The sequence below is a fragment of the Manis javanica genome, chromosome 11 (assembly GCF_040802235.1).
Source record: "Manis javanica isolate MJ-LG chromosome 11, MJ_LKY, whole genome shotgun sequence".
Lineage (NCBI taxonomy): Eukaryota > Metazoa > Chordata > Mammalia > Pholidota > Manidae > Manis > Manis javanica.
Window position 1 is genome coordinate 27,144,876 of NC_133166.1, and position 282,037 is coordinate 27,426,912.

At 47.1% G+C, this 282,037-nt stretch overlaps 12 protein-coding genes, 1 long non-coding RNA gene and 1 pseudogene across 27 annotated transcripts; 5 read left to right on the forward strand and 9 right to left on the reverse strand.

The window, feature by feature from the left end:
* Window positions 1–19,535: 19,535 nt before the first annotated feature.
* On the forward strand, window positions 19,536–24,310 carry SMPD1 (sphingomyelin phosphodiesterase 1). 2 transcript variants are annotated; one of them, XM_036996471.2, is made up of 6 exons: window positions 19,536–20,339; window positions 21,237–22,009; window positions 22,547–22,718; window positions 22,985–23,061; window positions 23,249–23,394; window positions 23,502–23,761. In XM_036996471.2, the coding sequence occupies exons 1-6, from the start codon at window positions 20,037–20,039 to the stop codon at window positions 23,540–23,542; spliced, it is 1,512 nt and encodes a 503-aa protein (XP_036852366.1). In that variant the 5' UTR covers window positions 19,536–20,036; the 3' UTR covers window positions 23,543–23,761. The 2 variants fall into 2 exon arrangements, with proteins under 2 accessions (XP_036852366.1, XP_017533341.2); XM_017677852.3 differs by having other exon boundaries at window positions 19,541–20,339; window positions 23,522–24,310.
* Window positions 24,311–24,442: 132 nt separating this feature from the next.
* On the reverse strand, window positions 24,443–45,257 carry APBB1 (amyloid beta precursor protein binding family B member 1). Of its 3 annotated transcripts, XM_036996469.2 has the most exons (14): window positions 44,869–45,257; window positions 37,338–38,069; window positions 32,070–32,245; window positions 31,913–31,969; window positions 31,741–31,826; window positions 31,574–31,637; window positions 30,973–31,122; window positions 30,473–30,600; window positions 29,968–30,082; window positions 29,740–29,824; window positions 29,372–29,455; window positions 25,374–25,489; window positions 25,084–25,260; window positions 24,443–25,001 (listed from the first exon to the last, which is right to left on the reverse strand). In XM_036996469.2, exons 2-14 carry the CDS (start codon window positions 38,053–38,055, stop codon window positions 24,834–24,836), a joined length of 2,124 nt encoding a protein of 707 aa, XP_036852364.1. In that variant the 5' UTR covers window positions 38,056–38,069; window positions 44,869–45,257; the 3' UTR covers window positions 24,443–24,833. The 3 variants fall into 3 exon arrangements, with proteins under 3 accessions (XP_036852364.1, XP_073072186.1, XP_017533340.2); XM_073216085.1 differs by lacking the exons at window positions 37,338–38,069; window positions 44,869–45,257 and adding an exon at window positions 33,733–33,828; XM_017677851.3 differs by lacking the exons at window positions 37,338–38,069; window positions 44,869–45,257 and adding an exon at window positions 33,113–33,143.
* Window positions 25,227–28,849, forward strand: LOC118968006 (uncharacterized). The gene is made up of 2 exons (XR_005055383.2): window positions 25,227–25,525; window positions 27,035–28,849. It is a non-coding gene; the product is annotated as an uncharacterized lncRNA (long non-coding RNA).
* Window positions 45,258–52,879: 7,622 nt separating the features above from the next.
* Window positions 52,880–61,439, reverse strand: HPX (hemopexin). Its single transcript, XM_017677857.3, has 10 exons — window positions 61,283–61,439; window positions 61,068–61,132; window positions 60,895–60,966; window positions 60,595–60,716; window positions 58,835–58,988; window positions 57,945–58,157; window positions 57,557–57,688; window positions 53,604–53,734; window positions 53,361–53,523; window positions 52,880–53,223 (listed from the first exon to the last, which is right to left on the reverse strand). The coding sequence occupies exons 1-10, from the start codon at window positions 61,399–61,401 to the stop codon at window positions 52,964–52,966; spliced, it is 1,431 nt and encodes a 476-aa protein (XP_017533346.2). The 5' UTR covers window positions 61,402–61,439; the 3' UTR covers window positions 52,880–52,963.
* Window positions 61,440–68,256: 6,817 nt separating this feature from the next.
* TRIM3 (tripartite motif containing 3) lies at window positions 68,257–91,964 on the reverse strand. 3 transcript variants are annotated; one of them, XM_036996466.2, is made up of 12 exons: window positions 91,780–91,964; window positions 84,057–84,220; window positions 78,196–78,427; window positions 77,820–77,971; window positions 77,419–77,599; window positions 76,430–77,162; window positions 76,226–76,329; window positions 70,823–70,990; window positions 70,473–70,533; window positions 70,129–70,199; window positions 68,957–69,097; window positions 68,257–68,826 (listed from the first exon to the last, which is right to left on the reverse strand). In XM_036996466.2, exons 2-12 carry the CDS (start codon window positions 84,185–84,187, stop codon window positions 68,674–68,676), a joined length of 2,127 nt encoding a protein of 708 aa, XP_036852361.1. In that variant the 5' UTR covers window positions 84,188–84,220; window positions 91,780–91,964; the 3' UTR covers window positions 68,257–68,673. The 3 variants fall into 3 exon arrangements, with proteins under 3 accessions (XP_036852361.1, XP_017533342.1, XP_017533345.1); XM_017677853.3 differs by having other exon boundaries at window positions 70,473–70,641; XM_017677856.3 differs by lacking the exon at window positions 84,057–84,220 and having other exon boundaries at window positions 70,473–70,641.
* Window positions 91,965–94,239: 2,275 nt separating this feature from the next.
* Window positions 94,240–99,092, reverse strand: ARFIP2 (ARF interacting protein 2). 8 transcript variants are annotated; one of them, XM_017677839.3, is made up of 8 exons: window positions 98,952–99,092; window positions 98,033–98,173; window positions 97,682–97,778; window positions 96,859–96,977; window positions 96,460–96,681; window positions 95,771–95,928; window positions 95,448–95,622; window positions 94,240–95,001 (listed from the first exon to the last, which is right to left on the reverse strand). In XM_017677839.3, the coding sequence occupies exons 2-8, from the start codon at window positions 98,129–98,131 to the stop codon at window positions 94,846–94,848; spliced, it is 1,026 nt and encodes a 341-aa protein (XP_017533328.1). In that variant the 5' UTR covers window positions 98,132–98,173; window positions 98,952–99,092; the 3' UTR covers window positions 94,240–94,845. The 8 variants fall into 8 exon arrangements, with proteins under 8 accessions (XP_017533328.1, XP_017533329.1, XP_017533330.1 ...); XM_017677840.3 differs by having other exon boundaries at window positions 98,033–98,133; window positions 98,952–99,091; XM_017677841.3 differs by having other exon boundaries at window positions 98,033–98,112; window positions 98,952–99,081.
* A 35-nt stretch (window positions 99,093–99,127) lies between these two features.
* On the forward strand, window positions 99,128–113,899 carry TIMM10B (translocase of inner mitochondrial membrane 10B). 2 transcript variants are annotated; one of them, XR_005055384.2, is made up of 4 exons: window positions 99,128–99,281; window positions 99,479–99,574; window positions 99,764–100,028; window positions 113,766–113,899. XR_005055384.2 is itself a non-coding variant. In XM_017677847.3 (3 exons), the coding sequence occupies exons 1-3, from the start codon at window positions 99,246–99,248 to the stop codon at window positions 99,938–99,940; spliced, it is 309 nt and encodes a 102-aa protein (XP_017533336.2). In that variant the 5' UTR covers window positions 99,128–99,245; the 3' UTR covers window positions 99,941–102,945. The 2 variants fall into 2 exon arrangements, 1 of the variants encoding a protein (XP_017533336.2); XM_017677847.3 differs by lacking the exon at window positions 113,766–113,899 and having other exon boundaries at window positions 99,764–102,945.
* DNHD1 (dynein heavy chain domain 1) lies at window positions 107,762–190,661 on the forward strand. The gene is given in 45 exon segments (XM_073217715.1): window positions 107,762–107,767; window positions 108,737–108,820; window positions 109,102–109,174; window positions 109,607–110,483; window positions 113,766–113,939; window positions 118,473–118,676; window positions 118,754–118,864; window positions 120,396–120,552; window positions 127,522–127,776; window positions 127,886–128,023; window positions 128,156–128,207; window positions 142,551–142,813; window positions 142,902–143,145; window positions 147,000–147,157; window positions 147,652–147,811; window positions 147,814–148,143; window positions 152,478–152,605; window positions 152,706–152,904; window positions 153,301–153,395; window positions 153,909–154,116; window positions 155,503–155,628; window positions 155,957–156,054; window positions 156,165–159,051; window positions 159,243–159,420; window positions 159,584–159,776; window positions 160,022–160,310; window positions 171,059–172,655; window positions 172,846–173,054; window positions 173,250–173,454; window positions 173,534–173,636; window positions 175,904–176,053; window positions 176,246–176,428; window positions 176,557–176,988; window positions 177,198–177,669; window positions 184,379–184,684; window positions 184,925–185,077; window positions 185,225–185,403; window positions 185,535–186,494; window positions 186,693–186,879; window positions 187,085–187,207; window positions 187,303–187,504; window positions 188,296–188,387; window positions 188,553–188,702; window positions 188,925–189,730; window positions 189,911–190,661. Coding segments are annotated over 45 exon segments (14,553 nt in total). The 3' UTR covers window positions 190,268–190,661.
* A 26,629-nt stretch (window positions 190,662–217,290) lies between these two features.
* Window positions 217,291–220,994, reverse strand: LOC108384233 (FGFR1 oncogene partner 2 homolog pseudogene; annotated as a pseudogene).
* Window positions 220,995–221,228: 234 nt separating this feature from the next.
* On the reverse strand, window positions 221,229–225,421 carry RRP8 (ribosomal RNA processing 8). The gene is made up of 7 exons (XM_017641105.3): window positions 225,192–225,421; window positions 223,672–224,041; window positions 222,981–223,434; window positions 222,761–222,890; window positions 222,491–222,597; window positions 222,310–222,406; window positions 221,229–222,112 (listed from the first exon to the last, which is right to left on the reverse strand). The coding sequence occupies exons 1-7, from the start codon at window positions 225,288–225,290 to the stop codon at window positions 221,993–221,995; spliced, it is 1,377 nt and encodes a 458-aa protein (XP_017496594.3). The 5' UTR covers window positions 225,291–225,421; the 3' UTR covers window positions 221,229–221,992.
* A 46-nt stretch (window positions 225,422–225,467) lies between these two features.
* ILK (integrin linked kinase) lies at window positions 225,468–231,926 on the forward strand. Its single transcript, XM_017641106.3, has 13 exons — window positions 225,468–225,599; window positions 225,983–226,166; window positions 229,175–229,340; window positions 229,485–229,580; window positions 229,780–229,876; window positions 229,975–230,058; window positions 230,159–230,244; window positions 230,377–230,486; window positions 230,594–230,721; window positions 230,805–230,926; window positions 231,026–231,125; window positions 231,228–231,358; window positions 231,512–231,926. The coding sequence occupies exons 2-13, from the start codon at window positions 226,078–226,080 to the stop codon at window positions 231,659–231,661; spliced, it is 1,359 nt and encodes a 452-aa protein (XP_017496595.1). The 5' UTR covers window positions 225,468–225,599; window positions 225,983–226,077; the 3' UTR covers window positions 231,662–231,926.
* On the reverse strand, window positions 231,894–233,315 carry TAF10 (TATA-box binding protein associated factor 10). Its single transcript, XM_036996504.2, has 5 exons — window positions 233,030–233,315; window positions 232,743–232,897; window positions 232,442–232,506; window positions 232,247–232,361; window positions 231,894–232,060 (listed from the first exon to the last, which is right to left on the reverse strand). Exons 1-5 carry the CDS (start codon window positions 233,256–233,258, stop codon window positions 231,971–231,973), a joined length of 654 nt encoding a protein of 217 aa, XP_036852399.2. The 5' UTR covers window positions 233,259–233,315; the 3' UTR covers window positions 231,894–231,970.
* A 466-nt stretch (window positions 233,316–233,781) lies between these two features.
* TPP1 (tripeptidyl peptidase 1) lies at window positions 233,782–240,632 on the reverse strand. Its single transcript, XM_017641107.3, has 13 exons — window positions 240,547–240,632; window positions 240,359–240,430; window positions 239,943–240,082; window positions 238,617–238,767; window positions 238,281–238,408; window positions 237,955–238,133; window positions 237,569–237,767; window positions 237,233–237,421; window positions 236,932–237,001; window positions 236,385–236,505; window positions 236,138–236,296; window positions 235,836–235,961; window positions 233,782–235,658 (listed from the first exon to the last, which is right to left on the reverse strand). The coding sequence occupies exons 1-13, from the start codon at window positions 240,588–240,590 to the stop codon at window positions 235,518–235,520; spliced, it is 1,719 nt and encodes a 572-aa protein (XP_017496596.2). The 5' UTR covers window positions 240,591–240,632; the 3' UTR covers window positions 233,782–235,517.
* A 742-nt stretch (window positions 240,633–241,374) lies between these two features.
* DCHS1 (dachsous cadherin-related 1) lies at window positions 241,375–276,270 on the reverse strand. 2 transcript variants are annotated; one of them, XM_036996473.2, is made up of 22 exons: window positions 274,471–274,608; window positions 264,377–264,518; window positions 259,849–261,750; window positions 254,159–254,347; window positions 253,831–254,062; window positions 253,455–253,691; window positions 252,088–253,113; window positions 251,673–251,866; window positions 251,368–251,464; window positions 251,113–251,270; window positions 250,038–250,902; window positions 249,692–249,931; window positions 249,472–249,597; window positions 248,621–248,830; window positions 246,742–247,620; window positions 246,507–246,620; window positions 246,196–246,407; window positions 245,954–246,108; window positions 245,662–245,792; window positions 245,262–245,545; window positions 244,768–244,906; window positions 241,375–244,442 (listed from the first exon to the last, which is right to left on the reverse strand). In XM_036996473.2, exons 2-22 carry the CDS (start codon window positions 264,434–264,436, stop codon window positions 241,831–241,833), a joined length of 10,062 nt encoding a protein of 3,353 aa, XP_036852368.2. In that variant the 5' UTR covers window positions 264,437–264,518; window positions 274,471–274,608; the 3' UTR covers window positions 241,375–241,830. The 2 variants fall into 2 exon arrangements, with proteins under 2 accessions (XP_036852368.2, XP_036852369.2); XM_036996474.2 differs by lacking the exon at window positions 264,377–264,518 and having other exon boundaries at window positions 274,471–276,270.
* Window positions 276,271–282,037: the final 5,767 nt, after the last annotated feature.

The following is a 282,037-nucleotide window of genomic DNA, read 5'->3' on the forward strand; positions in this document are numbered from 1 at the left end:
TGCTGGCTTCCTGAATAAGAAAACTTTCCTTTTCATCAACCCACATCTCTGGAGTCTTGGCCTTTTGAGTGATGAGCAGCTGAACTTCGGTTCAGAAGCAGGCTACAGCCTAGTAACATACTTGGATCCCTGAGTAGAGTGAGTGGGATGAGTTAAAAATCAATATAAAATTGTTGGCCCTTGGTAGAAGGAGGGACACTCCTCTATTCAGAACTGGGCTCTACTGCCTGTTACCTGTGTGGTCTTAGGTAACTTCCTTAACCTCTCTGAACCTGAGTTTCATCGGCAGTGAAATAGTGTTAAGAGTAGATTCACATAGTATGGTGCTATGTGTTTGCTGTGGCTGTTAGGATGGAACAGAAGGGAGAAGGGAGGAGGACTCTAGTTGCGGAGAGGCTTTTAATTTGGTATAACCAAGACAAGGGTGTTTCTGTCTTATGGCTCCTAAATTATATATGAAATAGAAAACAAAATACTTCAGTGAGACTGGGTGGTGTGGGCACAGAGGAATCAGAGATGAGAAGATTTGCAAAGCTATGAGACAGTTACTGCAGGAAAAGTAGAGCAGGCTGACTGGGGAAAAGCAGAAGAGCTGTCGGGCAGCCCTGAGGACCCATTGTGGCTGTGGATTATGAATTTATCATATCAGTTTTTTCACCTGTAGAATTTTCTAACAATTTCAGCTACTAGGATTCATTGGTACAAAAGGGGAGTTGTAACTCTGCAGGGGGTCATCCTGGGGCAAAATACCTTTGAAACCGAAATCAGTCAAAGTGAAAAATAAAGTCGGAGAAACCCATTTATTTCTTACAAGCAGCCATCACGGTCTCTCTCGCAACAGGGCTGCAGAAGAAGAGACCCCACCCAACCTCTCCGGTCCAGATAGGCCCTTGCTTGCCCTTGTAATTACCTATTGGTATGGAGACAGACTACCTCTCTCCACCCCTTGGAAACACCTATTGATATGGAGATACACTAAAGCCAGGCAGGAGATTCTGGAAATACTGCAATTTTACCCACAGGAGTGGTTTGGCTTATTTGAGTGAGACAAAGGTGACAGAGAGGAGAGGAGCAAGTTTGCTGAGGGTATCAGTGAAGAAACAATATGTTAGGTTATAGAATATGATTTAGAAAGGATGTGAAGCCAGGATGGGGCAGACAAAGAGGCAGAAAAAGGAGGGATGATGGATTGAAGGTATTGATGAGGTCAGAGAGCTATTGCAGTGGGGGCTGGGGGCCCAGATGCAGGGTACTCAAGCACACACGTGCATAGAAATGTGCCACACAGCTATCTCTATTGATTTTTCTAGTTTTAACTGGTTAACTGAGTCCTTTCTAGTGGGCTTTCCTGACCTTATTCTCTGTCCGGCGCGCTCATATCCATCGTCCTGCCAAACACTCGCAGTGCAGGCCAGCTTGTGGCTTGGGAACTTGTAATAGGGAAAGGGGGTGGGGACAGCTCTTTCATTTGCCACTCACTTTCTTCACCTCTTGCACTTGCTCCTCCAGAGTTCCCACAGTGTTTGGGTGTGAGTTTCTATGTGTGACACTAGCATGTTGTCACTGAGCTCTTGATACCCTCTATATAGATGAGGCTGAATTTGCCTTTCTCCTGGGGAAATTTGAGGACTTCAGAGGCCCCACAGGGATAGGGACAATGTTCCCTTACCTGGGGTATAGGAGAGGAAGTGGGCAGGAAGGGGTATGCACCCTCCAGCTGTCTCCTGAGACCCTCCCTCCTATGTTCCTCTTCACTGAAGTATATTCCAGTGTCGTTGCCAGTTCCAGCCTCCCTGTTGAACAAGGTACTGAGGCTGGGATAAGGAGCGGAGAGACCCAGGGTTCGAATCAGAAGGTATGGGATAACAGGATGCTTAGAGTACAAAGTAAGGATGCTCAGGACTCAAAATAAAAGTCACAAAACAACAGGGTGCTTGCGGACAGGAATATACCAAGCCTAAAGACTTGTGGTCTGCTGACCAAGTCAATTTCCTCTTTCCCTCACCAGACTTTTGCAACCCTATTTTGCCTTTAGAAAATTAACATTGGTTGGCAAACAATAAACATTGGTGGTTTTGTTGCAGGAACTGCAGGAACTATGAAAAAGGAGTCAGGACACCGAGACGTTTGGTGAGAGGCAGTTTATTAGTGTCAGCACTGGCTCAGCAGATTCATATCCAAAGGCTGAGTCCCAAGCACAGGGGGGCCATGTGTTTGAGACGCTCACTACAAGGGTGAAGGAGAATCAGTCCCCAGGAATGTTGCAGTGTCTATAGGTACGGCCATAAAGTTAGTTATGTTTTAACCTATCTCAGTAAAAGGTACCCGGATACTTTACTGTAAACTAATGGGCCTACAAGACTATGATCAAAAAGCTGTTCCATATTCCCGGTGGGGGGTACATTGTTACACTGCTTCAAACTCAAGCACCCTGGTATTCCTCTGCATTCTTAATTTCTTAAAGAAACATTGTTCCTTTTCTTGACTTGGCTTCCTACCAGTTTCTGCTTAAATTCTTTCCCATTCCCCTCACCCCTTTATTGTCAACATTCTCCTCGACACCACTACCTACCTAAGACCTACTCCTTTTTCTCTGACCAAGTAAATAGTGAGCCTTTACTATGCCAGGCACCATGCCAGAGAGTGGAAATAAAACGGTGATACTGAAGGTCTCAGCCCCTGTCACTTTGTCCCCTTCACTTGTGGCTTGGTGAGTAAGACATTGAGTAATTGTCTGTGTTGGGTGCCTGATGGGTGTGGTGTGGGTAGGGAAAGGGGAGGCACCCTAGGTGTGCTGCAGTGGCTAAACTGAAACTTGCAGGACAAGAAGGTAGGCAGGTGGGAGGAGCGGTAGGTCTCCAAGGCCTGCATGACCTCCATTCCTCCCTGAGAGAGATCACCTGGACTTTGAAATCCTTGTTTTCTGTCCTCCTCCTCTGCCTACATGAATCTGAAGTACTCTACCTTCAACCTGAGAAGAAGTTATGTGCCTTTTCTTGTCCCAGTCCATCACTTACTGTAACTCTGGGGAGACAAAATCCCAGGGCAAAATATCTCTAAAACCAAAATCAGTCAAAGGGAGAAATAAAGTGTAAAACCCATTTATTGCTTACAAACTGCAGTCCAGGCCATTTCTCCTGCTCCAGCAGAAGCCATCCAGCTCTCCCCTTAACCTCTCAGCTTCAGATAAGACCTCTGTTGCCCAGGTAATTACCCATTGATATGGAAATGAACTTGTATCCACCTGCCTATTAATATACAAATGCACTAAAGCCATACTTCTCTCCACCCTAGAGGATACACTAAAGCCAGGTGAGATATTCTGGAAATACTACAGTTTTACCCACATGTACTTAAACAGGTGCTACGTTATTGCCTCTTCTAAGCCAGAAGCCCTAGTGACTTAATTCGGATCTTCCCTTTTCCATCTGTTTACTTACAGATCTGAGGTGGCTAGTTAGATGGCATCAATAGCCCTCTCCCCATAGCATCCAGTGGGTTCCGTTGAGGCTGCTTTCCTCATATCTCTTCTTTCTATTCCCCCTGCTGAACACCCCTCTTCAACCCCACTTTTCAGGATTCATCATCTTTAACCTCACTCAGTACCATCTTTACCAGTTGATTTCCCTGGCCGTTCCTCACTGACATTCCATAGCTTCTCAGGACAAATGCTGGAAAAAATCCTTTAAGGACTCAGTTGTCCAGATGGTAGCTAAACTCTTCACAATCTGGTCCCTGTCTACCTCCCCTGCATCTCCTCTCGTAACTGACTACACTCCATCTAAACGTTTGAAAATTTCACCTTGTGCAGTGTGTCATGCATTTGGCCCTTTGCTTATACTCTCATTTCTGACTTATTCAGGCAACCATTGTGTACTAGGGATACAATGGCGAACAAAACCAGACATGATCCCTACCCTCATGAAGCTTAGAGTCTACTGGAAAAGAAGACATTATTTAAATAAGCACATAAATAAATGTGAAATTAGAACTATGATGGAGGATTAAAAAGGAGGAGGAGGAGTAAGAGTGGGGTGAGTGGAGAAGAAATAGGGAAAAAATAGAGAAACACAAGTATCCCCAAAGAAATCACAATTGAGCTAAAGAATGAATAGAATTAAGTAAAAGGAAAAGGAAGATCTTTTGGGGTAGAAGGAACAGCATGTGCAAATGCCCTGAGCAAGCTTGCAGCATGTCCTGTAGGCTCTGAAAGCAGGTTAGCGCATTGCAAGCATTGAGAAAGAAGGAGAAACCTCTGCTCAATCTTGTCCTCCAGGCAAATACTAATTCATTTCCAGACTGGCCTTCTCAAAAATGTTTTCTCCTCTCCATCAATCTTTACTCCCCACTCAGCAGGAATCAACCACTTGCTCCTTTGACCCTTACAGTTCAAAGTAAGCACCTCATGAAAAGCCCTTGATCATAGATCTGTGCTTTCCTATCTGTTTCTTCCCACAGGTTTATGAGCTGTCTGAGGGAGAGGCTGGTATCTTAGTCATCTCTGTGTTTCATGATCCCTTGGACAATACTTGGCTACAGAGTAGACTTCTATAAGTGTTTGTCACCTGAATGGCTGGCTGGCTGGATGAATGGCTGGATAGCTGGCTGGCTGGATGAATAAAATGAATAATAAATTCATCCATTCCTTGGGGGATGAAATTCTGCGACATAATCCTCCTAATGTGACCCATGTTGGTCTCTCCAGCCTCAGCCTCAGCATCTCCAACTCCCACCTCCCTCTCAGAGCTCCCTGATGTCTTCTCTCGGCTCCGGAACGTGCCCAGGACTTCCTGCCAAGGGACTGTGCGTGCAGTTCCCTCTGACTGGGCTTTAGCCGTACTCCATCTGAGCACTTCTCAGGCCTCAGTGTAGATACAAATCACTTCCTGGGGAACCTGGACTAGGACCCTCAGTTCCAGGAACTTCACCTCCTGCCTGCTCCCACACCTGCCCACACGTCCCCTCTGGAAGCTCATACAGGTATAACAATGTGTTGCTCTAGTGGAAAGGTGTTCCCGGCCTGAGGCGAATCTGCTATGAAATCAGTGAAACTTAAGTAAGTCATGGGAACGGGTAGGTGGGGAGAAACTGTTTTTTATTGCTCACAGTTTGCTTGAGTTCCCTGGCTAGGCCCATCCCAACCATCTCCTCCCTTTGCTGCCCCAGCACGCTCTCTACTTCCCACCTGCCCTTCCAGGAGGAATGCCATTGGAGGGTCCTTGGTGACTGTCAGAAGTCACACCAATTATGTACCAGGAACGGAGGGGCAGAGAGAGTGGCCAGTTATCTCCTGGCAATAAAAGGAGCTAAGTTACTGCCTCTTAAATAAAAGCTCCCTACATCTTCTACCAGGGTTGGCACGAGTTTTCAAAGTTGCCCACATTCTCTCCTTTGGCCTTCACCTCACTGTATCCAGGGTTCCTTTCCTTTGAGTGGAACACTGTGAATAGGGCATGAGAGCTGGGAGCTGAACCTCATTAAATCGATGATAGTCAATGCAGATCGAAGATGCAGCTTGAAGTGAGGAATTAGATATTAAAGATCTCTGCAGTCTATATTTCTACAAGCACCTTTACCTTACTGAATCCTCACAACAACCTCATACTACTATTATCTGCATGTCATTTAGGAAGACACTGAAGTTCAGAAATTGATACACTTTGTCACAGAACTAGTGAGATACCCAGCCAGGATCATAACCCAGGAGCCTGAATCTAAAGCTCACCTTAGCGATGGCCCTGACCATCGAGGGTTCTGCATATACTGTGTTAGACTTGCCTGTCAGGAGATACCATTTCTTCAGGGTCTGTACGCTTAAATTCATGCATTCCTAGCTCGCATGTACTCCCTAAAAAATCCACAAGAGGGAGACCTTTCCCCATCAATTGTAGGCTGCTGACTGGAATTTCGGATTTAATTTACAGTTTCATAGGCAGCTGGAGACTTAACAGGTTACCTGTGCAGAATGTGAACAGATTTCCTGATGCAATGGGGTGTAGGTACCCTAAGTGGGTATCTGATGAAATTAGCCCAGATGAACTAGTAAGGTCTCTGTCTCAACCAGGCAGTCCATAACATCCCTCTGCCAATCTCTATCCAAGCCTGGCACCCACTTTGCTTTGGTGGCAGGGGCTGTGTGTACCTTAGATCTTTAAACACTGGGCTCCTCTCCCCTTCCCCAAGTTCTACCCATTGTCCAGCAGTCTGGCAGCCTCTAAAATAAGTTTCCAAGTTTCTAAAACCCAGAGAAAATGAAGAATAAGGCTGTCCTCATCACTCACTAACAGCCCTGCCGTGCTCTGCTCATAATGACTCTTAGGCATTAGGGTGCCCAGGTTTACCTGCCCCTTCCTAACATGGACACTGGAAATGGAGTGTGGTTGACACTGGTGCATCACCCAGGTGCCCCTTTGGGGATGCAGGACTGAGTTCCCCACCTGCTGGGGTGCTGCAGGAGCGTGGCCCTCTGATGAGCCCCTACAGGAGGTCGAGGCCATACCCCCTTTCTGGGGTTGCCTGCATGCTATGACTGATCAATTTAGTAAGGAAAAAAGGCCTCACCTGGAACAGTTCTGAAGGGTCACGTCATGGTAGGGCCAGCTGAGGCTCTGTAGAGACTATATCAAAGTTAACCCTCTCTCAGCCCAGTTCTACTTGCTTCCTTTCCTGCCCAGGTGGTAATCCTGAGAGCACCCCCTAACAAACCTCCTGCAAGTTCATCTCCATCTCAGGGTCTGATCTTGGGTAACCCAGTCTGCAGCAGTTGGTGCCAGGAGGCTCTGAGAAAGCGGGTACTGAGATGGGGTTTTGGAGCTGGGTCACTTATCACCCAGCTGATAAGGAGGACCCTAGCATTGGCTGGGTACTGCTGGGGGACACCCTGCTGACCTGGGGTGGTAGACTGGTGGGAAGAAATGTACTGGCTGCTTCAGTACCTCAGGCTTTTGAGAAACATGAGGGAAACAGTAACTGAAAGGATAAGTGAACTGAATGTGAACAGATTATCTGATACAATGGGGATTATATCTAAGCTCATCTGACACTCTCATAAAAAAATTATAGAAAGTCGAGGCAGAGCCAGGATGGCGGCATGAGTAGTTCAGTGGAAATCTCCTCCCAAAAACATATATATTTATGAAAATACAATAAATACAACTATTCCTAAAAGAGACACCAGTGGATACAGTACAACAGCCAGGATACATCTACATCTGCGAGAACTCAGCATCACACGAAGGGGGTAAGATACAAGCCGCGGCCAGGTGGGACCCGAACGCCCCCCCCACCCCAGAACCCGGCAGGAAGAAAGGAGTCAGAACAGGGAGGGAGTGAAAGCCCAGGACTGCTAAACAACCAGCTCTAGAAATTCGTACCCGGAGCGCAGACACACCGTGCACGGGGTGCTGGATATTAGAGAAACGGAAAAGCAAAACCTGCAGGCAGGTCCCGGCAACCAGTGCCCCTAAGACAAAAGAAAAGTGAGGGCTCTTTGCAAGTCTTAAAGAGACAGGGACCCCACAGCTGGACGAAATCGCCCCGGCACACTTAGCTAGCTGCTAGGAATCCCAGGAAACTTTAAGTGCCCTAACCCCCTGGGCGGCAGCACAGGTCTGAAGCCCTGTCACGGCAATAAGCAGCGTTCCAGTCATTCCCCCAACTGGCACAGACCCCGACACACAGGCCCACTGGTGGGAGAGCGCAAGCGTGCATTTGGGGTGGCGGCGCCAGAGGGGACTGGGAGAGGCCCACGCGAGCCCACAGTGGTGGCAACTGAGCGGCCTGCACGTGCTGGTGGCATCAGCGCCAGAGGGGCCCGAGTACGGCCCACGCACACCGGCGGTGGCGGTGCCAGAGGAGCCCAGGAGCGGCCCACAAGAGCCGGCAGTGGAGTAGCCACCCAGCAGCAGCCGCGTCCCCAGCAGCCACCCGGAATCCCAGCACAATGCCTCACAGCCCGGGCCAGACCCAAAGGCCACTGTCAGCAGACAGCTGCCTGGCAGGGGCGCCGCTTTTGCAGGGGAGCGCACTCAGCATGCCTGCCACTCCCTGCAGGGCTCTGCGCTGCTCTGACAGAGACCCCGCCCACAGCAGCTTAGGAGATTAACCCAGTGGCTGCTCCAGGAGTGCAACTAACTGACACAGGCAGCAGAGAAGGGCAAGGCATCCAGCAAGCAGGAAAGAACTTTCTTCTCCCAGATAACATACCTGCTACCTGCATACAGCCACCGCTATCACCATGAAAAGGCACAAGAATTTAGTCCAGTCCAAAATAATCCAGACAACCCCTGAGAGAGGACCTGCGGAGATAAATCTAACAAGTCTCCCTGAAAAAGAATTCAAAATGAAAATCATAAACATGCTGATGTATCTGCACAGAAATATGCAAGAGCTAAAGGAGCAAGTACAGAGGGAAATTATAGAAATAAAACAATCTCTGGAAGGGCTTAAAAGCAGAATGGATGGATGCAAGAGGCCATTGATGGAATAGAAACCAGAGAACAGGAACACATAGAAGCTGACGCAGAGAGAGACAGAAGTATCTCCAGGAATGAAACAATATTAAGAGAACTGTGTGACAAATCCAAAAGGAACAATATCCGCATTATAGGGGTACCAGAAGAAGAAGAGAGAGAAAAAGGGATAGAAGGTGTCTTTGAAGAAATAATTACTGAGAACTTCCCCAAACTGGAGGAGGAAATAGTTGCTCAGGCTATGGAAGCACACAGAACTCCCGAGAGACGGGACTCAAAGAGGACAACACCAAGACACATAATAACTAAAATGGCAAAGATCAAGGACAAGGACAGAGTATTAAAGGCAGCCAGAGAGAGAAAAAAGGTCACCTACAAAGGAAAACACATCAGACTATCATCAGACTTCTCAACAGAAACCTTTCAGGCCAGAAGAGAATGGCATGATATATTTAATGCAATGAAACAGAAGGGCCTTGAACCAAGGATACTGTATCCAGCACGATTATCATTTAAATATGAAGGAGGGATTAAGCAATTCCCAGACAAGCAAAAGTTGAGGGAATTTGCCTCCCACAAACCACCTCTACAGGGTATTTTAGAGGGACTGCTCTAGATGGGAGCACTCCTAAAAAGAGCACAGAACAAAACACCCAACATATGAAGAATGGAGGAGGAGGAATAAGAAGGGAGAGAAATAAAGAATCATCAGACCGTGTTTATAATAGATCAATAAGAGAGTTAAGTAAGACAGTAAGGTAGTAAATAAGCAAACCTTGAACCTTTGGTAACCACGAATCTAAAGCCTGCAATGGCAATCAGTACATATCTTTCAATAATCACCCTAAATGTAAATGGCTGAATGTACCAATCAAAAGACACAGAGGAATAGAATGGATAAAAAAGCAAGACCCATCTGTATGCTGCTTACAAGAGACTCACCTCAAACCCAAAGACATGCACAGACTAAAAGTCAAGGGATGGAAAAAGATACTTCATGCAAACAACAGGGAGAAAAAAGCAGGTGTTGGAATACTAGTATCAGACAAAATAGACTTCAAAACAAAGAAAGTAACAAGAGATAAAGAAGGACATTACATAATGATAAAGGGCTCAGTCCAACAAGAGGATATAACCATTATAAATATATATGCACCCAACACAGGCGCACCAACATATATGAAACAAATACTAACAGAAGTAAAGGAGGAAATAAAATGCAATGCATTCATTTTAGGAGACTTGAACATACCACTCACTCCAAAGGACAGATCCACCAGACAGAAAATAAGTAAGGACACACAGGCATTGAACAACACACTAGAACAGATGGGCCTAATAGAACTCTCCATCCAAAAGCAACAGGATACACATTCTTCTCAAGTGCACATGGAACATTCTCCAGAATAGACCACATACTAAGTCACAAAAAGAGCCTCAGTAAATTCCAAAAGATTGAAATCCTACCACCCAACTTTTCAGACCACAAAGGTATAAAATTAGAAATAAATTGAACAAAGAAAGCAAAAAGGCTCACAAACACATGGAGGCTTAAAAACATGCTCCTAAATAATCAATGGATCAACAACCAAATTAAAATGGAGATCCAGCAATATATGGAAACAAATAACAACAACACAAAGCCCCACTTCTGTCGGACGCAGCGAAAGCAGTCTTAAGAGGATCAGAAACGAGAAAGGAAAAATCACGACGGACCCCACAGAAATACAAACAATTATTAGAGAATACTATGGAAACCTATATGCTAACAAGCTGGAAAACCTAGGAGAAATGGACAACTTCCCAGAGAAATACAACCTTCCAAGACTGACCCAGAAAGAAACAGAAAATGTAAACAGACCAATTACCAGCAATGAAATTGAAGAAGTAATCAAAACACTACCCAAGAACAAAACCCCTGGGCCAGATGGATTTACCTTGGAATTTTATCAGACATACAGAGAAGACATAATACCCATTCTTCTTACAGTTTTCCAAAAAACAGAAGAGGAGGGAATACTCCCAAACTTATTCTATGAAGCCAACATCACCCTAATACCAAAACCAGGCAAAGACCCCACCAAAAAAGAAAACTACAGACCAATATCCCTGATGAACATGGATGCAAAAATACTCAACAAAATATTAGCAAACCGAATTCAAAAATACATCAAAAGGATCATACACCATGACCAAGTGAGATTCATCCCAGGGATGCAAGGATGGCACAACATTCGAAAATCCATCAACATCAACCACCACATCAACAAAAAGAAAGACAAAAACCACATGATCACCTCCATAGATGCTGAAAAAGCATTTGACAAAATTCAACATCCATTCACAATAAAAACTCTCAACAAAATGGGTATAGAGGGCAAGTACCTCAACATAATAAAGGCCATATATGATAAACCCACAGCTAACATCATACTGAACAGAGAGAGGCTGAAAGCTTTTCCTCTGAGATTGGGAACAAGACAGGGATGCCCACTCTCCCCACTGTTATCCAACATAGTACTGGAGGTCCTAGCCATGGCAATTACACAAAACAAAGAAACACAAGGAATCCAAATTGGTAAAGAAGAAGTCAAACTGTCACTATTTGCAGATGACATGATATTGTACACAAATAATCCTATAGACTCCACTCCAAAACTACTAGAACTAATATTGGAATTCAGCAAAGTTGCAGGATACAAAATTAACACACAGAAATCTGTGCCTCTCCTATACACTAACAATGAACTAATAGAAAGAGAAATCAGGAAAACAATTCCATTCACAATAGCATCAAAAAGAATAAAATACCTAGGAATAAACCAAACCAAAGAAGTGAAAGATCTATACCCTGAAAACTATAAGACACTCTTAAGAGAAATTAAAGGGGTCACTAACAAATGGATACTCATCCCATGCTCCTGGCTAGGAAGAATTAATGTTCTAAAAATGGCCATCCTGCCCAAAGCAATATACAGATTCGATGCAATCCCTATCAAATTACCAACAGCATTCTTCAATGAGCTGGAACAAATAGTTCAAAAATTCATATGGAACCACCAAAGACCCCGAATAGCCAAAGCAATCCTGAGAAGGAAGAATAAAGTAGAGGGATCTTGCTCCCCAACTTCAAGCTCTACTACAAAGTCACAGTAATCAAGACAATTTGGTACTGGCACAAGAACAGAGCCATAGACCAGTGGAACAGAATAGAGACTCCAGACATTAACCCAAACATATATGGTCAATTATTATTCGATAAAGGAGCCATGGACACACAATGGGGAAATGACAGTCTCTTCAACAGATGGTGCTGGCAAAACTGCACAGTTACATGTAAGAGAATGAAACTGGATCACTGTCTAACCCCATACACAAAAGTAAATTCGAAATGGATCAAAGACCTTAAGGTAAGTCATGAAACCATAAAACTCTTAGAAAAAAACATAGGCAAAAATCTCTTAGGCATAAACATGAGTGACCTCTTCTTGAACATATCTCCCCGGGCAAGGGAAACAAAAGCAAAAATGAACAATTGGGACTATATCAAGCTGAAAAGCTTCTGTACAGGAAGACACCATTAATAGAACAAAAAGGAATCCTACATTATGGGAGAATATATTCATAAATGACAGATCCGATAAAGGGCTTACATCCAAAATATATAAAGAGCTCATGCACCTCAACAAACAAAAAGCAAATAATCCAATTAAAAAATGGGCAGAGGAGCTGAATAGACAGTTCTCCAAAGAAGAAATTCAGATGGCCAACAGACACATGAAAAAATGCTCCACATCACTAATCATCAGAGAAATGCAAATTAAAACCACAATGTGATATCACCTCACACCAGTAAGGATCGCCACCATCCAAAAGACAAACAACAGCAAATGTTGGTGAGGCTGTGGAGAAAGGGGAACCCTCCTACACTGCTGGTGGGAATGTAAATTAGTTCAACCATTGTGGAAAGCAGTATGGAGGTTCATCAAAATGCTCAAAACAGACTTACCATTTGACCCAGGAATTCCACTCCTAGGAATTTACCCTAAGAATGCAGCAATCAAGTTTGAGAAAGACAGATGCACCCCTATGTTTATCGCAGCACTATTTACAATAGCCAAGAGATGGAAGCAACCTAAATGTCCATCAGTAATTGAGTGGATAAAGAAGATGTGGTACATATACACAATGGAATATTATTCAGCCATAAGAAGAAAACAAATCCTACCATTTGCAACAACATGGATGGAGCTGGAGGGTATTATGATCAGTGAAATAAGTCAGGTGGAGAAAGACAAGTACCAAATGATTTCACTCATATGTGGAGTATAAGAACAAAGAAAAACTGAAGGAACAAAACAGCAGCAGAATCACAGAACCCAAAATGGACTAACAGTTACCAAAGGGAATGGGACTGGGGAGGATGGGTGGGAAGGGAGGGATAAGGCGGGGTAAAAAGAAAGGGGGCATTACAATTAGCATGTATAATGTGGTGGTGGGGGGGTACATGGCAGGCTCTACAACACAGAGAAGACAAGTAGTGATTTTACAGCATCTTACTATGCAGATGGACAGTGACTGTGAGGGGGTATGTGGGGGTGACTTGGTAAAAGGGGGAGCCTAGTAAACATAATGTTCTTCATGTAATTGTAAATTAATGATACCAAAATAAAAATAATAAATAAAATAATAAAATAAAAGTAAAGTAAATAAAATAAAATAAAATAAATAATAAAATAAAATAATAAAATAAAAGTAAAGTAAAATAAAATAAAATAAATAATAAAATGAAATAAAATAAAATTTAATTAAAGTAAAGTAAAATAAAATAAAATAAATAATAAAATGAAATAAAATAAAATTTAATTAAAGTAAAGTAAAATAAAATAAAATAAATAATAAAATAAAATTAAAAAGTTATAAAAAGTTGAAAATAATTAATCCACAATTAAAAGCATGGGGAAAGTGATGACCTGACCCAAGTGAGAGAGAAATTCCATAATTGACAGGAAGGAATAAAAGGCTCAGAAAGTGGACACTGAGAACTAATGCAAGATTGGAAAACCTACCAAACAACTATATTCCATGTAGGATACACAGTTTACCAAAACAGTAAGGGATGTGCGGTAAGAGGAGCACCAGCATCACTAGGACATTCCACATGGTTCCCCTACCCAGGCCAGGGCAAATGGTGTAGGTGCTGGGCTCACTGACAGCAGTGGAAACAATAGGACTTTCCCCGAGAACGGAGGCCAGGTGACACAGCACATGATCATCAGAAGCCCATGAGTAAAGGCCCAGCAGTGTGAGTTCCCACTTACCAAATCTGACACATTCTAGCCACTGTCAAATGTCAAACCTGCCGGAGCAAAAACAAAAGTCAAATCCCCATTTTTGGCAACACTCCTCAGAAAGACCACCTGGCCTCATGGTGGCCAGCTGACTGCACTGGACTGCTTCAGCTCCTCATAAAGGAGAGAGATTTAATTAGGCTTATTTATTCACTATGTTAAGTTACCTGAGAAGCACTGTCAAATAAGTGATGCTAAACCTTCTTAGATTGTATCTGTGTAAAAATGTTATTAAAATAAGTGTTCTAGAAGTCATATGAAACTGATAGACATCTGATATGTCCTGGCATATTATCACTTGTAATTACAGTTATTAAAAGGTTAGTGTTACAGAAATAATCAGATTTCCTTATTGCATTATGATGAACTCTCATGAGATGTTTAACTATGGCCATTTTTAAGTCTTTTGTTATTTACAGATAGCTATTGTCAGATGCCCCTATAAAAGGGTCCCAAAAGAGCCTCACCTCCAGGAACATTTATGGAAAGGATGTCCGATAAATACGGATTTCTGACAACCTTAAGATTGTAAGACTGAACTGGGTAAGAATTTCCAGAACTAGAGGAAAAACTAGATTCTGGCAGAATGAGAATTAACATGGGACTGAGTAAACTGAGGAGGAGGATTTTAATTTTTATGAATTTTATTTCAAACAATATTGGTGTCCTAATGTTTGCTTGTTCAGATTTAAGGAAACTTTTCTCTTAAGCCACCTATATCTTACAGCAATTTGGTAAATTATATCTTTCTAAGCAGAAATGAAACATTTATCTTTTTCTCCCTATCTGATCCTGTAAGAATTTGGAAACTCTTGGTGAGTATTTTTATATTTTATGGCAGTATATTTATTTGCATAAGTTCAATAAGAATCTGCACTCCTGTAACAAGACACAATTGGAAATACTGGTTATATTACCAAGGCTTTGACTGGAATGTCATATTTGAAGGAGATATAGACTCAGAAAAGACCAGGCAGCTTTAAGGAAATAGTGGACCCACAGAACAATGGAACAGAATAGAGAGCCGAGAAATAAACCTACACATATATGGTCAGTTCATATATGACAAAGGGGCCACGATTGTGCAATGGGGAAGACAGTCTCTTCAATAAATGGTGTTGGGAAAACTGGAAAGCTAAATGCAAAAGAATGAAACTGGATTACTGATAACTCCATACACAAAAGTAAACTTGAAATGGATTAAAAGCCTAAATATAGATATGAAACCATAAAACTCTAAGAAGAAAACATAGGCAAAAATCTCTGAATGTAAGCATGAATAATTTTCTTCTGGACTTGTCTCCCTTAGCAAGGGAAACCAAAGCAAAAATAAACATGTGGGGGACTACATCAAACTAAAAATCTTCTGTACAACAAAGGACACCATCAACAACACAAAGAGGCACCCTACAGTATGGAAAAATATATTCATAAATGATATAGCCAGTAAGGGGTTAACATGAAAAATATATAAAGGACTCATACAACTCAACACTAAAATAAAATAACCCATTTAAAAAATTGGCAGAGGACCTGAATGACATTTTTCCAAAGAAATAGAAATGGCCAACTGGCACATGAAAAGATGCTCCACATGCTAATCATCAGGGAAATTCAAATCAAAACCACAATGAGATACTACCTCATACCAGTCAGAATGGCCACTATCCAAAAGCCAAGAAATAACAAATGCTGGCAAGGATGTGGAGAAATGGGAACCCTCCTACATTGTTGGTGGGAATGTGAATTGGCACAACTGCTGTGAAAAGCAGTATGGAGGTTACTTAAAAAACTAAAAATAGAAATACCATTTGATTCAGTAAGTCTACTTCTAGGAATTTACCTGAAGAAAACAAAATCTCTGATTTGAAAAGATATGTGAATCCCTTTATTTATTGCCACATTATTTACAATAGCCAAGATATGGAAGCAACCAAAGAGTCTGTGAATAGATGAATGGGTAAAGAAGAAGTGGTACATATACAAATTGGAATATTATTCAGCCATAAAAAGAAAGAAATCCCATCATTTATGACAACATGGATGGATTTAGAAGGTATTATGCTAAAGTGAAACAAGCCAAGAGGAGAAAGACAAATACCATATGATCTCACTTATGTGTGAAATCTAAAAACAAAACAAAACAAAATAAAACAGCAGTAGGCTCACAGACACTGAGAAGGACTGTTGGTTAGGAGGGTGGGGAGTAGGGATGGGTGGGTAAAACAGGTGAAGGGGATAGAGGTGCAAAATCTCAATCATAAAATAAGCTGGTCATGGGGATGAAAGTACAGCATAGAGAACTCAGTCAATAGTTTTATGACATCTATGTGGACAGACAGCAACTACACTAGCTGGGGTGAGCATTTAACAATATAGATAATTGTCATTACTGTGTTGTATATTTGAAATCAATATAATATTGTATATCAACTATACTTCCATTAAAAAATAAATCAAAAAACAAAACAATTCAAACTGCTAAACAAGAAAATCTGTGAGATTGTACTCACTCTGTCTGAAGATCCTTGGAGCCTGAAATCATCCCACTGTCAGCATTAGGAATGCAGATACTGGGTTTCTGATTTGCTCCGTTAACTCTCATTTTTCTTTTTTCTCTGTAAAAATGCCTTTTATTATTTACCTGATTGTTTACACAATACAGGCCTAATTTAGGGAGCCCACCTACAAGACTGCCTCCTGAACTGAGACACAGTCAGTTTCCTAAATTGACCTATTCTCAAGAGTGAGACTGGTTCAAAAGTAAGAGGACTGTTCTAATTTCAAGGGTCAAAAATGCAATGTGCGTGAACTTGATTGGATCCTGGATTTTTGAAAAAGATTATTAAAGAAACTTTAACAACAACAAAAAAGAGTGAGACTGGTTCAGAGGTGGGACTGAAGAGGTTTAGAACAAACCCTGGGACTGCTTCTATGCCAACCGGAAAGGGATCTCAAGGTCGCCAGTCTTCATGAGAATAAGCTCGGGAGAGCGAGTTTATTTTCTTTGTTTCCTTTCTTTGTGTGTGTGTGCGCGCGCGCATATATGTATCTGTTGAGCTCCAGTGGCATTGTTTTATATTTGTTGGTTACCTGAGCTTATTTTCAATAGCAGGTCTCCAGTTTTCATTCTTTAACCTCCTCTCTTCACCAGTTGTCAGCATGAAGTAGCCAAGAAAGGTCATCACCCTATTTCCCATGACTGAAGAGCTATAAAACAGGGGTGGAGACTTGAACTTAGAAATATATTTCTTTCTATTGTCTATGGTCACAATGGTCCTTTATGTGTCTGGCTTGAGGGGCCTCAGGGAAGAATGGTGCAGTAAGACACATAGGGCCACATGGACACATGGGGACAAGCATGGCCTGCTTGTTGCCTTCTGTCGCAGAATAACCATGTGTCCACATGGGCCCTTCCTTCAGGTGCTGTACTAAGTACAGGGTATACTGATGGCCTGGGGCTGGCCAAATCTAAGCCAGCCTTATCTATGGAAACATGTTTTGGGAGGCAGACCCCTCTGAGCAAGGTTTTGCTCCTTGGGACACTGATCTGCATGAGAATAATCTCTTCTAGCAAAGCACTAGTCTTTGTCTCTTCGTCTCATATAATCTGTTGCTTCTCTGTCCACGATAGCAGTGTGCAACCCTGTCTAGTCAGCTGCTCCTGGACTAGTATTACACTTACTTCTTAGGGTTGTTAGAATTGAAGATTAGGAACTATAAAGTGTCTAGGTGAGTCCCAATCGACCCTCATGTCTCAGATGGCCCTCTGGGTCTTTCCTTGTCTTTCAAGCACTTTCCTATCACAACTCACCCACTTGGGCATGTGATCGGACTTGTGTCTGCATACCAGCCAATTCTCCAAAACCATCTGCTTGTTCACCAGTTTAATTAAGTTCTGGCATTACCTACCTGGACCTAACATTAGATTCCACAAATTAAAGGGCTCAGGCCCACAAGAAAGCCCTCACTTCAGGTGCCAGTTGCAAGTACCAGGTTGTTACTACCAATGCTTCTGACCAACCAGCCAGCTATAAGTTCTGGGGTTCCATGACCCTCTCTACAGGTTTGATGATTTGCTGAAACAGCTCCCAGAACTTGGAAAACACCTTCCTTACGTTGACCGGTTTATTATAAAGGGTACAGCACAGGTATAGCCACCTGGGAAGAAGCTTAGGGCAAGGCATGGAAGGGGGATGTCACAGGGCTTCCACGCCACCCTCGCAGCACCCTGCTCACCAAGCAGAAGCTCTCAGAGCTTAAGGAGCGTTAGCCTCCAGCCCTCCCCCATTCCCTGGAGGTAGGGGACTGGGACTGAACTTTCTCACTTTAACCCCTTTTTCATTCTAGTGATCAGCCCCTTCCTGAGGCTATCTAGGGAACCCACTCGAAGTCACCACTAGCATAAATTCAGATGTGATTGAAAACGGCTTGTACAAATTGTAAAAGACAATCCTAGCACTCAGGAAATTCAAAGGGTTTTAGGAGCTCTGTGCCCGAACTGAAGACACATATCAAATATTTCTTACTCTACCACCATTACTTTATCTGGGACAATGCCTTGAAGTGAGGAAAATGTCCTCAGAAACTGACAAAAACTGAGTCACTTGAAAGAAATTCTCCAAGAAAACTGACAGGACTTGGTAGCTCTATGGATCTCGGAGACACACTCTAGGAGTTGAACAGCTTAGATTTTTAACTACTGTTCTGCCACTTAGCTTCCCCACGCTTCAGTTTCCCCATCTGTAAAATGGAAGTAAGAATGGTATTACACTTACTTCTTAGGGTTGTTAGAATTGAAGATTAGGAACTTATAAAAGTGTCTCGGTTAGTGCCAGGCACACGATTGGGCCTCAATAAATGTTTGCTTTTACCATCATGGATACACAGAGGTACGTATAGGTTGAGCTCATTCCCCGCTGCAACAAAGAATTGAAAGAGAGAAACGGCAGGCTGGCAGAGCCACAGTTTTATCTAAATACACTCCACAGGCGGGAGAGGCCAAACTCTAGGTAGAAAAAAGACCAAAAGTTGTAGGGAAGGGTCTATTTATCCTGTCTTAGCTGGGAGGTGCTTCTCTGATTGACAGAGGGAGGTCGTTTGATTGACAGTCCTAGTTACACACCCATTCCTCTTGGAGAGTTTGTCTTTTCCCAAAATGCACACGGAAAAGCCCGTGAGGGGCAGGCAGCAAAACGGCAATTTTATTTTAGTTAGATTACGCTGAGGTACGGTTTGGCCTGTTCTTAGTTTTGTTCTATCGTGCCTGCACTGGGAGCTGGTTGGGGCGGGTTTAGCCTGGTCCAGATAGGCAAAAAATTATCTCCCTGCAAAGCCTTTGTTGTCTTTGCGACCCCCTATCTGGGCAGTTGGTTCAGTTTTTTCCTTGAACCTTATCTTCTCCTTCTCCGGCTGCTCATGTCTATCTTTCTACCTGATAGCAGGACACCAAGTTCTGGTCCATGTCCGTGACCCTCCCTGCTGTTTGGCCTGCATGCCTTCTCAGTCCCTTCAGCATCTTTGAGCCTGTTTCTTCACCCATGAAATGAAAGAATCCCTACATGATCTCAAGGTCCCTGCCAGTCAAGAAGTCGGAGTAGTATGACTCAAATTCTCAGGGTGACTCAAGGGTGCTGGCCAGTAGGAAAGCGTGGTAACTCGAGCGGAGGCGCCCCTGGGCAGAGGTAAACACACTCAGTGTGAGAATCCCTGCCGCCGCGCTCGCCCCGGCCTCCCTTCCCGAGTTGAGTAGCAGGTGGGCCTGGCAGCCAGCCACTCCAGGAATCTGAGGGCAGGTTTGGAGAGAGCAGGCGCCTACTAGGAGCCTCCGACCGGCCTTCCACCTTTTGATCGGCTCCGCAGCAGGAGCGTGGATGACTGCAGCCACCCCAACGCCGCCGCCCCTCCGCGCCCGCGCCTTGTGACGGCCCCGCGCTTCCAGTAGCCCGCGCGGTCCGCGGCGCGGGTCAGGCCTCCGGGGGACCGGGAGCGGGGTCCCGGCGCGCCCCGCCCACCCCGCCTCAGCGGTCGGGCCCGCTGGGCGGGTAACAGCGGGAAACAGAGGAAGAGGAAGGGGCGGAGCTGTATCGCAGCTAATCGCGGAGAGTCACCCGACTCATCAGCTGTGCCTGGCACCACCCGGGCCCTTAGGGCCTGCCGGGCCTAGACCGCGGAGGCTGGCCGGGCAAACCAGCCCTGTCTAGGAAGCCGGGCAATGTCCCACCACGGAGTGTCTCCCGGCCAGGGCCACCCCGGGTCCAGCAGGCAGCCAGGCCCTGACAGGTCCTGGGGAGCCCCCAGACTGGGGCTCTTGTGGATGGGCCTAGCGCTGGCGCTGGCCCTGCCCGAATCCCTGGTTCTCTGGGCCCCAGCCGGGGCCCACCCTCTTCCCTCCCGGGACCATCCCGCCAGCAGGTTCAAGCGCTTAGTGCCCCAGCTGCGCGGCACCTTTGGGTGGGGGAACCTAACCTGCCCAGTCTGCAAAGCTCTGTTCTCCGCCATCGACTTTGGGCTGAAGGTGAGTGCTAAAGGGGTCGCGGTGGAGCAGGCTGAAGGGGAGCACTTGTCAGGGGCCGAGCTAATGATGGTGCCCCTGGGTCCTGAAGAGCATCCTTACGGAGAGGCTGACATCTACAAGCCTTAATCGAATTTGATATACAGAGACACCCTGGCTACACCTCAGTACCTCCATTGTGACCTTGTGAATTGCAAAAAGCTGCCTGTTGTATACTGGGCATTGTGCTAGCCATTTTATACACAGGTTAAATCAAGCCTGCAAGGTGGTTTCATTACAGCTGTTTTTTCCATTTTACAACTGAGTAGAATCCAGGAGAGGTGAAGTCGCTTGCCCAAGGGCACAGAGCTGGTGAGAGGCAGTGCTGGGACTCCCATCCTGGTTGGCCTGACTTTGAAGCCCCTGTGCCTTACCCTTGACATCTCCAGCCCTGAGCACAGTGCCTGGTACTAGGTACTCAGAACTAATTTTGAGGACTTGAATTATATTCAGGGGTGTGGAACTGGATGGGGCTGCCTTGATCCTAATGGGGTTATGAGGAGTGCTGTTTGATAGGTGTGCTTGGTGGGGCTCCCCAGGAAACAGTCCTATCCCTGTGTGTGTCCCCAAACCCTGGACAGTCTGTCATTCTGCCCAGCCCATATTTCAGACAGTGCCTGAGAAAGCTGGCTGGGCAAAGACCTGAAATGCCCCTGGCACTGGGCTGAAGGGGAAGTACTGACCTGGTATGGCCTTTTGAGTCATGGGGAAATATCTGTGGGAGGCAGGGGATGCACTGAGGCTTCTTTGCCATGTGGCACTGTGTCCAGCCCAGCCCCGGTTTGGAGACAGAGGTCCAAAAGGTGATGGTCAGGGTTTGGCCTGGTCTATGACCTCTACCACTGGTTCTTCCCACCACAGAGGGAGACAAGTGTGGCGTGGGTGGGCTCTGTAGCTACCAACCTGTGCAAGCAACTGAAGATAGCTCCGCCTGCCGTGTGCCAGTCAGCTGTCCAGCTCTTTGAGGACGACATGGTGGAGGTGTGGACACGCTCAGTGCTGAGCCCATCTGAGGCCTGTGGTCTGCTCCTGGGCTCCACCTGTGGGCACTGGGACATCTTTGAATCTTGGAACATCTCTTTGCCGGACGTTCCAAAGCCGCCACCCCAGCCGCCCAACCCCCCAGCCCCAGGAGCCCCTGTCAGCCGCGTCCTCTTCCTCACTGACCTGCACTGGGATCATGACTACCTGGAGGGCACAGACCCAGACTGTGAGAACCCTCTGTGCTGCCGCCGGGATTCTGGCCTGCCACCCGCCTCGCGCCCAGGTGCTGGTTACTGGGGCGAGTACAGCAAGTGTGACCTGCCCCTGCGGACCCTGGAGAGCCTGCTGAGTGGGCTGGGCCCTGCCGGCCCCTTTGACATGGTGTACTGGACGGGAGACATCCCTGCTCACAATGTCTGGCACCAGTCCCGTCAGGACCAGCTGCGGGCCCTGACCACCATCACAGCCCTGGTGAAGAAGTTCCTGGGGCCGGTGCCCGTGTACCCTGCCGTGGGCAACCACGAGAGCACGCCTGTCAACGGCTTCCCCCCGCCCTTCATCGAGGGCAACCACTCCTCCCGCTGGCTCTATGAGGCGATGGCCAAGGCGTGGGAGCCCTGGCTGCCTGCCAAAGCCCTTCACACCCTCAGGTACTTGGAAACCCAAGAAGGGAAAAGAAAGGGGGATGAAAATGAAAAGGGAGCAGGGACTCTGGCATTAACTGTGGCTTCTCTAGCATGAGTCCCCAGCTCTCCTCACTGGCCCTCCCTGATCGGACCCCACCTTCCTCTTCCATCCCATGTCCAGCTACCCTCCTTCACAGGGCTGGCACCTCCCCATGCTGGTCTGGGCCTGCTCTAAAATGCCTTCCCTCCTCTTTACCATCTCTACTTTTCTCACCTTACCCAGGCCCTGGTTACCTCCCTCTGAATGGCCTTTGCTTCCCACTCTAGGTAATTTGCATCTCTCCCCCAAACTCCTAGAGCCCTTAACACTCTAAGCCATTCCCAGTCATTTGGGTCCTATATAATCCAAGCTGCTTGGTGTCCAGCTAGAACGTGAACATCCTAAGGTTAGGGATGATGTCTTGTACGCCCCTGCCCTCTACCCAGTGCCTAACGCGGAACTAGGCATAAAGGACCAGGATTATGAATGAGTGTTGACCCCTCATGTTCACTTTGTTTCAGAATTGGGGGGTTCTATGCCCTTTCCCCACGCCCTGGCCTCCGCCTCATCTCTCTTAATATGAACTTTTGTTCCCGTGAGAACTTCTGGCTCATGATCAACTCCACAGATCCTGCTGGACAGCTCCAGTGGCTGGTGGGGGAGCTTCAGACCGCTGAGGATCGAGGAGACAAGGTGGGGCAGAGTGGCAGGAGCATGGTGGAGTACGTGCTGCTGGGCAGGGAGAGAAGCAGGCCACACACACAGAACCCCCATCTGGAGCGAGAGCACCTGTGAACAGAGAAGCTGACTTTCTGGTGCTCCCAACAGCAGTGTTCCCTGTGGGGTTCTTCTCGTCCTTCTTAGAAGTCCTTACATTCACTACTCCCACCCAGATGAGGACCTGGCCAGGATTCAGGATCCCTCCTAGCCCTGATAACCTTCCTTAACTCTCCCTGCAGGTGCATATAATTGGCCACATTCCCCCAGGGCACTGCCTGAAGAGCTGGAGCTGGAATTACTACCGAATTGTAGCCAGGTAGCATGGGGGTTGGGGGATGAAGAGTGTAAAGGTGGGAAATTCCCTTGAGCATCTCACCATCCCATCCCTCCTGCCCCACTGGTGGCAAGGCTACTTACTTCAACAGGATGGAGGGTGAAAACCTACCTCACCAAATCTCCCATTCCCTAGAGCCTTCCTAATATAATTAGTGTCTTCTGGCCAGGTATGAGAACACCGTGGCTGGTCAGTTCTTTGGCCACACCCACATGGATGAGTTTGAGGTCTTCTACGATGAGGAGACCCTGAGCCGGCCACTCTCTGTAGCCTTCCTGGCACCCAGTGCCACCACATACATCAGCCTTAACCCTGGTGAGTGAGGAGGGAGGGAGGTGGGATAGGGGGAGCCGAGGCAGGCCATGGGTAGGCAGGACTGATGGGACTTCCCTGGTGCTGCCTTTGCCTCCTTCCCTGTTTAGTCGACCCTCTGTCCTGGCAGGTTACCGGGTCTACCAAATAGACGGTGACTACGCAGGGAGCTCTCATGTGGTCCTGGACCACGAGACCTACATTCTGAACCTGACACAGGCGAATCAGCCCAGAGCTACCCCACACTGGCAGCTCCTCTACAGGGCTCGGGAAACCTACGGACTGCCCAACGCGCTGCCTGCTGCCTGGCACCACCTGGTCTACCGCATGCGGAGCGATGCACAGCTATTCCAGACCTTCTGGTTTCTCTACCATAAGGGCCACCCGCCCTCAGGGCCCTGCGGCATGCCCTGCCGCCTCACCACTCTGTGCGCCCTGCTCTCCGCCCGCTCCGACAGCCCTGCCCTGTGTCGCCACCTGGTGCCGGATGCAAGTCTCCCTGCTGTCTGGTTTCTGCAGCCGCAGCAGGCATGGTGCTAACATTCCCAGGGCCTGGAGTTGGGAAAGCACCCATCTTAGGAAAGGAGCAAAAACCCCAGGGGACCCCTGTGGTAAGAACATCTGGTGGAAGACCCTAGTCCCTGGCCCCAAGCCCACTGGGGAAACAGGACCTTCTCCTTTCCTGAAGCTAGTTTGGCAAGATACAGGGGTAGGGGGGTTGCTCTGCCTGTGGCCAGTATCTAGGCTGCCCTGGGGCTGCTGTTCTTTTATGGCCATGGAGCAGAGGTCTAAACTGGCACGCCCCAGGCAGACCAGACAGGAGCTGTCACCCCAGGCCTGTGCTAGCCAGCCAGGAATCCTGTGCTGCTGCCAAAATAAATTTTGGCTGTTAAAATAAAGATAAGAGTCTTGGACTCCAGACCCTTCTGTGATTGTCCCACTTTATTCTTTTGAGGCAGGTGGGGTAAGAGGGCCTTGGAAACAAGACCCCAACTGAGGGATCAGGGAATGGGGGTGACGGTATGGTGCAGGCACAGAAGGTACACAGCTCAGCAGGGTAGACAGACTTTATTAGTGATATCAGTATAGAGAGGTGTCCACGGAGCAGGGGATGGGGGACCCATGCCTGGACTGGTCTCCTGCCCCTGCCAGAACTTATAAAGATGGGGCCTGGCCTAGACCAGTTCCTCCTGCTCCACCTGAAATGTGAGGATAGAAGGCCTGGGGCTGGCCTTGCTTCCTGATCCTTTCGTTATCAATTCTACTGTCTTGTCCTTGCATGGATTAGATCTCTCCCTCCCCAGCCCCTTAGCAGGGAACCCAAGCTGCCTGGGAGGGGCAGCTTAGGGATGGGGGAGCAAGGCCTCTAGGGCTCCTCCCTGCCCCATACCTTTGAGTTCCCGGGGGCCCAATGCAAGCAAGTGGAGGGAGGACTGAGGGCTTCAGGGGGTATGGGCCCCCAGCCGTTTGGGCTTGAGAGAGCCCCACAGCGACTGAACACCCCTGCGGACAGTCCACCCTACACGCCGGGCAACGGACTCGGCAGGGGGTGCCGGGAGGCAGGAGGTGGAGGCCTGGGAGCGGGCATCCAGACATTTCTGGTAGCGGAGCTGCAGAGAGGCAAGTGTGGCAGTCACTCTCCAGCCTGCACCCACGGAGCTGGTGTCACCACTCTGCCACCCTACCACTTACCATGCACGCAGCCTGCACAGCCTCAGAGAGGCTCGCAGCATTGGGCTCACACCAGAACATGTGGCAGCAGAAGGAGGCTGGGCCGGCAGCCATGATGAATGCAAACGTGTGGATGTCTCTGCCCACAGCCAGGAAGGAGAGGAAGCGCACGCGACACTCCCCGAGCACTGCTTCCGTCTGGAGAGAGAGAACCGCATGACCCTCTGTTCCACTGGCATCTAACCACCCCCTGGCCCCCACCCCAATCTCCCTTCCATGGAAAGGCACAGCCATGCCTGCCACATCTTTACCTGCTGGTGCAAGATGGTGAGGGTAGCGGGGGCCACGCTGACATGGCTTGGAGTCCACTGCTCACGGCTACTGGAGGACAGAACTGACTCCAAGGCCCCATTTATCACATCTACCCCTGGAAGATACGAACGTGAACACGGCACCAACTGGGGTGAGAGAGGCTATCCCAGCTCCACCCTAGACTTCCCAGCCCTGCCCAGCCAAGCCCAGGGCCTCTGCTCCATCTCCACACCAGCCTGCAGCCCTAGACAGTGCTGCACAGGTGTCCTGTGGTGCTCTCCCCCTGGGCTTCAATGACTTGCCACATTTCTGGTTTCTTCCATCCTGAACCCTAGGCTTGGTTTGACTCTACCTCTTCCTCCAGCCTCCTAGGACTGACCTCCCCACCCAGCTCCCAAAGCTCTGACCTCCCCTCTATCTTGCCCTCCATGTTCATCCACATTCAGTCATTGCACTGCTTCACACCACAACAATCACTCCCAAATCAGCCCTGCAGAACAGTCCTCTCCCAAGACCCAGCCTTTGTTTTCTGTAAGATACCCATTTGCGGGATGTTCACTCTTTTGTCACCCTGGTCTCAGTCACTATTGTGCACTATCTCACTTATACCTTATAGTAATCTCACAATATTCTTTTATCACCATTTTACAGATACGGAAACGGAAGCTTACAGAAATCAGGTAGCAAACCTTAGGTCATACTAAGGAATGGGGATATGAAAACAGGCATTCTGACTGCAGAGCCTGGCTTCTCACCCAGGCCTTTCCCTAGCCCCTTCTTTAAATTTCCAGTTTTCAGAACTAGAAGGACTATCAAAATCCTAGTTGCACTCAGTAATTTCTGTGATGTTCTCAAAGGCCAAGGAACCCAAGGCTCCTGGCTTATAGATCAATCGGTTTTCTCTTAGAACACAATGGTTTCCTCCACCTCAAACTGCTGTTGGCCATGTCCACTCTTTTCATCCCACTTCTGCTTACCCTCAGTAGAGACCCAAACAGTAGCAGGTGGCATGTAAAGGCATGGGTTCTGGTCCCTGAACTACTCATGAGCTGGCTGTACCACCCACTGTATTTCTACCCTTGCAGCAGAGAGGTTAGAGTGAACGATGCCAATGCAAAGCATGCACCCCTGTGGCCCACCTGGGACCTCTTGCCCCTTTTGAAGAAGCCCTTTGGGCTCCACTAGAAGCAGACCCTTTGTGGGCAGAGGATTAATGTCTTCCTCAAAAGTCCTCCCTCATCCTGGCCTTGTTCATCTTGCCTCTGGCTGGATCAAGGTGCAAACTCCTCTCCCAAGCTCCAAAGTCCTCCAAAAACTGGCCTCGTCTGGACCGTCAAGCCTCGTATTTTACTGCTCCCTGAGCTTCCAATGATTTATGTAGCATTTATTAACATCTAATCTTGGCAAATGCCCTACTAGGCAGATGGGGAATAAAAAGTAAGAGAAGAGGATGCCCTCAAGGGACACAGACTGTAACTGAGGTAAAAGCCTCCGTCTGGAGTGCCCCTACCCCACTGACTGACTGAGGAACTCCCAGTTCTCATCCTCCAGGGTATGAGAAGCAGGGCTCAGGGAGCCATCCCTGTTATCCCGCAGAGATGTTACAGGAATAAACTTGTAGCACTTCCTATAACTGCTGGAAAACCTTTTTCCACACCAGGCTGTGGCCATCTCAAGGACAGAAACCAAGCATAGTCCATCTGTGTCCCCAGTCCTGACACTGGGCTCATCTGCTAAAGGAATTCCAGATGCTTGAGCAAGTCACCCGGGAGGCAACATGGGCAAATGCACCCAAACTGGTACAACCGAGTAGCCCAGGAGCCCACAGAAGGGTGGCGGTGCAGCAGGAGCGGTGGCCCAGGTCAGACTGCACCCAGCTGTGATGTTCCGACACTGACACCAGCCAGTGAAAGATTACGTGTGGATGAGATACCAATCCGGTAATAAGCAGCCGGTGCTGTGGGGTGGAGCCTGGCCTCCGTGTGGGGAGGATTACCATGGAGGTGGAGAAAGCAGCAGAACAAAGTGACCTGGAAAGTCTGCCATATCTGTTAATGACTAAGGACTAAAACCTACACTGATTCCCAGCCCTTATCTTGCTGTCCTTTTTTTTTTTCCATGTCAATTGTTGCCTTCTAACACACTATATAATTTATTCATTTTATTGTCTATCCTGGCTAGAATGTCAGCTACTTGAAGACAGCGATCTTTGTTGGCTTTGTTCATTAATATACACCAAAAACCTAAAATAGTGCCAGGCACAAATGAGGCACTCCCTAGTCCTGTTGAGTCAGTGGGTGATTAATGAGTGACTGCTGCAGCCTCAGGAGAGGCCAATGGTAAACTCCTGGATGTTAAAAAGGGAGCACAGGATCAAGCAGCAAGTGAGTTTAGGGACTAGTGGTGTGAAAGCTGCAGCTTCAACAAAGCAGACCCACAGAGCTGATGGGCAGCGAGGGGGAGAGGCAGTCAAGGGCTGCATACGGTTGCCTTAGCATAGTGAGACGCTATGTAAGGTGCCAGGTGGATTTGGGAGTAGGTGTGATAACTGGGAGGTGACAGGGTTTAGCAGCTGAGGGTGAGAGGGAGGAGGGCAAAGGGAGGGGGGCCTTGCTTCTCTCCCCTTCTCCCTGTAGCTGCCCATTTGGTGGGTCATGCTTCTCCACACCCATGGTTTTGATGACCTCTATGACCCTGTGCTTCCCACATTTGTATCTCCAGTCCAAACCTCTCCTCTGTGAATCCAACTGCCAAAGTAGTTTGCCTCAGACATGGCATGTCCAAAACTGAGCTCCAGTCTCCATACTGGCCTCTTCAAGACTCTGCTACCTTTAGAGAACAGCCCCACTATCTGGTTCGTTCCAAAAGCCAGGAACCAGGAGGCAGCTTTAATGCCTCTCTGTCCCTCATCCCACAGTCAATCAATCACCAAGGCCTGTGGATTTTAATTGTCTCAATAACTCTTGAATCTACATGCTCCTCTTCAGCTGCACCACGGTCCAAGATACTCATTAATGGCTACAACTGCTACAAGATCCTTCTAACTGAGCTCCTCACACCTACCTCCACCCACTGACCACCTTTCTCCAGGATACAGCAAAGTGAGCTGTACAAAATTCCTGTCTGATTACACAAGTGCTCTCTGCAAACTCTTCAGTAACTCCGTGAGGCTCTTAGGATGAAAAACAGATTTGTTAACATAGCCTATGAGGTCCCTGGGGTCTAAGTGCTGCCCGGCTCCCAGCACATCTGGCCTGCCTGGCCTTCTCTTAACGCCTTTGAAGTTCCAAAGTGCCTTCCACCCTCCTCACACACACCATTCACTCTGCCTGGAAAGATCCTTCCCTACTGTACTCCTATCTCCCTCCCACTTTACCACTTTAGTTCCTACTCATTTTTCATCTCAATTCAATGTCACTTCCTCAAGAATGTCTTAGTTCTGACTCCTTAAACTAAATGATGTTCCTCTGTTAAATAGTTTCAAAGCACCTTATTACTTTCTTTCAATGACTCAATTTGTAATTATACATTTATTTGTGTGCCCATTTGATTAATTCCCACTCTTTCTACTATAACCTCCATGTAAGCAGGACTGTGGCCATTGTTCTCCCAGGACCTAGCACACAGTAGACCTCATAGGTATTTGCTAAGTGAACACGGTGCTGCAATACCAAACCCAGTTCCCAGCTGCTGCCTGGTGTTCCCAGCCATCTAAGACCTGCCTCCCAACCCAATCAAAGCTTCTCTCATGAGATTCAAGAGTGGGTCTCCCTGTGTGCCTGGTCTACTGGTTCACACTCAGTGAAAGCATGCCAACTGCTGGTACAGGTAGAAGAGAGAGCAGCTGGGACCGAGGTACAGGAGGCGGGATGCATTTTGAAGGGCAGGGTAATGTCAAGCAGGAGAAAGGTCTGGTAAAAAATGCATTGGAGGCAGATAGTGGGGCAGAGGTCTGGGATAAAGGTCATGGTCCCTGGGTGAAGAGGGACACACATACCAACAGGTTTAGCAACAGGCACATTCCCCAGGTAATAGACTTGGAACTTTTGTACCAACTCATTCTTAGGCGCTGGGAATTCCACTGTGGGAAAGAATGGGAAGATCAGTCATGGTAGCAGATCTTGCTCACTCCCAGTACCCACCACCACGGCATAAGTGGGACATGTACCCAGCCCTGCCCCACCTCCACTCCTTCCCCCTGCCTCCCTTTCACTGAAGACCCTCTGCTTATTTGATACAAAGAATTTAGTCCCCATGTGTCCATCCTCCTATCATGTTTCTACAGTAGCTAGTGCCTCTTCCTGGGCCATCATGCTACCTTTGCCAACAAAGCTGAGCTGGACCTGCTGGGGTTGTGACACTGACCTTGGAAAGGGACATCTACAAGTTTTGAGTGGTCCAGGGAGAGTCCATTCACCAAGCAGCGGGCACTGCGTCGTTCGGCCATGATCTGAGGAAGGGAGGTGTGGAGCAGAGAAACGAGGGAGGTCCGTTAGGGCTTCGCTGCCCCAGAGCCCCTGGCCCCATTCTGCCCCACCCACATCCTTGTCGAGCAAACTGGGCAGCTAGTCCAGGGAGCAGAGGGGGCCGTGCCTTAGAGCAGATCTCATGCAGGCTGGTGGCGATGTTCTTGGCAGGCGCCTCACAGCGGAACACGTGGCACTTGAGCATCTGGGTCAGCTTATCACGGGCTACGTAGGCAAAGTCCCTGTTGGGGGAGGGGCTCCTCAGTGTCTCCCACTGCCACTGAGTGCTAAGCCTCGCCCCCACCCCACCCACACCCTCCCTAGCCATCACAGCTCCTCCAGGGCTTCTGCTCTCAGGACAGTGTCCCCAGGTGCTGCCTTCTGGCTGGAGGGGAGACAGGCAGGCATGCCAAGGTGGAGATAATGGGGTGAGCACGGTGGGCAGGAATAGAGGATGTGGGTGCTTGGAGGCATCGGGACCCGGTATGGGAAGAACGGTCACCGTAACTCAGGCATAGTACCTCTCTCTGGGTCCGGCAGCACAAGAGAGGCAAAGAACAGAGTTAGGGAGGAGGGCCCCGATCTGACTGCTGGATGAGCCCCCACCCTAGGATCCCAGGCCCTGCTCCCACCTTCCACTGTCCCTCCCGACGCCCCACACGCGAATGCTGACGATGGGCTGGGCATGCAGCAGGGCCTGACTCTGTGGCTCCACCAGCTTTAGTGTCTCGTCCTCCAGCTGTAGCAGCAGATCCTTTCCCTGCAGGCCCAGGAAGCAGGCACTCAGTGGTGTCCCAGCTGGGAAGGTGGCTGATCCCCCTGCCTCCAGCTCCAGGGAGGTCAGCCACAGTTGTGGCCCTTGGGTGTTGACTCACCTACCGACCCAGCAGGCAGCACTCTCATAGGGGCCATACCTGTTGTTCCTTATGTGTGACTCCTTTTATTATCCCTGTGACAGTTAGAAACCATCTCCCAGGCCTCAACTTGGGGTCACCGCCCATCTCACAGGGATGTACTTAGGGAGGGTCAACACTTCCCTTCCCCAGCCCCCAGATGGGTAGCTCAGCTGAGCCATCTCTCACAGCTCCCTTCCCTTCTCCTCTGTACCACACCAGCCAGCTCAGGCTCTCACCTCCCCCCAACCCCCGGCCATGGGGTCGTGCAGGTTGTTTTTGTGGTAGGAGAGCTGACGGATGCAGTTGTTGACTGCCACGCTGCTGCGTCCAGGGGCCAGCTCCTCCTCAGTCATCTCCACCCAGCCTAGGGAGCACACGGCGAAACACTGCCAGACACAGGGGGTGGAGGACGGGAGGGAGAAGTTCTCAGCTAAAACATGAGAGTTGCCTGCACAGCACACAGGGGGTTTTGCAGAGACCAGAGGAGCTCCTGGTTCAGAATATGGCAGGTGGGAGAGGGTTCTGAGCTTAAACTGAGAAGCTCCCCAAACAGGATATAATTGGTGGGAAGAGAGATCGTCTCAGAGGAGACCCCTGCTAGTAAAAGGGAGCACGTGAGCCAGCCTGGAAGGGCGGCCTGCCAGGCCACAGGGCTAGCTGAGTTAGAAGCTGAGGGGCATCTGGCTCAGACCCAAGGGTCTATGCTGAGCCTAGAAGACCTCCTAACTCAGGACCTGGGGAGCTGTACTGAGGCCAAGATGCTTCCTGGAACATGACAGGGAGGCTCTCCTGCACACCAGTGGGCCCCTGGGGAATGGGCATTGGTCTTGAGCAAACCTTGATCCCTGGGCTGGCACTCCGTGGGGGCAGCTTCTCCTCCTCCTGGGGCAAAGGCTCTGGGCTAGAGGCAGAGGTTAACACTTGGCACAGGCCCCTAAACAGAGAGTTGTCCCAAGACCCCTTCCAGCTAGATCCATCCCACTGTGTCTCACCTTCCCACTCACCTGAGGCTCTGAGCCGGGAAGGGCAATGTCCCCACCTCAGGGTCCTTCAACCCCAGATCCATTGGGGCCTCCTCACTGGGTTCATCCTTGGGAAGTGAGGAGAGGAATCAGGACCAAAATGATACCCTCTTCCAGCTTCCCCACTGTGAGGGGTAGCCTCCCCCTCACTCACCTTCCAAAATTCTCCATCCTCAAAGCCTTCTCCATGGGCAAAGCCTGTCCAGGTGAGCTAGGAGGAGGGATGGGAGCAATGGACAGGTGGCTCATCTGGCTCCAGCAGCACCACTCCTCCCCGACTGGTCTAAAAACAGCAGGCTTATATGCCTCACCTGGGACTCCTCTCGGGGGCTGCTCCCCTGTGAGGGGGAGGCCCGGCCTGGGGGCTCCCACTGGGTGGTGCCCGTTGGGATGTGCCAGTAGTAGGTTCCTGAGGTGTCCTGGACCCTCATCCATCCAGCTGGCAGGTCGGAATCCGTCTCGAAGGCGTTAGGGTTCCAGAAGGAATCTGCCAGGTGGGGGACTCTGTGAGGGTCTCCCTACCCAACAAGCAGAGAATGGGTGCTTATGCCCAGTGTCCACCCTCAGATTCTATGGTTAAGAAGGGGTGTGGGAAGGGCTCCAGCACAAGGTCCCTGCTTCCTTCTATAGCCTGCAGTCTGGAGTCACAGCATGGGGCCACAGCATGCGACATGGCTCAGGTTGCCTCCTGAGCCTGGCTCCTGGCTAATGTGGCCGCACAGAGGGAAGGAGGAAGCCAGAGAGAAGGAAGGAGGTTGGATGGCCCCAACTGACCTCCTGTCATACATATCCATATTCCAGGCAGACACACACATGCCCTCAGACACACAACATGTACAGCCCTAGTACACACCTGTGCAGCCACTGCAAACATAGGGTGTGTACACTCAGAAAATACCTGCACAGATGGCAAGTGTCACATACAGGTGCACATGTATGAGCCGGGGAAACACACCAACTCCAGCCATACACTAATGCAGACACGATACCCAGAAGTGAGCACATACACAGCTATACAAAGCAGCCCCTCCACATACGTGTACAGAGACCACACCCACAATGACACCCAACACGTGTGGGTAACACAGATAGCGAAGGTACATTCAGACACACAACATATGTCAACCTCTGCCACATGTGTGCCAACATGACAGACACACCCCTGACCTTGGCCACACACAGATGCAGGCAACAAACATTTGGTGTACATGCACATGCACTGCACACCTGTGACACGCACCCCTCCTCCCCATGCAGAGCCACTCTGGCCCTGTAGCTGGGCTCACACCTCCTCTGCCTTTGCTCTCCCTGCCAGCCCCGCCCCACATTGTGCCCACCCCATGTGGCCCCTCACCTGGGCTGCTGTCCTGCAGGATGATGGCCAGGAAAAAGTCCTGGGAGAACATGGCGCTCGTTCCCAGCCCCTCCTGCCGCCACCCGCCCTCCTCACAGCCCCTCCAGCCCAGCCAGCTGGGCTCACAGCCTGGTGCTGGGCTGCAGAGAAAAGCTCATCCCGCCCCCTTCTCACCAGGGCAGAGCGCCTGCCAGGCAAGAGCCTCCCCCGCCTGGAGCTCACTGGGAGGGGCCAGGACCACCACAGAAGGGGACCTCCTTAGGTTGGGGATGGGGGCCTCATGAGACCCCAGCCCTTCCTGCTCACATCTCTTCTTTCTAATCCCAGTGCCCCTCCCCCAATCCTGAATCTCCATCCCACCCCTCAGCAGTCACCTCAGTGTCAGTCAAGCCCAGCTTTAAGGACATCAGGAGGCTCAGCCCCTCAGGAATACTCCAGCCACCTGGGGCCCTGTGAAACCTAGAGCTCTCAGCACAAACAGGGTGTGGCCTCAAGGCTCCAGGGATCCCTCCGCTGCCCAGAACCTGTGGAGCAGTCTGAGCCCAGGAGTGGACCTTGAGGGCTGGGCCCCAGCAAGCTTGAGGCTGGGCTTTGGGCTCCCCAGCACCAACCCCCCTCACCTGCCGGGGCCCAGCTAGGCTGCAGCGTCTCCTCGGCAACCGCAGCACCAGGACCGGCTGGGAGTGCCCGGCCTGCTGACGTGCTTCCCGTTACCAGGGAAACCAGGAATCCTGACTGGTCCAAGAGGCAGCACTGAGGGACAGGCAGTCCCCAGATCCAGGCTGCTGGGCAACCAGGCACCAGAGGGGCTGGGAGTGGGGAGGCTCCACCACGGCGGCTGCACACCTGATGTGAAAGCTATCTGGGCAAGGTGCCTCACCACCGTTGCCTTCCAGATAAGCTGGGCCACAGAGGAGGCACCCTTCTTGCCCAACTAGCTGGCTAGGTAGCCATTCCGCCTCTTCCCCCACCTTTGCCTCACCTCACCTCAGGCCCTGGGGAATTAGAATGCCAGCTCCTCCCTAGAGGCCCTCCATCGCCTCAGCGCTCTCCCACCAGACCTTCCAGGAACACCAGCACCTGGGGCAGCCCTGCCCTCACAGCTGCACCCATCTTCATGAAGGGTCATACACCTCTCAGATCTGGGGATCAATTTACCATCTTCCAACAGCAATTCATCTGCCACCTGTCAGCCTGCACCTCCTGCTTCAGAGAGCTCCATCCTCTGCTCTGTCCTGGAGGGGCTGTCCTCCCCACCTGACCATCTGGGATGCCCTTCTGGAGCCTGGCACATCTCCCTCCAAGCACAGCCTCCTGGGGCCTTTGCTTCCACAGGAATGTACACCTTCACTCTTGCACCAATTCATTCAGGCACTCACACACAAATTCAACGGTTCTTGTATCACTCATCCATCCATGCATCCATCCCTGTCTGCCTTTGTGGCTAAGCCAGATGCAGTCATTCGCTCAAGAGTCAGGGAATCATGTAATGCTCTCCCCTTTTCTCCAGCCCCATGTCACTACTGTAATCCAGGCAACTGGTATTTTTACCTGGATCATTGCAACAGCCTCACCAGAGCTCTTCCTCCTCCAGCCCCATCTCCTGGAGTGATTGTTCCAAAATGCTAAACTACTCTCTACATTAACACTCTTCACTGTTTTCTCCTGGCCCTGAGGATAGAACCTAAATGTCTCTACCCAGTGTGTATGCTGTTGTGAGCCCCTAACCAGCTCTCAGCCTTATCTCGGCCTACCCCCAGCTATCATGTCTCTCCCCCTGCTTGGGACATGCCCCTCATCCTCTCCAGGCTCCCTCCCCTCCATCTTCACCTTGCTGTCACTCACTCCTCCTTCAGACACCAGTGTATGGGTCACTTCTCAAAACTGACCCACCTCTTTTCCCACCACACACACAGGCAGGGTTAGGGCTCCCTCCAGTACCCCCATTTCAGGGCTCAGGACACTGATCATAACTGCCTGTTTATTTCTGTCTCCCCAGAGACTGTGAGTGCCACGAGGGCAGGAACATCTGTCCCCTGTGGTATGCATTCTCTGCATTTAGGACAAGGCCTGGTACCAAGTATGAACCCAAAGCAGGTAGTAAAGTTCATTCATTCATCATTCAATCATGAACTTATACATTCAATCAACAACTTTGTGAAGACCCTAGAGTGGGAAGGAGAAAACAGTATTTGCTCAGTTCTACCTCATTACTACAGCAGCATACACTTCCTGTGGCCTTCAAGTTATAGCGAAACAATCACAAAGGAGTAAGCAGTGACTCGACCCCTCCCTAGGCTGGCCCTACGCCACTACCCTCAATTTCCATGGCCTCCTCCAGAGAACGATCCCAGGCCATCCTCCCACCATGCTGATGCCCTGGCTCAGGCTGCTGCCAGGACACAGCATAGCCTTCCCAGTTCTTCACCAGTTCTATCCTGCTACTCCCAGAAGGCTCATAGGTGTGGTCCCCACAGTGACCTTCCCAAAAACCCCTGAGCAACCAGGTCCTCCATTATTTGGCCTCTGACTCACACCCCCCAGGGCAGAGGTTATAAACTAGCAACCTACAGACCAACGTAAGCCTCAAATTGATTTTGTGTGGCCTGCACACTGCTTTTTAAAGAGCAGACACAGTGTTAGCATCTATAAATTAGGATATTTCATTCAATGTCTATAGTTTTCTGTTTCCCTTGAAAAGTGACACGATTGGCTCCATTTCATCTACATTCTCCCCATGCAACCCTGTAAATAACCAGCTGGACTGGAGTAGTAGCTGTTCCCTTTAAAGCGGGTCTAGGCAATGACCATGGAAGGCACTGACACAAAAAAGAGAGACAAGATCAGACTTTGCCTTTGAAAGAAGTACTCAATACCACTTATGGAGTGTTCTTGCAAAAATAAAATGCAAAAAAACTGTCAAATCTGAATTTGATCAAGGTGCTAGAACTACCCATGTACAGGAAATCCAGAGGGAAAATATGCTCAGCACCACCACTGAGAGATAGTCTGCAAATCCAGACTATGGGAAACACAGACAAATAAGTGTTTTCAATTAAACAAAACCCAAAAAATCTGCAAGCAAAAATAGACAGGCATGGAGGAAAAACATAGATCAAAAGAAACTTTAAGAGACATATTAGCCATTGAAAGGTCTGGCCTATTTGGGTATGGACTCAAACAATGAAAACTTCTTTAAAAGGCTGGTGTCAGGGGGAGGTACATTTCTTAGACAACTGGGAAAATGTAAACATTGACTGGATATTTGATGATATTAAGGAATTATAGCTAACTTTTTGTAGGCATGATAATGGTATTGTAGAGTTTTAAAAAAGGATTTTATCTTTTTAGAAAAACATGGGCAAACAATTATGGATATAGTTGTTTCAATGACCTAGGCTGGGGCCCGGGAGTAGCTAAGGTATAGATGCAGCATGGTTCGCCATGGGCTGATAATCATTGAAACTGGGTCGTGGGTAAACCAAACTCATTATTCTATTTTTCTCCACTTTACTGTATGTTTAAAAATGTCCAGAATAGCTTTTTGAAAAGGGATGGTGTATTGCCCTGGCTCTCAAAGTCCCAATATCTTTTCTCTGCCCTGACAAAGCAGCTTATGTTTATTCTTTCTGTCCTAACTTTCTGCCAATATCCCATTCCTGATAAATAGGATACAGAATGGAATCCTTGCCTGCCCCGCGTGGTGCTCTGCATAGACCTCAGGAGGAGCTGTTGCTCTCTGCAGACCTGGCCCGTTCATGCCTGGTTCCGCGTCTGGCAGCAGGGTGATGCAGGGCCAACATCTTGGGGTTAGACTCAGCCCTGGTTTGGATCTCAGTTTTACTGTGATCTTAGACTGTCTGTGACTTGGGGAAGCTACCAAACCTCTCCAAGCCTCTTTTTCTGTCATCTGTCATATGAGCATAATTAAAGTATCTACTTCACCACATTATTATAAATATGACAGTTCTGAGCACTGCAGTACCTGATAATGGCCCCTTGAATGGGACCATCAAGGTATGCATGATGGATGGGTCTGTCAACTTGTTCAAGATTCTCTGAAAGTAGGGATGGTTTCCTTCAGGAAAACCTGGACATGGCCTGCTGAGGACTGAGGACATGTACTGAGTGACTCACACCCAGACTGGCCCTGACCGCTATTTGGAGAGGAACGATCTCTGCCCTCTTGCCCTCCCAATTCTCCATGTCAAGCTCCACAAGGTACCTGTGTCCTCCGGGGAGCCATAGGAGGGGCTGCCCTGGGATAAGGTAGCCCAGCTTGAGTCCTCGTCACTGGCTGCACTGTTCCGCATGCCAAACAGGAGGCTGGCGCTCTTGCTGTGCTCTCGGGGGCCGTCTGCAAGGGCCTGAGGCCTAGGGGGAGCCTCCGTAATCTCCAGGGGCTCAGGCAGCCCTGGGGGAGAAGACAAGTCCTCCTCCTCCTCCTCCTCATCCTCTTCCTCCTCCTCCTCAGCCTCCCCTGCTGCCTTCTCTTCACCCTCATCCGGGCCCTGCTCTTGGGTGCTGATGATCAGGCCGGGTCCTCGGAGCCCTCGGTTGGCTGCATTGTGGGCAGAGAGCTCCAACTCAGAGTACAGATGCATCAGGCCTTTGGGGCCCAAGGGTGCCGTCTCAGGCTCCTGGCCAGCGTCCTCTACCAGGGTTAGGGTCACGTTGCGGTTCTGGTCACGGTGGGCTGTGGCTGCCCGCCGGAGCTGGTTCTGGCCCTCCTTTAGCCACTTGGCATTGGCAGGGCCTGGCTCGGGCCCACCGCCCTCCCCCATGGCGCTGCGCAAGTCCTTGGGGCCCACAGCCGTGGTCTGTAGCTTGGCGTTGAGCAGCTGGTTGTGGGCAGCGTGCAGGGGCAAAGGCAGGCTCAGGGCAGGGCCGCCGTGGCTGTTGGCATTAATGGCCAACTGGCTCAGTGATGACGGAACAGACATGGCCTTGACAGAGCCTGTGGGTGAGAAGGGTACACCAAGCTAAGCCTCAAGGTCAGGATAGGAGCACCCCTCTTCTGCCCCAGGGTGGCTCCCTGCACCTCCTCACCTCCCTTACACTCAGCACACACTGCTCTGTGTCCAGTGAGCTATCTTCCCATGGGAATGACTGGGCTTAACTCCTGTCCACCCCACCATCAGCCCCTCAACTGCCCTCCCCATCACAGGCCCAGCCCAGCCTGAAGTCCACCGCAGCTCCCAGTCCCCAGCCCTGACCACCCTGGGATGGCACAGTCAGTCCCTACTCGGCCCTCACTCCGACAGCAGAGCTCGCACACAATGGCTCTCTATGCGTCCCACCCCCAGTTCATCCGGCCGGGGCTTACTGTGCCAGGAACACAGCTGGTGTGGGACTGGCTCGTGTGTGCTGGACACTGGACACTGACTACCCCCTTCCTCCTGCCACACTGCTAGCCACAGCCCATCACACTCCCAGGCTGTGTTCCGATCATCTTAAATCACTGTGTAAGCAGCTCCCAAGCCCACCCCTTACTAGGTGCTGTGAGGACAGGAGAGAACAAGCTGCAGACTCAGCCCTCAAGGACAAGGCCCTGCAGAGGCAGGTCACAAAAGAAGGGCCTTTAGCTCCAATTCATGGCTCCTTTGGCCAGTGGAAGCTCCATTTTGGTGACTTTCTGTGAAGTATCTCACCTCGGGCACCAGGCCCTCTGCCAGCCCCCATGCCTGGGTCACTGCAGGAGCCTTTGACCTGGACCTTCTAAACCCTTCAGGTTTTTACCCCAATGTCACCTTTTCAGTGAGGCTTTCCCTGAATACCATTTTTAAAACTCCATACCCTCTCCCAGTAATACCTAAGTCTTACCTACCACTTAGCACCATCTGACAAGCTATTTTTATCATCATCACTATTATTATTGCTTTGTTTAATGATTATCTCCTTATGACTATAATTTCAGTTCCATGGTGGTGAGGATTTTGTCTTTTTTTCAGCACAGTATTCCCAGAGCTTAACACAGTCCTAGCACAGAACAGGAACTCAACAAATGTTGCCTCATTTAATATACGAATCTGTCCTCCCTTTTCCTCCAGGCCCCATTTAGCATCTCATCTTCCGCTTTCAGAAAACACACTTTGGCCCTGTAACTGTCTCAACCACGGCTCATGCTGCCCCAGCCAAATCCCACCTGCCCTCCAGGTGTGGGGTCTCTAGCCCACAGAACAGCCCACCCCCACTGTCCCCTTGGCCGCCTCCTTCCTCCCCACAAGCCCTTCTTGGATCACCAGCTCCACCGACCTCTCCTTCTAACCCCACTGCCTCAGTGACCCTCCCTCAAGGCCCCTTCACTCTTCCTGACCCTCCACTGCTCTGCTACTCTCCTCCCCGCCCCCAACCCCCACTGTGAAGTGCTCACTCCCTGGACCCTTGCTGGCCGCTCACTGCACAGTGTGTGCTCCCCAGCCAGCCATGACCCCGTTCTCTCCCATCCTGACCCTCCTTGACAGCCCCTGGCATACTGCCCTCCCTTGGTACCCTCCCTCAGACAGCTCTCCTCCCATTTGACCTTTCCCCACAACACACACCTGTCCTCACTGACTACCCAGGGCACACCTTTCCCTCTGACTCTCACTGCACAGTTCTTTCTCCTTGATTTCATCTGAGAGTTCTCTCCCCCGCTCCCCACCAAGGGGTGCTTTCTCTCCTGAGCCCCCTGCCCCAGTTCTCCCTGCCACCTCAGGGTAGCTCTCAGCACTGAGCACAGGTGGCCGGCGAGGTGTTTTAGGCTGACGCAGCAAGGCTCTGCCCTCTCTTGGTGCAGTGTCCGGTGCTCACCTTTCTGTCATTCTAGCTCCTCAGCCCCTAGCACTACGCTCTGTGCATGTCTATGAAATAAATGAACAACGGTTCCTGTCCATGTGTCTGTCTCATGTGTACCTGCTGGGTTATTCAGTGTGCCTCCACCCAGGCAATGAGAAAACTTGTGGACACTGGAATAAATGAGAAAAATAAACAGCTCTGTCTCTACCCAGAACTACAATAATCTTCCAAAAATGGAAACCAGATTGTGTCACTCCTGTTAAAAAGTTAGATGGCTCACCACTGCCATCAGAGTAACATCTGTGCTCATTAGCAGGACATCAAGAGCCTCCTTGAGCCAATCCCTATGGCCTCTCAGGCCTCCCCAAGCACGCTCCCTGCCTCCTTCATACCTTACACTTCAGCTTCATGAGTGTGGCAGGTTCTAGAACGTGCCACACTCGCACAGCGCTGGCTCTTTGTTTACACTGCTTGCTTGGTTTGGAATCCTGTCTCCCTTTGTGAGTACCTCTGCTCATGTTTCAAAACCTGGCTCAGTGGTCACAGCTCCTAAGCAGTCTTTCCTGTTCAGTCCTCTCTCCCCATCCTCAAGTGACCATTCCCTCCTTGTGTCTCACCATACCCAGTACTGCATTCCATCAGAACATCTGAGACTGTCTTATTCAACTTCACACTCCCACTACTAAGGAGCGTGTACTGTGTGTATCTGTCACAGAGTGGACCTTTGGTGTGAGCAGAAGGGACATTCCTCTCACTATGGGGTGACAGGAATTAGGAACTAGTTGGGAATAGACACTAACACAGGCTTGTGTGGCTTCACGGGCTATGGCTGAACAACAGGAGTGTTAGGGAGGGTGCTGGAGAATAATGAAGGGTCCCTGAGAAGGAAGTAAGACCGGCCAGGGGCCCCGGACAGGTGAGGGCTGAGATCTAGGGAAAAAGGGGGAGAGGGAGTTAGCTTAAACCCACATCCTGGCTTGAAGGCTGTTCAATAATGGATTCTCCATGAGTTTCAGGATATGGAAGACCTTGGAAGTCTTCCAAGCTCAAAAGGTCCATGGGATGATGAGCTTCCACTGGCTAAAGGAGCCAGGTTTCTCAGAGGTCAGGCTGGGACCTATCTCCTTAGCACTTGGAAGTGTGATCTAGGAAGGGCATATATACTGTGAAGCTGGAACAGTGAAGAGCCGGGCTGACGTCAGGCAGCCCTGCCCATCTGGTGACCAGGGTGGAAAGTACTGGAGGAGGAACAGGGAAGCTCTGCTGTAAGTGCTGGAGCCTGAGCACCTAGCTCAAGGCAGTGTGGTCACTGTCACCTCACCTTCTGAGCTCGAACGATGACCAGCTGCCCAATATCTTCAAGGAGGGGCACAACCTTACCTCTCCCCTGTCATTGGGGTTACCCATACAAGGAGCCTTTCAGAGGATAGAAAAAGTCAAATGGACTGTGGCCCAAGGCAGGGAGCTGGGCAAGGCCATCAGGACAGGAACTAAAAGAGTGTCCACTAAGCCTGAAAGAGCTGATATCAGACCGTAGAGGAGAGGGAGAGTCTGCTCAAGGTCAAGGGTCTTCTAACCTGACAGTTTACCATATGCCAGGCACTGGGCTAAGCAGCAGGGAGAGTGATGAACAATAAAGAAGTGGTTCCCCCCAGTGGCACCCACAATCCAGTGGAGAAACAGTCACTGAACAGCTCGTTTCAATGCAGTATAGTATCGGCGTCTAGAACAGTACCTGGCACCAACAAGCACTTCCTATTTGCTGAATAGATGATTGCAGATTGTGATGGGGGAGAACTGGGCAGTTCAGGAGACTGAGGTTTACTCTAGCCCAGACATCAGCAAAGACCTTCTGGAGGAAGGGGTTTCTAAGCTGAGACAGTAACACAACTCTCCTCAGACGAGCATCTGCACCACCCCTCTGTCTCAGAGGATAACCTCCTACTCCTAACTCACAGAGGAGGGGGAAGCCATCAGTTGGGGACCATTTTGCAACATGTAAACTTCCTGACCTCAGCACCTGTCCCTTTCTCTCCCTCTTCCTAAAACCAACTGTTTCACCTACCATATGGCTCCTTCCTTTCATTCCTTTCCAGGAATTTTATACTGCTACTTCTCCATTTTCTCGTCTATATAATCAACCTCCCTTTCTTAATGGGATCCATTATCTCCCAACACTTACACAGAATCTTTCTTGACCTGACACTCCTCCTGCACCACTTGCTTCTCTCTTCTTTCCCTCACTCAGGCAAGCATCTTTAAAGAGTTGCTGTCACTCACCGTTGCCATTTCCCCACCGCATAGTCACTTCCCAACCATTTCCAATTATGCTCTCAGCAACAGTTCCTACCAAAGTCATCATGAACATGAACCTGTGTCAGTTAACCCAGCAGACACTTGCAATCCTCACCTTGGCTGTATTCTCAGCAGCACTGGACACCAGTCACCCAACTTTCTTTTCATCCATGGCTTCCACACACCACATCTCCCAGTTTTCTTCCTACACTCCAGTTACTGTCCAGTGGCTTCTTACATTTTGCTGGTTCATCTTTCTCTGCCAGCTGTTACATGCTGGAGTTTCTCCCAGCTGTTTTTATGCCCTTCATTCCTTCTTGCTTGATATTCAATACAGGTATTCATTCATTCCATTAGCTTCAGTTACCACCTACACACTGATGATTTCCAAATTTACATCTCCACGTCAGAGTCCTCATCTGAGCTTGACATGTACATCCAACTCTCTACTCAAGGCCGCCACTTGGATGTCTCAAAGGCCTCTCAAACTAACATGCCCCCTCATGTTTCTCTCTCCACATCCTAACTGGTCCTCTTCAGGATCCCGGCTCTTGAAATGATATGACCACCCATCCTGTTGTGCAAACCAGAGTAGGGGTACCATCCTTGACACCACCCTCTCCCCCATTCTCCAATTCAATCCATCCCCAGGTACTGACAATTTTCTTCTGAGAAAAATTTCTGGACTTTGTCTGCTCTGCATACCCACTAGTATCAACAGTCCATACCAAGGACAAAGACCTTAAGATCAGAATTCTTAACATGGACAAACTGTCCTGCTCAGTCCGGCCCCAACCTTCTTCTCTAGCTTTGGCACTCAGCTCTTCAGCCTCACTAGCTACTTTTGATTCCTCAAAGACATCATTCTCTCTCCCTCCACATGGTGTTTGCATGTGATATCCTTGCTGCCTGGAACCTTCCTCCCCTACCCTCTTAGCCTAACTACTACTTGTCCTTTCCAACTTAGTTCAAATGTCAAGGAGAAGCCTTCCTTGACTCTCTCTCCCTATTCCCAGATCAGTTTAACTTGTGCTCTTGACTGTTTTCAAGGCACCATCCACCTTTACTTCATGATATTTATTACATTTGTAGTTTTATCCTTATCTGATCCCCCTCCCCCACCTTGACTGTCAGCAGGATGGGGACAATGTCCCGGTTAAATTTGCTCATAATTATGTCTTCAGTGCCTATAGTACTGGTATTTATAGGTGCTCAAAGCATATTTGTTGAATGAGTAAGTTATCAGCTAGATGCATTTTTTTAAAGGATCACATCACATTGTACTGAGTGTAGTTAAGGGGACGTAGGCAAGAGGGTATGCTGTAAGAGCAGTCAAGGGGGAAATAAAGGGGTTATGGCCTAGATTTAGTTTAGCAGCAGTAGGGATGGAGTGAAATGAATGGATTTGAAAAATATTTAGGTAGTGGATGGGATAGAACTTGATGACATTAGATGTAGAGGGTGAGGGAGAGAGGTTAATCTACAGTGTTGTCCAGAATTCCAGCTTGGGTAACTGGTTGGAAAGTAGTCATTTCTTTCTGCGTTGAAGGAAGAATAGATTTGGAAGAAGGGTACAGAGGCAACATAAATTCAGCTTGGAATTTGTAGGTCTGGAATTTTTGTTGGACTTCCAAGGGGATGTCAAAAAAGCAGTTGGATATTGAGTCTGGAGTTCAGGAAAGAGGTCTGGGGCAGATACATAAATTTGGGGATCAGCAGCATATGTATGTGAAATTTGAAGCCTTGGGGAGTGAATAAAATAACTCAAGCACAATGCGAGAAGACAGCTCAGGACAGGACCAAGAGCCTTACCAACATCTAAAGGGAGGAGCAGGCTGCAAATGAGATTGAAAAGGAGCAGACAATACCATCAGAGAGAAACCAGGAAAATGGTTCAAGGAGAGTTGACACACACCACTGAACAGTAGTACTAAAAGGTAAAGGGGGGTGAGGGGAAAGCGTCCACTGGAGTTGGCCACATGTAGGTCTCCAGTGACCTTGCCTTGAGCAGTTTCAGTGGGTGTCAGAGAACGGAGTGAAGTGGTTTTAAGAATGAATGGGAAGTGAGGAAATGAAGACAGCAAGCGCAGACTTGGTTTTGGCTTTAAAGAGGGGGACTATGCTGGAGGGGCTGGGAATGCAAGAAATGCACAGGCAGGTTCAAAAGAGGCTCAGGATAACCTCTGAATTGGAGAAGGGAAAACTCCAAATGAGTGCTCCAGCGAGTGCTAGGCCTCCTGGCGGGGCTGGGGACACAGCCAGCCCCAGGGCACACCCCTCGGCTGCCGAAGGCAACAGAATGCGGCTTGACAGATTCCAGGCCTAGGACCCAGCAGGAATCCGCGCGGCCTCTGCTCCCTCACCGCACATCCCCCTCCCAGCCCTTGACCTCCCCTCCCCCAACCCCCTCCCCTACCCCCCCTCGCTTCGCGTCCCCTCTGCTCGCCCCCTATTCGTGCCCGAGGGGCAGTTGCTGCAGGTCGGGAAGGAGGCGGTAAGGGGACTGAGATGGAGCCCACAAGAAGACAGGAGGGCGGTCGGGGTGCGCGCGGCGGGAGGACCGCCCGCGGGGATGGGGCCCGGCCGGGGACCCGGGCCGCCGCGGGGAAAGGGCTGCGGGGTCCGCCGGCCGCTGGGCGTCAGGGTCTGGCCGCCGGGCTGGGCGGGGGCAGGGCGGCGCCTACCTGCGCGGGGAGGCTCCAGGCCCAGGTGGCGGCGGTGGCTCAGGCTGCGGGGCTCGGGCTCCGCGGCGGCTTCTCCATCACAACATCCCCCGCCCAGGAGCGCGCGGGCCGCGGGGCCGCGCCCCGAGCGGCGGGGGCGCGCGCGGGGCGGGGTGGGAGGGCGGCCATCTTGGGCCGGGCGCGAGCCCTGGCGGACGGTCCCCTCACGGTCGCCCTGCGGCGGCTGAGCCGGGAGTCCCACCCCGCAAGACCCTCGGGCCCCGGGAGGCCCAAGCCCCTTCGCCAGGCGCCGTCCCTGCAGCCGATTCCTGGGTTCCCAGAGCTCGGCCGCAGCCCCCGGCCCCGCGCCGCCCTGCGCTGCGAGGCCCCGGACTCCCCCTGCGCGTCCCGCGGGGCCCTAGCCCCCACGTCCGCGAGGCGACGCACCGACCGGCTCGGGACGCGGGCGCGCGCGGAGGGCCTCGGAGGAGCAGCCCGCTCTGCTCCGGCGCCCACACTCCCAGACGTCCTGGTGGAGAGGCAACAGGGACGCAGCGCCGGTGATAATAATAGGCCCGACTTACTGACCGCTTACGCTGTGCCAGACTCTGTGTTAAACCCCTTACATGCATTCATCCTGAAGTCAAGCCCTGGGAAGTCGCCACTACTATTATCCTCATTTTTCAGAGGCAGGTGTTGAGATTCAGAATGGGAAAGCAACTTGCCTGCAGTTAAAAGTGGTGAAATCAGACTAAAGCCCAGATATCTCTTCACACCCTACCCCTTGCTGCTGAACATACTGCAGTGACACCAAGCCCTCGAAGATGTCAAGATGAAATCGCTCCCCAGTAGAAATTCTTAAGAGGAAAGGAAGAATGGGAGAACGAGAATGAAAGGTGTGAGGAAGGAATGGTGGGGCGCAATATTCGGCAGATTCCCAGTGCTCTCATCAGTCACCCAGAGGCTATCAAGGAAAATGAGGGGGAATGTTACCATGCAGAAACCGTCCCATGAAATGGTTCATTCCTCTAAGGAAGAGGTTTCAATTTATTGTGCCTCCTAACCAAAGAGCGACTGACTGACATGCCCTCAAGGTACCTAAAGCTGAAGGTGTTCAAATATAATTCATTACCTCACCCCCTTTATTGGCCTTCTAAGGAGTTTCACTGGGGTGAAAAAGAGTCCTCATCACACACACACACACACACACACACACACACACACACACACACACACACACACACTAGACTGGATGTCGCTCCACTTGATCCAGTCCAGTCACACACACACACACACACACTAGACTGGATGTTGCTCCACTTGATCCAGTCCAGTCACACACACACACACACACACACACACACACACACACTAGACTGGATGTCGCTCCACTTGATCCAGTCCAGTCACACACACACACACACACACACACACACACACACACACACTAGACTGGATGTCGCTCCACTTGATCCAGTCCAGTCACACACACACACACACACACACACACACACACACACACACACTAGACTGGATGTCGCTCCACTTGATCCAGTCCAGTCACACACACACACACACACACTAGACTGGATGTCGCTCCACTTGATCCAGTCCAGTCACACACACACACACACACACTAGACTGGATGTCGCTCCACTTGATCCAGTCCAGTCACACACACACACACACACACTAGACTGGATGTCGCTCCACTTGATCCAGTCCAGTCACACACACACACACACACACTAGACTGGATGTCACTCCACTTGATCCAGTCCAGTCACACACACACACACACACACACACACACACACACACACACACACACACACACTAGACTGGATGTCGCTCCACTTGATCCAGTCCAGTCACACACACACACACACACACACACACACACACACTAGACTGGATGTCCCTCCACTTGATCCAGTCCAGTCAATGGCTGGCTCAAGCCAGAGGCCTCAAGATCATCTTTGACTACACTTTCATTTGACCTCATTTGAATATAAATGTTTTAACTTTTTATTATGGAAAATTTCACATGTACAAAAGAGAACAGTATAATGGACCCTCATATCTATCACTCAGCTCAACAGTTAACTCCTGGTGAAGAGTTTTTTATGATTTGACAAACATTTATGACATATGAACTATATACCAGGTCCCAGGCTAGGCCCTAGTGGTCCAAAGATAAATCAGATTTGCATGTAATCCAACCTGGAGGACATAACATCTGACCTTGGTCCTTGAAAGATGAATAAGAGTTAACCAGAAGAAGAAAGCTATCCTCATTCATTCATTCTTTCCAACAAATAATTATATATTAATGTGTGAGGCACTGTCCATGGTGCTAGAAACACATAAACAAGATTCAGTGCATGCCTTCATGAATCCAGAATAAGAAAGAAACATTAAATATGTGATTAGGAATGTGATGAATGTCTTGAAGGAGAGGCACAGAAGGCCATGTGAGTGGACTGAATTTGGCCTGGTGAGATTTGGGATGGCTATCATAAGGAAGTGACACTTTTATGAGGGGAAGTGATGAAGGAGGTAGAGGTCAGCCAGAAGAAAACTATTCCAGTCCAAAGGTTAAGTACAAGAAGGCTAGTATGGGTGAGTTGGAAGAATAGCATAAGATAACCTGAAAAGGTGAGTAGGTACCACTGTGGAAGGCCTTGTATGTTAGGCTAAAGGTTTTGGACTTGATTGAGAGGGCAATGGAAAATTATCAGAGGGTTTGAGGCAGGGGAATGGCATGTTTGTTCATCCTTGCATTTCAGAAGATCACTTCCAGCTGCAAAGTGGAGAATAGATAGGAGGGCAAAATTGACAGTGTGGGAATCAGGGAGCAGTTGATACAGTCTAGGTGGAAGATGACTATAGTTGTAGGGTTAGGGGTGGAGAAAATTGCATAGGTTTAATAAATATTCAGGAGGTAGAATTCACAGAAATTAGTGATTGTGTGATGGCTATGAATGTAAAAGAAAAGGATGACTTCAGATTTCTGCTTAAACAAGTGAAAAAAACACAGAAATATCTCCCATTTACAAAGAGCCCCCCAGACTATTTGTCTTCCCAATCCCATTGAGCAGGATGCCTGCAGTACCCAGGGAAATCTCTTCAGGTAATCAAAAAAGCACACAGATAGGATGGTGTGGGTGGGGAGAAGAGTCTGATTAGGTGAGATGCAAAAAGGAAAAACTACAGTTCACACACAGTACTGTCTGACTCCCACACAGTCTTCTTGAATTCTGTTCTCCTCCTACATCTGCAAAGCCTTCTGATCAATGGAGAGTCAACCTTCATCCATCCTTTCTCTACTGTTCCCTTTCCCCTTCCAATGCTCTCCATGGCCTAAGAGCAACCAGTAGCCTATGAGCTGCCTCAAATGCTGTGTGTGGTTCTGACCAATGTAGTTCCCTGAGGCAGCGATCTTTGAAAATGATTACCTTAGACCTATCAGGAAAAATGAACTAGAAGCAAATACATCCAGAGCTACCAAGAGTACTGGCTTTATGCTATTTGATTTAATAGATCAGCCAGTTAGCATTACCAGGCAGTTGGCACCCAAGTCATCTATATGGAAAAATAAAGCTTTCATCTCTATTAGCTGAAGAGACACTTAATGCAGCAAAGGCAACTCTCTCTACCACTACATGTTAAGTATTGCTTTAATACTTTAACTTTTCTTATAGTTGACCCTCTTTCTTCTGGGTGGTTGTTAGCATTTGGAAAAATCTCTAAGAAGTAAAATCTTCCTGCATATTATGTGGAGTGGAATTCATAAGTCAGATGTCAGGGCTGGCAAGGACTTTTGCAACCCCCTTCCTATACAGGCCTGTTCTCATTCATTCCCAGGATAGGCATATAGGGTGCAAAGAGAAAAGCATTGAGGACTGAACTCTGGAGATGCCAGCATCTGGGGAGCCAGCAGAGGAATAGAAGGCTCAGAAGAAAGCCGAGAACAGACAGTAAGAAGAATCAGGAGAGAGTGATGTCATGGAAGAAATCCACAGGAAGAGAGACTTTCAAGGAGGAAGAAGTGGCCAACAGCATTAAATGCAGCAAAGATTTCCAATAAAGTCAAGGGGAAAAATGTATCCTTTGAATATGGCAGCATGGAGGTCATGGATCCCCATGATACGATTTGTATCAGCTGGAAAAGGAGGTGGAAGCTACAGTGCAATGAATTGAGCCACTGAAATGAGGAAGATGAAATAAGTAAAAGCAGAACCCCCTTTCAAGAAATTTGGAAGAAAGAATAGACAGCTGAAAATTGATATAAAGTTAAAGATTCTGGCTGCCTTTTTAAAAATATAAGATGGTAGGCTTGAACATGGGTACAAACTACAAAAAGATACCAGTAAAGAAGATGAACTTCAGAAGTAAAAAAAAAATGAGAGATGGAGTGAGATGAGGCCAATGAGAGGAGGTGGCATCAAGGGCTCATGTAGAAAAACTGGATGGCTTAACTTCATAGGTTGAAGGGACAGGGGTGAGGACAAGTGTGTAGGTAGGATAACCAATAAAGTGGGAGCAGGTAGGAGGCTGAGGTAGTTCATGCCTAGTGATATCCATATTTTCAGTCTTTAGCTGAAGAAGAGAAGGAGGGTTAGATAGAGAACAAGAAACCTTTGCAGGTAAGTAGTATCCTGTCCCAAACATGTTGCTGCCTTTGATGTCATCTGTGCAGCATCCATTCCCCCTTTTATTGGTAACAAGCACATCAGTTTTCTTCGAAGACTCCTCCTCTCCCCACTCTAAGTCTACGTGGTTCAGATGGGAATCATCCTAGTTCCACACCTACCTCAGTGCTGGGCTCCTAACCCACGATCAGGTAAAAGGGATTGATTCAGAGACGGGCACATGAGGAAATTGAGCAGTGAGTCAGATCAAGGGATTTTCCTGCAACAATTGGGCAAAACGTGCTAGTAGAATGTAAGCCTGGTGGATATCTTGCCACCAGGAAGAAGAAGCCTACCTGAGAATGGAGTGTGCAAAGAATATAGAGAGGCTTATTAGCCAGAGTGTGAATTTAAGGGGGCACCATGTAAGTTTGGGAAGAAGAGGTGCAGTGATGGACAGAGAAAGGGGCTGTGGAGGAGTTTAGAGGGGAGGTTCCTCACTCTCCCTCACCTTCCTGTCCAATCTGTAAGCAAGTCCTATGGGCTCTCTTCTACATCTTTTTTAATCTGCCTGCTTCTCTTCATCTTCTTTGCCAGCCAGTATTCAGGTCTCCATGATTTGCCATCTGGGCCACAACCAGCCTCTTCAGTGGCCTCCTCATATCCACTGTGGTTTCCTTTCACCCAGCACCCACTCTGCAAGTCAGAGTAGTCTTTCTAAAATGCACACCTCAGTATCTTACTTGTCTAAAGTCCTTCAGGTTTCCATTGCCCCATACATAGGCCAAATCCACATTTCCTAGCCTGATGTGAGCTGAGAAGCCCCTGCCTCCTCCTCCAGCCTCATCTCCCCCCAGCTCCTCATTCATCCCTTGAACTCAGCTAGCCCTGCTGAGCAGCTGTGATTCCCACCCCAGGCTATCTCTTCTGTCCTGACTTTCTTTGCTCAGTTGCCTCCTCTGCCTGTAATGCTCCCTGGTAGTGAATATATATTTGCTAAAAGAATTGCATACATTCTACTCATCTTTTAAAGTTCAGCTCAAGTGTTAGATCACACACGAAGCCTTTCTAGCCTCTTCTCCATCCCAGGTTTGCTGGCTCTACTCTTCTTTGCATATACACTCTCCCATCTTACTTTCTCTCTTTACTGCATTTATCTGATGCTTTGTGTGCCCTTCCCAACTGTGATAGGGTGGCAGATTCTTGAGGTCAGGGACTGCCTGATTCATCATGATACTCCATCATCTGACACACTTCTCTGCACATAGGAGGTGCTAAGGGAGTGGATGAAAGAAGCATGAGTTGGAGTTTTCCGGGTGCTCCCAGAAACAAGTTGGGGCTTCCCTGCAACAGAGCAGGTGGGAGAAGAGAACAAAACGGAGACAGCACTCCTCTTTCAATAGCGAGGAGAACGTTAACCTTGAGTACCAGAGTTGCTGGATACCTGTGTAGACACCTCTCGGCTCCCCAGCATGGTGCTGATTGCCCCAGATGTAGCACATAGACTGAATAAGGCCCAGACCTGATACTCTGGCCTTGTCCTCGCCCTTCAGACTGAAGGAGGGGCAGCCAGTACTATTAGGAGAATCATCCAGACACCATCAGGGATGGAGGGAAATGCTCAAGATACTCTTGGAAGTACACCCCAAGGGCCTCACCCCTAACCACTGTTCCCAGCCCCAGCCAACCCCAAGTTCTGGTAGACCCAGATTCATTTCCTGCCCCCCATCCTAGCCATGGAGGTGGTGAAGAGACCTTAGGCAGTTCTCCTGAACCATAGCAACCTGGTGCCTGTCAGAAGCCACTCTAGGGCCTGGCCCCCCAGTGCACAGCCCCATGTGGCAGTTGGAGCTTGTCAGTTATCTTGCCAATGGATTTCAGCCCCAGGCAAGGTCGCTATGGATTCAATGTGACCAAAGAAAATGACAGCAAAACGTTCTTGGGGTGAAAGGGTTATATGCAACTTTATTCTCAGGGTGGCAGGTCAGTCACTAAAATCCCATTCACTCAGAAAGAGTCTGCATGCAGCAAGCCAGGCTCTTCTCCTGGGCCCCTCTGTCCACACAGTCGTCCTCTAGGCCTCTCTGCACAGTCGTCCCACACAGCCATCCTCTGGGCCTCTGTCCTTGGCACTGCCACCACTCCAGCCTCTGCTCTGCTCTCCTGCAGCCTTGCAGCCCTGCCACCGAGTCGTGCCCAGAGCACTGGGCAGAGCTCTTTTTATAGAGTCACACTGTCCACAGGTGTGCAGTGGGCTAGTCAACCAGGGTCAGGTGAGAATCCTGGCCACAGGAACTCTCATTTTATCCACATCAGTCTACTATTCTACCCACCAAAGCCTCACAAAGCAAGGAGCCACCAGGTCAGGACGCATCAACCCTAAGCCAGATGAGGCTGTGAGTGTGGCTCTACTTCCAGGGCCCCTTCTAAATCCAAGGGCTGGGTTTGAGTCCATATTCATTGTCAGTGGGAGGTGGGTACTGTGGTACCCATTTTATGGATGAGGTCATTGAGGTTGCAATATGGAAGCTCAGAGTGAGGGCCCCCAGATACAGTCTGAGGCTGTTTTTTTGAGCCTGAAACAAACTTCCAACCTCAGCTGGAGAGGAGGTAGAAAGATAGAGGACGAAAGGGGTCTCACCTGAGACCCAGTTGCCTGTAACCCCATGCAAGTGGTTGAAAATTTGGAGCCTAAAGACTTGGTCAGTTTATAACCAAAAAATGACCAACCACCTCAATCTCCACCAAGATATTCACTGGCCAAGATGGTGTGGATACCCAGGGAACTGAAGGGTAGTCAGCAGGCCCCCCCAGGGGCTGTGTTCTACAAATGTGTTTCATGGTGCAAAGTCTCTGATTCATTCTCTCTCCCCTTTCCCCAGCTTGCCTTTGAAACACAGAGGTGATTCTCTCACCACCTTAACTTCATTCCACTTGTTATGCCTAGGTCATGGCAACCAAAACCTCATCTTCTGGTATGGTGCCTGATTACCTGGAAGCACAATCTGAGGGTCCCCGTGGCCTTCCATGGCAGCTCTGAGCCAGTCCACTTTACATGTGCACAGCTGCCCATCCTCCCATTTCCCTAATGCCTTGGGGCCAAGCTATAGTCAGGTATTAGCAGGCTAGGTCAGAATTCCTGCTCTGCCTCTTAGCTGCTGTGTGAACATGGAGGTTCCTTTTCTTATGTTTGGTCCTCTGTTTCCCTCAATGTGCAGATAGTCTGGAAGAAGGCAGTTGGTGATTTAAGAATCAGCTGTGTGGAGTTGAGGCTTGTCCCTCAGCTCTCCCCTCCCTTGCCTCCCAAAGCCTCATTTGAGCTGGTGAGCCTCAAACAAGATGTCACTATCTTCTCAATACAAAGAAAGAAGTGAGATCATTCCACAACCAGGGCCTCTCAGTTCAAGTGAGGAAGCACTCTGGCTTTATTTTAAGGAAAATTAAGAGAAGGGGCTGGGCCAGACTCCCTCCAGGAGCCCCCTCAGTGATGGCAGCCCAGGAGGCTGTCCACTTTTTGGGGCTCGGGAAGGGTCTTGGCTGCATTCAGTTTGTCCACATCACTGTAGCAGTACAGATTGGGGCCATGGATGAGGTACAAGCCGAGACCATTGACAGAGCATGAGTTGGGGCCGAGGGACTTGTCCACACACAGGGCTGCATCCACCTTCTCATGGGGCCAAGGGAGCTCCGTCCACGTGGCTTGAGATCCTAAATTCAGGTCCAGCCACCACAACTGCCGTCCTGGGAAGAAGGCACCAGATATAACATGCCTTCCACATCATGGAGATCCTGACCTAGGCCTTCTCATTCCCTGGTGGGGATCTATGTCATGGAGAAGTAACAAAACAAGCTGCTCCTTAGTCCCCGATGCCCCTCACCTGCCATGATGTAGAGCCGAGAAGACCCGGGACAAGTAAAGGCTGCATCCACAGTCTCAAGGCTGATCCCGTGAGGGTTTCCGAGTTCCTTCTCCAGCTGCTTTGGATAATTATCCACCAAAGTATAGCCTCCCTTTGTTAGGAATATATATACCTGAGTGCCCTGGAGGACAAAGGACATTAATCAGCATAGAGCTGGATATTCTCCCAGTCTCTACCTGAAGCCTCTTTTCTGAAACATACCTGGATCAGATAGAGTTTATCATCCCAGGAAAAGGCAGCATCCACTGTCGAAGGACCCTGAGGCCACTGATGTTCAATGAGCCAGCTATGCCACCCATCCCGGCTGGTGTCCAGACGCCAGTAGTGGGACCCTGTGGTGTATCAGAGGTACCTCTGGCACTGGCAGCAAAAGGCCAGGCAGAGAAGAGGCAAGTGACAGATGCAGGGATGAGTCCTGAGGTAGAAGAGAGAATGTATCCAGAGGCCAAGAGAGAAGAGGTCAGATAAGAGGGAGTAGAACAGGACTTGATCAGCAAATTGGGCACTGGGACCTGACTGGACCTGGAGTCAGAAGGGCAAGCATGGAGAACAGTAGCCAAGTTGTCAGGTAAGGCTAACACCATGGGGTTTGGTGGGGGCCCCTACGCAGCTCAGATGTCCGTGTGCAGAGATGCTGTAGACAATGAGACATCGAGGCCAGAAGTTAAGGGGGAATAACCCCAGTAAGCTCCCGCCAAGGGGTCTCACTCTGGCTGTCCTTGGAGGTGGCAGGGGAGTGAGGAAGCAGCAGGACCAGTGCCTTAATGTCCTTCTCCCATTTTCATAACAGCTTCTGAAAGGAATTGTCTAAGCTCCCATTTATCTTTCTTCCTCACCCACTTCACTCACATTTCTCTATTGCAATTGTTCTTTTCAAGGTCACCACTACCCTCTGCCTTGCCAGATCTCATAGTCAATTCTCTGTCTTCATCTTACTTACCTCTCAGCAGCATTTCACTGCTTACAACTCCCTTTTTAAATATCTTTTTTCGTATCTTGGCTCCTGACACCAAACCCTTCTAGTGTTCTCTTACCTTTCTGCCTACTCATATCCTCAGCCTGATTGTTAATATTGGAATCCTGTAGTTTGGGCCTCTTCTCTATCTACACTTGGTGATTTCACCTAGTCCAGGGCTTTAAACACCATCTACATGATAATGACTTTTGATCTGTTCTTCTCAGCTCTGAAGGAACTCTCCTTTGAGTGTCAGGTGCAAACTGAACAGCCTACCTGATGTGCCCATTTGGGGCCATAAGGCACCTGAAACCTAACATGTCCAAACTGATTTGTGTCCCTAACACACACACACACACACACACACACACACACACACACACACACACACACACACACACACACTGATATCTGCTCCTCCTTCCCTGGTCTTTCCTAGTCACCTGGTTCCACACACACACACACACACACACACACACACACACTGATATCTGCTCCTCCTTCCCTGGTCTTTCCTAGTCACCTGGTTCCACACACACACACACACACACATCTGCTCCTTCCCTAGTCTTTCCTAGTCACCTGGTTCCCAATCCAGAAAACCTAAATCATTCTTAAAACCTCTCTTTTCCCTTCCCCATTCTGACCAGTATCCAATCCATTGGTTAATGCTGTCAGCTTGACCTCTAATATATATCATGACTCCTCACCACCTCTGCTGCCATTATCCTAGTCCAGGCTGTTTTACCTCTAATCCAGACAACTGCAAGAACTACTAGCTGGATTTCCCACTTACATGATTGTATCTCTATGACATGCTCCACAAGAAGCCAGGATGATCTTTAAAAAAAAATGTCAGAAAATATCACGGCCCTGCTCAAGAACCCCTCCTGGCTTCCTTTCATAGTTGGAAGTCCTTAACAGGCCCATAAAATCTGGCCTCTGTCTCCCTCTTTTCAAGCCACTTACCTGCTCTTTCACTGTGCTCTAGCCACACTAGACTTCTTTCCTGATTTCTCAAAGTATTTTCTGTCCACCTTCCCTAAAGTGCTTGCTGTATGTGGCTAAACCTTTTTACCACTGAAATCTCAGCACAAAAATCATCTCTTTAGAGAAGAGGCCTCTCATTCTCACTTCTATCCCATTATCTTGTCTTATTTTCTCCACAGATTTTTTTTTTGGACATTGAACATTTTTAAATTTTATATTTAACAATTTCAACAACTTTTCAATCCATTTATACTATCTTCAAATGGTATTTGAGAATAGGAACTATTCTAATACCCACAACACTTTACAGCTATTAATATTACCTGCAAGTATTCTTTCTTTTCCTCTCTTTGTTCTCTCTCCCTCTAGCAGACTCTTTGAGGTCAAGTGCCTCATCTGCCATGCTGACTACTGTGTCCCAGTGCCTATCAATGCTCAATAGATATTTGTTGAATACACAGCTTGTATTCTCACCACAGTTACAAATTCTCTTTATAGCTGTTTACCGGGTATGTCCGGGTGACAACATATCCCCCTTTCCCTCCTGCTGAAAGTACCCGGCTCACCATCTCTATGTTGAGAATCAAAGCCACGCTGCTCTTTGTGTGGAGGAAATAAGGAATGGGTCCCCAGTCCATTAATAGCCAATGCATAGGCTGAGCAGCAACCACTTTAATGTGGTCTGAAATGAAAATGTGGGCTGGGCTGTCAGATTCCTTCTCCAGCAGTCGGGCTAGAAAGAAGAGAGCAACTGAGGCAGCTGAGGCTGAAAAATCATGAAAAGAGAGAATGTAGAGGACACGTGAAAGCCAAAGTTGTGAAAAAACAGAAAGGATGGATAAGAAGCTGAGGTAGAAAAAAAGAGAAAGATGAATCCGAGAGAGAGGACCAGTCCTGTGCTGAGCAGCTGGTTCACACTGGTATTTCCTCCAGCCACGGATGTGTGACATAGCAGTGTTCTCTCCCTGCCTGGATGCACTCTCATCACTACACAATATATCTGATACTTTCAATTTAGGAGTTCACTCAGCTTCCTTCTATTCATGACCATGTGACGTTGAGGTTTTGTGATCTCTTCATAGCTGGATATTCTCTGTACATCTCTGTGTGGTCCTTGTAGCCCTGTTTTCTCAGTCTCTCTCTCCATCTATCACCTATTGGTCTGTATCATCTGTATCTCACTTGCCCTGTGTGTCCTTTCGATGCGCTCATGTTCTCTCCATAGCTGCATGTTCTCCCAGTAGTTCTGTGTTCTTAGTGTAGTGTAGTGTATACTCTCAGGATATGGGTCTGTACTTTCACTACAGGTGTATGTTTCATACACAGGTGTATGTTTATTCCCCTGTTGTGGGAATGATATGTTCTCTTTGTGACTGTGTATTTCTCATTAGAGCCTGGTAGTCATATCTGATCAGATTTTTCCAGAGGTTGGGAGCAAAAAAGGATTTTCACTGTTCTGTGTTCACACCATGATTTTACATTTGTCTTTGATCACACACACATAGGCTGAGTGTAATGTTGTTGTTCGCCCCTCCCCTTGGAGCTGTTTTCAGGGGTGACCAACACTCATCACTGCCTGCCTGCCTAACCCCAGAGCATCCCTAAGCATCAGGAGAATGGCTTTTTATCAGCAGAAGACTTTTGCCAATTAATGTTTTTACTAATTAGTCAAGGTTCGGGAGAGGTGTCTCCACTGGTCACTCAGACGGGAAACCTCCTTGGACTGGTGGAGCTACCTCAAAAAGGCCTAAGAGACCCAACACTTCTTGTCTGGTTCTCATCCCCAGGTAATGCTGGGCCCAGAGTGCCTGGACATAGAATCAGATACCTGGAAAAAGATTGAGCTCCTGAGGATAAGTTCAGGATGAACCAGAGGATCTGGCAAGACATGCAAGAGCAGAGGGACTCTGAGGAATCACAGGGACCCAGAGAGGTCCAGAGAGGGCATGACCAGGGAGCAGATGGCACTGGGAAGCAGACAGGTGGATGAAGTTAGAGGCCTGGGCAATGAGAGATGAGATTTGACAATATGCATCAAAGAAGAAGATGGATGAAAAAGGGCATTCTAAGGATGCTAAGGATGGGGGCCAAGAGGACAAAATATGGGAAACAGTGATGAAAATGGAGGAAATGTATCAAAGATGAGAGACACAGTGAAGAGATGGGAGGTATGAAGGCCAGAGATGGAAAAGCTGGTGGCATCTCTCACCACTGAAGGCATAAATGGCACCATGATTGTCAGCCAACAGTGCAGACAAAACTAGTTCTGGGTTACAGCGCATATCCTCACGGCCATGGTGGGTCCCATTCCCACGGCTGGTCCCATTCCTGTGTCCATGGTCTGGGGGGAGAAATAAGCAAGGGGGAACACAGAGGTCAAAATAACGTCTAGAGTGGAAAAGATGGCTGGGGTTAATGCAAGTGTAGGCTTCCTCCATACAGGGACAACTGGGAAAAGCCAGGATGGAAATGGGACTAAGGGCAAGGACCACGGTGTTATACCACAGAGCTGAGGTGGGAACTGGGGCATATGGAGTCTGAAAACTCAGGGAAGGTAGACAAATTGCTGTGGGTCCTAAGACCTGGGGCTTTCTCACCTCTGCCAGGGCAGGGTATGAAGTAGTCTCGGACATCCAGAGGGTACTTTGGAAGCACGAGTCCCGTGATGGGGTCGAAGCGCAGGAATTGGTTACCCCGGAAGCAGTAGTAGCGGCTGAGCCATCGCATGGCAGAGGAGCAGTTCCCAACATTCGGCCAGGACCGCTCCTTTTTGGTTTTTGTAGCCAAGTCCCAGAACCACGTGTGGTTACCTTTGTCCAATCAATCAACAAGCATTCAATGAGGCCAGGCTATGCCCTCCCATATGCTTGCACTGGCTCCAGGATGGGCCAGGTGTGGTCTTGGTTACATGGAAGTCACAGTTTATCAGGGAAACAGTTGAGGAAAGTGACCATACAATAAAATTCAGCAGCAGAGTACACATGACCAGCTCAGTAATGGTGGCAGAGTCAGGAAAAACTTCCCAGAAAAGGTGATACTTAAACTAATATCTGAAGTTACAAGGCAGACAAGAGGGAAAGATGGAACTCCAGAGAGCAAATCTGAAGCATGAAGCAAACTGGGTGTATAGAGAACAGCATAGAATTCCTGGAGTTTCATACTCAAGGTAAGAGTGATGGGCATTGAGGCTGGAGGGCCAACATGGGCTTGGTCACAGAGAAACCTTGTATGTAAGACTAAGGAACATAGACTTGTCCTAATGGTCATGGGGACCAATGAGGAACTTCTGGCAGGATTACACCCAGTTACCTTCTCCAGGATAACTTCTTCTCTTTCTCTTACTTGACCTCTAGACCATACTGTCTTTGCTATTTGTTTCCTTTCTGGGGAAGCCATGTAGTGGGTCCACCACTACCATCCTTACCAATACCTCCATCACCACCATCTTACCACTACTCCAGACTCTCTTATTGCAGCCCAGACTGACCTTGGAAGAAGAGGATGCCCTCATCTTGGCATTCTCCACGGTGACATTCCACAGCTGCATCCAGTGGGGATGGGATTCCAGGAAACTCATCTTGGAGCAACTTTGGATATTCTTTCTCCTTCTTCTCAGAAGAGTGGAACCAGATTTTGTCCCCCTGCATATAAAAACACTCCGTTTTTAACAATGCACCCCACATATTGCCAATCTGCATTCACATGCAACATCTTTGACCTATTGCACTTATTCATTATCCTCTTGCAGCCCCACACACTCTTAACCTGCTTGTGGACAACTGCTGTGCCCTTGCACAAATGCATACCCTCAACTGGACTCTGCAAAACCCATCTCTATTACTATAACACACACACATCTGGTTATATACAACCATATACAACCATGCTTCCACAGCACACTTATCTGCAACACCATTAGTCTTGGCAAACACATCCACAAACAGTCATCTTGCAATCATCCAGCCATTCATACATTCCTTTGTTCATTTATCTGTTTATTCATTCATTTATTCAAGATACAGTTTCTGAATGGCTACTATACATTAGATACTGTAAGAGGCACTGGGGATAAAGAGATGACAAGATGCCTCTGCGGCCAAGGAGTTCACTGTACAAAAGCAGAAAAGACCCTACAATCCTAGCCATGCAACCCCCAAGGTGTAAGCATATGCAGGGAACTGGGAATATAGGGGGAGTCCTAAGTCTACCTAGAGAATTCCTGGAAGGCTTCACAGAGGAGGGAACATTTGGACCAAGAGTGAAAAGAGCAGAAATTTTCCAGAAGGACAAGTGTGTAAATAGTGTTATCAGTAGAGGAAGCAGCATGTACAGAATATGCTCAGAGAACTAAATGTTCTGGTGCACAGCGAATGTGGCAGGGAGGAGATAAACCTGAAAAGACCACCAAGGGCCAGATCTTGAGACCCACGTGCACCTGGCTTGCAGGAGCTGGCATGTGGTGGTGCTGTTTACTGAAATATTGAACACAGGAGGAGGGGTGGATTTGTATGAAACAGACTAAGTTCAGTTTGGGGGATGCTGAATTTGAGGTGCCCACAGAACATCTCATCAAAGTTGTCTGCCAGGAAATTGCAAAGAGATGTCTGGAGCTCCTGGGAGAAATACAGGTCTGGTGTCCATAGCGTATCTGAGCCATGGCAGCAGTTGAGATCACCCAGGGAGAGTGTATGGAAGGTCTGGGATGGATCCTGGAGGAATATGTGGGGACTGGCTGAAGATGAGAGGCCTGAGAAGAGCAGAAAAAGAGGTAGGAGGGAAGACAAAGCTGGCAGTGAGGGCCACCCCAACCACATGGCACCTTCGTGTAAGTTCTGAGAGCGTAAGCAGGCACTCTGAGGCCAGGGGAGGGCCTGGGTGGGCACAAGTAGGTTGGGTTTCATCCTCCACTTATCCCCTTGGCCAGATGCCGTGGTGTAGTGAGCAACCTGGCTAGCATATGGAGAGGACCTGACGCAGAGTCATGGAAGCCAAGGGAAGAAATGCCGACAGTGTGAGGAGGAGCAGAGATCTGGATGAAGGATAGGGCTGAAGAACAGCCACTGGATGCCTTGCCTGCCAGGACCCCATGCACCCACATCCCCTCAGCTGAGACTTTTTTAGGAAAGGAAGACACAGGGGTAGGAAACCTGGAATCGGTTGGCAAGGGCTCCACGCCAGGGCCACTTGCAAGGGAGGGTCTCGGTTTTAGCCCTTCCTGACCAAGTCCTGACCTTGGCCCAGGAGTACCTTGATAAGGAAGACACTGTCGCGACTGAGGCGGAACGCAGCATCCACAGGGCTGGGGACATTCGTCCACCTCTCTGAGATCAACTCCCGGCTCCATCGGTGACTCTTCCACACAAACTCCCCTGAAAAATGCAGTTATTAAAAGGCTGAGCATGAACTTTTGGCCTACTGGGGTACTTAAAAAGAAGCTGTAGGTGATACACTCAGACATTCCTTAAGATCTCCCACAGATGGATAAATATCCTCAGTGAATGGAACTAAGTCTGGGGTCCCAAATGCCCCAACTCCAGCCCCTCCTACCTTTAAAAAACAGCATGGCCCCATGTTCATCCAGGGTGGTAGCATCAAAGCTCCAGCCATCCGAGCAGAGTTCTGGGGTGGAAGGGGGAGATGACAAGTAAAAGACCAGTCAGATAATACGGTGCAGAGACACAGACAGACAGACAGACAGACTCAGGGAATCGGGGCCTCACCAGTCAAGTCTGGGACCAGCTTGGTCCTACTCCCGCCTTCAGTTCTGTTTCCAGAGTCACTAGCCCTAGAGAGAAGACAGACGGATGTCTGGATTCCTTGGGCCCAATCCCTGTCCCTTAGCTCCAGATCCAAAGCTGGCGCCAGGGCTAAGAAGTGGCCCTAGACCACTCTAGCCAGGTCCCAGTCCTCCTTTCCCAGCCCTAGCTTGACTCACGGAGCAAGAGGGTAGGCGATAGCCAGGGAGCAGCACAGGCCCAACCATCCCAGGGCAACCAGTGCTTCCAGTGCCCGAGCCATGCTGAGCTGGATGAGCCACAAGACAGCTCTGGGCATAGGCCGAACTCCCTATATAGAGATGACAGAACACCCCCCTTCTCCAAGCCTGCTAAGAATTGGGACTATGCCAATATTGACTGATTACATCAGTGTAAATAAGGTCAGGGTCTGGACGGAAATCTGAGTCCAAGTCTAACTCTTCCGGGCAAGCGGCCCATCCCCCTTCAGTGGCTTCTGAGCAGTCACTAGCTCATGCCATTGATGTCCAGCTGTGACTCTCTTCACCTTGATGATGGGTCTGGGCGCCCATAAGGTCAGGCAAGGGCGTAGATTGAGGATCACCTTTCTGTGGTTAGATTTACTTCTACAATGAGGGAGGAAAGAAGAGGAAACTAACATTTCTGTGAACTAAATGTCAAGCCCTGTTCTAAAGACAGCTAAAGACACTGATACTTACATATACTTAGTAACTATACATACATACAAACATGCTTAGAAATTCTCAGAGAACAGTTTCCAAGCTCCATCAAGGGCCTTTCTGGGACATTCCCAAGCCTCTTCTGATTTGCCCTGATGGGTCAATAATATTTCACTGTTGCAAAATGTCCAATTCCTACCCCCAGCCTAACCCCCTGGCAAAGAGCTTTGCAAAAATCCCCTGGAGTGAAGGGCTGACAAGCATGGGCAGGAAGAGGTGTCTCTATCCCAGAGACCACTACTGAGTAGTTTGTCTTTCTTGGTAGTATCACTTTAAAGGTAATGTGCTTTATTTACCCATTATAGAATAAATAGAACTGTAACTGGGTTTCACAATATTTACAGGTGATTCTTGCTTAAACGCTATCTTTTCAGTGAAGCCTTTTTTGACCACCTCATCTAGCCATTTCAGGTACTTGCTTGTTTCTTGTATATCCCTTATTAAAACTGGAAATTATTTCTCCTATTTATTTATTGTTTTTTCTTTGTTCTCTTCTGCCTTCTTGTTTACCATTATATTCACTCCACCTAAAATAGTTGCTACCATATAATAGGTGCTCAATAAATATTTGTCGAATGAAAGAAAAGGATTTCAGTACTGAGTAGTTGTAACCAAATTTCTGACAATTTCTTCCTTTTGAGGGAAGGGAAATATCAGGAATTGAGGGTGTGTCATGATGGGGGGCATATTGTGATGGGGCAATCCTTGATCCCCTTATCACTGCCTTCATCTTATGGTCTTGTTCCTCTCTCAGTGTCCCATCCCACATCCCTCTCCTCTAGCCCTGGGACCTCACCCGCTATGTCTAGCACTTGCTGTCTTCAGTATTCACTGCAGCCACTCCCAAAGCCTGCCCATTTCTATCTGAGACTTGGCTGTGGAGTCAGAAGACAAGCATGGACAGTCAGCTATAGCACCAGGCTGAGGTTCCAGGCCCCCTGTTCTCTAGCCAGGCTGAGAGGGTCCTAATCCCTCTCAGATGGCTCTATGCCCCTGACATCCCCCATATAACCTTAGCAAAAGTCTCAGATCCCTTTTCTACTTTGCAAAGCTTCCTCCCAACAGGAAAACAAAGAGTTCTGGGGCTTCTGGGACAACACGTCACTGGGCCTCTGCCATCAGGCTCAAGGTCCTCTCCTGACTTGGGCAAAGCTGGGCTCCCCAAGCCCTTGTCAGCACGGGCAATGCCACAACCCTTACGGCAGATGCCTGCCACCCACCTTCTCCCCACCTAGGCTATCCCTGGCTGGACCTGCTCTTCGCAACCCCAGCTGCTGGGCACTGGGAGCTGCTGCTCCCAGACCACCCCCCACGTTTTCTTTTCCCATCAGTTAAATCCTTATATAACCTTCCTGGAACTCTCCCTCCTGAGTGACCTTTCAGAAGCAGCCCCCTTACTCCAGAGGTGTGTCTGTGTACCCCACAGATTGCCCTGAGCCTGTCTGGAAGATGAAAGCTTTCACACTGAGTCATGATCACCTCCCATAATGAGGGTCTTCAAGGGTCATATTATCAAGGTCCTGCATGGGCCTGTAGTCCAGGGGAGCAGCCTGGATGCCTGACAGGACCCTTCAAAGAGAGACAGCACAGGCACTGGCTGATGGCTTTGCAGCTTGGCCTCTTCTTCCCCTCACAACTCTGGACCCTTCTTGGCACCCTGGATGTAGTGCAGAAGAGTGATCTGTGGAGCTTTCTCACTGTTTTCTAATTCACTTGTCGACCCTAAGGAGGTTTAGATACCATTGCGGGAGCCTTCCTCTTCCCTCTCCTCCCTCTTGTCCCTCCTTCCTGGGAATAGGCCAGCGGCGTCTTGCATGGCAGGCAGCTAGAGTTGAAGCTCAAGTTCTGAGCAAGAGCCGAGAGGCAGAGGACTGCATCCATTTGGGACCCCAGGTTGTGGATATGTTTGTTGGCCATCCTGGTGCTGGCCACAGGGCACAAGGCAACTCTTTTCAGGGGACCCAAGATAGGACTGGTCATGCTTCTCTTCTCACTTGAGACAGCCATTTCTGCTGGTCCTGAGTCCTTCCCAGCCCTTTGGTGGGCTGAGGAGAAAGCGCTGGTCCATACTTGGGCCTGCGCGCCCCCTGGAGACCACAGGAATCAGTGCACTGCACTCCCACCTGTCAACAGAGGCCAGAGTCATTTTTCCTCCCTGCACAGCTGGCTCTCCACAGCCTTTCTCTGTCGCTCCTCTCAGCAGTGGGCCTTAGTTTGCATCCCCTTACTCAGCAAACCTCTGCTGCCCAGAGCTGGTTTGGGGAACTCAGCCTCTTGCTTGAATTCCTGGGGAATTCAAGCCCAGAATTCAAGCCCAGAAAAGCCAACTATTTTCTTTTGCTTATGTTCTTCTCCATCCTCCAAACCATCAGATTTCTAGCTTCCCCAAAGAGAGTTGCAACGTGGGCTTGCAAATGCCTTCATGGACAGAGCTTCCCCTGGCACTGCCAGGACCATGACTGGGCTAGATGCTGACCTGGTCTCTTGGAATGGCTATGTCCAGCCTGCCCCGCCACTGATGGGAGTTTTCTGATCTCAGTCATTTCTCCTGGGGTCCACAGTGCTGGGTGTGCTATGCCTCTTGCCTGTGGCTGTGCCCTCCAAGGAGCAGAAACTGAATTCTCTCTCTCTCTGCCTAAAAAGGCTTGCAATAAAGCTCCAGGCATAAAAAAGAGCTTGCTGCTCCCAACTGACTCCTCTAACAGGCACATTTTCTCTTGCTTCGTCTACAAGGGGTCTTACTGCATATCTGTTCTTTCTTCTGTATGAATAAATGGTTACAATAATAATTTGCTCATATCTATGTGCCTGGCAGTGTTCCTATCACTTGATATGGATTATTTCATTAAACCATGTATATGATACCATTTTACAAGTGAGAAAACTGGTATTAGGTGTCTAAGCCAAATTCCATTGTTTGCAAACAGAGGAATGATTGAGCTCTGGCTGCTCAGGGTGTGCCCCTTACCCTATCAAGGGGTGTGCTGGTACATGCTTAACAGCCAGCTCTGCAGAGGGGAAAAGCCCTGATTTGTAGCATTTGTTCATTTCTGCATTATAAATGCTCTGTCATGACCAGTTTCAAGCTACCAACAAGACATCATCAAAGTGGAGTTGGGAAGAAATGCCCAGTAACCTACTACTTGCTATATAGTATTTCTACCATGCAGATATGATAGCTGTAAATAACCTCAAGAACACAGGTAACAGTAAAATGCAATAAAATAATTAGGAAGTGATGAGTTTCTAGTGTCTAGTACCTTTGATTCTAATAAAAGGTATTTAATTTTAAGTTTGCATAATTTAACTTTTAATAATGACTGTGTTTCAACAACCAGCCATCAAAATTCCTGAAAATTTGACAATGAGCTCTTGTGAGCCACTATGAACCCCACTCCAGCTCCAGCACCCCACTGTCCACTACACTGTCTTAATGGACAGGACAAGGATTTTATCTGCCTTATTCCCTGCTATAACTTTAGCACTTAGAGCAGTCCCTGAAACACTATATGTGCTTAATAAATATTGAATCCAGTTGTTCCTACTTCCAAATGAGACCTAAAACCTGTTCACTCCTCTCTGCCTCCCTCACAGTGCAAATACCATCATTTCTTTTCTGACCAACAAAATAGCCCCTCCTTCTCTGCTTCTCTACAATATAGTCTATGTAGCAACCAGAGTAATCTTCAAAAGTGTATCTGAGACCACCTTAGGCTCCTGCTTAAGTTTTTTTTCTTGAAGAGAAAAATCAGTTTTAATTTTAACCAAAGAACAACACTACATTTAACTTCTTCCAGCCTTTTTCTATTCCTACCTCACCCTTTTTAAAATGAAGATATGATTTTATGAAACTTTTTTTCCTTAGCAGTCTCTCTCAGACATCAGCATTTTTGAAGGATGCATATAATTGCATTATATGTTTAAGCAAAACTTTATATAAGCACTCTCTGCTAATGGACATTCCTGGGATTTTTTTTTTCTCTTATAAATAAAGTTGTAATGAACATTGGTGCACACACCCCTTTGTGCCTTTGCCCAATTATTTTCTTAGAAAAGATTCCTAGCACTAGAAAATTATAGGTGGTTTTAAAGTATCCATGGTCTTCAAGAGGAGGTTAGAGATGTTGAATTTTCTTCTACTTTTCATTCTTGTTTCTCCCTACCTAGCAGAATCACTGTCCAGCTCCAGTTCATCCCATAAGGCATCCTTTCATCCCTATCACTTAAACTTTTCCATGGTTTACTATTATATTTCAAATCGATCCAAATTCTGTACTTAAGTTACAAGACCCAACTTGGGCCTGACTCTCTAAACTTGTTCCTTTCTTCTCCCTCCTCCCTCCTTCCTCTCCCATCAGCCTGGCCTTCTTTCAAGCCCTCCAACACATCAAGATCTTGACCCCTCAGGAATTTTGTACCTGCTTTTCCTTTGTCTGGAAATCTCTACCTTCTCTTCTTAGCACAGCTGGTTCCCTACCCCTACCCCTAAACCTGCAGGCTGCTGCTCGAGGAAGCCCTCCTTGCCCACCCCATTTAACTCTTTTATTTACTGCATTCTATTTGTTTCTGTCTCAGCTTTAACACAAACTATAATTACACATTTAGTTCCTTGTGCATACTTATTTTCCTTCTTCCCCCAGCAAACCCAAAATTCCGTAAGAACAAAGAACATTTGACTGTATTCCCAGAGCTCACCACTCTGTCTGACCAATAGTAAGTGAACGTAAGTACTTGTTGAATGAATAGATGACCCTGCAGGCCACATATGACCATAGGGCTGCTCTGATCACCAGAAACACCCCTATGTAAGCTGTGTGAGTCCTTGCAGGAAAATGACTTTCTGTCCTGCCCCAGCAGGGGCTCTGCAATCCCCAAGTTTGTAAAGATCATTTAAGACATGCCAACTAAGTTAACACATAGCCCCTACTGCCAGGCATTATTCCACCCACTTCTGGGCCCAAGGCCTGAACTGGGAGAAAAATGCCCACTAGGAGGGAGGGAGTGACCCAACTTGGGATATCTCATGCATGGCTTAGGCAGACTATTCAATTTGTTATCTATGGAAATAAGCTCTAGTGGTCAATAGAGGCTGGTAGGGTAGTCATCTGGGGCTTCCCACCCAAGGAAGGTCACTTTGATTGCTATATTATTACCCTGCTACCTTTAGGTGTCTCAAATGTAAACATGTGAGAGGTTGAGAGCTGGGAACTTTGAGCTTTCATCTTGTGTGTCATAGCCAGTGCTTTGCTTAAGATTGGAGTGCAGGAGAGGAATAAGCTATCACCTGAGAGCTTGCAGGGAGGACCCCCTGGTGCTGAGTGACTGATTGAGCACACCATCTCTGCCAGCTAGGGCATGGCCTCAGGCCATCCTACTTATCATTATATGAGAGCTAGAAATGCAGGCCCCATAAGAACACTTGCCCTAGAACCTTCAGGGAGTTCATCTGTGCCTCCACTTACCAGGTCTCTCAGTCAGTGAGAAGACAGGACCAGGGAGGTGTACACAATGGCGATGTCCACAGGGTCCACGTGGTGCCCCCATGGTCTTCCACAGGTCCATGGAAAAGGCCTCCCATCCCAGTTCCAGGAACCATGCCACTCCAGGACAATGTCTTGAGCTTTCCCACCACCTCTCATAACCAACCTTCCCAGATCCATCATTCCCCAAATTGCTGAATGCCTTCTCTGCCAGTTACCATGCCAGGTGAAGGGGTGCAAGAATGAGTAAGGAGCTACAACTTCGCAGTTAGGAGTATGAGGGCTACAGATTTGAGTCCGATTTCTGCTCTTCATCAGCAATACGCCCAGTTTTCTGAGCCTTGGCCTTCGGTAGAAAGGGAGAAATCATAGTCCCTACCTCCTGAATCACTGAGTTCTGCTTCCAATTATTTCCAGATTGGCAACCAAACCCTGGCAGACTAGAGGTTGTTGGGAGGGGGTGCTGGGACCCTCACTCCATTACTACTGCTGCTGGGAAAGGGTAGCAATCCTGGAACAGGGAGCAGGAGGATGAGGCAAGGCTCTCGGGCTTCAGCACCAAGCTCTAAAACTGGCCACGCTTCCACCTGGGCTGGCTCCAGGTCCCTAACCCCGTGTCAAGGGCTGCCCTCATAGCTGGAAGTGTTCTCCCTGCAGCTGCTGGCTGCATTCTGGGCAAGGGCCATTCTCCCCAAGCTCCTACTCAGCCCCAGGGCAGAGAGCCAAAGGACTTACTGTTTCTGCAGGAGATGTGGGCCTGGGGATAGGGATTTGGCAGGTGTCTCAGAGTCCCAGGGCTTCATCCTCTCTTGCTCTCCTTTCCTGAAGCTTGAAAACAGGGATTGTTTGGGAATCTGGGTCCCCTGCCTGCCTGCTTGTCCACCTTTTAGTTCAAAGCCAGCCCCACACTCCCACCCCCTCACAGCTCCATCCCATGAGAAAGCAACCAAACCACCTTGGCGAACACATTTATTTAATATGGGGGTGGGGTATTGCTGTCTCTGTCAGTGTGTATGGAGTGGCAGGGAGACAACCGGAGGGACTTTTGCCCTGGAGGAAGAGGCTTTTCGGGCTCCAGGCTGGGGGGTGGGAACAGACTGAGTGGACAGGAGAGGGAAGTGGGGGATAGGGTGAAGCTCTGCACACATCCTTGGGACCACAGGTCCAGGCCCACCCAGTCACCAAAGCAAGAACCGAATAAATAAAGTGCAACCGTGGAGTTGGGAGAGGGGAAGAGGGAGGGCACCGGGCACGCCCACGCCCATAGCCCACATTCAGTGCTGCCAGGTCTGGCCCACCTCCTTGCCAGACCGCCTTGTCCAATCCCTCCTATGTCTGTCCCTCCATGAGCCAGACAGAGCCCCTGTGCAGCTACTGGAGGTAGCGATACGCCTTAAAGCAGTGGTTGCCAGCATCAGCCACCACCACGTGTCCATCTGAGGTCAGTGCCAGGCCCTGCGGGCCATACAGTGGCTCTGCAGACGTGTTGATGTAGGACAGGAAGGAGCCAGAGCTGTCGAATACCTACAGAATGAGTAGACAATGGAAGGAAAGGTAAGCTCAGGCAGCTGAGAGGTATTTGTGGGAGTTAGTGGGGTGTGCACAGGGAGCAGCAGGAAACCTCCCCCTCATGCCATCGCTGGGCCTTACTTACCTGGATGCGGCTGTTGCCCCAGTCAGCCACGATGATATTCCCATTGGAGTCCACAGCCACACCTGTGGGGGCATTGAACTGCCCATTGCCCTCTCCGTGGGAACCAAACTTGAAGAGGAACTCTCCATCGGCACTGTATACCTGACAGGGGAAAGGGCTGGGGACTGGGGGCTCAGCCTCAGGCAGGGGGCAGGGCCACAGAGGAGGACGGGATCACACCCCAGGGCTAAGGCCCCCAGATCTGCGGCTACACCCCAGTTCTTCCCAGGTTCATGTTCATGCATCCACTGCCTGAACATCTCCAGCTGATGTCCCTCAGACATATCAAATCTAACAGCCCACCTTCCCTGGGAAGGCACATCTTCTGTGTTCTCTTTTTCAGGGACTGGCAACACTCATTTGACGAGTCATTCTCGACTCCATCTTCCACTCTGCTTGACAGCCAATCAATCACCACAACCCACCACTTCTATCTCACACCTGTACCCTATGGTATACATTGCCACAGCAATGGTGCTCATCGTTTGTTTCTCATCTGGATTACTGCAGAAGACCGACCTTCCTGACTCTAGTCTTGCCCCAACCAGAGTGATCTTTCTAAGGCGCATAGGACTGTATCACCTCACTTCCTGCCATCTTTCCATGTCTCCCCATAACTCTTAGGGCGGCGGCAAGCCCTTAACAGGATACACAAGCCTCAGCCTCACTTGAACCACTTCCTTCTTCAGCCCAGCCTGAACAACTGAGGTTTCTTCATAAACTGAGGGGTTCCCACCTCCAGTTCTTGGCTCCTCCTCCTCTACCTCTAGCTAATTCCCGCTGGCGCTTTAGGTCATTCTCAGTCCCACCTGAATCAAACGCTCATGTTATGCCCTCACACAGGCCCCCACACTGCCCTACTATGGGACCTATTGCTTCATCCTGCAATACACTGGCTATCTTCTTCTCTTCCCTGCTAGACCATAAACAAGAAGAAAGGGACATATTTGCTTTATTCATCAGTGTACCCTCTGCTTCTAGTACAGTGCCTGGGACAGAGTTGCTGCAACATAAATGTTTATTGTTCAAATGAATGATCTCAAGGGGGTAAAAAAGAGGTGAGGGATTAAGGAGTCTTGCAGAAGAGGAAAGGATGTTGGAAAAGTGGTCAGAGAGGGAAGGAAGACACTGACCTTCACTGAATGGTTATGGAAGTCCGTCACGACAATCTCATTCTTGTTGTTTACAGCCACAAAATGGGGCCCTGAAAATACAAAGTGGTCTCTAGGGCAGTAAGTGGGGGTGCTGAGTGGAATGGGGAAGAACATCTGGGATAATAGTGCTGGTGTGTTAGAAGAGGGGTGGGGTCTCTGGGGCAGAGATAGGTGGTCTCTGAGATGATGGTGCTAGGATACAGTGAGGGGAGGGGGTCTTCTAGGGCCAAGATATAGGAGGAGGGCTCTTTAGAGTTGGGGTATCCAGGGGAATTCTCTAGGACTGGGATATAAGACTAAATTTCTGACTTGTCCCCCAATACCTGCAAAGTGGCGGTCAGTGGCCCCACGGCCCCCAAAACGGCCAACCAGCTTGCCATTGGGCTGGAAAGTAAAGACGCAGCAAGACTTATTGTCGACCACGATGATATGTCCATTCCGGTCTATGGCCACTCCCTTGGGACCCATGAGGCGGCCAGCTCCAATCTTGGTCTGCAGGAAAAGGATACCATTAGGGGCTTTATCCTGCCAGGTGGGGAGAATAACCAGTCTGGGACCAAAGCAGAACCTTGGACTAGGGATGGACCAGTCCAGGCCCTGACCACCAGCAGGCACTAGAATGGTCCCCTCAAGCTGGCCACTGGGGTGCAGGTGCAGTAACAATAGGCCTCACCTTGAACTTGCCCTCAGGAGAAAAGATGCTGACCCAACGGTTGTCATAGTCTGCCACGATGATATCTCCATTGGTGTCCACTGCCACACCTGTGGGGCGCTGCAGCTGCCCAGGTGAGCGCCCTCGGACCCCGAAGCGGAACTTGAACTGGCCTTCATTGGAGAAAACCTGGGGCAGAGGAGCAAGGGAGGGAGCAGGGGGGAGGGGAGAGACCATGGGCAGAGGGAAGGGAGCAGGATCCTGAGGGAGAAGATCCCCATTCATTCAGTCATTCATCAGGGATTTACTGACACTGTGCTGGGGGTACAGAGAAAAATCAGACATGGCTGAAGACCTTGGGGGACATGCAGCAGAGGTGTGAATAGAGTTGTAAGACTATGAAAGGGGTGAGAAAAGTGATAGAGAAAGACTCCAAGTGAAAGGCTCAGTGAACCACCTAGTAAGGATGCCGAGATTAGGATGCTAAGGATGCTAAGTTAGCCAGAAAAGGAGAAAGCAGAATGCAAAAGACAGAGTCCAGTCTGGGCACTGCTTGTGCAGTGCGGCTGGACTCCCGGGAGCTCTCCCCTGAAAAGCAGGAGTAAGGCTCCATCCTGGGTGTAATGTGGATTCACGGAAAATTTCTGGGCAGCGGAGTGACAAGATGAGACTTGCTTTTGTGGTATAATAAGAAATACATTTGGTCTTTCACCCTGGTTCTTGGCACAGAGACCCTCAAACCCTTGGACTCTCCTCATTAATAAGGAGTATCTTATCATTTATAAAGAGCCCCTCTGGAGCTTCCACTAATGAGGTGACTTAGGCTAGGACCCCTAGATAGCTTCAGGATGGGGCTTGTCACCAGAAAAAGACTGAGGGATTCGAAGGTTGGAACTGTCAGCCTTATCCTCCAACCTCTGAGAAGGAAGGAGTGGGGACACAGATTAAGCTCTATCAAAATTCCTGAGTAAGATTCGATGACCCTGTGGGTTGTTGTTGGGAAGACAGCACCCCAGTTCCATAGAGACTGGAGCTCTGTCATGAAGGGCCATTCCAGACTGTGCCCTTTGTACCATTTCATCTGGCTGTTCATATGTATCTTTTATAACATCTTTGTAGTAAGCTGGTAAACGTAATTAAATGTTTCTCTGAGTTCTATGAGATACTCCAGCAAATTAATTGAACCTAAAGAGAGGGTTGTGGGAACCTCCAGTTTATAGCTGGTCAGTCAAAAGCATACGTGACAACCTGGATTTGCAACTGGCCTCCAAAGTGGGGGCGGTTTTGTGAGGTTAAGCCCTTAACCTGTGGGATATGATGCTGTCTCCAGGTAGACAGTGTTACAGAATTGTAACACTGTAGTATCCTACAGATCCTACAGAATTGAGTTAAATCTGTAAGATATCTCAGTGTCCACTGAGAACTGGAGAACTGCTGGGTGGTGTTGGAGAAAAACACGGGGGAGCTTTTGAGAGAAAGCACTCAAGCTGTAGGGAGGAGTCGACTGGAAGTGAGACAACCTGTCCAGGATGCTGCAGTAGTCCAGGTGAGACACAATGATGGCTTGGACCACGGTACTTGCTGGAGAGAAGCAGATGGACTCAAGAGACATATAGAAGCAGGACTAAGTAAGATTGGTAGCAGACAAGAAAGGGGTAAGGTTGGGATGGGCAAGGATAAGTCCATTCAGGCTATGGGACTAACGAGGTAACCTTCCTCCCTGCCAGGGAATATTCAACCTCTCGCCCTCTCCTACCTCCTCCACCTTAGCTGCGCAACATGCTCATCTCCCCATCATGGAAGCACTCCTTTAATGCTCCTTCTCTCTACAGCTAAGTCTTCCTGCTTCTCCTTCACAACAGAAATACCACTCACTGCACAGGTCTCCTACATGCTTGGTTTGTTACAGGCTCTAGGGACACAAGATGGATTAGAGCCATAAGCAGCCTTAGGATACTCAAGTTCTGGGTCTTAGCTTTGCTCTTCCCTCCAAACCTGATCCCTCTTTAGTGGACTGAGCCCCCTGCCCCATCCCCATCTCTTAGTGCTGCAAGGCTGTCTGAACTGGTCCCACCAATAGATATCACTCCCTCCTGATGTTGACTTCCACCCTGCCCTCATCTGACTGACCCGCACAGCCGCTGGGTTATGCTTTGGTCCCCAGCAGTAGGCTAGCACGTGCCAACACAGAAAGGAGAACCCATGGGCTGAAGAGCCAAGGTGAGAGCAACTAAAAGGTATTACCAGATCAGCAATTAGCAGTGCCTCTGCCCCCTCCAGTCTGAGCAGCTCAGTTCCCAGCTCATCACTGCAGCTTTGGGGGACCTCGCTCTTCCCATCCTATCCCATCCCCATCCTTACACCTGGCCAACTTGTACTCATCTGACCCCCAGAATTTCTAGGGCCACTTTTTCAGGGAAGTTTGAACGATCAACTGTACCCTCTGCATCAATATATACATAAAGTTAGGTCCTGATGATGTACACATTACAGCTCTTCATTACAACTGTTACTTCTATAACTACATGCTAAATCCTTCTCCCCTTCTAAGGATGTAAGCCCCACTAGGGCGGCAGGGACAAGGGACCACATCTGCTTTGTTTGCTGCTATATTTGCAGCACTGGTATAGCACCTGGCTTGGAACAGACATTCAGCAAATGAATACATTTCTCAGCTCAGTCTCACACCAGAACTGGATGTCTCCATGTGAGTGTGCAGTTATCTCACACACAAAACCTACAAAAGGGGACTCACCAATATACAACCCAGGCCTGCCCTGAGCAGCAAGAACCCCTCCCCAGGGCATCAAGACCTACCACTCCTGACCTCTCCCTCTCCCTTGACATCTGATGGCTCATCAAAACCTGCCATATTTGTCCCTGATCATCTCTAGAATCTGCTGGTGTCCTAGCTGGGTCCTTAACATCTCTATTCCATATCACGGTAGCCTTAAGTAACTTCAGGGTCTGAGTCTAGTTGGGGAGAGAGAGACTAAAACAACATAAACAAAACAAGCCTGTGATTCTGGTGAAATAGGAAAGCCTATAGCCAAAAGCTGAGGTTGCTGAGGAGAATGTGATGAATCTTCTGCCTGAAGGAAATGAGGAAATCCTACACAGAAGAGCTAGACTAAGACAATTACACAAGGATATAATTTATATAAATTCTTCATTCAAAATCACAAAATTTTTTCTATCAGCTCATGCTGATTCAGCACAATGAAGGGATTTGCCTCAGTTGCCACCATAGGTCCAGAGGAGAAGAATTTCATGAGACCCCAATCCTCATAAACTCAAGGTGGGAGGATGGGGGCACAGCTCACTGGGGCACAGCCCATATCAGGCCTGAGGACCCCAGAGTAAGAAAAGCAGAAACTCAGCTTTGAAATCAGACAGCCAGCTCTTTACAGCTATGAGGTTGGGGTGTAGGGGGAGCCGGAGCAAAGAGAAGGGTTGATGTAGGAGCAACAGGTGTAGTAGATGGGAGAGGGACTGCACAAGGTACTCCTCTCCATCCCCCCCACCCCCACCCCCACCCCCAACGCATGGGCAAACAGAGCCCGTCACTGGAGAGACAAAGTGGCACACATCTTTCTGTGCACATGAACACTGACATATGTGCACAACAGGGAAGGTTTCTCATTTCTTGACTTTGGTGCTAGAAGCATCTCTGGCATAAAGAACAGGAAAGGAATTGGAGGGTGGAGGGTGTGACTAAGCAGGGCCGCAGTACCAGTCACCCACCCCCATGCCCTCCTCACCCTCAATCTGGACCCAAGCACCTTCCTGTGCTGACCTGGGCTTCTCTCTTCCTCTGCTCTTGGGAATAGGGTAGAAATAAAGGCAGGCTAGACAGGATTGGGAAGATGTCATGTAGAGTTCCTGGCACCTTCAGCCTGCTTGATGGAAAGCAGGGGCCAGAGAGAAGCTGACATTGACGTGACAGACCTTTGGCGGAGCTGGATCTGTAACCGGCTACTCAGGCAGGGTCAGGAGGAAGTGTAAATTTATAGGTGTTGTAGAGAGAAGACAAGTAGTGACTCTATAGCATCTTACTACGCTGATGGACAGTGACTGCAATGGGGTGTGTGGGGGGATGTGATAATATGGGTGAATGTAGTAACCACAATATTGCTCATGTGAAACCTTCGTAGGATTGTATATCAGTATATCAATGATACCTTAATAAAGAAATTTTTTTAAATTAAAAAAATGTATAGGTGTTATAGTGATCTTCAAGGAAAACTTCCTGCTACCTCATAAAATGTTTCCAGGAACTGAAGTGTGTGATTGTTACAAACAATTTGGTACAGGATAAAATCAAAATTCTACATCCTCTCCAAAACCATTTATAGTGTGACCTCAGCTACTGGGCTCCAAACAATAATCTACCTCCAGCCCTGCTGGGATCTTTCCAGTTCCCTGAACACCCGCTCCCAGCACTTTCCCACCTCCTGACTTTTGTTTACAGCCTCTACCTGGACAATATTTTTAACAGTAGCTAGCATTAGAGGGGGTTCACTAGGTGTCAGGCACAGAACATCATGTCATTTAATGCTCCCAGCAACCCCATGAGGTATCTTTTCCTAATTTTACACATGAGTTAACTGAAGCTCAGAGAGGGGTCACATGACTTATCAGTAAGTGGCAGAGCTAGGCTTCAAGCCCAGGTGTCTGGTTTCAGAGCTTGAGCTTTTAACTGCTCCACTGTGTCTCCCACAGCACCTACCAGGAGGCTCTGGGCTCACTGCAAGAAATAGAGAAAACCAGGCTTCCTGGCTTTAAGGAGCTGTATGTGCAGCGGAGGCCATGTCCATTGTGTGGTGAATGTTTTAATCAGGTGTGGGAGGGCCTGGGAGGGCCCGAGGCAGGACCACCTGAGCTGACATTGAGGTGACAGACCTTTGGCAGAGCTGGATCTGTGATGGGATCTTCCAGTCTAGCCACTGGAAGACACCCCTTTTCATAAGTTAGACCCACTTGACTGTCTAACCAAACCGATATTTGCAGAGACTGGGGCAAACAAGATACATTTTGGAGCCAGACAGGCTTGTTGGAAGCTAGCAGGGAAGGCCTAAGCCTGCATCCTGACCACGTGGAGAAAGCGGGAGAAAGGTAGCTAGCCAGGTAGAGAGAGGGGAAGGAAGAATGAGCCAGATCTTTTGGGGTCTAGGCGCTGGTCTGGCCTGGACCACAGCCTGGGAGGTAGCGGCTGCAAACTCGTAAAGCGTGGTGCCTCCCTGACTGAAGGTGCAGGTTCCTGTGCCTGCCTGGGGCGGGTGAGCAGTGGTGCATGGTTCATACTTTTTCAGGGACAGTACTTCCTGTGGGGTTTTATCTTCCAGGTGGTAGCCTGTGCACAGTTACCTTGGGGACAGTGGCCCTCGGGAGCCCCCACTCCATGCGGGGCCACAAGGCGCTCACCTGGATGCACTGATTGTTGCTATCTGCAACCACGATGCGGCCGCTGCCCGCCGCGGACACGCCCTGCAAGTTGGTGAATTCACCCTTGTCTCTTCCCCGGCTGCCTGCGGGCGGGCATGGGGGGGGGAACAAAAGGCTTCACTCTGAGGTCACTTGGGGCCGCCCTCTCTGTCCACCCGCCCAGCTCCGCCCTGGCCACTGTACCGACACGGAAGACAAGCTCGTCCTCTATGGGGTTGTCCTTCCGCTTGCCGCCTGTGCTGTACATGGAGCTGGGCCTGCGCACTGCTTTCTGGCGCACGTGACTTCCTGGGCCACCCGGGGACTTGACGCGGCGCTTGACGTCGTCCGGGGACGGTGGCAGGTCCCCAGGGCGCAGGGCGCGCACGCGGAAGGGGCTGCCGCGTACCGGCTGTCCGTAGAGCAGCACCGAGAGGAGCAGCTCACCTTCCGTGCGCGCTGTGTACACCAGCTCGTACGTGCCGTTCTTGTGGTCTACCACGGGCACGGGAAGGCGCGTGCCGTCGGGACCTGTGATATCGGCGTGCAGCTCGGCGCTGCCTGTACGCACCAGCCTCCCATCCTTGTCTTTGGTAGTGACCGTGAGTGAGGCGGGCTGGCCCACAAGGGCCTGACGCAGGCCCTCTCCCGTGGCCACTGTCTCGTGTGCAGTGGCACTTGTAGTGAGCAGCGCGCCCAGATTGAGCACCGATCGCCGCAGCCCATCAACTTCAAGGACCAGTTCCAGCTGCGCGTTCTCGTGTGGCCGTTCTGGGAAGGCCTGCGCTGCCAGCGCAGCCAGCCGCTCCCGCATGTGCTTCCGCACTAGTAACACCTCTGGGGCAGAGCCCAGGCGCAAGGCCTGCTCCGCGAAGCTGCAGCTACTGCCGATGTGTTCCTGACCCTGGCGCAGTGTGTCTAACTGGGTCTGCAACACCTGATGAGGCAAGGGGAGGGGAGGTTGAGCAGATTGGCAGAAGGGGCCTCTGTGATTCCTGCTGAGTTTGTAGTACAGCGGCATGAAAGAAATACAAGAGGGTGAGTGTGGACAAGGGACATAGATGCCACAGGACCTGTGGGGTCATGTCAGGAAGCCAAAAGGACAGGGGTGTGCAGGTGTGGGAAACAGGATGCATGGAGGCAATAAAGCCATCTCATGAGGGGCAGTGGTAGGGAAGGGTGATGGGACGCACCTTCTGCTTGGCCCCACAAATGGCTTCCAGGTCGCTGACCAGAGCCTGCTTCCGCTGCTGCAGCACTTGCTCCAAGTCCTCGAAGGCTGCGCTGATCTGGGCCAGGGCCTCTGCCTTGCGCTCCTGTAGCTGCTGGCTGATGCCCCCGACTAAGGCGATAGCTGCAGACAGCTGTGGCAGGCTGGGGATGGGAGACAGCTCATACTGGGATTGCTTGAGGGTGCCCCCACCAAACCATTCTTCTCCATGGGGACACTATTGCTGCCCTCCAGATCCTGCACCTGCAATTCCCTGCCCTCCCTAGGAATTCTACCTCAACCCCCCAGATGGTTCTTTCCTGCCCCTATTGAGATACCACACCCGGGATGGCGCCCCAGCCCAGCTTCCCAGCAGGCGCCTACCGGCCGCGCACAGCCTCAAGCTGGCGCTGCAAAGCCGCCTTGTGCTGCTCCACTACGTCGCGCAGCAGCACCGTGCCGTGCTCCCGATGCTCCCCTGCTCGGCACTCACCACACATGGCCGTCTCACAGGCCTCACAGTAAAACTCCATAGTCTGGCGGCATAAGGACTCCAGTCAGGTAAGGGCTAGATACCAAACTTCTTTGCCTCTTCCCCTACCCCTCTGCCCTCTTTGCCCCTCGCCTTCTAGGTGCACCCTCTACCTGGACCACTTATCCAGAGAAACACCCTCTCACCCACAGCCACTTGGCCCCCCCACCCAGCCTCTCCTCCCCCTCCACCCCAAGTCCTGGCCTCACTGGGCCTGCTTGGGCCCACCTTGCCTTCATGGTTGGGGCAGGAGAGGGGGCGGCCAGCCACTGCACTGAGGGGGTGGGGGTCCTCGGGGTCGTGGGCCCCATCAGGTGCCTGCTGCATTGCCTCCATGAGGCTGCTGATGAAGAAATTGTTCTGCAGGGCTGAGACGCCCTGCTCAGGGAGGATGGATGTCTGCCGACACACGGGACAGGACAGCGTCAGGCTCTGGGCAGGGATGTAGTTCTGGAGGCATCTGGACAGGGAGGAGGGGGAGGCAAAGGAGAAGGGGTGGGGCAGCATCAGTGACCCCTCCTCACATGTGCCATGGGGGCCAATCCCTTTCCTCACATCTGTGCCACTATACTTTGTCTTGAAACATCCCTTGTGAGCACACCCATCTTGTTCCGCCAACAGGTGTAAAAGGCCTTACCTCTCACAGGTGAGTAGAAACACATCCCTGACCTCTCTTAGAAGAGCAGACATATCCACATTCCTCACAGTGTGCACAAACATGGGTTCATCTTTCACAGATGTTTACAAACACTTGTCATAGAAAATGTGCCTCTACAAACCTACCTACCCCTCTCTTCATCAACTCATTAAACATTTACTGACTGCTTACTCTTGCCAAATTTGTGCCAAGGTTTGGGAATAAAAAGATACAGCCCAGTGCCTACCTCTAAAATACTTCTAGTCTACAGAGGAAAAAGAAAGTCACAGAAATAGAATTCATCAAGTTAACAGTATAACGATTAAAGGCATGGGTCCTGGAGCTAGGCTGCTTATATTCAGTTCCCGAGTCAGTCATCTATTATACTGTGGGACTCCTGACAAGTTACTTAACTTTTATGAGTCAAGGATCCTTCCATTGTAAGATGGAGACAGGACAGACTGCATAGGGCATTGGGGGATTAAATGTAAAGTGCCTACATGCCTGACTCAGAGAAAGCACTATATACTATAGGCTATCAGCATTATTAAAAGGAATCATTAATAGAAGGAATACAGTAGAGGCAGTGATAAGGAAATGCATAAAAGGGGCATCCAGCCTGGGTGGGTGTAGAAGATAGCCAGGAAAGGCTTCAGAGGAGGTGATATAAGTTAAATTTTTGTGGATGAGTAGTTGTTAGCCTGACTAAACAATGCAGGGAAAGGAGGAAAGTTGCTCCAGACACAGAAGACAGCCAGAAACTCACAGTGTAGTAGGGAACTAAAAGTGGTGCAAGGTGGCTGGAGACCAAGTCCAAGGCAAGGAATGGCAAGAGGCAGGCAGGAACCAGCTCCCGGGGCCTTGTGGGCCACATGAAGGAGTTTAGAAGTTATCCCAGCAGTAACGGAGCTACAGGAGCATATATACGGCTTACATTTTATCAAGCATCTCTTCACTGCCTCTGTTGGAGGGTGAATTTGTGACAAGACAGCAGACACAGTACGGTGCCATCCTCATTGTTATCACCTTTTATCAAGCACTGTGAGCCCTGTGCTGTGCTTTGCACTTTGTTTTATTAGTGGACTCAGAAAGGGGAGGTGGTGCAGCATAACAAAGCTGGTAAGAAGAACTGGAGCCTGGATTCAATCCAAGGGAAAACATGTGCTTAACCAAGATCCTTTTGCAATAATCTTGTAAGAGATCTTGCAACAGATGAGAAAGGGCTGGAATTAGGCAGTAGCAATATAGACTATGAGGTGGAACAAATGTGAGAGGTATTTAAGAAGTATAACCAGCAGGAGGTGTCATCTAATTAGATATGGGGAGTGAGAGATGAGTCTTGGTTGACTTTCAGATTCCTAGCTTAGATGATCGAGTGGAACGGTGGTGACATTCACTAAGATGAGAACCACAGATGGAGGAGCGGCCTGTAGGGAAGTTCAAACTTGACCTGGTTGAGTTCACTCTAACAGCAGGATATCAAGGTAGACGGACCAGTAGACAGGTGGGAAGAAGGCAGAGGTATCTACTAGAGATAGAGGTGGGGATGCATCAAAATTTAGGTGGTTTCTCTAGGCATGGGAGAGCATGAGATCAGCCAAGAAGGGGTATACAATGACAAGAGCAGGACAGAGAACCCAGCAAATACTGAATGAGGAGAGCCAGGAGGAATGGGCAGACAGGTAGGGGGAGACACCATCAAGGCAGCAGAGTGGTGCACTGCATTTCCAGAAGGAGGGAATGAGTAATCATCAGTATCAAAAGCAGCTGAGAAGTCCAAGAAGGTGAGAACTAGAAAATGCCCACTGAATTTGGCCAGTATGGGAAGGCTTAACGGTTGCCAGTTGAAGAGTGAACAGGAGGTTGGTATTTTGAGTGAGAAAGGAGGTGAAAGATTAGATGGCAGCTAATGGGGGACAAAGGGACCAAGGAGAGTTCTTATCTGTAATGGGAACATATTTATAAATTGATAAGCCAGTAGAGAAGGAGAGGTCAAAGAGACAAGAGGAGACAAGGTCTTTGGGAAGGGGTGATGGCTCAGGTGGCCTGAGAGGAGACCCCATCCTCTGCAGAGGGAGGGGAAAGAGGTGGCTGTATAGAGCACAGGGGCAAAGGCAGAGTGCAGCCTACCCTGCCTGAGGCAAGCCCAGCAGCTGAGCATGATAGCAGGGGTTCCAGAGGAGGTGAGGGCAGGCGCTGGGCCCTGAAGGGAAGAAGAGAGGAAGCTTACTAGAAACCAACTGACAGCAGGCCAGTGCTGGGAGACCACACATTTGTGGAGGCAAGGTCTGCAGAGTGTAAACTTTCCTACGGCCTCGATCTCTTCTCTTAATGTTCTCTATACTTCTGGATCTCAATTAACTAAATTTTATTTATTTAACAAACACTGTGTGCCACATATGAGTCTAAATGCTCTGCAATTATTAACTTACCTGCCGTCTAGTTTCCCCTGCAGTCCTCAGAGAGTGGTTTTTGTCTCATACTCCACATTCCCTAAGGGCAGGTGAGGCTGTCCTCCCCACCTCCACCTGGAACGTTTTATTCTTCCTTAGCTACTTGGGGCTCATGCCTTTGGTCTACATCACCCCTCCTGTTACTTCTCCGCTGGCCTAAGACTGCTACCCTCATTCACTGCAGTCTCTTGGCTCACTCTCTTCTTCTGCCTCTCCCCACCACACCCCGCCCCACACACTCCCACCATCATTCTCAGAGGCTCTGACACCCACAGGGTGACCCATCCACCACTGGGCCTTCTTAATTCCCTGCCTCTCGGCCAGTGACCCTTCCCTCCACCTCACCTCATCTGTCCACTCCCAGGCTCTGCTGCCTCTCGCTTCTCATGCCTGCATCAACCTGAAATCTCCATTTCAACCTTCCCCTCTATTCCTGGCACACTGAATCTGGGGCTTCCCCTGCAGACTACTTGGGAATTCATCAAGACCTTCCTGTGTGTTGAGTACGCCTGGCTTACAATAGTTTCCTAACTGGTTTTCTGTGTCTCCTCTTGCTCCTCTGTAAGCCATTCTCCATACAGCAGGCAGAATGATCTTTAAAAAATCTAGCCTATGTCACAATATTTCCCTGTTAAAAAGAAAAATCCTCCAATGGTTTCCCATTGCATTTAGAATACAATCCACTTTCCTAAAACTGCCAAACTACCCATGAACTGTCCTCTTTCAGACCTCACTTCATCCTCCTTTCCTCCTCACTCAGCCACACTGGCTTCTTTTAGTCTCTGAACATGTCCCATCTACTCCTTCCTGAAGGCCTTTGCATTTGTTTTTCCCAATGTCTGGAACAACCTGCACATATTTGACTCCTCATCCTCAGGTCAAATGTCATGTCCTCAAGGAAGCCTTCGCTGATGACTCTATGTAGACTAGCTAGACTAGCCCCTGACCCAAACTCCCCCACTCACTCCCTCTTTATTTCCTGCAGAACATTTAGCCCAAGCTGCAACTCTCCTGTTTGATTGTTTGCTTGCTTACTCTCAGTTACCAACTACAAGAGTATAAGCTCTTTGTGGGCAGGGATCAAGGGATAAATGATTGAGTAGTAGTTAAGCATGAAGGCTATGCAGGCAAACCTGGATTCAGACCTCAGCTATTTACTTGCTGTGGAGTTTCAGAAACATTTCTTAATTACTTAAAGGCTCTGTACCCTAGTGTCCTCCTCTCTAAAATGGGGTTAACAAAGTATCTGTTGTAAGTATTAAGTGAATCAATACATGTAAATCACTTAGCCAGTCCCTGGCAAATAGTAAGCAATCAATACATGGTAGCTACTCCTATTTATCATTTTTAAGGCACTGATTTTCTCCAGGAGCACTCAGTGATCTGGGCATAGAGGTACAGACAGCCAATTACAGCTCTGATCCAGGACTGAGCTTCTGATGCATGGGTTTAAAACAGGACTGAGGGAATTGTGGCACCAGTCAGATGTTAAGCCTTCAGATCCAGGATGAGCAGGCAAGAAAGGGAGGCCAGCCAGGATGGAGCTTGTGGCTGGGAGGAGAGGGAGCAGTCAAGCAGGCTGAATGTTTATATCCAAAGCTGGTATGGTGAATGGGGTAACGGGAGCCAGGAATAGGGTAGTGAAGTTTATGACCACAGAAGTGATATCATTCTGGGTGATGGCAAGGCCCAGGCCATGGCTGGGAGATGGTATGACTGAGGTGGCATGGAAGATGGCCCTGGAGAAAAAGCCAAGAACCAAGAGGCATAAGTGGGTAGTGAGGTCACCAAGGTTGACGGGAAACTTGCAATAGGCAGGAAGGCTGAGACTCTTTCCAGCTGATGACAGACGGGGAGACAGCAGTAAAGCTGAAATCTCAGAGAGCAGGACTGGAAGGGAAGCAGTGTCCCTGGGGCAGAGCAGAGGGAAGGCTTCAGTGAAGGCAGGAGGCAGAGGGAAGGCTTGGGTGGAGGCAGTGGTGAGAAGATCAGGGCAGGCACCAAGCCACTTAAGACAGAGCAATGAATATTGAAGGCCAGGGAGAGAGTATCATCAAAATACTGATGTGATCATGTATTAAACCCTGTGAAGGCTCCATGTGGCTCTCAGGGTAAAGGCAAAATTCCCTAACAGGTCTACCAAACCCCAAGGGGTCTGGTCTCCATCTACCTCTCTAGCATCATCCCACACCATAATCAATCACACCTGCTCTGCTCCAGCCCCCGAGGCTTCCTCTCGGTTCTCTTATCTGACACATTCCCCCATGCCACATGGCCTTTTCCCACATTCCTCTTTCTGTCCAGAAGGCTCACATCACTCCCTTCACTTAGTTAACTCCAGTTCATCTTCCAGAGCACACTGTGGGGCAGATGCCCTGATTCTCCAGTCTCTAACAGATCCCTTCCAAGCTCTCATGGCTCAATGTTTTATTGGAGTCTTATTAAGGGGGCACTATTGCATTTATCTGTAGTCTGGCTGTAGGATTGATTGCCATCTTTCTCCATTATACTGGAAGCTCTTTAAGAGCAAGCATATCTTTTTTGCGGGAACAGGTCTGGCACATAGTAGTTGCTTGATAAATAAGTGTTTGGTGAACAAATAACAAATAGATGCCTAGAGGCTGGAGGGGTTGCCTTTCACTCAGTGCCACAGGACAACAATGAGGATGGGCAGTGAAGGGCAGACAGAGCTCCTACTATCCTCCTACTGGTCACCAACTTTTCTGATGCCAGAACTAATAGAGAGTCTCAGCTCTGTCTCATTTCTGTGGTGGTGCTGGAGGCTGCCTTAGGCTTTGGAAAGGGGCAGAGGAGACCCTCTTCAGGGCAGGGACTGTGGTTCAATGTTAGAAGCTTCCAATCCTCTCATACATTTTTGCAACAACTCTCATCTTCTACAAGTAGGGGTTCATCTGCTCTCCTCCTTGTGTGCACATTCCCCTCACCTCTTACAGGTTTACACATGCCACTCTCCCTCAGGGGGCCTGCAAGATCCTCACCTCTCACAAAAGGTATGCAGGCAAGGCAGGACTTTGGGGCACCGGTACCGATCGAGGCAGATGCTGCACACCAGGAACTGCTTGTCCATCGGCTGGACCTCTGGGCCAGGGCTGTCCTCCCTCTTCGCCATGGCGACCACAGATGGCTCTGCCACTCACACAGCCTGTGTATGGAGAGACGGTCAACACCAGGGAAGCCAGCACTTGCTCTCCCCACCTATCCTCACCTCTCAAATCCCTTGAAGAGAACTAGCCCCATTTCTTTCCATGCCAGTGTCAGAACAGGCAGTGATCTGGAAGGAGCAGGGTGAAATTGGTGGGCCAAATGATCCGTGAACATGGTGTGCTGGTTAAGAGCACAAATTTTGGGTTAGATTAAGTTTTAAACCCAGCATGGCTTCTTACCAGCTGTGTGACCTTGGACAATTCCTATAACCTCTGTAAGCCTGGTTTCCAAATCTGAAGTTGGTGGAATAATCCCTATATCAAATGACAGTTTGACGAATTTGCAATAGCATGTGTGGAGTGTATGGTAGGGAGTGCCCACTTTCACTGACACATCCATCCTTCATCTCCTCTGCTCATCCAAATCCTCCTCCAGGAGGCCTTCCTGAAGGAGGGTCTTTCCTCTAACTACCTGCAGCCTTTCTATCCATGCTCCAACCTACCTCTCAGCCCAGCAGCCCCAGATGCCATTCTCTCCACATCCAATCAGTATCTTGGCCTTGTGGATTCTGCCTCCCAATTACCTTATTCCCTTTTCTCCAACTGCACCGCCACTGCCCCATGATGCAGCAAGCTCCTGACTGGTACCTTGTCTCCTCACTTGCCCTTCCCATGCATCACCCTCACAGCTAGAATGAGGCTTCTAAAACACAGCTTCCATCTTGTCACTAACTCCCTGTTAAAATCTACTAGTGTCCTCCAGAGGACAAAGTCCAAACTCCTTTAATTGGCCAACAAGGCTTAGCTTTGTCTGGCCCATACCTCCCTCTACAACCGCATGTCTCATGATGTTGTGATCAGTCACACTGGTTTCTTTTCAACTCCTGGAAAACTTGTTCTTTTTTGCTTCTAGGCAGTCATACATTCTGTTCCCTCTGCCTGAGATCCTCTTATAAGCCCCCCTTTGCCTGGCTGACTCCCACTTAGCTTTCAGGTCTCCATGTAAATGTCACTTCCTCCAGAAGGCCTTCCCTGATTTCCTGAAGTCTGGGTTGAGTACTTTACCTGTTGAGTACTTTACCTTTATGTCCCTCTGTACCCTCCATCCTAGCAGTTATTCACTAATCTATAATTTTCTTATAACTTCTCTTCTTCCTCCACTGTATGCAGAGTTCTTAGGGGCAGACACTATATTTAATTTTTTTATTCCTACCACTTAGCACAGAGCCTGATACATGGATCGATCTGTGTTTATTGAATTAATTCAGCAATTTAACAAATATTATTTATTAAGTGCCTACTTTGCACATGTGCTGGGAATAGAGTGATATACAAAACAGAGATGGTCACTCTCCTTGTGGTGGGGAGGTGGTGACAGATATTTTAAAAGTAAATAAACAAAAAGTAATTACAAAATATGGGGAGGGAAGTCCTATCAAGAAGAAAAGGATGCTATGAGAAAGAATTCTTTTTTTATTGGGTGATCAGGGGAGGTCTCTTTCAAGCAGAGCTCTGAGGAAGGGAAGGAAAACGGTAGGGATGAAGGTGGGGACATCAGAGAGTGAAGGAGGGAAATCGTTCTAGGCTGAAGGAATAGCATGAATGAAAGTTCTTAGGCAGAAGGCCCATTGAAAACACAAAAGGATCATGTGGTTAGTGCAAAGTGAATGTAAGGCAAGAGGTGAGTTTGGGAAGGTAGGCTGAAATGAGATTACAAAAGACCTTGATGTGAAGAATTTGGATTTTATCCTAATTTGGGGTGGGGGAAAGATGATGCAACTTACAAAACCCAATAAATTAAAAGGCTACTCTGGCAGCTATGGGGATTGAAGAGGAACCAGATTAGAAGTAGGGAGACTAGTTAGGAGACTTCCCCAGTTCTTCAGGTAAGATGATATTAGGTATCAGCCGAGCTATAGGCAAAATGAACTGATGTGAGAAATTCTCATGAGGTTAAGTCAAAAGGACATCATGATGGACTGGAAGTGAGAGGGAAACGGGATGTCAATAACGACTCCCGGGTTTCTCACTTCAACACATGGTCAGCCATGCCCAGAGAGCTGAAAGCTGAGGAGCTGATTGGGGCATTCTGTTTTAGGCATGCCAGTGTGAGGTGCCTGCATGATATCCAGCTAGAGACGTCAAGTCAGGAACAGAATACAGGCTGGTTAGAACAGAATCTGGGCTGGTTATTGTTTTGGAAGCATTGCCATATTAATGGCACTTAAAGGAATGGGAGTAGATGAGACTACCTAGGGACAGAGAGAGTGAAGGAGAACCCAGAGGGGTGGGAGGAAAACCGAGAGAGTGTGGGACTGTGGAAATTAAGGGAAGAGACTGATTCAAGAAAGGAGGAATGGTGAAATAAGATGAATGCCAAAGAGTGCCCAGTAGATTTGGCTGTGGTACGGTGGTAGAGGCAGAAGCTGGGTTAGAATGACTGAAGAATGAATGGTGATGAAGAAATTAACATAGCAGATGTAGACAATCCACAAGAGAAATTTGGCCAGGGAGGCAGAAAGCTAGCTGGATGAATTCAAAACAGACAATGACTAGAATCAGGTCACCATTATCTGTTCCCAGCTAGATGCACAGTGGACCTCTCTTAAGACACTGAGTGAATGAATGTACGTGTGCATGCAGTGGGGCCAGTCCCGAGCCCTCTCCAGGTCTGAGGCTTGTGTTTGTGTGAGGGCAGGCATGCTACAGGAAGGGCCTCCCTGAGAGCATCTTTTCCTGCTTGTGGGCACTGGGATTCTGAGGTTCTCCTCCCAGAGTGACTTATACCAGGATAACATCGCAGGAGGAAGACAGATTGAGGGTTGGCGGAAGAAACAGGAGGCTAGAGCCAAGCTGAAGCTTCTGTCTACTGCAGGGGAGGGCGGGGAGGAAGAGTAGGCGTGGTCTACCGGGCCCGGAGGGCGCAGCTGGAAGTAAGGCTCCGCCTCCCTCCAAGCCCAAGGGGCTCTCAGCCTGTCATAAGGGGCGGGAACTGGGCTACATCCAAGGACTCACAGCTCCTCCCTCCCTTCCCCTTCCTGCTTCAGTTCCCCACCCAGATTTGTGGGGCATGCAGCCGCTGAGGCCTTACCCTAGCCTGAATCACTTAAGTTTCCCTTCCTCTCCTGGGCTCCTCTCCCACCGCTCTCATCCCACTGCGCCCTAAAGATCTGTCCCCAAGGTCCTATAGGCCATGTTTTAAGTGGGCTGTTTATCATAGGTGACACTTGGTGGATCTTGAACTCAGACCTCAGATTTCCCCCTCCTTCCTCAGGGCTGCCTACTGCAATCCTGCATTTCTTATAGGATCCATCTTTTATGTCTCCATTCTAAAAGGACCTCATATTCACATTTAGCATTCACTCAACACCTCTGCTAGGCCTGGAGATACAAAGATAAACAGCAGCAGCTCAGCCTTCATGGGTTCCACAGTCGAATAAACCGATTACTGTACTGTAACATGGAGGGCTGTGATGGGGCAGCACAGATGGCACCAGGAGCACCTAAACTGTATCTGGGGTGGGGCTGGAGGGTGACTGGCAGTTGGAGGTCAAGGCAAGAAGATGCCATTCGCGCTGAGCACTCCAGATACAGAGAGCCTGGTGCCTTCCGTGCTAGGAGACTGAACTATATACTGTGACAGGGAAGGGCTAAGAAAGGAGATGGAGTGGTAGGCAGGGGCTAGATCACATGCTTTGTTGGCCTTATGAAGGAGTTTAGACGTTACCCTTCCTTGCTAGAAGATTGAGACTTTATACAAGAGCCAAGGAAGTCTTTGTGGGTGGGGAGTGGAGAGGGTTTAATATAAAGTGGTAGAGTGATAAGAGTAAATTTTTGACTGCTGCATGGAAAATAGAGGGGTCATGGTTGGAGAAACTCCAGATGAGAGATGAAGGAGGCCTTGACTAGGGGTGGGACAAAGAGGAAGTTGGGAGATATGGACTTCATAGGGAGTAATCAAGAGAACTTGTGCCTGGTTGGTTTGATGTCAAGAGTAGAGAGAGAAGAAAGAATTAGAGATGATTCCTAATTTTCTGGCTTGGAAACTTTGGAAGAGGAGCAGTTTGGATGGTAAGTTCAGTGTTTAGTAAGATGAATCTGAGGTACCTATGGGCTTTTCGAGTGGAGAGATTCAGCTGGCAGTTAGAAGCTGAAGCCAAGGAAAGAGGTGTGGCCTGGAGATATGAATTTGGGAGTCTGGTGTAGAGATGGTGCCTGAAGCCATGGAAGTGGATGACATCACCCAGAGAGGGCAGAAGGTGAGCAAGGAGAACCTGTGACTATGCCCCCAAGAAACCTATGCATTTAAGGAAAAGGCCCAGCAAACAAAGCCTGCAAATAAATTGAAAAGGTGGGGCCAGAGGGGCAGGGAGGGACAGCGTGAAGGCCCAGGGAGAAGACAGCTGCAGCATAAGGGAATGATTTTCATTGGGAAACGCTGCAGAGATTGATCTAAAGCCCAAAGAAGCTGTGAGTAACTTCAGGGGGTGTGGTTTCTAGGGGCTGGAGGAGAGGAAGCCAGATCCATGGAGCTGAGGAGGAAGCTGATTGTGAGCACATGAAGACAGATAGCCCGGATTCCACTAGATCCCTGCCATCTGCAAAGGATGTGTTTCAAGGCTTTTCAGTTTCTCCAAATTCCTAAAACAGCATCTTATTTCCTGCATGACTTCCTCCTACCACCTCACAAGAGTCCCCCTATACATGATTTACACAGCTGTGAGTGGAGATAGATGACTGAGGCATTGTTAAAATGTTGATGCAAGAGGTCAGTTAGGCTCACTTGCTTCCTAAAATGACCCACTCCTGTTCACGAGCCTTCAAGTGTATTTGATCATGGAGGCCTCAGTAAGATGACAGGTGACTGTAGGTTAGTCTTTGAGGGTTTCTCCAGAACAGATGAAACCTTGGAGGAAGTAAAGCCAAAGAATCTTTCAGGCAGATTGGCAAGGAAGTGATGAAATTCACAATACCATCTCCCCCACTGCTGCCAGACTGAGTAGGTGAATGAACCATCCAATCAGTTGATCAATTTATCAAACAAACTTCCGTGGGCACACTCTGGTCCAGGACCTGGAACTGGAGACACAAAGCTGAAACAGATGTTCTCCCTGTCCTTCACAAGTTCTCAGACTGACTGGGAAACAGACATGGACAGAGGTAACTACAATGAGTTAAGTGTCATGATATTGACAAATTCAAAGTGTTATGAAGGTGGTGGAGGAGAATAAACAAGGCTTCCAGAGGAAAGGCTGTATGGGCTGGCTCTTGAGGGACAAATAGGAGTTTGATAGGTACACTGGGAAAACAGTAAGTAAAGGAAGAGAAGCATGAAAAATCAGGAAAGATGGACCAGTTACGAAAGAGCGCAAAGCACAAGACTCAAAAGGGCAGAGGCTGTACTCAATACTTTCACAATCCTCTCAATGTGAGCTCTCCACTAACCTCTCTGGCTGCTCCTTCACCGCCCATTCCTTAAATGTTTAGTTCCACACAGGTTTGTTCTAGGGCCTCTTCTCTCCCTTTCATATTTGGCTTGGGAAATCTCATCATCTCCCATGGTTTTAGTTACCTGTCCACTTGCTAATAACTGCCAAAGAGTTACTTCCTGTGCAGAAAACCTCTGGAACCTCAGACCTGTTTATCTAACTGTATCTTGGACACTTTTACATGGATGATGCATAGAGACTAGTCTAAAACTGAATTCATTTTCCCCTAACCTACCCTTCCTGCTGCATTTCTTATCTCAATAAAAGGCACCAGCATCCACCTAGCCACACCAGTCAGAACCCTGGGAGCCCTCTCAAGTCCTCCTCTTCCTCTGCCTTTAGAAGTAGAATCAAGGTTATAAGCTATGACTATAACCTTGATTATGCTTCTAAAATGTGTCTAGGTTAAAAGTCCGGACATATAGGAGCTAGTCCTGAGTTTGTCACTAATTTCACTATTGCAAAGTGGGCAAGTTGCCACTCTATCCCCTTACTTGTAAAGTGGGAGAGGGGGTCTTTTTGTTCCCCAAATCTGAAATTCCCAAGGTTCTCTTTCCATCCAAAGGTCCCTACAGATTGTAATATGTATCCATGATTAAATCCCATGTTGTACTATCTTGAGGATTTGATTTCTGGTTTTTACAATAAGAGTAGGCATATTAGGGGGTGGTTGCAGTTGCCCAACCTCCCAAAATAAATGTGGAGTTTAGGGCACCCATGACACTCCCTTGAGCTCCCGCTACTCTAGCCAAATGGTTTTGCTCTGTTTTTCTGAACACAGGCTGTACTATCACAACTACAGGCCCTTGCTCAAGCTCTTCTCTCAGCAAGAATGCCATTGTCCCCTAAGTGGCTGAGACAGCACCTGGCACACAGAGGGTGCTCAGTACATGTTGGTGACAGGAGAGCCATGTTAAATCACTGCAGTTCCCTCTCATCAGAGAGGCCAAAGCAAAGGCAATAATAAGACAAGTGAATGAAGTTCCAAGGAAAAAGCCCTCCACTTAACATAAAGAAGCTTTCCCACAGCAGGGTAGTAAGTGCTCTGTCACTTGGAGGCATGCAAGCCAAGAGAGGCAGAGCACCTGTGGGGTGCACCTGATGCCAATTCTGCAGAGCACCTGTGAGGCCTGCAGCTCTGATGCCAATTCTGCAGCAAATCAGAGCCCTGCTTAGGGGGGAGGAACGGGCACTGGTGAGCTGGGCTGGACAGACAAGGCGGCAGAGACCTGTGAAAAAGACCTTTACATTTCCTCCAACCTCCCAGATATCATCTACCTACCGGGGCCAGTCCTGGGTTTCTGCTGTTCACATCAGAGACCCTCACACCAGGAACGAACCCACGGCCTGCCTTCAGCAGGACTAGTCTCCCTGAGATGCAGCCTGTCCCTCCAACCTGCAGCCATCTGTCCCTGCAGGTTTGCAGCCCAGGATCTGAAGCCAAGTCCAGAAGGGAGGAGGCCAGAACCAGGGAGGGGCCTGGGGTCCACCAGGCAGGGCCCAGGCTGCAGGAAAATCAGAGGGGTCCTTTCCTACAAGAAACAGCCTTCAGATGAGGCTTCCTGTCCAGAGAGCAGTGCTAGAGGAGAAAGGAGTCCTCCATCCAGGCTGGTGGGCCTCTAAGTGCCTGAGGAGGATGGAGGGGGGCGCAAGGGGTGGAAGTGTCTGCACCAGGGAGAAAGGAACCCTTCAGACAAGCCGGGCCACAAGATTCCACAGTCCCATTCTGCAACCCCACCCGCCCCACCACCACCCTCGACTGCAGCGGTCGACACCCTCCGTCAACATACACAAGCTTCCAAACCCCGCGCTCCTCCAAGAAACCATCACCCATCCACCCGCGCCTCCCCCCTCAAACACGGACCTCACGTGAGCAGCCACAGCCCGAAGAATCCCCCCACCGCTCTCACGGACCTGGACACGCCTCACGTGGACAGAGACAGGCACGGCTTTTGAAAAGCATCTGCGCCCCCACCCACAGACACCCGGACCGACACGCCGACGCTCGGACCCGGAGCCGGACAGACAGGGATACGAACGCACTCCTGGGGGCCGCCCGTCCCACTCACCGCGGCGGAGCAGGATGGGAGGGCCAAGGTCTGGACTGCGGTCGCTCCGAGGGGCCCGTGCCGCTGCCCCCGCTGCCAGCGCCCGTCGGCCCGGCCCTGCCCGCGGCGCCGCCCCACGTCCCGCGCCTCCTCCTGTCCCCGCGCTGGCGCCGCCGCCGGACCCGCCGCACAGGCCGGAGGGAGGGGCCGGGGCGGGGCTGCGGACCGGCCGGGGGAGGGGGCGGCCCGAGCACTGAAGACCCACCCACGGCCCGCCCGCCGCCGCGGAGGCCCCGCCCGCCGCCGCGGAGACCCCGCCCGCCCCGCTCCCCCTGCCCCGCCGGGCTCCTGCTGGAGCTGCCTCCGCGGTCGGGCTCGGGAGCCTGGGAGTCGGATCCCGGGTCCTCACTCCCCGATCCCGGCCAGCTCCCTCTGGCTTCCCTGACTCCTCCGAAGCGCGGCGCAGCCGGGCTCAGCAGCTGGGCTGAGGTTCCTTCAAGAAAAGGCAGCTAGCTGGGCAGCAGGGATTTGGGATTCTGGGAGCTGGCCCAGGCTGCCTCCTGGAGGTGCCCTTCCCGGCTTTCTTGGGTGCTCCTACAGAATATGCTAGTGTGGTCTCTGCTGAACAGGGGGAGAGGGGGATCGTCTGTACCTCCGCAGGATCTCTGGGCGGCGGAAGGGCTCCAAGCGGGAAGCGCAGTACCCAGAGCTCTGGGAGAAGGGGCTGACGGGGTAAAAAGGTGGGGGACTTGATTGGTTCTGGGTGCCTGACTGTCCCTCAGGAGCCCCCTCAGGAGGAAATTATGATTCAGACCACCCAGCGACTCCCTTCCACACTCCAAAGACCAGAGCAATTCTCAGATCATCGCATTGTGGAAAAGCAGCCCCAGTGGAAAAATCATAAAAATTATACTAACAGTTAACAGGGACTGAGTGCTTATTATGTGCCAAACACACAAGGAATACTTTACATATATTATCTCCTTTAATACTCATAGTCTTAATAGGTAGCTTCTTTTATTAGCAGTGTTCTACAACGGAAGATTGGCTCCCAGATGTTAACCCTGATAACTCAGCTACAAAGTGTTGTAACCAGGGTTCGAGCTCTGCTTTTAGGTCCTGCCTCCAGTCATGTGGAGACTGAGTACCTTTCATGTTAAAAATCTCCAGTGGCCCACACAGTGGGCTTGTATGTGGACCTGATGATCCACACACCCATCTGACAATCAAGCTCCAGTCAGATGACTGCAGGCTGTCCAAGCCCAGTAAACCTGCCTGGTCACTGCAGAATCTGTGACAAAGAGCAAAACCGGGCTGTGTGGATCTCGCTGTCATAACAAACTGGGGACTGGGCTGTCCCCTTCCTACAGCCATCCACAATGTTGAAAAATTCTGGCACTCTCTTTGACGAAGGAGCATCTAAGTGATGGTACCTGGGTCATTAACTAAATCAAAGTGCTGTTGGGGAGCTTGCTTGCCTCACACAGATTCAGATTTGGGCTCAACACCCTAGGAGTAGCAGGGGCCCTGGGAACTGCCTTAACTGCTTCCTCTACCTGAGCTCCGGTACCTAGCACAGCAGCTCCAGTGTTTACATATCAACCTCAGAGTTCATGGTTGCTTTGGAGTTTTGGGCCAGGGCTACTAGACTACCCAATATGAGGGGACCCAGGTCTATATGACACTACTTTAAGACCCACAAGGACTATTTTCCTCAAACTAGACTTCTCCCATGCTATTAAACCTCTGCTGAAAAGGCTTCACAACTCCCTTTATCCAAAGGGCAAAAGTCCTTCATCTGCCTGAAAAGGCTGAGCATGACCCTTACGGCCTTACCTCTGTAGTCCTCCTCTAGCCACTACCTTTATTTTTCATTCTGAACTGGATTTCCAAGTCCTACTCAGGGCCTTCACATACACTGGCCTCTCTACCTAGGATTCTTCCACCTACTCTTTTCACAGCACCCTTCTGGTCTCTTTCAAGTTGACATCCACAGCTCCACCTGTCTAGGCGACATGCCCATCCCCTGTGCTCCCATAGCTCCCCATACTTCTGTATTTTAGTGCTTATCACCATATTGTAGTTGACTGGTTACTTGTCTCTATCCCCCACTAGACCATAAGCACTGTGGGCAGGGACCATGTTTATTCACTGATAATTCTCCAGAGTCTAGCGCTGTGCCTGGCAAATAAAAGGCACTCAGTAAATATTTGCTGTATGAATGAATGGATGAGGGAAGTCAGTGACTCCACCCACTCCGGCCCTATGTTCCTAGGATCCCTTAGCTATCATGGTGCTGGCCTGAAAGGCAAATAAAGCTTTGGCTCCAACTGGGGCTAGAGTGGGCCCTCAGGCTATTCCTGAAATCTGACTTCAACTGTGTGGCCCCACCTCTTCTGACAGGATTTTGATGTATGATTTAGAATGAGCATTTCTCCACCCTGCCCACCCTCCTAGAGTCGACAAACTGACCTCACTGGGTCTGCTTTTATGAAAGTTTTATTCCTAGTGCTAGGTCCCAATCTTTCAGGGCTCTAAGCACAATTAAACTGGGTGGGTAGGTAAGGGGAAGCCCATTAGATTCAGGGCCAGAAGTGGGGCTCCCCACTATTCCCACCCGTTTGGTCCCAGTCCCCTTCTCTACAGTGGGTGCACAGAGAGGAGTGACAAAGGGTGTTGGAGGCAACATCATTGGCCCAGGGGAGCCCAAGAAGAGCTGCCATTGGCTGACAGGGCCCTTTGAGGCTGTCATTGTCAGGGCACACCTCAGCTGGGTTTATGCCTGAGGAGTTATGCCATTGGCCAGGGAGTGTTTTTATCATAGCCTTTGGCTGTCAAGTGGAAGAAAAAGACCTGGGCATGAAGCCCAGTGGCCAGGAAGATAAAGGACGGGGCAGCAGCTGCTGAGCCTGCAGGCCCCCTCCCTACCTACAGCAGTTGGGGCAAAACTGGTGTCAGGCCCCAGCCGGGAAAAGGAACCCAAGCCAGAGGGCAGTTGGCAAGGGATGTCCCATGTCCAATCTTCCCCCACCCTGGGACTGCCCCTCCCAATGTCCTTCTTGATAGCCAGGTTGGGCTGGGAGCAGCTCACTGCTCCTCTAGCCAGGAGGGCTTCTCAGCTCCTGGAGGCCGAAGCTTGATGTTGAACTGCTGCAGGGTCTGCTCCAGCTGTTTCTGGTTCCCAGCAAAGTAGGCTGACACCGCATTGTGGAAGAGCAGCAGCTGCTTGTGCATCACCTTGATCTGGGGGCCCAGCAGAGTCAGCTGACACTGGACTCAGACACCTTTCTTGAGGGGCTATGAGCCTGAGCCCAGACCAGGGGTATGTGGACTCTGTTTTCATGGTGTTTTTAGGTGGGGGCTGAACTCTACTGAGGGAGTCAAAGGATAAGGATCAATCGGATGTGAGAAACCTGATTTGATTTGTTAGGCCTAAGGTGCTGGCATGCCAGCTCAAGGGGTGATTTTTCCCAGTTATATCCCTGGGATCAGCAGCCAAATCCTCTGACAAAAGAGGACCAGGGATCAGAGGGAGGGTTGATCAGTAAGGCCCAGGGACTGAGGGGCTGAAGGAAGACCCCACGCCCAGCCAGGCTGCATTTCCCCACCCAATGATGAAGGTGGTCTGAGGGAAAGGTCGGTGTTACAGATGGGAAGGTGGGCTGGGGTCAAAGGGGTAGGGTGGGCACCTTGTTTTCTTCCAGAAACTTGAGCTTGATGGCCACATCTCCCCGCAGCTTCTCATATTTGTCCCGATGGGCCTGGAAAGTGGCCTGGGCACTTTCGAGTCGACCACGCGTGCCTGCATCCCGGGGACCTAGGCTCAGCTCCTCTAAGTCTGTTCGGTAGGCATCATATTCCAGCCTGGGGAGGAGGTGATACAGGCTGGTCTCCACTCCTTTGTCCTCTACACATACTCTCTTTTCTTCCTCAGTTTCTAAGCCCCTTAAAGCTCAAACTTCCACCCATACCAGCCAACTCCCAAAACCCTAGGCCCTGCCAGTGCCCACACCTGGCAGCCTCATACTGTTTGACAGTCATCAATGTATCTTCCATTGTCTTGGTGACCAATGTATTGATGCTAGAGACAAAGAAGTTCACAGCTCCTAGCAGTGTCTCTCCATTCTTGCACAACAGCTTCTGCGTCTCTGCATTATAGCCAAATTCCTCCTAATGGCAGAAGGGAGAGACAGGCCTTGAGTTACAGTCCCTACCTAACTGGAGCTGTAGGGCCCTTCATTCCCCTCCTCCCCAGGGAGGAAATAGTCATCAAACTGGAAAAACCACAGACTGCCTCCAGCAAGGCTCTCTTAGCCAGAAAGTTAGTGGGCCACCCCAGGTAGGAATGTGGGAATAGCGTTCTCAGATAAGGTCATGGGACTAGAATAGGGAAAGCTAGTGCAGCAGGCAAGGGAGGGGCTCCAGTCAGGCTGAGCACCAAAGGCATTCTTGGCAATGCAGAGAAGCGTTACTTGTGAGGCTTCTAGTGTGCCACCTTCCCCATGCCCTCCAACTTCTGGATCTCTGTACAAACCCTTAGGCTGCCTCCATAGGTGAGTGCTGCTGGGGGCAGGGCTGGGCCCACCCTGGAGGGGTTGTCCCTCTGGGCTGCAGGAGGGACGGAGGGAGGGAGGCTGAAGGATGACTGCCTGGGAGGGCCTGGGCCCAGTCCCCCAACTCTCTTTGGCCTGGTGGAGGCACCTGAAGCTCTGGGGACTTCTGGCTGAGGTCAGCAAAGGCGTCACCTAGTGCATGTTGGGTCTGCAGCAGGCTGTAGAGGTGGGCTGTCAGTGCCCGGCCCAGCTGCAGGACACTCTCATACTTGCGCTTCGTCTCACGCAGCAACTCAATCTGCAGCTCTAGTTCCAGGTCCACCGTCCGGGAGCCTCGGCCAAATCGCTCTGATAACAGCTGCTTTGTGCACTGATTGGGAAGTAGGGGAATAAGTCAGACCCCTAGCACCCTGCTCTCCAAACAGGTATCTACCCCCAGCATTCCCAGGCTTATAGTCTCAGCTGCAGATGGGACTCTAGGATCTGGAAGAAGGGGGAATGGTACTCAGGGGGAGTGCTTGGGAAAAGAGAAGTGCTTGAATCCCACCTTATATGTGTTGATGCCCCACTTCTTGACGATGTCAAACTTCTCTCCAGCGATGCCCCGAGCTATCTCATCTCCGGGGCCAGCAGGAGTGGCACTGTGAGATGGATGGCGGCCAGACCCTAAAGGACCAAGTTCTCTGACACCAGCCTCTCTCAGCTACAACCAGACACCTCTGTGGCTCCACCCATACTTCCCTCCCAGCACATGACAATGACTTCCCTGAAGGAGCAGAAGCTAAAGTCAGAGTCTCCTACTCACTAGACAGAACTCATACCTTATGCCCTGAGACCCAAATCCCAATATCCATCTGGCCTCCTTCCGAGGTTGGGTTAAGAGTTGGAGGGGGAGGGTGGGGAGAGTTGCTGGTATACAGGAGCAGAGGAAACTAAAGAAAATTCACTGAGTATGGGGTGGCAGGTGGTTGACATTCCCATGTGAAATCCTAGTCAGTGTGAGATTCAGGGCTGTTTGCTCCTCTAAACTTTACAGTCTCAAGTAAAACTCTAAGAAGCTTCACGGAGTTCCAAAAACCTCAAGCTCCAGAGCAGGGGATCTCTTGTGAAACAGAGTTCTTAACTTGATTCAGGTGGTGGCAGCAGAGAAAGGACAAATGGGCATATCTCAGGGGTTAAATGGCAAGTAGGAGCAGTTGGACAACCTGGGAATGGGCTAGGGCCATGGAGCATCCATAGGGTTCATACTAGCAGAGGTTCTCAAGACCTCCAGACCCAACTGAAGCTTCCTTAGACATATCTATCTTATGCTCCCCAGAACTATTCCTTGCCCCCTCTCCACTCAAGCTTCCTGTCCTGATCATTCATACCTGTGGGGATGAGTCCATCACCAGAGCCCCCATAGCCACCAGACACAATGCTGGTTTCATTGAGGTTGGGTCCTGACACCATCACCTGCTGGAGGTCCTATAGGCCAGAGAAGAGGGGGGCTTCAGGAACACAGAAGCAGCTGAAGCATTTTGGGGGTGAGAGTAAGCTTGGATTGAAGCATCATAGAGCACACAAGGGAAGTCTGCACAGAATCAGAGCGAAGATTTGTAAAAAGATTGAAGGGAGTTAAGTAAGTAGGAGAAGGCTAGTGGATTAGGGGTGAGAGCCCAAGGCTCAAAAGTTGGGATTCCTAAATTGAAACAATACAGAGAAGAATCAAACAGAAGCACCTGCTCCAGTCCATCATCCTCAGGAAGCTGCCCAGCTTCTCCGTTTCCGTGGATGGGTATCTCCATTGTAGCTGCCTTCCCTAGGATACCGTCAGTCATGGCTGGGGAAGGGACTGGTGTCAAAGTCTCCACCCCAGCGCCCTGCAAAGCCCAACGCAGACAGTTCTGGAAACTGGCCAGTACTCCAGAAGAGGAAGGTCTCCCTGCCATTTTAGAGGTTCTTGAGGTTGTGCCAGGGCTTGAGTGTTTTGGGGTTCAGCCACCACTCCTTTCCTTAGGTATATGTATTTGTCCTCTCCAAGGTGCCTGTTTTTACACATGCCCACTGGGGCCTCAGGTGTCTTCTCATGACTTGCCAACCCCACCAGGTCTCCCATGATCATTCATGCATTCAATCATTCAACAGACATTTAATGAACACCTACTATGTGTCATACACTATTTAAGGCAATGGGAATAAAAGTGTACAGGAGAAAGTCTGTGCTCTCTTGAGGCTTGTCTCCATGCAGGTGTTTCCCCCATCAGGAGATGAATCCCTTCCCAGGGCTCAGGTGCCTACCCCTCACTTAGAGATGATCTCCATTGCTCCTCCTTTCACACTCTTTTAGTGTTCCTTCCCTTTACTTTCAAGTGTTCTTCCCCTCTCCATCCCATGCACCTCCTCTTCCTCAGGCCTCCCCACAGGGCCTTAGTTGAATCAGTTAGTGTATGTTCCCAACATCTGGGAAAAGCCTCTTTTTCCCAGGACATAGGTAATCCCTTCCAAAGTCAGTTATGTCTCCCCAGGTGTGTGAGTCCCCGCCCCCCCTCACACCTGGGCATCAGGTGTGTCCTCATCCTTCCCCATGGCTCAGAGGCATCTTGCCTTCAAGGCAGGTCTTGCGTTCAACTTCCCCTCGCTCAAGTATGTCCCTCTCACCTCGGGCCGGGCAGCTCTTCCCCTCAGGGCGCCGGGCCCGGGCCGCGCGGGGACCTCGGGCTCCAGTTCCCGTCGCGATCCTAGCAGCAGGTCAGGGACTCGGCGGAAGTGACGTCCTCTCCAGGGCAGAAGAAGCCGGCCACGTCGCAGATTATAAGGGCGGAGGTGACGATAGCAGCGGGGGAAGGGCAATCCTCGAGCCAACCCCTCAGTCCCGGGAGAGCGAAATTACTTCCGGGGTGGTACCAAGAGGCCGTAGCCGCGGAAGTGACGTAAGCGCGCGCCGGTGGTGTGATGGAGCCCCAGCAGCCGCACCAGCAGCTGAGGAATGTGAGTGGGAGCCGGGTGGGTTCAGGACCCTGCGTTCAAGAGCGCCTCTGTCAGCTCGTCGGGAACCCCAGATAGCCTGGGACCTAGGGCTGGGACTTCCGGCCGGGGTGCGCCGTCCTGGGAAACTGGTGGTGGCGCGGCATCGAGTTGAGAGGTGGGCCCCCTTACCGCTGAATCCTTTATCGCCTTGTCTCCAGTTGCGGGACTTCCTGTTGGTCTACAATCGGATGACGGAACTCTGTTTCGAGCGCTGCGTGCCCAGCCTGCTCCACCGAGCTCTGGATGCTGAGGAGGTCAGCTGGGGGACTGGTAGGGCTCTACCCTTGATCCGCAGTCAGCCGCAGACCGCTTCCCTCCTACCACTGCCCTGCCTCCGGCCCTGGCCTTTCCGCGACCCTCGGCCCCTGGGTGGGGACGGGAAGGAAGGAGACGGACACGACAGGACGCCTTTGGCCCCTGCTTCTACCCTGTCGTCCTTCCAGGAGGCCTGTCTGCATAGCTGTGCTGGGAAGCTGATCCATTCCAACCACCGCCTCATGGCCGCTTACGTGCAGCTCATGCCTGCCCTGGTACACCGCCGCATCGCAGATTACGAGGCTGCCTCCGCCGGGCCAGGTGTTACTGCTGAACAGACTGGAACTTCGGCACCAGGCAGCTAGCCATACCCAGCCCCAGGAAGGGAGGCCCCGGGTGGACCCTCAGATTGAAGGAGCCCGGGGACCTTGAGCTGCGTGCAGCCTGTAGAAAGTAAGGGTTGCTTGAGAGCAGGGTACTGTTGCTCCTTTTTCTGGAGCCATTAAAACCCGCTTTTATTCAGTTTGGTGTATATTCTGGGCAGGGAAGCTTTGCCCATCTTACTGGCTCTATCCTTTATTCTATCATTTAGTGCATTTCCTGGCTTTAATCCTGACAGTGGAGAAATTGCCTTATATGTGTAAAAGGAACACCTCAACACTCCTAGGCAACTGATTAAAGCAAGGTCGGTGGGTACAGTTTTAAGTTTGGTAATAGCAACAGGAAGTTGTTTCCTGCCTAGATGACAGAGAAAATGGGGGCTCTGTCTAGCTGTCCTTTACTTAAATCTGACTTATGTAGCTCACTTGTGAGCCAGGTATGCTTTCATTCATAAGTATTTTTTCATGGACTGTGTTTTACAAGAAGGAGGTTCTGTCGTTTAAGGAAAGTAGGAGATACCTACAGCAGATCAAGAAATCACAGGGCTTTTTGACGCCATTTCCTGGAAAATCAGTAGTTCCAAACAGAGATGAAACCTGTAGGAATTCTGGGATACTCTGGAACTTCAACCATTTCCCCAAGTTGTTACTCTCTTACTATTTTCTGTCTTCCCAGGATAAGCAGTAAATTCTTTAAAAAAATAAAGTATGTGTGCTTGTTTCAGGGACAGTTGGGAAAAATTTGGGGTCCATATTCTGCAGTAGTCAGACTTGAGGGAGAGAAACCAAAGGGAGCAGTAGATGGTGATGATTATGGAAAACAGGTATCAGGCAAAATCTTTGGACTTCTATAATGTTACTCTTGATGTCTCACTGCTTGTCTATAACCTTCTAATTCCAGCTTTTTCATTCTCTACCCCACATTATTCCCACTGAGCCTGTTTTGTTATTTCTAATTCCAGTCCATTCTTTCTCCATTTTTGCATCTTATTTACTGATCATATTCCTTCTGCTTTGTTTATTGAACCATTCCTTTACTACCGTTCTTCGGTTTTATTGGAGCTTTCAGGCCATTGCTTCTATCTTCTCTCTATTAGCACCTTCCTGTCAAGATTCCTTTCCAGCTTAAATTCTAATCATTATCTTGGAATAGGCTAAATTTCCTTGTCTCATCTCTTTGTTAGACTCTTAGATAAAATGAAACATTTGTGCCTACATCTGGACAGTTAAAAGCCACCCAAAGAAATTATTATGGAGTAGGTTTATATTTTATGAATCCATGGTTACCAACTTCAAATAGAGTCTCAGCCCTTGTAGTCACACTAGATTTTTCTGGTAGTCCTTCCTGTTCCCTGCAATGAGTATTTCAAACCAATATTCTCAAGCTTTTTATTACCCCACCATTCTCTTCACTTTTTGCAGGTGACCTTATTTCTTCATAGGCAAAAGTAGAAGCTACCAGTTGGGAGCTTCCATAATACTTCACAGCCAGACTTGGTAACCCATCTACATATGCATCATTTTCTCCTCTTTCCCTCCTGCCTAAACACGGCAAGCATCCCTCTGGGGTCAGTGTCTTCCTGTGCTCTCAGTTCTTCTAGTCCTTCCTTATTTGTAAATTTCTGACATTTGCCCAACTTTAAATTTTTACCAGTGTTTTAAAAATGCTAAAGGCTCCCCTGTTAGGATAAACCACTCTACCTCATTTCCCCTCCAGCTGCCATCCTATTTTTTTTTCCACAGCTGAACTTCTCAAAATAGCTGGATACTTTGGCCCTCTCCATTCCCATTCCTCCACCCAGTCTGTTTTGACTTCTACAACCTTTACATTTGTAAAAGTTTGACTTCTAAAAACATCACGTCTCCTATTGAAATAGTTTGTACAGCAGTCGCCCTAGTTCACCAGGTGATTTTCATATCCCTGAATACAGTGGTTAATTCCTAGTCAGCTTACTTCACTTCTCAGTAGCATCTGATGCCTTTGACTATTTCCTCATCATAGACAGTCTTTCACTGTTGCCTGTGATTCCACATAGATTTTACTACTAATACTTTGATTGAACCTTCTTAGCCTCCTTCGCATACTCACATGCCTCCATCCTTTAAATCTCAAAGTTTCTCTGGGTCCTGTGTTTCTTGGTCTAATTTTCCTAGGATTGTTTTGTCCCCACTTTGAGCTTTACTTACTGATGACTCCCAGGTCTTTCCACTGAGCTACATGACTGATATTCCACTTATGTGTCTCAAAAACATCTCCAACTCAACATATTTCTTCATAAACTTTCCTCCTGTGCCTATTGGCATGCAGTTGGAGAAGCTAGAAACCTCACTTATCCCTTCATTCAGTTGTCAAATCCTATCAGTTTACATTTCTAAATACCCTGTGGTTCTGTCTGCTTCTCTCCATCTTCATAGTCTTCCACCAGGATTATTGCAGTTGTTGCTTTACCCTATATCTACGTTTGTACCCCTCCAATCTGTTCTCCATTCACCTGCCAGAAAACAAACTGGTGCCTAAAACCACTAGATTCCCATTCTTACTAGGATAAAAACTGACATCCTACACATAACCTATAAGGTCCCTGCCTACCTCAGCTTTATCTTACCAGTGACTGTCAAATACTGAACTGTAAGTACTGTTTGTTGGATTGAATTGGATTGAACCACACCTTACTCACTCCCTCTGTGCTCTAACCAAACTTGTCTTTCGGCTCCTCTAACTTGCCATACACTATGCCATGTCGGGGCCTTTGCACCTGTTTCTTGGCTTGCATGCTTTTACCTCATTCTTGAGTACTTATTTCAAATACTATTTCCTCAACTCTTCCCAGACTCCAGCTCCCATAATTTCCCATATTTTTGGCACTTATAACAGTTGGTCATTATATACCTAATGAGGTCAGAGTCCATGTCTGTATTGTTCACTGTATCCTTATCACAGAGTTGTCTGGCATATAATATGTGCTTGATAAATATCTGTTGAATGAACATTTTTCAGTCTCCTCCCGGCTCAATCTACTATTTACATAATAAGGGAAAGACTTTATATCGAAAAGACAAGTGAATCTGTGTTCAACCTTTTGCCAATGATTTAGAAGTCTTTTCATTTAAAATATCACTATTTGATGTCTTCTGCCATTAATATTCACAGATCAGACAATACCTGGAAGCTTCCATTTGGAGCAAATCATTCTCTCTTATTCTAGTTTCCACCCAATTTCTAACTACTGTAGTTCTGCTTAAATAATTATTGAGCCCTTTCTTTTCTCTCCACCGTTGTCACCAACTTAATCAAATTTTCATCAGCTCTTATAAATATTACAGCAGTAGTCACCTAGCAGCTTCTTTCTTGAATCTGGATGACTCTTTAGTTAGAATTTAGCTAAGGTCCATGTAACAGAGACTCAAAATAACAGTGGCTTGCAAACTTCTTTTTCAAGTAAAAATCTAGTCAAAAATTGGTGTGGTGTCATCACAGTCATCTGAAAACCAAACTGTTGAACAGCTTCTGTGTGCTGTGTCTAGGTTATGATCTTCATCCTTGTCACCAAAGATGGAGCTTTATTCATCACGTAGACATTCCACCAAGGGGCAAACTTCGGCAGGGAGTGGCAATGAAGGGGATAGGGCATACATACCTTCTTCCCGTTAAGGACACATCCTGGAAGTTGCACATCAGAAATTGGTCATGTGGTCAGATCCTATTACAAAGGAGGCTGGGAAATGTCATTTTTATTCTTACCAGTTAAAAATTGAGGGCTGTGTTAACTAAGGAAGAAGAGGGGAATGGCTATTGGGAGACACCTGCAAATCCATTTTCTGTACTAGCCAAGATATTCATGTAAAACAAATTTAACCATGGTATTCATCTACTTAACACCTTCTAATACTTCAGACTCTGTAGCAATGCAACTGAGGCTTTCTCTGATTATGTCGCAGATGACCTCTGGCTTCATTAACTGCCTTTCCTCAGTTTTTGATTCTCTTATTATTCTTGGTTATAAAGGTTCATTTCTTTAGTGGTGTTCAGACACATCATAGTAATTCCGGATTCTGTTTTGCTTTTTCTGGGTATGCCCGATATTCACACATATATTCACATATTTTACAAATACTTGAGTGGCTACTTTTACCAAAACTGTTAGACCCTGCAGATAAAGAGGTAAATGAGAGAGATGGCAATCCTTGTTCTCTTGAAACTTAACATAGGTATGGTGAAAGGCAATATAGAACAAGTAATGACAACTGTGATGAATCTTATAAAGAAGAAATATGTGTTGTGATGGGAGCATGCAGTAGCACTAACCTGCCTGTATGGGCGTGAAGGAGAGCTTCCCCGAGGAAGTGATTTTGAAGCTGATATCTGAAGGATGGATTATAATTAGCCAGGCAAAAGACTCTGTTCCTTCATGTCTTTGCCCAGATGTCACCTTTCCATTAAGGCTTACTGTGATTACCCTGTTTAAAATTGCAGCCTATCTTCTGAGACATTCCTGGTCCCCTTTTTCCTGCTTTTTTTTTTTTTAATTGTGGATCAAGATTCTAATAAAATTTGTTGTATATACTGTCATGAATACACAAAATTGTTTTTATTGGCATTGCTCTCTGTAGTTTTTTAAACTACTAATTGCACTTTTGGTTTTGGGGTCTTTTCCTGTTTTTTTTTTTTTCTTTTTTTTGGTAATCCTGTTTCGGTCTGTTACCTCTCCTAACAGTAGATAGTGTGGACTTTTACAATAGGTTTGTTTTATTATCTCATCTAAAAAGGAACCAAGTTAGGATGGAAACCTATATAGGGCTTTTGCAGGTAATTCTCTTCCTCCAGATTCCAGATATTTTCCCCAAAACTAGTGATAAAAATTCTCTAAATGTGATTATACTGGAGAGGGTGAAGACTAATGTCAGTCTGTGAAACTTTAGAGTTTTAAATTAAATCCTGTTTGTTGGCCTGTCCTGTGATTCATGATTATATTCTACCAAGGCTTTCTTTAATTTATTTTTTACCTTTTGACCCCCTTTCTCCCATTTTGTGAAATGGGTGAAGGTGCTTGTTTTGTGACTCCCTTTCTCCCATTTTGTGAAATGGGTGAAAGTGCTTGTTTTGTTTATTATTTGTGTCCCTAACTAGAATGTTAGCTCCATAAATCCGGAATTTTGTCAATGTTATTGTTTTGTACACTGATGTAGCCAAACACCTGATATAGTGCCTAACACAGGTGATGCTCAATAAATATTTGTTGAGGGAATGAAGGCAAGAGAGAATAGTTCCAGAGCAAAGGTCAAGAGTTTGGCTTTAGAGAAAGGAGGACCAACTTATTCGTAATGGAAAGAAAGGAGGAATGGACAGGAACAGATCTAAGTAGTTTTTTTGGTTTTCTTTTGGGAGATTGAGAGCGTTCCTTTTAAATAACAGGTGTGCTGGTTCATTTTACATGTCAGCTTGGGTAGGTTACATCACCCAGTAATCTAGGTGTTGCTGTGAAGGTATTTGATGGATGTGGTTAACATCTACAGTCAGTTGACTTTAAGTAACAGAAATTATCCTCTATAATGTGGGTAGGCTTCATCCAATCAGTTGAAAGCCTTAAGAGCAAAAACATTTCTGGAGAAGAAATTCTGCCTCAAGATTGCAGCACTAATTCCTGCCTGAATTTCCAACAGACTGACCTACCCTACAGATTTTGAACTTGCCAGCCCCCACAATCCTGTGAGCCAATTCCTTAAAATAAATCTCTTTATATATACATGTATCCTATTAATTGTTTCTCTGAAGAACCCTGATTAATACAGCATTTTTTTTAGATAGGTGAAGTTATTAGAGAGTAAAGCAGAAGAAAATGGAAGAGTGCAGAAGGTTTGAACTAGTTTTGGCTCAGAAAGATAGCGTGAACTGACCAAAGAAGCATAATTAGATTGTAGGCAGTGTTGAGGGCTTAGTAGAGGTTATGAACAGAATTCCCTGTTCTCGTAAGTCTAGAAAACCATTGTTTTTAAGACCTTAAACTTTAAAGCCTGTGACTCTTAACTCCGATGCCCTTCCCGGGAAGGACTGCCCATGCCATTATTCACACCCTCACTGATCCCTAGTGTGTCTTGTTCACCATTATGTCAACAGCACTTAGCAGAGTGCCATGATCAACAAAAACATAACTTATACATCAATTATACCAAGTGTTTATATACGAGGCGCTATTCTAAGCATTTTATATACATTAACTCACTTAATCCTCATAGCAACCCTATAAGGTAGATAAGGTACTACTATTGTCTTCATTTCACAAACATAACGAAACTGAGGTAAAATATCCATGTCAAGTAAGTGGTGGAGTCAGGTTTTCTTTCAATCCAGGCAGTCTGACTCCAGGTCTCTCCTCTTAGTCACTAATGAAGATTACTATACATTTATGCATTTGTTCCACAAATATTTTCTCATCACCACTCCTGGGGTAGCACTAGGGGCTGGGGATAGAGCAGAGAGCAGTTAGCATCTCTGCCACCATGAGCTTTTGTTTATAGGTGGGAAACAGGCAATAAGCAATTATACAGGGTATGAATTAATGCAGGGTAAAAAGGGTAAGGAAGATGGGGAGAGTGTTGCTATTGTATATTGGCTGGTCAGAGAAGAACTCACTAATAAGGTTTCTTTGAGCAGACACTTGAAGGAGTAAACCTTGTGGACATTGGGAAAAGAGTGTCTATTTTGGTATAAGCCTACAGTTCTCTCAATGTCCATTGTCCTTTTCCTTTAGAGAACCCCTGACTTTTAATTGAGCACATGGCCACTGAAAATAAAAACTCGATTTTGCAGGTTTCCTTGTAGTTAGGTGCTTCCATGTGACTGAGTGATGTGTGCATTGTCAGTCTGTACCCTTAAAAGTAAGGGTGGACCTTCTGCTCTTCCCCCTACATCTCACTAGTTAGGATGGGACCTAGACAAGGACCACAGCCTTGGAAACAGTAAAACAAATTAAAGGTGCCATATCAGCCCTGCAGTACTTGGACAGTTATGGGAGAGAACAAAATAAACTATCGTGTTTAAGCCCTTGTAATTTTGGGTCTTTTTGTTACTCTCTTCTATGTGTGGTAGGCAGAATTTTAAGATGGTTCCCAAGATTCCTGCTCTGTCTACATGTGTGTAATTCCTAGGATTATGAACATGATAGGTTTTACTTCCATGATTAAGTTTTATTAATATAGCAAACTTGACTGTAAGAAAGGAAGATTATCTGGGTGGGCCTGAGTGAACCACATGAACTTTTTAAAAGGAGGGAGTTTTCTCTGCCTTGTTACAGAAGAAGGTATCAAAAAGATTCCAAGTATGAGAAGGTTTTGAGCTGCTGTTGCCAGCCTGAAAATGGAGGGCCCATATGGCAAGGGAGACAGGTGGCCCTAGGACCTGAGAGTGGCCCCCAGCTAAAAGCCAGGAAGGAATAGGAACTTCAGTCCTACAACAGCAAGGAACTGAATCCTACCAACGAGAAGTATGAGCTTGGAAGAGGATTTTCCCCCAGAGCCTCCACACAAGAACTCAGCCCAGCCAACACCTTGATGTTAGGCTTATGATACCCTAGGCAGAAACCCAGCCAAGCCATGCTGGACATCAGTCTACAGAGCTGTGAGATACTGCATGGGTGGGTGTTGCTTTTAAGCTGCTTAGTTTGTGGTAGTTTGTCACATATGCCACAGAAAACTTGTCTGTCTCCTGATACAAAGCAGAGATCTATGTGGGCTCTGAGGTGGGAGCATGCTTGATGTGATCCAGGCACAGCAGGAGTGGAGTGATAGGGGGAGAGAGTAGGAAAGATCATGGAGGTAGCAGGTGGCTGATTGGATAGCAACTGGTAGGTCATGCACGACTTCAGCTTTCACCTGAGGGAATGAGATAAGGCATTAGTGACTTTTGAGGAGAGGGGTAACAGAATCTGCCTATATTTGTAAAGGGTCTCTGGCTACTCTGAAAAGAGCAGATTCCAGAGGCAAATATAGAAGCAGGGAGACCAATTGGAAGGTCCTGGCGTGATCCAGGTGAGTGATGATAGTGGTTTATACTGAAGTTACAGCACTTAAGGTGGTGAAAAGTAGTTGGAGTCTGGGTATATTTTGAAACTATAGTCAACAAATTAGACATGGGATGGGAAGCGGGGGAAATGAGGGAGGGAGAGAGAGAAGTCAAAGGTGACCCCAAGGTTTTGACCCCAGCAGCTGAAAAAACGGACTCGCTCCTTACTGAAATGCAGAAGACAGCAGAAGAAACAGGTTTCTTTTGTGGGGGGAGGCAGTTAGGAGTCTAGTTTTAGACATTTTAAGTTTGAGATACTTAGATACCAAGTGGAGACATTAGGTAGGCAGATGGATATACATATCTGGATTTCAGAGCAGAAATGGATTCTATCATATGCTTAATTTCTATTAAAAAGAAACATTCAGCTTCTTCCCCTCCCCCGTTCCCCCTCCCCACTGTGAGCTCCATGGGTTCAAGGATTTTGTCTTCTTTTTTTTTTCCTTTTTTGGTTGGGGACGGAGGTGGTGAGGGTGGGGAGGGTGGATGTGTGCGAGTATGTGTTGACCGGTGGCGGTTCTGAAGACACAGTTGTTGGTGCCTGGCGCTATCTTAGAGGCTCAGTGAATGGGTAAACCGGTACATGGATTACACTTATCCACGACGCCCTCGGGATGGCTTCTTCCCCAAATCAACCATGTCTTTCCTTCTCACACCCAGCCAGACCCCTATTCCCAAGGCTTCAGCCGGCAGGTTGGCCCCCGCCCCGCCCTCGCCCCCAGCCCCTCCCCTCTCTGGCTCCCGGGAGCGTCGGACCTCAGGAATCCTGTAACGGTTCCAACTGCTGGGAGCGCAAAGAGCTGCGGGTGAGTCCACCGCTCGGATCCGCTGCCTTTGCGCTGGGACCACTCTCGCCGCTGCCCCTAGGAAGGTCCCCTGCTCCCACACTCCCGTGGAGTTGGAGTCCCTCCTCCTCCCCCTTCTCCCATCCCCGTTCTTTGCTCTTTTCTCCTCAATCCTCGCCCCCCTCCCTCGTCCCGACCATGTTACCCACTCCTTTCCCTTTTTGTCAACACCCCTTCAGCACATGGGCGGGCAGGCCTGGGGCTTTGCTGCCTCTGAATGATGCCCTTTTCTTCCGCTTCAGGCCGTCGCCAGGCTCCACAACCAGTGCCGCCTCCTTGTTGAGTGGTTCTCTGAACAGACCTTCCTGTGGCTGTGTCAGGTTGGCCTCTACAAGTGATCATACGTGTGTGGCAGGCTGGCTGTGTATGGGCGGCTTTTGCGTAGGATATGCCTGTGCCTAGGACCCAAGTCTGTTCATCCCTTTCTCCATCAGGCACTCCAGCATGGAACCTCATCAGCACACCTGTCTCTCTCCTCTTCCCTCGCCTCCTGTACCCCTTAAGCCAGGTGAAGGGGACAGTATCCTGGGTGGTGGGAAGAACGTCTTATAGGGAGGGTCACCCCTCCATCTGGGCCTGCTTCTTATCAGAGTCTTTGGGGAAAGTGTGTGGCGGGTGGCATTTGAGGGTCTCAGAAAAGACCCTCTGCTGGTCTGGCTCTGCCCTGCATTTCCCTGTCCTAAGTCCATCCCTTCCCCTTTCTCCCATCCCCTTTGACCCTTGGCCATCTCCTGCCCACATTCTAAGGCCCCTTGTCTTGCCCTTCTCCTGCACTGGGCCTTACAGGTGAAGCCCAGGAACCAGGAGCCTGGAACTGGCAGTCAGAGCCTGAGCAGTGGGCAAGCTCAGTTCGACAGCAGTTGAATGCCCAGCTTCTCTTGAAATCAGAAAGGGGGGTAGGCCTGTCTCCTGAAGAGCCATCATCTGAAGCCCTTGAATCTCGGCACTCCATATGTGTCCTACACAAAGAAGAGCAGCCCTGGGCCTCACCAGGGAAACAGAGGCAGTTCCCGGAGGCAGTGACTCAGTCAGAGCGGCCCACGGTGCTGGTGGAGCTCCTGGTAGCTGAGCTCCAGACTCTGTTCTCAGCTGTCCTGCAGGACTGCAGCCCCGCTGCTTGGCACTATCTGCATGCGGTGCTGGGCCTGCTGCCTCCATATCGTGTGCTGTTTGCTGGCCAGCTTGGTTTGTTGCCTTTGCTGGAGCAGCTGTACCGCCTGGCACCCTGGGTCCAATCTCAGCTTCAGCTAGACTTGCTAGATGCAGTAGACCAGGCCTTTCCCCCAGATAGCACTTTGTTAGAGAGTGCCTCCCACATGGACTGCTGTCCCCAGAAGCAGAGACTCCACCATGGGCCCCCGCGCCCAGCCTGCCCTTTTCTGCAGGCCCAAAGGGGTGGGCAGCAAGCAGAGGAGGAGCTGGCCACATGGCTGCGACCCTTGACGCTGCCTGAATTACAGCGTAGCCTAGGTATCGTTGGTGCTGAGGTGGCTCTGGAAGAGACCTGGTGGCTAGATGGCCTTAACCTCCTGCCCTTGGCACTAGCCACAGACATCTCTGTACAGCATGAGAGCAGTGACACTGGCAGTGCTGAGGAGAAGCCTGTTGGAAGCAGAGAGACTAGGTAAGTGAGGGAGGGACCCAGTCTAGGGCTTTGAGCAGAGGAAGAAGCCAGTTTATGGGAGCCTCTAGGGTCACCTGGATGTCTAGCGCCAGGTCCCTGTTGGTTTTAGGGATTAGCCTGACCCCAAAGCACACTAGTGTGAGGCTACTCCTCTCTCCCTTTTTGTCTGCAAATAAACCCAGTGGTCTTAGTAGTAATCCCCATAAGGAAATGCAGAAATTCATGAAAATCAAAAGTCAGCCATGAGGAAGCCAAAGCTTCAGAAAAGAACTTGAGTTTCCAGCTTCCAGACTTCCTTCTCAGATGGTGCTGGAAGCCTCCTTAGTTCTCTTTATCACTCATGCATAGTCCCCGAACTTTACCTCTAGGCCTAGCAAGTGCTGGGTGGGGGATGCTAGGGACAGGTCCTAACCTCAGATGCTCCTAGGTGAGTGCTCGTCTGAGGGGCCTTCCTGCCCATGTCTGTGTGAGCTAAGCCAGCTCCAAGGCAGATGAGCACTGGCAGCAGTGCTGGATGGGACCTTCATTCTGACCTTTCCGGGCTCTTCTTCCTGCCTTGATGGTGTGGGTATCCTGGACCCTTGAGTGGTTAATTCCACCACCCCCCTCCTCCAAATATGGCTCTCGTTGCTCTCTTCAGGACTTCAGAATGCCTACAGCAACCTCCTCTTCTGAGAATTCTCTAGCTCTGTAGTCTTGAAATTTCTCTCTGTCATCTGGCCTGATTTTCTAAGGCTTTGCAGCTTTTCTGTGACACATTAAAGTCTGGGAGGAAGGATAGTTTTACCCCTAATCAAGTTGGGCTTCCTGAGTTTTTGATGTACTTTACTGCTTTATGGCTCGGTCAAATTTTTCCTGAAGGCTTAGAGCCCTAATGGTGGACAGATAGGCAGTCTCCTGACGAAAGGTGGCCAGTGCCCATAGTTCATGCCCTCAATAACTCCAGCAGACTGCTTTTTTAAAGATATGTCCTTAAAATAAGTTTCCTTTCCTGGGGGAACTTAACTGAAGTGAGAATGGAAAGGGATATTGGGAAGGGATCAAGTTCTCTGCCCTCTCCTTGTACCAGATATAAACCTTTGAGGCCTAGCTAATGTGGCTTAATTTGCATGAAGTTTTCCAGGACTGGCCTCTCAGACATTCATTCATTCAGTACGTATTATTGGATACCTGCTCTATACCAGGAACTGCTAAATGATGAGGATACAGAAGCGAACAAGACAGACTCAATCCCTTCCTTTGAGGCTTTACAGTTTATTTAGGGAGATAGATGTTAAATAAATTGATACAAGTAAGATGTACTTAAAAATTGTGATAAGTGCTAAAATTGTGAAAATCAAAGAATACTGCCTTTCCCCTGGCTGCTCCTCTGGTGTATGAGTGTGTGTGTGTCTGTGTGTGTGTGTGTGTAGAGGGGGTGATGGTGTGCTTACGTGTGCATATAGACAGTTGGGGAAAGCATGTCAAAGGAGTCTGGGTTTAGATTATAGTTAACAAGACATCTTGCAAGTTAGAAGGTGAAGTTAAGGAAGAATTTAAAGGGGGAGGAAGCCATCAGAAATGTTAAGTGCTACTGAAACAAGTAAGAAAAATCTGAAAAATGTTCATTGAATTTAGCAAAAAGGAAGAGGTTGGTGAGAGCAGGTTCAGTGGAGTTTTGTGAAGAGGAAGCCAGATTTTAGTGCCTTCAGGAGTGAGTGGGAGATGAAGACGTGGAAATCATGTTTTACTAATTTTGTGTTTCATGAAGCTTGGCTTGAAAGGGAGAGAGAAATAATAGGATTACAGAGTGAAAGAATAGTGATATATTGGTAGGATTCTTTTTTTTCTTTTTTAAGGTAGAGAAATGTTCATGGCCCTTAAGACAGTGCTTGAGAAGTGGGTGTTCAATAAATGTTAGTAGAGTGAAAGGATAAATGTAGGCTAAGAAGAGGAAGAGACTGAAAATAAACCACAAAGTCAGGGATAAGGGATCCCAAGTACAAAAGGAGGAATTAGCCTTGCAGAGAAGAAAGGACACACTTTCCTTTCACACTGGGGACAAAATTAGGATGGGAGTACGTGTAGATAGATGTGTGGAAAGACAACTGAACTTGAGGAAGTTAGTTCATGACTGAGAGCCTTAATTTTCTCTGGGCAATGAAGGAAGGAAGCAGAGAAGGGGATGGGCCTGGGGTCTTGTCAGGGCAGGGCCTGGGGGAGTTAGGTGGAGGCTTGGAATAGCAGCTGAAGAGACTGAAAGAGAGAGCTGCCTAAGGACTTGTGCTAAGATATCAGAGCAGGAGAGCCCACAGTTGAGATTAGACACCAGAAATCTATAGAGGAGCTGATATACCTGGTTCTGAGATTTTCTGAACCAGCTTAGATCATGTAGATTTTAATTGCTGAAAAATGAACCCTTAATAGCTGTTACATCATTAAGATGTCCCTATCAAATATCAAGGTCATAGACACTATTATTTGTATGAACTTTAGAATAGGATTGCACTGATACCCCTGGGATAACTTGTTCTTTTGATCTAGGTTTGGGTCAATTAATGACACTAGTATACTTTGGTTAAGTCTGTTTATTCAGAGGTGTTTTTTGTATGGTCTGAGGTCATTCCAACCAAAATTATTAGTTCAGGTAATTAATTAGCTTTTGGATTCTTGGACAATTTAATCTTCATATCAGCTTTGTTGACCAGTGTGGTAGAAGGGTGAGAAGATTGACAGGACTGGTACAGGTTTGAGTGGGTTGAAGGATGCACCATTGGGTCCTGGCTAGAAAAGAAAGGATGTGAAGCTAGAATCTGGGTGATGATGGGGGAAGAGTAAGAAAGAGCCACAGGCATGGAAATCCTGCAGATTTGGAAAGCAGGTATAATGGAAGCAAGACAAGAGATCCAGAAGGTGAGGCCGGTCGCCAGAGAAGAGAAATCCGGAATGTGGGCTTGCAAGGTGATGAGTTGGAATAACAAAGTTTTCCCATTACTTTTACTCAATATTATGTAATACTGACTTCATAGTAATTACTCTCAATCCAGAATGATTTCCTTTATCAGAAAGGAAAGAGTTGATCATGAGCAGGTCTGTGTGAATAGAGCTGCCTGTGTTGTGACATGGGCTGTATTTACTCAGTATGTGAACGCCTTTGGTATAGGTGGTAAACAGGGTCTGACGAAAACCACATCAGGTCCCCTCAGGCACCTGATCTAGCTCCTGTTTTCACTGGCCACACCAACAGTGCGAACCTGGCCTCTTTGCTCTCCCTCTTCTCTCTCCTGATTTTTTATCATACAGGTCTCAGCTTGACGCTGATGTTCCTGGGGAGAAGACTTTCCAAACGAGAAGCACTGGCTCCTTACCTCAGACTTCCCTCCTGGGTAGCCAGGTGATGACCATCCTGAAGACAGAGAAATACCTGAAGAAGATCCACTTCCTGTATCTCAATGTGGCTCCCAGCCGGTACTTCAGGTCAGAGCCTCTGTCCGGACCGCTTCCCCTGCTCCTCCCTCTCCCTGATTACCCCCCTCACCATCTTCCCCCTCCCCCTCTCCATACCCACTCCCCTCCTGTCCTCTCAACTCTGCCCTCTCATTTCTCCTGTTTCCTATTTCCCACCTTCCCTCCTTCTTCCCTTCTCCTCAGCCTCCTCTCCATTCTCAACCTCTTCTTTGTCCCTGTTGGTCTCACAGCCTTTTGTCTTAGTCATCCTTTTCTACTTTTTTCCTCTGTCTTCTTTATTCTGTCCTGGAATGATAGAAACATTTGGCCGTAGCCTCAGATGGGAGTTTAATGGTTATTCCTTTTAATGATGTTTCCATTCCAACTCCAATGCAAGAATCAGGTGTTTGCTTAAATCTCTAGTGTTAGGGAAGCTCTGTGTTTCCTAAGGCATCCTGTTCCTTAGACTAAACCAAAATCTACTTTCTTCAGTCTTCCACATCCTGATCCTAGGTTTATCTCTGGGGCTATAAAAACAAGCCTCCTGCTTCCACCTGACTCAGAGGCATTCATTCACTTTCTTCCATTACAGCCAAATCTTACATATTTTTCAAAGCCCTATTCAAGTCCCATCTCGTCCCAGAAATAATAGTAATAATTACCATTAATCAAGCTTTTCATATACTAGATATTGTGCTAATAAACACATGACATGTATGTTATTCAATCTTCATCTACCAGGTAGGTGCTATTATTATTTCCATAGAAGAGGTTAATAGACTGATGCACAGAAAGGGTAAGTAATCTTTCCAAAGTCACAAAGTAAATGGTGGAACCAGACTTAAACCTAGGACTGTCTTAACTCAAAAGGTCATGCTCTTAAGCAGTATCTCATACTCTCTCCCAGAGAGTCTCATTTTCTGCATACACTGATCTCTTTTTCCTGAACTGAGGTAGCACTAATGGTCTGTATCATCCATTCATTTACTGATCATGTCATTTAACAAACTTTGACTGAGAGCATTGTGCCAGTTACTAAGGAGTTGTCTCTTGGTTGTAATTCTACTCTTCTCTCTCTCTGCTTTGTGATGCTTGGTTGAGACTCTGCAAACTGCATTTCTCCTTTTTCAGCTGGCCTCCTGTTAGGTTTGATTAATGGGGCGTACTAGAAGGAGACGGCAGCAGGGTAGGAGGAGAAAGGACTTTCTCTTTCCCTGGCTTGATTCTCTCAGCATTGTCCCTGAAATGGCCCTTCACCCCAGCAGCAGCAGGCACTTTCTGACAAGCCTCTTCGTGATCCTGGAGGTACGGGCACCAGCTGGGTGGCACATTCCCATCAGAGTTCCAAGTCTTGACTCTGTAAGGCCTGTCCTTCAAACTCCTTAGATACCAGTAGTAGCCGGGCAACATCTCCTTAGAAATCCAAGTCCCCACTCTGTAAGCCCCTCTCCCAAGCTCACAGCTTCTAAGAACCAAAACCTCTCCACTTTGTCCCTCTAATTCTAGAGCTGGCATCCATTTTCTGCAGTTATAATCTCTGTGCTATTGTAGTGTTCCCTTGACACTTCCTAAAAAACACATTTGCTCTATTAAATTCACTTTGTTGAAATACTTAGTGTAGTGTCTGTTTTCCTGAGTGAAACCTGATTGATATGTACTTGGTATTATAAGCTGTCCCAAGAAATAATCCTCAAGTATGGGATTCTAACAATGGTTTGGTAATGTCCTTGGCCTTGAACAGTGTTGCTCCTTGCTGATGGAAAAGAGGATACTAGTAATTCGTGACATGAAGTAGTACCACAATTAATGAAACTATCTGTTGTGGTTCAATGTGATGAACTGCCTACTGACACCTAGTGGCTGCTATGCTGTCTGGCAGAAATGGCAGTAACAGTAGCAATGTGGGATGGGATGCCTCCTGACCATGGTGGAGAGCTTTCAGAAAGAAAATAACAAGCTTAGGGCTTTAAACTATCAGCTCGGTCATAATCAGAGAAACGGCACAATCAAAGATAATTAGGCACATAGACGAGAAACTGAGCAAGAGAGCTGAAAAGACAGTGAATAATTACATGGCTGGCATCTGTCAAAGACACCCTGTGAAGTGAGGTTGGCATTTGGTGCAGCTTTTCCCCAAACAGAAGAGGTGCCTGTTGATTCCAGTGGTGGTAATTGTGTGTGAGTTTTACTATGTGCTCCTGAGAGACCCAGAAGAGGAGCTGAGCATTCAACAGACACAGAGACCTGAAGAGCGGAGATTGCGATTGGGGTCCCACACCAAGGGAGCAGGTGTTTTCTGGTTCAACCTGTGTTGTAACCAGGGTGCCAGCCCAGAGCCAGGGGTATTTAATCTGTGGTTCTCTGATGTGTTCACTTAGGTGATTTTCATGTTTATCCAGTTATTTTGCCCAGTTTTTCTAGTTGTTCTGAAGTGGGAGTATTCCAAATTTCTGGTGCATCATTAGTGAAAGTAGAACCCTGGCATCTGTTGTTTCATTTTGGGTTTTTTTCCATGTCACAGGGTTTTTTTCAGAGTTTGAATTTATCATATTTTTCTTACATTTGTTCTAGACTTTTTTTCCTACTTAGAATTTATTCCTTCACTTCCCTAGAGTCTTTGCTCAACTCTCACCTCCCCTTTAAAAATGCACTTCCTCCTCTCCTGGCACTGCTGATGATCTTTTTTCTGCACTTTTCTTCCCCCTCTCATTTGTTATGTTTATGGTCTTTCTTCTGCAGTAGAATGAGAGTTCTATCAGGGCAAGGATTTTTGTTTGTTGTATTTGCCCTTGTGTCCTCAGGGATTAGAATGGTTTGGCATGGCATAACTCAGTAACATTTGTTGAATGAATGCATGAATTACCCAGAGCAGGAACAGATTTGGAAGCAGTAGATGATTAGTTCAGTGTAGAACTTGTTGTGCTTCAGGTATGTGCAAGACATGTAGAGTTTGAGATGTTTTAGAAGCAGTTGAATATATGGGTCTGGAGCTCAGTAAGTTCTTGACTTGCCCCATTTACTCTCTAGCATCATTTAATACTCCAATTGATCTGAGCCCTTTGAGGGCAAGGAGTATGTAGTAGTTATCTTTATGTCCTCATCTCCTATCACAGTATTGGGCAGAAGGGGAACTTGATAAATAGTTTAAGTTCCATGAAGTCAGGGACTGGATTCTTCTTGTTTATGTCTATATCCTGAGTGCCTGACACAGTGCTTGGCTTAATAAACATTTGTAGGATGAGTGAATATGCCCCAGAGGAGCAGTGACCATGAGGAGTGAGGCGAGGACTTGCTACCTCCTGACCCTATACAGGAAGAGCAGCCTCCGTTAAGAAGGTCATAGAGTCCTGGAAGAGCCAGGACTCAGGATAGGAAGCTATCCTGTGGGAGCTAAATGGAGTGCTGGTTAATAAAGGGGGCTTGAGCCAGGCAGATTTGTTTTTAAATCTGTAATCTTAATTGCCTCGGGCAAATTACAACTTCTCTGTTTCAGTTTTCTCATCTGTATCTTGGGGAAAATAGTACTTAAGCAGATCTTAGTGAAGAAGATCTTTATCAGAAATGAAATAAAGTTTTTATGAGTCCATTCTGGTATCTATCTAAAATAAATGCTCTTAAGTCATTTGCTTGATACTGTATTCTAGAAAGTTAAGAGAGGTAAGAGAGGAAGGCCATTTTATCTCTTAGGCATTATAGGCACTGGACCTATAACATACACCTTTTTAAAGTACTTTAAAATATGTTAAATGCTTAAAAATATTACTGGTTTTAAATTAATGAAAATGAGACTGCAAAATAAAAATTAAGAAAAAATCCTTTGTTAAATGTGCCCAAACATGGCATTAGGCTAAGTAGTCTACTGCAACTCAATACAGCTATTATATGGCTACATCTCAATTGTATTTAATGTGGGAGGTATGCATTTTGCTGAAATAGGAAACAATTTGCTGAAGTAGGATTTTAAGATGGCTCTGGAGGTACTTGTCTTCTCCACTAGGCTGTAGTTTCCCTCTTTATTTTCCTGTGTCTCATCTTCAGATCGCCCCCTTCTCTTCCCCATTCTCAGTTTCCAAGCAGTATTCCCCAAATATCTCTGCATGTTCTTTCAATAGCTAGAGATATGTGTGTTTTGTCATTTCTAATATGCCAATTTTTTTTATGTTTCAACACTTTTGAAATTGTGATGCATCTTATAAGATGATGGAGTACCATATTGACAGCATTTTTAATTTTAATTTATCATTTTAAAAATGCAGCTTACAACTGATGGCATCTTAGATTTGGCGGGATGTAAGGTATCTGGGTTTGGAGATGTGAACATGTTGGAACTGGTAGCTATTTTTTTCTTTCTTCCTATCATTGGTTTCTGTTTCTTCTTAATATTTGTTCCACCTTTCTAGTTTGAAGATCATTCTACTGTCTTCCTTCTCTTTCCACTTTCTTCTGCCTTCCTTCCTGCCTTCTTCTTCTTTTTTTTTTTCCCAGCCTCTGTTTCCTTCTTTTGTTCCTTCCTGAAGTCTTCACAAGTTCCTGTCTTCTACTGGTCAGACCTCTTTTTTAAAGGCCCTACAGTCTGGTGCTAGTGCCACCAAACAAGGTGAATCCTGAGTACTACATCTTCTCTCCGTTTGGAGTCCTACATGTACATCCTGTGGAGGGCAGTGAGACAATGACACTGGGCACCTGGCACCGCCACTCTGTCCTCTGGGAACAGCTCCAGGTCATTCCATTCTTCAAGTATTGCCTCTTACGCAAGGCTTTCGCCTGGTAGGTGATGGTGGGTATGGGATTTGGGAGGAGGTTTGCTGAGAGCATAGCATGTGCCACTGCCCTCTCATCTGCAGTTGGCAGAAGAGTGTGAAGCTGCAGGTGCTGTTCCGGTGCCGGACTTTCCTAGGGAAACATCTACTCTTTGCTGTGCCGCACTTTGGAGCTGGGCTGCTCCATATTAGCAGGTGAGGTCTTCAAAACACAACTTCAGTAGAGTTTTGGTAATTATTTTTTCAAAAAGTAATATGTTGTTCCTTGTAAAAACTTTGGAAAATGTGAAAAAGCACAAAGGAAAAAAATCTTTTTAACATTTTTTGCATATCCTAGTTTTTTTCTATAATATATACAAATATCATACTTTACATATTGCTCAGTAATCAGTTTTTTCTCTGAATAATATATTCTGAATATATCTCCATGTAATTATGTATTCCTACACTGTCTTGCCCCCAGTCACAGAATTACTAAATATCAAATCTGGGGTTCTAACTCAGGTGTTTGACTCCAAACTCTCTGTACTTTCCATGGTATTACTTGGATTCTTGTTTGGAAAAGCTTAGTTATTCCTGTTTTCAGTACTTTCTTGCTTTCTATGCACTCCTCAGCCACTCCAGTCCTGTTCTGTGGTAGGAATTGCCAACTCAAACACCTATGGAGCCCACGCAGGAGCTATGAAAGAAATGCAGTGGCTTAGGTGCAAGACATTAGGGAGTGTGGGCCTGCATTCTGGAGACTGCATCCAAAGAGGACAGTCACTGCTCAGTTCCAAGTGTGCCACTGAGATTATTGGTCCAGTGTGTCAACCACATTATTTTTCAGATTTACTGGGAACCCACATTTTGGTGTAAAATTTCTTAATTTTACCTGGTTAGTTCAAATTTTTATTAAAACACTGTGCTGGCTACATGTGAAAACCTTTTCAGACTGATTTTGGCCTATGGGCTACCAGTTTGCAACCTCTTCTCTAGGCATCCTCCAGTTTAGCCCAATCATCATGGTGTAATGAAAAGCATAAGGGCTTGGAGGCTGGCCTGGTCTGAATTTAAATCCTGAATACTAGGAAGGACCTTTACTCTTTGAGCCTCAGTTTCCTAATCTGAAAAGTAAGGTTAAAGATAATTCTCACAGCTATAGTGAGAATTAAATGAGACTGGGAATTCAGTATACTTAATAGGTGCTGAACAAATGATACGCATGATGAATATCCTCTGCTTATTGGGGGTCTTTAATCTTTTTCAAGGATGTTAGAGACGTAGAGTTCTCAGGCACCGGTGGTGGGGAAGTGAATAACAGAGTGGGTTTCCTCAGGAATGATTGGCCCACAGGGAAGTTGATCACCTTTGACCCTAACACTCACCTGTCCAGCTAGACTTTTAGGCCCCTCAGCTTCCCTTTTTCCAAGAAAGAAGCCTCTGTACTCTCTCCTTCTAAGTCAGACCTTGAGATCTTTTTGACCCTCTCTCTTAGCAAAATGGGTGTAAACGTTTGCACATATCCCAGGCCTTTCATAAAGAATTCCCCAGCAAGCAACTTCCTGGGCTTGAATTTTTTAGAAGAACTCTCAGGAGGAAGCTGCCACTGTTTGGTCACTGGAAATATTATAATCTTTCTAAACCTTTGCTCATTCTGAGGTGAGCTGGGCTGGGGAGAGGTCAAGGGTGTCTAAGGAAAGAGGGCTAAGAGGCCGGCTCTGACCAGCAGAGCCCTCTATTCCAGGCTTCTGCAGGAGCTGCATTCTGTGTGCTGGCTCCCCCAGGAGCCAGATCGGAGCTACGGGCTGCTGGACCTGCAGCGGGCTCTGGCCAGGGAGAACCACAAGGCTCTGCGGCTGCTGCATCGCTGCCTGCGCCTCTGCACATCCACCCTGCAGCTGGTAGGAGGCCCCAGTTTATCATGAACCTTTTCTCCAGCTGAGCTCGGCAGAGTTTCAGCCTCTTCTTGGCTTAAGCTTCTCCCGGGATCCCCTGTGAGGCCTGGACTCTGCAGTTGGCTCAGAGCCATTGTCCTGCTCAGCAATAGCAGTCTCCTCTCTGGGATGGATGGATCAATAACAGGTGGGCAGAGGCCTGGACGCAGCCTTTCCCTATGGGTTGGTCCTGGCCTTGAGCAGGGAGAGGAAGGAGCATAACAATGTCTGTTTTTTTCAGTTGTTTGTTCCAGGGACAGTGGAGAATTTGAGAGGTGGAATCCTGATGTTTCACCTGCTGGGCTTGTCTCTGTACCTATCTCAAACCTTTGGCAGGCCACTGTGGCTGGTAGAAGCACCCAATAGTGGAGTTTTTCCTAATTATGCCTACTTTGCATCTGTGGTACATGCCCCCTGCCTAGAGCTTTGGGAGTTCCTGCTGTGTACTTGTTTCTTGCCTGTGATCTGTCATCACAGGTTGTTGTCTGTCAGGTGGGAGTGGATATTCACATAGTTCTCTGGCTAATCACCATCTATAGATAGTCCAGTTCTGAGAAAGTACCCACCCAGACTTTATGAAAATGAGAGATTTTGTGAAGGGGAGGCCCTTGGTACATTCATACAGTGAAGTGGCTGTTAGCCTACAGATGATTGCTGGGCTCAACGTTGCTTGAGGCTGAATGGGGCAGAAGGTGGGGATGAGCTGCTCCATAGCCTTTCTCTACTTCCCAGCTACTACATGTCACCTTTGTTTTAATAGCTGTAATTTTTTTTACAGTCGGTAGACTTATCTTTTTCCATTTAGGTATAATTTGCATGCAGCAAAATAAATAAATTTTAAGTGTACTTTTTGTTAAAATATTTGCATATGTACATCCATATAACCACCTTCTAGCTTAAGATACAGAACATTTCCAGCACCTCAGCAAACTCCCTTTTTCCTCTCTTTTCAGTATTGCCACACAGATGACCACAACTCTGACCTCCATTCCCACAGATTAATTTAGTCTGATTTTGAATTTCATATAAATGGAATCAGACAGCATGTGCTCTTTTTGTCTGGCTTTTTTTTTCACTCAACATAATGTTGGTGAGATTTATCCAAAATGCCCTGGGTAACAGTGGTTCACTCTTTGTATGCTATATACTATTTCTCTGTGTGAATTTACCCACAACTTATTTGTTAATTCTTCTATTAATGGGCATTTGGGTTGGTTCCAATTTTTTACTATTATGAATAGTGCTGTTATAAAGGTTCTTGTACATGTCATTTGGTACACATAAGTACTCATTTGTTTGGGCTTTATATTCCAGAGATGGAATTGCTGGGATAGTGTATATGTATGTTTTGCAGTGCCAAACAGTATTCTGGAGTGATTGTACCAGTTTATATTCCCACCAACACTGTATGAGACTTCCAGTTGTCCTATGTTCTCATTGGCACTTGATATTGTCAGAGTTTTTTATTTTAGCCAAACTGGTGGATATACAGTGGTATCTCACTGTGGCTGTAATTTGTGTTTCTATGATTACCAGTAATGTTGAACATCTTTTCATATGTTTTTTGGTCATCTTGGTACCCTATTTGGTGAAGTGTCTAACTCTGTTGCTCATTTTTAATTGGGTTGTCTGGTTTTTTTTCCTTTTAACTTGTAGTTTTTTATTTATCCTGGATATGACTCCTATATCAAATATATGTATTGTAGATATTTCCTCCCAATCTGTGGCTTACCTTTTTACTATTTTAATGGTGCTTTGAATAACAGAAGTTCTTAATTTTCTTAAAGTTCTCTTTACCAGTCTTTTTTGGTTAGTGCCTTATGAGTCCTGGTTTAAGAAATCTTTGCCGATCCCAAAGTCATGTAGATATTCTCCTACATTTTCTTGAAATTTCATTATCCTTTTTCTAAAAATCACATTTAAGTCTATGGTCCATTTCAAATTAATTTTTATGTATGGTGTAAGGTAAGAGTCATTTAACGTTTCCTGTTTATTGAAAAGACTGTCTTTTCCCCGCTTCATTATAAAAGTGTCCTTGTCTTAAGTCAGGTGGTTGCATGTGTGTGAGTCCTTTTCTGAACTCTCTTTTCTTCCATTATTGTATTTGTCACAGTGTTTTAGTTACTGTACCTTTACAAGTCTTCATATTTGATATTGTAAGTCTTACAACTTTTTGTTACTCAAGATTTCCCTTGCTATTCTAGGTTCTTGGAATTTCCACATAAAATTTAGAGTCAGCTTGTTAATTTCTACAAAATAGTCTATTGGGATTTTTTTAATGGCTTGCTTTGAATATATAGTTCAGTTTGGGAGAGAATTGATATCTTAACAATATTTCATTTCCTAATCCATAAATATGGACCTCTTCATTTATTTTGATTTCTTTAACTTCTCTTAATGTTTTATAGGTTTCCTGTCGAGGTTGTTCCCGTATTGGTGTTTTTTTGTTACTATTATAAATGGTGTTTTAAAACATCATGGTTTTCTAATAATTGCTACATCATATATAAAAACTAATTCATGTTAGATAAAAGATATGAAAGTTTTCAGAAGATAACTTAAAGTATTTTTATTATTTTAGGGTTTATTAAAATATAAAACTTGTAAACCATAAAAAATCAACAAATTTGTCTATGTTAAAATTAGCTTTTTAAAAACACCATAAAAAGAATGAAAAGATGGGCCAGTGCAACACGTGGAGCCGTTTTCTGTGCTGCCACATAGAACGGAGTGGAACCCAGCCCTGAGGGCAGTCACCCCAATGGGGAGGATCAGTGCTTATCACAGCTGGTAACAGGATTGTTCGAAATCTGTGCCAAATAAAAGCGTGCTGCTGCCCATTAAACTGTAGCATTACTGAATAATTAAAATAGATTTGAAATGTTAAATAAATAATGATATTCAGTGTGAGTGTTTGGTAGATACCCTTTACCAGTTTTTAAGGAAGTTCCCATCAACTCCTAGTTTGCTAAGAGACTTTATCATGAATGGGTGTCCAATTTTGTCCAGTGAATTTTTTTTTCTGTTTCTGTTTAGATGATTTGGGGATTTTTTTTGCTTTAGTCTTTTGTTATGGTGAATTGTCAGTGTTAGACCACATTTGCATTACTAGGAAAAAGCCATTGTTTTCTTTCCTCTCCTATTTCTTCGTGTAACATTTTTTATATAAAATTTGATAAGAGAGTTGCAAGAATAGTATAATAAACTCTCATCTACCCTTTACTCAGATTGCTACATTGTTCCATTTACTTAATCATCCATGATCTTTTTCTTTCTCTATGTATATATATATTATTTGCCTGAACTGTTTGAAAGTTGCAGACATCAAGTCCCTTTACCCCTAAATATGCCACTGTGTATTTTCCTAAGAACAAAGACATTTTCTTTCATAGCTGAGTATGATTATCAAAAATTAGGAAATTTTACTTTGATACAGTTCTGTTATTTAACCCCCAATCAGTATTATAAATTTCTAGTTATCCTAATAATGTCCTTTATTACCATATTTTTTTCCTGCTTCAGGATCCAGTCCAGACTCATTCACTGTGTTTAGTGGGCATTTCTCTTTAATCTCTTTCATATGGAGCAGTTCCTCTACCTTTATTGGTTGGTTGGTTGGTTGGTTTTTTGGGGTTTTTTTTTTTGCTCTTTGCCCCTCAGAAGAACAGCTCTACAGTATGATGTACATTCCAAAGTTGCCTCCACCTCCAGATCAGACCAAGAACAACCTTAGCTGAGATCTTCATTGGCACTTGCCCCTTCCCTGTTTTGCTTCCCTCTTTCCCTTGAGGTTTCTTACCTGAAGATCATTCCTTCAGTAATTTCCATTTCTTCAAATTCTAAATCTCAGATTCTGCTTCTAGGGAACCCAACCTAAGAAAATATATATAAGACCAAACTCATTTACTGTTTTATTCAAATATTTCATAGCCATAATTATTCTTACCCACTTTATCCTTTAGTTTCTAAAAGATATATATTAAAATCCCCTCTTTTGACTTGTTTCTCCTCAATGTCCTTTATTTGTAACACGTATTTCAAAATCATGTTATTTGCATAAAGGTTCCTAACAATATTTCTTTATGACTTTATTCATGTGCAATAGTCTTCATTCATGCTACTACTTTTTTACTAAAGTTCTTTTTTGCCTGGTGTTAATGGCATCAAGTATTTACTTGACTTATCTTTTCCTATCCCTTTGTTTTCAATCTTTGTTGTTTTATGCATATCTCTTATAAAGAGCTGGAAAACATTTAGTATGAGAGTCTGTATCTTGCAATGGGTTTATCTCATTTATTATTATTATTGATAGGTTTGGACTTATTTTTCCCATCTTGGTTTGGTGATTTCTATTTCATGTGATTTCTATTTAATTCTTCTTTGTGTTTCTTGTCTTTTGTTGGATTGTTGACATTTTTGTTGCTGTTATTGTCCTCTAATGCATTGGATGTTACACATTTTACTCTTTTCATGGTTTCCCAGGAACTACTCAGGGCCTACTACTCATCTTTCTGAGTGTTAGAATCTTGATTTTGTTTCTTTTTACAGACTCCTAGGCATTTCTTTTCAACTTCCTCCAGAGGAAGTTCATGTAACTCAGTTCTGGGCAATGAATTGTAAGTCAAAGTCACTAGGAAAACTTTTTAAAAGAGGCAGATCAAACTGGGATGTCTTTTTGGACCTTACTCCAGTCTTCTTGCCTGACTCTTGGATGAAATTTCCGGTGATGGAGAAGCTATCTCAGCATAAGGGAGAAAGTCATATTAAAGATGGAGGAGGAAGATAGAAGGAGCTTTGTTCTGATTGGTGTTCTTGAGCCAATATGCTCTTCAGGGGCTCTTCAGGGGTTTCATACTACATTAAATAAGTAAATATTTTACTTGCTTAAGATCCACTTTTTTTAGTTTTCTTTTACTTGCAGATTAATACATATGTAAGACATTTATCCACCTGCCCAACAGTTAGCTGTTCAACTTTTATTTTTATAAAAATGTCTCTGATGTCTTTTTCTAAAAGCATCTTCTCGGAGAGGCATGGAGGAGAACATCTTGCCAAGTCTGAGGTCACATTTGTGTATGAGACACCTAGCTTAGTTAGGCCTCATCTGCCTCATGTTTGGGTCTCAGAACCCTGGTAATTGAGCTCAGGGTTAGCAGAATACAGTTCACAGACACCAGTTAGTTCTAATCCATTTAAAATTGCAACCCCCCATTATCACCAGCACTTCTGATCCCTCTTCTTGCTCTGTGGTTTTTTCCATACACTTACTACCTTTTTATATGCAATATAAAATAGTCATTGATTATATTTATTGTATTTATCTCCCCCTCCAGAGGATAGGGATTTTTATCTGTTTCATTCACTAATAGATCTCTAATGCTTATTATACGTATGCCATATAGCAGGGCTCAGTGAATATTTGTTGAGTGAAGGAATGCCCAATGTGAATTTGTATTCATATCTTTCTCCCAGGCAGAATAAGAACCTCTCCTAATTTCCTTTCTCTCCTCTCTACCTCTCTCCACTCTCCACCCTTCACCCTTCCTATTATGCTTGTTATTGATATATTAAATTTTAATTCTGGATCATTATGAAAATTCTTAGTTTACAGCCTACCCATTTAGAATTAAAAATATGTTTCACAAATTTTTTTGCTCACCAGAGGTCCTTGTATACCACTTTATCTTCTTATATTCATTTTCCTCTGTCAGAAATATATTACTGTTTGTTTTTTTCCAGAGAGAATCTGAGGATGGTAAATTTTTTGGAGTTTTGTGTATCTAAAAATATCTTTGTTCATCCTCAACTTCAGTGATAACTGTAACTAGAAACAGAATCTCAAGTGAAAATATTTCTTCAGAACTTTGAAGATATTGCCCCTTAGTGGTGAGAGTTTAAAAGTGTATGCCGTTATGTTGTAGGAATTGTTGTTGTTTGTGTGGTATTATCCTAATTGGCACTCGGTAAGCCCTTTCAGTGTGAGGCAATACATTCCTTTTACAAACATTTTCTGTGAAACTACCTTTCTGGTGTTATGAACCACAGTGGTGATGAACCCTTAGTGGATGAACCACAGAGGTGACTCAGTAATGATGGTGCACAGGACTAAGGGCAATGAAGTGGGGCACTAGTAGGGAGGGTGTTGCTAAAGCATGGAGGAGAACATCTTGCCAAGTCTGAGGTCACATTTGTGTATGAGACACCTAGCTTAGTTAGGCCTCATCTGCCTCATGTTTGGGTCTCAGAACCCTGGTAATTGAGCTCAGGGTTAGCAGAATACAGTTCACAGACACCAGTTAGTTCTAATCACAAGCTCTGTGAGCATCAAAAAGGAGAGCAGCAGGGACAAAAGGTCCATTTGGCCAAGTGTATCTTTCTGGTGCCCAGAGAAGTGGCAACCATCAGTGGCATTTGTAGGCTGCTGAACCTCCCAGATGAGAGAAGAACCCACAAAGAGGCTCCAAGACTTGTATGCCACATTCTCCGTCCCCTCCCAGAAAGTCTGTGTCAGTGCCCAGAGACAACTTCTACTATCATATAAGGCAGTATTATGCTAGGCATCACCTGGGCCTGCTCATGAGAGTCCCATCCTGGAATTACTGCTGAGCCATGCTTATCCAATTTTTCTCTTTCCTTGTCTAATATGTGCATTGTGAACCTCTCTATATGTGCACAAATTTTCTATTTGAGTTCTACCCTGGGACTTTTAGTTGACAGACGTGGCACATGTGGTCCCTTAATATATGTTCTCCATTTCACCTCTTCCTGGTCACTTAAAGATTTATGGGGCTAATCTCTACTAAAAAGCAGCCCTTCACATATATTTAGGCTCTAGATTTTAGGCTCCAAGCCCTAAGAGTTTTGCACAGACCGGTGCGTGGCTGGTTTGCTCACCATCCCTCTTTCTCCAGTGAGTTCTCTACTCTATGGTGACAGATTCACGAGGATACATATCACATGCAACAGGGCCTGCAGGAGCAAGTGAAAAACTGCAAGAGGATCAGGACAGACCAATGCTCTGTATACCTTCAGAAGGTACAGTGCCGGCAGCTGGAGCGGAAGCTGAGGCAGGTGGAGGCCTGGTCGCTGCAGCTGGGGCTGCTGGCCCGCCTGGTAGGATACATGATCTGCCAGAGCCTGGTGTCTATCATAGAGAAGGAAATGACTTCTTTTGTGGCCAAAATTCTGCAAGTAAGTTGGTGGGTGGCATGTATGGAGGCGGGTGGGCAGTCAAGGGCCAGATGGCAGGGAACAGGTGTTGATATCTAGCCCTACGACATTTCCTGATCCTTCTCTACAGGCCCCAAGGCAAAAACCCTTTCTCTCAGCACAGCTGGTCTTTGACAGTTGTGGCCAGCTGACTCCAGAGCCCTGTATTGAAAATATGATTGAGATTCTAAATGGAGGTGTACAGTCTATCAAGGCTTCTGCCCTGAAGGTATTCTGGATTGGGTAGGAGCTGGCTGTAGAAATTCTCAGTTCCTGTTCTCTGTGTAGTCAGAAGCTCTTAGCCTTGTCTGAACAGTCATTATTTTCCATTTCTTCCCTTTCTCCATACTTTGGCTTGAAGGTAATGCAGTCTACAGACCTGAAGACCTCCTGGGATTTCCTGTATTCTGAAGGTATTTAACGAGACTTGGGCAGGGGGTAGAAAGGATGGAAGGAGCAGGAACACACTCAGCATGCTAATGGCATAGCCATAGAGTTAGGCCTATGGTATGGATGGAGCAGCTGTAATCTGGATGTATGCATGTGCTGTGGAAGGGGAATCAGGTAGAAGGGTAGGAGCATGTGTGTGCTCACACATGCATGTGCTTATGTGTATGTGTGTGCATGCACCTGAGTATAATGAGAGGTGTATGAAAGAATGTAAATGAGTACATAGTCTTTCCTCTGGTTCATCCAAACTCCATGAGGTTTTCCTCTAAGGTCATAATGATGTTTTGCTTTCTGTTGAATTTCATTAAGTTAATTTGAACTTGTTTGAAAAACTGCTTGTTCAATATTTGCTTTATTTCATACTGCTCTTTTTCACTTCATATAGAATAATTCATTAGTATTATTGAGCTATTTTTATGATTACCATTGGTTGTCAATCATTGGTTATCAATCCTCAAACTTGTTAATCGTCAGGGAGGAAATTTCCTTTATTTGGAATACTAATGCTCTCACAAATACAATCACTAAATGCACTCTGTCACATCTAACACGTAGATGCTTTTTCATTTTCCCATTCAACTAGTATGTTTTCGTTAAAACATGATTTAAAGACATGAAGTTAATTTTAAGAAATAGGTCACAAGGAAGAAAAAGGTTCTTTGAAAGGAACTCATGTCTTACAAATCATATCAGTGGGGTATATTTTTTCTCAAATAAATTTAGGTTAATTTATAGAGACTATTGATATTTGTTTTACATAGCACAGTGGAAAGAGACATATTAACTTACTAATCTGTAAAACAGTAATAACAAAAATATCTAAATTGAAACATTATTTTGAAGAATAAAAAGTGATATGTCTAGTATAGTGCTCAGCACATAGTAATACATGCTTCAGATAGTATCATCTTAATATTATTAGTATTAAAGAATTAGATAAATCAGACATTTCACAGCATTTTCTCATGTTGTACTAATTTATATTATGAATATACTGTAGTTTTTTCCTTTGAATGTCAAAACAAAAAAACCTTACACTTTTATCCTAAATTCTAATGAAAGTGAAAATATTCACCTGCAATGTCTTGGGTTGTTCCTTCCACTTTTTAGAGATCAGCATGGACTGATATATTTAGGGATGAAATGTTCCAATGCTCATATCTTACTTTTAAATGGTTTAGGGAAAGGTAGAAAGACAAACAAGTAAAGCAATGCAGCAAAATGTTAATAATTGTTGAATCTAAGTGGATGGATACAGGGTTATATAGCACCTTTAAACTTTTCTACATGTTTGAGGAAAAAAGATCAGCATGGAAAATCCAATTAATATTATAGAGGAACCCAAGCCAAAGTTCTGATTTAGGATTTTCCTTAAGTTCTTTGTGAAAATTGGAGTAATATTCAATAAAAGTAAATATGTAGCAGTTAAAACACTACTAGTAGTCTTTAATAAACATACCTCCATCTGAGAAAGCTCTTACTTAAATGAGGCAAAATTTGTATGTCGTGTAAACCAAATTACAAAATGATTTCAATACATCTACTTATACATAGAAATATGAAAAAAATAAAACTCTTATGATAGAAACTTATACATCAACTAGATTATAGTCCCTAAAAGAAAACCCAGTGTATTATATTGACAGAACAGTTGCAAATATCCTCCAGTCTTAAGCTGCATTGTCCAGCAGTTTCCAGAGGACAGTCTTAGTACTGGAACATACTGAAGCCAAAAAGAGATTATTAATATTACTATCTGATGCTTCTACAGTCTTATCGGGAGTTTTCTGAACTTAAAACTAAGAAAATCCAATCAGATCATCATTTTTCGCATCTGGCAGGTGTCGAGCTCAGGAACTATTAACTAAGTTCTTACATTAACTTTACTTTGACAATATCCTACCAAGATCAGAATGTCTTCTTTATATTTGTGATAAGAAACATCTGTTAAACTGTAAAGGGGCAAAGGATTGCTTTATTTTTATTATAAGATCTCTTGATGTACATTTTGGTTGAGATAATGTTGAAGTTAGCTTAGAGACATAATGCAAACAGTGAAACTGTCATTACTGTATTTTTTGCCAGGGGGTTGCATGTGGCAGGGAGGGTCTCTTGAGAGTGTGAGGTATGAACAGTAACCATCAAGAGAAAGACAGGTTTTCTTTCTTGCCATTCTATAAGAAATTTTGAAGAGATGAAAAATGGTTTAAATATGTTTAATAAGAAGCTTTGCCTTGTGTGAAATGTCTGAGTCACTCATTCAAGGAAACCTACAGTAAAGATCTGTATTATTTAGATCTTTCAGAGTTGGATTGGTATTTAAAAAATGAAGCTCCATGTTCACTTATATGTATTATGCCTATACATATATATTTAAAATTGAAGCTTGAATCCCTCAGTAATGACAGGTAACTTTTTAAAAATTTTGTTAATATCAGATTTCTTATCATAAGCAAACTTTATTTCACTCTTGCCTTGGCTATGAAATTATTAATGATTTTGGTTTTGTTTTGTTGGGATATTGCATTCTCCAAATTGCATTAAAAATACTCCCCCTTTTCTTTCTGTTGCTCCAAGTCACACATGAAGTGACTGTAGGACCATATTGCTTGAGCACTCTCCTGAGTCTTGGCACCTTGAATCATAGTTCTTCAACCTTACTTTGTGTCTTGGAGTTCATAAAACAGGAAGTTACCAAATTCAAATGCAGGAGAGGTGTAGCAACACCAAGCTTCACAGAAACTGGAACTAGAAAGTCAGGAAAAGAGCCCCTATCTCTCAATTGCTATTTCTCCTTTCATCTCTACATCTCTCTGTGCTTCCACCCAATTCCCCCTGATTCTTTCCTAAAACTAGCTGTCTCTGCTTCTTTTGAACTTTCTGCTGCTCCTTTGTAACTATTGCTTCCAAATGACTTAGACTTTCCATGGTACCAATTCCATCCTTGACTCTATATGATCTTTCATCTAAGTGTTCCTGTATCTGTAATTGGCTTAGTTCACATTTCAAGACAAATAATATGATTGATTCAGCTATCCAATAGAGAGAATCATAAGCTCTGTCAGGGGGAATGGGTCCTGGTACAAATGAATTTTAGTTTTAGGTTATAGGTTAGGAGCAGATCCTCTTAAAGGGGTGTGTATGGTGAAGTAAGCTCCAGTCTTCAGTTATGCTTGTAGTTGCTATCAACATCTATCATACGGGCCTGAATGTGCAAATTGGCTTGGATTACATAATCTTAACTCAAAAGTAGATAAACAAAAAGGAGAATTTATTAGCTTCCCTAACAGATTCATGGATGCAGCTGGATTCATGCTTAGCTGAAGTCAACTGTAAGTAACAGAAGACCTAAGAATGGCCTAAGCAACAAAAACAATGTTCTTACCTGAAAGAAGTCTTGAGATAGGTGCTTCCAGAATTGGTTCAGTGGCTCAGAAGTGTCATCAAGTAACAGGCTTTATATATCCTTCCCCTACTTCTTTCTGGGTTTACCCATAAAGATGTGCAGATCCTCTTAGAAGGGTGTATGTGGTAAAGGAGGCTGCTGTCAAAAATGTTTTTTCATCTTCAGGTTATTGCCTCATAGTAGCAAGACAAGCTGCAGCTCCAAGCACCCCCTTCTGAAGCACACGCAGTCAGAGGCAAGGTTAGAGCGGGAGCTCTCCTTGCTTGACTCTCACATGCTAACCGGAAAGGAAATCTTTTCCAGAAACTCCCCAGCAGATTCATTTTTACATCTTAGTGTATAAAATCTAGGTCATGTGGCTAACTCCAGCTGTGAGAAAGGCAGGGAAAACAAATTGCTGGCATATCTGGTTTCTTGCTGAAGATGGGCTCCACTACCACAGAAGAAGGGAGAGGGGAATAGCTATATTCCTCTCACGTAGTCAACCAATATGCATGCCAAGGTTCTATTTCAGGCTCTTACCACCTGGTGAGCAAGAGAATCACCAGCATTCTCTACATTGTCCTTTCATACTATATTCTTTCCTTCTAATAATTCCATTATTTAATAAAGCCTCATTTAATTGTGGTTCTGCCAGTAACAATATATTGAAGCTCACCAGCAGTCCTTATGTTGCTGTCTCCCAGTAATTTTGTTTGTGTAAAGCTCTTTCTCTATTTATTTGTCTGGATGGGCTTGTGGGAACAAAATTCTTAAGTTCTTTAATGTCGGTAACAGTTTGTACCTTTTTTTTTTTTTTTTGAGAGGGAATCTCTCATATTTATTGATCAAATGGTTGTTAACAACAATAAAATTCTGTATAGGGGAGTCAATGCTCAATGCACAATCATTAATCCACCCCCAGCCTAATTCTCTTCAGTCTCCAATCTTCTGAAGCATAACGAACAAGTTCTTACATGGTGAACAAATTCTTACATAGTGAATAAGTTCTTACATGGTGAATGGTACAAGGGCAGTCATCACAAAAACTTTCAGTTTTGATCACTCATTATGAACTATAAACAATCAGGTCAAATATGAATATTTGTTTGATTTTTATACTTGATTTATATGTGAATCCCACATTTCTCCCTTTATTATTATTATTATTTTTAAATAAAATGCTGAAGTGGTAGGTAGATGCAAGATAAAGGTAGAAAACATAGTTTAGTGTTGTAAGAGAGCAAATGTAGATGATCAGGTGTGTGCCTGTAGACTATGTGTTAATCCAAGCTAGACAAGGCACGGATGCAGAAGATTTCTCTCAAAACAGGGGGGTGAGGTTCTAAGCCTCACCTCTGTTGATCCCCAATTTCTCACCTAATGGCCCCCCTGCGACTGTGCCTGTCTTAGGTTGTTCCTCCCTTGAGGAATCTTATCCATCTCTGGCTAACCAGTCATCTTCCAGGGCCATACAGGGAAATGTAAAGTTGGTAAGTGAGAGAGAAGCCATATTGTTTGAAAAGGTTAGCTTTTTACTTCTTTGCAGATTTATGCCCTGTGGCTTCTATGCCCAGCATTTGTCTTGAGGTATCTTTACCACTTGGAGGAGTTATGATACTCGGTGAATTCGATATGAGGCATGAATTCTATTTAAGGGTCGTAATTAGGAAGGAAGAAGAAAAGCTATAGAGGTAGCAGACGGAAGAAAACATGGGAAGATTGATTATTTCTTTGACATATCTTCTTGTAGAGTAACTTAAGCATGTATAGGTTTTAAACTACTAATTAAATTGCACACACACATTAACATAATAGGAAAACAGTTACATAACCAAAGCAGATTTGTAATTACCAGCCATCTCCAGTGAAGCCAAGAAAACCATTTAGGCACCCTAGGCATTTGTGAAAAAACAACCCATTCCTGGGAACTGTTCACATCCTATATGTTCTTTTAACAGTAGATAGTCTGTAGTTGTAAGATTTTGGAGCACTACAACTTGCACTTCTCCTAATTCTTGGTTGAGTTCCAACAGTATAGATCCAGTCAAATTTGTTGTTTTACTGTATGCACAGGCCAGCTTAGATATCTCCTCTTCATTCCAATGGCAAGTCCAGGAACCGGTGGGATGAATGCAGCTACAACTGCAGCATCGCCTGGATCTTTGCTGAGGTTTTTGATGATCATCTTCTGGTATGTCTCTTCCAGAGAGTGCTGATGTTGGAAGTTCTTCTTCATATCATATCTTAGTTCATTTTCTGGGTAGCCAAATTAGGCTTTGATCCTCTGTATAAACACAAATAGACCCTTTGCCCACGCTTTGATATGCCCTTTATACCATTGTGTAGAACTCATTGGAGGTCACCACACAGGAACTGCTTTTTTTTTTTTTTAAGAGAAAGGAATATTATCAGAAAAGTGTACATCCATAGCCGATCATCTGACACCCTTTACGTGATCAAAATTAAGGATATTTAAAGCATGCATTAATCATTGATTTACATTTAGTTTTATCCTATCGGGGAGTAATCCCCCTTCTCTTTCTTTCTTTTTTTTTTCTTGTTATCTTTAATCTACACTTACATGAAGAATATTATGTTTACTAGGCTCTCCCCTATACCAGGTCCCCCCTATAAACCCCTTTACAGTCACTGTCCATCAGCATAGCAATATGTTGTAGAATCACTACTTGTCTTCTCTGTCTTGTACAGCCCTCCCCTTTCTCCCACCCCCCGATGCATGCTAATCTTAATACTCCTCTTCTTCTTCTCCCCCCTTATCCCTCCCTACCCACCCATCCTCCCCAGTCCCTTTCCCTTTGGTACCTGTTAGTCCATTCTTGGGTTCTGTGATTCTGCTGCTGTTTTGTTCCTTCAGTTTTTCCTTTGTTCTTATACTCCACAGATGAGTGAAATCATTTGGTATTTCTCTTTCTCTGCTTGGCTTATTTCACTGAGCATAATACCCTCCAGGTCCATCCATGTTGCTGCAAATGATAGGACTGGCCCTCTTCTTATGGCTGTGTAGTATTCCATTGTGTATATGTACCACATCTTCTTTATCCATTCATCTACCGATGAACATTTAGGTTGCTTCCAATTCTTGGCTATTGTAAATAGTGCTGCGATAAACATAGGGGTGCATCTGTCTTTCTCAAACTTGATTGCTGCATTCTTAGGGTAAATTCCTAGGAGTGGAATTCCTGGGTCAAATGGTAAGTCTGTTTTGAGCATTTTGATGAACCTCCATACTGCTTTCCACAATGGTTGAACTAATTTACATTCCCACCAGCAGTGTAGGAGGTTCCCCTTTCTCCACAGCCTCACCAACATTTGTTGTTGTTTGTCTTTTGGATGGCAGCCATCCTTACTGGTGTGAGGTGATACCTCATTGTAGTTTTAATTTGCATTTCTCTGATAATTAGTGATGTGGAGCATCTTTTCATGTGTCTGTTGGCCATCTGTATTTCTTTTTTGCAGAACTGTCTGTTCAGTTCCTCTGCCCATTTTTTTAATTGGATTATTTGATTTTTGTTTGTTGAGGCATGTGAGCTCTTTATATATTTTGGATGTCAAGCCTTTATCGGATCTGTCATTTAAAAATACATTCTCCCATACTGTAGGGTTCCTTTTTGTTCTATTGATGGTGTCTTTCGCTGTACAGAAGCTTTTCAGCTTAATGTAGTCCCACTTGTTCATTTTTGCTGTTGTTTTCCTTGCCCGGGGAGATATGTTCAAGAAGAGATCATTCATGTTTATGTCTAAGAGGTTTTTGCCTATGTTTTTTTCCAAGAGTTTAATGGTTTCATGACTTACATTCAGGTCTTTGATCCATTTTGAGTTTACCTTTGTATATGGGGTTAGACAATGGTCCAGTTTCATTCTCCTACATGTAGCTGTCCAGTTTTGCCAGCACCATCTGTTGAAGAGACTGTCATTTCGCCATTGTATGTCCATGGCTCCTTTATCAAATATTAATTCACCATATATGTTTGGGTTAATGTCTGGAGTCTCTAGTCTGTTCCACTGGTCTGTGGCTCTGTTCTTGTGCCAGTACCAAATTGTCTTGATTACTATGACTTTATAGTAGAGCTTCAAGTTGGGGAGTGAGATTCCCCCTACTTTATTCTTCTTTCTCAGGATTGCTTTGGCTATTCGGGGTCTTTGGTGTTTCCATATGAATTTTTTAATTATTTGTCCCAGTTCATTGAAGAATGTTGCTGGTAATTTGATAGGGATTGCATCAAATCTGTATATTGCTTTGGGCAGGATGGCCATTTTGACGATTTTGATTGTTCCTAGCCACGAGCATGGGATGAGTTTCTATTTGTTAGTGTCCCCTTTAATTTCTCTTAAGAGTGACTTGTAGTTTTCAGAGTATAGGTCTTTTCACTTCTTTGGTTAGAATTAGTCCTAGGTATTTTATTCTTTTTGATGCAATTGTGAATGGAATTGTTTTCCTGATTTCTCTTTCTATTGGTTCATTGTTAGTGTATAGGAAAGCTACAGATTTCTGTGTGTTAATTTTGTATCCTGCAACTTTGCTGTATTCTGATATCAGTTCTAGTAGTTTTGGGGTGGAGTCTTTAGGGTCTTTTATGTACAGATCATGTCATCTGCAAATAGTGACAGTTTAACTTCTTCTTTACCAATCTGGATTCCTTGTATTTCTTTGTTTTGTCTGATTGCCATGGTTAGGACCTTCAGTACTATGTTAAATAGCAGTGGGGGAGAGTGGGCATCCCTGTCTAGTTCCTAATCTCAGAGGAAAAGCTTTCAGCTTCTCGCTGTTCAGTATAATGTTGGCTGTGGGTTTATGATATATGGCCTTTATTATGTTGAGGTACTTGCTCTCTATTCCCATTTTGCTGAGAGTTTTTATCATGAATGGATGTTGAATTTTGTCAAATGCTTTTTCAGCATCTATGGAGATGATCATGTGGTTTTGGTCTTTCTTTTTGTTGATGTGGTGGATGATGTTGATGGATTTTCGAATGTTGTACCATCCTTGCATCCCTGGGATGAATCCCACTTGGTCATGGTGTATGATCCTTTTGATATACTTTTGGATTCTGTTTGCTAATATTTTATTGAGTATTTTTGCATCTACATTCATCAAGGATATTGGTCTGTAATTTTCTTTTTTGGTGGGGTCTTTGCCTGGTTTTGGTATTAGGGTGATGTTGGCTTCATAGAATGAGTTTGGGAGTATTCCCTCCTCTTCTATTTTTTGGAACACTTTAAGGAGAATGGGTATTATGTCTTCTCTGTGTGTCTGATACAATTCCGAGGTAAATCCATCCAGCCCGGGTGCTTTGTTCTTCGGTAGTTTTTTGATTACCGTTTCAATTTCTTTGCTCATAATTGGTTTGTTTAACTTTTGTGTTCCTTTCTTGGTCAGTCTTGGAAGGTTGTATTTTTCTAGGAAGCTGTCCATTTCTTCTAGGTTTTCCAGCTTGTTGGCATATAGGTTTTCATAGTAGTCTTTAATAATTCTTTGTATTTCTGTGGAGTCTGTCATGATTTTTCCATTCTCATTTCTGATTCTGTTGATTTGTGTTGATTCTCTTTTTCTCTTAATAAGTTTGGCTAGAGGCTTATCTATTTTGTTTATTTTCTCAAAGAACCAGCTCTTGGTTTCATTGATTTTTGCTATTGTTTTATTTTTCTCAATTTTGTTTATTTCTTCTCTGATCTTTATTATATCCCTCCTTCTGCTGACTTTAGGCCTCATTTGTTCTTCTTTTTCCAATTTCGATAATTGTGATGTTAGACTATTCATTTGGGATTGTTCTTCCTTCTTCAAGTGTGCCTGGATTGCTATATACTTTCCTCTTAGGACTGCTTTCGCTGCGTCCCACAGAAGTTGGGGCTTAGTGTTGTTGTTGTCATTTGTTTCTATATATTCCTTGATCTCTATTTTGATTTGTTCATTGATCCATTGATTATTTAGTAGCATGTTGTTAAGCCTCCATGTGTTTGTGAGCCTTTTTGTTTTCTTTGTAGAATTTATTTCTACTTTCATACCTTTGTGGTCTGAAAAATTGGTTGGTAGAATTTCAATATTTTGGAGTTTACTGAGGCTCCTTTTGTGAGGTAGTATGTGGTCTATTCTGGAGAATGTTCCATGTGCACTTGAGAAGAATGTATATCCTGTTGCTTTTGGATGTAGAGTTCTATAGATGTCTATTAGGTCCATCTGTTCTAGGGTGTTGTTCAGTGCCTCTGTGTCCTTACTTATTTTCTGCCCGGTGGATCTATCCTTTGGGGTGAGTGGTGTGTTGAAGTCTCCTACAATGAATGCATTGCAGTCTATTTCCCTCTTTAGTTCTGTTAGTATTTGCTTCACATATGCTGGTGCTCCTGTATTGGGTGCATATATATTTAGAATGGTTATATCCTCTTGTTGGACTGAGCCCTTTATCATTATGTAGTGTCCTTCTTTATCTCTTGTTACTTTCTTTGTTTTGAAGTCTATTTTGTCTGATATTAGTACTGCAACCCCTGCTTTCTTCTCACTGTTGTTTGCCCGAAGTATGTTTTTCCATCCCTTGACTTTTAGTCTATGCTTATCTTTGGGTTTAAGGTGAGTTTCTTGTAAGCAGCATATAGATGGGTCTTGCTTTTTTATCCATTCTATTACTCTGTGTCTTTTGATTGGTGCATTCAGTCCATTTACATATAGGGTGACTATTGAAAGATATGTACTTATTGCCATTGCAGGCTTTAAATTCGTGGTTACCAAAGGTTCAAGGTTAGCCTCTTTAGTATCTTACCACCTAACTTAGCTCGCTTATTGAGCTGTTATATACACTGTCTGGAGATTCTTTTCTTCTCTCCCTTCTTATTCCTCCTCCTCCATTCTTCAGATGTTGTGTGTTTTGTTCTGTGCTCTTTCTAGGTGTGTTCCCATCTAGAGCAGTCCCTGTAAGGTGCCCTGTTGAGGTGGTTTGTGGGAAGCAAATTCCCTCAGCTTTTGCTTGTCTGGGAATTGTTTAATCCCACCATCATATTTAAATGATAGTTGTGCTGGATACAGTATCCTTGGTTCAAGGCCCTTCTGTTTCATTGCATTAAATATATCATGCCATTCTCTTCTGGCCTGTAGGGTTTCTGTCGAGAAGTCTGATGTTAGCCTGATGGGTTTTCCTTTACAGGTGACCTTTTTCTCTCTAGCTGCCTTTAAAACTCTTTCCTTGTCCTTGATCTTTGCCATTTTAATTATTATGTGCCTTGGTGTTGTCCTCCTTGCATCCTTTCTGTTGGGGGTTCTGTGTATTTCCGTGGTCTGTTCGATTTTTTCCTCCCCCAGTTTGGGGAAGTTTTCAGCAATTATTTCTTCCAAGATACTTTCCATCCCTTTTCCTCTCTCTTCTTCTTCTGGCACCCCTATAATATGGATATTATTCCTTTTGGATTGGTCACACAGTTCTCTTAATATTGTTTCATTCCTGGAGATCCTTTTATCTCTCTGTATGTCGGCTTCTATGTGTTCCTGTTCTCTGGTTTCAATTCCATCAATGGCCTCCTTCATCTTATCCATTCTGCTTATAAATCCTTCCAGAGTTTGTTTCATTTCTGTGATCTCCTTTCTGGTATCTGTGATTTCCCTGTGGACTTCATCCCATTTCTCTTGCAAATTTCTCTGCATCTCTGTCAGTATGTTTATGATTTTTATTTTGAATTCTTTGTCAGGAAGACTGGTTACGTCTGTCTCCCTCTCTGGTGTCTCTGTGATCTTGGTTTGCCTGTAATTTTGTCTTTTCATGGTGATAGGAATAGTTTGCAGAGCTGGGATCAGTGACAGCTGGAAGAACTTCCCTTCTTCTTGGTTTGTGGCCTGCCTCTCCTGGGAGAATAGCGACCTCTAGTGGCTTGTGCTGGGTAGCTGCGCACAGACAGGGCTTCTGCTTCCTGCCTGGCTGCTATGGAGTTTATCTCCGCTGTTGCTGTGGGCATGGCCTGGCTCGGGCTGCTGCTCCAAAGTAGTGGAGTTGTGTTAGAGGGGGAGCGGCCAGGAGGCTATTTATCTCCATAAGGGGCCTCTGTGCTCCCTGCAGCCCAGGGGATTAGAGTGCTCACAGATCCCCGGATTCCCTACCTCTGGACTAAGTGTCCCGCCCTACCCTTTTAAAACTTCCAAAAAGCACCCGCCAAAACAAAGCAACGACCACAAAAAAAAAAAAAAAGAAAAGAAAAAGAAAAAGAAAAAAAATGGTGGCCACTCGCGTTTCTTTTATTCTCTGGCTCCGGTCTCCGATACCCGCTCACCAGTCTTGCTGCCCTGTTTCCCTTGTATTGGGGTCCCTGTCCCTTTAAGACTTCCAAAAAGCACTCACCACAACAAAACAACAACAACAACAACAACAACAAAAAAGATGGCCGCTTGCTTTTCTTTTGTCCTCCTGTGCCGGCCTCCAGTACCTGCTCACCGTTCTTGCTGCCCTGTTTCCCTAATATTCAGGCCCCGCGCATGCACTGTGTCTGCACTCTGGTCTGGATGGCTGGGGCTGGGTGTTCAGCAGTCCTGGGCTCCTTCTCCCTCCTGCTCTGACTCCTCTCCTCCCACTGGGAGCTGGGGGGAGGGGCGCTCGGGTCCCGCCAGGCCGGGGTTTGTATCTTACCCCCTTTGCAAGGTGCTGGGTTCTCGCAGGTGTTGATGGTGTCTGGATGTTGTCCTGTGTCCTCTGGTCTTTATTCTAGGAAGAGTTGTCTTTGTTATATTTTCATAGATATATGTGATTTTGGGGGGAGATTTCTGCTGCTCTACTCACGCTGCCGTCCTGGCTCTGCCCCTCCAGTTTGTACCTTTTGAAAATATTATTGGATATAAAATACTTGGCTCATATATTTTTCCTTTGTATATCTTAAAGATGTTACTCCATTCTCTTCTGGTACTAAGAATTGCTATCAAAAAGTCTCATAATAATATTATTTTATTTCCCTATAAATCACCTGCTCTTTTTTCCTAGATGCCTAATGCATTTGTTTCTTTTTTTCTTAAAATTCAATAATTTTAGTAGAATATTTTTTAGTATTAAAATTCTGAGACGATATTCTCAGGTATGCTCTTTCAGAATGTAGCTTTAAGTCTTTGTTTCAGGGAAATTTTCTTGAATTAAAGTTTTTAGTATTCTCTTTCCTTGCTTTGGGTTTTTCTTCAGAGACTCCTGTTACATGTATTTTAGGTCTTTATTGCCTATTCCAAATATTTGTCCCTTTCTCTTGAAACTTTTTTTAAAAAGTCCTTATTTCTTTTTTATTTTATAGTTATCCTTTTCTTGGCCTTCTGTTTTTATCTTAAGGCATTATCTGTCTGTTATGTTTATTTGCTCTTATATCCCTTTTTAAAGTTAATTTTCCATTCTGAAGTGATTTTTTTCTTTTATTTCTAATTCTTTATGAAGTTCTATCACATAATGTCTGAGTTTTTCTAATTCTGGTATGTGTTCTTTTGCCTTATTTGAAATGAATTTGTTTTGATCTGTTTTCTTGACATGTTTTCCTTATCTCTAAAGATATTTTTCTTTGGGAGAGATTTCAGAACTGTGCTGCTCTTCCACCATTTTCCCAGAATCCCCTCTAACATTATTTTGAAAGGACCATTCTGATGATATGTGGGACAGAGACTATAAGATGTTGGAGGCCAGGGCCAATGCAGGAAGATGAGTTAGAAGGGTGTTGCAATAGTGCAGTGAGATTTAATGGTGAGTTGGGCTGGGAGAGGTGAACGGGCTGAGGTGGAGGTGATGAGAACTGGTTGGATTCTGGAGGTATTTTGAATGTAGGCCTAATGGGATTTTGCGATGTCTGGTGTGTTGTGTGTGAGAGAAGAGTCAAAGATGGCTTGAAAGTTTTTGGCTAGAACAACTGGAAGAATGGGATTCCCACTTAGTCAAGTGGGAAGCCTATAGGAGGAGCAGTTTGGGGGGTGCAGTCAGAACTCATTTTGGCCCTATTAGAAGTTTGAGGTGCATATTAGACATCCAAGTAGAGCTGTAGAATAAGCAGTTGTTTAAATGGGATTTGGATTCAGGGAGATATATGAGCCAGACATAAATTTGAGAGCAAATAGATGGTATTTGAAAGCATGAAGCTGGATGACTTCCCCCAGAATGTGAGTACAGATGGAGAAGAGACAGGATCTGAGGACTGAGCCTTGGGAGCCCTATAGTGTTGAGGTGTTGTTAGTGTGGATCTAATTTCTGAACATTTGATGCTTTTTTCCTCCTTTTTGTACAAAGTTTTACACAAACACTGAATTGGCAATTAACAAGTTTCCAAAAAGTTAAAGGGGAGGACAGGTTCAAGGATATTCCTTTCAATAGATACTGAGAATTGGCATGTTCCACATCCTTTCCCAGCTCCTCCTCTGTTCTGTAGAGGCTGGGGTGCTACAAACTACACTTCCCAGGCCCCCTTGTAGCTAGGTGTCAAATTTGATTTAGATCCACAGGAGACTTCGATTCAGAAATGAGGTAGGTTGTGGAGAAAGGCAGGGCATCTATCTGCCATTCCTTCTGCTGGAGGGGAGCATGACAGAGTCAATGTGCATTTGTAGCTTTGGGGATGGCAGTGACATCCATTTTGCCAGGCAGCACAGAGCCCGAGACACTCAGCCTAGATCTTTTTTTTTCAGGCTATTCCAATTATTTGCACTTCACTTAATGTTCCATAATAATTCCCTTCCTTCTTATACTAGCTGGAATAAATTCTCTTCTCTGAACCTGAACCCTAACGAATAATTCTCCCAGTGAGTGTGGTGCACTTTGTGATATAGATGTGTGTGTGAACTTACTCAGGTGCAGAGGTGTGTGTGTGTGTGTGTGTGTGTGTGTTGTGTGTACACACACTCAGGATAGGGAAGTTGTGTGGGACCCTGGAAGGCACTCATGGACAATTATGGCATGTTCCCCATTAGAAGATGAAGAGGAGGACTCAAACACGGAATTCATGATACCCAAATTCCAGGGCCAGCCCAGTGATGCTGTGGGCATCTTCTGTGGCCCAAATATTGGATTGGTGTGGCCCCGGAAGTCTTGCACCATTACCGAAGCCCTGGAGGTCCGTGGGCACCGTCTGCGGGGTCAGTTCTTGCCCCCCAATTATAAGCAGCTGCAAGAGGACCTGGACAACAACCCTCAAATCCTGCAGGCACTGACGATACAACAGACCCTGCTGCAGGTGAGAACAGAGGTTTAAGGGCTGGATGGTGCCCACTGACTCCCATCATGCCCTCCACCTCTGCCCTAAGCATCTTGTTTGCACCTAGGGCACACTGAAGGAGGTGCAGGAATTCTGCAGGAAACATCACTGGCTGATGGACATTTACGAGTTCCTGCAAGCCTGGGGGCCTCAGAAGCTGGAGTCTATGAGAGGCTGTCCCATCAAGAGCTATGTGATGTTGGTGAGCCGCCTGAATGTTTGGCAGGCCTGTGTCTCCAATACACCTGTCCAGGTGATCACAAAAGGCAGGTTGCTCCTGCTGAGCTGTCATAAAGTACAGGTAGAGATGGGTGAGTACTGCTTATCCTCCCACCTTCCCTAACTCGTCCACATGGTCTGCCTTGGGTGCAGAACATCCTCCAGGCCCCTCATTGGACCTGTAGAGCCTCTCAAAGCCCCAGGTTCAGCCTTTCCCTTTGCAGTTAAAGGTCTGATCATTACCTAGGACAGTGTCTCTGATTTGGCTGTGCTGATTCCTCACACTCCTTAGGAATTGTCTTCCTGCCATCTGCCACTTTCTATTCTTACAGTCTAGAAGTACTTCAAACCAAATGTGACTGGGAGAAGCCTACTCCTTAGGCTAGTGAGCTCAGGTTCTTAGAGATTCTCAGGAATTAAGGGTGCCCCCTCTCCACATGTAGCAGAGTCAGAGCATGTATAAAAGTCTAAGGGGTCTCGTCTTACTCTGTATTCCTAACATCTGCAGATGGGAAAATAAGAATATAGTTCAGTTGAAAGTGAAAGTACTTTTCCATTTAAAGCAGCACATTTGGTCTAATTCATTCTGTTTGGGTATTTGGTCAATTCAAAATTCAAAACTATATTTCTGGGTTGTTTTATTCTCAAGTGTTCTCTGCTCCTTTTCCTCCCCAGGGCGGCATCTGGCACTGGAGAGGGCTGCTGGGCTGCTGGCTTCTGTCGGACCTCGCTGAGATGCAGTGCAGCCCTGCCTGCTCTTTACCCTCCTTCTGGCTCCTGCTGGCATTGCACAGCCTGGGGTTTTAGAGAATCCTCTGCCCAGTCCTTGTCTTAGACTGGCTACTCTTATAGCCTCCCTTACCCCTTAGTGCAGGAACGCAGTCTGGGCCCAAGGCTATCAATTCTCTGTCTTCCACATCCCCTATTGTTTGGAGCTGTGGGGGACTTGGGAGCATTCTGTTTGGCCCTTCTCTGCCACAACACGTGACACCATGATTTCTACTCTGCTATGACTCTCAAGTGAGCACAAGGGCACCCTGCATGGTGGTGTCTTCCCACAGTTCCACCTGGAAAGAGGAGCAAGCCCACTCTGCTGTCTGCTTCCTCCTCAGCCCATCTCAGTTTACCTCCTCTTGCCTCTGCCTACCCACCACTAGGCCAAGGCCCCACTGTTGACCTTCCTGGGTTTCTGAGAAATCTGGTTTAAGACTCATCTTTTTTCTTTTTCTTCTTCTTCCCTTCCTACAGGAGGGAGGCCTCATCTATTTTTTGCCAGCTAAATGCCTCTCCCTAGAAGCTGGCCTTGGAGGGGCTCACAGTGGGGTAGATTGGGGAGACAGTGATGTGTTCTTTCAGGAAACATGGGGGTTGTTCTGTTTCCTCACCTAACCCCCAAGGATGGCAGTTATCAGTGGTGTCTGCTCCTTGCACAGACTAGCTGCTGTCAGACCCATCACTTCCCTGACCTGCTTTCTTTGTGAATTGAAGGTGGGAGGCATTGGAACTGGGTTCTGGAGGTTTGCTTGAACTCGTGCTTAACCTGCCTAGTGCTCCCTGTCTTTGATTTTCATCAGGTGAAAACACATGCCTCATTAGGGATCTATTTTACCTACCACAAATATTCCCCTCTCTTCTCCCTCTCAAAGTGTACAGGGGGTACAGGCTGGCCAGGCAGGGACAGGGAGAGCCTGTGATTGTCTGCTTTCTTTCTGACCCTATTAAGGGCAGACTTTGCTCCATGGGTTGCTCAGGAAGTCTGTGTCTTTCTAGTTTGTTGGCTTCTTGATCCTGAGTCCAGGATCAACTAGCCTCTTCATCAGGAGCAGATGGAGGGAGAAAAGCATGGCTTCAGAATCCTGGCTCTGTTTTTCACTAGTTTGTGTGACCTCTGATCACTGAGCTTCATTTGTTGCATTTTTAACATGGATGTAATCAGTCAGTCACAGGGTTATGGCAAGGATTAAATGAGGTATTATTTGCAGTATTCCTAGCATTGGGTATGGCATGCAGTAGGGACCTAATTTTATCATTTCACCTTATCCCCTTGTGTCTAGTACTTCATCCTCCTTGCTGATCTGATTTTATCTTCATATCTTCCAACTCTTTCCTCTTCTACATGGGCCCCCTTGAATGGTGAATAACCTAATATCTGCTCTTGTGAGTTGGTTCACCCTTTACTCTTCCCACTCCCTAACTTCACCACATCCAGCCTGTCACCAAATCCTTTCCATTCTTCTGCATCCTAAGTATCTCTCAAATCTGTTTTCACATCCATCCCTTACCTCTAACCCTAGGGGAGCCCTGGGATTTCACGAGCCCACCGCTCCCTTATACCATACGGTGTCGCTGTTGAGCGCCTCCCTCCCTTCATCTGCCTGAAGCTGTGGTCCAAAAGCAGCACTATTGCAACAGCCCAGCCACTGTCAATAGGGACAGTTTGAAAAAGGGTAAATGCACTTCTTTATGTTCTGTTCAACTTTAGGTGCCCCTCAAAATGCTCTCTTTTTCTTGGTTTTCTCCATCTCAGTTCTTGGTGCTAAGTCCTATTGTTTACATCCTGCTAATCTCCAAAAGGGCCCACCGGGTATGTCTCAATCATCTGCCTCTGGGACTTGTTATCCCACTTTCCAGCTGTAGAGATGCCATAGAGGGGCTCACAGTGGGGTAGATTGGGGAGACAGTGATGTGTTCTTTCAGGAAACATGGGGGTTGTTCTGTTTCCTCACCTAACCCCCAAGGATGGCAGTTATCAGTGGTGTCTGCTCTTGCACAGACTAGCTGCACAGATAAGTCAATTTACTTTTCACCTATCAAAACATATAATATAACATATTAGAGCCAGTCCAGTCTGCCTGAGTTTGAATTCTTGCCCTACCACAGTTCAATGTTGGTAAAGTTATTTAACCTCTCTGAACCTCAGTTTGCTTATCTGTAAAGTTGGGACAATAATAGTATCTGCTTCAAAAGATTTTTGTGAGGATTAAATGGGTTAATACAAGTAAAGTAGTTGGCATTGTAGAATGCATGTGGTAAGCATCCTATACTGTATTTCATGGTACCATGCCATATTTCTTTATTGTATTTTGCTGTTCTCTGCATATTTTGACCTCTTTGAATTAAAGAGGTATGTTATGATTGATGGCATGTCAGAGTTTAGATGGTGTTGATTTTCACTTTTTTTTGGTATGTAAAATAACGGTACTTCTTATAATCAGTGGTATCTTAGATTTGATAAGGTATCATATTGGCATTATTCCTGCCCTCAGCAACAATGGAGTTGTTCATATCACCAAAGGAAGCTTCCAAGATTATCTTCCAGCCCCATTCCACCTGAGAGCTTCTTTTCTTTAATCCTTAAAAACAAAAGGCTGGTTATATGTTCCTCTTGGCCCCTCTTCTCCTAGAGCAGAGGCAGTAAGACTCCCCAGTCAGAACACTTTGTTCTCTGATGGGGCATTCTGCTGTTCACGGACATGTCATTCCTCTGCACATGCTATTTCATCTGCTCAGTGCCTTTCTTTGCCTCTTGCTGCATTAACTGCTCAACACATTATACTCCAATGTCCCCCTCACTGAGCAGGCCTTTCCCAACCTCCTCAGGCCTCCTGTCCTTTCCCTCTGCCGTACTGAGGGCTCCTGGGCACGACAACATTCATTGATTCATCGTACTAATATGTGATTGTCCATTTGTATGTCTGTCTCTGCTGCCATACTGGGAGGGTGGGAACACTTTCTGTCTTCACTCACTCACCCTTGTCTATCAGTGCCCAGCACAAGCCCCAGTGTGTAGCAGCTGATGGGACCTTGGGATGGTTCAGTAAGCCAGGGCATGAATTGATGGTATGGCTTCCCCTTCAGCCTCACTCCTACACTGGACCCCTAGCACTCTCACAGTTCCCCTTCTTTCTCATGCATTGCCTAACACCAAACCCTCTCCCGTCTTCAGAGTCCAAGCTGGCAAGCATCAGGAAGGACATTCTTTCTCAAGTGCAGAACGAGTTCTGGAGCCGCAGTCAGCAGCTAATAACAGAGCTCTCAGGTTTCATGGAGGTCTTCCAAACCATCAGCTCAGACTTTCACACCATTGCACAGTGCTCCCAGAAGGTGGGCCTCCCCAGCCTTCTTTCCCAGCTTAGGCAGGGCCCAACATGCTCAAATGCTCAGCATGCTCTCCTTAGGGCTCAGCTAAGCTCCCAATGGGGCTTGATGCTCTTAAATTGTGTTCACATACCTGCTCTGCCCTTGCTAATTTTCACCCTGTTCACATAGCCCTTGGTTTCCTCATGTCTAGGAGGCCCTGGTATGATGAGAGAGTCACAATCCTGCTTTTGCAGACATAGTTCTGCTCTCTGTGACAATCAGATAGGGAACTATTGCCCTGCCATCAGAGTAATGAGTTGGTAGGGGAGGAACCATGCTGTCTTCAGAGAAAGCTGGGTGAGATGGGGATCTGATCCCAGAGTGTTCCTGAGCCCAGTTAGTTGAAAGGCAGCTGTTGGGGTCTGGAGCCTCTAGAAAGTAGGAGTATCCCTCAAGGGTGGGTCCAAACTGATGCACAAGATTGTGGGTGTGCTGGGCTAATGCTATAGCCCTTGCAGTTGAACGAGGCCAATGAGCGGTACACCGAACTGGAAGAGCAAGTGGAATACATACGGTCACTCTACGAACTCATCCACAACCACTTCAGCCTCTTCAATGCAGAGAATGAGGCGCTGGACATATCGGTGAGAAGGCAGTTCCAGGAGTCGCCCATCCCTCCCAGTCCCCTACCCCACACCCACATCTACCTGACTGCCCTCTGCTTGCTTCACAGTTCCTGGATGTGTGGGAGGCATTTCAGTTTGAGAAAAGCCAGGCCTCAGAGCTCCTTCTCAGCAAGCAGCATGCCATTGTGCCCAAGCTGCAGCAGCTGATGGCAGCAGCAGTGACCGAGCTGGAAGGCTTGCTTGAGAAGGCCCTGTCTGGCCCTTTCATGGACCCCACACAGGAGCAGAGGAGCACCGAGCACCAGCTCATTGCTCTGGAGCGTCAGTTCCAGAGCACAGTCAGCCATCTCAGTGAACTGCACCATGCCTATGCCACCTTCACTGGTACTGTGGCTCCCCTCCCCTCCACTGCCACCCCGTGATAGATCTTCCAGCTGAGAAAAGGGTCCTGTGTCCTGGGTGGCCCCAAGCAGGTCTTGGGAATCACAAGCCTTCATTTTAGTCTCTTTTATAAGTGAAAATTGCAGGGCACAGTCTTCATACAATGGCTATGTCAAGCGTTGTGCTTAGGGTGGGGAGATGGCAGGGAAGGCAGATACGTGAATGTTCCATTAGAATGTGATGAGGTTAGAGGGTTAAATGCCTGTGCAGGAGAAATAAAAATGTGTCCTCAGTGTAGTACTTAGCCTTAGTGTAACCCTTTTCAACCCAGTCCTGCACCAGGCCGCAGGCCCAATAGGTCTTGATGCTCCGTAGCCACTGCTTCCAGACAAAGCAGTGTAGAGAGGCAGCTGCTGAGGCCCACAGGAGACCAGGACCGAACTATTGGACAGCACTTCTGTACGTAGTGTGGCCAGGCTGGTTCTTCTCTGCATGTAAAGAACTTTGTGGGCTCAAGTTTTTTTCTTGGATGCAGTCACTTCTATTGGTCAGTTATATCCCTTGGAAGGGCACATTGCCTCTGAGTTGCTTCTTGGCCAACTACCAACTATTAGCGTCTGTGTGTGGGCATCCCCACCCCCAGGGCTGGTTGGCCAAATGTGTGCTGGAGCACACTCGGGGGCCATCCACAAGCAAGGGACTTTTTCTCTGGCCAAGAATCAAGAGACCCTCATCCCATACTGGAACATAGACCACAAACCTTGGCATTTCCTGCTAGGATTGGGGAAGTTTGACAAAACGGAGAATGGGACTCAGGCCTTGGGGCGCTGGGCCCAGGAAACCCTACAGCATTGCTTTCACTTCTTTCTTTCATTCCCATCTCCTCACCAGACTCACAGTTTCTGTTAAAATAATCTAAGATATTAGATCTAAATTAACATTACTCTTTATTTTCCATTATGCATCTTTTGTTTCACTCATTACTTCTGACATTTGCTTTGTTTTATAACCATGTTAACATCTGTTTTGACACTTAAGGTTTACTGGTTTTTGTTTACCCATTACTATTTTTAAAAATACCACATCTTTCATTATTTTCATTCTTTCCTTGAATGGCTACAATATTTCTTTGAGCATTTCTTTTTTCTAAGAAAGGGGTTAGAGGTGTTAAAATTTCTAAGTTTTTTATGTTGAGAATGACTTTATAATGTCCTTATATCACAGTTTGGCTAAATATTGAATTCTGAAGTCATCAAATTTGTCCTCCAATCTTAGATATTGCCTTATTGTCTCTGACATTTAGCATTGTGGACAAATCTTATGTGAACCTGATTTTTTTTTTCCTTCTTGGTAATCTGTTTATTCACTTATTTGATAATGGTTCTTATAATTGCTCTGGTCTTCTTCTAGAATTCTTATTTGTATACTGGATTTTCTGGATCTCTCCCCCACTTTTTCTACCTTCTCCATCATCAGTCATTCCTTTATTCTTTTTTTCTGAATTCTGGGGAAATATCATGAGCTTATCTGGTAAGCTGTGATATCTACTCTGTAATTTCCATTGCATTTTATTTATTCATTTATTTTTTAAATTTTTTTTTATTATAGTTCCATTACATTTTAAACTATTCACACACATATTGCATGTGTATGCATGGTTATGTGCACATGTATATGTATGTAAATGTATGTATATGTATATATATATGTACATGAATATATTCCCTAGCTCTGTCTACTGAAGAGGTCAAGAAACAAAGATACCCCAATAGCGAGGAGCTGCACTGTGCCTAGATCTTAGTTTCTAATACCTTTCCCCACTGAAAGGAATCAGGGCTCCTAAGAGAATGGGTGAGTCCAGGCTGTTATAGGGTAAGGTACAAGATGAACCTGGAATATCTTTTTAAGTCAGAAAATAAGGAGGTGTGAAATTCTTTGAAAAAGTGATGGGAGGCTATTACAAAGACACGGAAGGGAAGCCACTGACCAAATCTGGGACAATTTGAGCACCAACATGAACTATTAGAAAAATAGGACCTTATTATCTACACTAATAATTAGTAGATAAATCAATGAGGGAGAAATGAGGACTTGTGCTACTGCCAAGAGCTGACTGATTAATGTGGAGGGAGAAAATCTGGAGAGGGAAAGCCACCATTTTGCAGCCATCACGGTAAGTATTGGTTCAGGTAAGGATCATCAATGCGTGCCAAATTTGGGGGCAAATTTGGTGAGGAGCACAGTATTTGCACTGATTCTCCCCAAGGACTGACTTATTAATTGCAAAGGAGGGAAAAAACTCCAGAAATTATATAGTAGAGAAAATCGGCAATAGTTTGAACCAATGATCAAAATTAACATCACCAATGATGGACAGATGGACATCATGTGCCTCTAGACATGATACCCAGAGAATACATTACCTTTTCAATAGTCCAGCTGAGAATGAATAACCTCAGTCATGAAAGAAATCATACAAACAACTTTCTGTTAACAGAAAAGGGAGAAAGGAGACTATATACCAAAAATGTTTATGTTACAAAAAACAGAGGTTGTGGGGAATGTTCCAGATTAAAAGAAGTTGAAGAGATAGGACAGGTGTGGTACTTGACCCTAGACTGGATGCCGCACTTGAGGGGAAAAAATACTCTCTATACAGGACGTTATTAGATCAACTGACAAAATTGGAATATGGTAGATGATAAAAATATCATACCCATGTAATATATGGAGTTAATAATTGTTCTGCAGTTATATAAGAATATCCCTATTAGGCAACACACCCTTGAGTTTTTGGGAGTAAAAGTTCATGCTATATGTAACCTTAAATAGTTCAGAAAATAATTATGTGTTTTTTGTGTGTATGCACATACCCATTATGCACACAGAACATGTAAATACAAAAAATAAAGAAAATGGGTAAAATGTTAGCAAAAAGTGAAGTTAGATAAAAGATACACAGGTACTCTTTTTACTGTTTTTCTCCCACTTTAAAAAATTCTGAAATAAAAAGTTATAAAATGTAATGGAATTTAATGGGTAGTTACTATAAGTATCTCAAGTTTATCTCCTCAAGTATCTGGAAATGTGTGCTCCCTCTCAGAGGAAGTTCTTTTACTTGTCCAAAATTTGATGTTGAGACAACTGTTATCAAAGATTATATGGATCTCTAGCTGGATCTTTTGAGTTCAGACAAAGGAAAATTGGAAGACTTTAAATTTATGTCTTTTTTGGTGGGGAGGGTCATAGCAGAGCTCTGATAGATGACTGATTCTCAGCCATTCAATATCTGAGGTTTCCATGATGGATAATGCTTACACACATAAGATGAATGATTCCCAGCATTTGGGTGTAACTTTATCACTTTTTCTCTTACTCAGGAAAATACACTGGAATTCAAATGAATGAGAATGACAATTTTATTGCAATATCCTTGAATCTAGGCTGATGTCTTTTAAGTAAATTGCAAGCTTCTGTACTATCATTAATTGCAAATTATTTTGACCCACATCTCGCAACTGAATATAAATTATTGATTAGGAATTTATGCAGTGGCTTGTGAGATGGAGAGAGGGAATAATGGCCAGAGGCAAACACAACAGGGAGCATCACCATTTGCCCCTTAGGGTCTTCTCTGTGGGCCAGATGTTTTTTCACATGCATCTCACTGAACTCATTCATTTATTCAACACTTATTTGTTGAATGCCTACCATGCACTATGCTTGAGGTATACCAATGAACAAATGACAAAACCCCCTCCCTGCCTTCATGGACCCAACATTCTAGTTGGAAGAGAAAGACAATAAGTAGTAAACATAAAATATAACCAAATTATGGAATATACTAGAAAGTGATAAGTGGTATAGAAAAAAAATAGAGCAAGTAAGAGGAGTTGAGAATGCCTGGGAGGTAGACAGCAGTTTTTATGGGTGAGCTGTAATAGGCTTCATTTAGTAGGTGATGATTGAGCAAGGACCTGAGTTTGGTGAGGGAGTGAGCCATGTGGTTCTCTGAGGGAAGAGTGCTCTAGAAGGAATGAAGTGCCAGTCAAAGGCCCATAGCAGGAGGGAGCATGACTGGTGTATCTGAGCCACAGTGAAGAGTCTGGTGTGGCCAGTGTGGAGTGAGTGGAATAAAGACAAGGGGACCTTCCCTTTCACTGCCATACATTTTCCCAGTCAGTCTTTCCTTGGATTGTGTCCAGCTCCAGAATACTGAAAAACTTTGGTCCCCCCACCATTGCTTCTGTCCTATGGGCTTTCGACTGAGCATTCCCTATCATGCCCCCTGCCCCACCCCATGCACAGCCCAGGCCTCAGCCAGCCCTGTCCCACAGGGGATGAGAGTCCTGTGCCTGTGCCAGTCTGTGGGACCCGCCCTATTGTGCAGCAGCAGCGCATCTGGCACCTGTACCGAGTCATCTCTGAAAACATTAGTGAATGGAAGTGCATGGCTTTTGCCAAGGTGCTGACCCCGTTTCTTGGAGCTCCTGCCTGGGAGTGGAGAATCTGCAGGGGAGGAGAGGGAAGGGTCTCCCACTGACAGGGAACCTGTCTCCCTGCAGTTCAGCCTGGCTATGGCTCAGGAGAACACAGATGGCTGGCTGACCAAGGCAGCCCAGATGAGTGCATCCCTGGGGCTGCACAGCCCAGTTCTGCAGTGCTGCATGCGCATGCTGGAGGAGTTTCGCAGCTACTTGCCATTACTCACCAAGCTGGGCAGCCTGCAACCGCAGAGCCCCTATTTCCATGCCATCCTGCGAGGTATGTTTGGGTAGAGTCAGAGGGGAGGGGAAGGGAAGGACATAGGGGTTAGAGCAGTGCAACAACTCAGTCCCCTGCTGCTCCTTGCCTTGCCCCACATACTGTACTCTACCCTCCTTTTCCCCACAGGGAAAATATTTCTGACTTACCACACTAATATGATTCCTCTCTGCTGACTTGGGCTGGGCATCAGAGCTGGAGTCTTAGCTCTGGGCTCTGCATTGTGCTCTGGACCTGAGATTCTAGGCTCTTGGCTCTGTTGTGCTTTGAGATCTGCTGCCTGGGAGCTGGGCTGAGCTGGACTGGGCTCTGTGTCCTGGATGTGGGCTGTGGGATATGGGCTGGACTCCACCATATACTGGGTGTTGTTCTGACTTGTTGTCCCTCTATCTGCAGCCTTAGGACTGGGCAGTCTATACAACACAGAACTTCTAACGCTGGGCCAGCTGCTCAATTGTCCGTTGCTGGAGTTTGCAGATCAAATGAACCAGGTGCGGCCCACCAGAGGAAGGGAGGTGGTACAAGCCCAGGACCTGTTTACAAAGCTCTGACAGAGCCAGTTAAGGCCCAGCAGCCCCTTGAGACAAAGGGCAACAGATACTTGTGGCTTGGGTGGGGGAGGAGAGATTGCTGGCCTGCCTGGAGGGTATGGGGATCTGGTGGGTGGTTTCAGACTCTGAGTATTCTGCCCTGGTGAAGGAAGTGGGTGGCAGCCCCAAAGTTATGGACACAGAATGGCAGCTGTCTCCCAGCACTTACCCTGTTCCCAGAAAACATGAGCTGATTGAGGTACTGTCTGCTCAGCTGGAGCCTTGCAAAAGAGTGGGTTTCAAGGTGGCAGCTCTAGGTCAAAGTATGCTGCTGGCGGCCTATCTTTGAAGCCTGATGATCCCACTCTCCATCTCTGAGACCTCTACTCCCCCAAGCCCTGGCCTTGAGTCCCAGCTCCAAGGCTATCCCTGGGTCATTACCCAGTCCTGGTTCCTGAGACCCAGCTTCTCCAGATCTGGCAGTGTGAAAATGAACGAATTCATGCCCAAGAGACCCTACGGCAACTGCAGCAGGACTGGGAAGCACGCCAGCTGCGACTGCTCAACTTCATTCTGCATGTGCCCTATGAACCCCCAGCCTTGGAGCGCTCCAAGAGGCAAATTCTCCACAGCCCCCAGTGGGAGGTAGTGGACAAGGATACTGGCACTTTCATCCTTTCAGGTGAGACGTGGTCTCTGGGGCCCTCTGTGGCAGACCATATGCATCGACCACATCCACCAAACCCTGCTGGCTCTGGCTTCTCTAGCCAGGGTCCCATCCTTACTGGACAGCCTGAGACAGCAGTCTGTTCCCAGACACTATCTTCCGTGTAGCTCCCACACAGTCTTAGCGTTGGGATCCCTCTGCCCCCTCCCTCCTGCCTAATGCCTGGCCTCTTTAGCAAAGGTGCTTCCCTTTCTGGGTGTACTAAGAGACTCCTCAGGGTCACACCTCTCCACCTTTTGTTACTCTGTCCTCTACTTGCTCCCTGATGTCTGATCTTTTGCCCCACCTATTCATTTCATTTTGCATTCTCTCATCAAACTCACCTGGCTCCTCTAGGCCAAACACAGGAAACCCTGAGATTTATAGACAGAAGTCCTATCCCTCAGAAGCTCCCAGTCCAGTGAGAGAGGGGCAATAGAATAGAGATAAGTACATGATGGAGCACCTAACTGAGGATAGGAGGATCTCAGAAAGAGGACCAGCTTCACAGAACCAGAAGAGACATTCTGTCTTCCCTTCCCTTAGGCAAAGGCCTGATGCTGACTTCTAAAGGAGTAGGAGTTTGCCAAACTTGCAAGGAGAGGACATGCCAGGCAGAGGGAACAAAATATGTATAGGCACTCAAGATGGTATAGTTAGGGAATTGCCAGTAAAGGAGAAATTCTCTTATCCAACATTATTGAAACCCAACTGGTGAATTAAAAAGTTAGTTAAATGGGGAAATCATAAGATACAATGCACATATGGCTTAAGACTTTTATTTTAGCTTAAAATATATAAATGTATATTTATTTACTTATCTTTTAATCTAAGGACAGGCTTTTCTTTGATTTGCAGTCAACTGATAGAAGTTCCTCACTGCCTTTCCTGCATTCATGCATTGTCTACTGTCTCCACTTACAGTGTCTGTAAAGTTGAGCAGTTACATGAAAACACTTGTTAAGTTACCTGAGTCCAGAAATTTTCTAGATTATAATTTCCCAATCTTTAAAAGCTGACATTTCTATCCCTAATTTAATGTCATGTTGTTATCAACTCATCTTTACTGAAGACTTCCATGATTTCCACAGACAGCAACTCTTTTCCCACCCATAGTTCAGTGGTTAACATAATATTAGATTAAATTCTGTACTATAATTTAATAGTACATAATTGGGTTTGCAAACACACACTGACTCCTGGTGAGCATACAGTTCAACTAGTGGAAAAAAAATAGGGCTTCTAGAGAATAGTTTGAGATCTGCGAGTTTTAATGTACTATGGGTATTAGTCAGCTAATTGCCCCTTGCCCCATCTGACTGCCAGCTCAGTTCAGCTCAACTGGAGCCCACTCTTCCTTAGATTATAGCAGCCTGCAGGATTCTATCCAGGAAAGTCTTCAGGTGTTGTTCAAGATCCTAGCCATTCAAAAGTCGGGAGACTTACACAAAATAGCTTTGGAGTGGGTGACCATCATGCATGGCCTGAGTGAGTACAGGCCTCTAGCTGGGCTGATGGATGGGACCTGAGGTGGGATGGCCTGGAGGGATGGGGTGAGAGGTGGGGGTTAGATGGGGGAAGGTTGGAAAGACAGAGTGAGGACCTCCTTTAGGGATACTTAGGGATACTTCTTGGACTGAGGTGACCAGGTCTTTATTCAGAGTGGAAGTTTTATCTCCTCCAAGCAAGGTCTCTGGGTCCTGCTGAGCAGAGTATTTTGGGATGGGGCATCCCAAGAGGTCAGGAGCAGGCTGGGGACCCTTGCAGAGGCTAGAACCCGAGTCTCCCTTCATGATTCCTCTGGCTGTTCACACAGGTGCCTTGCTGGAGGTGTGGGTGACTTTCCAGCAGAAGTGGATTTTTCTGAATAAAGTTCTGCATGAGATGAAGATCCAGTTTTCTAGTTCTGACCTGGTAGGGAAGTGAGGAGAGGCAGGGTAGACCAGGGCTACTGAATAGCAGGCTCAGGGTGGGAGGGGAAGCTATGCCTTCACATCTGCCCTCACTACTCTCCCGCCCTACAGGACTTTCGTTTTAAGGCCATGGATGATCAGTATCGGACCCTGATGCGAATCTCTGTAGCTGATCCCCTGGTTCTGTCACTTATAGTGCCCAGTGGCGAGCGGAACCCTCACTTCCAAGGCCACCAGTTGCAACAACAGCTGCATGCAGGCTCCATGGAGTTGGAGGGTATCATCATGGGTCTGGAGAGTGTGCTCTATGGGGTGTGCGCTCACTTCCCCCGCCTCTTCTTCCTCAGTGACAGTGAGCTGGTGGCCCTGCTGGCTGCCCCACTGGAGTCATGTGAGGCCCAGCTCTGGGCACGACGCTGCTTTCCTCACGTGCATGCTGTGAGCTTCAAGTCCAGCCTAACTGATAAAAACATGGGTGACTGTGAGTCAAGCCCAAGCTCACAGACTCAGATGGAGGCGCTTGCAGTGCTAGGTGCAGGTGGGGAGGAGATGAAGCTGCAGGGACCCCTTCCTCTGCATCCTGATCTCCCCAAGTGGCTGGCCTCTCTGGAGAAGGGTCTGCGTTTGTCCCTGGTGCACATGCTGCAGGACTGTGTGGCTGCCCGTCTTGCTCTGTGTCCATCCCTAGACAAGGCCTTCAAGCAGCTGCCCCAGCAAAGCCAGTTGCCCCTGCAACTGTATGTCCACCACTGGCTGGATTTAGTCCAGGCCTTCCCGTGGCAGTGTGTGCTGGTGGCAGAGGAGGTGGTATGGCGGGCTGAGATGGAGGAGGCTCTGCTTGAGGGGAGGGCCCCAGCCATGGTTGCCATGCACGTATGCAAGCTTGAGGTACTGGTACATTTTGTACAGGCCCAGAGGGCCTCCCAGGGTGGGCAGCCTCTGCCCTCTGTTCGCCAGACCAGCCTGCTCAGTGCCCTGCTGGTCATGGCGGTCACTCACCGGGATACAGCACAGCTGCTACAGGAGCACCAGGTCAGTGAACTGACAGATTTCCACTGGGCTCGTCAACTCAAGTACCACCTGGGTTCACCCCACACCATGCCCCAGAATCCCCTGCAGAGTCTCAAGGCTGTTGCATCTACTGAGACTTCTCCATCACCAGCTGCATGCTGGATAGAAGTGCTGGGCAAGTCCTTCCTGTACAATTATGAATACGTAGGTCCCAGATTGGGGTCTCTACCCAACCTGCTACCTGAGCGGCCAGCCCTGGTACTATTATTGGCCCTGGAGGAGGTGGCCTGTGGGGTCCTACTGGGTCCCAGTGGTATAGGCAAAACAGCCACGGTGAAGAGCCTGGCACAGGCCCTGGGACGCCAGCTGGTGGTGGTGTCCTGCTTGCCTCAGATGGAGGCCCAAAGCCTGAGCAACTACCTGAATGGGGCCCTACAGGGTGGTGCCTGGCTGCTGCTGGAGGCAGCTCAGCATCTTCCACTCGGCTTGCTCTCTGCCCTGGGACAGCGCCTGGCCAAACTGCAGCACCTCTATGCCCCACTGTACCAGAAGGCTTCCCAAAGCAGCAGTACCATTGACCCCACCCACCCCCAGCTGCTTGGCAGTGGCTTCTTTGAGAAACATCACGTGGACATGCGCCTCGGCTATGGCTGTCTCCTGACCCTGCATGCCCTGAGCCCTGCTGTACCCGCCAACCTGCACCTGCTGCTGCGGCCTGTGGCACTGGCACTGCCTGACCTGGAGCAAGTGGCAGAGCTGACCCTGCTGGGTGCAGGGATACAGGATGCCTCTCGTATGGCTACCTGCCTATCCAAATTCTTCTCCCTAGAGTGTGAGCTGGTGTCTGGGCCACTGCCCTGCCGCTTGCCACTGCTCAAGCAGGTACTGGAAGACTTGATACAGGATCTAAATGTGACCAAAAAGGAAGCCAGGTCCCAGCAGCTCCACAGCCTAGCTGCCATTGAGGAGGCTGCCCTACTGCGTGCCCTGCTTCGCTCACCACTGTTTAGCATCCCAGATGGGGCCCACCTGCACAACCTTCAAGAGCTGCTCTGTGGGCTGTTCCCTAGTGCCAGTCAGGTGCTGGCAGAGCCCAAAACCCCCCGGCTGAGCAAGCCGCTGCTGGTGGAGGAATTGCAGCAGGTAGGCCTGCAGGCCAACTCTGACATTTTGGGGTCCTTGGAGCAGCTGAGCCAGGCCCTGGGCTGGGCCTCGGGTGTTTTGCTCATGGGCCCTGCAGGCAGTGGCAAGACCACTTGCTGGCGCAGCTTATTCAAGATCCAGAATCGGCTGGCAGCCATGGAGGACACCTCGACCCAGGGCTGCCAGCCTGTGGAAATTACTCACCTGTATCCCAGTGTCCTCAGCCCCCAGGAGTTCCTGGGCTGGCTAGAGGGCCCCTGCTGGCACCATGGCATCTTCCCCAAGCTGCTTCGTGCAGCCAGTTGGTATAAGACAGTGGGCCCAGAGGGGCAGGTGCATGAATCAGTGGGGACCCAACACTGGATAATATGTGACGGAGCCCCCGGTGCTGCTTGGCTGGACTCCATCACTTGCCTCCTGGGTGATCCCCCCCAGCTGACCCTTCCCAATGGGCAGCAAATTGCACGCCCCCCCGGTACTTTCCTCATGATGGAGGTCGGAGATGCAGCAGGCATGTCCCCCACGGCGGTGGGCCACTGTGCCCTGGTCTGGTGTGGGGGTCGGCAGACTTGGCAGGCAGTGCTTAGAAGCCTGATGACAGCCCTGCCCCGCGAGTACCACCTGCAGCAGCAGACAGTCACCGAGCTCAACCACCTGGCTGAAGTGCTGGTGCCTGCAGCCTTCGGATTCCTCAGCTGCCAGGGGGCCAGCTCGCTGCTTCAGGCACATGGGCAGCAGGCTGTTTGCCCAGGTGTGGCTGAAGTCACCAGCCTTGCCCGCATCTTGTGTTGTCTGCTTGACACCCGCCTGCGCATAGAGAAGGAGGAGAAGGCACATGTCCCAGGTGAAGGGAAGGGAAAGGACAGGGCTGGTTTGAGGGCTGGGATATAGTTGGAGCCTGGGACGTGGATTATTTTGTGGACTTGGGCCTGGGGACTAAAAGGGAGAAATGATAGAGCCAACCTGTATTCTCCTCCACTGCCACCCATGTTTTTTCTACTGGGGCTTCTATCTTGGCCATGGTGAACTTTGCAGAGGACCTCAACTGTAGTGATTCCATAGCCCAAAGCTTCAAGTCCTCAAAAAGGAGCTCTCTGAGCCGGCCCCAGGTTAACAGCGATGATGTGCCTAATCAGCACAGGGAGCACTTGCAGGCTGTCAGCAGCTTCCTTTTTGCCTTGATCTGGGGCTTTGGAGCCCACCTTCCCTCCAGGTATCTACATCGGTGGGGGGCGGGGGTACAGAGGGCTGAGATGGACTGATCCTGGGAGTCCAAACCCAGGTGACATCACTGTTAGGGAGGGTGGAGTATGTGTATGTTGCAAATGGAACTATTGTAACTGTCGACATTTTTGCTTGTATGTTCATGTGAGCAGGCTCTGGCCCCTCTTTGATACCTTCTTGAGGGATGCTATTAGTTGTCTCTCCAACTACCCTGAGCCATTACCCTCAGCCTTGGTGTTTGATCTACATGTATGCCCTGAGGAAGGGACCCTGGTGCCCTTCACTGGCGAGTACCTGTGCAGCCGCATCAATGGGACTTCAGGCACCTTCAGCCCTTCTCCTCAGGTGTGAAGACAGTAGGGCAGTAGCTGGCATTGGGGTTCAAGGAGATACCCTGGGGGAATCCATGTTCTAGGCCCAGCCGAGGCCCCCCTGCTCCTGTTTTTTGATATGTTTTCACAACCACAACATCACATGAAGTGTTCTGCAAATGCAGCTCTAAGACTAGACCCCTAGACCTTTACTCTCAGCTAAGCAAGCTAGTGTCCTAAACCGGAGTTTCCATAGTAAGCCCTGCTCTGGTCCTGCAGACTGAACGGCTCTTGTATGTGGTGGACCTACTTCTGTCAGAGGGACACCCAGTGCTCCTGGCTGGAGAGGCAGCAACAGGGAAGTCAGCCTTCGTGGAAGTGCTAGTGGAGCCACATCACCCTTACATGTACAGCCCCATCCATCCTGCCTTCAGCACCTCCCACCTTCGCCTTCTGCTGAGCCGAGGGGTCCAGGGCCAAACACAAGCCAGCCCGTGGCCTGGGCGGCACCTGAATTCTAAAGGCTCCCTCCTCTTCCTGCTGGAGGATCTGCACCTGGCTTCTTCTGGTGAGGCACTGGGAGAAGGGAAGGAAGGAGTCGTCATCCTTTGAGACAGTAAAATCCCTAGCAATAAGTATTGGTTTTCATATACACACCTACAGACCAAACCTCAGTGTTGTACTCTTAATATTTTCTCATCCTACATTTGCTGCCTGAACAGTCTTACCCTTCTCATGGCCTAGTCCACCATCTCTGTGCTTTGACTGCTAAATCTTTACCTCCAACCCAGGCGTCTCTTCCAAGCACCAGACCTATTTATCCACTACCCACTGTATGTCTCTACCTTGTTGTCTCATTGGCACCCCAGATCCACCCCCACACTCATCTCCCCCACAAACCTGCTTCTGTGTGTCCTCTTAGTAACTGATATTACCATCCATTCAGTCACTTATATCAGAAAGCTTGTTGACATCCCCCCATCTCATCAGCATCCAGTAACCATGTCTCTCAATTTTGCCTCCTAAATATCTCTCAGATCTTTCCACTTTTCCATCTTCCTTGGTTCAGACTGTCATTACCTGGAACTTTGGCAAAAGTTGCAAAGTTCCTTGTGATAGAGCTTTCTTCTCTAGCCTCTTACACTCTGTGTTCTAACTGGACTCAACTATGTACAGGTGTCCAATAAGTCAGGTTTCTGTCCTCTGGGATTGCTGTCTTCTCAGACAATATGTCCTCCAGACTAGGTTAGATCTTCATCCAGTGCTCTGTACAAAATTCTGTGATAATCATGATCCTGTAATTGTATGATTACTTGTCAGTCCTTTCCACTACACTCTTAGCTTCATGAGAATAGAGATTTCTGTCATTAATTTGGTAACTTCACAGGAAGTAAGTGCTCAGTAAGACGTTGTTAAAGATAAGAGGGGAGAAAGACACTGTGATGAAAGCTGAGGATATTGAACTTTAAAGTTTCCAAAGTGGTATGCCCTTAGATGATGACAGGTTCAGAATAGGGTCATGGGAATGGTAAGAAATGATGTATAGGGGCAGGATGGTGGAGTCAAGGGAGTCAATGTGCTAAATGCATTAGATGAATTGTCCCATTAGACATGGAAATTCCTTATGTGTTGTAGAAAATTTGAACCGAGTAGTGTAAGTACTTAATAGGAGGTACAATTTACTGAGTACTATATGATATATGCTCTATCTATGTCATCTTTAGTGTTCATAAAAGCCTGTTAGGATAGAGATTTGTTATGATTATTTTAAAGATTAAGAAACAGAGAGATTTTAACACTTGCATCTAGCAAGTAAGTGTTGGAACCAAGATTAAAATATAAGTCTGTCAGCACCAAAACCTGCAATTTTTTCCAATTTATTATTTGGCTTTCTCAATGAATTTGCACAAATAATCAGGATGTCAGGAATAATAGAAAGGGTAAATTCAGATCTGTGAATGACAACTGAGAAAAGATTTCAACAGGAAGGTTGAAAACATTGCAAGCAACATTGTAGAATGAAGTATATTACAGCTGGTAGTATAAAAGGTGTCCTTGGGTGACAGCCACCAAAAAATCCAGTATAAAATAAAAACTTAATAGACATACAATGAAACAAAAAACATGATCCACTGTCAAGAGAAACAATAAAAACTGTTCCTGAATTTAGCAGACAAATACTTTACAGCAGCTATTACAGAAGGATTTATATACTTAAAGGAAAATATCATCTTAATGAGTGAATATATAATTGCAGCAAAGAAATACAATTAACTGAAGTGAAAAATTAACTGCATAGCTTAGTAGCAGACTGGAGTTGGCAAAAACAGAGACAGTAAAACCTGAGGAATGGAAAAATATTGGCTATGACTAGAGCTTCAGTCAGACACATATATAATTGGAGTTCCAAAAGAAAAGGAGAGTGAGAATAGGGCAGAAAAAATCTTTGAGGAAATAATGACCAAAACCTTCCCAAATTTCTTGGAAAATACTGACTTTCAGATATAGAAAACTCAGTTATCCCCAAATAAAATGATGAAAAGAAAAACACACCTAGGCATATCTAGTCAAAGTGCTGGAAATCAAAGGACTTGAAAGTAGTCAAAGAAAAGACACATTATGTACAAATGAATAACATTCAGAATGATGGTTAACTTCTCAACAAACAAGAGTCCACAGGCTAGTGGAACAACATCTTTAAAGACTGCAAGGAGAAAAAAAAACCTCTCATTGTAGAATTCTCTATCCAGTAAAGATACCCTTTATAAATGAGGATGAAATAAAGGGATTTCAGATAAATGAAAGCTAACAAAATTCACTGCTGCCAGAACTGCACTGTAAGAAGTACTAAAAGATGTACTTCAGGCAGAAGGGAAATAGTATCATACAGGAAGTCAGGTCTACAGAAAAGAATGAAGAGCATCAGAAATGGTAAACATGTGAGTACATATAAATATCTTTTCATCTCTTAATTTCCTTAAAAGACAGCCTATAGTTTAAAACAAAAAAAATGACATTTTTAGATGGAGTTGGGAATATAGGTAGAAGTAAAAAAGAAATTGGAATGATAGTAAAAGGATAGGGTGTAAGCAATGAGTAAAATGAATTATACTTTTGTAAGATTCTTATATTTGTGAAATGTGAAATAAGGTGAAATAAGCAGTGAGAAAGGTCATGTATGAAGTAGAAAGTGGCACAATATTACTTATAAGCATTAATAAGTTAAGGAGGCATATTGTTAGCCCTGAAAAATCACAAAGTAATAACAAAGATAATAGTTAAAAATTCAATGAAGGAAATACAGTGGGATATTAAAAATATAAGTTATGTAAAAATCAGAAAATGAGCAACAAGAGGAATTAAAAAATACAACAAATAGAAGACAAATAAGAATGTGATGGACTTAAACTAACCATATCAGTAATTACAGTATATGTAAATGGACTAAGCACTCCAGAGAAAAGGCCAACGTTGTCAGACTAGATGAAAAAGTAAGACCTAGGTATATGCTACCTAAATATGTACTTTAAATATAAAAACATACACAAAAATATTTTTTAAAGTAAAATATTTGCTATAAAAAATAGGGTGCATAAGAAAGTTGGTGTGGCAATATTAATACCAAAGCCCATCAAGACAAAGGGCATTACCAGAAATGGAGACCTGAACAGCTTTTAGTGAAAATAGTCAATCAGACATAAAACTCCTAAATGTCTATGCACCTGAAACAGAGCTTCAAAATATGTAAAGAAGAAAAAACAAATAAATGGAAATTAGGGAGAAAAAAATCAAGTCCAAAATCATAGTAGGAGATCATAATAGTTTCTTCCTTGATGCATGAGTTATTTAGAAGTGTGATCAAAGAATTTGAGAATGTTATAAGTATCTTGTTGTTACTGATTTTCATTGCATTAGTAAGAGGAAATATTCTATAAATTGTAATCCTTTGATTACACAGTAGGAGACTTAATATTACTCTTAATAATTGATAATCAAGAAAAGAAAATAAGGATATAGATTTAAATAACACTGTCAACCATACTGACATTTACAGAACATCATACCCACCAACTGCAAAATGTACTTTCTTTTCAAGTATACATGGAACATTCAGCAAGGTAGACTATATGCTGGGGTATAAAATAAGTCTCAAAACATTTCAAAGGATTACAATTTTGGGGATATTTTCTCTTACTAAAGTAATAAAAATCAGTAACAACAAGATACTTATAATATTCCCAAATTCTTTGATCACACCTCTAAATAACGCATGTATCAAAGAAGAAACTACAAGGGAAATTGGAAAATATTTTGAACTGAATAATAATGAAAACAAAATATATAAATATTTGTGGGATGTAGTTAAAACAGTGCGTTATGATCAAATGGGGTATATCCCAGAAATGTAAAGTTGACTAAATGTTCAAAAATCAGTGCAATTCATGACATTAACAGAGTAAACGATGAAATGTGTAAGGTAATCTCAATAGATAAATAAAAATCACTTCATAAAATTCAACACATTCCCAAAAAAGAAAATTACAGACCAATATCCCTGATGAACATAGATGCAAAAATACTCAACAAAATATTAGCAAACAGAATTCAACAGCATATCAAAAGGATCATACACCATGACCAAGTGGGATTCATCCCAGGGATGTAAGGATGGTACAACATTCGAAAATCTGTCAACATCATCCACCACATAAACAAAAAGAAGGACAAAAACCACATGATCATCTCCATAGATGCTGAAAAAGCATTCGACAAAATTCAACATCCATTCATGATAAAAACTCTCAGCAAAATGGGTATAGAGGGCAAGTACCTCCACATAATAAAGGCCATATATGATAAACCCACAGCCAACATCATACTGAACAGCGAGAAGCTGAAAGCTTTTCCTCTGAGATCAGGAACAAGACAGGGATGCCCACTCTCCCCACTGTTATTCAACATAGTACTGGAGGTCCTAGCCATGGCAATTAGACAAAACAAAGAAATACAAGGAATCCAAATTGGTAAAGTAGAAGTCAAACAGTCACTATTTACAGATGACATGATATTGTACATAAAAAACCCTAAAGACTCCACCCCAAAACTACTAGAACTGATATCAGAATACAGCAAAGTTGCAGGATACAAAATTAACACACAGAAATCTGTAGCTTTCCTATACACTAACAATGAACCAATAGAAAGAGAAATCAGGAAAACAATTCCATTCACAATTGCATCAAAAAGAATAAAATACCTAGGACTAATTCTAACCAAAGAAGTGAAAAGACCTATACTCTGAAAACTACAAGTCACTCTTAAGAGAAATTAAAGGGGACACTAACAAATGGAAACTCATCCCATGCTCGTGGCTAGGAACAATCAAAATCGTCAAAATGGCCATCCTGCCCAAAGCAGTATACAGATTTGATGCAATCCCTATCAAATTACCAACAACATTCTTCAATGAACTGGAACAAATAGTTCAAAAATTCATATGGAAACACCAAAGACCCCAAATAGCCAAAGCAATCCTGAGAAGGAAGAATAAAGTAGGGGGGAATCTCGCTCCCCAACTTCAAGCACTACTACAAAGCCACAGTAATCAAGACAATTTGGTACTGGCACAAGAACAGAGCCACAGACCTGTGGAACAGAATAGAGACTCCAGACATTAACCTAAACATATATGGTCAATTAATATACAATAAAGGAGCCATGGACATATGATGGGGAAATGACAGTCTCTTCAACAGATGGTGCTGGCAAAACTGGACAACTACATGTAAGAGAATGAAACAGGATCACTGTCTAACCCCATACACAAAAGTACATTTGAAATGGATTAAAGACCTGAATGTAAGTCATGAAACCGTAAAACTCTTAGAAAAAAACATAGGCAAAAATCTCTTGGACATAAATATGAGCAACTTCTTCATGAACTTATCTCCCTGGGCAAGGGAAACAAAGCAAAAATGAACAAGTGGAACTATATCAAGCTGAAAAGCTTCTGTACAGCAAGAACACCATCAAAAGAACAAAAAAGTACCCTACAGTATGGGACAGTATATTCATAAATGACATATCCAATAAAGGGTTGACATCCAAAATGTAGAAAGAGCTCACACACCTCAACAAACAAAAAGCAAATAATCCAATGAAAAAATGGGCAGAGGAGCTGAACAGACAGTTCTCCAAAGAAGAAATTCAGATGGCCAACAGACACATGAAAAGATGCTCCACATCGCTAGTCATCAGAGAAATGCAAATTAAAACCACAGTGAAATATCACCTCACACCAGTAAGGATCACCACCATCCAAAAGACAAACAACAACAAATGTTGGTGAAGTTGTGGAGAAAGGGAAATCCTCCTACACTGCTGGTGGGAATGTAAATTAGTTCAACCATTGTGGAAAGCAGTATGGAGGTTCCTCAAAAAGCTCAAAATAGAAATACCATTTGACCCAGGAATTCCATTTCTAGGAATTTACCCTAAGAATGTAGCAGCCCAGTTTGAAAAAGATAGATGCACCCCTATGTTTATCGTGGCACTATTTACAATAGCCAAGAACTTCTTAGGAAGCAACCTAAATGTCCATCAGTAGATGAATGGATAAAGAAGATGTGGTACATATACACAATGGAATATTATTCAGCCATAAGAAGAAAACAAATCCTACCATTTGCAACAACATGGATGGAGCTGGAGGGTATTATGATCAGTGAAATAAGTCAGGTGGAGAAAGACAAGTACCAAATGATTTTACTCATATGTGGAGTATAAGAACAAAGAGAAACTGAAGGTACAAAACAGCAGCAGACTCACAGAACCCAAGAATGGACTAACAGTTTCCCAAGGGAAAGGGACTGGGGAGGATGGGTGGGAAGGGAGGGATAAGGGCAGGGAAAAAGAAAGGGGGCATTACGATTAGCATGTATAATGTGGGGGGGGGGCATGGGGAGGGCTGTGCAACACAGAGAAGACAAGTAGTGATTCTACAGCATCTTACTATGCTGATGGACAGTGACTGTAATGGGATGTGTGTGGGGACTTGGTGAAGGGGGGAGCCTAGTAAACATAATGTTCTTCATGTAAAAAAAAAAACAAATGTACTGGATAATCCTGGTAAAAAAAAAAAAATTCAACACGTTCATGGTAACTCTCAGCAAACTGGGAATAGAAGGAAACTTTCTCAATTTGATGAAGAGCATCTATTAAAACCTATAATTAATTACATACTTAATGGTGAAATATTGAATACTTTCTCCCAAAGATCAGTCTTAAAGAATGTCCACTCTTACTGCTTCTATTCAATATTGCACCAAAGACCCACATGAATGCTATAAGAAAAAGAAATAAAAGCCTTGAATATTGGAAAAGACAAAGTAATACTGTTTCTACTGACATATAACATAAATTCCTACAAAGAATATCCTAAGATAATCTAAAAAAAACAAAAATAAAACAAAACAAAACCTACAAAATTACAGAATAAATAAGTGAATTTAGCAGGGTCACAGAATACAAAGTCCATCTATTGAAATCATTAGTATTTCTGTATCCTAGTAATAACTGGAAATAAAAAAATCTTAAAAATCATATACATGTATATAAAAGCTTAAGTATTTAGGATTAAGATTAATGAAAGATATACACTGAAAATTACTAAATATTGCTAAGATAAAGGAAACAAATAAATGGAGAGACATACCATGTCCATGGATCAGAGATGTCAATATCTTTAAGGTGCTTATTCTCCCTGAATTGATCTAAAGAATCATTGCAATGTCAATCTGAATCTGAGCATGTTTTTGTTTTTGTTTCTTTTGGTAGAAATTGTCAGGCTCATTCTGGCACTTATAAGGAAATGGAAAAAACCTAGAAGAGCCAAAACAGCCTTGAAAAAGAATAAACTTGAAGGGCTTACAGTAGTGATTTAAAGACTTACTATGAAGTTACAATAATGAGGAGAGTGTGGTCTTAGTGTAAGAACATGGATACAGTCTGATGGAACTTAAGAGAAAATCTGATATACAGTCATATATGGCCAATTGGTTTTCAAAAAATGTGCAAAGATAATTCAATGGGAGAAGGATAGTCTTTTCAATGAATGGGGTGGGAACAACTGCACATCTTTGTTGGGGGAAAAAATGAAACTTCAATTCTACCTCATGACATACAAAAAAGTCAAGTATAAATGGGTTACAGACCTTAATTTAAAAGCTAAAACTATAAAACCATATTTTTTTAAGTTAAGTTGCAGAAAAATTTTTGTGACCTTAGTTAGAGGAAATGATTTATTAGGACACAAAAATTTAATTTAACCAAAATTAAAACCTATGCCCTTCAAAAGACATTGTTGAGAAAATGAAAAAATAATCCATAAACAGAAAATATTCATGATACATATATCTGACAAAGGACATACATCAGAATATGCAAAAAGCTCTTACAACTCAATAAGAAAAAATTTCATTTTTTAAAAAAAATGGACAAAAGAACAGATACTTGTCAAAAGAAACATGCATGAAAAGATGCTTGATGTTACTGGACATCAGTGAACGGCAAATTAAAATCACCGTGAGATAGTACTTCACACCTATTAGGTTATAATTAGAAAGACCAATAATAACAAGTATTTATGAAATGTAGGGCAACCGAAACTCTCATACTTTGCTGGTGGGAATATAAAATCATATAACCACTGTGAATAAAAAAATGTGTGGCAGTTTCTTCAAGTTAAATATATGCTTACCATATGACCCAGCAATTCTATTTGTAGGTGTTACCCAAGTGAAATGAAAGCACATGTATCTTCTCAAACATACACATGAATGTTCATAACAGCATTATTCTGAATAGTTAAAGCTGGAAACGTTTATGTCCATCAATGTGTGAATGGATCTACATTTTGTGGTATTTTCCTAATGGAATACTTCTCCACGATAAAACTGAACAAACTACTGATATACACAAAGCACAGATGAATCTCAGGACCATGCGCTGTGAAAGAAGCCGGGCAGGGTAAACTACATACTGTATGATTCCCTGTATATGAAGTTCTAGAACAGGCAAAGCCAATCTATAGTGACAGAAATCAGATCAGATAGAAATTCCTGGGACAGTATGTAGGACTGACAGCAAAAGAGCCTGAGGGAACTTTGTGGAGTGATAAAAATGTTCTAAATATCACTGGAATGATGTGTAGACATGTATACATTTGTCAAATCTCATTGAGCTATACATTTAACATACTTTTTTTTTTTTTAGAGGGCATCTCTCATATTTATTGATCAAATGGTTGTTAACAACAATAAAATTCAGTATAGGGGGGGTCAATGCTCAATGTACAATCATTAATCCATCTCAAGCCTAATTCTCGTCAGTCTCCAATCTTCTGAAGCATAACGAACAAGTTCTTACATGGTGAATGAATTCTTACATAGTGAATAAATTCTTACATGGTGAACAGTACAAGGGCATTCATCACAGAAACTTTCGGTTTTGATCACGCATTATGACCCATAAACAATCAGGTCAAATATGAATATTCATTTGATTTTTGTGCTTGATTTATATGTTGATCCCACATTTTTCCCTCTATTATTATTATTATTTTTATTTTTAATAAAATGCTGAAGTGGTAGGTAGATGCAAGATAAAGGTAGAAAACATAGTTCAGTGCTGTAAGAGGGCAAATGTAGATGATCAGATGATCAGGTGTGTGCCTATGGACTAAGTATTAATCCAGGCTAGACAAGGGCAGCAAGACATCCACGGATGCAGAAGATTTCTCTCAAAGCAGGGGGGGTGAGGTTCTGAGCCTCACCTCTGTTGATCCCCAAATTCTCACCTGATGGCCCCCATGCGACTGTGCCTGTCTTAGGTTGTTCCTCCCTTGAGGAATCTTACCCGTCTCTGGCTAACCAGCCATCTTCCGGGGCCATACAGGGAAATGTAAAGTTGGTAAGTGAGAGAGAAGCCATATTGTTTGAAAAGGTTAGCTTTTTACTTCTTTGCAGATTTATGTCCTGTGGCTTCTATGCCCAGCACTTGTCTCGAGGTATCTTTACCACCTGGAGGAATTATGATACTCAGTAAATTCGATATGAGGCACGAATTCTATTTAAGGGTTGTAATTAGGAAGGAAGAAGAAAAGCTATAGAGGTAGCATATGGAAGGAAACATGGGAGGATTGATTATTCCTTTGACATATCTTCTTGTAGAGTACCTTAAGTATGTGTAGGTTTTAAACTACTAACTAATTTGCACACACATATTAACATAATAGGAATACGGTGACATAAACAAAGCAAATCTATAATTACCATCCATCTCCAGTGAAGCCAAGAAAACCATTTAGGCACCCTAGGCATTTGTGAAAATTTATCTATGATATGATGGATATTGTCCAACTGTACTTGAACCATCAGACAAATTAAAGCAGCCCATTTCTGGGATCTGTTCACATCCCATGTTCTTTTAACCGTAGATAGTCTATAGTCATGAGATTTTGGAGTGCTACAACTTGTACCCCTCCCAACTCCTGGTTGAGTTCCAACAGTACAGATCCGGTCAAATTCGTTGTCTCACTGTATGTACATGCCAGCCTAGACATCTCCCTCCTCATTCCTATGGCAAGTCCAGGAGACGGTGGGCTGGATGCAGCCACAACCGCAGCATCGTCCGGATCCCTGTGGAGGCTTTTTGATGATCATCCCCCTGGCACAAGTCCTCCAGAGAGTGCTGATGCTGGAAGCTCTTCCTCATATCGTATCTTAGTTCATTTTCTGGGTATCCAAGCTAGGCCTTGGTCTTCTGCATAGAACCAAAGAGACCCTTTGCCCACACTTTGACATGCCCTCTATACCACTGTGCAGAACCCATTGGAGGTCAGCACACAGGAACAGCTGTTAACATACATTTTATATAAATGGTCTGAGTAAAATTGTATGAATGTGTGCATGTGATATTAACTCTGCTCTCTCTGACTGTGATGATTACACTTTTCCTTCTTTTGTGGTCAGATCAGTTTCCATCTGTCTCAGCTTCTAAACCTTTCTAATGAATAATTGGTCAAAGAGGTAGGATTTGGCAGGAGAAGAGAGAAGAAATTACCAGGCTTAGGGAGAATGTAGGGGAGAAAAAACTACTTACTCAGACATCACTGAGTCCTGATGCATTAGATGCACAAAATTCCTTTAGAACCCTGTGTGTGCTGGAAGTAAACCCAGCAAGGCAGGGATACAAGGAACAGGGTGATGCTCGTGTGGACTCATGCACGTTCTCACTATTATTCGTCATGTCCCACAGACCCAGAGAAGAGCTGTCAGCCAGTGTTGGAGACTCTGCGCCAGGCCATGGATGGCACCATGTATGCCCACAACACGCTGGAACTGCAGACTCTGCAGCCTGTAGTCAATTTCCTTGCCACTGCCACAGTGCCGGGCTTCTGTGAGCGCCCACTGTGCCCACGCCTCTTTCGACTCTTCACAGTGCTGGCCCTGGGCAGCGTGACCCAGGCCATGCTGCTGAGCAGGCACACGCCTAGCATCCAGGCCTGGCTTGAGCGCTTACCTTCTGTGGAGCGGGAGGAGGTTCTAGCGAGAGCCCTGGTCCAGGCCTCAGTGGAGGCCTGGGAGGTTGTGGGCAACTGCTTTCTGCCTTCACCCCTCCACCCACACTACCGCTTTTCCCTGCATTCTGTGAGCCAACTACTGGGCACCCTGCAGCTACTGCCAACCAGAATGGGCCCCCGAGGTTTTCTGGACTATCCCAACCACCAGGAGCACTTGCGCCGGGTGTCAGGCTTGTGTGGCACCCACCTGACAATTATGATGGCCACGCGCAATGTGGTGCGTCTTTGGTTGCATGAGGCACAGCGAACGTTTTGTGACCGGTTAGACAGCCCTAGAGAACGCTTCTATTGTGCCAAGCTGCTCCTAGAAGTAGCTCAGAGTGTCTTCTGCTCCAGGCCGCTGCCCCAGAACTTGGGCAAGGGTTATGAGGAGGAAGGGGAGGAGGAGGAGGAGAGGGTGCCTGAAGTGGAGTCCGAAGGGGAGTTGGCCCAGTGGGAGGACTTCAGTAACAGCGGCAGTGAGACAGAGGAGGAAGAGGACCCCTTTGGCTTTCCAGTCACCACCGGCTCACCCCCTAGGAATTTAGGTCTAGCCCCTTCCACAGCACCAGTAAAGTGGGAGACAGTAGAGAGCATGAGAGAGAAGGTAACCCAGGAGGAAGGTACAAGGGCCTCCAGCTACAAGAGGTCCAAGAGCTGGGGGCAGAAAACATCCCAGACGGACCTCGTCTCACCCCTGTTGTTACCAGGGCTACTACTCTGTCCCCAGGAAAAGCCCTCAGATCTGGTCTTCAGTCAGGAGCTGTTACGAGGGTCCAACTCAGAGAACCCCAGCTTGTACCTGGAAAGGCAGTGGGAGAACCTGACAGAGCAGCTGGCCTCCACAGCCGCTCAGCTGAAGCTGAGTCCCCACCTTGCCCGGTGTCACTTCATGGCCCAACACGTGGCCCACCTGGTCCGGATCCTGGCCAGACCCTGCCAGCACGGCCTACTGCTCTCAAAGGGTCCAGGTACTGGGTGCCGTACTGCCATCACTCTGGCAGCTGGTATTTGTGAGGCCCGCCTCTTCCATCTGCCAACTGGGTCCGAGGAGGCCATCCTCCAGTGTCTGCGGGATGCCAGCTGGCATGCTGGCACGTCAGGCCAGCCAGTGGCCCTGCTGGTGCCCGAAGGTGTGGCTCTTATTACCCTTCATCGTCTGCTGGCCTTGGCGACCTTGGGCAGTTTCCCTGACCAGTACACAGAAGCAGATCTGGAGAACATAGAAGAACATCTCCCCAGGGAGAACCTTAGTGTCAAGCAGAGCATCAAGAAGGAAACACTGTTGCAGAGGTGAGGCCAAGAACCCTACACCAGGGGCTGCTTTTCTAATTGCTCTATCCTGACCAAAGGGCAAAAAGAAATGTAGGAGCTGCTGTGAGGGCTCAGATGATCAGAGCTAAGGGACAAGGGTTGGGACTGGAGCCTGGGGTGGGCAACCAGGGATAAAGGGGAGGACAGTATGTGAACCCCTGGCCCACAGATTTTACCAGCAAGTATGCAGCCACCTGCACATGTTCATCCTGATCGGAGACAGCCAAGCCCACAAACAGAGGCCTTCCACCCTTTTCCTGAGGCTTCTTCAACTGGCTCTTGCTAGCATTGACCATTATGAACCCTGGGACCAAGACTCCCTGGTCAGTGTGGTCCAGCACCGCCTGGAGGGTGTTCAGAGTCTGCCTCTTGATGATGGTGAGCCCTTTTTACTTGACCTCGCTACTCATCTCAGCTGGTCCTAATGAAGATTATTACTGAGGCCACGCATTCTCTCTCTAGAACATAGTGAGCCCCCTTCCCCTTTCCTGCCCTCATTCCTAGCCTATCCCCCTTTCCTTTCCTATTCTCCTACAAGCTCACAAATTCAGGCTAAAGCCATGCCTGTTGCAGACACCTTGAAGTGCCCAGACCTCCAAGCGTCAATTCTCAATGTGGCCAAAGCCATGGCTCTCATCCACCTTTCGGCTGCCAGCTACCATGGGCACCTGTGCCCTGAATTGCCACTCGTCACTCCCAAGACCTTCCTAGACTTCCTGGACACCTTTGTGCTGCTGCAGCAACAGATGACCCTGCAGATAAAGAACAAGGCCCGGCAGTGAGTGGCCCCTGTGCCCTGCACTGCACCCCCACCCCCTGCTTCCTTGGGTCCACTCACTGGCCCTTTGTGTCTCCAGGATCCAGAATGCCCTGGGGAATCTGAGAATGCTGAGTGAGCAGCACAATGCCCACTCCAACCTGGTCCTCAACTTGGAACAGCAGCTGAAAGCCTCCCTCAGGGTAAGGGGGAAATGAATTACAAGGCATGCACAGCGGGGTCACAGCAGGAGCCCAAAAGGGGACTGGAGAGGAGCCAATCACACTGAACCTTAGTTCCTGTCTCCTGAGAGTCCTCTTCCCCCAGGGGATCTCTCTACTCCCTGCTGCCTCCCCTCTAGAGCCCAGGCTCAAAGTTCCCCATGGTGTAACTGAGACCAGGCTGATTCTTTTAAACTTAGGAAGCCTACCTGGTTTCCTATATTTGATTGTCCCTAGTACCTGGATTGTGTGAAGTTCAGGCTCCCCAAGGCCTCTATTGATATCCACTGGGAACAGGGCAGGCATTACATTCTAACAATCACCTCTCTGTCTTATTCTCCCCTTAGTCATCTAAACCAAATCCCAGGAATCATTCTGGATCCCTCCATCTCTTCTCAATTCGTTCATTTATTTATTACTCTACTCAACAAAAATTAATTAACTCCACATATTTCCCCACTCATTAATATTTATGTCTGTGTCTACATCTACATCTATGTTTACACTTAGACAGATGGATAGATAGAATACTTGTCATAACTTTTCAAGGTAGCTGTCCTTTTTCTCATCTTACAGAGAGGTTAGAATGAGGATTAAGTGAGCTCTTATATGTAAAGCTTAAACTTAAAGGTGACTTACTGTGGTTTTACTGGCATATAGTAAGAGCTCAATAAATGTTAGCTCCTATTAATACTAAATTAGATTGTCTCCTAATAAGAGAGATAAGACATGTGAGTTGTCTAAGAAAAAGACCTTGCCTTCATGGTGCCTAGTTTACTGGAAGGTATAGACTCACTGAGGCAATTACAAAATAGTGTATTATGACAGAAAGTTTAGGGTATGTGAAATATCAGGAAAGACTTTCTAAAGAAAGCCTAGTGCCACAGTATGTAGCACAGAACCATGTGTAGAACATGGTGTGCACTAAGAAATTGCCTTAAATATGTAAACAAGTGAAGTCTATCAAAGTTGATACTTGAAGGTTAGGTGAGATTTGGCACAGAAGGGAGTGGTGAGGAAGAATATCATGGGCTAAAGTAACAGCATGTACAAAGGTCCAGAGGCAAGAGTGTGCCACACTGGAGGAACTCTAAGTCGGGAGTAGCTGGAGAGGAGAATGCTGGGAGAGGAAAGAGATGAGGTTGGAAAGATGAGCAGAGGCCACGGGGTCATGGAGGCATTGTAAATCAAATGAAAGAGTGGCCAGTGTTAAGGGACATGATGATGATGATACGTGGGTTTTAGAAAACCAATCTGATTGCAGCATGGAGAAGGGACTGCAGGAGGGGGAAGAAGAGTGGAAGCTAAGACACCAGTTAGGAAGCCTGTGCAGAAGGTCAGGCATGAAAGAGCATAGGCATGAGCAATGGGCATTGGGAATGGGAGTCCACACGAGAGACATTTACATGGTAGAACTGAAAGATCTGAAGTGGGTCGGATTTGGGAGAATAAAGGAGATGGAGTCAAGGCAACAATTGGGTTTCTTCCGTAGGAAACGGGTGTATTTTGCCAATTCTCTGAGAAAAAGAACACATGAGACCAGTAAGATGGCAGGAGATACAAGGGGGCATAGCCAATACATTCATTTTCGGACATGTAGAGTCTGAGGGGCCTATGAGACACTGAAGAAGAGATTTCCACTAAGCATATGGACACGTGGGTGTGGGGCTTGTGGAAGAATCTAGAGGTAGAGATTTGGAAATTGTTAAAATATAAATGGTAGTCAAAGCCGTGAGATTAAGGAGGGGCCATAGAAGTATAGAATGAGAAGAGAAGGGGGCCCCGAAAAAATTGCTGAGGACTGTTTAAGGGATGGCAGAGGAAGAGATTATGAAAGAGCAGCCACGGAAGTGGGAGAAAATCAAAGGAGAACCTGGTATCCTGAAAGTCAAGGGGGAAGATGTTTCAAGAGGGAGAGAACTGTCTTCTCTGACAAATGCCACTGATCAGTCAAGTGAAATAAAGAGTGTAGCATAGGTTTTGGATTTCAGATTACCTGGGCTTGCATGGCAGGTCAGGAAAAGCACCACACACCTGTGGCTGCATTACTAGATGTATGACTCACAGACTGTGGTGAGTGACAGTCCCAGAGCTCAGTCTGTATCTGTGGCCTATTTGGAGTTCAACTGGGTCACCCTATCAAGTCAAGTGAGGAGGATGCTAGAATCCCAGGCCTGCGGGGTCTTCCCTTAGAGTATTGTCACCTGGCCCAGCATCTGGAGCTACAGAGCCCACATCCCCGTTCACAGACCCTCGGCATACTTCAGCAGCAGCTAGAGCAAGGCAAGCTCCTGTACAAGCAGCAGCTGGCAGAGTGTCGGAAGCAGGAGAACCTCATTGAGAAACTGACCAAGCAGCGGGATGCCCTGCGGGCTCAGTATGAGGCTTTCCTGGAGCAGGTGGGCTCTTCGTGCCCAGAGGGGAGGATGGGGTGACCAGTCATGGAGTCTCTTGGGGGAGGGAGCAAACGTAATAGGATGGCTTGGGGAATGGTCCCTCACAGAGGCTCCTAGGAGGAGATCCCTCCTGACTCACCTTGAAGAAAGGACATTTCTGAAGCCCACTTCAGGAGTGCATCTCTCCTCGTGTAGATGGGCAAAGCATTTCTGGGGCCCCTGAGCCAGCTTCAGATGGCTGACTTTGAGGAGCTACGGAGCTACCGAGCACCACCAGATTCTGTGGTCCAAGTGACCAATGCCCTGTGTGACTTATTCCACCGTGAAACAGGCTGGGCCAGTGCGAAGCAGCTGTTATGCACTGAGGACTTTTATCAGGTAGGGAATGTGGGACACAATGGATGGGAAGAGTAGGGGCATCAGGGGGAACTCGGCAGGGCGAGGCTGTTGGGGTGAGGCTCAGAACATCTGTGTCTTCCCCCACCCTTCCTAACACACTCCCCCAGGACCTGGTATTCTTCCCCAAGGAGAGGATGACAGACTCAGAGATGCTGAGGTTAAACCTAGCTCTGCAGGCTCCAGGTATGAGCGATGCTGCCTTGAGGGCAGTGAGCATTCCTGCAGCAAGCCTGGCAGCCTGGCTCTGGGCCATTCTGTACCACGGGGCAGCACAGCGCCGAGCACGGCCCACAGGCCTGCTGCTGCGGCAAGTAGAGGCCACGTTGGCTCGGGAGCAGGCCCGCCTGGGCCACCACCACTTCCACGCCCAAGAGATCCTAGAGCACAATTTGACCCTGACCAATAAGCTGGAAGATGCACAGGCTTCCCATAACCTGGTGGTAGAGGATCTCAGCCAGGCTCAGTGTGGCCAGTACAACAAGTGGCCCATGAAGGCTTCACTGCTCATGCCCATGCATTCCTGGACTGCAGAGCTCCAGGTAACCAGCCCCTGCCAGATTCCCTCCAAGTGCTTTTCTGCACCACTGCCCATGCCTCTTCAGCTGCCACACCTCTGCTTTTGTGGCCTCACTGCTTTGCTCTTCCCACTCTGCCCTTCTATGCATTCCTCCATACCCTGGCTTGCTCCCTCTCTGCCTGTACCATCCTCGCTGGCCTATACACCCTCTGGTCTTCCCTTCCACATCAGAACTTGAAAGCGCACTGCACGACTGTTTTTGGAGATGCCATCCTGTGTTCAGCGGCCATCGCCTACCTGGGTCCCTTCCCAGCACTGCGGCGCCAGGAGCTGCTGGACAAGTGGCTGGCTCTGTGCAAGGGCTTTCAGGAGCCCCTGGGCCCAGATGATGTGGCAAGGGCACTGAAGCAGACGGAGAAATCTGTCACAATGCTACCGAAGAGCCCCCTGCTCTCCATACGCTCTCCCTTCAGCCTTCTGTCCTTGCTGAGCTCTGAATCCGAACAGTTCCAGTGGGACCGAGACCTGAAGCCCCAGGCAAAGACAGCCCGCCTGGCAGGCCTGCTTCTGCGAAGTCGCAGCCACTACTTCAGCTGCCGTTGGCCTCTGCTGCTTGATCCGAACAACCAGGCCCTCATCTGGCTGAACCCACTGCCTCTGGAAGACACTAGATACTTGGCCCCAGGGCCCACCGAGGGCAGAGGTAAAGCCAGGGATGATAAACACAGTGCTTTGTGGGTGTCTGAACTGCCCAACACTTTAAGTCATGTGTGAATTTCCCTTTCATAATGTAGACACTAACTTTTTGTGGCCAGGGTATTCCAGAGTTCATCAGCCTACATGATATTAACAAATTAGGACTGTCTACAGAAATTTACCTACATTTTTGGACCATATTGAAATGATTCTGAATCTCCATGGCTGGCCAGTCCACGGTCTCCCATTTCTCTGGTCTACTTAGCACTACTGGAAACTTGGCCTCAAAGCTTTACTGCCCAAGTTTATTCCATGTTCAGGAATTCTAGGGAAATATTTCTATTGGCTCTGCTTGGATCTGGGACCCATCTGGGTGAGTGTCAGAAGGAGCATTTCCTAAGGGAAGGAAGTGAGAGTGTTTATTTCCTAGAAGAAGGGGTTAAGCGTTGCACTGGTGAGAATAATAGACATCTACAATGGAACTATCATAAAGTGGTTCGTAACATGGGCTCTATAATCAGACTATCTGGGTCAGATATCTGTCCTCTTCTAGCTGTGTAACCTAACGCCAGGTGCTAAATCTCTCTAAGCCTAAGTTTATTTGCCAGTAAAGAGTCTTAATTATACCCATTTCATAAAGTGTTGTGAGTATTAAGATAATCACATAAAAGGGACTCACACAGTGCCTGATATATAATAAGTTCTCAAATATATTAGTCATTGTTACTACTGATATATTATTGCTACCTTTATTACAGTCCACCCCTTGGCTGTCCAGCATGACTTTCCACTGTGCTCATGCACCACTGCATAAATGCCCGTTATACAACTATCACATATGTACCTATAAGTGAATTCACTCCCTCTCTGATAGAGACACCCTGAAGAAACATCTGGCTCCTGCATCCAATTCTGAATCCAGGAACTCTGAATGATGATCATGCTCTTGATCGGATCTGCATGTGGCTCTTCATGATTCTGTAGCCTATGATATATTACATGCTAAATCTCACTATACCAATACACTTGATATGCAAAGTGAAACAAAGTCAAATTAAGACAACTACAAAAAAGTTCCCGTTTAGAAATTTGCTAGGAGTAAGAAACACACACTGTATATTAGTCTGTAGCATGTAACGTATAATGCCAGACAGAAATACTAAGGCATATGATTAACATCGTTTCTCTGACTATGGAGTGAGTTCTTGGACAGCCAGTTCAGCTGTCCTGGGTTCTGACAAACAGTATAATTTTCCATGCCCATTGTCCCCAGGCTAGCTGTGAAAGGAAAGTTGGGCAATAGTACCCTGTTTATAGCTGATTTGCCTTAAATGTCCACTTCTATTGGAATGGGTGTAGGGGTTTAGGATTTGCCTTAAAATTAAGCAAATACAGATCACTTGTTAGAAGATGGGGTATTTTCTGGCTAATTCCCTTATGTCTCTCATCTTTTTCCCGCAGGTTTCACTTGTAAAGACTCTTATTCGCTATTAACCAATGCCAGAAATCTTAGTACATTCTTGTTCTTGAATCTAAACCCTACCTCTGGTTTCTGTCTCCTAACATTGGTTCTGGGGGCTCCATCAGTTCCACTAAGCCTCGGTGCAGTTGCCATCCATCTAAACCCCAGTCTTCACATTAAGTATATAATAAGAAATAGTTTGAGTTGTGAGCTTAGGCCATGGAATATAGTCTCTATTATTTTGGGCTGTATTCAAAAGGCAGAAGGCAGAGAAATCAAAAGGCAGAGGGACACTGTTACCTTTGTCAAGCAGGGAATCCAGAGAGAAAAGGGCTTGGGATGGATCTTGAGAACCAGGCTTCTTTGATTTTTCAGGCTCCCCCAATGTCCCATAATGTCCTAGTCCATGCAGCATGAGGTAGAGAATCATTTTTACAAATCACCAAGGTGCATGAGTATCTGATCATCTGTGGTCTGAAACTGTTTGATATGAGCAGAAAGGAATTCCCTTAAAGATTTTTCTAGAGGTTGTTTCTCTCCTCTAAGTAGAGAAGCAGTCAGCATGTTCTAATAACTTCTATTAAGTTTATTAAAGTTCAGTGAGCTCATGGTCCAAGTCCCATGAGATAAGCCAACTTCTTACCACACTTCCAGAGAGAAAAGAAAGATCCTCATTGCCCTCCCAGCTTCTGTGTCAGTTAGGAATGCTGTCACTACCAGCAGCAAAAACCTATCTTACCATGGCTTAAACAAACAGGGATTTATTTATTTCACATTATAAGAAGAACTGAGATAAGCAGGCTCAGGGCTTCAGTGTGGCCTTCAAGCACCTAGATTCTTCTATCCTTCTGCTCTACAATCCTTAGCATGTTGGTTTTCCACATTGTAGTGGGTAGAATGGTGGCCCTCCAAAAGATAATATCTACATTGTAACCCCTAGAACCTATGAATGTGACCTTATTTAGAAAAAGAGTCTTTGAGGATGTAATGAAGTTACGGACCTTGAAATGAGATCACCTTAGATTATCTAGGTTGGCCCTAAATCCAGTGACAAGTGTCTTTATAAGAGACAGAAGGAAGTCCACGTAAAGATGGAGACAGTGGAGTTATGTAACCACAAGCCAAGGACTCCTAGAACCACCAGAGGCAGGAGGAACAAGGAAGGGGTCTCCCTTAAAGCCTTCAGAGGGAGTTTAGCCTTGCTGACCCCTTGATTGTAGACTTCTGGCCTCCAGAACTGTAAGAGAATAAGTTTCTGTTGTTTCAAGCCACCATACTTGTGGTAATTTGTTACTAAATTGGCTGCCATCCTTCCAAGCTTCATGTCAGAGTTGTACTAGCCATTCTGTCCCTTTTATCGGGAAAACCAAATATCTTCCAGAGTCTGGATAGCTAAATGTGGTAGGCAGAGTCTTGGCCTCCATTATAGTTGTTTTCTTGTGTTACTCCTGTAATTATGTTACATGGCAAGAGAAACTTTGCAGATGTAATTAAGGTTACTAATCATTTACCATAACATAGAGATATTATCCTGGATTATCTGGGTGGGTCCAGTGTAATCATGTGATCATGTGTGCCCTTAAAAAAAAAAGTAAGAAGAGACAAAGATATGGAACACAAAAAAGATTCAATAAACTGTTGCTGGCTTGAAGATGGAGTGGGATACAGGGAAAGTGTGAGACATAAGCAGTGAACTGGAAGAGGACCCAAATCCCAGATGAGAGCTGCAGTCCCACCTGATGTCTTGATTTAGCTGAGCGTAACCCTGAGCAGAGCAGCCAGTCACACTGTACTGGGCTTCTAACCTACCAAACTGAGAGAGAATCAATGGGTGTTGCTTTAAGCTGCTAAATTTGTGGGCATTTGTTAAGCAATAGAAAATGAATACACTAAGCTATGGATATGGCAACCTCCTCTTGCCCACTTTTTTTTTTGGACCATTAATAGACAATCACATGTGCAACACTGTGGTTACTAGATTCCCGCCATTATCAAGTCCCCACCGCACACCCCATTACAGTCACTGTCCATCAGCATAGTAAGATGCTATGGAGTCACTACTTATCTTCTCTGTGCTATACTGCCTTCCCCATGCCCCCTCACTACATTATGTGTGCTAATCGTAATGCCCCTTATTCCCCTTCTCCCTCCCTTCCCACCCGACCCCCAGTCCCTTTCCCTTTGGTAACTGTTAGTCCATTCTTGGGTTCTGTTAGTCTGCTGCTGTTTTCTTCCTTTAGTTTTTGTCTTGTTCTTATGCTCCACAGATGAGTGAAAGCATTTGGTACTTGTCTTTCTCTGCCTGGCTTATTTCACTGAGCTTAATACCCTCTAGCTCCATCCATGTTGTTGCAAATGGTAGGATTTGTTTTCTTCTTATGGCTGAATAATATTTCATTGTGTATATGTACCACATCTTCTTTATCCATTCATCTACTGATGAATACTTAGGTTGCTGCCATTTCTTGGCTATTGTAAATAGTGCTGCGATAAACATAGGGGTGCATATGTCTTTTCCAAACTGGGCTCCTGCATTCTTAGGGTAAATTCCTAGGAGTGGAATTCCTGGGTCAAATAGTATTTCTATTTTTAGGTTTTTGAGGAACCTCCATACTACTTTGCACAATGGTTGAACTAGTTTACATTCCCACCAGCAGTGTACAAGGGTTCCCCTTTCTCTGCATCCTTGCCAGCATTTGTTGTTCCTAGTGTTTTCTATGTTGGTCATCCTAAGTGGTGTGAGGTGATATCTCATTGTCATTTTAATTTGCATTTCTATGTTAATTAGTGATGTGGACCATCTTTTCATGTGCTTGTTGGCCATCTGAATTTTCTTCTTTGGAGAAGTGTCTGTTCATATCCTCTGCCCATTTTTTAATAGGGTTATTGCTTTTTGGGTGTTGAGGCATGAGAGTTCTTTATATATTTTGGATGTTAACCCCTTGTTGGATATGTCATTTACAAATATATTCCCCCATAGTGTAGGATGCCTTTTTGTTTTGCTGATGATGTCCTTTGCTGTATAGAAGCTTTTTAGCATGATGTAATCCCATTTGTTCATTTCTGATTTTGTTTCCTTTGCCCGAGGAGATATGTTCAGGAAAAAGTTGCTCATGTTTATATTCAAGAGATTTTTGCCTGTTTTCTTCTAAGAGTTTTATGGTTTCATGACTTACATTCAGGTCTTTGATCCATTTTGAGTTTGCTTTTGTGTATAGGTACAATAATCCAGTTTCATTCTCTTACATGTAGCTGTCTAGTTTTGCCAACACCAGTTGTTGAAGAGGCTGTCATTTCCCCATTGTATATCCATGGCTCCTTTATCATATATTAATTGACCATAGATGTTGGGTTAATATCTGGACTCTCTATTCTGTTCCACTGGTCTGTGGCTCTATTCTTGTGCCAGTACCAAATTGTCTTTATTATTGTGGCTGTAGTAGAGCTTGAAGTCAGGGAGCATAATTCCCCCTGCTTTATTCTTCCTTCTCAGGATTGTTTTGGCTATTTGGGGTCTTTTGTGGTTCCATATGAATTTTAGAACTGTTTGCTCTAGTGCGTTGAAGAATGCTGTTGGCATTTTGATAGGGATTGCACTGAATCTCTAGATTGCTTTAGGCAGGGTAGCGATTTTGAGAATATTAATTCTTCTTATCCATGAGCACAGGATGTGTTTCCATTTATTGGTATCTTTTTTAATTTCTCTCGTAAGTGTCTTGTAGTTTTCAGAGTCTTTCACTTCCTTGGTTAGGTTTATTCCTAGGTATTTTATTCTTTTTGATGCAACTGTGAATGGAATTGTTTTCCTGATTTCTCTTTCTGCTAATTCATCATTAGTGTATAGGAATGCAACAGATTTCTGTGTATTAATTTTGTATCTTGCAGCTTTGCTGAATTCAGATATTAGATCTAGTATTTTGGAGTGGATCCTTTAGGGTTTTTTATGTACAATATCATGTCATCCACAAACAGGGACAGTTTAACTTCTTTCTTGCCAATCTGGGTGTCTTTTATTTCTTTGTGTTGTCTGATTGCCATGGCTAGGACCTCCAGAACTATGTTGAATAGAATTGGGGAGAGTGGGCATTCTTGTCTTGTTCCTGATCTTAAAGGAAAAGCTTTCAACTTCTTGCTGTTAAATATAATGTTGGCTGTGGGCTTATCATAAATGGCCTTTATTATGTTGAGGTACTTGCCCTGTATACCCACTTTGTTGAGAGTTTTTATCATGAATGGATGTTGAATTTTCTTGAATGCTTTTTCAGCATCTATGGAGATGATCATGTGGTTTTTGTCCTTCTTTTTGTTGATGTGGTGGATGATGTTGATGGATTTTCAAATGTTGTACCATCTTTGCATCCCTGGAATAAATCCTACTTGGTCATGATGGATGATCTTTTTGATGTATTTTTGAATTCGGTTTGCTAATATTTTGTTGAGTATTTTTGCATCTATGTTCATCAGGAATATTTGTCTGTAATTTTCTTTTTTTGTGGTGTCTGCCTGGTTTTGGTATTAGAGTGATGCTGGCCTCGTAGAATGAGTTTGGGAGTATTCCGTCCTCTTCTACTTTTTGGAAAACTTAAAGGAGGATGGGTATTAGGTCTTCACTAAATGTTAGATAAAATTCAGTAGTGAAACCATCTTCCTCTTGCCCACTTTTATAAATTCATAATACTTAAAAAGTATCTTTTCCAGTCCCTGCAATAGAAGAGGCAGAAGAGAAGGCATTGGAGATGGTTGTTTGTTAGCCAGCAGTGTCCACCATCCATGACTTGGCTAATTCTGTAATTTATGGCTTTCACTTACAAGTCGCTACTACCAGGCACTGATTTTTGTATTAGTGATGACTCTTAGTTGTTAGAGATAAAATTGGCTTAGGCAAAAAGAGAAATGCATTCACTCTTGTAACCAACCTACAGGAAGGCAGAAATGGAGCTGATTTCAGCTATGATGAGAGCCTCTTCCTGGAATTTTAGAGTATTACCATGATAGCCAACATTTATCGAGTGCTTGCTAGGTGCCAGCTGAGTTTTTTTGTGTACGATTCCACGCTGTCTTCACTGAAACCCTATGAGGTACTCACCAGGATCAGCTCCATTCTGCAGATAAGGAAAATAAATCACAGAAGCAACTTTCCTAAGGTGTCTTCCTGCCGACCATCCCTCATGAGATGGAGCCCTTGGATAAACGGTGCTGCCCAGGAGCCTGATTCCTCCCCTGAGCAGAACTCCTCTGCATCTTTCTGCCACAGGGAAGGGCTTCAACCCTTCACAGGGAAATCAAGAAAAAGAGTATACAGAGGACACAGAAGAGGAAGATGACGATTGTGACAAGCGTGACAAGGCCAAGGACAAGACACCAGAGCAGAAGACAGAGAAAAGGGCACATGAGGAGGAAGAGAAGGAAGAGGGACAAGAGCAAGAGGAGGAGGAGGAGACAGAGGGTCAGGAGTCATGGCCAGCCTCTGAGACTCAGCACCCACCCTTTCCCTACCTTACTGTGTTCTCAGGCACTGACCCAGAGTTGGGTCCTCAGCTCCAGGAGGCAGCAGCCAGGGGTGAGAACTGGGCCCCGCCCACCACATCATCCTGCTGACCTCCCTCAACTCTGTGGCCCCACAGGCCTCCCACACCCCAGTCTGACCTTAGCTCCCATCCTTAACTCAGCATTAACTCTGTGGAAGAGCCCTGAGGGAACCCCCCTATCAGTCAGCAGGGAGCAGGTCAGAGAGAGATGTGGTGCCTGGGGGCCCTGAGGAGCTGGCATGGTGGTTATGGTGTCCTTGCCTGCCCCACAGGCCTGCCTGTGCTACTGACCAACATGGAGCTGGGCCTGGAGTGCCAAGAACTGCAATGGCTACTGCAGCGGGAGCAGCTGAGCCCACCCCGGGTGCAGCCTGGCTTCTGTCTCTATCTGAGCACAACCCTCCCACTCAGCGCCTTGGAGAAAGGTGAGGCCCAGTGGGTCAGTTACCAGCGCAGCTTTGTGGACACAGTAGGCCCCAGTAGGCTTGGGACCATAGTAGGAAGCCATACTCCTTGTGTACACCACCCCTGCCAAGGGGGAAGGGCTGAGAATGTCCCATGTAACTCCCAAGTACTAGGCTGTGAACTCCTGAAGGGGCTGAATGTGCTGGATCTGGGCCTGAACATGGAAATCCTAGAAGAGCAGATGCTGCATGAAATTTTGCAAATAGAGCGCCCTGATCTGGAGAGCCGCTGGCAGGATCTAAAGATCAGAGCCCTGGACATGCGTGAAGCTGTGGAAGCTGCTGAGGTGCTTGGGGCCACAGTCTATGGGTTGGGATGAACTTAGAGGGGCCTGGGCATAGGGGTGGAGATGAGGGTGGAGGATTGGGGGTGGTATGGGAAAGGGCCAGATGTATATGCAACGAGTGATGTCTGCAGGGGCAGCTGCTGCTGCTGCTCCAGAATCCAAAGCATCAGAAACCAGCCAGGTTCCTGCAGGACATGGTGAGGGCCCAGAAAGAGCTATGTCAGCTGCGTGCCAACTTCAAGGAGCTAGAAGACCTGAGGCTGCAGGAGGTGGCACTGTGGGCACCCTATCAGCATGTGGTCTGGCATGGAATGACCATTATAAAGGCCCTTAGCTCACTACAGAACCTGCTGCCACTCTTCCGTATGAGCCCAGAGAGCTTGCTGGCAGCCACCAAGGAGGCCCTGAACAGCGTGAAGCAATGCGAGAGTCATCACGGGGAGGACCTGTCCAGCCATCTGCTGCAGCTGAGAGCACAGCTGACTCGTCAGCTGCTGAGCAGCACTGTGGCTGCCCTGGGCCCCACCCAAGTGCCCTTGGTGGGTGCCTTGGGTGCTTTGGCTCTGCTACAAGTGGCAGGGAAGGCACCAGACCTGGAGAGACTTGCATTCTCACCGGGACTGGCAGCCTCTCCCAGCACAGGCTGTAGACAGCCAGTCCCAGGTGCGGCTCGACCGGCCTGGCTGGGGCTGAGAGCCTGGCACGAATGTGGGATGTTAGAGCTGCTGCCCCCATTTGCTGGGCTGCGTGTGTCCCTGGCAGGCCACTCTGATGTTTGGCAGGCTTACCTGTCACTGTCATCCACAGTGCTGGGTCCTGCACCTGGCCCTGGACCTGAGCCACTCAGCCTTCTCCAGAAGCTGATCCTGTGGCGGGTTCTGCGACCTGAGGGCTTGGCAGGTGCCCTGGCAGACTTCACCACCAGCCTCCTGGGGCGGCCCCTGGATGAAAACCTGAGTGCCTCCAACATACCCTTTGAACACAGTCAGGCTACTCGGCCCATGCTGATCTTATTGCCACCCCCTGGTCACCCAACAGCCACCCTGCATCCGCTGACTGTCATCCAGAAACTGGCTGCCACGCATGAGCAGGTTTGTGCCAAGCCTCTTGGACACTGAAAGCCAGTTTCCTATGGGCTGGGCTGGGTCATAAGGGCCCCTTCCTAACATTCTCACAGATCTTTATGGATTATGCAGGGACATTTGGGGTCATTGTGGCATTACCCTGGGTCCCTTGGGTCACCCTGGGGTCACTTTTAGTTACTTTGCCATCTCCCCGTTGGCCTTCAGGAGCAGAGGCATCTGGAGGTGATAGCCCTGGGCTCTGAGGCCTGGGACCCAGTCTCAACTGTGGTCAGTATTCTAGGCCAAGCTATGCAGAAAGGGCACTGGCTGGTGCTGGAAAACTGTCATCTGATGCCTCACTGGCCGCGTGAGCTGCTACAGCCCTTGCTGGTGCTGTTGGACAGAGCCAAGGGTGAGTGTGCTGCTTAGAGATGGCTTCTAGGACCTTATCCTACACTTGGGCCTGAGCTTGGACTCTCAGGCCTCATGGCTGATTTCCTAGCACCAAATCTGTCCCCTTGTATCTGACTTCTGACCCCTAGCCTCAAGTTTGACCCCTACAATTGCAACTGACCCTTTACCCAGCGATTAATCTTAGCCCCATGTCTGATCCCTAGTGGCTTCAGACCTGGAGTTAGAACTGCTTTTAGTGCAATCTTCAAGCAGCAATCTGACTACTGTCCACAGAGATTTCCGTCTTTGGCTTATTGTGTCTGCAGAGGCTATTGCTTCCTTACCAGGTGGGGAGCTTCCCCCTATAGGCCCACAGATGGAAAGGAGGACGGCAACTATGCTTTGCTGACTCAGTACTGTCCTTCCTCCTCCCCTCCCCCAGCTGTGCTGACTCAGCACTCCATGCCTGTTTTCTGGGACCAGTCCCTGGATCTGAGCCACATCTTGATCGACAGTATGGAGCTAGCCCAGCAAGGAGTCTATATGCAATCCCCAGCCAGGGCCCTGCCTCTGCTCCTCCTCCATGGCCTCCTGTTGCACCGGCAGCTCTATGGAAGGAAGCTACAGGCACACAGGGGGTGCTGGTGAGGGACCCCACCCATCCTGCTCAGTCAGTCACTCAGCAAACACTGAGTTTTTTCCACATGCTGGCATAAGTATGACTAACTCATCTCTGGAAGCTCCCAAGTATGAGGGCACAGGGAACTCAAGGAAGGCTTCTCTAAGGACTTCAGCATTTTGCTCTGAATTGAGTCTTGAAAGTAGAGGCAGATGAGGTGTAGATGGGACCTTTCTGAGCAGAAGGAACTTAGCTCAGCAGGAGGGAGAAGACTTCAGTGTGGCTGAGTGGACATGCTGGAGATTGAGTGGGGAGGTAAGGCTTGTGATAGAGGCAAGGAGGCTGATTTTATCCTGAGGATGGTGGAAAGCCACTGAAGAGGTTTAAGTAGGAGAAAAAAATGTGATCCTATTTGACTGTTGAAAGATCACTCTGGTGGCAATGAGAATGGACCAGACAGGGCAGGGCTGGAGGCAAGCAGAATAGTCTTAAGGGGCTCAGGCAGTCTTGAGGGACAAGGTCCCAGTGTGGGTAGTAGGAACTAGGGTACTCACAGTAGGGATAGAGTACATGTGGCATGAGGAGGCAAGGTCAAGGATGGCCCCCAGAGTTCTGACTTGGACAATTGGGTGGCTAGTACTGGGGGGGATGATGATTTCAGCTGAATGCAAGCTGTATTTGAGGTGCCAAGTGGCAATGACTGGTGAGCCCTCATGAGTCTGGAGCTCAGGAGAGAGGTCTGGGCTAGAGAGAAAGTTGTGAAAGTCCTCAGCCTGTGACAGCTTTGAAACCCTACTCCCTGCTTCCCTTCTCCAGGAGTCAAGTGACCCTGACCCTGGTCCTTCAGATCCAAGAGCAGCTGTGGTCCAGCCTTAGCAATCCCAGGGCTGCCATGCAGGAGCTGGCCGGTGAGACCCTTCCTGTGGGCCATGCATGCAGTCACCAAACCCCCAGAGAGCCCAGGAAGGGGTGGGGGTGGGAGTACTGTGGCAGGGACATAACTTGCAGCTTTGGTTTGTGAGGTGCTGGAAACTGGAGGGACTGAAACTGAGGGGCTCTGACCTCATCCTCAGCTTCAGTTTTCTATGGGGGTCCTGTGGGAGACGACAAGGACAGAGAGGCCCTAATTAGCCTCACACAAGCCTGCCTGAGCCCCAGCAGCCAGAGCTGGGCCCAACCACACACACCCCAGCATCTGCTAGCCACTCTGATGTCCAGCTCAGGTAAGATCCAGTCAGGTTATCTGCGCTGGGGTGGAGAATGGGGGCAGTTGTAATGCCACCCTCACGGGGTTGTGAACAGCAGCACCAATAAACATGCTGGAGGGGGCAGTATTCACACAGTTATAGGATGATGGCTTCAGGTGTCAGAGGAAGGCCCCACTCCCCTGGGTCTGGGGTGGAGAGAGTCCACCTTGTCCCTCACCCCTCACCTCCACCTCCCAGAGCTAGGGCAGCTGGATGCTATGGCGGAATGCAAGGCCAAGATGCGCCTACTGCCCACACCACCTGAACCCCAGATCTGTGGGCTGAGTGCTGGCCCCCAGTCCTGGCTGTTGCGACGCCAGAGTCGCGCTCTCTCGAGAGCGCTGCGGCAGAGTTCATCCACTTGGGTTCCTGCTGCTCGCGGAGGCTCTTGGCGAACCGAAAGGAGGCTGCGGCAACGCCTAGTGCAAGCCAAGCGGAGACTGGAGTCGTTGCAGGCTCTGCTGACGGAGACCGCGCTCCAAGCTGAGCCTGGCGTCGAAAGGCAGCTGGGGCTGAACGCGCAGCGGCCTCTGGAGGGCTTCCTCCGGAAGGAGGTGCTGGAACTGAGACAGCTGGCGGGCACGCTGCAACAGGATCTTGACTGCCTGTTGCAGCAGCTGAAGGGCGCGCCCCCGTGCGCCTCTCCGCGCTGTACCTTGGTGGCCCACGCTCTCTGGACTGGCCGCCTGCCCCCGCCTTGGCGACCCCATGCGCCTGCCGGGTCTCAGCCGCCCTGGCACTGGTTGCGACAGCTGTCGCGCCGTGGGCAGCTGTTGGTTCGCTACCTGGGTGTGGGCACCGAAGTGCCAGAGCGCATCTTTCACCTATCAGCCTTCTGCCACCCGCGCCGCCTGATACTGTCACTGCATTGGGAGGCTGCTTTTTCAATCGTCACCCGGAGCGAGGATGGGCCTTGCTCGAATCCCCCTGGTTGCCAAGGCTCTAACTCCAATCAGCTCCCTCCTAAACGTCAGGAGCTGAACAGCAACCCTCTGCACCTCCAGGTATTGTCCTGCTGCCCCTTCGTTTCCAATACCATTCCTTCAAATTCCTGGACACCTCTCAACTACCCTACCTTGCCTCTTCGAGATCTTGCCCCCTCTGTAGCCCCATCTGCTTCTCTGGTGCCGCTCCAAGACCCTTTAACATCTTAGCCATGCTTGACCAGCTTCTGGCGCCCCCAGGTGATGAACGGCCCAAACCCCAAGGTTCCAGAGATGGGGCTGCTGCTGATTGGGCTACAGCTCCGGAATGCCGCGTGGGACCCGGTAGCAGGGGCCTTGCAGGACAGTCCCTCCAGCCAGCCCAGCCCTCTGCCTCCAGTCAGCATCAGCGCCGGCGTCCAGGCCCCGTGTGCCAATGACCTACCACCCCCAGCCGGCCTGTCTGTGTACTCCTGTCCTGTGTACATGGAAGGGCCCCTCGGCACCACCAGGCTCCAGAGCAGGAACATCCTAATGCACCTGCTGCTGCCCACAAAGCTCAGTCCTGCTACCTGTGCCCAGCGGAGAGTTCATGTGTGCAGCCCACCCCTGCCCTGAGCCCCCAACAGAATAAAGTTGGAGTGATTGGATCAAAGATTTCCAAGACTTAGGAGTGTATGGTGTGTGCATACCAAAAGTATAATACACTGAGGGGAAGCACAGTGCACACGACCGAGTAGAGGGGAGGTGTGCTCACACTGAAAGTAGAAGAGTCTGTGTGCTCCAGCAAGTGGGGAGGGCACCTGGGTACACCGTGGGGAGATGGGCCTGGTGTTAGTCATAGACCCAAGGGGCTAGGCAGATCCAGGGTTGGCGAACACACAGGATCCCAAATCTTTGCCCGCTGTATACTGTGGTCTCAGTACTTGCGTAAATCCACAAGGGATACTTTTAAGGGGAGAAGTTAGACTTCAAAATGATTTCTTACAGCATTTAGTGGTATTATTGGGAATGCTCCAATCCTGCCCTACCAGTCATCCCTTCCCCTATGATGGGTTCTTTGGGTCATACACATTAAAAAAAAGAATTAAAACAAGATACAGTGTCCCATATTCATTCAACAGATATTTGCTGAGCACTCCTCTGAACCAGGTGCTCTTCCAGGCACTGATAAGGTTGTTCTAAAGCAGGGAGACAGATGAGAAAAGGTCAACATATGAATAAGTTAAGTTTGATGATTTTTAAGAGCTATAAAGAGAATAAAGTAAGCATATGTTAGAGAACGACTAGAGAGAAGCAGCTAATGAAGTTTGGGTGGTCAGGGAAGGGTTGCTGAGTATCTGAAAGGGAGCTGTTTGAAGATCTAAGAGGAGTGCTTTGGGCAGAGCCCTCAGGAGGTGCAAAGATCTTGAGGCAGGAACAACCTTGGGGAGTTCAAGGAACAGGACATGTAGCTAGCATATGGTGAATGAGGGGGCAGAGTGCTCAGAATGATGGAAAGGTATGGAAAGGGGTGGATCACACAGACTAATTTCATAATCAGCTTATGTTTCTTAAAAGCCTAAGAAGGAATCTATTGGAGAGCATTAGGTGTAGTTGTTATAATTTGCAAAGATCTCTCTGGCTGTTCTGTGGTGAATTGGTGGAAGAAAATCCAGGGTTGGGGGTAGGGAATCAGTTCTGCTTTGATATATTGTCATTATTAGTTGTCCCATGCTATCCCAGGGCAAACCTCTCTGAGGAAAGTTGGGTTAAAGCCATCAGCCTACATAGGCTCCTCTCCTTGTTCCCAATCATCAAAGCTTACTAGGCACAACTTACTTCCCTCACTGTGTGGCTAAGTATGAGCTACATGGTGGGAGGAAATGCAACCGGCAGTGTATAGTTAGCGTCGGTGCACCTTTTCACAGTCACCACCCCATCAGTGCTGACTGTTGTAACGGACGGCCTTTAACAAAAGGCTGAGCTGAGAGTCAAAAGCTTCCACTTTCCTCAGAAACCCTTCCTTTTTTAAAAATTGTAGTTGATACACAATATCATATTGGTTTCAAGTATATAACACAGTGATTCAGCAGCTATACCCATTATTAAATCCTCTCCCCAGCTAGTGTAGTTACTGTCAACACAAAGATGTTACAGAACGACTGACTATATTCTCAATGCTGCACTTTCATACCATGACCAACTTATATTATGATTGATATTTTTGTGCCCCTTTACCCGCCTCCTCCACTCCACCCCAGCCCCTCCCCCATGGTAACCACCAGTCACTTCTCAGTTTCTGTAAGTCTTCTGCTGTTTTGTTCATTTTGTTTTGTTTTTAGATTCCACATGTAAGTCAACTGATATGGTGGTATTTGTCTTTCTCCACCTGGCTTATTTCACTGAGCATAATACCTTCTAGGTCCGTCCATGCTGTTGCAAATGGCAGGATTTCTTCTTTCTATGGCTGAATAATATTCCATTGTGTATGTGTACCTCTTCTTTATCCATTCATCTCTTGATGGACACTTTGGTTGCTTCCATATCTTGGCTATTGTAAAAATGCAGCAATAAACATAAGGGTGCATATATTTTTCAATTCAGAGATTTTGTTTTCTTCTGGTAAATTTCTAGAATTGCAATTACTGGGTCATCAGGTATTCCTATTTTTGGATTTTTGAGGAACCTCCATAGGGCTTTCCATAGTGGCTGCACCAATTTATGTTCCCACTCACAGTGTAGGAGGGTTCTCTTTTCTCCAACACTTGTTATTTCTTGTCTTTTTAATAGTGGCCATTCTAACTGCTGTGAGGTATCTCACTGGTTTTGATTTGAATTTCCCTGATGATTAGTGATGTGGAGCACCTTTTTATGTGCCTGTTGGACATCTGTATTTCTCCTTTAGAAAAATGTCTGTTCAGGTCCACTGCCCATTTTTTAATTGGGTTGTTTTTTTGGTGTTGAGTTACATGAGTTCTTTTTATATATTAATCCCTTATCAGATGAATCATTTACAAATATAGCCTCCCATATTGTAGGTTGCTTTTTTGTTTTGTTGATGGTGGCCTTTGCTGTACAGAAGTTTTTTAGTTTGATGCAGTCCCATTTGTTCATTTTTTATTTTGTTTCCCTTGCCTGAGGAGATGTATCCAGGAAAAAACTGCTCATACTTATGTTCAAAAGATTTTTGCCTGTGTTTTCTTCTAAGAGTTATGGTTTCGTGTCTATTAGGTATTTAATCCATTTCAAGTTTACTTTTGTGTATGGAGTCAGACAGTAATCCAATTTTATTCTCTTACATGTAGTTGTCCCATTTTCCCAACACCAGTTATTGAAGAGATTGTCTTTTCCCCATAGTATATTCATGATTGAATGATTATGTATATAATATGAATTTCAATCATATATATAAATGATTCAAATTAATCATTTGTTAGTTGACCATATATATGGGTTTGTTTCTGGGCTCTCTATTCTGTTCCATTGATCTATTGGTCTGTTCTTGTGCCAGTACTGTACTGTGCTGATTACCATAGCTTTGTAGCACTGCTTGAAGTCAGGGAGCATAACATGCCAAGCTTTGTTCTTCTTTCTCAGGATTTCTTTGGCTATTTGGGGTCTTCTGTGGTTCCATATGAATTTTAGGATTACTTGCTCTAGTTCATTGAAAAATGCTATTGATATTTTGACAGGGATTGCATTGAATCTGTAAACTGCTTTGGGCAGGATGGCCATTTGACTATATTAATTCTTCTTGTCATGCACATGGAATAGATATGCATTTCTTTGTGTCTTTTTTAACTTCTCTCATCAGTGTCTTGTAGTTTTCAGAGTATAGGTCTTTTACTTCCTTGGTTAGATTTACTCCTAGATATTTTTTTGTCTTGATACAATTATAAATGGATTGTTTTCCTGATTTCTCTTTCTGCTAGTTTGTTGTTAATATATAGGAATGTAACAGATCCTATGTATTGATTTTGTATCCTGCAATTTTGCTGAATCCAGTTATTAGTCTAATAGCTTTTTGCTGGAATTTTAGGGTTTTCTATATATAGTATCATGTTTGCAAATATTGACAGTTTTACTTCTTCCTTTTGTTCCCCATGGTCAATAGGGGCATGGGTGTTCCTTCAGGAGAAGAGATTAGCAGAGCATTGAAATCCTTTTGGATAAATGAACCCTCTATCCATGTTTACCATCACTAGTATTTATCCTCCAGTGAGAGCATGGAGCAATTGTGAGATACCTACAAAACCATCTGAAATTAGTGCAGACTAATTCAGAATAATTTAGACAGTACAGAATATTTTCTATAACAAACACACCATTCTACAGACCAAAATTCATTACTTTTCTCTGTGATCCAGGGTTTTCTTTTTTTAAATTAATTTTCAGTTTTATTGAGCAACATTTGACTGAAATTCATCCTTGAATTATACTCAGCAATTATAAAATCAGTATCATATGGCAGCATAGCCCAGGTACAGTGACTGCTGTGTAAAGATGTCCAGATTTGACAATTTTACTATTGAAATTGTCTACCATATAAATTAAAATCCCCACTAGTAAAATTAAAGTCCCAAACAATGAAAAGAAGCAAGAGTAAGACACATGACAAAAAGAAGAATCATGTCACATTCTGTCCTCATGCACAGGGAAGGGTGAGAGCAGAGACAAGAGGGAAGAGTGTGACAAAACCAACCTGATCCAGGACTTGGGGATAGAGCAGTAAACTGAGGGACCAAGGACAAAGAGGCTTTTGCCCTTTTCTCTACTGGGAACTTCAGAAGGAAACTGCTCTGCAGCATGAACTTACTGTGGCCCCAGAACAATTCAGAGGGCAGAATGGCATGGTCAGGAAGTGTCCCTTGATCCCTACATGGTGTGGACACTGAACAGAGACCTGTTAGGCTTGACGGAGTATGAGGCAGAGCATCCCTGGGGTCTGCAGCCCTGGAGCTGTTGAGAGGAGGAGGAATTGGCAGGGAGGCACACAAAGCCCTGACAGCTGAAAAAGACAAGACCACAAGTTCATGAGCTTCATAAGCAAATGTTGGCAGAATGCCCAGGTGTGGAACTGGGCCAAACATACCCAGAGGATTCCAGCATGTGCACACCCAAGAACAAGCATTAGACCAGGGGACCTCTTCCTTCTGCATCAAAACTCCACATAAGCCACTCCCACCCAACCCCCGCACTACCCAGATGCCACTTGGAGAGGAGCAAAGTCAGAATGCTGAGAATTTGGAATTCTGAGCATTTATTTCAAAGTAAATAAATGAAAACTAAAGAGCATGAACCAGATTTCTTTCTAGCCTCTTCCATTAACCAGTGTAATGGAGGATGGGAGTTAGACTTGTGAAGGAACCAGAGAAGGAATCAGATCAATAATTGAGAAAGAAAGCTAAATTTTATTCGCATACCCAAATTAGTAAGGAAATTTATGATCCACCCCATACACTATACACATGAAAATAAAAGAAAAATACCAGAAATCTCATTGACTAGTGCTCTGTAGCTCACCTGAAACACATTTACTTTTGCCCATTTTCAGTCTAATTTGAAATCCTCATTCAGAAATAAGATAAATTAGGGGAAATGTCTGAAATAGATTTTTAAAAAGTGGCAGTTTCACTCACTAATGCCCAAGAAGCCCTGGTATTTATAAGATAGATACTATTATTATTCCATTTTACAGAGAAGGAAACAAAGACACAGATTCCATAAATCCTCCAAGTTCACAAAGTTAGAAAATGGTACAGCCAGTTTTTGAATCTGGGCATTTATTTCCAGAATCTGTTCTCTCTACAGCATCCTATTGCCTCTGTTGTACCAAATGTTGGGGAGGTAGGGAAAACAAGAATCCTCAAGCTGCTGGTGTGGGTTTACACTCTTGGTGTGGATGGGTACACTGGTGTAGTTATTCTGGGGAACAATCTGGCAGCTCTTGGAGAAATTAAGTATACTACGTTCTAGCAATTCCACTCCCTGGTTTATGTCTCAGACGGGCACACACTGGGAAGTGTTCTCTCCTGCTCTACTTTCTACAAGAGTTTGTGTTGGATTGATATTATTTCTTTCTTCCTTAAATGGTTAAATTTGCCAGTAAAGCCATCTGGGACTGGAGTTTTTTGTTTTGTTTTTGTGGGAGAAGTTTTTAATTATAAATTCAATTTCTTTCATAGATACAAGGCTATCAGGTCTTCTACTCTTGAGTTGTGAGAGTTCTTTATATAATCTAGGTAGTAATCCTTTGTCAGATATGTGGTTTCCAAATATTTCTCCCAGTCTGTACCTTCTTCTTAACAGGGTCTTTCAAAGAGCAAAAGATTTTAATTTTGATCAACTCCAGTTTATCATTTTTTTCTTTTATGGTTCATGCTTTTGATGTTAAGTTTAAGACTCTGCCTCACCCTAGATACCTACCAAAGATTTTCTTCTGTTTCCTTTCTAAAGGTTTTATATTTTACATTTACATCCATGATCCATTTTGAGTTCATTTTTGTGTAAGGTATGAGACTAGGTCAAGGTTCATTTTTTTCATCCAAGTTCTCTAGCGCCATTTATTGAAAGGGCTATCTTTCCCCCATTGAATTGCTTTTGCATCTCTGTCAAAAATCAGTTGGGGAGGCGGAGCCAAGATGGCGGCGTGAGTAGAGCAGTGGAAATCTCCTCCCAAAAACACATAGAGCTATGAAAATATAACAAAGAAAAATCTTCCTAAAATAGAGACCACAGGACACAGGACAACATCCAGACCACATCCACACCTGCAAGAACCCAGCGCCTTGTGAAGGGGAGTGCTTTTTGGAAATCTTAAAGGGGCAGGACAGGTCACTTAGACCAGAAGCAGGGAATCTGGGGATCTCTGGGCACTCTAACCCCCTGGGCAGCAGGGAGCACAGAGGCCTCTTACGGAGATAAATAGTCTCCTGGCTGCTCCCCCTCCAACGGGGCTCCACCATTTTGGAGGAACAGCCCCAGCCAGGCCAAGCCCACAGCAACAGCGGAGATAAACCCCAAAGCAACTGGGCAGGAAGCAGAAGCCCTGTCTGCGCACAGCTGCCCAGCACAAGCCACTAGAGGTCGCTATTCTCCCAGGAAAAGGCTACAAACCAACAAGAAGGGAAGCTCTTCCAGCGGTCACTTGTACCAGCTCTGCAAACTATCTCTATCACCATGAAAAGGCAAAACTACAGGCAGACAAAGATCACAGAGACAACACCTGAGAAGGAGACAGACCTAACTAGTCTTCCTGAAAAAGAATTCAAAATAAAAATCATGAACATGCTGACAGAGATGCAGAAAAAAATGCAAGAGCAATGGGATGAGATGCAGAGAAAAATGCAAGAGCAGTGGGATGAAGTCCGGAAGGAGATCACAGATGTCAGGAAAGAGATCACAGAAGTGAAACAATCCCTGGAAGGATTTATAAGCAGAATGGATAAGATGCAAGAGGCCATTGAAGGAATAGAAGCCAGAGAACAGGAACGTATAGAAGCTAACATAGAGAGAGATAAAAGGATCTCCAGGAATGAAACAACACTAAGAGAAATATGTGACCAATACAAAAGGAAAAACATTCGTATTATAGGGATACCAGAAGAGGAAGAAAGAGGAAAAGGGATAGAAAGTGTCTTTGAAGAAATAATTGCTGAAAACTTCCCCAAACTGGGGGAGGAAATAATCGAACAGACCATGGAATTATACAGAACCCCCAACAGAAAGGATCCAAGGAGGACAACACCAAGACACATAATAATTAAAATGGCAAGGATCAAGGACAAGGAAAGAGTTTTAAAGGCAGCTAGAGAGAAAAAGGTCACCTATAAAGGAAAACCAATCAGGCTAACATCAGACTTCTCAACAGAAACCCTACAGGCCAGAAGAGAATGGCATGATATACTTAATGCAATGAAACAGAAGGGCCTTGAACCAAGGATACTGTATCCAGCACGACTATCATTTAAATATGATGGTGGGATCAAACAATTCCCAGACAAGCAAAAGCTGAGGGAATTTGCTTCCCACAAACCACCTCTACAGGGCATCCTACAGGGACTGCTCTAGATGGGAGCACCCCTAAAAAGAGCACAGAACAAAACACACAACATATGAAGAATGGAGGAGGAGGAATAAGAAGGGAGAGAAGAAAAGAATCTCCAGACAGTGTATATAACAGCTCAATAAGCGAGCTAAGTTAGGCAGTAAGATACTAAAGAAGCTAACCTTGAACCTTTGGTAACCACGAATCTAAAGCCTGCAATGGCAATAAGTACATATCTTTCAATAGTCACCCTAAATGTAAATGGACTTAATGCACCAATCAAAAGACATAGAGTAATAGAATGGATAAAAAAGCAAGACCCATCTATATGCTGCTTACAAGAAACTCACCTTAAACCCAAAGATAAGCATAGACTAAAAGTCAAGGGATGGAAAAACATATTTCAGGCAAACAACAGTGAGAAGAAAGCAGGGGTTGCAGTACTAATATCAGACAAAATAGACTTCAAAACAAAGAAAGTAACAAGAGATAAAGAAGGACACTACATAATGATAAAGGGCTTAGTCCAACAAGAGGATATAACCATTCTAAATATATATGCACCCAATACAGGAGCACCAGCATATGTGAAGCAAATACTAACAGAACTAAAGAGGGAAATAGACTGCAATGCATTCATTGTAGGAGACTTCAACACACCACTCACCCCAAAGGATAGATCCACCGGGCAGAAAATAAGTAAAGACACACAGGCACTGAACAACACACTAGAACAGATGGACCTAATAGACATCTATAGAACTTTACATCCAAAAGCAACAGGATATACATTCTTCTCAAGTGCACATGGAACATTCTCCAGAATAGACCACATACTAGCTCACAAAAAGAGCCTCAGTAAATTCCAAAATATTGAAATTCTACCAACCAATTTTTCAGACCACAAAGGTATGAAAGTAGAAATAAATTCTACAAAGAAAACAAAAAGGCTCACAAACACATGGAGGCTTAACAACATGCTACTAAATAATCAATGGATCAATGAACAAATCAAAATAGAGATCAAGGAATATATAGAAACAAATGACAACAACAACACTAAGCCCCAACTTCTGTGGGATGCAGCGAAAGCAGTCTTAAGAGGAAAGTATATAGCAATCCAGGCACACTTGAAGAAGGAAGAACAATCCCAAATGAATAGTCTAACATCACAACTATTAAAACTGGAAAAAGAAGAACAAATGAGGCCTAAAGTCAGCAGAAGGAGGGACATAATAAAGATCAGAGAAGAAATAAACAAAATTGAGAAGAATAAAACAATAGCAAAAATCAACGAAACCAAGAGCTGGTTCTTTGAGAAAATAAACAAAATAGATAAGCCTCTAGCCCAACTTATTAAGAGAAAAAGAGAATCAACACAAATCAACATAATCAGAAATGAGAATGGAAAAATCACGACAGACTCCACAGAAATACAAAGAATTATTAAAGACTACTATGAAAACCTATATGCCAACAAGCTGGAAAACCTAGAAGAAATGGACAACTTCCTAGAAAAATACAACCTCCCAAGACTGACCAAGGAAGAAACACAAAAGTTAAACAAACCAATTACAAGCAAAGAAATTGAAACAGTAATCAAAAAACTACCCAAGAACAAAACCCCGGGGCCGGACGGATTTACCTCGGAATTTTATCAGACACACAGAGAAGACATAATACCCATTCTCCTTAAAGTGTTCCACAAAATAGAAGAAGAGGGAATACTCCCAAACTCATTCTATGAAGCCAACATCACCCTAATACCAAAACCAGGAAAAGACCCCACCAAAAAAGAAAATTACAGACCAATATCCCTGATGAATGTAGATGCAAAAATACTCAATAAAATATTAGCAAACAGAATTCAACAGTATATCAAAAGGATCATCCACCATGACCAAGTGGGGTTCATCCCAGGGATGCAAGGATGGTACAACATTCGAAAATCCATCAACATCATCCACCACATCAACAAAAAGAAAGACAAAAACCACATGATCATCTCCATAGATGCTGAAAAAGCATTTGACAAAATTCAACATCCATTCATGATAAAAACTCTCAGCAAAATGGGAATAGAGGGCAAGTACCTCAACATAATAAAGGCCATATATGATAAACCCACAGCCAGCATTATACTGAACAGCGAGAAGCTGAAAGCATTTCCACTGAGATCGGGAACCAGACAGGGATGCCCACTCTCCCCACTGTTATTTAACATAGTACTGGAGGTCCTAGCCACGGCAATCAGACAAAACAAAGAAATACAAGGAATCCAGATTGGTAAAGAAGAAGTTAAACTGTCACTATTTGCAGATGATATGATACTGTACATAAAAAACCCTAAATACTCCACTCCAAAACTACTAGAACTGATATCGGAATACAGCAAAGTTGCAGGATACAAAATCAACACACAGAAATCTGTAGCTTTCCTATACACTAACAACGAATCAATAGAAAGAGAAATCAGGAAAACAATTCCATTCACCATTGCATCAAAAAGAATAAAATACCTAGGAATAAACCTAACCAAGGAAGTGAAAGACTTATACTCTGAAAACTACAAGTCACTCTTAAGAGAAATTAAAGGGGACACTAATAAATGGAAACTCATCCCATGCTCATGGCTAGGAAGAATTAATATCGTCAAAATGGCCATCGTGCCGAAAGCAATATACAAATTTGATGCAATCCCTCTCAAATTACCAGCAACATTCTTCAATGAATTGGAACAAATAATTCAAAAATTCATATGGAAACACCAAAGACCCCGAATAGCCAAAGCAATCCTGAAAAAGAAGAATAAAGTAGGGGGGATCTCACTCCCCAACTTCAAGCTCTACTACAAAGCCATAGTAATCAAGACAATTTGGTACTGGCACAAGAACAGAGCCACAGACCAGTGGAACAGATTAGAGACCCCAGAAATTAACCCAAACATATATGGTCAATTAATATTTGATAAAGGAGCCATGGACATACAATGGCAAAATGACAGTCTCTTCAACAGATGGTGCTGGCAAAACTGGACAGCTACATGTAGGAGAATGAAACTGGACCATTGTCTAACCCCATATACAAAGGTAAACTCAAAATGGATCAAAGACCTGAATGTAAGTCACGAAACCATTAAACTCTTGGAAAAAAACATAGGCAAAAACCTCTTAGATATAAACATGAGTGATCTCTTCTTGAACATATCTCCCCGGGCAAGGAAAACAACAGCAAAAATGAGCAAGTGGGACTACATTAAGCTGAAAAGCTTCTGTACAGCGAAAGACACCATCAATAGAACAAAAAGGAACCCTACAGTATGGGAGAATATATTTGAAAATGACAGATCTGATAAAGGCTTGACGTCCAGAATATATAAAGAGCTCACACGCCTCAACAAACAAAAAACAAATAACCCAATTAAAAAATGGGCAGAGGAACTGAACAGACAGTTCTCCAAAAAAGAAATACAGATGGCCAAGAGACACATGAAAAGATGCTCCACATCGCTAATTATCAGAGAAATGCAAATTAAAACTACAATGAGGTATCACCTCACACCAGTAAGGATGGCTGCCATCCAAAAGACAAACAACAACAAATGTTGGCGAGGCTGTGGAGAAAGGGGAACCCTCCTACACTGCTGGTGGGAATGTAAATTAGTTCAACCATTGTGGAAAGCAGTATGGAGGTGCATCAAAATGCTCAAAACAGACCTACCATTTGACCCAGGAATTCCACTCCTAGGAATTTACCCTAAGAACGCAGCAATCAAGTTTGAGAAAGACAGATGCACTCCTATGTTTATCGCAGCACTATTTACAATAGCCAAGAATTGGAAGCAACCTAAATGTCCATCTGTAGATGAATGGATAAAGAAGATGTGGTACATATACACAATGGAATACTACTCAGCCATAAGAAGTGGAAAAATCCAACCATTTGCAGCAACATGGATGGAGCTGGAGAGTATTATGCTCAGTGAAATAAGCCAAGCGGAGAAAGAGAAATACCAAATGATTTCACTCATCTGAGGAGTATAGGAACAAAGGAAAAACTGAAGGAACAAAACAGCAGTGGAATTACAGAACCCAAAAATGGACTAACAGGTACCAAAGGGAAAGGAACTGGGGAGGATGGGTGGGCAGGGAGGGATAAGGGGGGGGAAGAAGAAGGGGGGTATTAAGATTAGCATGCATGGGGGGGAGGGAGAAAGGGGAGGGTGGGCTGCACAACACAGAGAGGACAAGTAGTGACTCTACCACATTTTGCTAAGCTGATGGACAGTAACCGTAATGTGGTTGTTAGGGGGGACCTGATATAGGGGAGAGCATAGTAAACATAGTATTCTTCAGGTAAGTGTAGATTAAAAATTTAAAAAAAAAAAAAAGAAAGAAAGAAAGAAAAGGGGGATTACTCCTTAACAGGATAAAACTATTGGTAAATCAAAGATCAACGCATGCTTTAAATATCCTTATTGTTGATCACTTAAAGGGTGTCAGATGATCAGCTATGGAGGTACTCTTTTCTGATAATATTCCTTTCTCTTAATTAAAAAAAAAAAAAAAAAAAGCAGTTACTGTGTGCTGACCTCCAATGAGTTCTGCACAGTGGTATAGAGGGCATGTCAAAGTGTGGGCAAAGGGTCTGTTTGTTTCTACGCAGAAGATCAAGGCCTAGCTTGGATACCCAGAAAATGAACTAAGATACGATATGAGGAGGAGCTTCCGGCATCAGCACTCTCTGGAGGACTTGTGCCGGGGGATGATCATCAAAAGCCTCCACAGGGATCCGGACGATGCTGCAGTTGTGGCTGCATCCAGCCCACCATCTCCTGGACTTGCCATAAGAAGGAGGAGGGAGATGTCTAGGCTGGCATGTGCATACAGTGAGACAACGAATTTGACTGGATCTGTACTGTTGGAACTCAACCAGGAGTTGGGAGGGGTGCAAGTTGTAGCACCCCAAAATCTCATGACTATAGACTATCTATGGTTAAAAGAACATATGGGATGTGAACAGATCCCAGAAATGGGCTGCTTTAATTTGTCTGATGGTTCAAGTACAGTTGGACAATATCCATCATATCATAGATAAATTTTCACAAATGCCTAGGGTGCCTAAATGGTTTTCGTGGCTTCACTGGAGATGGCTGGTAATTATAGATTTGCTTTGTTTATGTCACCGTATTCCTATTATGTTAATATGTGTGTGCAAATTAGTTAGTAGTTTAAAACCTATACATACTTAAGGTACTATACAAGAAGATATGTCAAAGAAATAATCAATCCTCCCAAGTTTCCTTCATATGCTACATCTATAGCTTTTCTTCTTCCTTCCTAATTACAAACCTTAAATAGAATTCGTGCCTCATATCGAATTTACCGAGTATCATAATTCCTCCAGGTGGTAAAGATACCTCGAGACAAGTGCTGGGCATAGAAGCCACAGGGCATAAATCTGCAAAGAAGTAAAAAGCTAACCTTTGCAAACAATATGGCTTCTCTCTCACTTACCAACTTTACATTTCCCTGTATGGCCCCGGAAGATGACTGGTTAGCCAGAGACGGGTAAGATTCCTCAAGGGAGGAACAACCTAAGACAGGCACAGTCGCAGGGGGGCCATCAGGTGAGAATTTGGGGATCAACAGAGGTGAGGCTCAGAACCTCACCCCCCCTGCTTTGAGAGAAATCTTCTGCATCCGTGGATGTCTTGCTGCCCTTGTCTAGCCTGGATTAATACTTAGTCCATAGGCACACACCTGATCATCTGATCATCTATATTTGCCTTCTTACAGCACTAAACTATGTTTTCTACCTTTATCTTGCATCTACCTACCACTTCAGCATTTTATTAAAAATAAAAATAATAATAATAATAGGAGAAATGTGGGATCAACATATAAATCAAGTACAAAAATCAAATGAATATTCATATTTGACCTGATGGTTTATAGGTCATATTGCATGATCAAAACCGAAAGTTTCTGTGATGACTGCCCTTGTACTGTTCACCATGTAAGAATTTATTCACTCTGTAAGAATTCGTTCACCATGTAAGAACTTGTTCGTTATGCTTCAGAAGATTGGAGACTGACGAGAATTAGGCTTGAGATGGATTAATGATTGTACATTGAGCATTGACCCCCCTATACTGAATTTTATTGTTGTTAACAACCATTTGATCAATAAATATGAGAGATGCCCTCTCAAAAAAAAAATAAAAAAATAAAAAAAAAAATAAAGATGTCCACCATACTCAGGGCCACATTATGACTTGTATGGGTCTTGGGCACTTTTGTCTTGGTGAGTCCCACCCTCCAAACATAATACTTAAAATTATATTTTGTGACAGTACTGGTATAAAGATAATTATAACTCTGGAAAAAAAAAAATCAGTTGGGCATCTCTGTCAAAAATCAGTTGTGTGGTTCTCTTACTGGTTTCTCTATTCTTATCTTTGGATTTATGTTATCTCTCCCTCCCTCCACCAATAACACAACACACAGTCTTGATGTCTGTAGATATAGAATAAATCTCAAAACTGGGTAAACTGATTCCTCCTACTATATTCTTCTTTTTAGAATAATCTGGTCTATGTCTACAAAAAATCATGCTGGGATTTTCACAGGAACTGTGTTAAACCTCTGTATCCATGTGGGTACACAAATGACATCTTTACTATGTTAAGTTTTGCAATCTGTGAACATGGTATATCTCTCCATTTACTTAGATCTTTGAATTCATTCATCAGCATTGTATAGTTTTTATCAAAGCATAGTGTTAGGTTTACAGCTAAGTATTTAAGCAAGTGTAAACAGTATTTTTAATTTCAGTGTCTATATGTTCATTTCTAGTGTACAGAAATATAATTAATTTTTGTGTGTTTATCTTATATCTTGTAACCTTACTGAAGTTCACTTACTCTAGGAATTCTTTGTAGATTTCTTGGGATGTTCTGTGCAGATAAACACGTCATTTGTAAGTAGGGACAGTTTAATTCTTCCTCTCTAATTTGCATGTCTTTTATTTCTTCTTACCTTATTTCATTAGCTAGAACTTCTAACACTATGTTGAATAGAGTGGTAAGAGTGGAAAATACTTTATTCTTTTCTATCTTAGGTGGGGAGTACTACATTTTTTTCACCATTAAAAATAATGCTAGCTGTAGATTTTCAAAGAAATGGATGTTATTTATGAAGTTGAAGTTTTATCCTCTATTCCTAGTTTTCTGAGTTTTTATCGTGAATAGGTGTTGTTTTGTCACTTTTTCTGTGTGAACTGATGTAATCCTATGAATTTTCTTCCTTAGCCTTTAAATATAGTGTATTATGACAATGCTGTTCATGTGAAATGTGAGACCTTCATAAGATTGTAACTCAATGATAATGTAAATAAATAAATAAACAGAGAAACAAACAAATAAATGTGGTGGATTATGTTGATTGATTTTCTATTATTGAGCCAGCCTTTGCATTCCTGGAATAAACTCCAGTTGGCCATGGTACATAATACTTCCCCCAATTTCTTGTGACACAAGGATTTGCATAATCTAAGTGTCCTTAACTAGGGAAATGGCTATGTTAAATATTCTAAGTAGACATGCTGGAACACTAAACAGAGACATAAGATGCAAGTATGTACTAGACCCTAGGGATACAATAATCAAATAAATAAATACACAATTTTAAAAGTAGTGATAAAGTATTTTTTCCTTGAAGAAAAAGCATGGAAAGGCAGTAGAGAGTAGTGGCCAGGGAAGGGGACTATCTGATAAATTGACATTTGAACAGAGACCTGAATAAAGTATGATAGTGAGTCATGTAGACATCTGTGGAAATAATATTCCAGGTAGATGGCATAAGTACAATGGCTCTGAGGTAGGAGCATGCCTAGTATATTCAATAAATAGCAAGGTAGGGAGTACTTTGGAAAGGTACTGGAAAGATGGGAATGAAGAGGGTGTGTGTTAGAGAGAAAACTGGAATCCAGATAACACGGCCTTATAGGCTACGGTAAGAACTCTGGACTATATTATGAGTGATATGGGAAGCCAGAACATTTGAAAACAAGGGAAAAGTAAGTTATAGGTATGTACAGCAACATGAATATAAATTAAAAGCATCATGTTGAATGATAAAAGAAAGATTTATAGGAAAATATCATTTTTGTTCACTCAGCATAGATGCAAATGTCCTATACAAAACATTATCAAACTGATTTCATCAATGTGTAAAAAGGATAACAATCAACTAAGCTAATTTATTCTAAAACTGAAGGTTAATTTCACATATGAAAATGAATCTATTACTTGCTAAATTGACAGAATAAAAACAAAATATATGATCATCTCAATTCAGAAGCAGCATTTGACAGAATTAAAAATCCAATTCATGATAAAAATAATAGCAAATAGAAAGGCACATCATTAATCTGACAACCATGAATCAGAACATTACTGCAAATATACCCAATAATGAAATACTGAAAGCTTTTCCTTTGAGTTTGAGAATGAGATAAGGACTTCCACCAACACCACTTCTCTTGAACATAACTGATCTCTTGGCTAGTGGGGTAAAGCAAGGAAACAAAATAAATGATATAGAATTGGAAAGAATGAGAATAAAACTGATAAGATATTCAGAGATGATATGAGTACATACATAGAAAATAAAAAAGAATACAGATAAATTATCAGAATTAGGTTATTTAGCAAGAGTGCTGATCTATGGTCAACACACAAAAATTGGTTGAAATTCTATATACAAGCAAGCAGAAAATGAAAATTTAAAAGATCCCAGTTGCAAGTCATTAAAAAACACACACACCAGTAAATGCCCAGGAATAAATCTAATAAAAGATGTGTAGGAAGACCTTGCACATAAATCTATAAACCATTATTGACAGCAGTTAAAGAAATGGAGCATAGAGGCAGGCCACAGAATTGGAAGACTCAGTATTGCAAATATATCAATTTGCCCCAAACTGATCTAGCATAAGGAAATCCTGTCAGGGTGTTTGGGGAACTTGAAAATCATGGAAATGAAGAGCAAACAACAGTCCTTTTAGAGAAGAAAAATGTGTGGAACTTGCTGTACCACATACTAAGCCTTAGTAGAAAGTTATTATAATTAAGACAGTGAGGAATTGGTGCAAAGATAGACCCATAGACTAAGGAATGACTTAGGATGCCCAGAAACAGACTCACAGAAATATAGAAAAATATGGAAGTTTGGCACTGCAGAGTAATGAGAAAAAAATTTTTTCAATGAACAGTTTTAAATTAATTGAGTATCTAGATGGAGATAGCATTAAACTTGGCTCTTATTTTAACCACATGTAAAAATCAGTTGCACATGGGTTGTAGAATTATGAAAAGCAAAATACTAACACTTTCAGGAGATAATTTAGTAGAGTATCTTCATTGGGGTTAGAAATGACTTCTTAACTAGGTACACACAACATTAACCATTCAAGGAATGATTGATCCACTAGACTATATTAAAATTAAGAACTATTCATCAATAAACATCCTTTGAAAAAGTGAAAAGGCAAACCACAGGATGGGAGCTGATACAACACATATAAGCAAAAGGAGTTATATCCAGTATATGTATAAAGAAGTCCAAAAATCAGTATGAAAAAGATAATTCAATAGGAAAAATAGGCAAGAGACTTGAACAGACACGTTATAGAAGAGTATTTTCAAATAGCCAGCAGACTCAGGAAAATGTCAATCCATTAGTAATCAGGGAAATGCAAAGTAGAGACAAATGACAGCATTACACATACACCAGAGAAATGCCACAGACTGAAGATATGGAGTAAAGTAAGGTTCCATGTGAATTCTCATATCCCTAGTGAAGGGAGTAGTAATTGAAAAATTTGGAAAGTCTGGCATTGTCTACTAAAGTTCAGGATATACATACTTTACAACCAAACAATTCTTCTCCTAGTAACATTCCCTACAGGAACATGTGCCCATGCACAAAGGCCATTTGCAGAACTGTTTGCAGCAGCATTATTTGTAGGAATCACAAACTGGTCATTAGGCAGTTCACAACCATTCTGTTCCTCTTCCTTCTGGGTACACTACCATGTATTTTCTTACTATTGATGGAGTTATACAGGGCAATGAAACTGGGTTTGGTCTATTACACAAGGGATAAAAAGACATGTGTCACTTCTGGGCTGACTTTTGGTGCCAGGGGATAATTAGCCTTGCTCCCTTTTCCAGCCTAGTGGTCATGGAAACATGTATTGCAGTGGAGGTTCACTAGCTTGGGTCCTTGAGTGACTATGAGCAGAGTCCTTGCCATCCTATAGCAATAGTAAAAGTTAACCTTTTGTGGGGTTATGCCACTAATATTTTGGATTTTTATTTCCTGTTGCATGACCAAGCCCATTTTCATTGATATATGACTCAAATGTTCATCAACAACTGAATCAATTAAAAAACTGGGTTTATTCGCAGAATGGGATATTTCTACAGTAATAAAAATGAATGAAATTCAGCTGTACTCAACAACATGGATGAATACCATACACCTGAAGTTGTGTGACTAAAGCCAGACACATGGAAATATCTATTATTTAGGTGTGGGTGCTTGAAAAGGGGTCTCTGAGCGCCCAATTCCATAGTGGGGGGAGGAGGGTTCCCCACACCAACAATAAGGTATTCTCTGAAGACAGCATCCGGGAGTCCTACAACTCAATTCCGAAACCATCACCCAGAGATAGCATCAGATTCCACAGGTTAAGGGTTCAATACTACAGGACTGCCCCTCTCCCTCACAGCAGAAGCCTGCCTGCCACAAGTCCAGGTTGTCACCTGGGCTTCTGACCGACTGACTACAGATCACAGGTCCCAAGATCTCCTCCTTGGGTTAAATTAATTTGCCAAGCCCCTATCCTTAGGTGACCTAGCAACATTTCAAAAGTGATCTCATTAACATTGACCTGATGGCTCTCATTACTTAGGGAATTCCAAGGGTTTTTGAAGCTCTGTGCTAGAAATAGGATGACTTACAATTTTTTTAGTGTAACTCATAGTCTCACAATGCTTAGCTAGTAAGACTATAAAGAAAAGCAAGGAAATTAATGTCAGGAAAGTCAGGGTGATGGTAACTTTGTAGAGGACATTGTTAATGTTTAGGAGGTGGCATAACAGAGGCTTTTAGATGCAGATGGCATTTTGTTTCTTAATTGGGGTGGTGATTAGATGGGTATTGACCTTGTGATAAACCACCGGACTGAACATTTTTGTTTTACTCCTTTGCATGGATGTGTATATTACTTTTCTAATTTGCTCAATTAAAAGGGATATAAAAAGATCATTCATTGCTATAACAACAAACGCTCAAATATATAATGTTTGTAATATGGAGATTTATTTCTCACTCACATGAAGTCCAAAACAGGTGTTCCTACTGGTGGGTGGCTCTCCTCTAAGTGATGTTCAGGATCTAGGATCCCTCCATTTTTTGATTCCATCATCTTCAGCGTGTAGCTTTCAAGGTCTCATGCAACAAATGCATCAAGTTGGCCAAAGTAGAAATGACATGTGGAACTATGCATAGGACAAATAAGAACCCATGTCTGGAAGTAATGGCACACATTAGTTCCACTATTATCCAATTGGTTAGATACAATCACATGGCCACACGTAAGTATAATGAAGCTGGCTGGGAATGAGCCCAGCTGATTTCCCAGGAAGAAAATGTGAGGAACAGCTAGCACGTCTCTGCACAACCACCATATATTCTGCGAAAGATACACACATGTCTAGGAATACACAGCAAACACACTGGGGGGTATAAGAGGAACAGAAGAGAAAATCAGGAACAAAGGAAACAAAATAACAGAGCAAGAGAAGGGCCTTTCGTGGACCACTCCTATTATAGTGCCGTGAATTTAGGAGAAGAATCAAGTCAATTCTTAGCATCAATCGCGTACCAACAAAAGAGTGGGAAGTCCAGCAGACATGGTGCCAGAAGCGCCATCCTAACCAGACCGACTCTAAAGTGCAACCTTAGTTTCTGCAGCTGTTCTTCCTCCCTCGGTCCCAGTTTTCTAAGCCTCATCCTCTGGGTTTCCCTGAGTTCTGTGAGTTTCTTGTTTCTATCTTTCCAATAATTTTTCTTCTTAATCACAGTTTATTATAGCCAAACCTGTACTGTCACAAAGTAGATGTATTTTACCTGTTGAATCTTTAGTCCTTATGTTGAACTTTGGCCATTACAGTAGGCATCCTCATTTGTCCTTGGCTTCTGTGGGGATGCTGACGCAAAAAGCCCAACATCTACATAACCTGCTTTCCTGCAACAGCCACAGCCAGGCAGCAGGAAGATGACCTTGACCTCTCAGATCTCAAATGGGCACATCGAACTGGTGGGACTTACTCTGTACTCAGAACCCTAACAGCTAGAATTTTAACTTCTCCAGGTAGTGAAGAATTTGAAGCACCAGGTAAAGTGGTACGTTTTCTATGGTGACTGCAAACTATGGATACTCCCAGCTGAGGGGCAACAAACTGGATGCCATGTTGCTCATTCACCTATTTTCTTTTGGCTCCTAGCCTCTCCGTATCTTCCCTGAGAATACAACCTCCCACTCCAACCGCCTTCCCTGTACCATATGCGCGCGCACACACACGCATTCTGGTCACACTGCAGCAGCTGGGACCCTGCAAAGTACATTTCCCGGAATCCATGGCCAGCTGGTTCCCCACTCAGTTCTGCTCATGAGATGTCCTCAAGGGAAACTGAAAGTGAAGGATGGGAACAGGGTCTTCATTCCTGTTGTCCACTTGCTGTTGTATTACTCTAACTGCAGCTCTGCCACACTTGCCAGAGATTTTTAGCAGCAGCAGGTAGTTGCACCCTTCCTCAGAGGTCCAGACACCAGGATGTGCAGGGAGTTCCCCTCACAAAATTCTGAGTTATCATCAAAAGGAGCCCCTTCTCTGAGCTCCTAGTTTCTGGTAATCACACCACTTGCCCTTTGTTTCCCCAGGCCTTGGGATGTTACTTGATTTCTCTAGTTATTAGATTTTGAATTACATCAGCAGTTTCTACTCTTTCAGCCTTCAAACATTTGTGATCAATTCTCTGCATTAAACACCCTCTACTTGAAATGCTTAGTGTGGTTTCTCTTCTCCTGATGGGGTCCTACCTGATATACGGATGGGTATTAAAAACACAGTTGAGCAAGTGAGGGTAAAAAAGTAAGAAATAATACAAGATTTGTCAACAATACTCTACATAAAGTGCGAGCATGCACAAATGAACAGTTTGCATTATACAAAAATACTTATAAAAGTAAGAGGATGTTAAATGAGCTTTTCAGTTGTCTAAGATCTTTGGATAATACACCAAAACTGAAGACAATAAGTAACGGGTACCAACACATTCTAAATAAAGGTGCTAGATAGATCCACATACGATAGTAAAGCTGATCCAGAGACCACCAACCTTCCTGTTGTATATGCAGTTAGTTCACTGATGGGAATTTTTAGGAATAAAGAGAACTCCTCCCTGAAAGGAAGAGGAGCAGTACTGTTCCCCCCATCCTAAATTCAGCGAGGAAGGCTCCAACAGAACCATTTCTGGTCTTTCTGAGTTCCCATGAGAGGGAGAGACGTTATATTCATTTAGGTTACATTCTCTGGCTAGGGCCTTGCTATGCTCAGGAACCTAGAGATCCAGGGCCACATTGCCACTGGGGTGGAGTATGAGGCAGAGGCTTCTTGGGAGAATCACTTGTGGGGTTTGGAGCCATATATGTATAGACGGGTGCTTACTTCTCAGGAGGAGAAGTCCAGGTTGGGCTGACCAGGGCAGGGCAAGGGGAAAGCGGTCAGCTGCTGGTGGGGCTGCACCTCCACTGTACGGCAGGAGAGACATGAATGAGTCCCCTGGGCTCCTTGAAAGGTAACAGGTCTAGAGGGGTTTGTTAGGACCTCTCACATGAGGGCTGCCTGCGAGGGCGAGATGTCAGCACTAGGAGGCTGCGGATACACTGACAGGGCTGGGGATCGAGAAGCTGTGGAGCAGAGGTGGAGTGTGCTGGGTATCCTAAGAAAGGAACCAGAGCCTGTTAGTGCACAAGTCCCCATGGCGGGCTCCAAAGAGCCCCTAAACCCCACACAACAGCCAACATTTAAACTCCTCTTAGTGGAGCACATTGAAGGAGCTACAGTAAAGTTTAGCCTTTTTTCTCTAATACCCCCTCTCCTTACCCCAACCCTGGAAGTTAGAGAGGAGGTAAAGAATGAGTGGAAGAAACAGACCATGTTCCTCTACCCCAGGAGCTGGAAGAACAGCTTTGAATTGGATGAGTTGCTGACATCCCACTGAGGTGTGGGAAGGGAAGCAAAGAATATACTTAAAGTGTTAATATTTCAGTTTGGTCTCAGGCGTGTTATAGGGAATCACAGGACATATTTTCACCAGAGTATTAACAATGTAGAAGGACCCTTCAAGTGGGGCCAGTAAGACAGGAGCTGCAGCAATCAGCAAGACTCCGAGAAAGTGTAATAGTAAATAGTTGTCCCTGCTTATTCAAGAACACATCATCTTGTGACCATGAAAATTAAGAGACTAAAAGAATCACAGAGACTCAATTGCTAATATCTTGAGTTCCTGAACCAGTACAAACAGCCACCTACTTTCTAGTGATATGAAAAGAAGAATCTAATTTGTTTAAGACATTCTTGAGTGTCTTAAGACATCCAATTATTTTTCTATCAAAATGTAAATGATAAATATAGACTTTTTCAGACATACAAGGGTTGAAAGGAACAATCACCAGTGGACCCTCAGCTCAAGGAGATGAAGGCAGTCCTGGCAAGCAGACTGGGACACCAGGTGAAGATATGATGGTAACGGGGACTTCACGGTACACAAACAATGATTTTTTTTTATTATTTAAATCTCTTTAAAGACCATTGGCTAAACAAAAAGAACATTTTAGTGCAGGGTTTACAACATGCCTGAATAAAGGGACTGACAGCACGGAGGCCAGGAGGGGAGGATTGAGCGCACACCGCGGTTTTTATGCTGCCCAGGGAGGGTTGTGGATCGCTTGGGGTGGACGTGGTCGATCAACTTGTGGAATAAACCCCAAAGCGGCCATGAAAAATAAACAAAGAGTGCTGTCACTTATAGGAGAACAAAGGGGCAGGAGCAGACTCATGAAAATGATTCTCAGCCCAAAAGAAGATAGGAAGGCAGTAAAAAAGTTTCCGGAGTGGATGAGACCCCAGACCACACACAGGAAGGTGGCCAACTAACCAGGCACAACAGCACAGGCAGTGATGTGTGTGCCCAACCGGAGGCAGAAACTGTCGGCAGGGTAAAAGTAACTGTATGTTGCACGTGGCCGTTAGGCCGAGCTGGTTTACAGGACCGGCCAAGCCTTCTGTTCCCTTGACGATCTTCTTCCTCGTTGTTTTAACCATATTGAAAATGGGTTATTGAAATCACCCACTCTTACAGTTCAGTTGTCCATAACTCCCTTTAATTCTGTCTGTTTTTGGTTAATGTATGTTGAGCTCTGTCACTGATGTATGTATATTTATAATTGCTGTATCATCCTAACAGACTAACCTTGTCATCATTATAAAATATCCCTCTTTGTGTCCAGGAAAAAAAAAAAATGTAACTGATAAAATGAGTATCTCAACTTCCTCATGTGAGCATTTTTCCCTCAATTAAGCTTCAAAGTCATGGGACAGGTAGCAAGTGTTGACTGACATCTGCTAAGATAATGAAATGCTTGACGCACCCTCAAGGAAATAAAAGGGGTTTTGTGATCAAGAGTAATGTGGACAGGAGGCCCAGAGAAGATATATTAGTCAGAGTATATAATGCTAACTGCTATTTCCAAAGCTTGCTACCTTAATGCAATAGAGGTTTATTACTTGTTCAAAGTCCAGTGTGGATGTTCTTGGTCAAGCAGCTTTCCTTTAAGCAGTCACTCAGGGGTCTAGACTTCTTCGATGCTTTGACTCCATCATTTTCAAAATATGTGCTTCAAGGTCACCCTGGAGGGCACGAGTGGGTGGGAGAATAGGGAGATGGCACATCTACACATAACTGCTTGGTCTGGTGGTGAGTCATCGCCTCCACCCACTTCCCGCTGGTGAGGACCACTAACGGCCTGCCTTGCTGCAAGGAGGTGGCAGATGTAGTTTAACTGTGTGTCCAGGAAAAGGACATTTTGGTGAGCATCTAGAAAGTTTCTTCCACAGAAAAAAAGGTGTTAGTGTAAAGATCTGGAAGATGAAAATAGGCTCATCAGGGAAGAGTATTCTAGGGAGATGGAGCAGCAGGTAAAAAGACCCAGAAGTAGCAATGGCTTGGGCTACTTGAGGAATGAAAGGAAAGCTGTGTGGCTAGAGCTTCTCGAGGAAGGAGTGGGTTAAGATGCAGTTGGAGGGAGACCTGGCAAGAGCACACAGGGCCTGTGAAGAAGTCTGTTTTTTGTTCTCAGAGCAGTGAGAATTCTCTGAAGGATTTTAAGCGGAGAAGGGACCTATCTGATTTACATTTTAAAAAGATCACTTGGCTGCAGGAAAAATAAATCGCCTTTGGGGACAGGAGGGGAAGCAATTAGCCCAGAAGGTGGTTACTGCAAGTAGTTGAAAATCCCAGAACCAGGTGGCCAGTCTGAGAAGACACCTGGGAAAGAGGACAACCTGGGGATAAAAACCTCTAATTACAGGTGTCTGTGAAAAGCTGTGAAAGGGCTTTGTGCAATTACATAAATGGCTGAGTGTCTGGAGCTGAGCTGTGTCTCTGTCAAGATGGTGTTGTTTCTTTGGGACCTGTGTCCCCTTAGGGCTGCGTCACAGGAACAAAAGCTGAAGCACACCGACGAGTGCAGAGGCAATAACTTCGCGAAGGGATGCTCAGCAATTGCGAGGCCCAGGCTGCTATCCAAACCCAATCTTATTCTTGGTCCTCACCACCTCCCCACACTTTTTTCTTTTGGTGGTACTCTTGCCCTGCCGTGGAGAAAAGCTGTAGCAAGCCTGTGACTTCAGCTCATTCTTAGTTCATAGTCTTATGATCAGTTTAAGGTACAGACATAATCATGAGTAATTAGAATGTCTAGTTCTATTTATCAGTAATCTGTACCACCACAGCTTTCACTATTTCCCCTCCCAGTTCTGCCTCTAGTTAAGTCAAGTGGCCTGCAGCGGGGAGGCAGAATGATTGCCTGCTCTGCTGTCTCCCCCTCACAGCTGAGGGGGGCCAGGGGCCTAACTGCAGAGAAGTAAGGGGATGGGACAGTTCTTGCTTGGCTGGGCAGTTCTGTGCCTCACAGGCCCTGCAGGGGGGCATCCCTACTGTCCCTTTCTGCAGCTTCCTTGACTCTGGGTGTGCTTTATTCAGGGTGGCCTCCGGAAACTCCCTCCTCAGCCCATGTGGTATGCTTCTAGCTTCTTTGGGCTGAGCTCTCCTTGCCTCTTCAAACAGTCCTGTGGGACATGACCCAAGACCACCCCATGCTTCCCTCTTCCAAAAGGTGCACAGGGCACACTCCTGCACAGCTGGGGATGCAGGCCAGGCCAGCACAGAGCAGTAGCACTCCCCTGGGGCCACCACCAGAACCATGAGCCTCTGCTTGCCCGCTTCATTTCCAGGGCAGGAGTCAGCTTCCAGGCTCAGCATTTCTTGGCTGCAGGAATAAATACTTCAAGTCTCCCAAATGGTCCCACTGGATCCCCAGTTAGACTGGAGGGAGACGGCAGAAACCAGCCCCCACAAAGGAGAGGTGGGTTTGACAGCCCAGCTGTAGTCTGTTTCACAGTAATAAGCTCTCCACAAGGCAGCCTTGCCTGGTCTCTTCCCCCCCTGTCCGCTTTCTGACCTTGAACCTTAAATGTGCTATTATACTACCAGCAAGCACACTAATATCCCTTATTCATTCATTCCCTCTTTCACTCTCTTTAAATGATGCTCATTCTCCTTGTCTCAAAATTTCAAACACTTTCACCCTATTCTCACCGTCAACCCTTAAGTCTGCTTCCTGCTTCACTGAGAAAAATCAAAGCAACCAGGGAAGAACTTCTCAAACCCTACTCTAATTTTCTGAATCAGAAACCGGGGAAGGGTTTAGTAATCTGCATTCTAACATGCCTTCAGGTAATTCTAACATGAGGAGGCTTTCACAGTCGAGCAACTCCCACTCTCCCCGACTCCCACTTACCTCTTACTACTCTTGCCGTTTCTCCAATCTGTTCTCAAGTTATTCCTTAAGCAGCTGTCATGCTGTTCTTTTTTTTTAATTTTGATATCATTAATGTACAATTACTTGAACAACATTATGGTTCATGCTGTTATTTCTTAAGGGAATATACATTGTTCCCTCTTCAGTCTACACTCTCAACATTAGACACTAAAGTCCAGGCATCGCTTGAACAAGAGCTTGTCCTGAAGCTGACGGAGCCACTGAGTTTGGGGAAGCTGAGGCCTGAGTCAGACCCAGAGAAATATTTACTTAGGTGGCTGGAGCCAGAACAGGCAAAGGAAGAATCCATACTATAAATAAGGGAGGAAAGCAAAAGAGGGAGGAGGGCAGACCCCAGCTGTCCTGCTGAGTATGATAAGAAAATGAAAAAATTAATTGAGATCTAGGAATCTAAATAACATTTGGGAAAGAACACAGACAAGGAACTATAAAAGGTGATGTGTGTCCTATAGTGAGGTGCTATGCTACTCCAACACTTCCCTTGGAATTTGTGGCTTGCCTTTGTTATCCCAGGAGGCTCCTGCCCCATGAACCTGCCACGGTAGTCATCTCCCCAGTAACCCCCAGTGAATCCTGACAAGCTGAAGAGGACTGTCTGGGTATTTTCTCTTGGTTGCCTGGCAGCCAGCTCTACTTACGAGCCTCACATCACCCCCAGAATGGAAGTTTCCCCAGTCCCTAGGCTGTGTGAACCCTGTGCACTTCTGAAATTCAAGCCATCTAACCTCTTCTTCCCTTGTCTGTAGATCTCCTGGATCCATTCCCTCCCTCTGGGGGGTGGTACCCATTCCTACCAATTTTTACCATCATCCTGAAGAACTTCAAAGTCCATGCAGACAACCTCTCCCCGTAACACCTGAACCCTCAATCCACTGACCAATCTATAGGCAGCCTCCCTTGCATGCACCTCTGGCGCTCACCCCTGGAGCTACACTCTAGGCTTTGCCATCCCCTAGAGCTATTCTGCTTCCTGTATTAAGAATTCAAGCATGCCAATTTCTGACCACAGCCTCTCATTCCCCAGCAATCATTCAATTACTGCTTGTGCAACAACCTGCTCCCGTCTTCTCTCTACTACCTCTATGAAGCTCCATAATTCAGCCTAGCAACCACATACTTAGAAATGGTCTGAAACTCCTTTGCTCACTTTCACTTTAATTGCATGGCAAGGTTCCAGCTCTGGATGATCCCTGAGAACTCATTTTCCACAGCTACACCTAGATTCCTGAGTAGGCAGAGAGAGCCACACCAACCACTGGGATGACTGGTATTAACTACAAATTCATGAATAATACCATATAAAATCAAACAGGCCCTTAACAATCCTCATCCCACCTCAATTTGACTTCACTCATTTTTTTTTAATCACTCATCTTTATTGATAAAATAGGTTCTTATGCAGTAGATATTCTCAGACACAAATCTAAGGTTCTGATACAAAAAAAAAAGTATAGGATGGAAAACTTAAGTATATAACAAAGTAAATGTCTTTAAACACCAGAATCTTAAAATTATACCCATGTAAGACAACCAAGCATAAATTAACTCAACTTAATTTTTATAAAAATAATTATTTATGAAGTGATTTTTTATAATAGAGCTGCCTCAATGGATTACCTCAGACTTAGTTTTAACTGTGTAGTTTCTTTAATTCTGACTTGGGATAAACACTGTATGATTGAATGTGCCATCAATTAAGGGATACTTTCCCAAAACCCAATAGAAAAGTTTAAAAATAAAAAATATCATTTATTTAAAAAATATCAATTAAGGCCTCTGAATGAGAAAAGAAATCTATTTAATGACTGGGCTGTTTGCCCTTTTCCTATTCAATCAACCCCATTTACCCAAACTTAAGATTTGTTTTAAAAAATTTATATACTAAATACATTTTCTGTAAAAAACAAAACAAATACTTCTAAACCCACAGATTTTTATCCCCATTAACTGAAGGATTATAAGAAAAATCTTACAGGTTATATGGACTGGATGGAGCTTAAGAAAAGATCAAAAAAATTTTTTTAATTTAAGAGTATTTACTTTTTAAAAAGGGTTCTACGAGGCAGAAGAATTCCCAATTTACTTTGAGGTTACCATACCTAGCTTGCTCTATCAACGTTTCACCTTCGCTAGCTAAATGAGCTAGATAATATCCTTAAAGATCAACCAGAGAAGAGAAAAATTTCATCTTTATTGTTGATTTAGACCCAAACTTATTCTTTCAAAGGAGTAGTTTAACCTACTAATAAGTCTCTTATAAGATCTTCTTTCTTAGAAAGTAGTATTCCTTCTCCTTCATTCCTGAAATGGCATTTCATATATCCTTAAGCAAGTTGTTGACAATTGTTAGTGAGTATTAATTATAGTAAATTAGCTAAAATTAAATTTCTTCCATTGTTTATGGTTCATGTCAACATTCCTGCAGCCTTTCGAACTGAATTTTCTTGGAAAAAAATTAAAAATTAATGGGGAGGTAGACAGACAATCATTAAAAACTGAAGTCTCATGGTATATAAGCTATTTGCTAACTTAGACACCAAACAGGGAGGACAACAGTATGACAATTCTCCATTCACAAAACCGTGACCAACTGGATCATTTTATGAATTCTCAAACATTTATGGGAATATCCTTGTTGATCCCACCGGCATCCAGAAGGCCGAAGCACTGCTGAAACCTCTTGATATGCTCAGCAGTCACCATGGGAATCTTTACCATTTAACAAAGGCTGAGTTTCTACTTTTCAATTTTATCATGGAATAAAGTTTATTGACCATTAACCATTCATTTTTTTTTGTTGCTCTCTCTTAAAAATGACATTGCCAGTGCACTGTATATATTATAGAAAAAAAATAAAACAGAAGGTAGCTTGAGACTGATTTTCCCATTCACTCAGTCACTGCAGTAGGCCAGTCCCAGTGACCAAAGTCTGGAGCCTTGTAAGAAGCTCTGAGACCGAGAAGCTCTTTAGCTCTTCCTCAGACTCAGGTCACTGTTGGTCACTAAAGCTGACAAAGATGAACTTTTGGACACATCATCTTTCCTAAGGTTCAAAAATGATTCTCAAGTAATCTGAAGGATCTCTCTCAAGCCCTTGTTTTCTTGTTCAAGTTGAAGTATTCGTTCCTGTTCTTCACAACCCTGTTGCTCATCAATTTTAATGGCTTTCCTCATTACTGCTGCCATTTCTGTTATCTGGTCAACATGTGCCTGTAATTCCTTGGAGTGCTGCTCTTTTAACTTCATTATTATCTCCGGATCATCTTTTTTGCTAGCCATTAGCAATCTAAACATTTGCTCTCCATACTTGCTCATTATAAGTTCCAAGGCAGACTGATGTTCTTCCAGGGAGGTACATAACTCTTTGTTCTCTTGTTGCAGTTCTCTGATTTGTCTGTTTTCTTGCTGGATTCCCATGACTAACGTGGACCGTGGCCGATGTCTTGCAACTTCATTAAGTTCTTGAATTTCTTCCTGATACTGCTTCATTGCTTCTACTCGCTTGTTGAGAGCTGTGGTTTGCTCGATGAGAGACTCTGCGGCATCATCGTGATCTCTCAATATCTCAACAAGAGCTTTAGCATCAGCAAGTGCCTTCTCAGTTGTACAACTCATTCCTAAAGGAATACTCTGGTCTCAATCCTCGCAGCCGATGGCTGTGGCGACTAGGACTCAAAGTCTCTGCCAATGGGGACCTATGCACCCAAGAGAAAAGATTCCTCTTGCCTGTTCAGCTTCTTCAGTGAGCAGACGCAGAAGCCAGCAGAGATAGTCAGCAGAGTGACGGCTGCAGGTCAACGGGGATCAGCCCTGTCCCTCGCCCGGGGTAACCTGCCCTGATGGCCTCCAGCCAGGCCTCTGACTTCTCTCATTTTAACAAACCATTCAGCAGCATTTGAGAGCTGACAACTCCCTAATCCTTTCACATTAAAATATCTAATTTCCTGGTTTTACTCTTCCATCTATGGCCATGCCTCATCTTGTCACTTTTACTGGTTCATTTTCCTTAACCCACCTAATAAATGCTCCTCACTTCTATTCTGAGCCAGTGTCTCTTCTCATTATCTTACTATGGATATCTTATTGATATCTATGACTTTCATTACCACCTCTAGGCTGTGATTCCCAAATCCCTAGCACAGATCTCTCCTGAGACTTTTATGTCCCCCTCCAAATGAACATCTAACAGACACCTAAAACTCAACTTTCTGAATGGCATCACCAGCCCAACCAGTTTCTCAAGCCAGAAACTAGAAACTTACTTGAGATTCCTTTCTCTCACCAACACTCAACATTCCCCAAGTCCTACCTACTGAAGTTCTCCCATCTGCAACCTTCACTAGTCCACAGTGCCCTCATCTTGTCCCTGAACCTGCATTCCTGAACACCCCTGCTCTCAGTCCCACTCAACTGGACCCTGTCATTCCTTAGCACCTCCTTAGGTGAATCTCAAGAGACTAAGCTCTAGAAATACCGAGATAAATGTAACAAGAAGATTGCAGCCTAATGAACAAAGCACTCACAATGCAGTATTTGAGCTGACATTGCACTCTTCACATAACACTTTCGGGGTGCAGATGAAGAATTAATTCTGCTTCGCGAGTGGGGAAGTAGGAAACCAGCAGACTGTTTGGAAGGCTTAGTAGGACTTTGTGAGTCAAATGAGTAGTCAGCAGACTACATAGCACATGCAGAGGCATTGTGTGACACCTACTGAAGGGTTCATGGCCTAGCCTTCACACTTGGCCTCTGACTGACAGCCTGCCTCAAAACCTCCATCCTCTCACCTGGAAGCATCCAACTGGCTCACAGCCCTGGAACCTGTACTCCGGTGGTTATTCTCAGTTCTTGTTCTTGGAAATAGACACAAGAGTCTATATGTTTATGTGTGAGCCCATAGCAGATGCCTTCTGGGAGAGGCCAAGGAACTCATTCCAGTACATCTTGTCCCAGCATGAGCTTTCCTTGCCCATAGCTTTCCTAGGATGTGCTGATCTGGGCCCCCTGTGAAGGAGAAATGGACAGACCCTTTTGCCAGTGAACAGCCCAATCCCCCCCAACGTGGCATTGACCAGTTGTTATTTATGCAGAGATCTGGATTCCTCACAACTTTCTCCAAAGACATCTCAGAATATGTTAAGAATCTCTAAATATCCTATGAAATGTGGCTGCCGAAAGGCCTATCTTGAGCTCTCCCAGTCTCCCTTGGGCAACAAATCCACTGTTTGCCTTTCAAATCGCCAACCCAATCTAGGGAAGGTCCTTAGGGAACATAAGATTTATAACACATAATAGTCATAGCTACACTTTATTGAGCACCTCTTATGTACTCAGCCTTGGCTACAAGGTTTCCTCAATGAACCCACACAACAATCATGTGAGACTGGAATCCTACCACGTTCCCAAAGAGGGATGTGACATTTAGAGATTACACTGATTCCCAAATCTGTGTTCTCACTCACACACACACCAGGGCCCCACAAGACAATAGGTGCTGGGAATCATTTGGGCCACATGGCTCCACAAATGGAGATGAGGACAGAAGGGAAACAACAGGGACAATCAAATAGTCTTGACCCAGAAGGCCAGATTCATGTGTTCAGTCAGGATATTGGTTGTCCCTGAGCCAAGAAGGAATACCTGCCTGTCTGAGGCCTTGAAGGCCTGAGTAGACTGAAACTGAAAGAGAAGCTAAGGGTGAGCAGGTGGAGCTGGTCTGCAGACACATCAAGAGAAAAGAGTGGAGATGCTGGGCCAGAGATATGGAAAGAGGAGCCAAACCCAGAGAGGCCTTGAACTCCCATGACTTCTAGGGAAGCAGTAATTGCCAGACACCTGTGTTCTCATAATAAACTGCTTATTCTTAGCTAACCCAAGTGACTATTTGCTTCTTGCAACCAAGAAGGCTTCATCAGAGCAGGGTTAAGTCAGGGGTTTCATCACTCTTTGTTCCTGGGACAGAGGGAGAGGGGTACCAGGTCTTGCATCACAGCCTGGCTGGAGACAGTCCTCAGAGTTCTGAGCCTGGAATTTGAAACTTGCCTCCTCTTTCGAGGTCACCTGCGCTTGTAGAGACATGGCTGAAGCTTTAGGCCTGAGAGCTGAGCCTTGGGCCCTACTTGAGGGGGGCCAGTCTTTTGAAAGTCAAACAAGAAGAAGTGGCTGTTGGTTAGGTCCTAGGGGCAAAAAAGACCGAGTAAGTTCCAAATCCTCATTCTGACTCCTCAAAACCCCTCCATCTGTCTCACCCCTGCTCAGAAAGCTTCCCATAAGTCGTGCCTTTAAGAAGCAAATGTCTGTCAGTGCCTATGGCCTCCTTCTTGAATACCATTACCCTGAAAGGGCCACATGAGACAAAAATGCAGGCCCTCACCTTGCAGATGACCTTGAAACCCAGTTTGATCACAGCCCCCAGAAAAGTCCGTACATCTTCAAAGCGGCTGCTGACTTCAGCTACTTTCAGGAGACCCCTGAGAAGGACGCAAAGCTCTGTGTAAATGCACAGCCACAAACACATGCACATATACACGCATCTATGTCCTAGGGGCTCCTACCCTGGCTTCAGCACACGATTTGCCTCCTGTAGGAAGTCCCTGATGTTGGTTCCCATCAGTGAAAGGCAGAACACAGCCACATCCACAGACTCATCCTCCAGAGGCACCTGTGGGAAATGGGAGTGTTGTATGAAGCCCACAATAGAGAGAGGAGAAAGACAGCACTGAGTGCCAGGGCTGGACACTAGGATGGGGCCGGGGTGTTGAGATTAGCAGTGGAGGTTGGGCCAAGAGCACAGGCTAGATTCAGAGAGGGATAGAGGGCTTTACCTGGGCCATGTCACATACAGTGACCCTGGGGTCCAGGGAGGCCAAGTCAAAACAGTGCACAGGGTTCCGGATACTTGAAGCCAAGCGGCAGTCCCCGCAGCCAAAGTCAGCTACCACCAAGGATGCGGGCCTGGGGGTGGAGGGGAGAGATCACTCACTGGTCTAGTTTGAGCCCATGACTGACCCATGTGGCTTCTCAGAGTGCCCACCAGCCACTCACCGTTGGCGGAGATCCCTGGCGATGCGGTCCACAGGCTGCAGTGGCCACTTCTTGACTTGGCTCTGGAAGCCACGGTGGTAGAGGAGAAAGGCCTCAGGGTCTTCCTGGAAGAGGAGTTGTGCAGCACTGCTGGGCCCTGAATACAGCTGTTCATTGAGGTAGCGAAAGCGGGCGCCATCTAGCCGCTGTGCCATGCGGGCTCGCAGAGCCCCTGCCCGAGCCTCAAGGCTGTCTGGACTGGGGGCAGGAGGCATCTCTGTCTCCTCTATGGGGGCTGCGGCTGGAGCCTGGTCTGGAGGCTGAGGCGGCCGAAACTTGTTCTTGTGTCTCCGTTTATTCTTCTGCCGGTTCCGCCACTGCTTTCGACTCAGGGTATGAGACGGGTTATGGGAAGTGGTCTCAGGGTTTGGCTTGGGTGGGTCATTTATAGGACTACTCTTTGAAGCTTTGGGACCTGCAGGGAGGCAGATGGGAAGGCATATTTGGGGCAAGATCCCCTGAATTCAGAGCCTTGACAATTCACTCTGGCTGTACCCCTGTCCTTGAGATAGACTGGCCTCAGTGGAGGTACTTCTCATTGCCTAGCCCCAAACCTAATGGTGGCAGGTAACTTCTGCCTGATGCAGGATCAGCTGGTGCCCCTCCCAAGCCCCCCACCCCCAGCCCCTGCCACACACACATCCAATGGTACCTTTGTAGTCAACACTGCCTGGGTGCTGGGCAGGTTTTGAAGAGGCCTGTTGCTGCCATTTCCTCTTTCTTTTCTCTTCTGCAACTGACTCACTGCCAACAAGATCCCCTTTCCAGCAATTCTCGCTTTCTTCTTCCCTTTCCTCAGAGTCCCTGCCATGTGGGCCCTGTTTTTGACATTTCTTCTTCCTTATCACCTCTACTTCAGTAGAAACACTAGCAGATGAGGCCTTTTTCGGGCGTTTTTTCTTCCTTTTCACCACCTCCTCCTCCTCCTCAGAGTCACTGCCTGGCAGGCTGGGGGGTTGCTGGGGAAGAGATGCTGCCTCCAGGGCCCGTAAAGTAGCCAAGAGCTGGCGGCGCTTGGAGCCCTGGGAGAAAACAAGATGTGAGCGCTGGGGCGAGGAGAATGTTTGGGGCGTGGAGAATTAGAAGGAAGATTGGGACCTGATTCAGACGCTGGCAGAGGCATATGGAATACTCCCAGTCAGCTTTAACTAGATTGTCATGAAGACTGCCAGACTCTAACGAACCTTCAAGTTGCCATCCCGACCTATGGGAGGCTGGAGGACATAGAAAGCACCCACCCCACTTGATGGGAGTCCCCAGAGGAAGGTAAGGCCACAAACAACATGGCCAAGGCTGAGATCAGGAGCTCCAACTCCCAACCTCCAGTTCTTTACTCCAGCTGACATCTTTCTGCAAGAGGCACAGAGGTTTCTGAGAACAAAGAGTGACAAGATCACACGTCTGTATTTAAACACTCCAGCTGCAGTGTACAGAACAAACCGAAGGGGACTAGCTGCAGACAGAGGCCAGTGCCTGGATTAGAGCAATGGGTTGAGGGGATAAAGCAAACATTCCATGTTGGAAGGTGACTGAAAGAAAGGAAAAGTTTAAGGAAGTACAGCAGATGTACATATCTGCAAAGGCTTAGAGGAGAGGATCTGTTGTCTGGGAGGCCTTCTGTGTTGTCCTCTGGGTAACCCTAGCTCAGGGACTGAACTTGGAGATTCTCAGTACTGCCTCCATTCCACCTCCTTTTGAATGGTAGTAGTGACAGCCCTTCACTGTCATTCACTCTAGCTCTATCCACACAGAAACCAATGACCTTTGAAAATGCAAATCTGAAGAAATCACTCCACTAAAAAGCCTTCTTTCTATCCTTCAAATATGTAAAACTTCAAATCTACCTCGCCCACTTAAATGGCAACCCCTCCCATTCTCGGTGCTCCAACCACACGGATTATTTCATATGAATGTGACCCTGACAGAACATATCTCTGGCCCCAGGGCCTTTGCACGTGCTTTCCCTAAGAAACCCTCTTCACTTTACTAACTTCTACTCACCAACTCTTAAGTTCCAACATCATTTTCCTTTGGAAGCTCCCAGATCTTCCCTCGGCCGCAGGCGCCCCCCTATCCCCGCCAGACACACGGCCTTGCCCGAGCGCTGGGAACCAACAGAGGCTGTCAGCTTCGTGGCCAGAAAGCTCTCGGTACCCCTGCGGGGCCACTCACCTTGATTTGCGAGGTGGCTGCGGGCCGAGGCCGTGAGGCTACAGGCCCGAGGCCCGCGGCTTCTGTGGCCTCCGCGGCCCACTCTGGCTCCTCGAACATGCGGGTGGGGAGGGCGAAGTCGCGGGGTCCACGCGTCTCTCCACGTGCAGAGCGTGTCTCCAGGAACGACAGACAGTGGAGCCGGAAACCAACGACTAACTGCCAGAGTGGCTAGAGCGGCCGGCGCGGCGCTGAACACTATAGAGTTTAGACAGTGCTAGGCTAGAAGGGCAAGGGGGAGAAGGGAGGCGGAGGAAGGGAGGGAGGGAAGGCGGCCCGCGCTGGCCGGAGAGGGCCAGGGGCGGGGCCGGGCGGCGGGCGCGGCCGGACGGGAGTTCCCCCGAGAAGGCTGCGCCAGGCCGAGTCCCGGTGAGTACGGGAGCACCCGTGCCCCCTCCCCAGGGCTTGAGGCCTGCCAACGCTTCGCCCCTCACTCCGCCCGAATTCCGAGTAGGGAACGTGGGCCACCCCCGGAAAGGACCACCCCCCAGGCCTCCCCCAGGGTTTAGGGCGCCTGACTTCCCCCTCCCCCCGGGCTCTGTTCGCGGGTAGGGTCTCCGATCCTGCTCGCTGACATCCCTTCAGGAGGTACTGTCTCCTAATCACCAACTCGCTTGGATCCGCCTTTCCCTCGCTCCCGGGGGATACAGTTGGGGATCATCCCCCTGCCCCGAACTCCTTCTCAGACCTGCACCGGCCCGGGACGCAGCGCCTTGACCCTCATCCCCAACACAAACACTTCTCTCCTGCAGGAAACAAAGCTTGGGCTCTCACCCTTTCCCTGGAGCCCTCCACGGCCCGTCCCCAGGCTTCTTCAATCTAAGGGTCTTTGCGCTGGGGCGCTGCTATGGACGACATTTTCACTCAGTGCCGGGAGGGTAACGCGGTTGCCGTTCGCCTGTGGCTGGACAACACCGAGAACGACCTAAATCAGGGGTGAGCTGAGGTGGCTGGTGGGTGAGAAGGGTAAAGACATGCTCCTCTGCAGGATGTGTGTTCACGTCTGGTGGGGGCAGCTGACTTTCCTATCCCGTGTGATGAGTGCTAAGCACAGCCTGTGGAGGGCAGAGGGTCTCCTCCACAGAGGAAGCTGTGTTTGAGCTGAATCTTGACTGATGAGTGAGTTTCACAGGCAGAGGCTGCAGAGACCTTTCCAGCCTCAGTGAACTGCATGGACAAGAGCTAGGAGGCAAGACAGGGATCAGAGTGTGCCTGGAAATCTGGAGTTCCATATGGCTGGAGGATAACAGACTTCTGGGCTTTTGTGGGCTGAAGCACTGGCTGCAAGTGGAGAATGTCAGGAGATAAAGATTGGGAAGGTCTGCATCAGCCAGAACATGCAAGAATATTTACTATATAATAAGGTTTTTATTCTTAGAACAAGGTGTGTAGTGATATGATGACATTGTCCCTTTGTTAAGTGTTGTCTTGGGTGCTATGTGAAGAGAGGTAATTGCCTAGTTCATCCCCGAAGTGGTGATGGCTTGGACTAGAATAGGAGCAGGTGAAAAAGAAAGAAGTGAGTAGATTCCTGAAATCTTTAGGATAAGAAATTGGTTGAGACTTGGCATGGGAAGTGAGGAGAGTCACTGATGAGCCAGGGCTCTGGATTGGGCACTTGGGTAGATGGCGGTTCTTTCACTGGGCTGGGTAAGACTGAATGATGATGAGTTCCACTCTGGACATGTTAACAGTACACTGAAGTGGAAATGTTGAGTAGGTTGTTGGTTATGCAGATTTGGATTTCAGGAGAGATTTGACTTGGAGACACAGATCTGGTGGATATTACCATATAGATGATAACTGAAGATGGTTGTACGGGAGAGGATGAGAAGCCTCCAAGACCAAAAAGGACCAACTGGAGGCTGAAGGAGAAACAGGAAAATATGTTAGTAAAGCTTAGAGAAGTGAATGTTTCAACCAAGCGGACATAGTGGACAGTAGTATATGCTGCTGAGAGGTCAAAGAACTTAAGCACTTTAAAGTAACCACTTTAATGTGGTCAGTTACACTTAATGATTAAACTAATGGTGGTTGTATTTGATGGCTGCTGTGAGGGCCTGTCTTGAGAGGAAAACAGATGAAGAAACCAGATTACACTGGATTCCCTCATTTAAGGAATTGTACTGAGCACCTCTTGTGCCAGAGGCCCTGAATCAGACATAATATGTGCCTTCTAGGCAATGGCCTTGTGACAGGTTGAATGGAAGATGAGAAGAGAAAATGAATGTAGACAAGTTCTTGTGGCTGAGACAGGAAGGCCAGAAAAGCTATAGTGATGTTGATTCGGAATGGTAGATTTTAATTTTTTTATTTAAAATTTTTATTTTTTAAGGTTGGGAGAGTTTAGTTTTTAGGTTTGAGAGGTAAGGATCACCTGTCATCTCCACCCAGGCTTCACTGGGTTCCCATTAGGCTCTACACTATTTCTCCATAATTTGCAGTCACTTGTTCCATTTTTTGTAAAATTCTTTAAAGCATGCTCTGACAGACAGTGAGCTCTGTTACTATTTTGTTGGTCGGGTTATAAGGGCTTAAGTGAAGTTGTCCAGTGGGCCTGGCCTCCAGGCAGACTTTCCTGCCAAAGGTGAAGGTGAAACTGGAAGGCTTTGGTGCTGGTTTGTGGGCAGCCTGAGAGTGAGCAGAACCCCAGGGCGCATACTTTTGCTCTCAGGCTCTGGCCTGCTCTGGGGCCACAGGCAGTGGGAAGCTGATAAGTGGGCCCCAATTAAAGAACTAGGGAACAAAACTGACTGATAAGCAGGGGGTGGTAATTGCTATGGAGATGGGGAAGGAGAGGAGGTTACCCACCTCCTAGGAAAGCTTTTGGCTGTCTCTGAGTGTACAGATGAAGGCAGCTGTGGAAGGAAATCCTCCTTAAAAGCCACGCCTCTCCTGCTCCTCCCGCAACAGCCCTGGGGGTATCTGGCCTGCAGTGGCCAGACCCTTGTTCAGATCCAGGCTCCGCCTAGAGCCCCTACACGGGAAATGACCGCAGCACTAAGGCATCCAGAGGCTGCCAGCCCAGACTACAGACTGCCCCCTGCCCCGCCCCTTGGATCCGCAGCCTGGGACTAGAGGGAATTTCCTTTTATGGCCCCAGACTATCAGGCAGGCAGAGCTCCCACCCAGTGGTTTTGGGGTTTTTTTGTACACTGCTTTTACTTTATAAAACACACGTCCTTGGGAAAAAATAAAGTCAGGTCCAGTTCTCTTCTAAAGAAGCCATTCTCCTTTTCTTGTTTTCTGTGCCCAGGATTGCTTGAGTAGAGGATTGTTTTACCAGTGGTTTGATGTCTGCCTCATCAATAATGACTGATCAAAAGCATTTCTGCTTTTTATTAAAAACCCTTCCAAAACATTAATTGCATTCCATTTTTAGATTTTAGTTACAGTACCAGAGACAATCACTGAGCTTCTCCCTCTCCCAAATTCTCCTTCCAAGACACCTCACCCTTCCCTTAACATGCACTGAACACCTACTGTCAATCCATTCTCTCAAACAGCTTACAGTCTACTAGACAAGAGAGCCCATTAACAGATTTTTACAACCTAGTGTGAAAAGCAGTATAGTTGGCAGATGTAGGAGATGCAGTGGAAAATGCAAAGGACCAACAGATGTTGCAAAGGGGTGCAGAGGAAATGAGGTGAAGAATGGTACCATTTAATGAGATACGGCATGCCAGGGAAGAAAGGCTTACGTGAGATGGTGGTGAAGACAATGGCATGTATTGGGATTTTAGGCAGGTGTGTGGTTGGGTTGGAAGCTCAGAGGAAGTTCTGAGTTAGACGGCTTTGGGAGTTGCTGGCATGAATGAGAATCAAAGCCCCGGAGAGATAAGGTTTTCTCTGAGAGTATGCAGAGAGATTATCAATTTTCCCTGTATCAAAGCCTTTGCCCCCATCCTACCTCCCGATCAATGACCATTGCCCCTTCCTCAAAGGGATGATCATGGCTTCTCCCCCTTGCACTGGGCCTGCCGAGAGGGCCGCTCTGCTGTGGTTGAGATGCTGATCATGCGGGGGGCACGAATCAATGTAATGAACCGTGGTGATGACACCCCCTTGCACCTGGCAGCCAGTCATGGACACCGAGATATTGTACAGAAGGTACGTATGAACCCCTCCATCACATACCTGCCTAAAAGTCAGTCACAGACACTCTAACGTGTACTCCTCTCCCTGTTTGCATGTTTCAACACCTGTCTCTCATTTGGGACTGATTTTCCCTTCTGCCTCTGACTGTGGGGACAGCTGCTGCAGTACAAAGCTGACATCAATGCAGTGAATGAGCATGGGAATGTCCCCCTGCACTATGCCTGTTTTTGGGGCCAAGATCAGGTGGCAGAGGTGAGTAGTCTGGTCCTGTGCCCTGGGATGGGTGAGTAGCAGTCAGCCTTAGTGGGAGATTCTGGAACCCTCAAGCAATCCTGAGTACTGCTGAGTGTGTGGCACAGGGTTTGTACTGTTTGTTCATGGCGGTTGTGACTGCCAGGGAGTCCCAGTGGTGACAGCAAGGGCCCTCATCACAACCACTTTCTCATTCCAGGACCTAGTGGCTAATGGGGCCCTTGTTAGCATCTGTAACAAGTACGGAGAGATGCCTGTAGACAAAGCCAAGGCACCCCTGAGAGAGCTTCTCCGAGGTCTGCCCCCAGCCCCCAATTTGTATGCTCGTCTTGTCCCTATCTACCTCATCCCTCCACTATAGCCAAGGCCAAGATTGTCTCTCTTCCTTATCCAGAGCGGGCAGAGAAGATGGGCCAGAATCTTAACCGTATTCCATACAAAGACACATTCTGGAAGGGGACCACCCGCACTCGGCCCCGTGAGTCAGTTGTGAGGGGAGGGTGGTAACAGGAAATAATCCTGGGCTCTTGGAGCTGGGTTAGGGGGAAGCTGGGTACCTGACCTGTCCACACTCTCAGGAAATGGGACTCTGAATAAACACTCCGGTATTGACTTCAACCAGCTCAACCTCCTGGCGAAGCTCAACGAGAATCACTCTGGAGAGGTGACCCCTGCCCTTCTTGCCCCTCCCTTCCCGACCCCTCATAAATTACCTGCTGTATTTTAAGTCTCTTCTTCAGTTAGTGGGCAACAATGTGGTGGCCTCAGTTAAAGCATCCTCTTACCTGTTGCTTAGCTATGGAAGGGCCGCTGGCAGGGCAATGACATCGTTGTGAAGGTGCTGAAGGTTCGAGACTGGAGTACGAGAAAGAGCAGGGACTTCAATGAGGAGTGTCCCCGGCTCAGGTGGGGCAGTCTAACCTGGAAGCTGCTGGTTCCAAGGAACCCTGAAGGGCACCCCAGGGAGGTCTTTTATGTGGGTCTCAGCCAGGGATGCTCTCATTCTCTCCCAGGATTTTCTCGCATCCGAATGTGCTCCCAGTGCTAGGTGCCTGTCAGTCTCCACCTGCTCCTCACCCCACCCTCATCACACACTGGATGCCATATGGATCCCTGTATAATGTACTACATGAAGGCACCAGTGAGTAGGGGATGCCAAATCTCACTGGAGGCGGGAGAGGGTGCACAAGCCTCTTTAAACTATTTGAATCTTGCCTCTTCTAGATTTTGTCGTGGACCAAAGCCAGGCTGTGAAATTTGCACTGGACATGGCAAGGGGCATGGCCTTCCTACACACCCTAGAACCCCTCATCCCACGACATGCACTCAATAGCCGTAGCGTAATGGTGAGGTCTCAATTTCAGTTCTGGCCCAGGACCCCAGAAGGTCTTTCCCAACTATAATAGGATTTACCTCCTTCCACACATCTATTTTCTCCTCCTCAGATTGATGAGGACATGACTGCCCGAATCAGCATGGCTGATGTCAAGTTCTCTTTCCAATGCCCTGGGCGCATGTATGCCCCTGCCTGGGTGGCCCCTGAAGGTGAGTGACGGCATCATGTTAGGAAGTAGAGAAGGGCCAGCTCAGTAGTAATAGAAGGGGACAGAGGACAGGACACTGAACAGATAAGTCCTGTCCCTCCAGCTCTGCAGAAGAAGCCTGAAGACACAAACAGACGCTCAGCAGACATGTGGAGTTTTGCAGTGCTTCTGTGGGAACTAGTGACACGGGAGGTACCCTTTGCTGACCTCTCCAACATGGAGATTGGAATGAAGGTGAGAACACAACTGTATACACTTGTGTTGGGGGATGGTTGGCATGAGGCTGGGCTCTTCCCACGTATAGTAATCCTCTCCTGTGGGCTATTGGCCTCTCTCCCCATGACAATTAAGTTCTGAGACCCACCTTGTTCTTCCCTGTATTTGCAGGTGGCCCTGGAAGGCCTTCGGCCTACTATCCCACCAGGCATTTCCCCCCATGTGTGTAAGCTCATGAAGATCTGCATGAATGAAGACCCTGCTAAGCGCCCTAAGTTTGACATGATTGTACCTATCCTGGAGAAGATGCAGGACAAGTAGGGCTGAGAAGTCCTGGTCTGAACTCTAGAGATGTCAGGACACGGTTAGGGGAGTGTGCCTCCCCAAAGCAGCAGGCCTCTGGTGTTGTCTCCCTTGCCTCCAATCATGGTACTACCCCAGCCATGGGGCCCATTCCCTGCCCCAATCCCTACCACTGTGGCCCCAAAAGGGGCTAGGCTCAGAGCTCTGTCACTTGCCATATGGTGTCTCCCAACATGGGAGGGACCAGCCCTGCCTGTCACAATAAAGTTTATTATGAAAACAGGCTGGTGTGGGGACAAGGAGACAAGTACATTTAGGTTGGTTGGCTTAGGTGAAGTAGTGCGGCTTCTTCACATTGATGCCATACTCGCTGAGGGCAGGGGTCAAGTCCTCCATGGTTAGAGTATACTTGCGGTCCTGGGGGAAGAGGGAAGAGCACCAGCTGAGTGAGCAGAGGAATCCCAGGTTTCAATCCCAGGTGGGTGACCCTGAGTAGGTCTTTCACCTCCCCTAGGGCTTAGTTTCTCCAAAGGGGCTTCAAGGTAAATTAAGCCTCTGCTGCTGTAGGAGATAATTACTGATTCATTGGGCTTCCCCTCACACCTTGCTCTTGCTTCGGGAGCTGCCAGAGGCTGTACCCTTCATTTTGCAGTGCTGTAGGGCATCGTTGGCAATATCTGAGATGAACTTCTGGGCAGCTAGGGAGATGAGCCGAATTCTAGAGAGAAAAACTGGTATAAGGAGATGGACAACAAATTCCACACAAACACTCAAGACTCTAATCTGCTGTTTACTCACATGCGTGGGTCAGAGGCCTCAAAGCCAGCACGGTTCAGGTAGTAACCAGTCACTGCATCTGGGATCTGAGAAATCAATTAGAGGACTGTCAGTGTTGGCGGCGTGTACCACTAACAGTGAGTATGTTAGGGGAGAAAAACGGAGGGCAGGCCTGGCTGTAAGGAAGCTCGGTTTGGGCAAGCAGAGAGGTAAATCACAAGGACTAATAGGGAAGCAAATACAAGGCGCTGGAAATCCAGGCGGTGGGGCCTAAAGGTGGTGTGACGGCACGCCAATAGCCTTGTTCAGGCAGGCTGCGCACCGTAGGCGTGTAATCCTCCAGCTGCATCAGAAAGTCCACCAGAGGTGTGCTGGAGACCACCGGCTTCACATCTCCGTTGGCCGCGCTCGGCAGCACGTAAACCCCGTTAGACATGGCTCCCTCCGGGGGCGCCGCGCCGCCCGCCGACACCGGAGCTGCAGGAAAATTGGCAGACAGACGGGGAGGTCGGAGGCGCAGAGCCCCAGCTAGATCTGCTTTAGATCCCCTGCTCTCACCCGGCACTGGGCCCGGCCCAAGCTGCTGCCCTCAGCTGGCCCGGCCCTCACCTGCCCCGCGCCGCTCAGGTTCCCCGGCCCGCGCCGCCACGGGTCCTGTGGCCCCTGCCGCGGCTCCAGTCCCAGGCCCCCCTGTTGTCCCTGCGGGGCTGGCCTTGTTCTCCGCAGCGGTGCCGGCGGGCAGCGCGGTAGGAGCCGACACCGCGGGCGCCGGGCCCGGGGCCGAGGTGGCGGAGCCCGGCGCCGCCTCGGGGTCCGCGCCGGAGCCGCTGCAGCTCATCCGGCCGGTGGGAGAGTCGGCGAACAGAGCCGCTTCCGCTTCCGCTCGCGTTACGCACACGCCAGGTTTGCGTCATACGCCTCGCGACTCGCCCTTCCCATGCTCCGTTCCGTTTTCCGTAGGTCTCCCGCCTCCTCGTTCCCTGTGGACCGGATAACCGAAGGGTGGAGACCTGGACTTGGAGAACAGCTCCGGCTGCGGACGTTCCACCCCTTCGGTGTTGGGGACTCTCTTCTGCGGCTCGGGGAGCCCTTCATTCAGCCTGACGCCTAAAGACCTTGCTTTGGGACTCATTGGCCCGACATCCCTCGACCACAGATTGTCTGCCAGAATGCATCCTTTCTAGTTCCCTTATTCAGCCTTTTAAGGGTTTGTAATGTAATTGCAAAGCCCCATCTCGCCCAGCTGCCCAGGCAAATCAGGGCAGCAGGAGAGCGCACACGGTGCTTCTGTAACTAAGGACAGAGGTATTACAGCCTGAATAAAGAACATATGCAAAATCACAGCAAGTGAAAGCTTGGGATTTCAATGTAGCAATCATTTAATTCCTGTTTGCCAATCTTGAACTAGGGCCTGGGAATACACAGTCAAGTAGGGCAAGATTCTAGTCCTCCAGGCACCAATGATCTTGGAAAAGGAGGCAAACAGGTAAACTGGCAATTTCAATACTATGTGGGAGTTAAAGTACTAGAGATAGACACTAGTGTGCAGTGCAAGGAAGGGAACAGTTGCTGCCTACTTTGTGTCAACACGCCATCAACTTTTTTCCATTTAACTATTCCCTGCTTATTGCGAGAGACAGGTTAATTAATACCCCCCTTAAATGAAAAAACTAAGGCAGATGAACTTTCTTGCCTAAGGTTCTCTCCTAGTATGTATCAGAATAAAAAATCAAACAGGGTTGGTTTCAAAATCTAGGATTTTTCTGCCATACCAAAATCAGTTTGCTTCAGGGAGCCAAAAAGACTTCCCAGCTGAGTATTGAAAGAATCCTTGAAATCAACCAGCAAATGCAAGTCAGGGGTCATGTTAAGGGCACAGAATATCTTGAACAAAAGTGGAATTGTGTTGAGGGAAACTTTGGGAGTATAAATTCCTTAATCAGGAACAAATAGCAGAGAACGGATCATATTTGTGAGTCATGATAAAAAGCCTGAACTTCAATCTCTGAAGAGTCTTAAGTAAATGAGTAGATGGGATTTGCATTTCACTCAGGAAGATGGTTTAGAGAAGCGCAGGAAGTAAGGACACTTGTCAAGGGCCTCCTACAATTCAGAGGAAAGGGAATATGGCTCTAAGCTAATGTCGTAGCATTAGAGATGGAGAGAAGCACATGAGTTCTAGACATACTCAGGAAATATAATTGTCAGGACTTGTGGACCAACAAAGATATATTTAAGATGTTAAGTCAGTAGGACTTGTTGATTGAAGGTGGTGCTGGAGATAGGTGAAGATGTGTGTGTAGGATAACATTTAGTTTTCTGGCTTGGTTAGAAGAGTATGGTATCATTTACCAAGAAGAAACAAAAGAACAGTCTGCAATTGGGAAGGAAGATAATGAACTATCAAGTAACATACATCTTGCATGTGAGGTATCAATCATTACTGGACAGAAAATCTGATTTAGTGAGACAGTAATGGTTGTGGATGCCAGTGACTGATTTGTTTCAGTGGACAATGAGTAAAGTGAAAAGAACAAAAGACTAAGGATGGAGCAATGGAGCACACCCACACTCAATGAGGAAGCAGAGAAAGAGAATGAGGAAGAAGGAATGGTCAGAGAAGTTAAGCTCTGGGAACTAGGAAGGAGTGGGTGGGCAACTATGATGGAGGGCTCATAAAGCAAGGATTGGGAAGTATGCACTGGCTGAAATAACAGGGAGGCCACTGTTTCTCAGGATCAGGGGAGGAAAGAGTCAAAAAGTAAGAGCAGAGATCTAATTGCAATGAACTGAAGAGTGAATATGAAATGGAAAAGCCTAGTTGAAAAGAGAGAGAATGAGAGGGAGGCGTGTGTGGGGAGGGGGCAGGGTGGAGGCTCCCAAACAGTACTGGTTATAGCATCTGTAGAGGATCCTGAGGCAGGAGTAGAGAGCCCTGAGAATGATGGAGCAGGGTAGGGCTAGGAGTCAAGTCAAGCTCAAAGCATTTCAGGATTAGGGAGATAAGCTCTCTGCGGTAGCCAATAATTGAAGGTCCAGTAGGTCTTTCATCAGTGCAGAAAAAGGGACCAAGCCACCAACTCCTGGCAGGAAAGGGTCAGGGGTTAATCAGTGTCTTCAGCAGAGCTGGGAAGTTGGGTGTCCCCCAGCCTGTCACAGGATCCCAGCCAGGGCCAGAGCAGAAACCCTGACCCTGCACCTCTTCATTCAGACAGGATGCATGGCAGCCACGGGTTACCTATGGAGAAGCAGGGCATCAGATCTGGGCCTACTGGTACCAGCACTAACAGATCACACCCTGTTATCCTGTGTTCACATCCCAGAGGCTATCCCATCAAATCAGAACTGCCCACAGGTTCATCTTAGCACTCCCAATACTCACGAAAATGTCCACATTCTCCCCTTCCACACTCACATCAAAGAGTCCTGCCCCATGCTGCTGGTAGAGTCTTGGGTTGAGAAAGCCAAGAGGGCGGTGGCCGCTGAGTAGTCTGTGTTCATTTATCAAGGATATGAGCCCCCCAAACACTGGAGTAGAGGCCTGCAAGGATGAGGGTGCAAGTAGAGGTTAGGGGTCCAGAGTGATGGGACTTTGGGGGAGGGATATATGGAAGGAACAGAGGTTTCTGAGAAGTCAGGGGTTTTGGGTACAAGGCCTTGAGGGTAAAGGGTAAGGGTAGTTCCTGAGTGGGGGCTTGGAGCCAGGCTGATTCTCACCGAGGTACCAGACACCCATGGAATGGGCATGCTGTTGCTGACCACCCAGTAGCCATCAGAGAGTGCAGCCACATCTGGATAGGCACGACCACTGGCATTGAAGTAACTGGATGGTGGTAAGTGGGGGCTGGAGCTCAGGAACTGGGCTACAGCTTCCTCCTGAAAGGCATTTTGGAGTTAGAATTGTCTACTGGACACCCCACCCCAACCCCAAACCACCCATTCATTCTCACAAACATACACGTACTTGGTATGAAGGCCGCGGGAACACATTGCTGAAGCCACCACCACTGATATAGTCAACGATCTCATCTGTGACTCGGAAAGGATTCTGGAAGGCTGTGCCTCCCACAGTGGTAACGTAGGGGCTGAAGGGAGAAGACAGCACTGAGACTGTAGGGTCCCAGGGGGGCCTCCAAAATGTGTGGGGATGGGTGAGTATGGCCTGGGTCTTGCCAGAGGGGCTAGACTCTGTGGGGAAGGATGTACATGGGGATGACTAAGAGGTTTTGAGCCCTCAAGCCATGACTGAGATGACTGTGCACACTCTTCTCTACAGAACATTCATTAAATTTTCCATTAAAATGCCTGGGGACTGAGAAGAAGGAATCCTGGGAGCTATGTCCTATTCAGGAGATGTGGGGCCTGGCCCTAAGGAAGAGGAGGAGAATGCTGCAACCAGAACAAGTAAAGCTGAGGGCTGAGCCACAAGAGCACCTGGTGCGGTCAAGGCAGAGGTTCCAGATCATGAGACCACAGATGAAAGGCTGGTCATGGGTATGTAGTGAGCTTACCTGGAGGCAGGGAAGCTGGGACGGAACTTATGTCTTCCAGAGACAGACCTGCACCCAGCCCCACTGTCACCTGGGAGATAGACAAGTTTAGCACTCAGATTAATTGGTCAGAGCTTGGTATTTGGTTCAGATGTCAGAGAGGAAATTCAAGTGTTAGGCATTACTGCAAGAGGTCATAGGTCAGGTCAGCAGTCCCTGTTGAGTTCAGATTATGAATCGAAGATAAGATTCAGGATCACTATGGGTCAAAACTCCCAGGTTGGGTGAGGTGGGGGGGTCTAAGTTTAGAACAGGAGGCCACCTGAGGCAAAGAGCAGGGTAAGACCCCGAGCAGCAGCCTTCATGAGCTCAGTATTGACCCGCTGGATGTAGACACTGCTGAGGGAATCCTCATCATCTCCGTAGCTCACAGTATGCACATGTGGCAGGGCTGACTCATTACTGAGCAGCAGAAGCCATTGCAGGAAGGGCTCCTGTGACTCATGCCGGCCTGGAGTTTTGGGGTGATAAGGTGAACAAGGGTAGTTATTTGGGAGGCTGTCAAGATCTCCTTCTAGCTCACGGGATTCCCTTGTGGGAGCAGGGGTCAACACTCACCCTCATCCCTCTTCCCACCAACCAGTCCCCTTGGCAGTACCAGGGCTACTGTAGACCCAGGTGGAGATGTTGGCACCAGCGCTCATCAGGTACTCCACATCTAGACTCGCCTCGATCCCAGCCCGGCCCCGGCCCTGTTGTCCCACCACATGGGCTACTGATGCCTGGTGTGCAAATTTCCCACCAAAGAGGCGCATGAACTCAGCCAGGTCTGAGTCATGGAAATACTGCTCCAGGAACTATGGAGGAAGTCAGAGAAGATATCATGATTTAGAGGATGCACCCCCAAAGGTAAGGGCAGAGGATACTGTTGCAGATCACAGGATAAGTAGTGAAAGCTCAGCAGTTAGGTCAGAGAGCAGGCCCCAGGCTGGGCAGGCACCTTGGGGAGGCTGCGAGGACCCTGGGGCTCTCTGCGTGACTCACCTGGGCACAGGCTTGACTGTTGTTGGTTGTGCCAGAGCCCACATCTTGTGCTGTCAAGTTGTATCGCTCCCGGATCACGGATGGGGTCACCCCCAGGTGCAGGCCAACAGTTCCTGCCACCTGTGGCTCTGGGCGTTGCCTTAGGGATGATGTGGGGGGAAAGCGGTGCAGCCCCCCCACTGTGGGGAGGGGTCAGGCTTGAGTACAGGTCTTTTACACTTCACCCTCATTTTACCACTGATCCCACCCCAAGCCCCCCACAGCATCTAACTTCTCCAACTCCCAGTCTGCCTGCTCCAATAACCAGCAACCCTACTGGATATTACCAAAGTCCACGTGGGGGGCCAAGACCCTTGGGAGCCGGTAGGAATGTGGGGATCTTATAACATGGATCTCTGAAGGTCCCCCTACATAGCGATGAAACTCAGACCCAGGTAGCAGCAGTTCTGCCTGGCTGGAAATCAAAGATCAGAGAACAGAGGTGAGAGCACAAACCAGAGCAGAGGAGACTGCCTGAGCATCCTTGGGCAGGTAGTTGTTGTCTCCCCATGTGTTAGCTTTCACCCACAAGCCCCCAGCAAACTGTTGGCTCTCCCCCATTGGGGTGACTAGTCACCCTGATGGATGATTGCTACCCCCATGGGGCAATCATTCCCTCTCACCGGACACTCAGCCAGCAAGTCAGAAAGTCCTGTGTGGTCACTGTGTGGCAGTTCCGGACTCCAGCTGCCAAGAGCCATTTCTGGACCGTGAGGAGGGTCAGTGGTGATGGCTGGACCAGCTCAGCCACATCCTCTAGGGTCAGGTATTTTCCTGCAGGGATTCAGTAGAGGCTCTTGCCTCTATTCATTGCTTTTTCCAAGTCGCCCTTTTGGGGCCTCAAAAAGAGATATTGGTACTTTCCAGGCAACCTGGAGCAGGGGCTTGAGGGATGAGTGGGAATTTTTTAGCAAAATGGGGTATATGCAGGTACAGGATATATTTGGGGCCACAGGAAGAAAAGGCTGGGGGGACCTGGAATGTCATGGCCAGCAATATGCATCTATCCTAAAGGTCAGTAGGTTATTTATCCTGAAGGTCAGCACATCCTGTACCAAAGCATACAATGCCATGATCGTGGAAAGCAAATGAGTAATACATTAAAATTTAAGTTTATATCCAATAAAAGTTTTCAAAACATTCAGAGCCAGTTAAATTAGATAACATTTAATTTAATTGGAACCTTCATACTTGATTTTACGCTTACCATGATGGTGAGTCACTGTTTTCCTGCAGGGAGCATGCACACACCTCCTGGGTTTGTCTAAGATGCTCCTTCCCATCCACCCTACCCATGTGGGGCTTCAAGCAGGGCAAGGATACAATTCAGCTTGACCACTGGAGCAAAACATTGACTGTTTGGGAGCAGAGTGGGGAGTGGGTAGAGGTGAAGAGATTGCAGACCAGTCAGTGGGGCCAGGAAGTGGTTTGAGTGAAAGAATAAACAACTGGGTTGGTAGCAGCCAGAGATGGTGAGATGTGGACAACATCAAAGGCTCTTTCAGAGTTGGAACTGGCAGCCCTAGTGTCTGAATGGAGGAAATGGGAGTGGATTTAAGGGAGGGGATTTGAGCTGATGAGCACCTATCTGTACCAGATGCTAGTTCCCCATTTGTCTTGGTAGCTGTAGCAGTAGAATCAGAATTTGAATCCAAATTGATCACAAAACCTATGCTCTTAATCTTATCTACTTTCAGGTTTATAGCCTGATGAAGACAGGTGAAAAGTATTGGGGGAAAGAATGTGAGTTAGTTTTGGACTGTTTGGTTCCAGGTCACTTTTTCATTCAAGAAGTTCAGTGAGAGTCACTGCCATTCATCTGCCCTATATCACCCCCTAGACAGGTACCAAGTGCTTGACCCTGTTGTGATCTGTACCATCCCAGGCTCAGCTCGGCCCTGTGTCCCTCCACTGCATCCCACATCCTACCCCTGAGTCCCCACAGGCACCGTATCGAGGAGAACTGGGATCCGACACAGCCTGCACCAGCTCCAGCAGTCTTTCCAGGTTCTGCTGCCTCAAGGCAAAGGTCAGACTCAGTTCTTCCTCAGAGTCCACACGACCCAAGGACACCCAGCCTGGGGGAAGCCTGCAGGGTCGGGGGTCAGGAACATGGGCTTCGTTAGAGAGGGGATGGGAAATATTAGGCTCAGGATTAGGGAGACTGAGACTTCGGGTAGTATCCCAGAAGCAGATGTGGCTCACAGGAGGTGGATGGGTGATTGGGAACTGAACCTGAACACGTGGGGATGAGAATATGGAGTGGGTACGAAGGGCTGGTAAGGCGTGAGGGAGGCTAGGACTAGGACAATGGGTGCAGGACAGGATACGGAGAAGGAGGGTAGGCAGTGCTAAGTCTACTCACGTCGTCCGCTGATCAGGCTCCGGGCTGTAACTGCATTTGCCGGTGACGAAGAGGGCAAGGAGCCCTAGGAGGCTGCAGGGGCAGCAGGTGGGTTTCAGTGGGAGTTGAACTGTTGTTGTGTTCCCAGCCCTTCAACACGTACTCCCTCCAACGTGATCCCTTTCTTCCATGGCCCCCTAATTTCTCACCAGCCTCGGAGCTCCATTCCGCCTTTTTGCAGATTCGCTGTCATGTGACAGATCACATGAGCCTTTTATTCCATACCCCCCCTCCCCTGCCCGTGAATTAGTGCCGTACTGGCTCCTCCCTTGAAGGGGTGGTCCTGAATGCTGGGGACTGGTTGGGCTGCCACTCACCACAGGGTGTGGGTGTATAGGCACTTCTTGAGAAAGGGCCTCTGGAGGTCCACAGACCTACAGATCCGGTTCTTTCTAAATGTATCATATCAGGAAACTTACCTAACTCTTGGAGCCTAGGTTTCTTCATTTAGAATATGTAGAGTATTATATTAAAAGTACTCAGCCTCATATGGTTACACTGAAAACTTAAGAGATAATATGGGCAGATTGCTCAGCACAGAGCCTGACATGGCAAAGGCTCAACAAATGTGAGCTTTTATTACATGTGTGTGTATATATATATATATATACACCCCAAAACCAAATAAAACCATTTGGCTGCTCCTGTATCCATCTCCACCTCCTTGAAGACCCTTAGGCCCAGAGCTGGTCATCCCTAAGATCTCTCCCCACTCAGCCAATCCTTTTCTAGGCCACTGCTGCAAGCAAGCCCTTGCTGTCTGCTCTCTCCCTGGTCTCTAGCCCATGTTAGAGGGAAAGGTGATCTGCAGAGATGTGGTATCAGCCTCAGGCCAGGCCTGGGCTCCCAGTACCATCCCCACCCTAGACACACCAAAGTCCCCCATCCTCTGTGCCTCCTGAGGTTGCTGCCTCAGGTGACTTCCAATCATCTCCTCACTCCTGTGGCCCCCACAGAACAGAGCCAGACAATGGATACAAACTGCAGTTTATTAAGGCTCCAGAGTGAGAATTGGCACTTGGTTCTGGGCAGGGGCAGGGGTGTCAATGGAACCCAAAGGAACAGGGCCCAAACAGGTTGGAGGGACCTCCCCCATTCCCCCTACCCCCCAATAAATAAAGTCTCAGCTCCATCAGGGTGCTGGTGCAGGGCAGGAAGCCCTCACTGAAGAGAGCCCAGGGCTGCTGCCTCCTTGGTATTTCACCCCACATTGGACCTGGCTGCAGGGTGGTGCCCAGTAGGGCCTCTGTGGTGCTGGTGCTCTGACAGAGAAGGGGGAGTTGTGGGACCTGCCCCCACTGGAGAAGTTTGGGATGGGGAGCTGGCCTCCCCTATGGCCAATCATGGTCTGAGGCTGCCCAGGGCAGGCTCAGAGGGGGCCTGCATTGGGGACACTGTGCGCATCCCAGGTCAGGGCCCTGCCTGGGCCACAGCTAGATGTGCAGCTCTGCGTCATCAGGTGGCTCCAGGCCAGACTCTGTGCTGAGTGCTGAGGCGGAGGGGCCCTGGGCCACCCCAAATGGCGAGACAACAGGTGAGCGAGCAGCCAGAGGAGACAGTGAGGGTGAGAAGCTGGGGGACATGGCAGCTGAGGACAGGGAACCTTCATGGCTGATGGGGGAGCGGTGAGAGGCTGGTGGGAAGATGGCTCGGGTTGCAGCTGTGCTGGCTGGCTTGGGGGGCACCGATTTGGCTCCTGGGTGGGCCACGGCAGTGATGAGGGGTGGTGGGTCAATACGGGGAGCTGGGGGACATGGCCGAGCTTCATCCTTGAGCCGGGCGATCTCTGTGAAGACACTGGCCAGTGGCTGGAACTGAGGGCACCAGCTCAGCAGGTAGTCCCAGTTATAGCTGCCACGGAGCTCCTCTTCGCCAGCCACAATGGCCGTCAGAGCACCTGCCACACATGGCTTGCCATCTGCTGGGAAGCCATAGTCTCCAGTGGGTGCGGGGCTCAGGCCACAGCCCCCCAGGAAGGCCGTGGCAGTGGTTGGGGGGCCCTCTTCTCGATACAGAGTGGCTCCTGCACCCGGTAGCAGCAGCCCTGCCTTGCGGCCCTTATACCAGGTGTCAGGGGCAGGTGGCTCGCAGGATGTGTCACTCAGTCCATCTGCATCCTGCTGGATGCCTGAGTCAGGACCACGGGCAGCCAGGGAGGAAGCCACACTGGCCACACGGGGGAACTCATTGATCATGCGGATCTCATCATCCTCTGCAGCTTCTGCTGATCCCCGGCCGCTTGAGTGTGAAGGGTCCAGGGAGCCACCACGGGGGTAGGGTCCTCCAGCTCCTGGTCCACCATAGCTGGGGAGAGTCTGGTGATACAGGTGCTCTGAGGGTGGTGGGCTGGGTGGCTCTCGGCCCAGCTTCTGCAGGGAGCCACTGGCCAGAGGTGCTGTCTGTGACATTGGGCCAGGTGCTGCCTCAGCCTTACGGCTCCGGGCCCGCACCAACCCGAGGACCAGGGCTGCTAGTGCAAGCACCACCACAACTCCCAGGGAGGCAGCCACAGCCCCCACCAATAGCAAGTTGAGGTCAGGTGCCAGGCCCAGTGCAGTGTGGGTGATATCCACAGTCACAGGCACTGTGGCACTTCGGGAACCAGGCAGAGGCCCCCGTGCCACCACCTCCAGCCTCAGCTCCCGTGGTGCCTCACGTCGGGTACGGCCCCCACCCCCAGAGGTGCCTGTTCCACTACCTGGGGCCCGGCTGTCCACCCGCAGGTACAGGGCACCTGTAGTCTGGTTGATACCAAAATAGGGAGAAGAGGTGGCAAGGGAATAGAGTACCAGGCCATCGGCACCACCATCCTCATCTGTGGCCTGCACGTGACCCAGGCTGTGGCCACGCCGGGCACCTTCTGGCACTTGGAAGTGGAAAGCTGGTGCCAGGAACACTGGGTCATATTCATCCTCGCCAGTCACCAGCACTGACACAGTGACAGAGGCGGACAGATTCCCAGCATCTGCAGCACCCACCAGCAGCTGGAAGCTTCCTGCGTGTTCATAGTCAAAGGCCATCCGAGCCCGCAACTCTCCTGTGGAGCTGTTCAGTGCAAATGCCTCACGGCCCTCAGGCCCTGGACCAGCCTCCAACAGGCTGTAGTGGAGCCTCCCGAAAGCCCCAGCATCCCCATCAATTGCATGCAGAGTGGTCACAAGAGTGCCTGGAGGCTGGTTCTCTGCCAGACTGGTGCTGAGCACGCTCAGGGGGAAGGCTGGGCCATGATCATTCACATCTTGGACCTCTATGGTCACTGGTGCCAGAGCAAAGTGTGCCCCGGTCGGGTCCGCAGCCTGCACTACAAGCTGATGTCGAGCCTGGGTCTCACAGTCCAATGGGTGGGCCAGTCGCAAGGCTCCTGAGCTCTCATCTAGCTCAAAGAGCCCTGAAGGGTCGCCCGAGCGGAGGGTGAAATGAACAAGACCATGAGGGCCCGGGTCAGCGTCAGAGGCCTCCATGTGCAGCAGCTCAGCTCCAATAGGTGTGTCCTCAGGGACTGCCATGCGGTAGGATGCTTGGGTGAAGACAGGTGGGTTATCATTGACATCCAGCACAGTGATGGTGACTGGCACAGCTGAGCTGCGAGGTGGCTGGCCCCGGTCAGCTGCAGCCACAGTTAGATTATACTGGGTTAGGCTTTCAAAGTCTAGAGGCTCAAGCAACACCAGGCAGCCAAGTGCCCGGGGTCCTAGTCCACCACCTTCCCCAGCCTCCGCCAGCCGGGGTTCCAGCTGGAAGACTCGGCCCCTGTTGCCACTAATGATACTGTAGTCCACGGTGGCATGGGCGCGGCTTCCGTCAGCATCTGTGGCCTCCAGGGTGAGAAGGGTGGAGCCAGGGGGCAGATCCTCAGTCACAGCCACATGGTAGTGTGGCAACGTGAAGCTTGGGGCGTGGTCATTCTGGTCCTGTAGCTGCACGTGCACCGTAGCTTGTGCTGCCCGGCCTGGCATCCCATGATCTCGTGCTTCTAGCACCACATCCACCACTTCTGGCCCGTCATGGCCCACGGTCATTGTTCCCACTGTTGTGAACAAAGTCCCTGAAAGGAGAAGAGAATGGAGAGAAACATGCATTCAGCAGAGGCTATGGGTGAGCAGAGGAGTGATCCTTCAGTGCCTAGGAAATGGCTCTCATCATCAGAGTCCTGTGTGCTAGGACATTATGGAATAGCCTGCAGGATTCAGGGAGCAGCTTCCAGACATGCAGTCAGGACAGGGGTTAAAATGGAGACAAAGGGGGAAAAATGTCCTTCCTGGATCAGAGATCCAGGAGTTTTAGAGTTCAGGCAAGAAATTCTAGGAATGAGGTTAAAGTATGGCCCAATATAGTCAAAGATAAGGGGTCAGATCCTGGGAAGGACATACCATTGTTGGGGTCAACACTGAAGCCCTCAGCAGGAGAAGTCAGGTGGTAGGAGATGTGACCATTAGCACCTGAGTCCTGGTCAGTGGCAGAGACGGAGAGAATGGCCCTGCCTGGGGGCGTGTGCTCAAGCAGCATCACCTGAGGTGTGAGGACAAGTGTTTATGGCAGAGCTTCCCAGCTGCCCTGCTGTACATTCAGGCTATGTTCTGGAACTTGGCCCCATGGGATCTGCTTGGCATCCATTACAGCTTGCAGCCCATACTACTTAGTATTTGAATTGCCTGTTTTCCCCTATTTCCAGGCGCAGGATGAAGAACCCGGACACAGTTCCCAAGAATTAGAGGGTTGGTTTGAGATGGGACCCTCCCATCCCCAGAGCTCCATACACAGGTCAGTTCTAACATCCAGCCCACCCCAGACACTTCTAGCCTCACTACTTTCCTCCAGTGTGAACAACCCAGGCCCAAATGTGGGGACATAGGGGCACTGGTACCTGGTAGAGGCTTTGTGAGAAGGCAGGTGCATTGTCATTGACATCCTCCACAAGCACTGTGAGGTTGGCACGGCCCTCATGAGGCCCGTCATGTGCCAGGAGCTGCAGGTGGTAGCAGTCATGCTGCTCAAAGTCCAGACGACCCGTGAGAGAGAGGCGGCCTCCATAGCGGCCTATGCTGAAGGGATCCTGGGGCCCAGATGGGCTCAGCACATACCACAACACCGGTCCTGAATCCACGTCATTCCCTGTTACCTGTGCAATCTCTGAGCCCAATAGTGCATCTGCAATACATAGGACAAGTGTGTTTGGCATGGTCTCAAATGCCCCTGGAGACCCAGAGAAGGGAATAGTGCAACTATACCACCCTTGGTACATCTCACTTTACCCAGCTTCTCACCTTCTGACACTCGGAGCTCCCAGGGCTGGGGGATGGTGGGGCGATTGTCATTAGTGTCGATGACCATCACCGTCAGGGTAGCTGAGCCCACCAGGGATGGGCTTCCTCTGTCTGTAGCCATCAGTACCAGCCTGGACATAGAGCACAGTCAGGGCGTGGGGCCTGGGGATAAAGGAGAACCCCAGGCAGGACTAGGAGGTTGGGGGACTAGGGATTGAGGAAAATTCAAGGCAGGGGTTGAAACTGGATGGACCTAGGATGGGGTTTCAGGGTCTAGGGATGCAGGCCTCACCGAGTCTCGGCCCAGATCTCACGGTCCAGGATGGCTGTGGTGGTGATAGTGCCTGTGACTAGGTCTACGTGAAACAATCCCCGGGCTGGCTGGGATGCAGCCAGACTATAGGAGATCTGCCCACTGGGGCCTTGGTCCAGGTCATCTGCCTCCACCTGGTGGGAGCAGAAGGTTGCTGGCACCTGGCTGGCCACAGACAAATCCAACTAGCCCTGCCCCCCACTTCCTATCACACCCCACACCTGTAGTAGAGGTCCCTCCAAGGGCCTGGACTCGGGCAGGAAGGCCACGTAATGGGGCCGCAGGAAGCGGGGAGCATTGTCATTGGTGTCCTGCAGGGTAAGGGTCAGCACAGAGAAGGCAAAGGCTCCTCCGCTCTCTGCCTGCAGCACCAGTCGCAGCCGTGGGCTTGCCTCAAAGTCCAGGCCCTCTGCTGAGCGAACTGTGATGGCTCCTGGGGAGACGCAGAATGCACCACTGACAGCCTTCCCCCCCCTCCCCAACCCGAGCTCCCCCAGGAGCCTGTCAGCTCACAGAGGCCCCTGCCCTTTACCTGTACTAGGCTGGATGGCAAATGTCCCCTTCTCATTCCCACTGAGGATGCTGTAGGTGATTGGTCCATTTGAGCCCCCTGCATGAACAGCCTTGGGGGAGACAATGAGAGTCCCTGCAAAGTGGATGGTATTGGGTCTGTAAATATAAGACTGAGGAAGTTATGGGGACATTTCTAGTGAGTAATCCCAGCCCATCCAAGGATACAAACCTAGGAGACATGGTTGAGGACCCACCTGGGGGCGCATTCTCACGGAGCGTGGCTTCGCTACTAGCCCGGGAAAAGCGGGGTCCACGCTCAGACTCCCCCTGCAGCCCAACAATGACCACACCGGTGGCAGAGCGAGCCGGACGGCCAAGGTCAGTGGCCACGATGAAGAGGACACGATCCCGGGGGCCCAGGGCTACAGGGGAGCGGGCCACACGGATTTCACCAGTATAAGAGTCCACAGTGGTGCCAGGAGGTGGTGCGCCTGCCAGCCGGTATAGGATGGAGGCATTGGCACCAGCATCACGGTCTTCAGCTCGCAGAGTGGCCAAAGCTAGGGTCGGGGTGCTGAGGCTGGGGCTTGGGCGGGGCAGGCGCAGCCTCAGGGGACTGGTAGGGAAAGTGGGTGCGTGGTCATTGACATCACGCACCAAGATGGTGACAGGTACTGTGGTGCTCAGGGGCCCGGCAGCTGCACCATCCACCGCACTCACAGAAAAGGCATAGCTGGGACACTGCTCTCTGTCTAGGGCTGCAGCTGTGCGCAATTCCCCGGAGCCGGGCTCTAGCAGGAAGGCACCTGCTGCACCTGCACCCAGGTAGTAGGTCACACGGCCATTGGCCCCTGCATCAGGGTCATGAGCCTGTAGCTGCAGCAGCAGGGTTCCTGTAGGCACATCTTCAGGCACCTCCACAGAGTAGGCAGGCAAAGGGAAGGCTGGGGCATGGTCGTTGGCATCCAGCACTGTCACTGTCACAAGCAGAATGGCACTGAGAGCTGGCTGGCCTCTATCCTGGGCCTCTATTTGCAACTGAAATGCTGGTTCCACTTCCCGGTCTAGTGGCCTCATGGTGCCAAACTCCCCAGAAGCTAGGTCTAGGACAAAGGCTCCTGATGGGTCTCCATCTGCAGAGAAGGGTGTGCATACACAAATGTACATGTGTCAGCCCATCAGAGTGGGGGTAGTTTACAGGCCATAGCAAAGAATGAGAAAGAAAGAGAAACTGGGAGGAAGGCAGAGAAATCAAAGAAGGTAAAAAAAGGTAGTGTAAAGCAGCTATTCTCAGGGTGTGGTCTGGATCTCCTAGGAGTCTCCTGAGACCCTTCCAGTACATAAGATCAACACTATTTTCATAGCAATATAAGACACTGTATGACTTTTTCATTTTCATTATCTTACAAATGTACAGTGGGGTCCAGATGCTACAGGACATGTGATGACATCATCACTTGGATAGTTAATGGAATCTGTGCTTATGTATTTTTATTTTCTAGAATACTCTAGGTGGGAAGTTTAGAGCACACATATGTGTTTTCAGAGGTTCATTCAGTTTTTGCTGGCTTATCTTCAGTTATACCTGCTATAATTTTCATGGTCTCATTATTGTCCAACAAATTGTTATTGAAATCCTAATAATTTCCTTGTGTCTGTGCAGAATTTCAGCAAGCAGTATACTTCCTTGGCTTGTTTTGCAATGATATTTTAAAATTTCCTCAGCTTTAATATCTGACATAGTAAACTATATATTGTATACATTACATATTTATTATAATGTACTATCATATTATTACATCAATAAGTATTGATGTCATAAACAAAAACTTGTTAGGGTTTTCAAAAATTACGAATGTTAAGGGTTCTGAAACCAAAGTTTGAGAAGAACTAGTCCACAGGGAGAGAAAAGAAAGAGAAAAGAAATAAGAAGATAAAAACAGAGACATAGAGGGAGATGAAAAGCTGGAGAAGCAGAGAGACACGCAGAGATACAGATGTATGCATGAAAGAAAAAGTGGAAGACATAAAAAGAAGGAAAGGAGACCCAAACCCACTGAGTATGACACAGGCCAACAAGGAGTAGAACTGGGCAAGTGGGTGTTGGGTTAGTGGGTGTGGGATAGTTCTCACCCAGGATTCGGTACTGCAGCTGCCCATTGGCTCCCTCATCTGGGTCAGAGGCCCGCAGCATGGTAAGAGTTTGGGGTTCCTGGCCCTCTGGCACCTCCAGGGAGAGATGAGCACTCCCAAAGGTTGGGGCATGGTCATTCTCATCCTCCACAGCCACTCGCACTGTGACATATGTCAGTAGTGGGGGTGAACCCCTGTCCCGGGCATATACTGTGGGGAAACAAAATCAGTGAGATCTAGCTTGCTCCCATCCATGGAGAAAACCACACCATGTAGTGTTCACACACGTTCACCAGGTGTACACACAAACCAGAAAATGTCTATCTCTTCACACCTCAAAACCACACAGATGCCTACGTGTGTACACATACACATAAATATCCATGTATCAGAAGATACTTTCTTTTGCCCACCTCCCATGCTTGGTGCATGCAAGATGTATCTTGGGTTAGTGGTGGTGCAATAGGAAAGGCACTAAATAAGTTATCAAAAGATGTGGGTTCCAGTCCTAGCTCTGCCACTCCCAAGCTGTGTTAGCTTGAGTAAGTCATTTAGCTTCTCTGGTATTCAGTATCAATATGCTCCTCTGCAGTAAATTGCTGCAGTATAATCTGAGAAAATCCTAAAGGGCATAGCTGTGACATGCATGAGTCTATGTGATCACAGTGGTGACAGCCTAGAAGTCAGTTCATATTGCACTCTGCCAAACTCCTCACTCCCCACAGGGATCCAAAAATACAACAGAAGCTGTCTGTAATAGATGGAAGTTTCTAGAAGGCATGTCAGGGTTCTGCCCGTGTTACACTGGTGTTTACAACACCTTAAGATTTTGATGTTCTGCCAATGTGTACCTGTCAGGTTGATCTCCTCCTGCTCCTCCCGATCCAGGGTCCGAAGAGTTGTGAGAACTCCAGTGTCTGGGTCCAGGGAGAAGCTTTCACCAGAGATGCCTCCATAAGTCACTTGCCCATTGGCCCCTGAGGAGGGGTAGCATGGAGGTAGATCGGAGGGTAAATAAACCTTTTCTTGCCCCAATCCACCCCTTTCTCAACTCATCCTCCAACATCTTACCCAGGTCCGGGTCGGTTGCCCGCAGTGTGAGCAGAGATGTGCCAGGTGGGCTGTTTTCACGCAAGAGGACGCTGTATTCCTGCTGCTGGAAAGTGGGTGCCTCGTCGTTGATGTCAGCCACGCTGACAGTCAGGAGCTGCGTGGCTGAGCGGGGCGGCGAGCCGTGGTCCGAGGCCACCACAGTCAGTACATGTTCAGCTCGCTGTTCACGGTCCAGTGCCCGCACCACGGACAGCGCTCCTAGGTCAGCGGCAGGACAGGTTGGAAGGAAACCTCAACACTCCCTCCATATCAGCACCCTCCGCACCTCCACTGCCCGCCTCCTGCCGCGCGGGGCCCAGCTCACCGGTGCTGGCGTGTAGCCGGAAGCAGCCGTCCCCGCCAGCCGCCAGGCGATAGGACACGCGTGCGGCCTCGCCCAGATCCGGGTCTCGGGTTACCACGTGCAGCGCCACGGGCCCAGGCGGCTGATCCTCCGGAAGACGCACACGTGAAGGTGAGGTGAAGACGGGAGCGTTGTCGTTGTCATCCGTGACAAAGACCCGCGCGGAAACGCGCGCAGTGCGGCGGCGGCTGGCGTTGGCGGGCCGGTCGGTGGCCTCCACAAGCAGCAGCAGAGCTGGTGTGGTCTCCCGGTCCAGGCCTCGCGGTGCGCTGAGCGCCCCAGTGCGCGCGTCCAGGCGAAGCGCCGGCACGGGCGGCTCCTGGCGCAGCAGACGGTAGCGCACATCGCTGTTGGGGCCCGGGCCGTCGGCGTCTGACGCGCGAAAAGTGTACAGCGCCGCCCCGGGCTCCGGATTCTCGGGCAGCGCCAGCACTAGGGGGTCGCGCGCGAAGGCCGGCGCATGCTCGTTCTCGTCCTGCACGCGCACCTGCACCCGCAGCAGCCGCGCCCCTGCGCCTCCCGGCCCCTCGGCGCGCACTGTGAGCGCGCGCCACGCTGGGCCCGCCTCGAAGTCCAGGGGCCGCGCCAGGTACAAGCGCCCTGAGGCCGCGTCCAGCGCGAAGGTGCCGTCCGGGTCCGCACCGCCAACGAGTGTGTAGGTGAGTGTGCCCACCGCCGTCGGCTCTGGAGGCGCCACCGAGCCCAATAGGGAGCCGGGCTGCATCCCCTCTCCTGCTGTCACGGTCAGCACCACAGGCACGGGTGTGGCCGGGTCTGGCTCTGAGGGGTCCGGTGGAGGCTCAGCTGACCGAGCTGAGGGAAGCACCTGTTGTGGGTCAAGGAGGGGGTATGGAATCAGTGAGACCCGTGTAAAGGGTGGGGGGTGTTGGACTGGCCAACTGGGTAGCAGGAATGGTGGTCACAGCAGCCTGACAAAACGGCTCAAGGACCCCATTAATGTAGGTGGACCTCTTGGAGGGGGGCCCACAGCAGGTGTCAACAGTAAGTGGACAGACTGAAGGGCGGGTAGCCATACCTGCAGCAGCAGCTGGAGGCTGGAGCTCCGAGGGGGGCTGCCTTGGTCATGAGCACTCAGAGTCAGCACATAGTGGGGCCGCTCTGCTCGGATCAGGGGTGCTGCAGTGAGCAGCTCCCCTGAGTGAGGATGCAGAGAGAAGAGCTCTGAGCCAGGACCTGAGGACAGGCAGAGCAAGGGTGAGGTCTTGGGTCCCAGAGTTGAGCAGGTCCATGAGGGCATGACCCACCAGCATCCTTCTCTCCAGCCCTATACCTGTTAATGTGTACAGGATGGTCCCATTCTCCCCCTCATCTGGATCCTTGGCCTGCAGAGTTGTCACCAGTGTTCCTGGAGGCACACGATCTGGTACCTGTGGGGACACAACTCACCTACAGTTGTCTCCTTCTTGTTCTTGAGAAACTTAGGATCAAGTTACCCTCACCTGTATTCAGGCAGAGCCCCTTGTCTGCTCTTATACTTCTCCCAAGAGGAAGTCTCTTAGCTACACCTACAGCTCTGTGGGGAGACCCCATTCCCTCTCACACTTCTTCAGGGCAGCATACTGCCACTTCACATACCTGTACAGGGAGGCCCCCACCAGCAGCCCCTGAAGCCTGTAGGAAGGTGGGGCTGTTGTCATTAAGGTCAAGCACTGCGATGTGCATGGTGCCTGTGGTACTGCGGGGAGGGCTTCCCCCATCCTGCACTTGCACCAGGAGCTGGAAGCTGCTCTGCCGCTCACGGTCCAGGGTTTGGAGTGTGGTCACTTCTCCTGGGAGTGCAGTATAGGCATGATGTATTAGATAGTTAGGAATGTAGAGCCTGCGGCCTGTGACTAAGAAGCTGGGATTTAGGGACTCTGGGAGGGAATGCTCAGGTGAAACTGCAGGTGGAGTCCTGGTCCTCATGGCTTGGGTACGGGGATCCTGTCTGGGTGTTCACCAGTCTGAGGATGAGGCTATAAGGTCTCGTAATTTGGGTCCCAGTGCTTACCTGTCTGGGGGTGGATGTGGAAGGCCTTGCTGTCTTCTGACAGCTGTTGCAGGCTGTAGGTCAGACGTCCATTTGGTCCCGAGTCTCGGTCAGTGGCAAAGACCCGGCCCACGCTGGTCCCTGGGGGCTGGTTCTCAGCCACAGCCAGGAAGGTGGGCTCCTCAGACAAGCGGGGACTATGGTCATTTTGGTTGAGGATGGTGACCCTCACGGTAGCTGTGCCTGTCTGCTGCCCCAACTCAGTTTTGGACCCAGACACTGCCATTACCTTCAGTGTGTACAATTGCTGGGCCTCACGGTCTAGGGCTGCCCGCACCCATAGCCACCCACTCTGTGGTTCCAGGCCAAATGCGCTACTTGACCCATCTGCTGCAAGGTGGTAGGTGACAGGGCCCCCATCCGGTGCTCGAGCCTGCACTTGCAGGACCTGAGTTCCAGGAGTGGTGCCTGAGGGCAGGTCCACACGGTAGGTAGGGCTGTCGAAGTGGGGAGCCAGCCCACGGGTCCCCAAGTCCTGTACCACCACCCTTAGTCGAAAGTGGCTGGTGCGGGGCGGGGAGCCCCCATCCCGGGCCTCCAGCTCCAGCTCATGGGCTGGTCCCCCAGGGGGCCCCATAGGTCCCATGAGCCGTACGTGGCCTGTGGTGGGGTCTACGGTGAAAGCCCCACCACCCCCAGCAAGCAGGGTAAAGGTGACTCGACTGTTAATGCCCGAGTCAGGGTCCAGAGCCCGCAGTGTATAGATAGAGGTTCCTGGGGCAGTGCTTGGTGGCAGCAACACTGTGTCTTCAGGTGCAGGGAAGGCAGGGGAGTTGTCATTCACATCACCCAGCAGCACACGCACCCGAGCCACAGCAAAAGCCGGGGGTACGCCACTGCCCGCCCGCACCTCCAGCTCCAGCATTGGTCCCAGCAGCTCCCGGTCCAGGGGGCGAAGTGTTTGTAACAGCCCTGAGGTCCCATCTAGAGAGAATAGTCCTTGGGGATCCCCACCTGATAGGGCAAGAGTCACAGGCCCCAAGCGACCTAGGGAGAGGAGAGAGGGGTTAGGCACCTACTGAGGTGAGGCCCAGACTCTGATCCCAAATAGGGCTAGGCAGTGCCCACATCTGTGCCTTTCAAAATATTAGGGGGAAGGTGCAGGTGTTGGAAGAGAAGCTGGTGGCACTAGGGTGGTATTTATGTGCCTGGGGATGAAGCAGAGTGCCTGTACCATACCCAAGAGGTGTTGGGGATTGGAACCAGAGTGTTTTGTACTGGGGCTATCTGCAGTGTGATACTCTAGGGTATCTTGAGTTGAAGTCTGAGGGCTATATTGGGGTGCCTGGGTACATCAGGCACCAAGGGTGTATGATGATAAATGATACCTGGTGGGTTGTGTGCCTGGACTATGCCCACACTGGTGCCTGGTGCCACATCCTCTGGCACAGAGAAGACATATTGCAGTTGCTCAAATATAGGTGGTATGGGGGTTCCGGGCACAATGCTGACATTGACTCGGGCACTGGGCTCTGCCTGCAGGCCCCCTCCATCCTGAGCCCCAATCTCCAGCTGCACCACAGAGTTGGCCCGTCTGGCCAAGGGCCAGGCTACTGTCAACAGCCCTAGAGGACGAATAGAAGCAGAGAGGTATAAAGAAACAGAATGGAGCTGAAGGGTTATGGAAAAGGGGGAGAGTACTTCATTTAGGCAAGTGGGGAGCAAGGGTCTGGGGGCAAACTGTGGGAATGGGAGAACCCTCACCTGAGTGCTCATCCAAGGCAAAGAGCGGAGGGCTGTTGCCAGCCAGGATGTGGTAGGAGAGTCGCCCATGAGGCCCCTGGTCAGGGTCATGGGCATGCACCCCCAGCACGGCTGTGCCTGGCGTGCTCTGGGCGCTCAGACTGGCAGCATACTCCCGTGGATAAAACTGAGGTGGGTTGTCATTCTCATCCGACACAAACACCTTCACATACACCATGGACTTGAGGCCTCCCTGGTGAGACATGCAGCTGTCAGTCAGGTGTGCCTTGTTTGGTCTGGCCAAATGCCCTACCACAGACCCCCAACCTGCCCCCATCTTCCCACTCACCCCATCCACAGCTGTCACTGTGAAGTCGAAGCTTGAGGGCCCCTGGTCACGGTCCAGGGTCCGTGTTGTACACACATCACCACTGTGCACATCGATACGGAATGGGGGGGACCCTGAGGCCCCAAGTCCAGCACCCAAGGAATAGGAGAGAAGGCCAAACAGGCCACTGTCTGCATCTGTGGCTGTCACCTGGAGAGAGGCTGGGGTGAGTGATGTCCCATCTTTTCAACCAGAAAAGTCAGAGCCAAGTGGCAGTTAGAGGGAGCAGGCCCTGGGCCAGCTGGTGCCCAGAGCCTCTGGATGGTGGACACACAGGGGACTAGTAGGACATGGGCCAAAACCCAACACCAGCCCAGATCTCATCACCTGGGTTAAGTTCCTGTGAGCCTCCAATCCCAACATTTTTGTCAACTCAATACATAATCATGTTTTATGTGTGTTTCTTGTTAAAGACACCTAATTTAATATATATAGTTGATTCATTAACATTGCACTCATGGGCCACAGCACCATAATTCATATCTGAATGAAGCTTATCTAATGCACATATTTTCTCCATAAGGCACATCACAGCCTTCCTCTGCTTGGGAACACTAGACAGCCCTTCAGCACTATGCTTGGGGACCATTTTAAACAGCAAACCATCAAACAAAAAGCACAAAAATGCAAAAAAGGTGACACTAAATAGACCACGAAAAGCACCCTTGTTTATAGTATAAGAGCTGAAACATGAAGGCACAGCATTTGCCTCATCTGGGAATGTGAGCAATGGACAACTTGAATTCTTTACCATTCTGTACATGTCTGGGAATGACTGCAAAAGCTCCATGAGTACTGATTTTGGGGTTACAAATAAATTTTAGAAAGTTGGCAAACTCACAAATATATAATCTGCAAATGATGAGGACCACCTGTACTAACAAAGAAGAGTACTAATGGCTGTGACTGAAAATTCCAGTTAGATCATAGGGAGTTAATAACCATCACCAAGTCCCATAATCACTCCAAGCAGAGGACTGGCTGATCAACAGAATTATTGAGAGTGATGTTACAGTCCTGCTTTGTATTTAGTTTGATCATTATAAAGCAGGATCTGATTGACACTGGGATCTGATCACTGCTGTGATGAGGGTCTGCTCTATGGACTTATTGATATATAATAATCTATAGCATCCCTTCTTCTCTCCAGCCAACCTCTTTGGAAGCTAGAGGGGGAGAATTGCAAGTCTATGAGACAATACTGAGGTCATTAAGTCCTGGGGGTGCCCCAAAACTAAGCTGTAGGGGAAGGCTTTCCTGGTTAGTTCTCATGCATCTCCCAGACTGGCTCAGGAAAAGGTGAATGATTGGACACCAATGGCAGGAGCCACTGAACATTTCAGAGCCAGATCAGCAGGGTACACCATTCTGAAAGTTTCTGAGCCCAGGATGGGGTCAGGCACACAGTAGGTGCTCTATGTATATTTGTTCATTGAGTGAACAGACATTCTGCTTGTCCTGCCTTACAATAAAAACTTCTTTCAAACTAAGTTTTATATATTGGGTGCACATGAGGCCCTCAATAGAGTGTTGGCTGGTGCCTCTGTGGTAGCCTGTGACAGAGCGCTCTGTGGATACAGGCCTCAGCGCCTTGCTATGCTGTAGGAAGAAGCTGGAGAGCTCCTCTTTCTTAGATTAAAAAGTGTTGCTCAGAGAGAAGGCTAGCCAAGGACTTCTGATTATTGCCCAAGCCCTTGGCAGAAGTGATTTGTGGCATTGTTTACCCTCCTGAGAGACACTAAGGCCCTGCCACTGCTGAGCCCTGGAAACAACTCCTGCGCCAACTCTGCTGTGGCTGTAGGCCTGGATATCCCAGGAGACAAACTTCCTCCTGCAGCAATCCAGACCGGCTGCAGCACAGCTGCAGCACCATCTCCAGAAGCTGTTAAAGACCTTTGCCCTCTGACTTACTGCAGGAAGAAAGCAATAAATAGTGGTCAGGGGAAGTTGTCAGGAAGTGACCCCAAAAGGCACAGGGGCTGTTGACTGGAAATGACCAAGGCAGAAGTGAATTTCCTGGCCTGTGAAGCCTCTGCTTAGAGGTTTCACTGCAAATGCAGCCTCCATTTTCCGCAGGCACTCTGCCCTGCTTCACAGTCCAACCTTGGTTGGCTCCCTCTCCCACTCTGCCCAAAGGCACTAACTAACCTTCTCTCTTTCCTTTTGTCCTCACCCCACCCCTAGGTTACATCAAATGCACTTTTTCAAGGTGAAAATAAAGGTCTTTATCTGTGAACTCTCTAAAACTCCTACCAGACCACAAACTTACTGCATCCACCGCATCCTGACCTCCTTCCGGGTGTCTCTCCTACTTTAACTTCTTGACACTATGCTCTCCTGCTTCTCTTTCCACTGCTTCCCCGCTCACAGCCTCTTTCCATCTCCCTGTACTTTGCCTGTTCTTAACACATTGTTGTTCTCTGGAATCTATCCTTGGCCTCCTCTCACTGTACACACTCTCTCAGGCCCTTCTTTTCCACGTCCCTTTGACCATCGCCTTTACTTTGACCCAGACCACCCCTTTGAGCTCCAAACTTGTACATTCAGATGCCTGCAAAACATCTCCACTTGGATGTCCCACAGGCACCTTAAGTCCAACCTGTCCAAAACTAAACTCATGATCATTCCAAACCCCTCTCTAATGACTCTTTCGTCCACACAGCTGCTCAAGCCAGAAATCTGTTCTTTCCTTTTCCTCTCCTGGTATATCAATCAACCAGGGACTAAATAAGTCCTCATTATCTCTCCTATTTTTCTACTCCTCTCCATCACCATTATTTCTGTCCTGACTTATCACTGTCATCTCTCTGCTGGATTGTTGTATTCCCTTTTCAGAGATGTCTGACCTTCCAATCCATCCTCTCCATCAGGATTTCTCAACCTTGGCCCTATTGACATTTTAGATAATTCTTTGCTGTGATGCTGTCATGTGCATGATAGGATCTTTGACAGCATCCCTGGCCCCTACCCACTGGATATCAGCAGCATCCCACAAGTTGTGAGAATACAAAATGTCTCCAGACATTGCCAAATGTCCCCTCCAGAGGGCACACAACAGTTGTGAACTGCTGCTCTACACTGACTACCAAGGCATCTGTTGAGAAAACAAATAGGATTGTATTAATCGTCCACTCAAAAATCTTCAATCTTTCCGAAAGAAAAATGCTAAACTCCTTGGCTTGGCTTGAGTCCTCACTCTCTGGCCTACCTGCACAGTTTCATATCCCACTTGTCCATCTGACATCTTAAAAACTCCAAAGATAGTGAGCCACCTGTAGGCTTTGAACACGTTAGGCTCCTCCCACTCCTCTGTGCATGTCACCAGTGCTTGAAACCCCTCCTCTGTCTGGTCCCCTCAAAAATTCTTGCTCATCCTTTAGGTCTCAGCTCAAGGGTCCCTTCCTTTGGGAAAACATTTGTACTGCTTCTCCATACCTCACATATATCCTCATCATGGAAGTTTCCTTACTTGAAGTAAAATTGTTTCTTTGCACATGAATCTCCCTTCTAGACTAGAAACTCCCTTAAGTAGGGAGGATGACTCATTACTGTATATTCTGTGTCCCTAATACAATGACTGGCACATGGTAGATAACTTGATAAATGTATCCTGAATGAATCAAATATTAAGACTGCTTGTAACAGTTATGAATACCCAATAGTAATTTTTACCACTGCTTCCCTATGGTTACTAATAGTAAACACTCCAGGAAACTACCTGGAAAGTTACCCTGTTGCTTCAGGCATTGATAAGGAGGAAGAAGTTTGGAAGCTGTAGCCCAGTGGAACTGGGCCAAGAGGGAGAATGAACACATGCGAGAGTGGGTGGGAGCTGGACAGCAGCAGGCAAGCAAATTCCCAAAGTGTGGCCCGAAGACAGGGATCAGCCAGGTCCAAGCACTGGCCTGGAAGTCTAGGCCCACAGGTAGCCCCTGAGAAGATGCTCAAGGGTCTGATGGACTTCTGAGACCTAAAGACCTCAAGCACTAGTCTCCTAAGAGGCCTCTCTGCCTCCAGTCTCCTCTCCTGCATCCATCCTCCATGGTGTAACCAAAGCAATCTTGCCAAAAGACTTATCAGCTTTGCCTAGAGCCTCTCTGTGGTTCCCTATGATTTTTAAAATAAAGTCAAAGCTTATAATCTGGTGCCTGTCTATTATTTTGTCTCATCTCTGCCCAGGTCTTCCTCACCAACAGAGCTGAGGCCAACCTGCACCGTGTAGCTGCATGGACACATCCCGGTGTTCTGTAGGCTGGGGCTGTGCTGGGCTTCCACAGTACCTCACCTGCTGCCTATTGCAGCACATGCCGCTGGTGTGTCTCCCTGTCTACACTGGGATCTGTCTAGATAAGACTCGTCTTTCTTGTTCCCAGGGCCAACACAGTGCCAGGCTTTCCATATTTTTAGTGCTTTCCAGTGTTTTCAGTTCCAGGCTTTTTAGTTAATTCTTGAATATATTGCTTACCTGCTGATCTAATCCCACCTTCACCCTTATAGCAAGTCACCTTCCTAAAAAGCCAATCTTTAGGGAGGGGGCAAAAATAGGTGGAGTATAGAGGATTTTTATGATGGTGAGACTACTCTGTATATTATAATGTGTGTCATCTACGTCCATTATACATGACATTACATATTTGTCCAAACCCATCAAATGTACGATGCTGCATGTGAACCCTAATGTGAACTATGGATTTTGGGTGATAATGAGGTATCAATGTAGGTTCATTAATTGTAACAAATGTACCACGCTGGTGTGAGATGTTGATGATGAGGGAGGCTGTGCATGATGGGGTCAGGCGGGTATATAGGAAATCTCTACCTTCCACTCAATTTTGCTGTGAATCTAAAACTGCTCCAACACATGTAGTCTTTAAGAAAACAAAAACAAAAGCAAAACAATCTGATCATGCTCTTCTCTGGTTCAGTGAAGTTCAGTGACCTCCTTTGCCTTCCAAGTAAAGTCCTAACCCCTCACGGCTTGGTGTCCAAGGACTTCTGCAATCTGGCCTTGCCTGCCACTCCAGTTTGATGCCCCCTCCATCTCCTCCAGGCCTGACTTGCAGGCACTCTGTGGTTCCCAGAACCTGTCCAGAATTGCTGCCTCTTCCTCTGAGGGGTGTTCCTTCTCTGGATATCAGGATCTCACTGGGTAGTTCTTATAATCTCTCATTCTTGTGCCTGAGCCCACGTGTCCCATCAAGGCTCAGATCCCAGGGAAGGGATGGGGGTTTCTGCCAGCACAGACCAGCCCTGGACAAGGCTTGGAGGGTTTTGTAAATGCTGGCATCCTCCTTGGGGAACAGGAGGCACACAGATGTACAGAATCTCCATATCTGCCATGCAGAACAGCTTGAGATTTTACAGTCTCTCTCACTTCCTGACACTGTAAGACACTTTTTCTCTAGATCCAATCTTAATTCCTTCAACCACCAAGATTACCTGGCCCAGCTCTTGCACTCTGCTTTCTCGTCTTCTCATTAATCCTCACTCTCTTCAGAGACTTTGGAGCTCACCAAGTAGGACCAAACCCTTTGACATAAGTCACCATAAATAGATGCACCTGTGAGGCTTGGTTCCTGTTCTGAGGTCCCCTGACACCCTCTGATCCTCTCCTGCCCACAGCAGCAACCCTGTGTGCAGGGCTTACCCACCTGCAGGAAGCAGGTTCCAGGCTGGGTGCCTTCAGGCAATGAGGCATTGTAGAAAGTCCTCTGGAACTGGGGCTCATTGTCATTCACATCTTGCAGGGCCACGCTAACTGTGGCAGAGGAGATGAGAGGCGGCAAGCCCCCATCTGTAGCTACCACAATCACCTGTGGCTGAGGTTCCAGCTCATAGTCCAGCGAGGCAGCTGTTGTGATGATGCCAGAGGTGGAGTCAATGGAGAACCAGTGGGTGTGGGCGCCAGGGGCCAGGCTATAGGTGACCTGACCATTGGTGCCCTGGTCAGGATCCCGGGCCGTCACCCGCACCACAAAGCTGCCAGGCAGTGCAACCTCAGGCAGGGGTTCAGGTCGGTAGAGCTGGCGGTCAAAAGCAGGAGCATTGTCATTGACATCGGTGACATGCAGCACAAAGGCAGCCTCAGCTCGCAGTGGGGGTGAGCCTGAGTCAGTGGCAGTAACTCGCAAGTTGTAGGCGTCCCGCTCCTCCCGATCTAGCTGCCGAGCCACACACACCAGGTAGATGACACTGTCCTGGGTGCTTAGGGCAAAGTGGCCCTCTCCACCCTCCAGGGATACATTGACATGGGCAAAGTCACCATCATCTGGGTCTGACACAGAGATGCGAGCAACAAGCTGGCCAGGTGGGGCAGCCTCAGAGACTCGGGGGGAGCCGTCTGCACTGAGGAAGATGACAGTCATGGAGGGCTGATTGTCATTGGCATCTCGCACGTGCACAGTCACAAAAGCTGAGCCCAGCTCAGGGTGTGCCCCACCATCCCGTGCCTGCACCACCAGTTCATGGACCCGCCGCTGCTCAAAGTCTAGTGGCCGCTCCAACCGCAGCAGCCCTGTGTGTGCATCTATGGAGAAGGGTTCATCACCCTCACTCTGCCTCCGGTTGATCTCATAAGTCACAGCCCCGTTGGCACCAGCATCGGCATCAGATGCATACACCTGCAAGACAGGACTGCTGGGGGTGAGGCTCTCAGATACCACAGAGTGATATCGGCTCTGATTGAAAACTGGAGCATGGTCATTGATGTCCAGCAGTGTCACGTCCAACAGGGCCTGAGCCCTCCGGGGGGGTGAGCCACCATCATAGGCCTCTAATTGCAGCACGTAGTGTGAGCGGTTCTCTCGGTCCAGCTCCCCAGTAATTACCAGCTCTGGCACTGGGGCTCCATCTGGACCAGGGCGTGTCTCCAGCTGGAAGGTCTCTCCAGCCCCATCACCAGACAATGCATAGCCCTGGGTTCCTAAGCGGCCAGCGTCTGCATCACGAGCAGGCTCCAGTGGGTAGCGGGTGCCAAGAGCTGTATGTTCAGGTATCTGCAGGGCAGCCTGAGCCTGTGGGAAAGCTGGAGCATGGTCATTGATGTCAGCCACTCGCACAGTAACTTCCACGGTGGCACCATCAGGAGTGACAGCAGTGAAACGATAGCGGTCTCGCCGCTCACGGTCCAAGACACGGGCTGTACGGACCACCCCGCTATGTTCGTCGATGGCCAGGTCTGTGCCAACGCCACTGCCCTCCTGGGCGGAGATGAAGTACATAGGAGGCGCTGCTGTGCCTGCTGGAAGCCCTGCACTGATGTCCCCAATCAGTGTGCCCGCCGGCTGCTCCTCATCAATCTGCAGGTCCAAGCTCCCGGCCTGACCCCAGGCACCGGGCCCCCAGGTCCCCAGCAGCAGCAGCAGTGGTAGCAGGGGACAGGGACTGGTGCTCGGCCTGCCAGAGCAGGAAGGCGTAATGCCTGACTCCGGCATGACAGGACACGTCCGGTTGTGGCTGGGGCTCCAGCTCCGGGCCAGGATCTGAATCCAGCTTGATCCCAGGCTTTGGATCAGGTCCAACTCAGGCCTTGGCTCCAGCTCAGGATCCCTGACCTGGAAGAAAAGCAGGAGAAAGGTCATGAGGCAGTGGGCAGGGAGGTGATCAGCAGGTCCAGGGGACTAAGATCTTGGCCACACTAACACTCAGGTACACCCAGCCCATAGCAGGGTCCTGTGCTGCCTCACAACCATCTCAGGCCCAGGAAGCTCCTGCTTCAGACTCCTCAGGACCCATCCAGCCTCTCCTTGGCAGGTCCCCAGCTCAACCTCACCCCACTCTCTCAGCAGATTGTTTTGTTCCTATTGTTCAGATCTGAATGCCCTTGGACTCCCTTCCATCTCCAAACTTAAAAATATGGCTGATTCTTTCTCATGTGGGACTAATGTGCTTTTGGTAACCTCACCTCAATCATCAGCCTTTTCCTTTCTCTTGGAGCCTTCTATCAGCATTCAAATGCTGAAGGCTCACCTATTTTATTTGACTTTTTTCACTTATTCCCAAACCCCTTTCTCCTCTCCCTTTCTCCCAAACCCCTTAGCCCCACTTTCCTCTCCATTCAATGAGACTGAGCATCCACTATGTAGAGGCATTGATGACACGTCAGTGAATAAAGGAAATCGGCCCTGGCTACATGGGGCTGACAGTTCAGAAATTGGACAATTACAAGTGTGATAAGGGCTGTGAGAAATACAGGAAGCTATGGGGACACATAAGAGGGGCTTTACCAAGGTCAGGGACTCAGGGAGAGATTGCTGAGGGTGTTTAGGGGTGGCCATAGAATAATGTGTGTGAGGTGTAGAGTGCTCGGGACAGAGGGCTTGAAATGGGGCAGGGACTCCTAAGCCATACGGATGATTTGAATTTAACCTAAGGGCAAACGGAAGCCACAATATGACTTAAATTTTGTGACAATCACTACCACCGCCCTTTGGAAAACAAGGGGCATACAGAAAGGACAATTATTTTAGAAGAGCCCCTAGACTTTTGGGAGTCCCAGAAAGTGCAGTGCTTTGATGGTGACTTAGATGAATGTTAGCAATGAAAACAGGGAGAACTGGGTAGGTCTGCAAGAGGTTTAGGAGGTAAAAGAGGCAGGGTTTGATGTCTGCTTGAAGGCAGAGAAGGCAGGTGTGGGAGAGATCAAGGATAATGGGCAAATGTCTAGCCAGAACCATCAGGTGTACAAAGCATCCTTAACTAGCCAGAGAGAGAGAGAGAGAGAGAGAGAAAAGTTCAAGAAGGAGGAGGCCTAACCCCCATGAAGGCCTTTAGCGATTGAGTGAGAACAGAATCAGTGGAGAGGCTGCGCTCTGTGAAAGGTTGGTTCATTACCCCCACTTCTCACTTCTTACACCCTCCTTCCTCTACGTAGTGAGGCTTCTCCATGACATTGCTCATGGAGATTCCAGTTACCTCTATGCTCTACATCTAATGGACACTTTTTTATCCCCCTTGTATTAGATTATTCTAGAATGCTGGATCACTGATCATTGGCTTCTTAAAGCATACTCTTGGATTCACACAGTGACACCCCATGGCTTGCTTCCACTGCATTTCTCGGTATGCTCCTCCTTTGTAAGGCCTTCTTCCTCTGCCCATCCTTGAAAAATGGGTACTCTTCAAGACTCAATCCTAGGCCACATCTTTTCCCACTCACCACACTGTCCCGGGTGACCTCATCCATTCCCATGCCTTCAACTCAAATGTATCAATCATCCCTATGTACCATCTATGTGCTGGTGACTTTCCAGTTTTCACCTCCAGTTCTGGAGCTCTCTGGAGACACAAGTCCAGCCATACACTGGACTTCCTTCACAACATATCCTGAACTTCACCTCAAGCATATTTTCTTCCTCTATTCCTTCTCCTGTGAACACTCATCCAGGTGTCCAAGCCAGAAATCCAGAAGCTCTCCATGCTTCCTTCTTTTGCTTCAGTCTGATTTCCAATTAGTCTTCCAAATCTGATCATCTCACCTAGACATGTCTGCCCTTTCCTCCTTTTTCACAATGCTGCTGCCCCAGTAAGAGTACTGTCATCTCTCCTTTTGACTCCTGCAACAGTTCCTCACTGGTTCCCCTGCCTCTCAGCTTGAATGCTCTGATTCACCTGCCTGACCACAGGTATACATGCAGCTCTCACCAAAACATTCCTGACAAAAGCCTTCCACTGGTTCCCCATTACTAATGGCAGAAATACGCTTCCCCTCTATGGAAAAAAATGCATACACATAAACACACATGTGTGTCTAGTTTCAAGGGGTTCATGGACACTAGGTGTAGAACTGGTGGCCCACAAGATAAAGTCCAGCCTCCTTAACAGACCTTCCTGATGAGCCCTGCCAACCTCTCTTGTGTGCCCCCACTTTGCTGTCCCCCACCACACCCTGCATTCCAACACTAAACCCACTAGCTTCTGCTACCCAACTCCTTGCCTTGTGGACACTATTCTCTCATCCTGAGATGTCCACTACAGATCCTCTCCAAGTGGTTATTTTCTACTCAAACTCCGGCTCAGATGTCCTGTCTTCTGTGGAATCTTCTACATCTCCCTCACCCATCTTCAGAGCCTACTATACCCTCTCCCGGGCTCCCACTGCTCTTGGTGCACACTGACAATGAAGTGCACAGCGGCCCTGATTTGTTCACGTGTCTGCTCTCCCTGCATTGTTGCACTGACCTGAAGGCTCCTCAAGGGCAGCAACTTGAGGGTCTCAGTTTGTCTCTGATTCTCCAGCATTTAGGACAGTTATAGCTTGAGCAGGCTATCAGTGCTGAATGAACAGTCAGAGCCTCATAATTCCACACCACCACAGTCATGCCTGACACAGAGAGAAACACCCATATATGTGCCATTTCAGATGACATATGCAAATACATGTGAGTCTGTACCCCTGAGGCACCACGGTCAGTCCTGTGGTTACAGAAGTATGTCCTTGGGTCTTTATAGATTTGCTCTGCTCTAGGACTTCCTGTCTTCCTAAGGGAGGAGAGTTTCTGACCCCCTCTCCCCCATTTATACTCCCAAACCCGATCTCTCCCATCTGTATAAGGCAGTTAAAAGAGCAGGAGTTCTGGAGTTTGAGTGCTTATTTCCTAATCACTCTAATGGTCATGGTAATGCTTACCTTGTGGGGCTTTGTGAGGATTAGAGGTAATGGAAGCAAGGAGTGCAAGAGCTTGGGCACTTGGTAGATGCTCTCTCATAAGTTCCCAACACCATCCCTGATGGGGCCCTTCATCCTGGCTTCAGAGTTCTATGTGTGCACCAAGATTTGTCTCCCTGGGGCTTAAGTCTAAGGAGCCCATGAGCTGCCACATGGAGTAACAGGTCAGAGGAGTTTGGAACAAGGAGGTCAGAGTGAGCACAGGCCTGACTCCAAGAAGGGAGAGGCTGAGTGTACAGAGAAGGCCCAGGGGCCCAGGTTAGGGATACAGGCCTAGAGACTGGGTTAGATGCCAAGGGTTAACAGTTGTTTGTATTCCTTTAATCAGTCAGTGGAGAGAAAGCATCCTGGTAGGTGGGGAGAGAAGATAGTGGACAGTGAGGTCAATGCAGTTATTACATTCTGTACTACAATTCTCTGTCTTCCCATCCAGAGACAAAATGTGAGCTATTTGAAGGCCAGACTTTATCTTACTCCCCTCTATGTGGAGCACAGAGCATGGCACACAGTACACAATTAAACACATTTTCTGAATGAAAGGATGCATGCATGGTATGTGATAAAAGCTCAGGTGAATGATCAGCCTTGATGAGGAGGGATTCAGACACAGGCAGATGTCCCTCTCCAAGCCCACACAGATCCCAGTACCCTCCTCATTACCCAACGTGGGTCTTTGTCCAGGGCAGACTCCCAGTACACTCTCACAGCAGACACACAAAGGTGTATGCTCACAAAGTCACAGACCCACACACAGCCAGGCACACAGACACACGGCCTCATAGGCAGACAGGCACACTCCACATGCTCATACACATCTGGACAGGGCTACTTGAACATACACACAGCCAGTGTACATACACAGATACAGAGAAGCGTGTTTTCACACAAACAGATGGGCATATTCATTTAACTGGAACTTGCCTCCCCACCCCCAACATACACACACGCAGGCACACATATAGAAATACAGACATGCTTCTATATACACAGACACACACAGAAAGACCCTCTCTCGCAGGGCTCACATGGACAGGCACATTCAGATATTGTCCCCCTACACACATACATAAACACACACCCTCCCTCCCACATGCACAGACAGGCCCACTTTAATGTGTGCACGGACTCACTCAGGCAGGCTCATGCTCATGTGTGCACATAGCAGACCCACCCACATGTAGGCGTGCTCTCACACATGCTGCCGGGGCACTTGTGGTCAGCTCTGCGGCTGCAGCTGTGACCTCTAGGTCCCTGGGGCCTCTGTCTGGACTGTGCCTCATCATTTCCTGCTCCAGAGCTTCCAGTTCCAAACTCGAACTCCAGACTCTCTCCCGAGACTGTCTCATCCTCTCTCCAGCTCTCTTCTCAGCACCATCTCCCCCATCTGTCCAGTGTTTCTCACTGCTTCTTCCCCAAGGCTTGCTCCTCCTCCCAGTTCCTGTCTCTTTCCCTCTCTAGGTCTATCCCATTCCTTTCCCCAGGTCTGGCCCACACCATCCGTCTTGCCCCGTTTTCCAGTCTGTCCTGCCTCCTGCCCAGGTCTGTCTTCTTTCCTCCCCCACATCTGTCCCAACTCCTCTCCCACCCGGTTCTGCCTTGCTGCATGCCCTTTCTCTGTCTGGGTCCTGCTACTCTGTCCTCTGGCTCCATACTGCTCTCCCCCTCTAGCCCCACATCTGGGCCTCTGGAACCACAGCTGGTTCTCATTAAGGGGGAGGGGCGAGACTGTTCATTGGGGCCTGCAATGTGATGTCAATCCTCGCCTCACCCGCAGCCTGTGTTGTCTATAGGACCTGGGAGTAGGGGGAACATGGGAGAGGAAAGAGAGGTGGGTTGGGGGGAGAAGCAGGGGGACCAGAGGGAAGGGGCTGCTCCAGGAGGAAGTAAAGGAGTGGCCCGGGGTACAGAAGGGGAAGCAGGCTGGGGCGCTGGCACCACCCAGGCCTCCTCCCTTAACTTCCTGTCCCAGGGCCAGGGAAGGGCAGGGACCAGAAAGACAACAGGGTGAGGAGGTGGGTAAAGGCAGATTGGCACAGAAGTGGAAGAAGATGAGGGTAGCCTCACTGAGCAAAGGGAGGGCCAGGCATGGAGGAGAGAGGAAGAAAGGCCAAAATGCTGGTGGAGGGGACACCTGGGAGCAAGGCTGAAGGGGCATGAGTGTGTGTGGCAAAGGCAAGAGCCAGTACTGTTAACAGAGGGAGGGGAGGCAAGTCAGAGACAGGAAGAGCCAGATGGGGGGTGGGGGGAGGTAAATAGAGGCAGCAGGCAGAGCTGGAGTAGGCAGAGAGGAGAGGGGGCATGAGGAGGGGAGGAAGCTGGCTTCCCTGGATATTACTGGGACAACCTCATAGTCAGTGGCCAAGGCAGTGCCAGGGGCCTGGCTCTATCCCTCCCAAATATTCGTTCCCAGAAGGCACCTCAGGGCGAGGCTGGGGATGGATGTCAGCAGAGCAGGCAGAGGGAAAGTCTATTTTCTGAGATTTTATGGTGTGTCCTCTACCAGGCAATTCACAGACAGTATCTCATTTAATCATCAAAACAACCTGTGAGAAAGGTGTCCCACCTTCCACTGAGGCTCAGAGTGAAACAACTTTCCAGAGTTAACACAGCCTCTATATGATCCCAGGACTATGTACTCCATGCTGCCTGGGCTCCTGGGAGAAGAGAAAGATGGAGAGAGGAAGAAATTACAGGGGAGCTGCAGGGAGAGAAGTCCTAGCAAGCTCGTGGAGGCCTGAAGAAGAGAAACGGTGGGAAGAGGGAGACTGGGTATGAGGTGTCAGTAATGGCCCTGGCTAGTAGCAGTGGGACTGAAAGGACACAGCTAAGATGTGTGGAGGTCAAGTTGACAAGACTCTTCAGGAATGGTGAGAGAATGGAAGGGCTCTAGACTGACTCCCAGGGGTCTGCTCTGGTTACTCTGGTAATTACCATTATGATTCCATAAAGGAAACATTTTCAGGGGCCCGTTGGGATCCTCACGTGGAGATGTCCTAGCACAGTGAGATTTGCAGGTCTGGAGCTTAGTAAAGAGATCTGGGATGGAAATATGGAATTAGAGCAAGGGGCAACTGAAAGCCAGGGGTGTGGAGACCCCTCAGATAGGACATATCGAGTGAGAAAACAGTCTAGGTCGGAATTCTGAGTAACAGTCACAGTTAAGGGGCAGACTGAGAAGAGCTTTATTCCTCTTGGAGGGGAAAAGGAAGGAGGCAGCATCATAGATGCTAAGGGAGGAAACATTTCAACAAGGAGGGAGGAGTCGACAGTGTCCAATGCTGCTGAAAGTTCGAGTAAGGTGAGGGTTGAGAAGTGGCTACTGCTTTCAGCAGTAAGTTGTTCACTAGTGATCTCAGCGAGAATAGTTTCAGGAGATTCCTAAGGGTAGAAACTCCTGTGGTGGGAAATGATAGAGAATGAATCGACTAACAAATAGCCTTAGGCCCAAGGCCAGCACAGACTCCTTCCTCAGCATACACCAACTGTACTCCTGGAATAGGGAGGCAATACGTCACAGTGGGCAGGACAGGACAATCTCGAAAACACGGACCCTGGGGCCAAACCTATGGGAATTTCGCCCAGCTGCATCCTTGCTAGCTGTTTGACCCTGGGCAAACCACTTAATTTCACAGTGTCTCCATTTCCTCATATAAAATAGGGACAACAATACTACTTTCCACACTTTGCAGTTTGAACAGTGTCTGGCACACAGTATGCATCAAGCACAGTTAAGAACATGGGTTCTGCTATAAGAGAGACCTGAGGTCAAGTTCTTCCCTGCTATTTATGGCATAACTGTGGGCAAGTTGTTCAAACTTCCTAAGCCTTACTTTCTTCTTCTGTCATATGAGGATTAAAACATCTACTTTTTATGGTTGATCTAAGAGTTAAATAAAAGAATGCTACAAAAAATTTAGCACAATGTCTGGCACACAAGAAAGGCTCAATAAATATCAGCTGTTAGTGCTGTGTTCCAGACACACAGAATAACCCTAGCATAAGGGTTATTTCACAGATGAGGAAACTGAAATGCAGCTCTGACAGTCTCCAAATTTGGTGGTTTCTGTTAGCCCATATTGCTTCTCTGCTGGAGGACTTAGAATGTCCTGCAAGGGGTCATTGTAACTGGCCAGGCAACAGAACAGGGAGGGAGAATGAGCGAAGTTCTGTTGTAGGAGAGTATCTCTGGCAGTGTGCACAGGGGGGTTAAAGGAAGAGAAAAGTGATGGGGCAATGGCCACTCCAGGTAGAGGGTCAAGTGGGCATGTAATAGAGTCAGGTGGTGAGACAAGGGAAAGGACCAGAGGATGCTTGGAGGTCTCCAGGAGGCAAAGGAAAAAAATGGGGTGAGGCAGGGCCAGGGCATGTGTGCGAAATGATTCATTAATAGGTTTATTCTCTTGAAGACCTATCATGTGCCAAAGTCATACTAAGCAGTAAGTATAGCAGTGACTTGGACAGATCGAGTGACTCCCTGCAGCCTCCCAGCCCCATCACCTGTCCCCTTTCCCTGGCTCCCTCACCTTGTGAATTCCAGCTATACTGAATTCTTTGTAGTTCCCCAAAGACACTGCATTCTACTGTGCTTCTGGCCCATGTCCCCAGAAGCCCTTCACTCCCTTATTCTTTGGTGAACCCATTCGCATCCTCAGATCTAGTCTCAAACCCTGCCTTTCCTGACTCCACCAGGCAGGCTTGGGATCCGCTTGTCTCACTGTTGTCATGTCTTCTTCCCTGTTCTGTCTCTCTGACTGGGCTGGAGTCTCCTTGAGGAAAAGGTTGCATATTTTTCATCTTCATGGCCCCAGGGTTCCTCTACAGATGCTTGGCAATAAACCAATGAAAAAATGAGGCACTGCACAGCACATTTCTCATTCAGAAGACTCACACCTGTTCTCAGCTGCTCACCCATACCCACTGATCCCACTGGGAACATTTCCACTTCCCTCCCTACAACTCATCCTCCCCACCCTATGCTTTCTCCTCTTCTCTCCCTTTCACTTGGACTTCTCTTTTCCCAGATCCTCTTCCTCTCTCCTTTCTGTACTTTATTTCTCTTTCATTCAGCTAGCAAACATTTAAGGAGCCCCAGAAATGTGCAGATCCAAACCTGTCGGGCAAAGTGACTATTGTGGTTTTTGGAGAGAGTGGAAGGTGAGGCAGCTGTGACCCACTGCCAGGCCACAGGCACTGCAGTGCCTTGCCATTGCTCTACTCCACCAGGCCCCCTTCCCTGGGGTGCCATAGGCTGATGCCCCCCTCACAAACCCTGCTCTGAGCCTTCTATCTCCTGGCACCCTGGCTTCTGCTTGTGTCCTCCCTATACTTGTGTCCTCCTCTTCCTTCTCCTGCCCATCAGTGGTAACAGGAACAGCACTGGACTCTCTGATGCCCCGGTACCTGCAAGCAAAGCCCCTCCCTGGGTTCATGCTGTTGGACCCCATCGTTTTCCTGGCTTCCTGCTGCCTGCTCCTTCCCTCAGCTCCAGTGTCCATGTGTCCTCTGATTCCCAGGCATTTTCAACCACTGCCACTTGGGAGGGATACTCAGTTCCTTGGGAGGGATACTCAGATACCTCCCAGGGGTGCTTCTGGAACCCTCAGGGCTGAGTCAGGATGCCCTTCCATGTTTGCTTAGCACACGAGAATGTCCTTTTTTATGTTTCTCTCTCTAAGCGGCTTGATGGATGGAGTTGTTATCTCTCAGAGCCTAATATGCATGTGCTGTGGGGCTGGTGAGGAAGGGAAGGTGAAGGAGGAGGAGGAAGGAGCGGGGAGCTATACCTCCGACCTCCCAGACCGTCTGGGTACCATTGCCATCTGGGTGACCTTAGCCTCTCTGAGTTTCCCTTTCCTCCAGTGAAAATGGAGGTAACGTTAGGAGAGTTGTTTTGAGGATCAAGAGAGAAAACAACTCTTACATGCTCAACTCTTAACTTAGTTAAGTTTTAACTTAATTAATTTACTGCAACAGCTCAGTCCCTCTTCTGCGCTCTTCCACCCCTCAACCTCCCACTGCCCCAAACTTGTTCTTCCCTCTCAACACTTCTGGGTTGGTGTGGCTCCAGCTTCACTGGCAGCTCCTGCCTCCCTGGCCTCCTCTGCAGCCTGGACTCTGAGAGTCAGGGTCAGACCTTAGGACCAGGCCCTTGCTGCCCATCACCACCACCCAGCACCCTCACCCTGTCCTGCCCAGGTCTCCCAGGCATCAGCTATGGCCCTAGAGGGATGTATACACGGAGGTGACAAGAAGGTTCAAGCCAGAACCCTAAGTTACAGTAACATTTAGGGCCACCCAAAGAAGCCCCCAAAGCAGACAAAGGAAGAGTGAGGAGGAGTTCTGAAGGAGATGCACAGACCCTACCACATTGCAGCCATCTGTTTCTTTGCCTGTCTCCCCTGAGATTTAAACTTCCCGAGGGCAGGAATAGTGTCTATCTTAGTAGTCCCATCACCTAGCAGTGTGGCTGGCATATGAGAGCTTGTTAAATGTTGACAGAATAAAATGGTAGCTCAGAAGCCATAAGACAAGAATGATTCAGAGAAAAGAATGGTCAACAATGTCAGACCCTGCCCAGAGGTCAAAGCAGTTGAGGGACTTTTGAAAAGAGCCCTTAGATTTGGCAGGTGAGAGGTTACTTTTTCTGCGGGAGAGCAGTCACACTGGAGGGGCAGGAGTAAATGGGATGTGAGGAGATGGGAACCGTCTGTGCAGAAGACCCTTTCACAAAATGAGTCAGTGAGCAGAGTGAGAGCCTCTTAGCTCATCAGGTATCACAGGGTTAAGGGAGGCAGCGGAACCCATAGGTTCTGCCTGTGCTCCCAGGAGGAAGAGGTACAGAGGGAGAAGTGGAGATATGGATAAGACACAGAATAATCATTGGAGAGAGGTTCCCCTAGAGGCAGATGGGATGGGGGGAGGAGTGGTCTTAAGTAGAAGAGACACCTCTGTATTATTCTAGAAAAGGAGAAAAGGTTAAGGAGGATCCAGATAAAATTTGAGGGAGGAGGCAGAAAGCTGAGAGAATTCAAACTGGATGGTCTCAGTTTTCTCAGTAAGCAAACAGACCAGGTTGTCTACTTTTACTGCCTCCCTCACCTTCAACCTCCACATTCATTCTGAGACTGAGCCCTGCTGACCCACTGCCTAAAGAACTCTTGAAACCACCTACTTCCCCCCTTTCTACTGCCGCTACCCCAGTTCAGGCCAGCATTATCCCTTCCTGGGTCCTGCAACAGCCAAGCACCCTCCTTCTGTTCAGACTCCTCCCTCCAGTCTCCAAGTGTTGGAGTGGTATTTCTAAAACAGGTCTGATCATATTACATCACAGCTTCAAATGATTTGGTGACTTTTCATTATTGTTCACACGACCTACAAGAACTGTATTATGTAACTAACTAACCCTCCATCTACCTCACCCAGACTCTCTCACCTCTCCTCAGGTCCTACTATTAGTGCCAAGTTCACTGGATAGCTTTGTCCTTCAAACAAATACTTTCTTGCACGTGGGCTTTGCCGTGCTGCTCGCTTCCTTGGTTTGGAATATTCCTCACACAACACCTCACCTCCACCTCTCCTTTCTTTGTTTGACTCCCTTTTTATCCATCAAGCTTAAGCTTAAATGTCACTTCCTCCAGAAAGCCTCTTCTGACCTCCCTACACTGGCCTAGGTTTCCATACTATGGGCTGCCAAGTTATAGCACTCACTCCACAGCCTGTAAACTCCAGAAGGGCAAGGACCATATTCATTTTGTTCACCCTTATAATGCTAGCAGCTACCATACTGCCTGGCACAGAATATGTGCTTAATACATGTTTGCTGAATAAATGAACCAGTGGATTGACTAATATATGCTGAAAATAATGAGATGAGGGATGTGAGATTAAGGGGTATTAAGAAAACAGAAAAATTTTCATCTGTTTACTTATTTATGGAGGGCTCAGTTGAGGTTGAATTTATAGAAGCATCAGTTGGTGTAGTTGAGAAATCATTCCAGCTAGGGTTGAAACTGTGGGTCAGGTGGGCTCAAGGACAATGGAACAGAGCAGCCAAGGAGTGATTGAAGGGATGGTTCTGAGCATAAAAATGGAAGGAGAGCATAAAGCAAAGAGAGGGCAGAGTAGGATAAAGCAAAGAGGTCAAGGGCAAGAGGTCATCATGAGGTTGAAAAGTAGGTGTAATGAGAGTGAGAGCATCCAAGAGATGGAAGGATGTAGAAGGCTCAGGGCAGAGAGTGGAATGTAGGAGTTTAGAATTTTAGAGATGGACCAGTTCTACAGAGTGGTCTTGGGAGCTAAGGAGCTCAAGAAATTCTGAGGCTGGAGTGTTGGAGGGACACTTAGTACCATGAGCAGGATATAGGGAAATGGAGACTGATCCAGGTCCCCAAGTTTTCAGGGAACAAGAAGGATACAAGTTAATGGGAATATCTTTATCAGTTGGGACGACTCATTCTGTGGTGTGTGTGGATGTCACCTGTCTCCTAAGGGTGATTGAAACCCAGCTTCCTGTTTTCATGTCTGGTCTCTGGGACTCCTGCTATGTAGGGGCAGCTCTGATGAAACATAACCTAGATGATGGGTTGGCTGTGACAGTGTCTCCAGAGAGGTTCCAGTGGTAATAGTGTCTCCCATGTGTGTTGGCCTTGACAAAGATCCTGTGGGAATGTGTTGGCTGTACCATTTCTGTCGTGTGTGTGAGTTGTCCTGAAAGCATCTTTTGTAGGCGTGTGTGCTGGCTCTCACTGTGCTTCCTGGGGGTGTGTGATGGTTGTGAAGGCGTATGTCGTGGACTGTGTCCCCTGTGGGTTGAGTAGGACTATGACTGTGTCCCCTGTGGGTATTCAAGGAGTTGACATAAGCAACAATATTTTTCTGGCCTCTGACCCCATGGCTGCCGGCCCAGTCCACGCCACACTGAGTTCATTGTGCTTCTAGACCTCCCTCTCCCCACCCCCTCCACGTGGGTTCAGGCCTGTAGTGACCTTCCTCTGTCCCCTGCACAGGATTCTGATCTAGGTATCCTAGACACAGACTCCATGCCATTTGGCATGATCCACCTCCACTTTAGGCTTTGCCTGTCTCTCCTGTCTCTCTTTACTTCTACCCCTTCAGTTTCTTTGTCTCTGTCTCAGTTTGTCTCTGTCACAAACCCATGCTCAACATTCTGACACATGGCTCCCACAACACACACGTCTCTCTCTCACAGGGACTGGCTCACACCCCTGCAGTGACACGAACACACACACGGCCAGACAGATCCACACAGATCCACAACCTCGCAGTGACACGCACTGACTCACACTCGGCGGTGCACTCATACTCGGAGTAGCACACACATACCCTGCCCGCACCCCGCACCCCCCCGCCCCCCGCACACTTCACGCTGCCACACACCCAACTCGATGACACACGCATACAAAGACCCCCAGGCCCTGGCCCCACGCTCACGTTCACGCTCGCCCTCATCCCGCAGGCCCCGGCCCCCCCTCCCCCATTGTCTCCGGCTCAGAACAAAGCCCCCGGCTCCCCCGCCGCCGCCGCCGCTCAGAAGAGGCCAGCGGGCCGGGCGGGCGCGGCCGGATGGGCCGGGCACCGCGGCACTGACCTCGGCGCGGCGCGGGCTCCCTCGCCCAGTCCTGGGGCGCCGTCCGGCCGCGGTCAGCCCCCCGGGCAGCGCCCGCCCGCGCGGGGCCTGGGGCCGCGCATCGTCTGCCGCCGCTGTCTCCGGGCCCGCGGTCAGCTCCGGACAGCCGGCCGTCGGTCCGCGCGCCCCTGTCCGTCGGTCCGTCCGTCCGCCGCCGCCGCCAGGGCGCCGCCTCCACAGCAGCCCGAGGAGGATGCGAGATTCGCCGCGGCGGCCCCGCGCCCCCTCCCCTCCCCTCCCCCGCCCTCCGCGCGGTAACCCGAGCCCCCGCCCCTCCGCCCGCGGAGCCCCCGCCCCGCCCCCACCCGCGCTCCACGCCGCGCCCCCGGCGCAGCCGCCCTCCCTCCGCCCCTGCACTTCCCGGCCCCAGCCCCGAAGCCGGGTCCGGTCCCCGTCCCCGTGCTCCTCCCGTCTCCCGGCCGCTTCGCCCGGTGCCCTCCTCCCAGCCCGTTCGCTGCGCCCTCTCTCCGCGTCCCCTACTCGCCCTCCTCTTCCATCGTCCTCCCGACCCGGTGTTCCCCCGCCGTCCCCTCTTCTCCCTCCCACCCCTTTCTCTCCCGTTCTCTTCTCCCTTTCTCTCCACGCCTTCCTCTCTCCCCTTCTCCCCATTCTGTTCTCTTCACCCGCTTCTCCCCATCCCGTCCCCTCGGTTCTCTCCCCCTGGGCTCTTCTGCACATCGGATTCTCCCCATCTCCTTTCCCTGCCCTTCTTCCTTCCCGGCCTCCCTATCCCCTTCTCCCATCTCTTCTTTTACCCAACCTCTTCTCCATGTCCCCTTCTCTCTCTATCCTCCTCTTTACCCCCATTTTCCTCCCTTCTTCCCATTCCCTGTCATCCCTCTTTTCCCTAACCTCTTTCCCCATTCTCTTCCTCCATGTTAATCTCTTCATTCTTTCTCCTAATCACTTCTGCCCATCCCTTTTTCTTTATGCTCTTTATCCCTTTTCTTCATCACCTAGCTCTCTTTCCCTCCCTACCTCTTCGATCCTAAATTTGAGGTTAGAGGTTGGAGGGTACTGGAACGGACAGATTTGGGGATGGTGGTGTAGTTCCCAGAAAAGGAAAGTGAGACGGAAACTGGGCACGCAGGTGGGAAAGGGCTTGAGGGGCCAACTTGAGAGAGAGAATGGGAAGAAGTGGAATCAGACAGAGGTGGAGAGTATTAATGAACTAGAAATGTTTTGGGCCACCCTCGCCTTCTGTCCTTGCTTATGACTATGGGTAGGTTGTGAATCCAAAGGTATTCTGGACTTGAGGTGTGTATAAGTGGTACGAAGAAACCAGGGACTTCTGGGAAGAGAAAACAAAGGTTCAGTTAAAGCAGAAAAGGGAGCATCATTTTGAAAGAGTGGAAGAGAGGCTGGGGTCCTTGATAACATTCAGGTTTCTGGCTTGGGCAGCTGGGTGGATGAATGTGACATTCACTGTACTGGACAAAAGATGCAGCAGTACCTTGTAGGGGGTTAGTAGAAAATCATGGCTTTTGATTTGGGCTACTGACTGAAGTGCCTGCTGGGTAGGTAGGTCTGTAGCTTAGAAAAGTGATGGGGGACATAAATATTTGGGAGTCATTTGCAAATCTGTAAAAGCTTGAATATAGGGTGAGGTTTTTGCTTTCTTGTTTTTCCAAAATTATCCCTCAGGAAAAAGGGAGTAACCTTATGTTTGAGCCCTTACAAAGTCTCTCATAATACAGGGTTTGCCTCTTTATTTTGAACAGCAAACCACTGGATAGGGTACTATGATACGGTGACTAAGCTTCTGGACTTCAGAGCCTGACTGCCTGGCTTGGGGTCCAAACTACCATTTACAAGCTGTGTGGCTTTTGGAAAATCATTTAACTTGTCTCTCTGCCTCAGTTTTCTCATCTCTAAAGAGGGGGTAAGGATTAAATTATTTAATATATTGTATGTACCTGGCACAAAGTAAGTGCTCAATAAATGCTAACTATTTTTACTGTTTGGGCAAGAGACCTGACATGTCCTCAACAATGCTGTTCTGGATGCTTGTATAGGTCATTTGCCACAGAATCCATAGAGAAATTTAACACAGCTTTGGTAACTATTCCTGGTAGTGTGACCTCACAACTACATGTGTTGGATGTCTCTAAATACGCTTTTCAAAGACTGCTTTAAAAGTCATACAGTAGTACTTAGGAGGGGCTTCTGGGATGCTGGAAACGTTCTATTTCTTGACCAGAGTGAGGTTATATGGGTGTTTCACTTTGTGACAATTCATTGAGCTGAACACTTATGGTTTATGCTCTTTTATGTATGACAGTTACACTTAAGTAAAAAAAATTGAGAAGTATTTAAAAAGGATGATACATTAAGTGATTTTTAGAGGTCATGAATATACTCTTGCAGGATGAATGCCAAAAGCCAACTGCTGTAGTGTGATGCAATGTGACTTGTGACTTGGGATACAGTTTCCAGTGACTGCACCATATGTGGATTCAAATTGTGCTGTGTCCTGTCCCAACTTTTAGATTGAAGAGAAGGTCATCTGTTCTTGGAAAATGGGTAAGACAGCTGAAAAAGTGACCCTAATAATGAGAAAGATACTACTTTGCAGATACATGTTAAGAGTATACATAAAATTGTTTACTGAATTATGAGAATGGAAAAAAAGCAGTATTTACAAATCAATATATTATTTTAAATAATGAATTTAAACATATGTATAAAAAAGTCTGTTAACTAATAGAAGTAGACTTTTGACTGTTTCATCCTTATCTGTAAAGGTATAAATTTTCAGGTTGGTCAGAAAGCTTTTGGATTTTCTCATTGGGAAAATGGGGAATCACCTTTGGTTTGGGTTGCCTTATATAGTATGAAGTTAAGAGTGAAGTTAAGAGTAAGATTGCTCAGGGAAAGCATGTACATTGGGAAGATAAGGAGGTCTGGAACAGACCCTGAGAAGCTCCAGCATTTAAAGGTTGAGGAAAAGAGGAGGAGGCTTCCCAAGAAAAGTGAAAAGGAGTGGCCAGAGAGAGAGGAGAACAAGTGCCGCTGAAGCTAAAGAAAAGGCCAAGAAAGAAGAGACAAAACAGGGAGTGGTCATCAGTGTTGAATGACACAGAGGAGGCCAGGGAGGTAAGTACTGAAAAGTATCCACTGGATTTGACCAAAGGGAGGCCACTGTGACCTTCGGGACAATGGGTAGGTGGAGTGGCAGGCATGGAAACTAATCAGCACTCAGGAAAGGAGTGCAGGGTGGGGAATGTGGACCTGGGGTAGACCTGTTCTTTAAAGAGGCTTAACTGCAGGGAAGGACCTAGAGATCTATAGCAGGGTGAGAGGGGACAGGTATTTTAGGGGGCCATAGAGTTTTTCAAATAGCACAACCTAAATATATTTTTTTGTTTCATTTACTGAAAACACAAGAGCCCACTATATGTCAGCTTTATACTTACAATATACAGTTAAGATATGACTAAGGAGGTTGCAGTAAGCTGTGAAGACAGATCTGCAAATTAGCACGGAGAAGTAAAATGATAGAGGAAAGCTGGGGATTTAGGGCATAGAGGGATTTCCTAATCCAGTGCAGGGCTGGGGTGGTAGCAAATGGTGTCACAAAGATGCTGCCTGAACTGGATCTTGAGGGATGAGTAGAAGCACAGCAGAGGGGGAAGTTGAAGAAAGGACTTTCAGACAGAATAAAGAGCAGCACTAGGTTCAGAATCACAAGGATATGAAAAAAAGCTTCTGGACATGGAAGTTGGTGTATAGGCGCAAGTGGTGGTGATCCTGAGTAAATTGACTTGCCTGGAAGTGTAGGATATATACGCTAATGTGAAAGGAGAAAGCAGGAAAGATAAATGGGGCCAAATCATGGAGGATAAATGTCATGCAAAGGGTCCAGGCTCTGAGGAGCCATTGAAAGATTTTTTTAATAAGGGAAATAAAGTGATCAGGTTATGTGAAATCCACATCATTTTGGCTGTAATACCGGAAATCAAAGGAGACTAATTTTAATCACCTGGCTTATAATGAGGGTCTAAACTAAGTTGGTAATAGGATTAGAAAAGAGGAGTAAGATATGAGAGGAATTATATTTAGAGGAACAATACTCAGTGGCTGACTAGGGGTGAAGAGTGGTAGCACAGAAGGATTCTAAGATGTCTTCCATATGGTATTGCTCATGAAGTTGGGGAAATAAAGAGCAGGTCTGTAAGGAGAGTGATAAACTATTGAATTTGGTTTTGGACATGACAAGTTTGAGATGTATGTAAGATATCCAAATGATGATACCTAGTAGTTGATTGAGTGTAAAATTTGGGACTCAGAAGAGATACTTGACTTGAGGATAGATATTACAGACCCATCAGTCTATAAGTGGCTAAGTGGAACTATGAGAATGGATGCTGTCACCTATGGAGAACATGTAATCAGAAGAGGGTCTGGGAAGCATTTAAGGAGTAGGTAACAAAAGAAGAGCCATAAAGAAGATTGGGAAGAAGCAGCCAACAAGGTAAGAACTGCACAAGAGAGTAGTGTTCAATGTGTATCATAGAAGCCAAGCAAGGAGAGAGCTACAAGAAGAAAAGTGTTAATAGAGTAAAAGTGCCACAATAAAAGGAAGTCTGACAGGTCTCCATTATATTTTGGGATTAGGAGATAGCTGAACATCTCAGTGGTCAAAAAAAAAAAGGAGGGAAGAACAACAAAGTTGGAGGCATCATACTTCCTGATTTCAAACTATATTATAAAGCTATAGTAATTAAAATAGTATAGTAATGGCATAAAACAGACACATAGATCAGTGGAACAGAATAGAGAGCCCAGAAATAACCCCATGTGTATATGGTCAATTAATTTTCAACAAAGGTGCCAAGAATAAGCAATGGAGAAAGGATCGATCTTCAAGATTGGGAAAACTGGATATCCACCTGCAAAAGAATGCAACTGGCCCCTATTTTACACCATACACAAACATCAACTTGAAATGGATTCAAGATTTGAATGTAAGACCTGAAACCATAAACTCGGAGAAGAGCTTCAACACGGGGGTTAATCTCCTTGACATCTTGGTGATGATCTTCTGGATTTGACACCAAAAGCAAGGGCAATAATAGCAAAAATAAATATGTGGGACTATATCAAACTAAAAAGCTTCTGTACAGCAAAGGAAACCATCAACAAAATGAAAGGACAGCCTATAGAATGGGAGAAAATATTTGCAAACCACATATCTGATAAGGGATACATAGGAAACTCATAGAACTCAATAGCAGAAACAAACAAACCAATAACCTAATTAAAATATGGGCAAAAGACCCTAAAGAAATTTTTCTGAAGGAGACATACAAATGACCAATAGGTTCATGAAAAGGTGCTCAACATTACTAATCATCACAGGAATGTAAATCAAAAGCAGAATGAGATATCTCCTCATACCTGATGTCTATTATCAAAACAAACACATGAGATAAAAAAGATGGTTAGGATGTGGAGGAACAGTGAGACTTTGTACACTCCTGGTGGGAATATAAACTGGTGCAGCCACTATGGAAAACAGCATGCAGTTTCCTCAAGAAATTAAAAATAGAACTACCATATCATCCAGAATCCTACTTCTGGGTGGGTATATATCCGGAGGAAATGACATCATTATCTTGAAGAGATATCTGCTCCCCCATGTTCATTATAGTATTGTTCACAACAGACAAGACATGGAAACAACAAGGTGCTCATCAACAGATGAATGGATAAAGAAAATGTCACACGCGCGCGCGCACACACACACACCCCAGAATATTATTTGGCTTTAAAAATGAAAGAAACCCTGACATTTAGGATAACATGGATGAATTTGGAGAACATTGTGCTACACTGAAATAAGGCAGACAGAGAAAGACAAGTACTGCACTGTATCACTTACACAATCTTAAAAAAAAAAAAAAGTCAGACTCTTAGGAGCTTGTACAATGGTGACTGCCGGAAGATAAGGGATGGGAGAAATGGGGAGAGGTTGGTAAAAGGGTATAAACTTTCAGTTATAAGATGAATAAGGTCTGATGACCTAACATGTATCATGGTAATTATATTTGATAATATTGTATTATATAAATGAAATTTGCTAAGAGAAATAGAGAGGAGAGGGGAAAGAAACCAAGCCACAAGGAGATGAGGGAGTGGAGCTAAAACAGTAGTGACAGTGTATAAAGAGTGAAAATTTAATGGCATGTGAAAAAAGCCCAACTGGATTAGCTAAGGAAAGAAGGGTAGATTTATTGGCCCAGGTTACCAAACCTGGGAGATACCTGGCAAATGGAACCAGAAACCCAAATACCATTAAGACTTTCTCTGTGCCTCTAGTGTCTGTTTTTATCTTATTTTATTTTGCTTTATTCTGTCCTAAAAAACATCTTTTTGGAGTAATTTTTGATTTGTAGAAAAGGTGCAAAGATACTACTAAGAGTTCACATATATCCTTTACCTAGTTTCCTGTAATGATAACATCTTAAGTAATTATAATACATTGGTCAAAAATAAGAGGTTAACATTGGTACATCACTATTAAATAAACTCCAGACTTTGTTCTGATTTCACAAGCTTTTCACTGAAGCCCTTTTCCTATTTCAGGATCCATCCCAGGATACCGCATGACATTGTCTTCATGTTTCCTTGTCTCCTCGGGCCTGTGACAATTATGGTCGTTCCTTGTTGTTTCAGGACCTTGGAAGTTTTAAAGATGATGGGCCAGGTGTTTTGTAGAATGTCCCTCCATTTGGATCTCTCTGATGCTTTCCTTGTGATTCGACTGGGAAGGGGGAGTGCTGCAGAGGTGGCGTGCCCTTCCCATGGCATCGGCTCAGCGGGGGGCGTGATGATGACATGGATCATCACCAGTGATGTTAGCTTTTGTCACCTGGTTAAGGTTATATCTTTGAGGTCTTTCCACTGTATAGCTACTTTTTTTTTCTCTTTTCATATTCTGTTCTTTGGACATAAATTACTAAGTCCCAAACTCAGGGAGGGGAAAATTAAGCTCTGCCTCCCGGAGGGGGTAATATATAATATGTAGCATATTATTTGAATTTTTTATTTTTGGAAGATTTGTTTTTTCTCCCTCCTGATGTTTTAAACTAATTTAAAACTTAATATTATATAAATATTTAGTTAAGAAAAATAGCTCTATAGGCTTTATAACAAAACCAGATTCAACAAAGATATCCTGAGGAAAGACTCCAGATGTCCTGGGTTGATCCCTGTGCCCAACCAGATCAACTTTAGGAGCTGAGGGCAAGATCACTTAAGAGGAGGGGAGCCCTTTCAGACTGATAGTTAAAAATGCCTTGCCAAAACTGGATCACTGTCTAACCCCATACACAAAAGTAAATTCGAAATGGATCAAAGGCTTGGACATAAGTCATGAAACCATAAAACTCTTAGAAAAAAACATAGGCAAAAATCTCTTGGACATAAACATGAGCAACTTCTTCATGAACATATCTCCCCGGGCAAGGGAAACAAAAGCAAAAATGAACAAGTGGGACTATATCAAGCTGAAAAGCTTCTGTAC

Coding starts and splice junctions, on each gene's coding strand:
- ARFIP2 (XM_036996477.2), bottom strand. CDS start 98,879: ATGGGGAAGGATGAGGACACACCTGATGCCCAG. Junction 96,978..97,681: donor TGATGGACTCATCCCCACAG/GTATGAATGATC, acceptor TTGGTCCTTTAG/GGTCTGGCCGCCATCCATCT. Junction 95,623..95,770: donor AAACAGTATGAGGCTGCCAG/GTGTGGGCACTG, acceptor CCTCCTCCCCAG/GCTGGAATATGATGCCTACC.
- DCHS1 (XM_036996474.2), bottom strand. CDS start 275,187: ATGTGCAGAAGAGCCCAGGGGGAGAGAACCGAGGGGACGGGATGGGGA. Junction 251,867..252,087: donor CCACATCCACCCCCAGACAG/GTAAGCACTGGG, acceptor CTGCACTCCCAG/GAGAAGTGACCACACTCCAA. Junction 249,598..249,691: donor GGCAACCGACCCGGACCTGG/GTAAGATGTTGG, acceptor ACCCCTCCTCAG/GGGCCAATGGGCAAGTGACT.
- TAF10 (XM_036996504.2), bottom strand. CDS start 233,258: ATGAGCTGCAGCGGCTCCGGCGCGGACCCCGAGGCGGCGCCGGGCTCC. Junction 232,362..232,441: donor GAGGCCTCTGACCCACGCAT/GTGAGTAAACAG, acceptor TTTTCTCTCTAG/AATTCGGCTCATCTCCCTAG. Junction 232,061..232,246: donor GCTCCCGAAGCAAGAGCAAG/GTGTGAGGGGAA, acceptor CTCTTCCCCCAG/GACCGCAAGTATACTCTAAC.
- APBB1 (XM_036996469.2), bottom strand. CDS start 38,055: ATGTCTGTTCCGTCATCACTGAGCCAGTTGGCCATTAATGCCAACAGC. Junction 25,261..25,373: donor TCACCATCTTGCACCAGCAG/GTAAAGATGTGG, acceptor CTCTCTCTCCAG/ACGGAAGCAGTGCTCGGGGA. Junction 25,002..25,083: donor CTGTGCAGGCTGCGTGCATG/GTAAGTGGTAGG, acceptor GCCTCTCTGCAG/CTCCGCTACCAGAAATGTCT.
- TIMM10B (XM_017677847.3), top strand. CDS start 99,246: ATGGAGCCCCAGCAGCCGCACCAGCAGCTGAGGAAT. Junction 99,282..99,478: donor CGCACCAGCAGCTGAGGAAT/GTGAGTGGGAGC, acceptor CCTTGTCTCCAG/TTGCGGGACTTCCTGTTGGT. Junction 99,575..99,763: donor GAGCTCTGGATGCTGAGGAG/GTCAGCTGGGGG, acceptor TCGTCCTTCCAG/GAGGCCTGTCTGCATAGCTG.
- RRP8 (XM_017641105.3), bottom strand. CDS start 225,290: ATGTTCGAGGAGCCAGAGTGGGCCGCGGAGGCCACAGAAGCCGCGGGC. Junction 224,042..225,191: donor CAGCCACCTCGCAAATCAAG/GTGAGTGGCCCC, acceptor GTTTTCTCCCAG/GGCTCCAAGCGCCGCCAGCT. Junction 222,113..222,309: donor GTTTCAAGGTCATCTGCAAG/GTGAGGGCCTGC, acceptor TTTTGCCCCTAG/GACCTAACCAACAGCCACTT.
- HPX (XM_017677857.3), bottom strand. CDS start 61,401: ATGCCCAGAGCTGTCTTGTGGCTCATCCAGCTCAGCATGGCTCGGGCA. Junction 53,524..53,603: donor ATAAACTCTATCTGATCCAG/GTATGTTTCAGA, acceptor TTTGTCCTCCAG/GGCACTCAGGTATATATATT. Junction 53,224..53,360: donor TCGGCTCTACATCATGGCAG/GTGAGGGGCATC, acceptor CCTTCTTCCCAG/GACGGCAGTTGTGGTGGCTG.
- TPP1 (XM_017641107.3), bottom strand. CDS start 240,590: ATGACAGCGAATCTGCAAAAAGGCGGAATGGAGCTCCGAGGCTG. Junction 236,506..236,931: donor CCCAGCTTCCCTGCCTCCAG/GTAAGCTCACTA, acceptor TTCTCCCTTCAG/CCCCTACGTTACCACTGTGG. Junction 235,659..235,835: donor ATGGGGCAGGACTCTTTGAT/GTGAGTGTGGAA, acceptor GCTTCTCCATAG/GTAACCCGTGGCTGCCATGC.
- ILK (XM_017641106.3), top strand. CDS start 226,078: ATGGACGACATTTTCACTCAGTGCCGGGAGGGTAACGCGGTTGCCGTT. Junction 229,341..229,484: donor ACCGAGATATTGTACAGAAG/GTACGTATGAAC, acceptor CTGTGGGGACAG/CTGCTGCAGTACAAAGCTGA. Junction 230,927..231,025: donor TCAATAGCCGTAGCGTAATG/GTGAGGTCTCAA, acceptor TCTCCTCCTCAG/ATTGATGAGGACATGACTGC.
- SMPD1 (XM_017677852.3), top strand. CDS start 20,037: ATGTCCCACCACGGAGTGTCTCCCGGCCAGGGCCACCCCGGGTCCAGC. Junction 20,340..21,236: donor CCATCGACTTTGGGCTGAAG/GTGAGTGCTAAA, acceptor TTCCCACCACAG/AGGGAGACAAGTGTGGCGTG. Junction 22,719..22,984: donor CTGAGGATCGAGGAGACAAG/GTGGGGCAGAGT, acceptor CTCTCCCTGCAG/GTGCATATAATTGGCCACAT.
- TRIM3 (XM_017677853.3), bottom strand. CDS start 84,187: ATGGCGAAGAGGGAGGACAGCCCTGGCCCAGAGGTCCAGCCGATGGAC. Junction 77,972..78,195: donor GCCCCAACCATGAAGGCAAG/GTGGGCCCAAGC, acceptor TTATGCCGCCAG/ACTATGGAGTTTTACTGTGA. Junction 70,200..70,472: donor CACTGACCGCCACTTTGCAG/GTATTGGGGGAC, acceptor TTGTATTTTCAG/GGCCCCATTTTGTGGCTGTA.